Genomic DNA, 288,358 nt, shown 5'->3' with positions numbered 1-288,358 from the left:
TCAGTGTGGGGAGCTCCTTATCCTGTGGAAATCTCAGACTTCTGCATATTAAACCTACAAGCCATTTTACATGTGTCCTTATGTACTAACAATAATAACTCACATTTATTTAGCATTTTAAGGTTTATAAACACTTTCCTTGTGACATCCCAGTGAGGTAGGTGGTACAAGTATCATTATTCCATTTTATTGATAAGAAGCTGGAGGCTCAGATAAATTGTTGCTTGCCCCAATTCACATAACTAGTAAGCAGAAAAATCATAACTTCATAGGATGTTTGAGCTCAAAGATTAGAAATCATCTAGTCCAACCCATTCATTCTACAGATGAAGAACTGAGGCCAAGAGGTCAAGTGACCTCTCTAAGTTGCAGTCAATTTGTGTCAGAGCAGACTTGTTGTTCAGTCATTTCAGTTGTGTCTGACTCTTTGTGACACCATTTGGGGGGTTCTTGACAAAAATCCTGGAGTGGTTTGCCATTTCCTTCTCCAGCTCATTTTACAGATGAGGAAACTGAGGCAAATAGGGTTAAGTGACTTGCCCAGGGTTGCATAGCTAAAAAGTGTCTGAGGCCAGATTTGAACTCAGGAAGATGAGTCTTCCTGACTCCAGGTCAAGCACACTACCCACTGTTCCACCTAGCAGCAAGAGCAGACTTGCAAGGACCCAAGGCCAAGATTTCTGACTCTTCAGACTAATTGTCTCTTTGCCATGTCAATCTCCCTCCCCTTTTATCCCCCAAAGAGATACTAGGAAGAGATGGGATATTTTTTAGGAACCAGCAGATGCAAAAGGACGAGAGAGAAAAGGCAAGAGGAAAGAGAGGCCGACTAGTAGTGGACGGGGAAGAAAAGCACCAAGGAGAGGGATGGGTGCCTTGGGGAGCGGGGTGGAGAGAGAATGGAACAGGATTGGTGAGCTGCAATTTGTGAAGTTTACAGATAAATCTTGGTCCTTTCAGCAAAGCTTATCTGTAATGGGTTCGGCTCTCCGAGGCCCCGTCTCCTGTAGACATAAATCATTTTCTAATTTATAACATGAATAATTGATTTTGCTTCTGTAGCCTCAACAATAAATCTCCCGATCACACATGCATAAGAAAATAATAATAATGAAAGCGATCAGGATATGCTGCCATCGATTAACTGTGAGAGGGGCCACTTGACTCGCAATTCATGTTTTAAGCATTCCAGGTGGCACCAAGCCCACAGGCTACTCTTGAAGCCTGCCCTGTGCTTTGCCTGTCATCATATTGGGAAGGCGAAGGGGGGAGGGGATGGAGGAGAGAAGGAAGAAGACTCTCCTGGGGTGGAGGTGGCGCAGGGAGAGAGGAGGTGAGGTGAGGTAAAGCAGCACTCCACTGTGGCCAGAGTCAATAAATGTATATTGAATGACTATCATTCATTCAACAAATATTTACTAAACGTTGACAATATTTCTAGATATTGTGCTGGGTGCTAAGGGTGGGAGGGGAGCCAAAGTAGGAGACGCACTGCCCTCATAGAACTTATGATTCCCTCAAGGGGAGAAAAAAGACATATATTCATAAAGACTAGATTAAAGATGGTATTGGATGGGGAGAGACCCTAATCACTTCACAAGATTTTTCTTTACAGTATCCTAATTGGTCTTTCTATTTTCAGTATCTCTCTTTAAACACTGCCCCCCCACCCCACCCCTATCTGTAACTTGTCGCCTAATTAATCTTCCTAAAATATGGCTTTCAACATGTCACTCTCTTGCTCAAAATCTTCCAGTGGCTCCCCATTACTGACAAGATGAAGGACAAACTCCCCAGCCTAGGAATTCAATGCCTTCCACAAGCTGGCCCTAAGCCACAATAACATTTCAACCTTATCTCCCAGATTTCCTTACACAAACTCTCTGTTTGCCAGTTGTCAGTAAGGCATGTATGTGTTTTACTTCCTTTGAACAAACCATTCTGCCTACCTCCCCCTTCTCCATGCCACCCATCATTCAGGATTTAGCTTAGGTCCCACTTCTTCGAAGAGGTGGAAGGAATATGAGACATCAATTAATCTAATGTAAACAGGAATAGAGATAGTGTTGGGACTGGATCCATGTTTTCATTGGTTTGGGGAACTCCCAGATGAGGAAACTCTCACTTACCAATGCAGGTTGGTACCATCTCTGCAACAGCCAATAGTCTTAGAGAGCTGCCTAGAGAGCTAAGAGAGCAAGTGACTTGCTGAAGGTCATGCAGCCAATACATGTCATAGACAAGACTTGAACCCAGGTCTTCCTGGTTCCAAGGCTAGCACTGCCAAAATCCACAAGTGGCCATTCAGGCTCCACTTGAAGACCTCTAGTGATGGGGAACATGGAGCCATCAAAGGAAACCCATTCTCCTTTCAGACAACTAACTGATCATTGGGAAGTTTTTCCTTATATGGAGTGGAAATTTGTGTCTCTGAAGTTTCCACCCATTGCTCCTCCTTCTGAACACTGGGGACAAGCAAAACAACTTTTTTTTCCTCTTCCACATGAAAGCCCTTGAAATACTTCAAGATAGCTATAATCTCCAAGTCTTTTCTTCTCCAGACTAAATATTCCCTTTTCCTTTAACCCGTCCTTAGTTGGCATGGTTTTTAGTTCTCTTGACATCCTAGCTGCCTTGCTGTGGACACAAACCAGTTGATTCATACCTTTCTTAAAATATGGCCCCAAGAACTGAGCAATACTCTAGCTGACATGGGCAAGGGTGTTGGAGACATCATCTCCCTTGTTCCTTCCCTTGCTATACTTCTATTAACATAACCGAAGATCTTATTGGATTTCTTTTGCTATGTTACAGTATTGACTCATATTGTACTTGAAATCTACTAAAACCCTTAGGTCCGCTTTGCATGAATTATCATCTTGTCATATCTTCCTCTGTCCTCTTTTTAAACATTTTTAACCCAAACAAGGGCTTCACATTATCCCTATTAAACTTTATCTTATTAGATCTGGCCCATCATTTTAGCTTGTTAAGATTTTTTGGTTGTTGTTCCCAATTCTGTCATCCAACATGTTAGTTCACTTTCCTTGATCTGTGCAATCTGCAAATTTAATAGGTATGTCATCTATCCCTTCATCTAAGTCACTGACAAGTGTTGAACAGGACCAAGGACAGATCCATGGGGCACACCACCAGAGATCTTCCTCCTGGTTGCTATTAATACATTAATGTCTTTGGGTCAAGTATGCAACCAGTTCTGAATCTGTCTGTCCTATCATCCAGTCCATATTTTTGCAACTTGTTTACAAGGATATCATGAGGGACTTTATCATATGCTGTGCTGAAATGCCAAAACATAAAAAAACTAAGGCATTCATCTGACTTTGAAGACTCCTTCTATGTTGCTGTTGGTTCCATTCATCTGACACTCAGGTGCTACCTTCGGTTGTTATTTATGTTGTCAGGTCTCCCCAATTAGACTGTAAGCTCTTTGGGTGCCTGTCTGACATTTCTTTGTACGCCCACCACACCTAGTGCAATGCTTTATCCTTATCCACAGAGATACTCAATAAATATTGGCTAATTGACTTGTTGGTTGAGATTCTGAAGGCAGAGAGACTAGTTGGGAAGCTATTGCAACGATCCTTGGAATTTTCTGAGGAAGATTTTTATCTAGGCTGGTGGCAATGGGAATGGAAAGGAAGAAATACCTAAGAAGATGCCTCAAAGACCAAAGTGACAGGATTTGGTATGATTGATTGTATTGTGAGACACTTGAGAGAAATCAGTTTCTTCTATTCTTTATGCATATCTGATTTACTGGGAGATTTATGTACAAAGATGCTTTTCCTTCTAGTCCTCAGAGAAGGGGCTCCTCAGGCTCAGGGGCTAAGCTGCTTTGACCCTTGGGATGGGTATGAGCAGAGCATCCCTAGCAAACAGCAAAACAAGACATCCTAAGTTATATTTTGCTTCCCTGTTTCTCCCTCCTTCCATCCTGCCCCACCTTTCTTCCCTGGCTCACTAACTGCCTGCTGGGGGGAAAGAGGAGAGATTTAACTATTGGTCTTTTCTTTAGGACCCACTTTTTATATGTGCACATGTACTTTGAGCCTCTTGTGCCAGAGGCTAACCTTTACTGACATCCCTCCTACTTTAAGGTTGACTTTATTCCTTATAACTTGACTTCATATTAATAAAAAGGGAAGGGGATAGCCCTGGGTTTGATTTTGATTCTATTGTCTCTCTCAGGATAATCCTTCCCCACTTCTCATTTCTGCCCCCTTGATTGTTTTGAGTACAAAATATGAATTTCTTATATTTTAAAAAAGAGTATCAGGAATGTATAGGTAGAAATGTAGCTTTATTGGGTAGGCAGTAGCAAGAGAACTAGATTTGAAGTAATATGATCCGAGTTCTCTTAGTCACCACATTTTTTATATGTGTACCCTTTCACAAGCCATTTCCTCACTCTGTGCCTCAGTTTCCCTAGCTGTAAAATGAGATGATTTCTGAAGTCCCTTCTGGGTATAAATCTTATGTTCCTAGCCTCAGACCTATCCTCTAGATATACTTGGAACAAAAGCAGCCCTATCTCACTTGACTCATCATTTAACAAAGCCACAAGGACTTCTGTGAGGTGCTGCAGTGGTCAAATCTGCTCCATTCCTATAGACAATATATCAGCTTTATTCGCCTTGGCCCACACCCAGAGGCTCTGCTTCCCTCTGACCATTGGGCTTCAGCCCCAATTCCATCAGTTTCCTCCCTGACCCCAGATGAAGTAAGACCCCCAGTGATTTGCTTCTGTGCCCTGTGCTCTAATAATTAACTTCTCTCCCTAGCTTCACTCAAGCTCCATTTGGAAGGGAAAGAAGCCTTTTGCAGAGATAGATAGACCACACACCCCCTTGTTAACATTTCTTTAGTATCTTTCCTTTGCAAAGTGCTCCACTATCATTTTTATGAGTTATTTTTCACAATGCTCTTGGAACATTTGTTGGCAATATTTCCTGCCATTTTTATAGTTGAAGGAATGGAGGCAGAGAAGGAAAAAAAAGCCTTGGTGCAACATATCTCCTTTCCACAATTTACTAGATGTATGACCTTGGGCAAGTCATTTAATCTTTCTGAGCCTCAGTTTCCCCATCTAAAAAATGAGAGGTAGTGTCATGGTGGGAAGTGCTGCCCTTGGAGTTGGGAAGACCTGGGTTCAAGTCCAATCCCTGACACATACTAGCTGAGTGAACATAGGCAAATCACTTGACATCTCAATGTCCCAGGCAACTCTCTATGATTATTCATTATAAACAAGTTGCTAATCTCCATCATTGGAGAGAGGGTCCCCACAAATCATAGGATCACAGACCAAAGAAGAAAGGGTCTCAGAAACCATCTAGTTCAACTTCTTCATTTTACAGGTGAGGAAACTGAGACCCAGGGAGGTTGTGACTTGGCCAAGGTCTCACAAGTAGTGAGCATCAGAGGTGGGTTTTAAAATCCAACGCTCTGACTCCACAGCCAATGCACTGAGTGGGAAGGTTTGGGATGGGGATTTGGGGAAGGAAAATACCTTAACATTAAAAGAAGCATCAATAACATTTTTAAAGAATTTCAGAAAACTCAAAAGAGAAATGAGTGAAAGTAGAATTTCAGTGAAATTAGAATAATAAGACAGACCATAGCCCAGTTAAAGCAACAGTCAAGGTAGGGTGGTGAGAGTAGCCCTATTATTATATCATATTGTCACATTGGCTACATATCAGATGCAGGGATTCTTAATCTGGGATCCACTGACTTGTTTTTTTAAATTAATAAATATTTAATATTAATATTTTAATAACTTTACTCCAATGGTAATCCTATATATTTCATTTTATGCATTTTTAAAAAAATTATTCTGAAAAAAGAACCAGTACCAAATGGGTCCAGGACATGCAAAAAAAGGTAAGAAACTTTGCATTAGACAAAATGCAGTAAATACCTAAGGCATGTAAAATGTTATTATTTTTATGATACCTGGTATATAACCCTAGCCCAACTCTTAGCAGGTTGAGGATACCCCATAAATATTTTCTGGGGATGAGGGGAAGACAAGGGGAGCCTTGCTCAGGACCTCACAGTGAATCACAAGGAGAGCTGGAGTGAGCCTAAGAAGCTTGGTTGTCTTAACCCAGTGAAGTATGTTGCATGTCCCCAGGGCTCTGGCTTCAGAGCACTGCCAGATACCTGGCTCCATCCCAGGGTCTCCATTACAATGGAGCCCAAAAATAGAAGTCATTTTTATGGTATAAGTAAAGAAGCAAAAGAACTGGGATTTGAATAAGAGCCCCTTTAGATGTGAGTGACACCAAGATTGCTCTTAGGGGAGCAGGAAAGAATTCCCCCAGAAGGCTCTCAGCTCAGAGAATAAAGAGCAGAGGCCAGGGCCTTAGATGAGCCAGTCTTTGTCAAAGACATAAAATGTCCCTTACCAAGGTTCTGGGAGCTCACCAGCTTTCTTTCCCTTCAAAAATATGCACCATTCCCCTGCTCTTCACCCAAAGGCTAATTACTCTGCCATTCACCAACACTGGTCCTTTACCTGTCCTCTAAACAAACCCAGGCACCTCCAGACATCCTTGTTTCTCCTCTGGTAGAGGACCTGGCTTGCAGCAGCTAGGTAGGGCAGTGGTCAGAGTACTGAACTTGGAATAAGTAACACTGGTGTTTGAGTCAAGCCTCAGGCACCTTCTGGCTGTGTGACCCTGGGTGAATCACTTCAACTCTTTCAGCCTCAGTTTCCTTGTCTGTATGAGACACCATATATAAAATGCTTTGCAAACTTGAAAGCAATACAAATGCTGTTACCATTGCTGTTATCTCTAAGGTCACTGGCCAAAGCCTGCAGCTATTTCTCTTGTCACTCAGAAGGTGTACAGACGCTAGACACCAGAACCCAAGCTAAGTGTTTCCTGGGAGAATGAAGTCAGACTCTGACAAGAGCTGGGGAGATGAGATGAGCCTAGGTGAGAAAATGGTATTATTGGCAGGGCTGATGGAGAGAGGTAGGAATCAAGATTGAATAGGATACAGAAGCTGGGAGCCATGGCAGCGGGAGACAAATGCCTCATTCTCTCTTCCTTCCCTCCTGTCCCCTAAAGAATCATCGACTTTAGAGCTCTTGTGGTCCAACTGCCTAACAGAATTTACAGAATCTCAGTTGGGAGGAACCTCAGAGAGCACCTAATTTTCTGAAATCTTATAGAATCATGGAAGCATTGGATTTGGGGCTGCAAGGGACCTTTGAGATCACCTAGTCCAATCCCCTTATGTTGTTAGATATGGAAACCATCACCCTGAAAAGTGAAATGACTTTCCCAGGGTCACACAGGTAGAAATCAGCAGAGTCAGTGCTTGAACCAAGGTCTTCTAACTCCAAATCCAATGTTCTTTCCTTTACACCAATGTTTACTTCACATCCAAACCACATGTGATCAATAAATCACATTTCAGACGAAATTTCAGGGGCAGAGTTGGGAATGAGGGTCTTGGGGATGGGAATTACCATTGTCCTTAAGTTATATAAAGAGCTGTCCTGTCAAAGCAATATGATACCTGTCTTGCTTTGATCCAAAGGGCAGGAAGGAGTAAGAATGATCTGTGAAAGCCACGAAGGGGCAGATTTCTACCTCACATAAGGAAACAAGTATGAACAGTTAGAATGGTTGAGGCATGGAATGTGGGTGACCTCGGGTGGCAGCCAATCTTTTAACCACTGAAGCAGACAAAGGTTAAGTGGCTTGCCCAGAGTCTCACAGCTAGTAGCATCTGCTGCTAGATTTGAACTTAGTTCTTCCTGACTCCAGATTTAGCGCTCTATCAACTGCTCCATCTAGTTGTCCCCATTTTGGACTTGCATGGTTTATTCCCTGAACTCCAGAGCAGTACTTCCTATTCCATTCCATCTTATTAGACTTTGCCCAGCCTCCTAACCTGTCTATTTTTTGGAAACTCTCTCCTCCCTCCCAAATTCAACTCCCCTGAAAATTCAATAGCATCCCTTCATTCAATTCATTGATAAAAATGTTGAACAAAGCAGGGCTAAAGATAGAGCTTTGTAGCCCACCACTAAAGACTTCTACCCAAATGGACATTAATCATCATTCCTTTGGCCATTCAAATAGTTATGAATCCATCTGACTGTCCCATTATCCAGTCTGTATCTCTCCATCAGAATGTCATGAGAGTTCAAATGTCTTACTGGAGTCTAAGTATTTATGTCTGCGGCATTCCCCTTATCTGCCAGTCTAGAATGATTTCAAAAAGACATTACTCATCCTTGATCAGCCCATGCTGACACACAATGACCACTCCTTCTCTTTCTGAATGTTTGCAAACCATCTCTTTAACAACGTGTCCTAAAATGTTGCCAAGAGCCAAAGTCAAGCTTACTGTAAATAATACCATTTCTCCTTCCTTTGGGAAACCAGGACAAAACATGCCCATTTTTATTCCTGCTGAACCTCTCTCCTTTCCTCTCTGATTTTTAAAAGATCACTAACAGTGGCTCAGTGATCTAATTTGCAAGCTCTTTCGGTATCTCGGGACGTAATTCATCTGAGCCCAATGCCTTGAACTCCCCGAGGTCAGCCAGGTGCTCCCACCATCTCCTCAGTCATCTTGGGCATCCTTTCCTTATTAACCATTTTTGCTCTATCCTCCCTAGTCTGAGGTTCATTTTATCTTGGACCTTTTTTTATTTCTAGAAATGGTTTTGGAAATGAGGCCCTTAGGAGAGGGACCTCCAGCTGTCAGAAGAGAGAAGCAAAGGGACAAGAGAGCCCTCAGCACCCTTATCTTATCCCTCTAAATTAGTGTTTCCTTCAAAGTAATCACATTGGGAGTCACCTTAGAAGGCTCTCAACTCGTTCCAATGATGTGCAGAACATTATTTAGAACTCCTCTTGGAATTGCCTTTAGAATCACACAAGAAAATAATAGGATTTTCCACCTGTATGGGGCCTTGGAAGTCCTCTGCTCCAACCCCCTCATTTTGCTGAAGAAGAAACTGAGACCCAGAGACCCTCAGTGGCTGTAAGTGGCTGAACCAAGTCAAGGTTCTTCTAGCTCCCAATTGTCTGACTCTGAATCAGCATCGTTATTTTATAATGGAAATCATCATGATACCCTGGAGAGAGCGGAGAGTCTGGAGAAGGAGGATCTGGGTTCGAATCCCAGCTTTGCAGCTCACTCCCTGTACGACCTTGAGCAAAGCCCTCAGCCTCCTGGTCCTCATTTTTCAATGAGGAGGTTGAATTACATGACTCCTAAGGCCTCTCCCAGCTCTAACCTCATGATCCCAGGATCCTGTTGTTTCTGACCCAAAATGTTCTACCTTCTTCATTGTTCTTGGCTTTCAAAGCCTATTTGCTATTCCAAAAAATCAGATTCATCTTCATTGGGCAAAGAGGTTGCAACTATGGAGAATACTCAAAGAAGTGCCTGTGTGCTGAACACCGTCCCTAGAGGAATCCAACTGGTGCTCAGAGAAAGGGCAAAATCCTTGGCACAGGCTTGCGGACTCCCAAGGTAATAGCTTTGAAGAGGACGATACTCACAGGATCTTGGATTTAGAGCCAGGTACCTTAGAGAGGCCTTTTCATCCAACCTCCTCATTTTTACAGACGAGGAAACTGAGGCCCTAAAAGTTTAAATGATTTGCTTAAAGTCACACAAAGAGTAGAGGCAAAGCCAAGATTCAAACTCACATCAATTACTCTTTTCATTGGTAACATGCTACCTCATCCGATTCAGATATGAAAAAGAGCCTCATGATCTCATCTGGTGTTTTTCTGGCCTCCTTTCTTAAGTAGTTTGAATCATCATGCCAACATTGTTTTTTCTTCTAGCTTTTGTGAGAGGACTTGCCTTTCCCATTTCATAGACGAGGAAAAAGTGAATCACAGAGGAGAAAGGGAATTGTCTAAGTTCATTCAGTTAATATTGGCATTAGGCCCTTAGCCATGAGCCCCCATGACAGAGTCAGGGACAAGGTAGGGTCCAGGCCAAGGTCAAGAATGCCAAAATGATCCATCAAGCTAAGGAAGCCATCAGGAATGGGTGGTCAGGCCATTAGGGTGAGGTTGGAAACTTGGAAATTAGGATCAGGGAAGAAGGACAGGGGAGAAAGTGGATCTGGCAAACAAGAAGCAAAATCCTGAACACAGGAGATCAGAATCAGGTTGCCAAACTAAAATTGGCATCAGTTGCCAAGTCAAGGTTAAGGTCAGAATGGGTAAGAGAAACCGTATGGGCAGAAGGGGGTAGCTCACTAAAGGAACCAAGAATGTCTGAAGTCCTTAATCTATGTACCGGTCTAGGTTTGCTGGTGTCTCCTCCATCTTATCCTAGCTTTATCCGAGATTGACCCCTAAGGGCCCAACCCTACTGCTTCCAAAAGAGTCCTGACAGCTTGCAGAGAAGCTGAGGGTAAAACCAGAAAGGGAAATGAGGTGTCTTCTATTTCAAGCCAGGGTGTTATGCCCGGGGCTCTTCTGAGAAGAGGAGTTTCGCCCTAGGGAGAGGTTTGCTGCATCCGTACAATTTAATTCTCTCAAGTAGTGGGACAAGCCCTGAGATAATAAAGAAGGAGAGTAACTGAGTGAATCTACAAAGACTTTAATACACAACATTACAGGGTAATGGGAAAATCGATGAGAATGTGCAGCAGGGTCACCCCAACTGCCAGCATCGCTGTCATTAATGGGACAGTCAGAGTTGCTGCCACTGCAGGTTCCCTGGGCAGGGTACCAATGCTGGAGCCTGTGTGGCCAGGGCAAACCTACTTCCTGCTGCTTGGGGTGCCAGGCACAGGTCCCCCAGGGGTGTGGAGCAGTAAATAGTAACACTTTATTTCTTCACTTTAGCCCTACTTGTCTCCGAAGGAATGAAAGTGAGCCCCAAGTAAGGTTTACGCTGTCCCTGCTTAAATTCTCACCACATCACCTACAAGGTAGTTATAGAATCAGAGATATAAAGCTAGAAAGGAAATCGGAGTCCTAGTTCATAGTTTTTTAACCCAGGATCCACGGACCCTCAAGGGATCCATAAATAGATTTCAGGGAATCTGTAATTTTGGATTGGGAAAAAATTACATCTTTATTTTTACTGACTTCTAACTGGAATTTAACATTTCCTTCAATGACTTAAAAACATGATTCTAAAGTATTATATTAAATTTTTTAATTAAAAATATGATTCTGAGAAGAAGTCCATAGGCTTTCCCAAAATGCCCAGCAGTCCATGACCCATAAAAAGGTTAACAAGTTCTCATTTAGTCTCACCTAGTTGCTTTTACATATGAAGAAATTGAGACCCAAAGAGGTTGAGTGAATTGACCAAAGTCACACAGGGGGTGTAAGGATTGCCACCTCTGAGGGCTAGGTGATAGAGCTGATAGAACACTGGGCCCGAAATCAGGAAGACCTCAGTTCAAATCCAACCTCAGATACTTTGTAGCTCTTGGATTCTGGGCAAGTCACTTAACCCTTGTCTGCCTCAGTTTCCTCAGCTGTAAAATGGGGATAATTATAGCACATACTTCCCAGAGGTAGTATTGTGAGAATCAAATGACATAATATTTGTAAAGTCCTTAGCACAGTGCTTAGCACATAGTAGGTGCTTTAAAAGACTTATTCCCCTCCCCCTCTAACTCCAACTCTAGCACTCTCCTCACTACACCATGATATTTCCCACTTTTGATTGGATATGAAAGGGTGACAATGGCAATCACGCTTGTGATCATGAGCAGCACGGTGATCACGCACCCTTATCAAAGGTCATTTCTGTTGGATAATAAGTTCTTAAAATAGCAATGTCTTCACAAGATTTTTTTTGACTTGTCCTACCATTGCATAGCCTATCCCAACCTCTCAGGCCCCTAAAGGGTAAACATAACTTCAACAACTGTTACGGATTTTGTCTGACTCATCTGGTCCCTAAATACAAGCATATCTCATCTGATACTATTAATTGATTCCATGAAAGTATAGTACTGGTGAAATAGTTTTTCTAGGAGTGGAGCAAGGAGCTTGGAATGGGGAGGAAAAGCACTGGGGTGGAGATGGATGAGGCTGTGGGTCGGAGCCTGATTGGCAGAAAGGGCCCCTGGTGGTCTCTGGAAATAAGGCAACCTGTGGCTTGGAGGATGTTCTTCCTCCCCCAGGACTCTGGTTTCACAATGATGGGGTCTAATCTTGGGGACCTGACTTCAAGAGGATCTGTCACACACACACACACACACACACACACACACACACACACACACACACACACACACACTTTTTTTTTAAAGACTGGGTGTCCCTTTTTTGCCCTGTCTGAAAACGCAGAAGCCGTTCATTGGCCTTATCCCACCACTGATTAGCACAGGAGTTTTGACATGATCTATTTACAGTCTTGCCTGGTTCACCCCTCCTTAGGCAGCCTGGTGGCCCCCAGTCGCTGTCACTCTTGGTGTCAGATTTAGTGTAGATGCCTGACTGTGTAGTGTAGACAGCCTACTACAACCTAAAACTCCTGAACTCAAGAGATCCGCCAGCCTCAGCTTCTCAAGTTGCAGTGATTATAGACATGCCAACAAGTCTAGCCTTGATCAACTAGCCTCTGGTTACTCCCTTTGGCTCATTGACCCCAGTGAGATTGCTTCAGGAAAATCTCTTAGTATGTTCATGGTATAGCTCATATCTTACTTTTGTTTAGTTTTCAGTCTCGTCCGACTCTCCGTGACCCCATTTGGGGTTTTCTTGGCAGAGACACTGGAGTGGTTTGCCATTTCCTTCTCCAGCTCATTTTACAGATGAAGAATTGAAAACAGGGTTAAGTGACTTGCCCAGGGTCACACAGATTATAATTATCTCAGGTCATATTTGAACTCAAATCCGGAGTCTTCCTGACTCCAGCCCTAGCACTCTATCCACTGCATCACTTAGCTGCCCACATATAGCTCATGATATAGCTTATGTCTAGGTCTCCCCAAATACGAGTAATAGGGCGCCTCTCTCCTGTATAAGAACTTAAAATAGTAACTGTATATTAAGTATAGGACAACCTTTATTTCATCCCACCAAAAAAAAAGCACAAGATGCAAAGAATTCATAGGAGACCATAACCAGATAAAGAAACACATAAAATATTCAAATAACCCAACATTTCTGGCATTGCTCCTTCCCAAACTGAATTCTAGTGAGCCCTCCTTTCCCAGTGCCCATCCCCCCAACTCACCTAGAGTATCATGCCGTGGTTTAGACTCCTCCTGGAAGGTAAATATATTTTAGGCGCTGCTAAACGATCAGTCCCTTCCTCATTGGTCTTTCCCTCAGTGACTTACTGGCTTTGCTATCCAAGTAAGTGATTCTCTTTTAATCTCTAAGGAAATGGTTGCATCAGGAAATTTTATTTCCCTAGAAGATTTCATTTCCAAACTCTCAAACTTGCCATAGTGAATACAGCACAAAACATAGAATCAGAAGGACCTGGGTTTGTATCCTGCCCCAGATACTTATTAGTTGTGTGTCCTTGGGCAACTCACTTAACATTTATACTCATTTCCTCATCTGCAAAATTGGGGAGTAAGTTACCTTCTCACTCTAAACCTGTAATCTTACCCCTTCTAGGACAAGTGGGTATACATGTGTCTGTTGCTGCCATGTGCTTCTGCTGGAAATCTCTCAATGCCTTGGCTGCTCTTGAGATGGGAAAATCCATTCTTAGATCTATATACTGACTTGTTTCCAGAAAGTGAAACAGAAAGAAGGTGAGCAGAGGTCCAGGGACTTCCCTGTGGAACCACATAGGGAAGCATATGCAGCTCACCATATTCTTTTATGGAAAAGCACCTATTCTATTCTGTCTCCCGACCTCCCTGGCTTTCTTTAAATCCCAGTTAAATTCCCACCTTCTGTAAGAAGCCTTTCCTGATCCCCTTAATGCTTGTGTCTTCCCTCTAGGATTATCTCTAATTTGTCCTATAAAATATATCTTGTTTGTACACAATTGTTTGCATGTTGTCTCCCCCATTAAACTGAGAGCTCTGAGAATAGGGACTGTCTTTTGCCTTTTCTTATATCCCCAATACTTAGCACAGTCCCTGGCACATAGTAGCTGCTGAATAAATGCTTGTTGATCGAATGACCTCTTGGGAGGAAGAAATCATACATGGGCACAGGTGTTCTTAAAAGGAGAGTACAAACACATTTCTACCTCTGCCATATGTTACAAGTTACACAACTGCTCCTGGAAGGAGGAAACTGATGGGCTTGGACTCTGCCCCTGCCCCTTTTCAGAATTTAGCTCTCTGCTTTCTCTACCTTCTCAGAGTCAAAGAGCAAGAGAAAAGGGACTAAATGTTCCCACAGCTCACTTTTATATGCCATAATGAGAGGCAGCTCTTTTAATGAGAGTCCATTCTCTCAAGTCGAACAATTATCCATAAGTTCCCTATGCTCTATCAGCAAGGCATCAGTGGGCAGACCCACATTTTATGGGAAAGCACCCCTTCAATGCTTCCCCAAAAAGGACAATGCCCTGTAATCTCATTAGTTGTTGACCAAGGAACTCATCAAATCTATCCTTTCCCCTAACAATAATAACTGCTATTCATATAACACTTTAAAGTTTGCAAAGCATTTTACGTACATCATTATTTCATAACAGCCTTATGAGGAAGAAACTACAAGAACTATGCTCTCCTTTTAACGTAGGGAGAAAGTAAGGCTCAGAGAGCCTTGTCCGTGGGAAGATGAGCTGACAACTAATAAGTGTCAGAAGTGGAATTTGAACCCAGATCTTTCTGACTCCAAGTCCTATGCTGTATCTTGAGATGAGATAAGAAGTCCCTCCAGTGGAGCCCATACTAAGAACTAGGAAATAGTCTGTAAGGAAATGACCTAACATTATTTTAATGGGGTTAGAGACACTCTAGAGAAGTTATGTCTTAATTATTCTATTGAAAAATTACATCGGTTGAGACAAAGCAAGGAGATTTACACCTATATTCCTTTACCAATACTACAAAACTTTAAGTATTCATAATCTCCTCTGTATGACTAATCCTTTCACCAATGCAAGACACAATCATTCTCTAACTCTGTGTTGTTTTCTATAATTACTATGATTAAAGAATTCATTATGTGTAATTATTATTTTGATATTAAGCTTCTGTGATGTACAAGATGAAGGAAATATCTCCTGACTTCACCATTTACATTCTACTGAGAGGATCTAATCCATACACAGATAAGTACCCTTACAAGGTAAGCAGTGGTGGGAGCTAAGGAGAGATGTAGACAGAGCACTCTAGGAATAGTTGAAGAGGTCTGGAATATGACCACCTGGGGAATCAGGAAAGACTTCATGGAGCAGATGGTACCTGAGCTGAACCTGGAAGGAAGCTGAGGAAATCCAGAGGAGGCTATGAAGAAGGAATTGGGAAGGGGGAGGGTGGGTGCAAACATGGAGACTGGAGAGGGAAATAGCTGTAAGTCCTCTCTAGACTAGACTTTTAGGCAGGTGGGAGATAGACAGTGAAGGGTCTTAAATGCCCCACTAAGAAATTTAGATTTTTATCCTTGAAAAGCAATATGGAACCAGTGAAGGTTTTGAGCAAGGGAGTAGCAGGATCAGGACTAAGAAAGCTTATTTTGGCATCTGTTTCAAAGGCCAGTTGCTAAGGGAGAGTCTGGAGGCAGAGAGACCAATTAGGATGCTGTTACAATGGTCCAGGGGAGTGGTAATGAGGGCTGGAACCAGAGTAGCAGCAGCTTGAGCATCCATTGTGTTTCTCTTCCTGTGTGGGAGCTGTAGAGGGCACAGAAACATAAACTCTTAAAGATGGAAGGGACCTTAAAATGAAAGGTCATCTAGCCCAAAATACCCTTCAGCAGGGATCCCCATTTCATTACCCCTGACACACCTCCCAGCTTGGTTTGAATACCTCCAGTTATGAAGAGCTCACCATCTCATGAAGCATCTCATTCTATGTTTGGACAGCTCTAAATTTCACAAAGCATTTCTTTATATTTGGCTGAAATCTGATTTTCAGAAATGCTGGTCCATTGAACCTAGCTGCTGGAAGAAAGGGAAATTGGATCTTTGATGTTCAATATGTCTGACTCTTCAACCCCATTTGGGGTTTTCTTGGCAAAGATACTGGAGTGGTTTGCCATTTCCTTCTCCAGCTCATCTGACAGATGAGGAAACTGAGGCAAACAGCATTAAGTGACTTGACCAGGATCACACAGCTAGTAAGCGTCTTGAGGCAGATTTGAACTCAGGTCTTCCTGGCTCCAGATCCTGAACTCTATCCATCCTACCACCTAGTTGTTTAGGAAAGGAGAGGAGGGTGCTCCAAAGACAAACTTTGCTTTACTTGAGTTTTATTTTTTTTCCTAGAGCCCTGCTGGTAGAAATCTCCCCCTCACTCCCCACTTCCAGAGGTGAGAGCACTGCAAATTGTTACCTATTATAGGTTATATCCTTCTTCTAAGCAAAGTCCATAGAAGCAAAAGGCATGACCCCCACCTTGGAGGGGCTAACAATAGTCTAGTTGGAGGGAGGAAAGAATTATGTCTGCCTTTCAGGATCCTTTCCTTCCTTTGGTGCTAAGTACAGGTGCCACCTCCTCCATGAAGTCTTCCCTGATCCCATCTCCCCTTTACTCCCCAGGTCGTCCTTTCCTTCCTCAGTTATTCCTAGAGTGTTATGTCTGAATCTCTCCTTCATACCCATCCCATGCTGCCTTGTACTTTACTTACAATGCCTATGTTTCACATCTGTCCTGTCCTCCCTCTCTCTCCCCACCTCCAATAGAATGAGACCATACACATACTTTTTGAGGCCAGAGTGTTTGTATCCCTAGCACACAATAAAGTATTTTGCATATTATCGGTGCTTAGTTTTGATCACTGAAACCTCAGAGGTATCTTGGGATTTATGGGCTAGATTTTTTTTTCTCTTCCTTATTTATTCTATTATTCAAAAAAAAAACTAGAACAATTAACTGTTTTGCCCTATCTATGTAGTTTCATTTATGATTTCTTGATGGTATTGGAAAACCGCGCTTTGATAAAAACTCACTGGGATTCAAATGGAGCTATTTGACCATGCCTTAAACCCAAATCACTCTGGCTTTCACTGATTGGCCAGCCCAGGCCTCAGTAAGTCATTGTTTGGGTTTTGAGGGCTCAGAGTGAGTGTAAAAAGCAATTGTTTCTGTTTTGGCCAGAAACCCTGAGGGCCTTCCCCTCCCAGATTGATTTTTTTTTTTAACTAGGTAAAAGAGGCCATTTTTTGCTTCATTTCTTACTTAGCCCTAATCACTGAATGGGCATTGCCTCAAACGGAGCCTGTGAAAGACCGTAACTTTAAAATGCCAAGGTCTCCCACTGCATCCAGGGCCATCTCCAGTCATCCTGATCTGTATCTTGCCACTGGACCCAGATGGTTAGGGAGAAGAGAGTGAAGCTGGTGACTTTGCGCAGCCCTGCCCCACTTAAATCTAATTCACTTGCAAGTCAAGACGTCACCTCCCTGATGTCTTTCGTCCTCTTCTAGAACAAAGGACAAACAACAACAACCGATGCTTAATAAATGCTTGTTGAGCTGAACTGAGATAGTAAGAGCAATGACAGCTAACACATATATAGCATTTACTATGTGCCAGGCACTGTGGTAAGTGCTTTACAAATATTATCTCATTTTATCCTCATAACAACCCTGGGAGGTGTGTTTTTAGTATCTCCATTTTACAGATGAAGAAATAGAGTCAAACAGAGGTTAAGTGACTCACCTAGGGTCACACAGCTAGTAAGTGTCTGAGACTGAATTTGAACTCAGGTCTTGCTGACTCCAACCCTAATGTTCTATGCATTATGGCCACCTAGGTGCCTCTGCGGCATGGTATGATGAAAAGAGCACTGGATTGAAGTGCTGAAGCCCTAGGTTCAAGTGCTGCATATGACACTAATTTGCCATGTGACCATGAACATGGTCCTCTGGGCAGAGAACCAAGAGAAACATTTAAATACGAAAAGCAAAGAGGTAAATGAGGAAGGCATGGGGTCTAGAGAGAAAAAGAAATAGGTTTCTTCTTCTGCAAAATGAGGTGAGATAATCTATCTCTAAGGTGCCTTCCAGCTGTAACATCCTGTGGAAGAGTCAGACACCACAACTGAAGAATAATTTTGGCTTCAATATATAAGCAAATGTGGTGCTGAGTGTCTACACAAAGGGAATTCAAAATAACAGAAAGTGGGGTTAACCAGGGAAGGAGTCATCTAAAAGGAGAGTTTGGGTCTGGGTCTTACAGGAAGAACAGGAGTTGGAGGAAGGGAGAAGAATGGTCCTTTTTTAGGTTGGGGAAGCAACATGGGGAAGAAACATACAGGCAGGGAAGAGTGGAGGTATTGGGGACATGAAGGAGAGTAGCCCGTTCAGTTTGGGGGAATAGTAGGGAACAAGTTTAGCTAATTAAGGTAGGGCAAAGTTCGCCTTCTTTCTGGTTTTTCCTAGAGACCTCCTGCCACCACCAAAGCTGAATGTTGCGGATGTTTGCTAAGTTACTGCTGTGAGTAGTGGAAGTACAGGAAGAGCCGGTGGCTTAGAGAGAAGAGATTTTTCAAATGGATTCTGTCGGCATGAGCCACAAAATTGACAAAAGACGAATTGCTAATAATACTTGACCTATCAGGACCTAGGTATCTTTCAAATTTACCAGCTAAGAACCAGAAAGTAAACAGCCTAAATAAACATCATAAAATTCGTGCACAAACATTGTTCCTAGGAGAATTCTCAGCCTCTTACTCGGAGACCATTTACTTTTATCTTACACATAATTCTAACTAAGTTGGTTATCTGATTTCCTGGCTCGTAGATAATTATAAGAAGCAAATGAAAAGGGAGAGACACTTCTACTGGCAGATACACTGACAACTAGAAGTCACAGCTGAGAGTCTGACAGCAAGGGCAGAGGGCTCAGATGGAATGAGGGGCTTGGGGGGAGGGAGAGAGAGAGAATGTCAAAAGTAGACAGTGACTGGAAAACCACAGCAGTCTTGGGCCATTTAGTGATGGGGGCAACAGCCCTATGCATCTCAATAGGACCTCAGGGCATAGCCCAATGCTGGATGTTCACAATGAGTATCCTGGTTTCTCCTCAGCTCTGTCTCATAGAATTCCTCTCTTCTTTCAAGACACAGCTCAACAGAACCGGGAGAACATTGCACACAGTAACAGCAACATTGTGCAACGACTAACTTTGATAGACTTAGCTCTTCTCAGGAATGCAAGGATCTAAGTCCAGAAGACTCATGATGGAAAATGCTATCCACATCCAGAGAAAGAACTATGGAGTCTGAATGCAAATTGAAGCATACTATTTTTTTCTTTTTTTTATCTTTCCTGTAGTTATCCCCTTTTGTTCTGATTCTTCTTTCACAACATGACTAATGTGAAAATGTTTAATACATCTATAGCCTATATGAGATTGTTTGCTGTCTTAGGGAGGGGGCAGAGGGGGGAGGAAAAATAATTTGGAACCCAAAATCCTATAAAAGCGAATGTTGACAACTATTTTACATATAATTGGAAAAAATAAAGTACTATTAATGGAAAAAAATTAAAAATATAAAACTAAAAAAAAAAGAACTCAAGACCTACCTTCTACATGATGTCTTTCCTGATGCCCCCCCAATTACTAATGCCCTCCCCCTCATACTACCTTGTATTTATCAACTTTGTATTTATAATATATACACACATATGTACATGCATCCATATTTGTATATAGACATACATATTCATATACACATAAAGAATGTCCTAAAATTTTAGCGCAGTTTTAAGCTTTACATGTATGTGTGCATGTATATATGTGAATATGTAGAAATATGTGTATTATATATACAGCTATATCTATATCTCCCTGTTGTCTTCCTCCTTAGATAGTAAACTCCTTTCAAGTAGATTTTATTCCATTCCATGTATTTCTGTCCCCAGCACCAAATACAGTGGCCAGCACACAGTTAAGTGCTTAATAAGTATTTGGTGATTGATCCAGAAAAAAAGTTAACATCTGGGGTTTAAGAAGGCAGGGTGGGGTCTAACACATTTAAGAAAGAATTCATCAAAATGGTTAAAAGAAAAGTTTCAGTGCTTGAAGAGGATAAAGAGCTATATCTCAAAAATCCCTCTAAACTGGAATAGCTCACTCCCTAAGGGTTCTAGATAGCAATGGTTTTACAGGAAGTGTCCAGGGCAAAGGTAGCAGTGGATTTTTTTCACCATGACTTCGCAGTAGAACTGAGACTCAGAGACAAGAGCAGTGGTTGGTGTAGATCCCAATCCCAGAGCTAGTGACAGGGAGTTGGGCTTGCTAAAGAAATCCTATAAGCAACCGATACAAGAATGTGGCTTGTAGTGACTGTTGTAGGCACCACATCTCAAGCTTGGCATTAAAGATAAAGTACAGACCTTGAGTCAGGAAGACCTGTGCTGGAATCCTGCCAACTCAATTCAACAAATTGGTGCCTTCTATGGAAAAGACAGTCCCTGCCCTCAAGAAGCTTACAATCTAATCTTCTGTGGATGTCTCAACTTCTCTGAGCCTCACTTTTCCCATCTATCAAATAGGAATGATACTCCCTGTAGTACCCTACTTCAGGAGGCACCTATAAGGCTCAAATGAAACAGGATAACAAAAACTCTCTGCAAACATTAAAGTCCAACATAAATGTCCATCATCATTACTCTTACTACCATTATCATCTAAATTCTGGTAAATTTCTGGAACAGAAAGTCCCTGGTCAAGAAGGGATTATTAAGAGCCTGCTACATGCCAGGCACTGTGATGACTGTTGGCACCATTGCTGTGGTAATTCTCATGACCACTGGTTTCAAAAGCAATTTCATCACCACATCCCGAGCCAGTAAAAAGACTTGGGGTAGAGAAAAGAAAGAGGGACCCTGGAATCTGACAGGAGTCCTGCAAAAGGAAGGTGAAACTCAGGGGGGGAATGGGAAAAGGGCTTGGAGATAGGGAGGGGAGATGGGGTGAGGAGAAGGGAGCCGGGGCCAGCAGCTAGTTCTTTGTATAGCACAGTCATGCTGGGGTTATTAAAGGGAAGAAGAATGAGCCTCTGTATCTCAGCAGTGCAGGGCAGGAGTCATCAGCAGCGGTTATTAGAATCCTTTCCCCACCAGTGAAAGACACTTATCGCTCTTCATCAGCAAGGCTCTCTCGATATGAAAAGAAAAATCAACTTAACAGGTGGGGCCTATCCTTTCTCTACCACGTGAAAAGCGACTAGCGACTGTGTCTAGACAGTCCCAGAGCCCCACCAGTGCCTAGCCCCCCGCCCCCTCCCCCGCCGCCCCCAGTGTCAGGGGATCAGGGATGAGGAGGACCTTCAGCCTGTACCACCCCCACCCCCCACCCCACCCCCCGACACACACACACGCTCCAGGAGCCTGGGTCCATTATCAGTAAGGGCTATTTGGATTCCCAAGTAGGAAATCTTCCAACTGAAACGCTATCACCTGAGAGCTATGTATGCCAATGAAGACTAACGGCAGCCGAGGGCCCCTAAACAAGAATTAATTAGGGTGGAGGGAGCACTGCAGCGTGGCTGGAGCTTCCTGAAGGAGCCCCAAGTGGCAAAAAAGCTCGTTGATTCTCCCGTCGGCCCTATCGGAAAGATCGAACCTCGTGGGATTTAGCTAGTGTGTCCAGACCCATGGAGGCCATGGCGATCCATACCCTTCGTACAAAGAGGACATGTTAGAACGCGACGGGTCCTGAGAGGTCGTTTTACAAATGAGGAAGCTGAGGTGGGGAGGGGGGGGCGGGTAGGGGGAGATGAGTGCGGGAGAACGGCAATGATTGGCCCAAGGTCACACAGCTTGGAAGCCGCAGAGCTCGGAGTTAAACCCCAGGCTTTCTTGCCCCGAGGCCGGGACTTTTCCATGATCCCCTCTGCTTCTTATGAGCCTCGGAGACAGCGCTCTTGGGCTTGTGTCTTGATGCCCTGTGCCATTACGGGTCTGGCCCTTTGTCCGCTCACTAGACAGCGAAAGAAAAGCCTGAGGCAAGGTTTCTGGGCCATCCAAGGACCTAATACCTTCCCACCTCCCTTAAGTCATTCTTACTGTGCAGGGTTTTCTCCCTAAGTCCTATTCCCTCATCCTTTCCTTCTAATCTTTATTTTTTGGGAGGAAAGGGAGAGCAATCGGGGTTAGGTGACTTGAGCAGCGTCATACGGCTAGTAGTTGTCTGAGGTCGCATATGAACTCGGGTCCTCCTGACAAAGTCGGTGCTCTATCCACTACGCTGCCTAGCTGCTCCCTTTTTTCTTAAGGGAAGAGAATCTTCACCTGCCCATGTGCACTCTGGGTCCTAGTTCATAGAACCCTGGACTTGACTGAGAAGCCGTGAGTTCAAATCCTGCCTCTGGTGTGACCTTGAGCGAGTCACTTATCTTTTCTAAGTCTCATTTTCCTCATCTCTTAAAATAAAAATGGAGACAATACCTAGCAATCTAGCTGTTAGGTTCAAATAAGAGAATATAAAGTACTTTGCATTTTTAAAGCATGTTCAACTCTAGGGGAAGAAGTTTCTGCCACCAATGCATAGCAGCAACTGCTCTGTAATTTTTTTAAAAATTGAATTTTTTTAAATTATCAGCATTTATTTTTCCCGTCTGCAATTTAGTCTTGAGAGAATCTTGAAGCAAGGAAAGTGGTTTGCCTGTGCTCCTCCCATAAATATATATCAAAGGCAGCCCTTGAACCCAGGTCTTCCTGAACTCAAGGCCAGCTCTTTATCAACCAGACTGCACAGCCTCTTGCCTTTAATAAATGCTTGTTAAATTGAAGTCAATTGGATGAGTGAGAGAAGCCAGCTTTCTATTTACAACACACAGCAGATGTGGGGTTTTCTACAGTCATCATATGCCACATTTTTCTTTCAACTGGCTATAGGTTGTAAGTGGTATGTAAATGTCTATTATTCTTATTCTCATTATTTTCTTTAAGACTTTCCTCCTCCAGTTAAATCCTTCCTCTCCAGACTCTTAAATTTCTCCATTGGCTCCTTCTTCCCTGACTTCAAAATGCTCTAGGATCTGCTGTCTTGAAAAAAGCTCCTTTGGTTTGATGCGCTGACCCTTCGGGCTCCCAAGTCTAGCTGGTGATGCCCTCAGACTCTTCCCCTTCTCCCCTCCCCCTCTCTGCATGTGTGTATCAGAAGCAGAGCTGTTTCCCTGTCAAGACTGAAGGAAATTGTGCTCTTGCCCCTCCTCTCAGTGAAGCAACTGAGGAGGAAGTCTTCCCCCTGCCACTTGATGGAGGAGTAATGGATGTTTCTGCTGGGCTCACAACCACAGGGAGCAGGGAGATGAACCAAGGCAGCATGGAGAAAGCAGCAGCCCAGCAAGTGGGGCTCAGTCCCTGAGGCAAGCCAGGCTGGGGATCTACATAGATAGAGATGGTACAACCGAGAGCCACGCAGAGAAAGGAGTTGCATGCATGAAGAGAGGAGCATGGGAAGAAGGCAATCCCAGACCCAGACTCAGTCCTTCACTGAAGTCTTCCATCCCATGGCCATTGAGGAATGCCCTCCAGCTACAGAGAGAGACCGAGTGTACTGCAAGGGTCATTAGTTTGGAGGATCCTGAATACTCTGGGGTGGGAGATTGAAAGGATACTTAATTTAATGCTGTAATATGGCTGACTTGAGTTCATTACTTTCACATTCATTTCTGCCATGATTAAATGCTTATTGTTCTATTCTGTTCTTTTCCTAAATCCATTAGCATGGTGCCCGACTAAAAATATAGACTGGTGTGATCTACAATTCTGAATTTTAGTGCTGGGTGGGGAGGGGTCAACATAAATAAATTGCCATTAGAAGTTCCCACAATTAAGCACCAGCCCTGGAGTCAGGAGAACCTAAGTTCAAATCCGGCCTCAGACACTTGACACACTAGCCCTGCCTTCCCCCCTCCAAAAAAAAAAAGTTCCCACAATTAGAACACATACCTAAGCATGTCCATAGAGGGAGGGATTCATTGACTATACATGCAACTAATTCCCTTTCCTTTTGCCGACAGCTTCTTCAGCACGTCACCTGTACTTGTCTGGATCATTGCATTAGGCTCCGATTGTCTCCAGTCTCTCCCCATCCAATCCTCCACCAAGCTTTCAAAGTGAAACTGCTGAAGTGTGGGTCTTACTCCATCCCAATAACACCCCCATCCCCAGTAAACTCCAGTGACTCCCTACATCTCTAGGATCAAATATAAATTCTTCCATCTGGCATTTAGAGCCCCTTTACAACCTGGCTTGTTTATATGTATTTCCCATCTACTCAATTTCCTCTTAATCCCCACAGCATGGCTCCTACCACCTCACTAAAACAACTTGCTAATAGGTTACCCATGATTTCCTTGCAAAATTCAATGGCCTTTTCTCAGTTCTCATTCTTTGCCTAGTCTCTCTGCCTCCAGACACTCCCACTCCAATTCATCTTGCACAGTGGTCCAGAGTACTCTTCCTAAAACAATTCTCATCTTGCTACCCTCCTCAAGAAATGTTAATGGCTCCCTATTGTCTATTTTATCATCTGAACTCTTCTGCCTGATCTCTCTGCTTCCCCTGTACACAGAAGACTGAAGTGCACTCTTCTAGGATAAGATAATAATTCTCCAGTATTCACAGGGACTTGATGATTACCCCTAGGGGAGTATAGGGGGAACCCTGGGAGTACGGAACTCTCTTAGAGTGTATGGGATTCTGGCACATCATGATATCTGCTTTAGCAGTCTGTTTTCTCTCTGCACGTATCATTTTCATGCAGAGAAAATTAGATTAAACTGAATATTAAGGCCATCCTTAAAGGGGAAAAGAAATGACAAGATAGGCTTACAAGGGTTGTGTCTGTAAAGGGGAAGAAATAGACCCACCTCTTGACCTTAAATATAGTGATAATGTTATGTATTCATTGGAGCATCCATATATTTTAGGGCTGCCTGGTCATTGCCCAGCTGCTGGTGGGGGGTGGGGCTGGGGGTGGAGGGAGAGATGGGAGCTGAAAGAGGTTGTCTGTCCATTCAGCAAAAATCTACTGACTACCTATCATAGTTGTGGGGAAGAGGAAGAGCCATAACCTTCGCTTTTTTATAAGGATGAATTATAGCTATTCAATTAAACAATTTAAAAGCCTTTGTTTAGTGCCTATTATGAGGAAGACATTATACCAGACACTAGAGATAGAAAGACAAAGATACAACAGTCCTTGCCCTCAGGGAGCATACATTCCAGGGTAAGACACACTAAGATATGCACAAATAAGGATAAAACAATGTGTGACCTGTGGGCCCCCTCAGTCTCTAGGTGCTCCAGCTACCTCGGGTTATAGGTTAGAATCCTCTCCACATTATAGCTCATGAGCCCCTACCAGTGCATTTTGTGTACGTTACCATTCAGCCATAGAACAGACATTTCTTCCTCCTCTTCACAGGCAGAAAACCAATTCAGCCAGTCCTGACTGGGAATCCTTCCAACTTTCATATTCATCCCTGCTTTAGGTTAGTTTCAGGACAAGTCCCCAATGTAAATTTTTTAAAATGTAAATATAACATTGCCCCAGTAATCCCTGAGCGCCTTCTCCCATGAATATAAACACACTCAGCAGGAAGAATGGGACTTTATAAGATAAATATGATACAGATACATTTGGGGAACTCATTTAACCAGGGCACCTTCATAAATGTGTAACCAGGACATAGCTTCATGGGGTGGAAACTCAAGCCTCAGTCGCTCCAAAGATGCTGGTGTCTTACTGATAGCATCATGTAGCTCTCTGCTGCACCCTGCTAAGTGTTCTCAGATCCAATTGACGATATCAACTCTGGCTATTCTCAGGAGAGAATGGGTTCCAAGTATGGGAAATGGCCTGCGCAAACATATGAAGATGGGAAATGGACTTCTGAGTTCGGGAAACAGCTAGTAATTAAGTCTTGTTGGTATGTAGAGTTAATAAAGGGAAATCATATGGAATAAGGCTGCCATGACCTTGGATATGGCTTGCCACATTGCCTCAGATTTCCTAGCTTTAAAATGTATTGTGTGGAAGGGGTTGTTCTCTAAATAGGAGTCAGATTGCAGCAGGCCTTAAATGCCATGGTAAGAAGTTGGCATTTATTCAAGAGACAATGGGGAACCAGTGACAGTTTTTGAACAGGGGAATGATGACCTATTGGGGTCAACTCTAGTTATAAGAAATGATTCTCAAAGTACGGTGAATGAGATTTCTTGAGGACGTCAGAGGGAACAGAGGGTGGCCTATCATTCTATAGTGTTACTATATAGTCAGCAAACATTGATTAAGCTCCTTCCAGTCGCCCAGGTTTACAACCTCAATGTTGAGCCTAATTCCTCACTCTCACTCATCCCACAGACCCAATCAGTTACCATATTACCTCCACAACATCTCTCATGTACATCCCCTTATTTCTACTCACACAGCCACAATCCTAGTTCAGACTCTGGTCGCCTCTCACCTGGATAATCGCCATAACCTCCAGTTCCCTCAAATCTCTCCCCTCTCCAGTTAATCAATCTACACAGCTGCCAAACTGGCATTTCTGAAGAGCAGACTTGGCCACACCAATCCTCTACTCAGTAAACTTCAGTGGCTCCCTATATCAACTCAGAGATCAAACTCTTCTATTTGGAATCTAAACTTCTTCGCCACCTGGCCCCATTCTCACCTTCCAGCCTTATTACAACATCTCCCTCCTCCATGGTCCATGGAGATCCATGGGTGGATGGTCCATCCAAACTGGCCTTCTTGCTGTTCCTCATTCCACTTCTTGATTCTGGAGGCCATCCCTCATGGTTAGAATGCACTCCCTCTTCACCAATGCCTCAGGAATACCTGGTCTCCTTCACAACTCAGCTTTGATGCTACCCGCTGAATGAGGCCCTTCCTGATTCTAGGACCTCCCCTTCCCCTGAGGTTACCTTTGTTTCCTATGTACCTATAGATACACATGTTGTCTCCCGACGTGCCATATATGTGCATGTCATCTCCCTATGTACCTGTGCATACACGTGTTGTCTCTGTATGTACCTAAATATACATGTGTTGTCTCCCAATTAAAATGTACACTCCTGAAGGACAGAGGCAGTTATGCCTTTGAATTTGCAATTAGCTGACTGTACTAGCATCTAGCCCTGTGCTTGGCATATAGGAGTTTAATAAATACTTGTCAGTTGACTGAAATGCCTACTTTTACTATCTACATTATGCTAAGCTCTCAAAAAGATGTAAGGGTAAATAAGACCCAGCCCCTACACAGTTACGTAATTATAATATAAATGTAACATTCGTGTTCCCTTCACTCTGGAATTCCCATGGCTTACGGGGTTAAATATAAGTGTAAGATATGACTCAAGCTTCCATACAATATATACTCTACTAATAGAATAAGCAAGAACCATAAATCAAACAGCAAGTTATTTAATTGGGATAGACTAACAAAATAAGAGGAAAGTCAAGCAGTAGAAACACTATCAGTGCCCCCATACACAAAAGTAAATACAATTTCCCACAGGGGGAAGGGGAAGGGAATACATATTTGTATGGCATCTACTATGTGCCAGGCATATGACGAGGCAGCTAGGTGGCTCAGTGGATAGATCACTGGGCTTAGAATAAGGAGGATTCAACTTCAGGAGTTCAAATCCAACCTCAGACACTTATAAGCTGCATGACTCTGGGCAAGTCACTTAACCCTGTTTGCCTCAGCTTCCTCGTCCGCAAAATGGGCTTGGAGAATGAAATGGCAAACCACTCCAATATTTTTGCCGAGAAAACCCCAAGCAGGGTCACAAAGAATCAGACATGACTGAAATGACTCCACAATAATATGTGCCAGGAACTCTGCTAAGTGCTTGACAAATATCATGTGCCAGTGGCAGAGAGTTCAAGGCCTCCTTCCTGAGCCAATACTGGTAAAACACATGTTCTATAGCCATTCTGAAAAGGAATTTGGAACTATACTCCCCAAGTCACTAGAGTGCACACCCAGACAGACCTGTAGATTCACCCTTCTCAATGGAAGGTCCCTTGCCTTTACTCCTGAGGTAGGATAACTGAGTTACGTTTAGCTCTCCCCCACCTGCAGTTGCCTTTCCCTATTCCAGCAGCTTCCAGTCTGCCTTGTTACGTGTCTTCTAGAGGTATCCAACATTCTCTTCCATTTACACTGTATGCATCTTGTATGTACCTGTTTAATTACAGGTTGTCTTGCTCGTGGGGATGTACGCTTCTTGAGGGTAGGGATGGTTTTTGCCTTTCCTTGCTGATCAATGTCTGACATACACTAGACACTTCCTAATTCAGATAGATTAAGTGGGTGAGTGATTCCAGGTCTCACACTGGTCACATCTGGTCACAAGGCTTATTTGAGACTGGGAATAAAGCACACTCCTTTCTGTTTGCCTTTTCAGCTCCCATTATGTCCCTCAATGATTAGGACCAGGCCACATAAATCAACAAGCATTTGTTAAGCACCTACTGTGTGGCAGACACTGCAAATTAGCTGGGAGATCCAATAAACCTCTAAGAAGGCTCTTCTACAAACATTGGAAGGAGGAAGACAAGGGTAGCCCCTTCCAGAATTTCTACACCCGTGACAAAGCTCGTGCTCCTCCTCAAACAAAATAAAATGTGGTGAGTGCCCAAGAGGGTTGAGGAAAGGGCTGTGTAAGTTCCATAGGTGAAGAGGTCCCCAACTTCAGGATTTTGTGACCAAAGTTGCATTTTAGGCTAGGTCTCAAAGGAGGACAGGATCAGGCATAAGAAACTTTGTGAATAAGGGCAAGAGAGTGGAAAAGTATGAAGCCTGTAAGGGGGCTGGTGAGTAGTCTAGCTGTAACTAGAGCATATTAGCCAAATTTATGGGCATTGAGGCAGCATAATATAGGAGAAACACAACTGGTCTGGGAATCAGGGAACCAGGGATCTCTGTCTCTAACTTCTGATCTTGGGCCTGACAAAGAACATATCTAAGGCTCAGTATTCCTGTCTACAAAATGTCTTAGAGGCAAGGAGGGGGCCATTGGACTAAAGGTTCTCCAAGTCCATAAATCCATTAACACTCTGTCCCAGGCTGTTGCAGCTGCTTTGGGACTTAGAGACTTTCACAAAAGTGCCAGACTGGCCAGTGATGCTAAAAGCCTTTATTACAGGCACATTTTAACTCAAACAAGGGAAGGCATTAGACTTTATGTGTGACACCCAGGGGCTGGGGCATGGGGGTAGAAGAACAAGCAAAGAGGCAAAGATAAACCTGGGTCTTTGTTGATGGACTTCGGATGCAATTTTTTTAATTAATTAATTTTTAGTTTTCAACACTCGCTTTTATAAGATTGTGAATTCTAAATTTTCTCCCGTCTCTCTCCTACCCCGTCCCCAAGACAGCGTGCAATTTGATGTAGGCTATACATGTACAAGCATATTGAACGTGTTTCCACATTAGCCAGGTTGTGAAAGAAGAATTGGGACAAAATAGAAAAACCACAAGAAAGAAAAAAGAGAGAGGAAACAGTATGCTTCGATCTGTATTCAGACTCCATAATTCTTTCTCTGGGTGTGGATAGCATTTTCCATCATGAGTCTTTTGGAATTGTCTTAGATCATTGTATTGGTGAGAAGAGCTAAGTCTATCAAAGTCAGTCATTGCACAATGTGGCTGTTACGGTGTATAATGTTCTCCTGGTTCTGCTCACTTCACTCAGCATCAGTTCATATAAGTCTTACCAGGTTTTTCCGAAATCCACTTGATGCAATTATTTTTAGAAGGATTTAGAACGAGAGGGAGCTTAGAGGGCTTTGAATGCCCTCTTCAGTAAACTCCAGCATCTCTCTGTTGCCCCTAGGATCAAATACAAAATTCTGTTTGGCATTCAAAGCCCTCTCATCTTTCCAATCTTCTTACATATTACTCCCCAGAATGTACTTTTCAGTCCAGTGACATTGGCCTCCTGGCTGTTCTTTCTGCTTGCAGGCATTCTTTCTGGCTATACCACATGGCTGGAATGCTCTCCCACCTCTGCTCCAACTACTGACCTTCCTGACTTTAGCTCCCAACTAAAATCCCACCTTCTACAGGAAGCCTTCCTCAACCCATCTTAATTCCAGTACCTCCTCTCCATTGATTATTTCTTAGTTATCTTATATACTGCTTGTTTGTTTATATTTGTTTCTGTGTTGTCCCCTCATTAGACTGTAAGCTCCTTGAGGGTAGGAACTGTCTTTTGCCTCTTTTTGCATCCCTAGCACTTAGTACAGTGCCTGGTATACAGTAGATGCTTAATAAATGTTGATTGACTGATTGATAGAGTCCAATTACCACGTTTTACAGATGAGGCAACTGAAATCCAAGGGGGTTAAGTGATTTACATAGGGTCACACAACGAATAAATGTCTGAGGTAGGATTTGAACTTAGGTCTTCCTGACACCAAGTCCAGTACTCTATTGCACAACTCAGCGACTCCACAATCTGATAACCAAGCTGCAAGAGGCTGCCCTCTGAAATCATAGACCAGTTACACAAAACTCTTGCCTGGGGTTAAACCCTCTACCCCAAGTAGCTCCATAATGAGGGGGAGGAGTTTATAGGGAGAGAGAAAATATGTGAAGATGGGGAAGTTCTACCTAGGAGAATCTGATTGGTTACCCATTTCTGATGTCACAGGAAGGGAGATGCTGGGAACTGGTTAGAGAGGCCATGCCTCTCTTCGCCATGAGGCTAGCAGTTTCCAGAATGGAAGATTCTAGAAAAGAGGAGTACACGGATGCCAAGGAAGGGACATATCTAATGCAGAGGTAGGCTGTTGAAAATAAACATGGATTTCAGATGCCACCATTAACATGGAAGCTTTGAGTCAAAGCATTACTCCTAGAAGCCCCTTGTTCCAGCAGGAGGGTGTATATGTGTGTGGGAAAGAGGCAGGACATGGAGTGAAAGTTGGGAAGCATTATAATTAACCTGTTAATACCTATACTCATGGATGTTAGTTTGTCAGAAGACCTGGCCTGGCCTAGAATAGAACAGAGGCCAGATAAGTTTGGATAGTGGGAAGGATCATAAGACAAGGGAATTAGATGTGGAATGAAACTGAGAAGCCATTGTGTCCAACCCTTTCATTTCACAGATGAGGAGTCTCAGCTCCATAAAAGTGATGTCACTCACCAAAGATCACACAGATAATGAGTATTGTTGCTGAGTCATTTCAGTGTTCAACTTTTCATGACCCCATTTGGGATTTTCTTGGCAAAGATATAGATGTGGTTTGCTACTTCCTTCTCCAGCTCATTTTTACAGATGAGAAAACTGAGGCAAACAGGGTTAAGTGACTTGCCCAGGGTCACACAGCTAGTAAGTGTCCGAGGTTGGATTTGAGCTCAGATCTACCTGACTCCAAGCTCAGCCCTCTATCCAGTGTGTCACCTACCTGCCCTGCCCGACAGAATCTGGGTCCTATGACTCCAGAATCCAGTGTTCTTTTCACAAAAGCACACTTCTCCTTTAAGAACTGTTTGGAACACAAGAAAGGCTCAGGGAGGGCCTCAGTCTACCAGAGACCCAGGGATCAGAAAGAATGGAGGGGCTTTGGGACAAGAAAGTAGAAAGCTTAGACTTTACCTACCATACAATTTTTTCCCAGAGGCTGGTTGTGATTTCACAGTTTGTTGACCAACCATCAGAACCTTTGTCAGGTCATTAGAGATGACTTCCAACTGTAAAATTGTGTTAATGACCCCAAGAAAGATCTTTACTTGCAGGACTGGGGGGTGAGAATGGTAATATCTGGCATGAGGAGACTTAACTGCAAGCAGGACTCAATAGAATGGAAAGTCTAGGAGACTTTGAAGTGGATGTAGAAGACAAGGGAATTGTTTGTTGGAACTGCAGGACCTAGGAGCCAGGTTTCACAGCGCAGTCGATCAATACTGTTCTTTCTAAGGAAACAAACAAAATCAATGCCAGCTGCCCCAAGGCTCTCAGCAGATCTGGAAGCAACAGGCCAGCATATGCATAGCCAGGAGGCTCTGCAGCAGCAATACCCCAAAGTGTGCCAGGCCTAAGGGCCTCAGGAAACCCCTACCTTGTTCATTGTGCATACGGTGCAATACTGAATAGCCCTCTCTGGCACTAATGCAAAACCAGCCCAGTCTTTGAGCCTATTGCATGCAATGCCATAGAAAGTCAGAACTGAAAAGAGTCTTAGAGACCAACCTTCCTCCCAAGGCGTGGATCCCCTCTACAGTATCCCCAACAAATGGCCATTTGATCTCTTCTTGCTGACCTGTAGTAATGGGGTGCAGCTCACAATTTCACATGGCATTCCAATCCATTGCTGGACAGCTCTAATTGTCAGGAATGTCTTCTTTAGGGGCAGCTAGGTGGCACAGTCAGGAGGACCTGAGTTCAAAGCTGACCTCAGACACTTGACACTTGCTAGCTGTGTGACCCTGGGCAAGTCACTTAACCCGGATTGCCACACACACCGAAGAAATGTCTTCTTTATCCTGAAATAAGAATCTGCCTCCTAATGATCTTCCATTCCTTTGCCTCATGCTGCCCTGTAAACCAATGCAGGTAGCTAGGTAGAGTACTACCCCCAGAATCTGTGATATCTGATTCAAGACACATTGGTTAGCAAGTCATTTCATCTATCAGCCTCAGTTTCTTCATCTGTAAAATTGGGATTTAGCACCTACCTCCCAGGGTTGTCGTGAAAATAAAAGGAGACGATATTTGTAAAGTGCTTGTAAACCTTAAAGAACTACGTGGATACTGGTTATTTTTATTACTCCTTTTTCTGTATGATAGTTTTTTTTCAAATAATTGAAGGTAGCCAATCATATCTACTCTTTTGTTGTTGTTGAGTCATTTCAGTTGTGTCTGACTCTTCAAAACTCCATTTGGGGTTTTCTTGGCAAAGACACTGGAGTGGTTTGCCATTTCCTTCACCAGCTCCTTTTATAGATGAGGAAACTGAGGCAAAGGGGGCTAAGTGACTTGCCCAGGGTCACACAGCTAGTAAGTGTCTGAGGTTGGATTTGAACTCAGAAAGATGAGTCTGCCTGACTCCAGGTCTGGAACTCTATCCACTGTGCCCCTTAGCCGCCCCCATCCCTAATTTCTTTCACCATCCTTCAGATGAATCATTTCCTTCATCCTTCACTATCCCAGTCACCCTGCACTGGACACTTTACTGAAATGTTAATTAATGTGCCTTTTGGGGTGACCACAATATCCTCAAGGTTCTTAACTATTGACACTCTGGTCTCCTACCCCTGTGCTTTTTCATAGTCTGGAATGCAGCCCCTCTTCACTTCTACCTCTTAGACCCCCTGATTTCCTCAAAAGCCTAGCTCAAATGCCACCTCTTACAGGAGACCTTTCCTGACCCTCTAGCTACTAAATAGGTGCCTCCCCTACCAAATTGCCTTGTATTCTTTTTGTACACATTTTATATGAACAGCATTTGTGTAAGGGTGGAGTCGAAATCACTGCATCTCATTTTAGTCTTGATACCTTAACTAGGTGAGAACAAGTCTCAATCAAATATAATGAACTTTAGCCTAAGTGTGAACAGTCCTTTAGAAATGGAGTGCTTCTGCAAAGGAATCATGTTTGGATAGGCTGAGGAAACTTGGCCATGACCCAGTGGTCATCTATAAATTATTGATCAAGTTGAGAAGGAAGTCATTCCAGAAACTAAAGCAAGTGTGGCTCTCCAGAACACCCCTGAGGAGGGATTGTCTGAACTTGTTTGACCTCAGCTTTGACTTTGGCCAACTCTTCTTCCCCACCTACCACTTTGGGTGGAAGAGGATTTTGTGAGCTCAGAAGAGTCTGAAGGATCTTGGACTCCCCATCTTCCCAATAGCATTCTAGTATCGTTCCCCTGGGATGACAATCTCAACTCTTCCATCATGCCCCAGAAAACTCTTCATCCTGGAAGATCCCATTCAGTCCTGGGATTCATGCCTTAAGAGTACCCTGAGCCCCTGTGACCCTCCCTCAGAAGGAACAACTCTTCACTGAACCTCCATTTAAGAAGGGAGCTCAGGCCAGCTGTCTCTTCACTTCTCACGAGGCTATAACGCAGACTTCTCCATCCTACTCTCCAGAGCTAGGTAACTGCCTCCTCAGTCCCATTTCGCCACCACCCCCCCCCAGCTTCCTCTTGTATGTTATCTTTCCCCAAAGCTCCTGGAGGGCAGGGACCTTCTTTTTGCTTCTATGTATACTCATGGTGCTAAAGCACAATTCCTGGCAAATAGTAAGCTTTTGATGAATGCTTGTTGACTGACTGAGAGCAGAGGTTAGAAACAGTGTCTAGATTTGGAGCTAAGAATAGAATGAATAAATATTGGCCTTGCTTAAGGGAATATTGGGGCAGCTAGGTGGTATAGTGAATAGAATACAGTGGCTAGAGTCAGGAAGATTCATCTTCCTGAGTTCGAATCTGGACTCAGACACTTACTAGCTGTGTGACCCTGGGCAAGTCACTTAGCCCTCTTTGCCTCAGTTTCCTCATCTGTAAAAGGAGCTGGAAAAGGAAATGGCAAACCACTCCAGTGACTTTGCCAAGAAAACCCCAAATTTGGTCATGAAAAGTCAGACATGACTGAAAATGAATGAATGACAAAAAGGGAACATTCTTTGGCACCCCACGAATGGGGAGGAAAAGACTTCCAAAAACCAGGAACTGTGTGTTACCACTTTGCCACAGATACCCTCTGAGCTGGAGATCACTTCCTCCAGAGCTCTTTATGGATCTGTGGGAAAGTGTGTCACAGACTGGGGGAGGGGGGTATGCTTCATGTCACCTGTTCTTACTATACCATCTTAGTAAATACCCTTTCTAAAAGCTCCTGGCTAAATAATTCTCAACTAATAATATTGGAGCAAAGCACACAGCAGAGGCTTGAGTCAGTGTCGTTAGAGAATCACCCCTGACTGCTTAGAGGCTGCCTCTAGAATCCTGAAGGAGGGATGTAGCCCAGATCTGGGCACCCAAGACTCATTTATGAGAGTGGGAGTGGGGGTAAGGATCCTCGGAGCTGAAGGGGCTTACATGTATGTATTTCTTTGTGTACATTGCTGATTCCCTCCATAGAACATTCCTCCTTTAGGGCAGGGATTGTTTGGGTTTTGTCTCTGGTTTCCCAGCACCTAGCATGGGACCTGGCACAGAGTAGTTCTCTAACAAATGCTTGTTGACTGATTGATTCAGTGATGGATGTGGTCTGACTGGCACAGAGTACAGCAGGACAATTCCTTCTTAATGGATACACTATAGCAGAGGTGTCAACCATGCAGCTCTGGGACTGGACACAGCCCACAACACTCCTGAGTGCTGCTCAACCAGATCAAAATGTCATTGGGAAATATTTAACAAAATAAATAAAAATATAATGAAACAGATAATATTCAAATGTGAGTTTAAGTCGCTACGCAGCCTGCTGGCATCCTTATGTATGGTCTGGTGTCCCTGCAGTTCCATCTGAGTTTGACCCCACTAATCTAGTCCAGTCCCAATCACATTGTTCTGCACTCCTGCACTGGTCTTGGTTCAAATCCTGGCTTTGCCACTCACTATGTGTGTGATCTTGGGCAAGTCAGTTTTCTTTGGGTTATGGTTTGCTCATCTGTGAAACAAAGAGATTGGACTGGAGGAACTCTAGCCAGGGATATGCTGGGAGGTGGGGGGAGGAATTATATATAGGATACACTATATGTTTATTTAGCATTTTATCACTTTAAGTCTAGACAATCAACCAAACAATAAATTATGCCCTGATTTACAAGGTACAAATGCTCACATTTGACAATTTAACCACTGGCTCTCGAAAAGCTGGCTCCCTGCCTCTGAATACTCTATAACTACGTTGGTATGATGAAGATCTTCAAAATTCCCCTCTTCATTTTTTTGTGTTTAGTCATTTTTTCAGTCGTTTCTGACTCTTCATGACCTCTTTTGGAATTTTCTTGGCAAAGATACTGGGGTGGTCTGCCATTTCCTTCTCCAGCTCACTTGACAGATGAGGAAACTGAGGCAAACAGGGTTAAGTGACTTGCCCAGGGTCACACTGCTAGTGAGTTTCTGAGGTCGGATTTGAACTCAGGAAGCTGAGTCTTCCTAACTCCAGACCCAGCACCTTTCTAAATTTCTACCTCTCTCACTCCCTCATATTTAGCCTTCTCACTGACTTTGTCATGACCTTCAGTCCCTTCCCCTATCCCTATTCTCCCAGTCCACCTCCCTATACTCTAGCTTTTCTCACCTCTATCTGAAGTTTTGACCCCACGATCTTCCATTTTCATTCAAAAACACATTTATTAAGTGCCTACTGTGTGCAGAGCATTGTGTGAGGTGCTGGGAACTTTGCTTCACTAGCAACTATCCCAGAATCCCTTGTCCCTGTGCTTTTGCTGTCCCTGATCTACAAATCCTTATCTTCTGAGTAATTCCCACCCGCTCAGTTTTTCTGTTCCTGCCCTAGGGCTGTGGATCATCCCTGGAGAAAATCACAAAATTGAGCTGATTTCACCCAGTAAAAATTTATGGCATATAACCTTAGTTGAGCCCTTGCTGCTGCTTGACAATCCTTCTCGGCCTTTATCGATTCCCAATCTCATTTCCTACAATGACTGTTCCAAACATTTTCTTCTCTCCTTTCACCCCAACTGGCCCCCTACTCTGCATTTGTAGTAGATAGCCTCGTCTTTTCTTCTCTGAGAAATAGAAGCCATCCAGTGTGAACTTCCTCAATCCTCCAGCCCTTCCTCAAAACTTCTCAGTATCATCCGTCACTCTATCCTTCTTCCCTTTAGTCATAGTGAAAGTGGGTATTCTTACTTCTTACTAAGGTTTATCACTTGAGGCCCTTGTCTCTTGTTTTCTCTAGGCCTTCACACTCTAGGCTGTTTTGCCTGGGATGTTCTTCCTCTCACCTCTACCCCCTGACTTCCCTACCGTCCTTCAAGACTCAGCTCAAATCCCACCTTCTGCAGACAGCTTTTATCAGTCTCCTCCACTACCCCCACCTCACCATACACACACCAGGGCCCCCCCTCTCAGACTATCTTCCATTGAGATTGTTTCTATCTGGTATGCGAGATTTTTCATGTTGTTTTCCCCATTAAAATGTGAGTTTGTTGAGGGTAGGGGCTGTTTTTGTCTTTCTTTGTACTCCCAGCTCTTAGCACCGTGCCTGGCATATGGTAAAGCAATTATTAAATGCTTGTTAACTTGGGCAGCTAGGTGGCACGATGTACAGAGCTTCAGGCCTGGAGTCAGGAAGATGAGTTTCAGACACTTATTAACTGGGTGACCTTGGGCTTAACCCTTAATACTTAACCCTGTTTGCCTCGGTTACCTCATCTGTCAAATGAGCTGGAGAAGGAAATGGCAAACCACTCCAGTATCTCAGCCAAGAAAACCCAAAGATTTGGACAAGACTGAAAAAAAAACCCCAACTATACAACAAACTTATTGACTTCCCCCAGGGGTCATACAAGAGTATGGGTCATATACAAGACTTAACCTCAAGTCTTCCTGACTCTGATCCAGTATTCTATCTACTAGCTCCCTAGTTACTGCTAGCTGCCTTGGAATGGGTGAGTTCTGGATCACTTATCTCCTTGGAAAGCATTCAGTGCTTTAGTACACTCATTTGTATCTATGAAAGGGTGTGCTATGGATTGATTGATTTCTGAGATCAAGATAGCCTGTAATCATACCAAAATAAGAAACAGAAGTGTGGCATTGCTAACCATCATTATTAAAAATTGAAATGATGGTAATTAATAAACAAGGCAGCACGCAGTAGTGGGTAGCATCAGAATCAAGGAAACTCGGGTTCAAGTCATATCTCTGATAAACACTAGTGGGTGATGGACGTTAACCGTCTCTTTAAGTCACCAATGATTTTTCTCTCTGCTTTGATGGAAGGAATTTCTCCACTGGAAATTCTCTAAATAGATGAAATCAGCTACAAACCACTGGCACTTCCCACACTAAAAAATAATTATTGGCATGTGGATAGCACCATATGATTTACATAGTATTTTACATACATTATCTCTTTTTCTCCCAGTGGTTAATGATTATGGGCCCCCCCCCCAATGTTTATTAACCTCTTATTTGATAAACCATTCTGAAATTTTTGTCAGGCACTTGGGCAAGTCATTTAACCTCTCTTTGCCTCAGTTTCCTCATCTGTAAAATGGGGTAGCACCTACCTTACAGGGACACTGGGGGCACTTTGCAAACCTTAAAGAGTTACATAAATGTTAGCTTTGTTATTTTTTTAATTAGTCAGAGATTGATTTTATTTACAGGTTTGCAGTTTTTAAAATCTACTGTCTTCTCCTTTTAAAAAATTAGAACAATATTTGTCCAGCTTTAAACTTCTGGCACAGTCCCCATTCTCAGAGATTTCTCAGAGAATAGTAACGGTAGCCCTGAGATCTCATTTTTGAGCGCCTTCACCTCCTGGGCTGTAATTTGTCCAGGCCTCGACACTGGAAATCATTAAAGTGACTAAATGTTCTCATGCTATTCAACTCAATTTCACAAATGTCTATTAAGCCTTTGCTGAGTGCAGAACACACACACATCACTAGGCACTGTGAGAGAGGGATAAAAGTTAGATAAGATGTAGTCCCTGGACTGAAATAAGGGAGAAATGGAAAGGGAATCAGCATTTATATAAAGGCTACTATGTGCCAGGCACTGCGCTAAGGGCTTTTATAAATGTTATCTCATTTGAGCCTCACAATCACCCTGCAAAGCAACTGCGATGAAAAATAAAACTGAAGAGGAGGAGAGGGTCTGCAAAAGCCCTATTCTTATGTCACCATTGCATGGAGCTGACCCTGAATCTTAAAAGTTGTTTCAATTCAATTCAGTTCAGCAGGCATGAGTGGAAAGCACATTGGATCTGGCATCAGAGAATGCGGGCTTGAACACGAGTTCTGCCACTTAACTACCTGTGTAGCTTTGCATAAATCACTTAATATCTCTGGGCCTCAGTCTCCCCATCTGGAAAATGTAGGGATTAGATTAGATAACCTCCAATGTCTCTTACAACCCTAAGTCTGTGATTCTGATTATGTGTGCAAGACACGGTGGTGGGCACTGGGGACACAGAGGCAATAATCATCACCGCCACCACCACTGTCATCGTCGTTGTCATCATCATCATCTCATTGTATCCCAGGGAGAACACTGACCCATAAAAATTTAAAAACACTATTTTTAATGGATGACAGTAACAAACATTTATTAAGTCTTTTATGTGTCAGGCACTGTTAAAAAAAAAGCATACAAAAAGAATACAAATGCAAGCAAAAAGAAAAAGAATCCCTACCCTCAAGGAGCTTACTTGGGGGTGGGGGGGTGGTGGTGCTGACAATATGAAAAAGGAAGTGGAAAAGGGGGAAGAGGAGACAAAGGCTCCCAGCTTGGGTGGGTGTTGAGAGGAGGAAAAGAAGAAAGAGCTGGCCTGGGCACCCTCTTTACATGGAGATTCTGGGAGGAGCCCTCCACCCTCCAATCACACATTCCAGACAAGATGAAGTGAAAACCTTTCAAAAGATAGAGATCCAATGATAGTAATCACTTACTACTTGTGTGAGTTTGGGAAAGCTATTTAATCTCATTGGGCCTTCGTTTCCTCATCTGTGAAATGAGAGGGCTGGACCAGATGTGCCCTAAGACCCCTTCCAGCTCTGGATCTGTGGCCCAGTGAGAAACATGTGGGCGCAGGAGGAGGCCCGTATCATACCTGTCTTCCCATCTACTACTAGAGTTTGTCTCAAATATACCTTTAGTGAGCCTAGAGAAGCTAAGGTGGTATGCCAATGTTGTTGCTCAGTTGTTTCTCAGGTGTGTCCAACTCTTTGTGACCCCATTTGGCTTTGGTTTTGGTTTTGTTTTTTTTGACAAAGATACTAGAATGGTTTTCCATTTCCTTCTCCAGCTCATTTTAGAGATGAGGAAACTGAGGCAAACAGGGTTGAGTGACTCACCCAGGGTCACACAGATAGTAAGTGTCTCCTCCTGATTCCAGGCCCATAGCTCTATCCACTGCGCCACCTCACTGCACATCCTAATACTTTTCAATAATTAGATCACAAGAAGCAACTATTGAATCCACCTGTATAACAGTCTACAGAACATTAGAAGAAAAACATATATTATTAAATTATAAGAAATTATAATTATATAATTAAATTACAAGAAAAATATGGAGAGCCAATGGTTCCAGGACCATTTGGAGAGAAGAATGAAATAGAGATGATGACAATAATGATAAGAAGGGCTTCACATTTACACAGTGCTTTATATACATCATCTCCTTTGGAAACTAGTCCCTGTCCTCAAGAAGCTTATAAATCTACTGGTAGCCAGGTTCAAGTTCTCAGGTCCTCCTAAGAAGTAACGGCTTTGGATAGAGGACCTGGATCATAGAATCATAGACTGAGAGCTGTCAAAGACCTTGGAGATCATCAGTAGATCATCTCCTAGCCAAAGGCCAACTTAGCCACGTTTGGAAAAGATGAGCATCAGGTAATCATTTTTTTAGGAACATCAATTCATTTAACCTTCTCCTAAGGTGTAAAGGTTCTGATATCTACACTGAGGATGTTGGCACCCACACCAATGAAATTAATTTGATTAAAAAAATGTTTACTAACCACCTACTACATGCCCTTGTGGATGTCTGGACACTTGGAATACAAGGACAGACACAGCAGAGGCCCTGCTCTCAATGTGCAGTGCCTGGCGCATAGTAAGTGCTTAATGTTTCCTCATCTGTAAAATGAGCTGGAGAAGGAAATGGCAAACCACTCCAGTATCTTTGCCAGGAAAACCCCAAATGGAGTCATGAAAAGTCAAGACACGCCTGAAACAACTGAATGACAACTCTCTCTCTCTCTCTCTCTCTCTCTCTCTCATCTATTTGCCAGTCCATCTATAATCTATTTATAGATTTATTAATTAATAATTTATTTATAGACTTATTAATGGGGGAAGGACAAGTATACAAATAACTATGATACAAAAAAGCTAAGTGAAAAGAACAGGCAAATACTATGAGATATTTGAGGAAGGAGAGATCACTTTTATCTAGGGGAATCATGGAAGGCTTCCTGGAGAGGGTAGCCCCTGATTTAGGCTTTAAATGAAGATATAAAGATGGAACTGGAGAGAGGAGAATTTGTGCCGTAGAGTAATGTGAGCAAGATGTGGATATAGCAGAGGGTAAACGAAACTGGGAAATAGAAAACAGTTAAGTTTGACTAAAATCCAAACTACATGAAGGGGTGTGGTATGAGGTAAACAGGCAGGCTGAAGCTATATTGTAGAGAACCTCAAATGCCTGGAATAGCTTCTATTTTATTTTGTAGCTTTGGGAAGTTTTTGAGTAAAGCAATGGCATACTCATAGAAAACCCTTGAAGCAAGCTGACAAACTTGTATAAAAGAGGTCCAATGCTCTGTTGGTTTGTGGTAGGAAAGATCATTATCCACTTTGGGGATCAAAGAAGGTTTCATGGAAAGAGGGCTATTTAGGTCAGACTTGACTACAGGAGCTTAGGTTCCTCCATCTTGGCCTGTAATTCTTCCTTTACATGGCTTGTTCTACCCTTTCCAGTAGGAATACAATAATTCTTGCTGGAGCAGATCAAGGGAAAACAACAATTCTCCAATCCCATTATCATTATACCATAATAATAATGGACATTTCTATCATGCTGAAAACTCTGCAAAGTGTTTTACCTACATTATTTTATTTGATCCTTAAACAGTCCTCTGAGGTAGGTGCTATCAGCCTCCTCTTTTTCCATTTTAAGAAATGCAGACTGGGAGAGGTTAAGTGATTTAGTTGCCTGTGGTCACATAGCTAGTAAGAGTCAAAGGGTGGAATTGAGCCCAAGTCTTCCTGATTTCCTGACTCCAAGTATGATACAAGTATAATGGCCTATTCTGACCATACATAACTGTGAGGAGGCAAATACATACATACATACATATGTATGTATGTATATGTGTGTGTGTATATGTATGTATGTGTATATATACAGAGAGAGAGAGAGAGAGAGAAGTGAGTAGGCAGATAGAGAGACTGAGAGATAGGTAGGTAGATAGGAGAGAAACTGAGTGATAGATGGATGGATAGGTAGAGAGAGAGATAGGTGAATAAGTAGATATTGAGAAAGACTGAGAGGTAGATAGATACGTAGGTAGGTAGGTAGATAAGAGAGGAGAGAAACCGAGAGGTAGGTAGAGAGAGACAGAGAAAGAGAAGTGAGTAGGTAAATAGAGAGAGAGAGACTGAGAGATAGGTAGGTAGGTAGGTAGGTAGGTAGACAGATAGATCTTTCCCTCACTATCTTTTTGAGAATTTCATCTCCTTCTGGGCTTTGGGCATCCTGACATTCTTCTTCTGTTATTCTTCGGTGCAATGAGAAAGTTAAAAACTTGGGAAGAAAGGCAACGCTGCAGAAAAATCATGAAAAATAGTCAGCCAGGGCCCCTTTAATGTGAAGAACAGAGAGGCAGAATGAAGCCCAGGGAATTGGCTCCTGGTACTTTAGTTATATATGGCCAGGGCTACTGTCCTCCCTGAGATGATGAATTCCCCGAGGCCAGAGCTGCAGGGGACATTGAGATCTTATGAGAAGCACACTGTCAGCTCAGGAGAAAAGCTGATCACCAAGAGGGTTGCAAATAAGGGTTTCTTTTTTGACCTTCTCAAAAAGTTCAGATACTCCAGGCATTTGTCTCTCTTCTCAGCTGTGGGCCAGGATCTCTTACTTTTGGGTGGGTACTGAAAACATGGTGGGGGGGCGGGGTGGAAGACTGGAAGCTGTAAGTGTGGGACTTTAATAGTAAAGAGCTTATTACTCTGAAAAGGAAACTCTTGGCAGGAAGGGTCCAAAGACTCATCATGTTTAGATCCTGTGACTCATGCGTCATGGAATCACAGAGCAGAAACCACACTGAAGTCTGTAGTTTTGCTGTGATTTGCATCCACATATTGCTAGAAACGTATATTCTTATAATTTGTTGAGAGATCACCTGACTATGTTAATCTAGTGTACCATTGAGAGACATATATGTCTCATGGAGCTATATAATAATGACCTATAATAAAAGTACTGATTAGGCATAATATGAGAACATAACCTTAACTAGGACAGGGTGACCAGAGTCTTCCCTCAGAGCTGTAAAATATATAGGGTATGAAAATGTAAGATGATTTTTAAAAACCATGCAATGTTAAAATTTATTGCATTGACTTTTTATAATCACTTTCATTCCTAAAATTACATAGAAACAACTGACATTAGCACCAATGATCAAGAATAACTAATTAAAATAGGAAGCTAACAGATTTTTTTAATAAATGGCATTTATGTAACACTTCAAAGTTTGCAAAGTGCTTTGCAAATATCATATGATTTTATTCGCAGGACAATCCTGGGAGGGGAGTGCTGTTATTATACCCGTTTTGCAGATGCAGTGCTTAAGTGATTCGTCCAGGGTCACACAAGCATCTGAGGCTGGATTTGAAATTGTTTTCCTTTTCTCTGGTATAACATACCAGGACAACTCTACTTCAGCCTGGCTCCATTCTGCTCACCCTACTTTGGCAGCAGCCCCCTTAGCAGTTTGCTTGTAGTGTCCTTGGGCCCTCTCTTAGTGTTTTTTTTTTTTTTGCTACCTGCCCCAGGCACCAAAATTGCTAGTTATAGCTATGTTTCAGAGTTACCATGAACTGTATTCAGTTACCATGCAGGAACTCAGAAAATAGGAGAGACCTAGCTCTCATTCTGTTTTAGTCAGCAAACAACATTTATTATGCACCTACTACTTACTCTGTGCAGAGTACTGTGCTACTCAGTAGCACTTATCTCAAATGGCTGACCAAATAAGATAATGCAGGTAAAGTGCCTTTCAAATCTTAAAGTACTATATAAATGTCAGCTATTATTATTATTAATGGAGATGTGTAGCCTGAGAAACAAAATCTCATATGCTTTACAATTTACAAAGCACTTGTCTAATAATAATCCTGTAACGTACTCGCTGGAAGGAATATTATTCTTATTTCAGAGAGGGAAACTGAGACTCAAAGAAATTAAGTGATTTGCCCAAGATGACAGGCCTACTAAAGTGGCAGCACTAGAATTAACTGTAAGACCAGGGTTCCTTGATTTTCTGAGACTCCTTCTCTTTGTACCATATGTATTTAATATTAATACACACATACACACCACATATCGGTCACACTGCCTGTGGCAAGTTTCTCAATTCCCCCTCATGTGTAGAACACAGAGAGTTATAGAGTGTCAGAGCCAAGAGTTCTCTTAGAGATCATCATTTTTGTGTGTGTTTTTTAAATAAATTTTTACTGATATGGTTTGTTTTTATCCCAATGCAACCCTCCCTTCTCCACCTCCCATAACAAAGAATTTAAAAAGAGGGGAAAACCAGTTCAGCAAAACCAATATATAGTTTAAAAAAAAAGCCTGCCATTAAATGCAGTGTTCTATACCCATAGTCCCCTACCTCTGCCGGAAGAGGTGTATTCTCATATCTCTTCTTTAGGGCTAAGCTTGGTCATCATATGATTTCACAACATTCCATTGCAGTCATTGTCTATATTGTTTTCCTGGTTCTGCTTACTTCACCTCACATCAGTTCATATAAGTCTTCCAGTGCTACTCTCTATTCATTATATTCCATCTTTTCTTTGGATAATCAGTTGGCAAGTATTTATTCTGTGCCAGGAGCTGTACTAAGTGTTGGGAATACAAATATAAGTTAAAAAGAAGTCCCCACCCTCAAGGAGATTACATTCTAATGAAGCAAGACAAGATATAAACAGAAACTAGAAAGTGGGGGGAACTGGGAAGGAAGGTACCCTGTTTCGGGGCATGATGGAGGAGTCCAGAGTACAGGCTGGTGAAAAAGGAAGGCATGACTGGCCTGGGTACCCTCCTTAAATAAAGGATCTGGGAGTAGCTAACCAGTCTTCTGAGATATGAATTCCAAAGCTGAAGTGATCTTCCAGGATGGAGTTTTCTGAAGGAGTCAGTAGTATAGCCTGCTGAGAAACAGAACAATCATATTACATAATATTCATATACTACAATTTTTAGGGTCATACATCATTTAGAGATCTACTCTAAAGGGCCATTTAACCTCTAAAGTCCAACCTCCTGATTTGACAGGTGAGGAAATGGAGGCCCAGAGAGATCAACACCTTGTCCAAGGTCACAGAGGTAGTAATATCAGAGATGACATTTCAACCCATTTCTTTGAATCCGGAGCTATTGCTCTTTCCACTCATTCCTTAATCAATGGAGACTGCTGCTACAAAAAGTGTTGACATGAATATTTTGGTACATATGCGGGTCTTTCTTTCTAAGAGATCATCTAATCCAATCTCCTCATTTTTGAGATGACAAAATGGGCCCATGGGGATAAAGTAATGTGAACAGCCTTTCTATCTATATCTCTATCCCAGGCTCCCCATTCTTATACTCAACCTCTACCCACAATAGGATTCTCTTCCATGTCAGGAACAGGTGTCTGGCTGATACTCTGGAATATATTGGGGTAAGAAAGCATCTCTCCTCTTGCTGATGGCATTTAGGATTATGGAGGGAGAACTTGGGATAAGGAATGGACATAGAGAAGTGGATTTTTTCTTTATCATTCTTCCCATGGGACCAGGAATTCAGTTAAGTGACAGATTCTCAACAAAGTCTGTCTTCCATAGCTACATAGGCAATATAGAGTAGCATGACACTGGGGGCATGTGTCTGTATGCTTGGCATCCAGGATTTTTGCCTATTAGAGAAGTGATGTTTTTTTCAATACTTCCCTAAGCAGTTTCCCTCCAGTAAAGCTGTGCAGTCATCTAGGTGCATTATAGGTTTAACTTCTCTTTCATCAGCACCAAATTCAAAATCGACACAGGATTTAGCAATCCAAATGCTCAGAATTGCTCTCTCCACCTACAGTCTTGCCCTGACCAAAGTTCAAGCTGCATGTTGTGCATTTCCCGACAGTAAGAGAGACCCATTAATATTTAGCATGTTACATTTTCAAAGCACTTTACTAACACTAATTGATCTTTTCAGCACCCCTTTGTGAGATAGATTAGTACTGCTATCTGTACTGGGGGCATTAAGGCAGAGAGAAGGGATGCAGCTTGCCCTTGGTCCAATGCTGAAATAAGTAGAACCAGAGGTCAGTAACAGCCAGTTCTGAGCCCCAACACAGAAGCCCCCCAGGCCCCAACAGAGTGCATTTCATATCAAAAGCACTTCAGAAATGTTCGATGAATCGAATCGAGAACTCTAGAGGGTCTTGAGCTTGCATGCATGAACTTGGTTTTTTTTAATATTTTGATAACTATTTTGTAATGTAGTTAATTTCCCTTGTAAAACTATGTATTTTATTTTATGTGTTTAATGGGGAGAAGGGAATAAGCATTTGTTAAGTGCCTACTACGTACCAGGCACTGTGCTAAGCACTTCACAAATATTATTTCTTTTGATTTCATTTTAAAGCATCATTTCAAGATGGATCCATAAGCTTTATCACAATGCCAAAGGGATCCATGACACAAAAAAGTTTGATAAGCCCTGCTCTAGACTGAACTCCTGGATGCCCCTGGAACAAATCCATGTTCTCTAGGTTTTGGTATCCCTAAAGCTCATTCATTCATTCAATAAGTAATTATTAAGTGCTTACCCATGTATTGCACAATGCTGGGCACATAAAACCAAGAAGAAAAGATGGTTCCTGCCTTCAAGGGGTTTATTAATTGGGGAGAGTTACCAAACCAGCTTCTGGCAACTAGAGGACTCATTCAAAGGTGATTACTTTTTGCATAGGTGTTCACCACATCCCAACCTACTCCTGAAGGAGTGGCAGAAGGTAAGATGACAAAATTTTGCTTGGAGGTCCAGAATTTTAACATAATTTATTTTTTATTTTATCCATGTATACATCCATCTAACCATTCAAGAAATATTCTCCTCGAACACTGTACACAACCACAGATATATGGATTCCATGAGGACCAACCCTGACAGACTTTGCTCTTCTCAGCAACACAAGGTGCAGGCACAACTCCAAAGGACTCACGATGGAGAATGCTATCTACATCCAGAGAAAGAACTATGAAGTTTGAATGCAGATTGAGGCACACTTCATGCTCGCCTTTTTCTCTTCTCTTTTGTTTTTGTTTTTGGGTTGTTTTTTTTTGTTTGTTTTGGTTCTGTTTCTTCTTTCTCATGACTCATTCCATTGGTCATAATTCTTCTCCGCAACTTGACTAGTGTATAAATTAATTCAATGTGAAGTTATTCGTGGTAGTTATATGAGATTCCATGCCATCTTGGGGAGGGAGTGGAGAGGGAGGGGAGAAAATCTGGAACTCAAAATTATGTAGAACCGTCTGTTGTAAACTAAAAATAAAAATAAATATTTAAAAAAAGGAAAAAAAGAAAGAAATATTCTTCTCACTTCCATCTCTTACAATCCCTTCTTTCCTTCAAGACTCAGCTCAAACATCACCTCTTACACAAAACCTTTCCTGATTCTCCTGTTACCAAAATAAGCAGTTAATCCTGTGTGTAACTTGTTTAAACATAGTTGTTTGCATGTTTTCTCATTCATTAGATTGAGAGTTCCTTGAGGGCAAGAATTGTCTTTTGCCTTTGTATCCTTAGCTCTCAGCACAACGCTGTAATGGCTATTTTTTTCTTTTGGAGTGCTTCTCAGCACTAAGTCAATCAAGTGCCTTTGATTGAGTTTTGCCTTTGTTTGAATCAAGAGTCTTTGATTGAATCAAGAGTCTTTGATTGGAAACAGTACATATATTCTGTTAGCATTTTGCTTTGGGCTCACTCATAGGAAGAGTGTTCTTGTGATGTAGCCAGATGAAATTCTGGGTAGCCATGAAGGAGCTCCCCCACTCCCGGGCTTTGAAAACCCAGATGTGGTGCTTCTCTCTCTGGTAACTATGTATATATTGCTGTGGTCAGACAGTTAGAAACTTATCTGTTGATTTGTGTTATTTTCTCTGTAATTTCTGTTTGTATTTGCTCTGAAGTTCAGAGTGCTGACTTTTTCCCCTGAAGTGAATGATATATGTATGTTTAATTCAAGTAAGATTATAAACCTCTTAAAGTTGCTTTCCTTAGAAAAGCAGATTAAAGAACTTGTGCTAGCAGCCCTCCTATGTGCTGGTGTTATTGGCCTTATACTTCCACAGCAACTACAAGTAACATTGTTGTTACAAATGCCTGGCATATAGTAACAGCAGCAGCAGCTAGACTTTATATAATGCTTACTATGTGCCAGGCACAGTTGTTGTTCAGTTGTGGTCAACTCTTCATGACCCCATTCAGGTTTTTCTTGGCAAAGATACTGCAGTGGTTTGCCATTTACTTCTCCAGTTGCTTAATAAATGTTTATTGACTCACTGCTCGATACCTCCCCATAGAATGTAAGCTTCTTGAGAGTAGGAACTCTTTGATTTTTAGACTTTATATCCCTAGTACCTAATGCAATGCCTGGCAAATGTTAGGAATTTGATAAATGTTTATTGCTTGCTCATTTAATTAAACATACCCTATATAGAATACTATGTTAGATATTGAGGGAGATACAGAGTTTAGATAAGATAGGGTTTCTCTCATAGAGGGATAAGGCTGCCAGCAGAGAAAACTAGAATATATGCTATGACATGATCATTGAATTGGAGAGTTACCAAACTCTCAAGTGTAAGAGTGGGTGCCATTCAGAACACATGTGTGTCTGTAGATACAATGTTTCTTTTTTTGTGGGGGAGGCAACTGGGCTTAAGTGACTTGCCCAGGGTCATATAGCTAATAAGTGTCTGAGGCTAAATGTGAACTCAAGTCCTCCTGGCTCCAGGGAGGGTGCTCTATCCACTGCACCACCTAGCTGCCCCATCCATGTTTCATACCCATAGTTAGTTCTGCAAAGAAGGATGCTAGATTTAGAGCTCCAAGTAACCTGACCCCTCTGAGTGCCTTCTCTATGAAATTACTTCCAATTCATCTGGTATATATCCTATTTGTACAGTATTGTTTGCATGATATCTCACTTATTAGATTGTCAGCTCCATGAGGGCAGGGACTGTTTGTACATTTCTTTGTATCCCCAGTTTAGCTTAGAGTGTCTAGCTCATGGCTGGTGCTTAATAAATGCTTGTTAATTTGTCAACTTGTCCTCTCCCTCTACTGATTGTAGGACTAGACCTCAGGTCTTTGAGAGTCTGAGTCCTGTACTATAGTCACCTAACTGCCTCTAGCTACCTTGGAATACCTCAATGGTAGCCTACAACTGAACCCACTCCAAGTTTTGAATTTTTAAGGAGGCTCTAGGAGATCCTTTCCACAGTAGGAGGAGCTCTCACCTATTCCAAGGTAGCTAGAGGCTTCTGGCACTAGATGGCGCCATAGTGCATATAGTGCCAGGCCTGGAGTCCGCAATATTCATCTTCTGAGTTCAAATCTGACCTCCCACACTTACTAGTTGTGTGACCCAAGATGAGTCACTTCATCCTGTTTGCCTCAGTTTCCTCATCTGTAAAATGAGCTGGAGAAGGAAATGGCAAACCAATCCAATATCTTTGCCAAGAAAACCCCAATTAGCGTCAAGACTGAAAGAAAAAACTGAACTACAAAAGGGCATGAGGCTTTGAGTACCTAGTCTGCATGCTTAGCATCCAGCTTTGCCCCCGAATTATAAATTGCCTCTGTTTCACTATACATCTTCCTATTTGAACAGCAGGAGAGATTTTAGAGTTTAAAAAAAAAATTCGAAAACCCTGGATCCCAGAGCTGTTTGTTGATTATTGGGCAAATTGCCACTGCCACTGTTTTATGGCATAGCCTGAAAAGAGGTAGATTTGGGAAATGTGCTGGATTCTCATCACCAGCCCTTGCATGTACCAGGAAGAGTCACTGAAAAAGAGAAGCTGAAAATTAAAGGACGTTAGCTTGCCAGCACAGCCCTGCCCTCTCACCTCCTGCCAGGGAGTTGTCTGCTCTCCTCCCCAGTCCAGGCCCTGAGGGAGAATTGGGGAGGCTTCCGAGAGTCCTCGGGTAAAGGTACGTGCTGGTTCTGAAAGTACGGCAGTGCCCCAGCCTGAAGCTGGAGGGAGGAGCAATCACAGCTGACTTTTAGGTCTGTTCAAGCAGGGCCCCGAGCTTCTAGGCCAGACTGGAAAACCAGACATTGGGAGGATTCCTGAGTAGACATTAGGAACTGATACCTCCAGGCCGAAATTCTTTCTCTCCTTTCTCCCCCCAGGGTCCCCCATGAAAGCCTGAAACCTTTCCTTTGGTCTCAGGGAAAGTCTGTTTACCTTTCTTTGGTTTAAACATTTACTTTGTCTTCATAAACAGCATTAGCTGGGTGTACTTATTGGAAATGCAGTCGGGAGGAGGAAATTGAGCATCCCAAGAGAAGAGAGATATATTCAACACTGAGGTGTTTTGTCAGAGCGCTGTCTTTGGCTGGGGGCTTGGAAGAGAGATGGGGGAGAGAGACAGAGAGAGAGACAGAGAGAGAGAGAGAGAGAGAGAGAGAGAGAGAGAGAGAGAGAGAGAAAGAAAGAAAGAGAGAGGGAGAGAAGGAGAGAGGGAGAGAAGGAGAGAGGGAGAGAGGGAGAGGGAAAGAGAGAGATCCTTTTGTTACAATTTCCTAGCACAAAGAAAGAGCTTTTGTATTTGCAATTTATCCAGGTAATGAGCTAATTGTAGTGTGAGGGAGGCTAACAAGAGTGTTGGAATCACCCTGCTTGCTCCCTCACCCTACATAAATGATCCAATAGAGAAGGTCTTTTCTCACCAAGTGGATCCGGGAAGGGAAGAAGTACAGGATAAGGTAGCATTTGAATTGGACTTTGAAAGGATGTTTTGGGTGAAGGGGATTTTGGCAGGGAAAGAGCTTTCCTTTTCTAGTATGAGGAACAATGAAAGCAAAGACTTGGAAATGAGAATTCGGAGCGTATTGGGGGAGGAGGGAAGGAAGCTCCTACTTAAAGCACTTAACAATGTCATCCCATTTGATCCTCACTTTAGCCCAGGGAGGTATTTTCCCCTCCTTACAGTTGAGAAAACTGAGGCAGACAGACATTAAGTAATTTGTCTTGGTCACTCAGCTAGTAAGTGGCTCGATTTTAGGCTCAGAGCTCTATCTACTGCCACTCCCAATTGCCTAGTATAGGTATGACCTCACTGGATCTATGTTATGACCGTGTCTGTCTGTCTGTCTCTCTGTGTCTGTCTCTCTCTAGATAGATAGATAGATTTATAGATATAGATATATAGAGATATAGATATACATTTTTTCTGTTATTTGTCCAGCTCTGCATGAAGCAAATTTTGGATTCCTAATATCTAGGTCCAAGCTAATGATGAGGTCAGGGAACCATATGTTGAGGTTTAGGGGTGCTCGAGACCCCAAAATACCAACATGCCAGGTCCTGCTCGAATGAATTTGACTCAAGCCTTCTTACAACCAAAGGAAAACAAAGTTTATTAAAGATTTGCCATATTGGGTAGAGTCTTAAGAAGCCTGAGCATTTGTGATGTATACACTAGTGGGCCAGATCAATTTGACCCAGACTGACTCTAAGCTAGACTGAATGTGAACCTCTTCATGGAGGTGAGATGGATCTTATATAAAGAAAGGCTGTGAGAGGGATCTAGGCGTGGTTCTGGGGGGATGGGAGGAGGGGTTTAGGGAGGGTCTTGAGGAGGAGTCTAAGAAGGATCTTGATGGGACTGGGGTGACTAGAGGGTCAAACTCCAGGAATAAGATTAAGAGTGGGAAGTAGCTGAAGGCTACCTGGAAATGACACACAATGGAGGGCTAGGCTACGGTAAGGGTAACAGATTTGGGCATAGGCACTTTGATAGGATCAAGGGTGGGAAGTAGCCAGACAATGGAGGTTAAGACTAACTAGAGATTTGGGCCTAGGGAAGGCCAGATAAAGTGGGAAGATTCAAGGAGAGTTCAAGGGGGCTCCCAGACCCTGTATCCTGTCAGTATCAGTAACCTATACCCCATCACAAGCAGGTTTCTCTGGCTCCCTGATGCCTTGGTTTTAGTTTTTAAAAAAAGTTTTTTAATAGCATATTCTTGTTTGAAATGTAGCATTTTTGGTGCTACTCTTCCTTGTCACATTGATAAGGACTTTTCTAGTTTTCTCTTTATGGTGAAAGATGGTGAACAGAGGGGAGGAACAAAGATTTGGGCTCAGAGGAGAGTGATTCTGTACTCAGGGTTTCACCGGGAGAGGAGATAAAGACAAAAGGCCCCCGGGACTGGAGTGTAGGACTTTGGAGCTATTCCGTTGGGCAGGAAAACTTTGGATAGCAGTCACACTTTTTTCCTTTATACTACCATCTTGGAGGAAAGACAAGCATGTGCCTTGACTTGACTTTGTTGTCATACCATTACATTTCACACTATCCTGAGCAAACTTCTGTATTATCTGTGTCATCCGAGGACTTCTTCCTTCTACTGCTGTATGGGGAGGGGGGAATGGGATGGAAAATATTAGAGACAACGAAATGATTTCCCACCCCCCACCAGGTTTGGCTCTTAGATTCATAGACTCAAGGATCAGTGTGACTGGATGGGAACTTAGGAAGTGTTGAGCCTGGAGTCAGGATGACCTCAGACTTATTAGGAGTGTGACTCTGGGCAAATCACTGAACCTTGGTTTAACTCAATTTTTTTCTTATATAAAATGGGGATAATAATGATATCTACCTCCCAGGGCGGTTGTGTTTGCAAAGTGCTTAGTGCAATGTCTGGCAAATAGTAAGTGCTACAGAAATGTTAGTTATTATTATATTTTGCAGCCAAGCCAGGGATCCCCAAGTGCTGGACACTGAACTTCAGATCTGCTCTGGAACCTCTGAGGGGAAAAGGAAAGGGAACAAGCATTTATTAAACACCTACTATGTGCCAAGCATAGTGCTAAGCTCCACACAGCTTCTCATACATAGCCTTCCAGTCTCCAGCTCCGTGAATCCTCCCTACATCAGTTTTTCCAGTCTGTCTCAGAAGCTCCTGGCCCCGCCCATACAGGGCTCAAAGGTCAGCTGAAGTCTCTACCACCTCCAAATATGATCTCATTTGACAGTATGACCTCATGAGGCTGTTACAGAAATGATTCAACCACAGGTACTTTCCTCCCATATTCTTCCCCCTCCTTCTCAGAGAACCTCTGAGAAATCAGAGAAGGGAACACGGTGTGATGGAAAAAAACAAAAGCAAAAACCCAGAGTGGGGAGTGGAACTGGAATAATAAACAGTTGCCATTTACACAGCACCTTTGGCTCACCGCAACAACCTGTTAAGGTAGAAAATCCAGGTACGATCCCCATTTTACAGAGGCTCAGAGATGAAATGACTTTCTCATAGCGACCCGGCTAGCAAGTGCCAAAAGCTGCATGTAAACTCATTTCGTCCTGACTCCAAGTGGGGTGCGCTACTGGTGAGGCATTAGCCTGGATACCATTTCTGGATCTATTGCTTACTAGCTATGTGACCTTAGGAAAAAAATCATTTAATTTCTCTGAGCCTCACCTTTCTCATCTGTAAAATGGGATTAACAGCTATCTCACAAGGTTGTGGTGAGGACCAAACGAGCTAATGAAGGCAAAGTGCTCTGTATCCATAAAATGTCCCATTAGCATTAATTCATAATATTATTTGGTACTCCTGAGGTTTTCCTCCAGCAGAGGGACCTAGGCGTTTACAGTTAGACCTAATTTCCTCTAGAGTAAATGGGGAACTGCTTCCCTCTTTTAAAAGAAAACACCACCCACTGTAGTCTTAACTTGACTCTGGCAGGGACATGACCTAGAAGGAGGGAGAAGGAGAAGGGGGCACTTTCCCCAGGCACAGTCCTGAAGTGGGAATCTGTAGATGAGGTAGGAGTCATATGGAGTCTCCCCTTGATGCCCCACACCCTAACCTTCACCTGTAACAAATACACACTCCATTAAATGAAGGAGGAGATAGCATGGCTGTCATAGGAGCCTGTCTATAGAGGACCTTCAATTTAGAGCGGGGAGAGACCTCAAAGACCGTGGAGTTCAACCCCCACCTCTCACCTCTCCTCCCTCACTTTACAGATGACAAACCTGAAAGCCAGAGCATATGGATGACCTGTCCAATGTGACAAATGCTAAGTACTAACAGAAGCACAATTTGAAGATTTGAATCCAGGTCCTCTGACTTCAAATGCAAAACGTTCTACTGCACCATGCTATCTTTATCATATGCCTGTCCACCTTTTCTTTTTGTTTGTTTTGGGGAGAGGCAATCAAGGTTAAGTGACTTGCCCAGGGTCATACAGATAGTAAGTATCAGAGACTGGATTTCAACTCTGGTCCTCCTGACTCCTGGGTGGGTGTTCTATCTACTGCTAGACACCTAGCTGCCCCAACATTCATTCTTTTAAAAGTTCATTTTTAAATTCTGAGGATAGGTTTTTTTCAGACTCCCAGCATCTTCCCCTTCCTGCACCTCCCTCCCTCCTCTAAAAACAAAACAAAACAAAACAAACAAAAAAACCCCTTTCCTTGGAATCTGATATGACCACAGAAAATACAGAGCACAGTATTAGATGAAAATAAAACAAAATAAAATAAGGCCAGATCCAAGAACCTGGGTCAGTGTTGGGTACCTGATGCCATCCTGGGGTTCATGGTATGGGCAAATGTGCTCATCAGCTGCTCTGCCCTAAATCACCTACTGTTAGTGCTTCTTGTCAACAGTGGGGCGTTGGGGGCAGGGGGCAGAACAGAAGTCACTTTGAGACTAATGAGCACAGATCTAAATATCAGATTTCCTCTCTAGAGTCTGTCTGACTCAATAAGAAATCAACCCCACACCCCCACACACACCCCTACCAATGTAAGCTTTGCTCCTGGGGGCATGGGGCTACCTGCGGAAGTCAAGGTGCCTTAACGCGGTTTCACTTCTTAATGAATGATGGAAGCCAAACATGAACTCAGTTAAAATGATCTAGGGCTGGAAAGCATCATAGCATTTCCTTCTTATTGGGCTAAAATCGTGGCATTGAACTTGAAATTCCAAACTTCCCTTTTACCACCTCCACCTTTTGAAGCCCTTCTTTCAAGGCTCAATGCTATTTCAATGTACCACCTCCTCCATATAACCACTGATACTCTCGGTGTAAGTTCTCTCTCTCTCTCTCTCTCTCTCTGTTTCTTTCTTTTTCTCTCTCTGTCTCTGTCTCTCCTCTACCTCCCTTCTTCTCTTCTCTCTGTCCCTATCTCTCTCCCTTCAAATTTCTCCTAATACATTCCCAGAACCTCTTCTTTATACTTACCACACTTGTATCCTAACTGCTCGTGTATATGTCCATTTCTTTCTATTAGGTTGTAAACACTTTGAAAGCTAGGTTTGTGTTGTATCCACCTTTCTGTCCCCAATATCTTACTCAGTACTTGAACATAGTAAGGGCTTAATGTTTGTTGAATTGAAGTGAAATTGAATTGAGAGGTCTGGTAAAGGAGCATAGGAGAAACGTGGAGCAGTGAAGCCAGGAATGCCCATCAAGCATTGATAGAGGGGAAAAAAGAGGATGCTTGCATATTATCCAGTCAAATTTTAAATCAGTCATTTGTTTCATTAAATACTAAAGTTTGATGGAGAGTAGGTGATTTTAATAGTTTTATAATTTGATTTTTTCTCTTCACCTGAGAAGCTTAATGCAGAACATTTTGTTTAGTCATGTCCAACTCTTTGTGACCCCTTTGGGGGTTTTCTTGGCAAAGGTGCTGGAGTAGTTTGCTATTTCCTTCTCCAGCTCATTGTATAGATGAGGAAGGTAAGGCAAACAGGGTTAAGTGACTTGCCCAAGGTCACATAGCTAATAAGTGGCTAAGGTCAGATTTGAACTCAGGAAGAGAAGTCTTCCTGACTCCAAGCCTGGCATTCTATCCACCGTGCCACCTAGCTGCTCTTATGCAGAATACTGGCCATAATATTTATGTTTTTAAAATGTTAATATTTCACTTCTTTTTAAGGGACAAGTGTTTTGGATGTAGAGTTTCTTCTTCATTAGACCATAAGCTTCTTAATAACAGGGACCGGTTTTTGCCTTTCTCTGTTATCCACAAAGCCTGGCTTGTTCACTTGACCTGACTTTTCTGCATCTCCTTTCCCACATCCCCCTGCAAGGTACAATGGTATAATTGATGACATGTCCTCCAGTCCTAGGTCACTGAAGCCTGTTGCCCCAGAATTCCGCCCACCCATCATCTCTCCCTCTATACATAGACTTCTGGAAATAAACAGCAAAATGGGGGGAAAAAAACCAGGGGAGCATTTTTTGTTTTCTTTGCAGGGCTGCCTCAGTAACAATGCAGAGTATACATCTTATTTTTATCCAACAGCTAAGAGCTTCCATGAGCCAGTCATTCCTTATTTACTGTTTCTTTTTTTATTCAAGGTCCTTTGGGTTTCATGGCCCCCTATAGTACTTTGTAAGGCACCAAGCACATTTTGGACATTGCGTAAGAGTAACCTGCTCTAACAATAGAAATTGAGACAGCTGAGAAACTCAAGGAAGCAGTGTCACCATTTTGAATTGAGCTTTTTTTTTTATTGACAGACTGATTTGGGAGAGACAATGTGGCTCCATGTCTAAATAGCTGGCTGAGACTCTGAGGACTTGGGGTCTAGTCTCGGCACAGAGTACCTCCAGATTCACTTAAGTGACTATAGGCAAATAATTTCTTTCACCTGGACCTCAAATCACCACATGAATCCCCATTATTAATGATACCAAGCTATCTGCTAGGCATCTTACACAATATGATGAACAAGACAGTGATGATGACACGGTACTTTGTACACAGGACTATGGAAATGGTGAGTGACATACCTTGGAACTTCTAAGAAGGAAGCTATAGGACTGTGTATGAGGATCTGGCTTCTCTCCCTGGGACCCACATTCTTAGCAGCCTAAATTTCAGGGCAATCTTGGGGTTCTGATCTCTGGTACAAATGACTTGTCATGTCCCTTCAGAATAACCATGCAGGATATGCTCAAAGCAGGAGACTACCCGAAGGATCACAGGTTGTTAGCTATGTCTCTGGAAGAGAATTCAGCAGCCATCTAGTCCATTTTAAGAGGAGTCTGGGGCCTGGGAAGGTTGTGACTGGCCCAAGGTCACACTGGTAGTAAGTATGAGAGGATGGATTTGAGACCAGGTCTAAGCCTGGAGGAAGGAATCAAGAGGAAAGCAACCAACATGGTGAAAGGCCTGGAGCTCATGCCACATGACTTTTCTAAAGCACATGTCTAAGTCAGTACTCTATTCAACAAACACTATTGGTTTCCTATTGCCTCTAGGATCAAATATAGAGTCCTGTATTTGCTATTTAAAACCCTTCTCAAACTGGACCAAATATACCTTTCCAGCTTTATTCCACATTACTCATTTCCCATGTTCCCCATAACCTTTCACGAACTGTCCCCATTCCTGGAATACTCCATCCTGCCTTACCTCTACCACTTAGAATTCCATTTCCTAGAAGCCTCACCGAAGACACCTGTCTTCCAGATCTCCTCAGCTGCTGGTGCCTTTATCTCTTCTCGGTATTAATTATCTCTTTATATATTTTGTACATAGTGAGCATAGAATGTGGGCAGGATGCACCAGCAAACATGGACACACCAGACCCATGTTTTTTCACACCTGTGATTTATGTAGACAATGTTAGCATTTACTATAGCTTTAAGGTTTGCAAATGGCTTTACAAATGTTACCTCATTTGATCCTCACAATCACCCTAGTGATGACGGCTTTAGCGGTGCTGGAGACCCCAAAATACTGACATGCTGGGGACTGCTTGAATGAATTCAACTCAAGCCTTCTTACAGCCAAAGGAAAACAAAGTTTATTAAAGATTCACTATATTGGGTATACTTAAAGAATCTGGGCATTTGTGACGCGCAAGCGGGCCAGGCTCAGTCTGAAGTAGATTGAATCTGGCTACCTTCATGGAGGCAAGATGAGCCTTATATACAGAAAAGCTGTGGGAGGGATCTAGGGGTGCTTCTGGGGTAATGGAAGGAGGGGTTTAGGGAGGGTCTTGAAGAGGAGTCTAAGGATGATCTTGGAGGGACTAGGGTGAGGTAAGACTCCAGGAACCAAGAGAATGAGACTAAGGATGTGAAGTAGCTGAAGGCTGCCCGGAGATTACAAATTTGGAGGTAGACATTTTGATAGGATCAAGGGTGGGAAGTAGCTGGACAACAGAAAGGCTATGCTAGGTTAAGAGTAACTTCGAGATTTGGGTTTACGGATAAGGAAAGGCTTTTGTCTTCCGAAGGCCAGATCAAGTGGGAAGATCCAAGGAGAGTTCCAGGGGGCTCCTACAGCCTGTACCCCACCCATCACTGGGAGGTTGGTGCTATTAATGTCCCTGTTTTACAGGTGAGGAAACTGAGGCAGAGGTTAAGTGACATGCTCAACGTCACCCAGACAGGAAGTATCTGAGGTGGAAGCTGTAGTCGGGGGGTTCCCATTCAGTTAAGGGCTCGACTCTCAGGTTCTCTAACTCTGAGAATGGTGGGGTGTCTAGAAGAGGCTTGTGCCCCTGCAGGGGGGGGGCTCAAGAATAACCCCCTTTCAGTTTTGGTAACAAGACAGCTCTCCTCCGTCTCTCTGGCTCCATCTCTGTCTCAGTGAGACAATGGATGTAAAGCATTTTGTGAACCATAAAGCGTTATATAAATGGCACTTATCATTACTCTTTACCAGGTCCCCAGTCCCACGATGACTTCGTTCCTGCTGAATTCAAGTACTGTTTATAGAGGAACATGAACAACCCGACTGGGGATGGGATGGGGGAGGGGTCGTATGCACATGCACACGCGCGAGCGCACACACACACACACACACACACACACACACGGTTTTAACCTACATGATTAACCATGTTAATCATGATTAACCATAGTTCATTAATGCAAAATCAAGCCCCGATTGGAAGCGTTTTGGGATTATTGGTGTGTAAATGATCTCGTAGAACATGGGCTCTCACAAGCCGGTTAGGGCTCCCTCCACCGTCAGAGTCAATCAACAAACTTTTATTAAGTGCCTACTACGTGCCAAGCTCCGCGCTAAGCGCTGGGGATACCGAGAAAGACAGAAGGCAGCCCTTGCTCTCAAGGAACTCACGGTCCAATGGGGGAGAAGACATGCAAACGACTACGTAACAAACAGGACACGTAGAGGATAAATGGGAGATAAGCAGCAGAGAGAGGGCACCAGCTTGGGGCGGGCCTGGTAAACGCTTCTTGTAGAAGGTGGGATTTCAGGGGGAGTTGCCAGGCTCGCCTCCGGCAGAGATCGCAGTTTCGCCTCCTCCATAGGGACTACAATTCCCAGCAGGCCTCGCGGAGCTGAGGGGGCGGAGACATGGCCGGGACCTGGGTCCGGCGCGCTTGACAGCGGCGCGAGCGGAAGCGCGCGGCGGCGGCGGAGGAGCCTACGGAAGCGGCGAAGATGGCTGGCGCCGCCGGGTAAATGCCCTGCCCCCCACCTCGACCCCACTTCCTCACCCCCCCCCCCCAGGAAGGGGGGGGCTCTCCTCCCTCTGCTCCGTCTCGTCTGGTCCCTTCTCGCCGGTGGCCGAGGCTCTGTTTTCCTCCTAAGGCTGGGGACCAGGCTTCCCAACTCCCCTCCCCCGAGGCTGAGGAGCGCTTTCCGCCTCACGTGATGCCGTGGGGGGGCGGGGAGGCCCCGGGCGGAGGTTACGGGAGAGGGCGGGAAGGAGGAAGGGAAGAGGGCGGTGCCCGCCGCTCCTCTCTCCACCCTCCCCCCCCCCGTACATCCCCCCGGGGCGTCTCGCTGCGGAAGCGCCCTCCCCTTCGCTCCTTCCCCTCTCCCTTCCCACTCCCAGCCGCCCCAGGCCGGCCTACCCCGGCTGTGCGCCTCCCGGACGGCGCCCCTGAAGGGACATTCCGGGCTTGGGTTGGCTTCATCTCTGTCTGGGGGCCTTGTGCCCTGGGGGCAGGCAGCCCCTCCTCCGACCCCACCGGTCCTCCTACCTCCGCGCCAGCCCCACCCCGCCTCCATTCCTTCGGCGCTCCCCTCCCTGCACCCCACCTCCCATCTCCCCTCCCCCGTCCCGCTGCTCTCTCCCCAGGCTGCAGCCGCAGCCGGGTGCTTCCCTTCCTGTGCTCCTCGGGCTACTGGGCGAGGCTGTCGGGGCTGGAACGACTTCCTCCCCTGCGCCTTTAACATTTTAGGAAACTGAGGCCCAGAGCGAGGAATTGACAACTGGCCGCACTGTGGCCGGAGTCTAAGTTTGACTCCCCTTGTGTGGCCTCTGTGCCACCCGGATGGCAGCGATTAGGGAAGGGGAGTGGGGAGAGCGCAAGTATTTATTAAGCGCCTACTGTGCACTAGGCACTGCACAAGTATTATCCCATTCGGTCCTCTCCGCAATCCTGGGAGGGAGTATTATCCTCATTTTGCAAATGAAGAAACTGAGGCCGGCTCTGGCACCTACTTATCCACTGTGCCCCCACCTGTCTCTAGTGAGCTCCCAAAGGAGATTCACATCCGATTATTTTTATTCCTGCTGTCTAGTCTTCCCACACATTTTGCTCAGGACCAGCAGATTTCTCTTTCTAAATCACCAGTATGATCACTGTCCTACCGTATTATTGCATGTGCAGCTGGCCCTCTCCAGCCTCCTATTGGATCCCAGCTTCTCCGAGTCCCTCGCAGCTTTTTCTTCTCCCGCTGGCACTGCCCGGCTGTTTCCCACCGGCCCTGCTAATTTTCCCCTTCATCCTTTGTCTCCTCTTTACCTCCATCCTTGAATGCCTTCCCACTCACCTTTCCATGTTACCTAGTCAAATGCTCTTCTTAAAGGTTTAGCCCCGGTTCTCCCTCTTCTTTGAAGCCTTGCAGGAGTCATCCCTTTGAATTCCTCATACACTTACCTGCAGGATATTACTTAGCACCTGTTCCCTGTCTTGTACTCTTCTCAAATTGTTTTACATACATAAGTAAGTCCTACCTTATTAACGCTGCCCCCCTCCCTGTTTGCCTCTATACTGGGCACAACATAGGTTCTCAGTAACTTCTATTTTTGGGGTAGTAATGATTATAAGTCACCATCTCGTAATCTGTTCCCTGCAGCTCAGGTATCAGGTACGGTCCTGTCTGATTTGTGTTGGTGTAAATCTCACACTTAAAGCACTGAACATAAATAATCACAGTTCCAATCTAGTTTCTTTTCTGACTGGCTCACTACAGGACTGGGCAGGTCACATGTTTGTATCTTAGTTTCCTTATCAATAAAGGACAGTTTTGGGATTTTTTTCCCCCAGTTAGTCCCTTCTAGTGATTGTTAGGACTATTAATGGGTAATGTTAGTAAAGTGGTGACCATTCTTGAAGCCATTGGATGGAAAACACTTAAAATATAGTTAGAGAGTCCAACCTTAAAGGTAAGAGCAGAAAAGGGTCACAGAAATCATTTTCCTGAAATTTAGTTTCCTATTTCTACTTGGAAATACTAGTAACATTTACGGATAGGAAGTGAGCTGATACTCTTAGCTGAATGTCTTTATTCGCTTTGGGACTGTGAAGCTATAGCCTTGCGTTTAATTTGAGGAATGATAATCACACACCTTTATAGAGCACTTCAGGTTTTTGTGTGCTTTATAATATTTCATCTGATATCAGCCATCCTATGCAGTAGCTTCTGTGATTTTCATTTTCCAGATTAGGAAACTGAGACTCAGAAAGGTTAAGGGACTTGCCCAGGCTGAAACACCAAGTAAAGAATGGCTAAGGCTGGCTTATGACCCAGGTTTTCCTAACTCCCAGTCCTCCGCTTTGTTTACTGTAGATCATGCTGGCTCAGGGAAGGGTCAGATGTCCGTTTTGTTCTATTTAGGACTTCCATCCTACAGCTGGGCATGAGTAGAGTGATTAATTTTGGGGCAGAGCGGCTCTTGAAGTCCACCTGCTGTTAGATGAGGTGTGACTTTGACCATGCTCAAACCAGTGTGACTATGGGGGTGGGATGTAGCTTTTGCAAAGATGTAGAATGCTGCTTTCTATCTAGTTCCTCCAAATGGAACTGTTTATAGATACTTTCATGACTGGTAGTAACAGAGTGCACATTATAACTCGAAGTAGCATTACAACTATATTTTTTATAACTTGCATATTGACTTTTATACAGGTAAAGAATTCTTGTCCCCTGGTTTGAAAAAAGAAATCTGACATGGAGATACAATACATGAAGGCACAGATCCAGTAGATTGAGGTAGAAAAAGGTATAAGAGGGTATACTCCCCTCTCATCCTCCCCTCCCCTCCTTCCTTAATTTTTATCAGGGGCGTTGTCAGCCAGAGTGATCAGACTAAGTGAGGCCAAGTATGAATGTCATATGGAAGAGGATGATTTAATAAACAAAGAGGAGAAACTAGGCTTTTATTTTGGGCTGTTAGGGTTTCCATCAACTGGAGGGGGTAAAGGAAGGTCTTAGGATGGGGAGCCTAATTATCTATTTATATTCCTAACTATGCTCTGATATATACAGTCAGGTGCTTGGAAAAGGTTCCCTTCATATCCACTTTGGTTTCCTATCAATACATCTCTGTCTTGCCAGCTGCGTTTTTGCTCACAGGATGAATCAGGAATAGTGTGCTATTTTTTCCCATAATGTGCTTGCACATGAAGGCTAAGGAATAGAGCGTTATTTCCATCCACATCTGCTTTGTGTGCTATAGTGGATGTTAACTCAGATTTTCTTTTAGATCTTTGTTCTGTGAATGCTTTTTTTACTTTTCTGAGACATCCTCCCCTCTTTGGAAAGTTAGGGCATTCTAACCTTTAGCTCCTAAAGGTATACAGTGAATACTCAATAAATATTGAATGACCATGTGTCAACTGGTTATGTAGATGTTGTTACCGACCCATTATCAGTAGGGCATGCACTTTGAATTGTTTTTCTAGTAGTGGTGATGAATTTGGCTAATCCATCTATATTCTTTCACCTAGTTCTTCTTGTGCCCAGTGTAGACATTTGCTGGCTGGGTTTAGGAGTGCAGTCTCTGAAAGTGGAAATATGGATCAGAGAAAGGCTAATTGGCCCACAGGGGTATTGAACCCATGACCTTGACTTCATTATCACCCTGAACTAACCAGCTATAGACAACAGATACATACTATGGTATTTCAGTAGTTCCCAAAGAACTAGTTTCTTCACACAATTCCTTCTCATTCTCTTTCCATTGAAATTGAGAAAACAAGGAGCCATTATAATAAGAAATAGAGCCTTCTAACTAGTAGTATACAATGTTCTTTGGTCTATGGACCATTTCACTGAGGGCAAAACCTTCTACTAATCACCTGTGCTACCCGCTTGTGCTTACCACGGCCAAAACAAAACCAAAAAAACCCAACAAATGCAACCTCAATGGACATCAGAAATAAATGAACTCATGCCAGAAATAAAAGAATAGAAATTGCCATGCCATCTACTTAAATACAAGAAATCCTCTGAAGTGCAACTGGTGGTCATAGTTTGAGAATCACTGTCCTAAACTATAGTTTCTAGAATTTCTTGCTAGTTGTTGAATTACTGTATATATTACAGACTCTTGGTAGTCTTCAGGGAGGGAGAAGAAAGAAGACCTACTTACTTCTAAGGGGAGACCCCCACTTCTACCACACCTTCCTCTAGGAATTGTGCTGATACCTGGGGGAGGGAGGGGCCGTTTAGAACCCAACGTTGATGAACCCAGCAGGATTAAGGAAAACCCTGTAATCCTGAGGTGTTTATTGAATGACAGAGAAATCCCAGTTGTCAGAGCCTTAGATACAAAAGAAGTTCCATGGAGCCCTCAGCGGCAGCATCAAACCTCCATTTGGCAAGTCCTGGGAGGCCCCTCCCTCAGAAAACATGTGCCTGTTGCTCTTAACCTACAAAGTCCATTTTTCACTGTCTTCTGTCACTGTCTCTGTCCCCTCCATTCTTCACATTCACTCTTCAGTTATATTAATAATTGTCATCCTCACTGTTTTTTCTTTTGTGTTCCAAACCTGGCTGGTCTTGAGCTGGTGACACCCGACAAGAAGTGCTAGAGACAACAGGTTTTCAGTATTGGGGCGTTGTGAAACTGCCAAAAAGCAGAGGCTGCAGATGAATGGAAGCTTCTTGGACTTCTTGTAGCTATATCACTTTACCTCTTTTTAACTACAGGGTGTTTCTAAACTCTGGACACAGGCAAAAATGCATATTTTCAAGAAATGAAATGAATGAAATTTTCAAAATTTCATTTAATTGGAATATTAACAAATAATATCTTCAATATGATTTCCATCATTTGTGATGCAAAGATTAATGCACTTTGCAAGATTCACGTGAACTCTATGCAATAACTCAGTAACTCCACGTTGTTGTCAATTCTAGCACATTCACTCTTGGAATATGAGTATGAAATCATATGGTGTTATTTGAAGTTGAAGATGTTATTTGTTAACATTCCAATTAAATAAAATGTTGAAAATTTCAGTCATTTCATTTCTTGAAAATATGCATTTTTGCCTATGTGTCCAGATTTTAGGAACACCCTGTAGAATTGGAGTCAGAGTGTTGGAGAACTGAGTGAAGTTCTTTAATACAATTCTGTTTTATTATATCTGAACATACAGATTTGGTGATAGCATTTTTTCCAATTATTTTTTTATTTTTAAATTTCAATTTTCATTTCCAAATTCTCTACCTCTCTTCACCCCCCTCTTCCACCCATTGAGAAGGCAAGAAACATGATACACGTTACACTTGTGAAGTCTTTCAAAGTATGTCTTCACATTAGCCATGTTGCCAAAAAAAGCAAGAAAAATGAAGAAATTGAAAAACATATGCTTCTATCTTCATTTTAGAAGTCCATCAATTCTCTACCTGGAGGTGGGTAGCATTTTTCATCTCGAGTCTTTCGGAATTGTCGTGGATCATTGTATTGATCAGAATAGCTAAGTCTTTCACAATTGATGATCATTACAATATTGCTGTTACTATGACCAATGTTTTCCTGGGTCTGCTCACTTCACCTTGCGTCTGCTCATCTAAGGCTTCCCAGGTTATTCTGAAGCCATTCCCATCCTCATTCTTACAGCACAGTTGTATTCCATCACAATCATATACTACAACTTCTTTAGCCATTCCCCAATTGGTGGATATCCCCCTAATTTCCAGTTCTTTCCCACCACAAAACAGGAGGCTATAAATATTTTTGTAGATACATGTCCTTATCCTTTATCTTTGATATTTTTGGGATACAGATGTAGTAGTGGTATTTCTGGGTCAAAGGGTATGCACCGTTTTATTGCCCCTTGGGCATAGTTCCAAATTGTTCTTGGGAATGGTTGGACCAGTTCAAAGCTCCTTGGTATTAGTATTGCCTTAGGGTTGTACTGTTTTATGGTCTCCTTTCCCTGGGGTGTTAGAAGCAGTCTATGACTAGAGAAAAAAAGGAAAGTTGATAAGATTTATATTTTCAAATTCAAGACAAGATTTTTGTCCTTTTTAATTAATACAATGGAAAATTGGTGAGAAGGAAGCCTTGGAAATGATGAGGTGCACACAGGTAAGGAAGAGACCTGAGGGCAGGTTGGGGAACACAGGGAACACAATCATAATTTTAGATCTAAAAGGGAACTTAGAGATATTCTAATCCACTTTTGTCACTTTTTGGATGAGGAAACTGAGATTCAAGAGATGTGAATTGATTTGTCCAGTGTCACACAAGTAGTAGATTTCAGGGTCAGGATTTGAACCCAGGTCTTAATGAATCCAAATCAATCCATTGCTATTTACACCAAACCATGCTGTCATGACTTCCAGCATGAATAGCCTCATTCTGATGGCACCTAACTCCCTATCATTTGAGGGAATCTGGTTAAAAACTGCCTCAAATGGAAATAAAAGGGAAAAGCAAAAATAACATTTTGAAAATAATATTTATGCAGAGTATTTTAATAAGGCCTCTTTCAGCTCTAAAATTCCTGATCTATGATCCAACGTGGCTTTCCTTTGGTTACTAAATTTATTTTTCATGCTTGGTATTTTTAAATTGTATGCCACTCCAAGTCAGTTTATGTATTATAGGTGGTTTTTTTAAAGAACCACTCGCTCGGCTTCATTCTCAGGGTGGCAACATCTAGGCTTTTTTTTGCTGTTTTTGTGCATCACATTCTGTCCACCTGGGACACTTTACAGCACTGTTGCTTCCGTTGTCATTCATCACCAATGAGGATTATCAGTTGGGAAGATAGGAGAAGTGAGAAGTGGGAAAAAACTAGTTTAGCTAAGAAAAGAAATAGTGATCAATGTGGGTTGCTGGTACCCAAATTAACATATTCAGTTATGAGTGTAATAATAATAGCAGCTTACATTTATATAGTACCTTATGGTTACAAATTGCTTTATATACATTATGTATAAATGTACTGTTGAGGACTCTAAAGTGGAAACTAATGTTTAATTATGTCAGCACGTCTTACAAGTTAGACAAGATCTACTCAAATGTTGGGGGGGGAGCTTAAATCAGGTCTAGATGAAATGAAGCTAATGAATTTTATTAAATCCTACAAACTTGTATTAAATTGAGAAATAGATTAAAAACAAGTTACTGGCTTGTGTTTTTTTTTAATCTAGGTGTATATTCTTGCTTCTTAATCCACTACCACACAAGTCCTACTTCAGTGCTTCATCATTGTGTGGATTAGACCCTGAGTTCTTTTTTAAAAATTATGTTTTATTGATGCTTTTTGTCTTTATATCAAAATCATTTCCCACCTCTATCACCTACAGAGTGAACTTTCCTTTTTAACAAAGAAAACCAAGCAAAAACATCCAATAGAGACAGTATCTGACAGTATTATAGAGTGTTTTCTTCTAGTAGGATCCCAAATGTCTGCTGTAAGGGAAGTAGTATGTTTTTTTTTAATTTATTTAATATATTTAGTTCTCAGCATTGATTTTCACAAAAGTTTGAATTACAGATTTTTTCCCCATTTCTACCCTCCCCCCATTCCAAGATGGCATATATTCTGGTTGCCCTGTTCCCCAGTCAGCCCTCCCATCTGTCATCCCACTCCCCTCCCATCCCCCTATCCCTTCTTCTCTTGTAGGGCAAGATACATTTCTACACCCCATTGCCTGTGTATCTTATTTCCTAGTTGCATGCAAAAACTTTTTTTTGTTGTTGTTGTTTTTGAACATCTGTTTTTAAAACTTTGAGTTCCAAATTCTCTCCCCTCTTCCCTCCCCACCCACCCTCCCTAAAAAGGCAAGCAATTCAACATAGGGCACATGGGTATCATTATGTAAAACCCTTCCACAATACTAATGTTGTGAAAGATTAACTATGTTTTGCTCCTTCCTAACCTATCCCCCTTTATTGAATTTTCTCCCTTGACCCTATCCCTTTTTGAAAGTGTTTGTTTTTTGATTACCTCCTCCCCCCATCTGCCCTCCCTTCTATCATCCCCCCTTTTTTATCTTCTTCCTCCTTCTTTCCTGTGGGGTAAGATACTCAATTGAGTGTGTATGGTATTCCCTCCTCAGGTCAAACCCAATGAGAGCAAGGTTTACTCATTCCCCCTCACCTGCCCCCTCTTCCCTTCCTACAGAACCGCTTTTTCTTGCCACTTTTATGTGAGATAATTTACCCCATTCTGTCTCTCCCTTTCTTCCTCTCTCAATATTTTCCTCTCTTATCCCTTAAATTGATTTTATTTTTTTAGATATCCCTTCATATTCAACTCACCCTGTGCCCTTTGTGTGTGTACACACACACACACACACACACATATATATATATACAACTACATATATACATACATAGACACACACATATGTATATATATGTATACACATATATACATATGCATATTCCTTTCAGCTACTATGATATTGAGGTCTCATGAATCATACACATCATCTTTCTATGTAGGAATGTAAACAAAACAGTTCAACTTTAGTAAGTCCCTTACGATTTCTCTTTCTTGTTAACCTTTTCATGCTTCTCTTGATTCTTGTGTTTGAAAGTCAAATTTTCTATTCAGCTCTGGTCTTTTCACTGAGAAAGCTTGAAAGTCCTCTATTTTATTGAAAGTCCATGTTTTGCCTTGGAGCATGATACTCCGTTTTGCTGGGTAGGTGATTCTTGGTTTTAATCCTAGCTCCATTGACCTCCGGAATATCGTATTCCAAGCCCTTCAGTCTCTTAATGTGGAAGCTGCCAGATCCTGTGTTATTCTGATTGTTTTTCCACAATACTCAAATTGTTTCTTTCTGGCTGCTTGCAGTATTTTCTCCTTGACCTGGGAGCTCTGGAATTTGGCGACAACGTTCCTAGGAGTTTTCTTTTTGGGATCTATTTGAGGAGGCGATCTGTGGATTCTTTCAATTTCTATTTTACCCTCTGGCTTTAGAATATCAGGGCAATTCTCCTTGATAATTTCTTGAAAGATAATATCTAGGCTCTCTTTTTGATCATGGCTTTCAGGTAGTCCAATAATTTTTAAATTATCTCTCCTGGATCTATTTTCTAGGTCAGTGGTTTTTCCAGTGAGATATTTGACATTGTCTTCCATTTTTTCATTCCTTTGGTTCTGTTTTATAATATCTTGATTTCTCATCAAGTCACTAGCTTCCACTTGTTCCAATCTCATTTTTAAGGTAGTATTTTCTTCAGTGGTCTTATGGACCTCCTTTTCCATTTGCCTAATTCTGCCTTTCAAGGCATTCTTCTCCTCGTTGGCTTTTTGGAGCTCTTTTGCCATTTGAGTTAGTCTATTTTTTAAAGTGTTGTTTTCTTCAATATTTTTTTCAGTATTTTTTGGGGTCTCCTGTACCAAGTCATTGACTTGTTTTTCATGGTTTTCTTGCATCCTTCTCATTTCTCGTCCCAATTTTTCCTCTACTTTTCTAACTTGCTTTTTCAACTCCTTTTTGAGCTCTTCCATGGCTTGAGACCAGTTCATGTTTTTCTTGGAGGCTTTTGGTGTAGGCACTTACACTTTGTTGACTTCTTCAGGCCATTTGTTTTGGTCTTCTTTGTCACCAAAGAAAGATTCCAAAATCTGAGACTGAATCTGAGTGCGTTTTCGCTGGCCATGTTCCCAGCCAACTTACTTGACCCTTGAGTTTTTTTTCGGGGTATGACTACTTGTAGAGCAAAGAGTACTTTGTTCCAAGCTTGAGGGGATGCGCCGTTGATTTCAGAGCTATTTCTATATAGCCAGCTCTGCCACCCCAGCACTCCTCTTTCCTCAAGAACCACCAACCCGGACCTGGCAAATCTTCAGCAGGCTCTTCACTCCTGCTCTGATCCACCACTTAATTCCTCCCCACCATGTGGGCCTGGGGCCGAAAGTAACTGCAGTTGTAGTTCTGTAGCTGTACCTTCCCCACTGCCCCTGGGGCAGTGGCCTAACTGAACTCTGTCCCCCGCAGCTTTTCCCACTAACCTTCTCTGTTGCCTTTGGTGTTTGTGGGTGGAGAAGTCTGGTAACTGCCACAGCTCACTGATTCAGGGTGCTAGGGCCTGTTCTGCCTGGCTCCTGGTCTGGCTGGTCTTGCTGCCTCCCACGCTGTGCTCCCATCCAGTGACCATCCAGGCTGTCCTGAGCTGGATCCCTGCTTCCCTCTGCTATTTTGTGGGTTCTGCAGTTCTAGAATTTGTTCAGAGCCATTTTTTATAGATTTTTGGAGGGACGTGGTGGGGAGCTCACACAAGTCCCTGCTTTCCAGCTGCCATCTTGCCTCCACTCCCTGAAGTAGTATGTTTTATTAGGTTTTCTACAGTGATATTGGTTAGTTTTTTCCTTACTCATCATTCAGTTTCCTTTTAATGATCTTTTCATTTATGTTGTAGTTGTTGCATATATTGCAGCAACTTTGTTCCACTTACTTTGCTCTGCATCAGTTCACGCACATCCTCCCAAGTTTCTTTAAATTTGTAGTTACTTACCATTTTAAAAACTGCATAGTAATATTAAATTATAGGCATATGCCATAGTTTTTTCAGTCATTTCTCAATCCATAGACACTCACTTTGTTCCCAGTTCTTTGCTACCACCCAGAGCGCTGCTATTAGTGTTTTGGTGAATATTGGATCTTTGTCTTTGGGGGCACATTCTCAGTAATGGCATTGACCCTGTGCTCTTGAAGGCTATGTTGTTAGAGCACAGCTGTGACAAGTCCTATCAAGGTAGAAATGTTTTTGGTAGAGGCCTGGTGGTAATAGACTGGCTTCTAGCTAAGGACCAACCTAGCTAAGTAACACAGAGACTAACTGAAGACTGACCTGTAGTTGATGAATGTTTAAGTCACAGAGGCCCATAAAAACACATACAGTTACAAAATGATCCTCAAGTCCTGTTTGGCTTACTTCTCCAGTCAACGTGGTGGAAAAGGGGGCAGAGGCTGTTAACAGCCAGATAGTTGTTAGACTATTATAAATAATAACTTAACTCTTGATTTTCTTAAGGAGTGATTTTTGCCCAATGATCAGAGAGTTGGAACTGAATTATATATTAATATTTCTATTCAGTCTAACAGGTGTTTACTAAGCCCTTATGTGCAAAAGCACTGTTTCAAAATGAAATAGTTCTTGCCCTCAAGGAGCTTACTGTACTGGGGAGACATTCTTGTTGCAAATAAAAGAACTTGCTTCTAAGTGAAATGGTGACTCATAGGTATTCCACATAGGGGGTGATTAAGATTACCTAAAGAATGTAAAGGGAATGTTATTGAAAGGCAACAACAAACAGTTCATGGGCCATTTGGTTATTTCCTTATAGTCCTCATGATGAGTGTAAGCAGACAGACCTTCATAAGAAGAATTGCAATTTACATACCAGTCTGTTGCAGGGGGTAAACCATTTTTTTTTAAATTCAAAATCTTCTGAGTCAACATATATCCTACTTAGTGACTTCATTGGAAATGTAGGAGAGTAGCTAAAAACTACCTTGGTTAATGTAGGTCAGGATTAAGAAATGAAAGGGAACAAAGGCTTTTATACTACTCCTAAGCCTCATACATATATATCCTGAATACTGACTTTAAGAACAGAGTTGGAAAGCACTGAATATCACAAAAAAAAAAATGACAAAAAATAAAAAGACAGGTTCTATCTGAGACATAATCTTGGATGTGGTTACTTACATAAATCATTTCAAAACCAGTTATATGCATCAACAGGCTAGAGCAAAGCAATTGATAGCAAAAATTGATAGCAAATTCAAAGAATAAAAATGAGAAGACGTTTCATGTAAATATAGATGGTCTAACCAAGGTGTATAATTAAGATGTTGACTCCCGATAAAATGAGGAATGGATGAAAGTAAAGGTACTGGCTCATAACAAGGGCTGGCCCAGATTTACACACGCCACCATGGCTGTGGGTCAGAGCTCCGGGAAAAGAGAAAGCTAACCCCTGGTTTTATACCTTTTTCAGGGTCAAGGGTGAGTCACACATGCCACTCACCCATGTGACCTAAAATCATCGCAAAGATGCAACTTAAACCCATGTGGTCTAAAAGCCTCTGATGTCACTCAAACCTGTGTAAACTAGGCTTTCCCTTGAGGCAAGGAGGTCATCAAGGACTCCTAATTTGATCAAGGAAATAAAAGCCAAACTCTTCAAGGGCACTTGGTTGAACTAAGTGCCAAGAGCCCATTTTGATTGCCAACACAAAGCATCTTATCATTGTAGCTATTATCCAACTGTCCTACTTGAAGGTAAAATGGTATCCACAGCCATTTTACTTTAGTGTAAGGGCAAATTATCTGACCTAGCCTGAGAATGAATAGCCAGCTCTCAGAGATGGTCAGAGAGAGGGATTCGTACATCTAGAGTGGCATAAAATAAAAAGGTTGGATTAGATAATCTCTAAGGGTCCTTCCAGCCAAAATGATAATAATTTATATAGCTTCACATTTGTAGGAAGAGAGACTGGCTTGGACTCCTACCTCTGACATACGCTGGCTTTGTGACCCCATTTAAGTCATTTAACTACTCTCTGTCCCAGACAACTCTAAGATCATATCACAGAACAGGTATTGATACTGGAATTGATAGAGGAAGTTTCCTTAATGAGGAGCTTCTTATCCCAGTGATAACACATCTACATTTTACAGAAGAGGCCTTATTAAAATACTCTGCATAAATATTATTTAAAAAATTTTTTGCCCTATGAGCCCTTTGACAGCTTTTTATGTTTATGTTCCATAAGCTTCTCCCTATAAAAGGAGGGACATATGACTCTTTGGAGCACTATGTAATACTCATGTCCATAATACCTTCGGAATGTCTTGGTGACATTTTTTGGAGTTTAGACTTTCTAGTTTGAGAAGCACTGATGTAGTCCAGAGGGTGGAAATCTCCAGCAGTTGTAGTATCATGGATTTATACCTAGAAGGGACTTTGACTTTACAGAAGAGGAAACTGAGGCACAGAGAGGATACATGACTTGTCACATAGATGGTAAACATCTGAGGTAAGATTTGAACTCAGACTTCCCAAGTCTGGTACACTTTCTGCTACACTACCATAGTGGCTTTATTCATTGGTATACTATTGCTGCCCAAGATGCCATTGTGACCTTCCTGGCATTTTCCTACACAGGTGATTTCACTGGTCTGTACCAAAAGCAAAAACAGACAACCAGTTAGTTTATCATCCTCATTTTATTCATGGTTAGATGACTTAGCCACCTAGGATTTGAACTCAGGTCTTCAAGGACAATGAGTCTTATACACTAGGTCACACTTGAATGTTTTATGATTTTATGATAGTCTCTACATTAACAAAGTCTGCTCACAGAAGACCTGCCAGTACTGCTTCAGAAGCATTCCTTGCTGTTTTCCTTTAATTTCTCACATTTGTCCTGCTATTATTGTCCTGGGCTACCTGCATATCTTCTTTTTTCCTTCCACTTTGGTGGCAAATGGTTCTTAAAGCATTGCAGCATGATCACAGCCACTGGTGTACTAACGTGCACTTGGCTCTCAGTTGAAGGGAGAGCCGTAAATGCTGGACTGAGTTTCTTAAAGTTCATCTGGTAGGAAATCAGCCTAGCTGTTACAGATTGTATAACAATAGTTATACACCTGATGCCTAGTCCAGGGGCTAGTGTCTACTGTTTTCCTTTAATTATTTTGAACCTAGTTTAGAGTAACATACTTCTAACCATTTTTAGGAGCAACTAGGTGGCACAGTGGATACAGTGCTGGGCCTGGAGTCAGGAAGACTCATCTTCCTGAGTTCAAATCTGGCCTCAGACACTTACTAGCTGTGTGACCCCAGTAAGTTACTTAACCCTGTTTACCTCAGTTCTTCATCTATAAAATGAGCTGGAGAAGGAAATGGCAAACCATTCTAGTATCTTTGTAAAAAAAAACAAAACAAACCCAAAAGGGGTCATGAAGAGTTGGACACTACTGAAAAAGGACTGAAAATATGGGTAAAGTTATGGTTTGATAGATTTCATTGCCAGGAAGTTTTCCAGTTGCCGTACTATCACTAATTTTATCCTTTTCCTATCACTAATTCTAGTGATTATAGATAGGTAAAGACAGTTTCTTTGTCTTATACAGTTCCTTTTATAGTGAGCAGTTAGCCAAGCTATTACAAATTTAATTATTTTAATCTCTCACCAAAAGTTAGTCCTTCTAGCCTTTTAATCATACTGCAGCTTATAGAATTTTATACAGTTTGTGATTCAGAGACAAAAACCAGTCTTACAGCCTTAAGGTACAATTGGTATACTCATGCTACCTCTTCCCACACCCTCTCCTCTATTCAGTTTCCCCCACTCCAACCTAATTCATTATCTCTCCATTCCACTGTGCTCTTTGCAAACCCCATTCTATTGTTTTGTTTTAATTTTTTTCCATTCTATTGTTAATAAGTTTCAGAATCCTTAAACTTATCATATCCATTGATGAAGTTTAAGTGCCTACTATGTGCAAGGCACTGTAGTCCCTGAGCATACAAAGGAAAAAAGTGGAAAAAATAGTCCCTTTTCTCGATAAGTATACATTCTTGGGTAGGGATATAATATGCAATCAGATAAGTGAAAACCTGGTAATTTGAGAAGGGAGGCATTACTAACAATTAGAGGAAATTCAGGAAAGACTTCCTGTAGGAGGTGGTACCTGAGTTGAGCTAGAAACTCTTAATGAAGCTAGGGACTCTCAAAAGGTGAAGGTAAGGAGGGAGTGCATTGTAAGGATGCCCCCTCAAAGACATGGATGTGGAAGAGGAAATGCCAAGTTCAAGTAGGATAATATGGCTAGAACCAAGGGTTCATGAAGAGGAGTAAGGTCAAATAAGGCTGAAATCAGACCCTGAAGGTCTTTACATGCCAAGCTGAGGAAATTGTATTTTATCCTAGAGACAATAGGGCGTCATTGCAGATTCTGAATTGAGTAGGGGAGTGACATGGTCCTGTGCTATAGGAAGATTATTTTGGCAGCCATATGGAGGATAAATTGCAAAGGGAAGAGACTCAAAGCTGGCATACCAATTAGGGAGTCTAGGCAAGAGGTCATTGAGAGCCTGAACTAGGGTGGTGGCCCTGGAAATGGACAGAAGGGTTATAGATAAGAGGTATTATGGAGATAGAATTGACAAGACTTGGCATCTGATAGGATATGGAAGGTGAGGGATGAAAGAGAAGAGTCAAGGGTGACTGAGGTTACAGTATGGATGACTAGAAAAATAGAGTTGTTCTCAAACAAAAGAGGGAATTTGCATAGACCTTTGAACAAGTAGAAGCTGATGAGATCCCTGAAAGAGGGTGAAGAAAGAAAGAAGATGGCCTAGGACAGAACTTTGAGGAGTACCTATGGTACATGGATTATGACCTAGAAAAGGAGAATGACTAGGTAGGAGGAGAACCAGGAGAGAGCACTGTCATGAAAGCCAAGGGAAGAGAGAGTATGCATGAAGTAGGGGTGATCAGACAATGTAAATGGTTGCAGAAAGGTCTTGAGGATGAGGACTGAGAAGAGTTAATCAGATTTAGTTATAGAGATTGCTAATAACCTTCATCCCTTTCATCCACATACTTTGAAAGGAAAGATCGCTTTTATCTACAAACTTTAATGTAAACCTAGTTTCCCTTGTTAATACCACATTTCTTTCAAATCCTCTCCACTCTTGACCTGACTTTCTACTTCTTTGATAGGAAGGGCCAGGAGAAACGGTGGTCATACTTATGGATCCCCCTACTTCTAGACCATTCCTCTACCATCATCTTACAATGATTTTTCCTCTTTGAAAGTTCATACAGTTTACTTGTTACCACAGTCTTTTTATTTACTACTGTCCCCTACAGTGTTTTAGGTAGTTGTCCCAACTTTTTCAGTCACTTTAGTTACTTGGATCCCAGTCTTCCTCATCACCGTATCCCTTTTCGTCATCCTGATGACCTAACTTCACCCTCCCCAGTTCCAAAGATTTTCTTATCCAATCCATATACAGAGAGACCGAATCATACCTTAGACTTTAATATCTCTTGAAATTTCATGACTTGGAAGATTTAGAATTTTGAAATTCCATTCTCTGACCATGACTTTTTAAAAACAAAATCAATTTTCTTTTATTTTCAGATCTGAATTATCTTCCTCCCTACTCTCACCTCCCACTAAGAAAGCAAGAAAACCAAAGTCTATTGCAAAAGTATAATTAGGCAAGACAAATTCCCACTTTTGGAAAGTTAAAAAAAATATGCCTTCATGTGCATTCTGAGTCCATCACTTTTCTATCTGGAGATGGGTAACATATTTCATCGCATGTCTTCTGGATTTGTGATTGGTTATTGTGTTAATCAGAGTTCTTAAGTTTTTCAAAGTTATTTGTCTTTACAATCTTGTTATTGTATAGAATTGTATAGAATCTCCTGATTCTACTCACTTTTCTTTGCATCAGTTAATACAAGTCTTCCCAGGTTTCTCTGAAATTGTTCTGCTCATCATTTCTTACAGCATAATAATATTCTATCAGCTAGGTGGTATGGTGGATAGATCAGGGGAGTTCTTGCCCCCAAAGCTTGAATTTTGGGGTTTATCAAACACTATGTTACTGTGGTCACTTATTACCACAGTAGAGACTTAATAAATGCTTTTGATGAAATTTCACCTACAATTAAGGTGGACTTAACTGTAGCAGTGTGTTCAGGAAGCCCAAGCTGGAATCAGGGAACTGGGAGCAGCCTGAGCTTAAACAATTCAAATAGGCTTGGTAGCTTCTGTTCTCCTTCCCCACCTGCAATGCCCCATTTTCCTGACAAGTTGAAATTTGTTCTAGGTTGTATGTATATACTCATATTTGTTTAGGCTAGGACACTTTGACTTTAATTAGATCTTTACCACATCCTTGACCTGAAGCCTGAATTTGGGTTGTTATCCTATAAATACCAAGAAGAATGTAATGTGTTTATATTTTTTAAATAGGTCAGGATAGTGATTCTCAAATTTTCATTACTGCTGCAGAGTACTTAAGTGATTTGTCTTCATTTGGTTAACCCCAGTCCTCATAACCTTATTCTTTGCCTCAATTATCTTTTATTTAACAGTAACATTGCAGATGACCAGAAAGTGCCTAGAAACCTATGGAATTTAATTGGGTCAGGTTCCTAGATAATTTCAAGGTTCCTTCCAGCTCCCTGATTAGTTCATCAAGCATTTATGAAGGGCATACAGCTTGCAAAACACTGTACTACAAACTATGGGGGTTATAGAAGACATAGAAAATAGCCCTTTCAAAAAAAAAAAAAAGAAAATAGCCCTTTCCTTCAAGTGATCTATAGTCATAGGGAGAGGGGGAGAGGGGATGGGAGATCAGACTGTCATATAAAAAAGTAGAGAATATAAGCAAGCTAGGGATAATGCAATATGACTACTTATTTGAGCTGTATGTGTGTATGTGTATCTATGCATACACACACATACAAATACACAGACATATAGATACCATAGTGCTATATGTATGTTGTAAAGTAAAGCAATGATCAGTGTGATATTAGGGGAGATTATTTGGAGGAGGTAGGCCTTGAACTAATTTTTGAGGGAATGAATCTTCATGAATTGACTGGAAAAAAGGCAGAAGGGCATTTCAGGTAGGGAAGATAGTATGAGTAGGGGCCTGGAGGTCTAAATGAATAAAGTATGTGTAATGATGGTGAAGATCTTAGATTGAGAACTGGAAAGGACCCTAGAGATAATTTAGTCCAACCCTTTCATTTAACAGATAAGGAAGTGTGACCATGATAAATTAATGTGTTAAAGTGCTTTGGATATGATGGAAACCCTATCCAAAAGGTAGACATCAGAAATTATTTCTATGATAATGATGCAAAGTGCTGAGGAGGAGAGGGACAGTTAGTAGAGGGCCTTGAATGCTAGTCTGAGTTCATATTTGATTCTGCCCTTGATAAGGAGCTATTGTATATTCTAGGGGGATCCATGATAAAGTAGTGTTTGAGAAAGATAACTCTGGCAGCAGTGTGCAAGATGTTCAAATGTAACAAGAGATTGGTTGTCCTATTAATCCAGTAATGGAATGATAAGTGCCCTGTTATGTCTGACTTCTGTAAAAAGTAGGGTATAAAGGTCAAGGGGAATAGGGTGGGCAGTAGGCATGATACAGGTTAAAGTAGGAATCACTGTGAGGATAAACAGACTAGTGCAGAGAAGAATGGTCAAAAGTTTAGAGCAGAAAACCAGATAAAACAGAGAGGAGCACAGAGATGCAGTTTACTCTGCTTTGAGGTCTTGCCCTCCAGTCACAGCCATCTTCATTTCCGGGTGGTGATTGTCGGCCATGCCCTGTTCCTTCCTTTCATCTTCTCTCCCTTCCCTCCCCGCCCCTGTACCCCGGTGCTTAACAGTAAGTCTGTTTACCCACCTTGTGTCTCGGACCTAGCTAAAGGCTGTGGAAAGAAGAAATTTGAGATCCATTGCAGAAGGACTAGGTGACTAATTGGCTATGGGGATGAGGGAGTAGGTAGATAATTTTTTAGATACCCTGAGTTAACAGGTGCATAGTAGTGCCATTGACAGTAATGGGAAAGTTGGGAAGGAATGCTGGTTTGGGAAGGGGGAGAAAAATGATGTATTTAGTTTTTGAGAGGCATTTTCAGATGTTGAGATATATGTGATGTGACTATAAAGTAATGTGTTAGATTTTAAAAAAACAAACATTAGAAGTTTGTCTGGTCCATCTAAATGTGGTCTGCTACTTTCAACATCGTTGCCTTTGTAAGTCTCACATTTATGACAACAGTGTAGCATTATAGCTCAAAGCCTTTTTTTGGAAAGTCTCTTTTGGAATTGCCTTCAAAGCAAAAGTCCTACAGGAATCTCAGACTCTGTCCAAAGGAAAACTCATCTTCCAAAATCAGCCCCTCTTCCAGAGTTCCCTGTTACTGTTTAGGATGCCATTATGTTCCCTTATTTCCATCCGTCTCAATGTCCTACTCCAGATCTGCCCATCTCTTTCCCTTGTGCCCTCTGGAATGCCTGCTCTGTAGGGACCAAGCTTGCTTTCATCCCAAACTTCTTCCTTTCTCATTCCATCTTCTTGCACTCACTGAAATCTGGCTCCCTCCTGATTTTAGTTTCTCTGGCCATTCTTCCCAGCTCTGGCTGTGCGTTGACTCATATGCCTGACTCATAGGTTGGCCAGGCTGGGCAGGGGGTGGGGTGGGGTGGGGTGATACTCCTTAACCTCCCCCCGCCCCCCACCACTGCCACTTTCAGACTTTCCCTCTACCACCATCACTCAGTGACCACTCCTCCTTTGGAGTTCATTCAATCCACATTTATCACCCACTCAGGATTATTTTGGCTATTCTCTTTTGACCTCCTGGACACTTTCCTCCCTTAATGAGTTCAGTGCCTGGCTCATAGTCTTTCTCTCCTCCCTAACTCCTGCCCTCCTACTAAGGGATTTCAGTATACATATTGATATTCCATAACTACCCAGTTGAAGTTCCGATGACCTCCTCTTGCATCCCACCTCAGCTGCATACAGAGCAACTCAGTCTTGCTATCATTACTCACAAGTGATCCACTTCCATCTCCATAAATTCTGAAATTCTTCCCTCTGCCTTACAACATTTAATGCTGTTCTTCATCCTCATTGTGACCACCAATCTGTCACTTCTTTTCCAGGTCATGACCCTACATGTCTGTGCCCTCCTCCCTTCCTCACTTTGACCTCTTCGTGAATTAGTTCAGCACTACACTATCCTCTACTCTTAAATCCCTTATACTGCCTTATGCTATCTCTGATCTTGCTTTGATATCCACTGCCTTCTTTCCTGTTCCTGTGCTACAAAGGAAACTGGAGACAATCATGAAACTGTGCTCACTGGATCCTCTATAAATTTATGTTATTTAATCTTAACCTGGGTCCTCACTGGGCCAAGGCATTCCTTTTATACTTCTCTTATTGCTTTGTTATTGCGTTCACCACCACAGTTTTTCCAAACTTGTTCATCTCGCCTCAAAATTCCCATGACTCCTTCCTTCAACCTTCTCAGCTAAGAGCCTTGCCATGTATTTTATGAAAAACATTGAGGTCATTTGCCATATGCAATCTCATCTCCTTTCCTCATTTCACATCATTCAGAAGCCTTCCAACACTGTCTCCTTCACCTTTACCTTCACCTCACTTGAAGAGGTGGCTCTTCCCCTTGCCAGTACAAATCCCTCTACAACCACAGGTGATTCCATTCTATTCCATATTTTTCAGCAGAGTGCCCCTGGGCCCCTCCATCATCCCCAATTTTTCACCAGTCTTCAATCTCTCCCTCTCTGCTGGCTGCTTCCCACAAACATGTCCGTGTCTCCACCATCCTTTAAAAAAAGCCTGTTACTTCAGCTGTCCATCCCCACTAGCTTTCACCCTATCTCTTCTTCTTTGTGGATAAATTCCTTGAGAAGGTTCTCTACAATTGGTGCCTCTACTTCCTTTTCTCTCACTCTGTTCTTAACTCTCTCTAGTACGGCTGGCTTCTGACCTCATTGTTCAACTGAAAGATCTTTCTCTGAAATTACAAATGATTTCTCAGTTGCCAAATCTTGACATCTCTGTAGCCTTTGAAACTGTCAGTCATGTTCTCCTCCTGGATACTTTTTTCTCTCTAGGTTTTCAGGACACTTTGCACTTTTGGTTCTTCTGCCCATTTGATCTCTTCTAAATCTCCTTTGTTGAATCTTCATCCAGGTCTGGCCCTACTAACTGTCTGTGTCCCTCCAAGGTTCTGTCTTGGGCTGTCATCTTTTCTTATTCTGCTGTTTTGTTTAGTGATCTCCCATTGATTCAACTAATTAATTATCTCCATGCAGATGATTCTCAGTTCTATTTATCCAGCCCTAACCTTTCTCTTTGTTTTCCAGTCTTTCATCTTTAGCCGCCTGTTGTACATCTTAAATTGGTTGTTCCATTGGCATCTTAAACTCAATATATCCAAAACCAAACTCATTATCTTTCTTATTAAAACCCTCCTCTTTTCCTAACTTCCTTATTGGTGTTGAGGTATATCCTCCTCCTTCCTACCCAGCTTCTCAACGTAGGTGTCATTTTTGATTCCCTGTTCTTTCATTCCCACATTCAGTTTGTTGTTGAGGCCTTTCAGTTCTACTTCTGTAACATCTCTGATATTGCTACCCCCTGGGGAAGCCTCTCCTCATGTTGCCTCCCCTTAAACTCTCAAAGTGATCTTACAGTGCAGGTCTGGTCTTGTCACCTTCCTATTCAGGAAACTCCAGTGGCTCTCTTTTGCCTCCAGGATCAAACATAAAATCCTCTAGCCCCTTCCCTCCTTTAAAGTCTTCTTACATTTTATTCCTCTCCATATACTCTACAATCTGATGATACTGACCACCTTCCTGTTCCTGCATAAGATGCTCCATTCCTCAACTCTGCATTTTCCTTGGTTATCATCTATGCCTGACATGTTCTCCCTCTTCACCTTTGCTTCCAGGATCCCGTGGCTTTCTTCAAGCCTCAGCTAAAATCCCACCTGCTGCATGAGGCTTTTCTTCCTCACTGCTGGCACCTTCCCTCTGAGATTATCTCCAACTTACATTGTATATATCTTGTGTGTACATAATTGTTTGTATGTTACATAAGGGCAAGGGCTATATTTGTTCATTTTTTTTTTAAAGTAACCAGCAGAGTACATGGCACATAGTAGGTACTTAATAAAGGCTTGTTGTCTGGACTTATTGACTAATAGATTTGACTGTTTCCAAAAGTTAAATTGTTCCCAAAGGATAAAGATTAAATATTATTTAAATTCCTCAAAGAATAAACTCTCAAGTAACCTCTCAAGGTGACTTCTGAAGGGGAGAGCACTTATTTGGATGTATGTACTCTAGTTCATTTTAAGAAAATCATTATGCTTTTTTCATTTATTTTTTATTGGTGCCTTTTGTTTTTACATCTAAATTTCTAAATATAACCTCCCCACTTCAAGTACACGGAGAACATTGTCTTGTAACAAAGATTTAAAAATTTAGCAAATTCAACCAATACATCCATTGAGTGACAGTTTTTAGTGAGTCAGCAACCATTTATTAAGCTCTTCCTATGTCCCAGGCACTGTTCTACACCCAGCCTCCAACCTCAACAGTAAAAGACAAGAAATACATTTTGTCAGCTCTTCTTGAGGGCCAACGTTGTTCATTATGATTATGCTGAATTCTGTTTCCATTTATGTTCTTTCCACTCATGTTGATGTAATCATTGCATTTATTTCTGGTTTTGTTATTTTACTCTGCAACAGCTCTTTTAAGTATTCTGAGGATTCTCTGAATTCTTCATACCCATTCTTATGACACAGTAATATTCCATTACATTAATGTACCACCAGTTTAGCCACTTCCCAATTAATTTATTGATTCTGATACTTTGATGTTCAAAAAATGCTATAATGAATATATTATTATATTTATGGAACCTTTCTGTTTTGACTTTCTTGGGGTATTTGCCTAGCAATAGGATGTCTGAGTCATGTATTATGGACATTTTCAGCATAAGTACAAATCACTTTCCTGAATGTTTGGATTAATTCACAATTCCACCAGTAGTGTATTAGTTTTCCTGTCTTCCTAAATCTGGACCAACATAATCATCTTAGTTTATGATCATATCTTTTATAAATGAAGCTATCCTGTAGCTAGTTAGAGGTATGATTGGAATTCCTATGAAAGATCTGGCCTAGAAATGTAATTTTGGGAATCTTCAGCATAGAATTAGTAGCTGGAGTTATAAACATATATCAGCTCTTTTTGAGAATGGGTATAATGGGAAAAGATCATGAGACTGAAGACTGAGCATTGAACATGAACATTTTCACAGTAAGGAGATGGGGAAAAAAAAGTAATTGAAGAAAATAGTAAGCTTAATCACAGATAAAGAAAGAAAACCTGGAGACTATGTTGTCATGGAAATCAGAGCAGGATTCTGAGCTTCTTGAGGGCAGTGCCTCACTCATCCTTATGTACCCATAGTACCTTATGTACCCTTATGTGCCCATAGTGCCATACTTTATGGTCACACATACATTTGAGGATGAGAGCTGAGAAGAGATAATTGGATGTCTTCTAGGTGGAGAAGTAAAGATATAAAATAGATATCAAAGGAAGGAGGGAGTGATTAAAGATCACTTATTTCACATTTAGCTTGGAATAAGCAAGTGATAGTTGGTGGTCAGAAAGGAATAGCAAGATCAAGTATGGATTCCCCCCCTCCCCAAGGTAGGTTACCCTATTGAAAGGACAATGAGGCTTTAGAAGAAGGAAGAGAAGAGATGTTAGAGAATGGGTCAGGATTTTAGAAGGGAGACATTTCTTATAGAGGGCAGCTATGTTGACACAGTGCTAGGCCTGGAGTCAGAAAGACTCATTTTCCTGAGTTCAAATCTGGCCTCAGACACTTACTAGCTGTGTGACCCTGGGCAAGTCACTTAACCCTGTTTTCTTCAGTTTCCTCATCTGTAAAGTGAGCTGGAGAAGAAAATGACAAACCATTCCAGCATGCCAAGAAAACCCCGGTGGGGTCACAAAGAGTTGGACGCAACTGAACAACAGATTTCCTACAGAATCAGAATATTAGGCTGAGAAAGAGTTTAGAGATCACACCTGAGACTGCAGGAGATGTCAGCATGTCAAGCAAGCATTTTTAAAGTGCTTACTATGTGCCAGGATAGGTGCAGAGGTAGCAGCAACCACAATAATGAGAGACAGTATGATGTAATGGATAGGACCTTTGAGGTAGGAAGATTTAGGTACATTTGAGCTGTGTGCCCGTGACCATGTTATTATCCTCTCAGGGTTCACCGCAGTTCTTAAGGGTCTAAGTTACAAATAGAGTTGCTAATTTCTAACAGTAGAGAGAGTTTCCATTCAAGGAGTTTCCAACACAGGTCCTGATGCCCCAAAATTTTTTTGATAAGAATGATGAATTTTTATTTAGTGCTTTAAAGTTTGTGTGATGCTTTGTGTACATTATTTCATTCGACTCTCATATGAAGGCTAGGTACTATAAATATTTTCTCAGTTTTTCAGATGAAGGAAATTGAGGCTCAGAAGGGTTAAAGTGACTTGTTGATGGTCACATAGTAAATGTTTGAAGTGGAATTTGAACGTTGATCTAAACTGATTTGTTTAAACAGTGGTCTATACCATGCTTTGAAGTAGAGAAAGGTTTTGAGGTGGAAAGGGGCAGTAGAGCATAAGCCCGACTTATGTCATCGACTATATGAGGGTGATAGGTAATAAGTAATGTCTTTTAAGGAGAAAATGGTTTGAAGTAATTGTTGTGGGGAATAAACCAGGGAACTTAAATATTAGTAAGATTATCTTTTAGAAGCTAGGGCTAAGTGAGCATGAGTTGGTATTTGGCCAAGAATGTTTGGTTATAGCATTTTAGTCATCAGTACTTTGCACTTGTGTAGGAGCGAAGGAAGGAAGGAATTATCTGATGGAACTGTCCAAGATTGGGACTGACTAAATGTGCTCTGTAAAAGATAAAGGGAATTCTGTGATGGTGCTTAAGTGTTTAAATTGATCAATTAAAAACAGTTCAAGATTTACCCCACAGGGTTAATTGTTACCTAGGTCTATTTAATCCGTTGGTGGGTGGGTTAACTTAATTCTTATTGTCATAGATAGTTTTGGGGAGGTATTGATGAGTAGTACAAAATGGCCTCAAGCTTCATTGCCTTTTTTGATTTAAATCCTTAATGAGCTATTGCAAAACATTTTCCCCCTTTCTGCTCTCAGATCTCAGCAGTGATTTTTAGGTAGTGTAGCAAAAGGCTAAGTATACCTTTGATATGTTATCAATAATCTGTGCTATTGTCTAGATGTCTCCCATATACTCTCTGATTTTGTTGTTTCTTATCAGTGTTTTTTTTCTTTTTATTATTTTTGTTTCACATTCTTTTTAGCTAGACTTCCTAATACAGATTAATCAGAAAATTTAATTAAATGCATTGTTTACACTCTCTTCTTTACTAAAGAATGTATAAGTAAAGCCAAATCTAACAGTCTTCCCTGTGCTGCAGTGATTGAATTCTGTGTCTACTCAGTAATTCTGCGTTTTTTATTAGATGGTACTTATTTCTCTTCTATCATGAGTGCTAGAGATTATAAAACTCTAACACAATTCCTTGCACATAGTAGGAGATTGACAAATATTGAAAGCTCTTCTCCCTCCGCCCCATACTTATCTACAAACAAGAAACTTACAAGGATAGATTTCTAAAACACTATTTTTGTGTTCTTTTCTGTAAAAAAAAAAATATGTTGAATGTTTAGAATCGTAAACTGTTTTACTACCTAGACTTTATTCTCTAAAATGATCTCTGAGAACTGCACAAGTAGATAATTCTTGTAGGTAACTATTAATAGTATCAGACCATTACAGTTCTTGTGTACACCTCAAAGAATAGAACACAACTGTCAGATACAAAAATGAAGGTATATTTTTTACCTACAGAAAGTCTTGCTGCTTTTTATAAGAGACAAAAGGATTCAGGGCCTTGTTTGCTTGTGGGTTTTTTCTTGTAGATTTCTGAGTTAGATATTGGTAGACCAGTTCTCTTACTAGGTCTCAGAGAGACAGCTGCAGAATACACACTCTCATCCCTTTGTTTCTATAGATAATAGAAACAAGTGGTTTATTCTCTGACTTGTTAAAAAAAAAAAAAAAGCTCAGGATCTTCCTAGCCTTGTGACCTGATGGTCCACAATTTCCACAATTCATCACATTTGGGAATTTCTTAGTTTCTTTTCTAAAAATGACTACTTTCTGTATATACTTGACATTGTGGAGGATACAAAGTCCAGGGAATATGACTTTCTTTGTTTTATTAGGATGATGATTTTTTTTTCCCTTTCCTCAGGTTTTTGCCATCTTATAAACTGGTAAAAACTAAGAGATTCCTTGAAGTTCAGAAGCTTGTAACTTCATTTATAACTTAAAAAAATAAACTGAATTAGTAATTTTTGGGTGAATAATTATTCTACTTTTAAATTTACTAACCTGATACTATGAATAAGCCAAATGATGCATAACATGTTTTGTTATTCTTTATTTCAAATTAATAGTGAGTCTAACTAATAGCAAGTCTTTACAGTGATTTGTAAAGGTTGCTAAAAACAAATATTGCATATATTTAGTTTTTCTTCCTGAAAAAAAGGTAGAAAAAACAAACAAGTATGTGTTTTTTTATGGCTTCAGAATTTCTGGATGTTTTGCATATATCCAGAGGTATTTAGAGCTTTTTCTAGGCTGGGCTTTGCCTTGTTTCAGTTTTAGCTGATTTCTAAATAATATCTAAAACTCTTGACTATTCCTTATGGCCTCTTTTTACCTAGAGTCAGCTAGGAGGCACGAACATACAGTCAGTCACCTAGCATTTATTAAGTTCCTTCTATTTGCCAGGCACTGCGCTAAGTGTTAATGATACAAAGAAAAGCAAAAAATAGTCTACTCTCTACAGGCTCACAGTCTAATGGGGGAGACAACATAAAAACAACTTTGTGCAAACAAATATATATGCAGAATAAGTTGGATATAAAGAGAGGATAAATTAGAGGATATTTCATAGGGACAACACTAAGAATAAGAAGGACTTGGAAAGGTGTTTTGGAGGAGGTGGGACTTTAGGTGAGAGTTGAAATAATCTCAAGAAAGCAGGAGGCAGAGGCGAGGAGGGAAAGTATTCCAGGGATAGGGGACAGCCAGTCAAAATGGCTGGAGTTGAGAAATGGAATGTCATTTTTCAAATGAATCAACATTTTTGGAATGTTTAAAGAAGCCAGTGTCACTGGATTGCAGAATAAATGGAGAAGATCAAGGTATAAGACTGTATCTATAACTGTAAAGGGAAGAAGGGAAGTGCTGGACTTAGTCAGGAAGACCTGGATTCAGATCCTACCTTAGACACTTATTTAGCTAAGTGACCCTGGGCAAGTCTCTGTTTGCTTCAGTGCGCTCACTGTATAATGGGAATAATGGTATCGCTTACATCACAGAGTCATTGTGAGGAACAGATGATGTAATATTTGTAAAAGGTGTTTGGCGTGGTGCCTGGCATTCCATAGGTTCTGTTTAAATGCATATTCTCCCCCTTCCATTCCCCTCCCTCAGCTTCCTTGTTTGTAAGTTGGGGTAATAGTAGCACCTACATCGCAGGCTTGTTCTGAGAATAAAATGAGATAATAAAAATGTAAAAGTACTTTACACACCTGAAGGTGTTCCATAAATGCTAGTTTTTATTTTGAAATGAAATGGCTCCTTAAATTGTTTCCTTTCCTCATTTCTGTGTAGGGGGTTTGGGCTTGGGGTTTTTTGGGGGGTTGTTTTGATTGGTTTGTTGGTTTGAAATTTTCCTGTCATATTTTTATTACAAATAACTTCTAAACTTTCAAGGTGTCTTTTTGTAAAAGTAACTATTCCTTTTTTTCCTAGGTTTCAATGTTGATGGTTGATAAATACAAAGGAATTACCAGGATTTTCCTCCTTTTTATTTGGAAAATTTGTACAGTTTTTTGCTGTCTTCATACATAGTCTCTCTTCTGACCATTTATAATTCATCAAAAATAAATCGTAGTATTTTGGTAAGTATATTACTTTGTTAAGCCTTTATATGTTTGGCCAGAATATTGAGAAGTTTTGGTTTATTTTCTCAAAGACCCTCCGCATGTTGGCTGGATACTTTCTGGAGGATTCGTAAATAAATTGTTGCACAGGATGAAATAGTAGGGATGGATTTCATTTTGTACCCACGTCAATGAGATCATGGACCAACTGAACTACTGAAATGTTTTATTAGCAGTTTAGTGGCTTTTTGTTTTTGTTTTCATAGAAAAACAGTTTTGTAAGTGATGCTTTGGAAGAGATAGACACTGAAAGATTTCCTTCCAACCACCCTTCAGTCCTTCTTTTCTTGAGATGTACCAAGAGTAGTTTGCAGAGGGTGTCGATCTATGCCAGTACTTTGACTGCCATGGTTAAAGCAGAGGTATCTTGACCTCTCAAGTCATCCCCTCCCTCTCTAATTTTCAGTCTTCTCCTAATCACTTTCTCCTTCCCTGACACATACAAACGTGCCTAGATTTCCACCATTGTTAAAAATCCTTGCTTAAGCCTTTTATCCCCCTCAGCTATAGTCCAGTATCTCTGCTCCCTTCCATCTACAATCAGTGCCTCCATCCTTTTCCTCTGCTCTCGCTTCTCAGCCCTTTGTAATCTAGCTTCCAACCTCTCCTGAGATTGGCTTTCTCCAGCCTTAACTGAAACAGCTCTCTGCAGGGTTACCAATGATCTCTTAATTGCTAAATCTGATTGCCTAGTCTGTCTTCAGCCTCCTTGATCTCTGTGGAGGATTTGATACCAGTGACTGCTCCCTGGGTTTTCATGATACGCTCTCTCTTGGTTTTTCTCGTACTTGATTGACTACTCCTTCTCAGGGTCCTTCTCTGGATCCTCAGGCATATTCCACTCTTGAAGCATGAATGTCTTCCAAGGCTTTGCCCCTGTGCCTTTTTTCTTTCTCTGTATGCTGTCTCTTGATAAGGTCATCAACTCCCATGGGTTTAAAGATTATTTCCACGCTACTGACTCTCAGATCTCTATACCTAGTCCTCTCTTTTCTGAGTGATTACCAACTGTTTATTAGACATATCCAGCTGTACAATCCCTAAGCAAACCAAACTCTCTTCTTAATCCCTTATAGTCTGACTTCTAACCTTATCATTCCACAGAAACTGCTCCCTCCCAAGTTACTAATAAACTTTTAGTTGCCAAAGTTGGCATTTTCTTAGTCTTCATTCTCCTTTACCTCTATGCAGCCTTTGACACTGTTGATCATTTTCTCCACCTTGATACGTTCTTTTCTCTTGGTTTTTGGGATATGACTCTCTCCTGGTTCTACTCCCTACTTGACTGCTTCTCTGTCTCCTTTGCTGGCTCCTCCTCCAGATCATGTGCTCTAACCATAGGTGCCCCTCAGGGTTCTGTCCTGGGCTTTCTTCTCTTCCCCCTCTCTACTATTTCACTTGGTGATCTCATCAACTCTCTCAAGGATTTAATTACCATCTCTATGCTGTTGATTCTCAGAACCAACTAGACTTCCCTAAATTCTGTGTTGACCTCCAATCTCTCTTCTCCAAATGCCTTTCAGATATGTTGAACAGGATGTCCAGTAGACATCTTAAACTCAATATATCCAAAACAGAACTCATTATCTTTCCCTTAAACCCCCTCCCACTCCCACCTTCCCTTTTACTGTAGAGGGCAACACCATCCTCGCAGCCCCTCAGGCTTACAACCTGGATTCCTCACTGTCCCTCACTCCCTGTATCCAGTCTGTTGCCAAGGCCTGTCATTAATATCTTTGCAACATCTCTCAAATATGTCCCCTTCTCTCCTCTAACATTGCCACTTCTCTGGTGTAGGCCCTCATCACCTCATTGCTGCTTGCTGGTCTTAAGTCTCTCCCTATTCTAATCCATCCTTCCTTCTGCCACTAAAGTGATTTTTTCTAAAGATCAGGTCTGATCATGTCACCCTCCTACTCAATAAATTCCAGTGGCTTCCGATTGACTTCAGGATCAAGTACAAAATGTTTGGTTTGGCATTCAAAACCCTTTATAACCTAACCCCCTCCTAACATTTCAGTCTTCTTATACCTTACTCCCCAGTACTACTCTTGGCTGTTCCATGAACAAGACTCTCCATTTCTCAGCTCTGGGTATTCTCTCAGACTGTCCCCAGTGCCTGGAATGCTCTTTCTCCTCCACTCTGACTCCTGACCTCCCTGGTTCCTTCAAGTTCCATTTAAAAGCCCACCTTCTACTGGAAGCCTTCCCCAATCCCTTTTAATTTTAGTGTCTTCCTTTTGTTAATTATTTCTGATTTATCTTGTATATAGGTTGCTTTGCATATATTTGTTTGCATGTTGTCTCCCCCTTTACACTTGTGGTGTTAATGTAATTAAAGATCTTCCCTGCCCATTAATCCCATTAATAGGTCTCAGGTAGAGCTAGTTAAGGGAAGCTTGATTAGGGGAGGCTTGTTTGCAGGAAGACCTACATTTTTTGCTAATTAGATCACCAGAGGTGTGAAGCCCTGGGGCCCTAAAAAAGGTTATATATACTCTGAGGGTAGCTATTAAGAACTCAGAACTGCAAGGGCTCTCAGGACTGAGAGAAGAGAGGACACAGGCAAGCAGACAACCAGGATTTGTGAGTGAGTGTTTATGGGAAGGCACCAGCAGAGGGGAAGGTTATGGGATGGCTTGACTCCCTGCTGTGATACTGTGTTTTAATTCCCTTGCTGTTATAATGAAGTGAATTTACTGGTTTGGGGATATAATTGCTGCTATGTTGAATTGGAGTTATTGGTTTTGGGATTTGATCCTCTGGTGTCTGAATAAATGTTTTACTTCCTCTGCTTTCCATATGGAGAGTCTCTTATATTCTGCAATACAGAACTATACAGGCATATTCATGGTCACTATCGATATTGTGACACTTGCCTTACTGATACAATACTGTAAAGTACTATCTTTGACTCTTTTTGTGTCCCCGGCACTTAGCACAGTGTCTGGCACATAGTAGGTACTTAATAAAGATGGATTGATTGATTTCCACTCATTTTCTTCCACCACTACCACCCAACCCTCCTCCACAAGCATCAATATCCTTCATGTCACTGAGGTTTGGAATCTGAGAGCCTGCTGCTATGACATTCTCAGCATCGTTTCTCTTCTTTACACTTGCATGGTCACTGCCGTCATTCAGCCCTCATCACTTCTGGACCATATTATTCTTTCCTTTTCTGTTCCAATCTACCCTCCACATAATTGCCAAAACAATCTTCCCAAAGCCGATAGCTCCCCCTGGAGAAACTGCAGTGGCTCCCTGTTGCCTCTAGGATAAGTATGAACACCTCGGTTTAGCATTTTAAGCCCTTCCTAATCTGGTTCTAGCCTACCTTTCCATGCTTATTACACTCTTCATCTTCATCCACTCTACACTGTGGCCAGATGACTGTTGGCTAGTCCCTGCACTTGGCCTCCATCTCTTACTTCTACACTTTTTCATGGGCTTCCACCCTACCTGAAATGTACTCCCTCCTCTTCTCCAGCTCTTAGAATCTCTTGTTGCTCCCAGAGCTCAGCTCATATTCCATCCCTTAATAGATGAATGTCAATTGATTGATTTTTTTTAATCCCCTTGGTTGTTAGTGCTTTCTCCCACTTTGTCAATGATCCTGTTTATACTTGTCTGTTTTTGTGTTGTTTCTCCCCAGTAGAATCTAAGTTCCTTCAATGATTAGCTGGTTTTTTTTTTTCATTTTGTTTTGCACACAGTAGGCATTGGTAAATGCTTGTTGGATTGAATTGGGACTTCATTGAATTAGTGCCTCAAGCAGTAGAGCTTCATTTACTTCAGGCCCAAGCTACAAGAGAAGAATAAGCACACACTTTGCTAGACTTTGTGGAGATGAGGTTGGGTGATACACACAAAATCAGTGGACAGTTAAAATGCCAAGGTAAATTATTAATCCTGCCAAACTTCTTGGAATTTAAAAGAATTTTAGAATACAGTAAAACATTCTGATTATTAATAATTACCCTTGCATATATATAATCTCATTAATTTTTTAAAGAAGGCTTCAAAGGTAGAAGAGGCAACTGTTGTGCAGGAGATAGCTCTCTCTCATCATATACCAGCTCTGTGCAAGTATCATCTCCAAATGAGGCAGTGACACTCAAAGGTTAAGTGACTCCTCTAGGCTGACACAGCTAGTAAGCGTCAGAACTGAGATTTGGACCCAGGTCTCCTGCATGCAAGTGCACACTCTTTACTGTGCTGCATCCCAGTCTGCTTCAGCTCTCCATCTTTATCCATAGCATGGAGAGACTCCTCTGGAGCTGGTTGGGCCTAGCTCTGGAGTTTTTCATGGTAGCTGCTCTCATGGTGAAGATTGTAGTAGGAGTTGAGAAGTCTTTTGGAGGTTGGGACCTCCAGTGGTAGCTGAGAACACACTAATATCCAAGGAGCGGGCGACTGAAAAAGATAAGGAAGCATCAGCAGCCGACCCAGTTTTCTTACTGACCGATTAGCACAACTGAGTCTTACTTTGCTGCCCCTGTGATACTTTTCTGCCAGAAAGGCACAAAAAAGGATGTCTGACAAATAGGTCCTGCATGAGTGATAGTAGCAGCTTGCACTTATTCGTGACCTACTGCTGCTGCTTGTTTAAGTAACAAGAAGAATAGGCCACTGCAGTGATTGTGGGCTTTAATGGCATTAAGTATTTTCCTAGTAGAGTTGCCAGAGCAATTCAAGGGAAAAGGATGCGTTGTTGAGGGATCAGTCAGTCAGCAAACTTGTGGAGCACTTACGGTGTACCAGGTACTGTCTTAGGCCCAGGGGATACCAGCACACAAGTGAGACAGACCCCGCCCTCAGAGAGCTGGCATTCTGCCCATGTTGTCCGATCACGGGTTGGGAAATAGAGGACAGATACAAATTTAAGATGCAGGCTGCCTTGGTCCTTCAGCTGCTCACTTCTTATTTTTGTCTCACGCGCGTTTACACTTTGTGGTTCTTGAATAACCCTGTAGTTGGTGGTCACATTTTGCCTGAGTTCCTTCCTGTTAACTTTTTAGAGAGAATTACCTTTTTGTCTAGGGAAACTTCTAGATCTATAGGATATGTATATCATGGCCACTGCTGAGAGGTGACAGTTTGGGCAGAGTCCTGTTTTTGCTTTTTAATGCTGAACACTTTTCTGTGTTTTTGTACAATTTAAAATTTCTTTTCCTGCTTCTGTATATTAAAATGAAACAGTGTCTGAAAGTAATTAAAGATTTGGCATGCTCAAGCAGTCACTTATCTTTGGAGTTCCTACTGTGTGTCCTGTACTGTATTTGGTTCAGGGAGATGTTTTTTGTCCAGTTAGATTTATATGCATGAAACAACAATGAAAATACCTGAAATTTACATGGCCCATTTGTAAAACACTTTACCTTTGTTCCCCTATTTGAATGTCACAATAATCCTGGGAAGTAAGAACTGCGGTTATTATGACCATTTCGCACATGAGGACACAGAAAATTTAAGTGATTTGTTCATGGTCTCACGGCGTGTGTCTTAGGCTAATGCAAAGACTAGGAACTTTTCTGCTTATGCCACAGAATGATGATGAATTGCTGAATGGCCTGTTGCAGATCAGAAGCTAAAAAGATGTGGAGAGCAGTGAGAGGCTAGTGTGGTCTAAGAAAGCTTCCCAGAGGTGCGAGCACTTGACCTGGAGCATCTGGAATAATGGACAAGATTTGGGTAGGTGGAGAAGAGGAGGCACAGCATTCCAGGAATGAGAACATAGGCATGGAGGGGAGCATGCGGTGCTTGGGGGAACAGGAAGACCCACCTGGCTCAGCCAAGAGGAGGGTATTGGGGAGTACAGTGAGAAGTAGATGATAATGCTTGCTAAAAGTGCTCTCATGGAAGAGTCTGAAAAATCCCCCTTGAGACAGGTAAGCAAGTGTGAGAAAAGAAAGCAAAACAAGATTGCACTTGGACGGTCAAGGTACTTTGAGCATCTCCGTATCTAGGAAGCCATAGCCCTTTTCATTTCACAAAGCTGGCCACCAATAGTCCTAATTGGCATGTGGCTTAGGGTGAGCAGAAGGACAGGCCTCTTCGAGCATGGCTTTGAGGATGCCCAGACCCCCAGAGGGAAGCAAAGGGAGGTTTAATCTTGGCTGTTTAAAATCTCCTTGTACCTGTCTTTTCATTATTATTATTATTATTTTAAGAAGAAGCCAATCTGCACCTGGCCATAAAGAGTGACATTGTGTCTGTGAAAGTGCTGTGCCAGCACACAGAACCGTCCCACAAGAGCACTTCCCAAGTCCCCAAATGAGGGGCTGACAATCTGCAGCAGCAGTCTATGAGATGGGGGGAGGATGGACAGCAGTGGAAGGGGGGTGTACACGATGTAGGTGGAGGGTTGGGGGAGAGAGCAGCTCCAAGGCCCTGCAGGCAGTTGGGATGGAAACCATTTGAGTTGGCAGGATCAGGGAGTCAAATTGACTCTAAAGCACAACTGATGCTTTTGGGTTTATTTGTGGGATGGGGGACACGTGTTTCACTCCTCAAGGTGTTGCTGCTTCATTTTGTAGCAAGGCTGTAAGGTTAGAAGTTTTATTGATGGAAGTATGGATTGGATGGAATTAGAAATCTTGAAGCAACTAAAAATACCACTTCTTGCCAGGAAATGAAGCTGCCCAAACCCTCCCTGCCCAGCCTGGAGGACCAGGGTGAAGGGTGGAGAGTGAGTGGAGTTTACCTTTTCCAGGAATTATTATGCATAGTTAAGTGAGACCAGTCTCTTCATGCGTATCACAAATTGGCTGCCTCTTCATTCCTGGTTTAGGTTTGTTTTGATGTTGATTCAGAGACTGGTAGGTCATTGTAAGTAACCTCATTCTGAACTGAAGGCAAGGCTACCTTGTCACCACTCAGATCCTAGAATAAACTTGGGGTGTTTGCCATGTCAGCCTTCTGTCTGACTTAATTGGGCCATTTTTTAGTGAATATGGAGAATGAATATGTTTGATTACTATTCTTACTCTTGCACTCTGTATTGCACACAGGCTTGGGATTCAGGGAAAAGTACTATTCTCAACCTACTCCTCCCATTTCTTTTTCTTGGCAATGTTTGAGCATAATAAACATGTGAGTAAATGATCATAATAGTGCTCATAACTCAGAATTCAGTGTGTATCTTGTTCCCATTGCACTAATTATACAAACCCAAAGTAAGGTTGATAACAGAGAAAGGGGACAGAAATAGTCTGAGGGAAATCTGTGAAGGAGTAAAACAAGGATGCAGAAGGGGAAATACTCTGGTAGTACCACTTCTCAGGCCTCCAGTGTAGGCCTTCACTGGCTCCTTATTCCTTATGGATGAAGTCTAAACTTCTTAGCCTGGCATTCAAGGCCCCTGGCCAAATAAAGTTTATTTTATCCTAGAAGTGGCAGGGTTATTCATTTTCCCCCAAAAGTACCTCATTCATTTTCATCTCTCTGCTTTTCTATGGTACTCCTTCCTTGCTTTCTTAAAGGCCTACTTTCTGTCAATTTTTTTAGTGATCTCTTTTTTCTCTAAACTTCATAACCCTGTACTGCTATTTATATTATAAGATTATGTACTCCTTGTGGCATTAGTTATCTTTTTCCGTTCATCTGTTCTGTCTTTTGAATTAGATGTAGGATTTTTGCAGACAGTGGTTACTTTTCCGTTTAGGAAGTCTAGCACATAGACTCTTGTCTAATCTAGATTACATACCACCATATCAGTCAATATAGAATACATGCTTGCTACCTAGCCAGCTAGTGGGCTGGCATTCATCCTTTCGGTCTTAGTACAATAATTTAGGCTTTGCTTAAGTGTGTGGATCCCATGTAGTATAACCTAGTCAAACTTCCTAAGCCTTTCCTGTTCTTAAAGTTTGATAGTAACCTTTCCATATGTGAAAGTTATCCCTTATTTATTTATTATCTAATATTTTCTGTGCTCATAAGTAAAATACTCTACTCCTATTTCCCCAACAGCCAGATTTCAGATTCATACTTCCTAGTATGACTGGGAGCAGGAAGGGGAGATAGAGCCCGGATACACTGGCTGGTACCTGCATTCCCCAATCCTCTAATGCCTGCTCTTTTTGTATGCAATTGTTCTTTTTGCTTTGCTGCTTCATCAACCTAAATTTTTCCATCAAACTACTCAGTCCTAACTTCAATAAGACATAGGCTTCTAAGAAAAGCAATAATGTTCCAGGCTGGTTTTTTTTTTTTTCATGGTTTCTTTATGTTTTATTCTGTGGTTTGGAGGCTTCAGGCTGTGACCTGAGAAGAACCCTTAGGGGAAGAAAAATGACCCAGTGTACAACCTGTTCAGTAAATGTCAAACTTTGAGGTACAATCTCAGAATCTAATCCATTCTTTGTGTCTCACTATAGCATATCACTCCAGATCAGAATAGATCTAGCAGGGGAACCACTCGGTGCCATTCTAGAAGGAAGCTAGACTGTTTAGAGGAGGGGTGTGAAATTCAGCCACAGAACTCCAGAGTGAGACCTGAACTAGATTAAAATGTAATTGGGAAATGTTTAACAAAATAAATAAAAATACAGTATGTCATAGATAGTGTTAATTTATAGTTTTCTAAGTCAATACGTGGCTCAGTGGGGTCAGTATCCCTGAGTTTGACACCACTGTTTAAGAGGGACATTTAGGGATAATTTGTAAAGATAAAGCTTAAGAGGTCTTGAGCTCCAGGGTCCCTGGACCCTTCTTCAAGCTGATTCTAACCTCCCCAGGTGGCCATGGAACTGGTCTTGTCTGATTATTGGAATTAGTGTGAAAACAGATTCATATCTGCAACTTCCAGGAGGTAAGAGCAGTATACCCCAGGCTTAGAAACCAGGCAGGTTGAAATTCTCACCAGTCCCCAGGAAGCTCCCTTATTGCCTCCGTGTACCATTACTACCTATGCCAACATGTGTGACCTTGCTCATTTTCCTTGTCCAGTAGCTACCTTAAAGAAGCATATCATAGCACCATTTAACTTTGTAATTAATTATTTCCAGCCATTGCATGTTTTGTGATAAGGTGTTGCTAAGGGATATATTTCGACTAGAAAAGACACTTTTGCCTTTTTTTATGACTTGTCCATTGTTCAAACCTTTTAAAATCTTAAGCCGACTGCCTTTTTCAGTGGTCACTATAGGTGTGAACATTAAACTCTGAACAGTAAGTTGGTGAGCTATAGGGTTACCACATCAGTGGAGTGTGAAAGAGACTGAGCTTCAGGCTGTTTCCTAGCCTATAGAGCGTGAAATCATTCGGTGCCGATGCATGGCGACTGGGGCCAGTGGAGTGTAAAATAAGTTGGGGGTGTGAGTTGTGTTATGCTGAAAGATAAGCCTCTTCATGCCATAGTTTGCTTATGCCCTTGGAGCCGCCAAGATCCTGCTAGAACCATATATCCCATATCTTAGTCTGTCTTTACGCTCAGCTTTCTCCTGAAATGTTTCCTCATCTTGTGCAAGCAATGCTCCTCTGTTCCACTGCAGAAAGGTGAAAGCTACAAATGTCCAAGGTAGACATTAAAACCCCTAATTTTGCGTCACGCTTCCCACAAAAATACCATCTACAGCTGAAATTTACTTTGTGAGTTTCATTTGTTTTTAGACTTCTAGCATGGAAGTCATACTCTGCTTGGAACCTTCAATAAGACTAAGAATTGTGCTAAATGTCACTTTCATTGGTCATTGTTCCCATGTATACGTGTCCCCATGGAGTAGGGAAGTACTGTAGGGAAGAATAAGATGTTCTGAATAATAATATGATAGAGATGGTGGGAGGAGGAAATACAGGAAAGATTATTCATTTGGGGAAAAGAGGGGAGGGATTTCATCTCCTGACACATGGTGAGGTATCCCTGCCATATGTTTCTGAGGGTGAGGCAAGGTGAATGGGGATGTTTCACAGACAACTGTGAATTATGATTATCATCACTTTTAAATCTAGAAGGTTATTGGGAGTGGGCATGTCACTGAGCACTCCAGTTCATGTATTCTTATCCTTGTCAATCTTAACCATTCCATTACATTGGTCTGCTGTCTCTTGGCATTTGGACAAGCCCTAGAATTTTGAGTCTTTGCACACAGGAATGTTTTGAATATTTGTAAAGTCAATAAATTACTGTAAGATTGACAGGCATGCCTGTCTCACTCCTTTCACCAGTAGGGTCCAAGACTATGGGGTATGCCGATCAGAAACTGTCATTTGACATAGTTAAATGGAAGACAGCCAAATCATTTTATTACCATTTGATTAAAGTAGACAAATTTAAAAAAGCCTATCATTACTAACTTTGGCATAATTTGAAGGTCTTTCTGTACAAGGGAAATGAAACTTATAAGGGGGAATTGCCAATGAAAAGGAAAGAGTCATCATATTGGGCCTTGCAAGTTAGGATAAAAAATTTACTAGTTCAAAAAGCAGTCAAGTAATAAAAGCAACATCCTCCTACTAGGGAGTTACATAGATAATTAAACACGAAATAAGAGCAGTGATTTTCCTTATTTCTTGCCCAAGCGATGATATTTACTCTTAGTAAAGCCAGTTTGGGCAGTGCTTGTGGGAAGCATTGTTTTCTCAAGTGCCGAATAGTCTTTGTAGAATATAGCAAAGCTACTGTCCAGTCTTTGTGGCATTTTTCTTGCAATCATTTCAACTAGTTTCAACTCAGACATTTATTAAACACCTGCTGTGTGTAAAACAATATGCCTGGACAGTGGGAACTCAAAGATATGACAAAAACTATTCTCAAGAAGTTTATAGTCTGAGTGTGGATGATCTCATCATACCCACTGATGAAGAGGAGCTGTAGTGTGATAATCTGAATTGAGTTTTCGAATATATCATGGAATATTTTTTTCAGAATATTTACCTTCTTGTTCAGAATTTACTTTGTCTTTGAAATGAGTGCCTGGGTGCATGGTAGGCACTTGATAAATCCTCATTGGTTGATTAATTGTTAATGTCCTGAGCCCATAGTGACTGATTGGGTCAGCAGTTGAGCAGTTTATTAGCAGATGTTGCAATGATACCTTCTGCTCACTAGAGGGATAAGTTCAGTCTTGATATAAATCACAATGGCCTTCTACTCAAAGGGTTTCTTGCCTCTCTCTCAGTGCAGCCTACGGACACGGCTGTTCCAGAAACCCTGGTGAAATAAGAGTGAGGGCTGATCCAGTTCCTGGTCTTATTAGTCAGCATTTCATTCCAGTTGTTCTTCTAGGAGAGTGATTTTCAACTTTTTTTTTTATATCCATAGACCGACCACTGTTCCATTCACTTTTCCCCCCAAAGCTGCACCTCACACTTCACTAGAGTTTGTAAGGAGTCAGTGCTGCTTTTGATGAGACACTGATGAGATATGGCCTTTCTAGTTATTAAATATCTTAAGCTGGTCCTTCTTGTTAGAAAGAAAACCCTGTATCCTGTTATAGTATAAACATCAATATAATAAGAGACCAGCTTGCAAAATAGAAATGCTCATGCTTTAAGAGTCACTACCGAAAGAACAGACTCTCTTGGCCAAGTATTTTACCTAGGTATGAGAAAAGGAGATAGCAAATGATTGTCTCTCAGTAGCTAACCTGCCACAGGCAAGTACTTTTGAGTTTTTAATGTTATTTTCTTTCTATTTAGTTTTGTTGTTCTCACGCAGTTTCTTTATGAATTTAGTTTTAACCTGGGTTCTGTACACTTAGCTGAATCTTTTCTGATTAAAATGAAAATAAAACTAAAAGACAAAATAAAGGTGGGAAAAAGATCTTGTATGGAAGTACAATTCTATGCCTTTTTCATGCCTCTTAAATACATTAGGGCTAAATATTAGCAATATTAAATATGTTGTTCCTCCCCTAACACCTCCCCCCCAAGAAAAATACTTTCTGTGGACTATTGAAATACAGGTAAGTAGTAAATAACCTTTTGGGGAGTATCTTTTTAAGGGTAAGCCTATATGTTTCCCTTAGTCTGGCTATGTGTAAAAACCTAGATTTCTTGTAGCCACTTACAAGGGCAAGCAAAGTGGGACTTTTTGCTGTTTTTTTCTTTTGGAGTTCTAGTTCTTCTCAGCACTAAGGCGTTCAGGTGCCTTTGATTGAGTCTTGCCTTTGATTGAATCAAGAGTCTTTGATGACCTGCTTAAGACACAACAAAGCCTAAGTCACATGAGTTTTAGTCACATGAGCCTGGGTCATGAGGGCTGTGATGCCCTCTGACCCTGAGGAAGTATACATATACTCTGAGGTTAGCATTTTGCTTGGGGCTCACTCATGGGAAGAGTATTCATGTGATTTAGCCAAATGAGACTCTGGTAGCCGTTAAGGAGCCGCCATGCCCCTGCACCCCCCTCCCCGCCCCCAAAAACCCAGATGTTGGTGCTTCTCTAACTCTCACTCTCTCTGTCTGGTAACTATGTATGTATTGCTGTGGTCAGACAATTAGAAGCCTGTCTATTGATTTGTGTTATTTTCTCTGTAATTTTTGTTTGTATTTGCTCTGAAGTCCAGGGTGCTGACTTTTTCCCCTGAACTAAGTGAATGATATATGTATGTTTAATTAAAGTAAGATTGTTAACCCCTTAAAGTTGCTTTCCTTTAGAAAAGTGGATCCAAGAACCTGTGCTAGCAGTCCTCCTGTGTGCTGGTGTTATTGTCCTTACACCTCCACAGGAGCTGCAAGTAATGTTGTTATGCCACTATCATTTTCATCAGATCTGTTAGTTTTTATTTCCCTTAAATTCCCTCAAACTAAAGCCAGAGCTCTCTCCCATACAAACTCTATATCAGTACTGGGTTCTTGGGTAAGGATAAGCCAGGATGGGGTAGGCAGGATAGGATAACATGCAGGCAAGAGGTCCCAATCAGGTGCTCAGTTAGCCTTGAAATAAGGTGTGTGCAGGTACTGAGGCAGCTGGTCAGACCTGGTCACTTCCTGAGGTGGGGTAGTCTTTCTATGCATGTGCAGACATATCAGTAGAAATAATAGAGTGACTGATGGATCCATAGGTATAACCACAAGGCACTAAAGATGTTGTTTCATTCTAGATATACTTTCTTACCTGGTTTCTATTTGGCATACTCATAGGTACATGGTATTTTCTTACAATTGGTATTTCACCTTGGGTGGTTTGTTTACTCTGGAGTAGAAAGCAGTCTGTCTCTAGCGTAATAGAGGGAGGCTACTTACTTTGCACTGCTGGCAGAGCTGGCTGTCTCCTGGTTAGACTTGCTGGGTGCTCCCATACATTGCAGAGTTAGAACACAAGGCTGGGACTCAGGGGCTGTGAGACAGATGTTTCTTTTGGCAAGTTTCTTTTGTGGTGGTATCACTAAGTTGTAGTTAGTTTAGTATCTTGACTGAGCTTTCCCTTAAATCTGTAAATAAGTCATGTGAGGTGCCTGTTACTGGTACTAGTCCAGAAGTCTAGGTCAGAGTCGAGGCTTTCATTCCAAAACAGACGAGATAAGATGTGACTGTCTAGTTGACAGGTCTGGGATCTGTCTGAGAGCTTCAGCCAGAAATTCATAACAGAAGCAGAAGTACAGTCAGAGAATGTAGGCATCAGCCTGCATCCGATTTTTGAAGGGTACAGGAGGAAACAGGTATGGAGTGGAGTTTGGAAAGTGTCTCAGAATGGGGCATAAATGGGCAAGTCAGCCCCACTAGAGTGTCTTAAGAGTTGCTTCTAGGGTTGGGCTGGTTGCCCTCTACCCTGGGTTTAAGCACCTTTGATTTGGGCACAGAAAGGTTATGTGATATATACTTCAGGGCTCAAAGTGCTTATAGGACTGTTGATTCCATGACTGACAAAAGTCTGAGTAGATCTTTGGGGAAATTCTAACTCATACCCCTGAATATCTGCATAGATAGATATGTCCAGTGCTTTGGTGGAATCTAGAGTATATTTTCCCGGAGCTGATTAGTCAGAAATGCACAGGCATCTCTGGCTTTTCATGTAGTTTTTCAAGCACTACTAAAAACTGAGCCCAGCTATTTCTTCTGAGCTATAAACTGGTAGAGTTCACTGGACCATCATCTAGAGAGAATAAAATTATATTTTCAGCCGTGTTTATGATTAGAGCAAAGCAAGTGTTGGGATTTCTTTTCAGGAGGTTTAACCTGATTGTGTATCTTAATATTACTGGGCTTCTGACCGCTGAAATATGGCTTAGATCGATGGCGGTTTGGAGAAAGCAGAACGAGGGCCATCCATCATGCAGAGGCTCCATAGAAGCTGGCTGATAATGCTGCTTTCACCAAGCAACCATCTATCCATCCATCTATCCATCAGTAGGATGAAATGAGATTTAGCGGAACAGGCAGCAGGAACTCTGAGACACTTTCTGACCAACAGTTGCAGCCACGGCTGAGGTCTGACCACAAAGTATAACACTGGGGCTTGGCGGGATGTAGAAGCCAGTACAATCTCCTTCCCGTCACTGCTAGCTTAGCTTGTACTGCAATATGGGGCCGTGGCAGCAGCACTGCCTCCCATACGGAATTTAATTGAAGCTTGAGTGAATGTGGAGCTTGAGAAAAGGGTAACTTTGTCAGGTTGAACAGAAACATTTCAAGTAGAATTTTTCTCTGGTTTAGAGAAGAAATAGTAGTTAGCCGACTTTCAGTTTGCTTGGGATCCTACCAAAATTTAGCCTTAAGTCCATTTCCTCTATTGGCAGAATACCTTGCAAGTGAGAAATGCACTGAGAATGGCACAGTCTTGTCTATTGGAAATACTGGAGCCTCTGGGAAATTCTTAGGTTTCCATGAGCTGAAGGGGTTGGGGATGATAGAGTCAAAATAAATTCATATCCAAAAGTAAATCCAAATCCTTCCTCCACCCTTGCATTTTAACCATGGTTCTTAGCAAGTAACTAAGACACGAAATTTGAGGACAGAGGCTCCAGTACTACCTCTGCCGCTGTCTGTGTGACCTTGGACAAGGCACTTCAGTTTTCTCAAGCTTAGGTTCCTTGTGTATAAATTGAGGACACTGGACAATTGTCTGAGGCCCTTTTCAACTTCTAACCAGTCTGTGAGTCCATGGTGCTCCCCAGAAATGAAACATCCAAAATATAAGAACAGTAAACTGAATGGAGTTGGGAAGCTAACAAACTGATAAATAGGTTAGATAATCCATAAACTAGATAATCAGCCTCTGGATAATTGATTGTTAACTATATCTTGATTGCTGGACTATCTCATCTCAGTTTGTATTCTGAGGGCATTTATTTGATACCATTTGTTTATCCATTTGCCACCTACCGTGTTCTTGGGCAGTAAATGCCTCCCCCTGGCCATGGCTAAAGACCCCCATTCTTTGTTCTGAAGTCTTCGTTTTTGTTTCAGATTGGGGGGAAGGGTTGAAGGGAGCCTAATGTACCGGAGATGCTTCGGAAATGAGAGCCTTGGATGAATTCCTGGCCCTATTGATCCACCGGCAGTTTATGCATCCTGACATTCATAATCTCAGTAGGCTGCTGATGTTCCTGATTAATGGGCCCAGGGGCTGTCCATCCGTCACTTCACATTAATTACTGAAGAGGTGTTTTTCCAGTGATTTACCTGACAGCGGGCTGTGATGAATACCCCTAAACAGAGTGGGCAGTGATTAATCACAGGGCCACACCCCTCCCCCACTCTCTCTTCCCCCTAACCACAGGCCAGCATTGGGATCTGACCAAGGAGTGCCCCCTCCTCAGCAGCCATCTATCTCCATAAATGCTTGTGGATGCATATTTATCGGGGCATGGGGCCTGGCAGATAGCATTCTAGTATTTGTGCCAAAGATGATGAAATATAAATCTTCCCACCAGAAAGGGGCACCTAGCAAGCTTGTGTATGGGGACAAAGAAAAGTATGGGAGCTGCCTTTGTATCTCTCTTATGGAAATCTGGTAGGCAAATAGCTAGCCTTCAGAACAGCAGTCAGTGAAAATTCATTCAACATTCATTCAGTAAGCATTGATTAAGCACCTACTATGTGGTTGGAGGTATGTGAGATTAAAAAAATAAAAGACATACCCCCTGTCTTACAATCTAGTTGGAAAGAAAGTGATCTCATGTATTGAACTTTGGGGTAGAAACAGGGAACTCAGTTAAGAGTTTTAGGATTCCTTTTTTTTTCTTTGTGACTTGAGACAGGTCATTTAAATTGACCTTTTCTTCAGTTTTCCAGTTTGTAAAGCATGGTGCTTGGTTAACCAGCTCCCTTATTGAACCCTTCATCGGTACCTACTATCATATTAGTTGTCATAGGAGACTCAAAAGAAATATAAAATGATCTCTGCCTTTAGAGAGCCAGTGGCATAGTTCTGGAGATAAACCTTTTATATATAATGTTTTTAAGCCATACAAGACCTTCTAAATGTCAAAATGGGTGATATAGATAAGTACTATATTAGTCAAAAAGAGAGAAAAGTCAGTGCCAGCAAAAGTGGTCAGGGTAAGCTCTAAGGAGGTCACAACATTTCAAATAGTCCTTTTGAAGAACACATGAGGGTTAGCTAGAAGATGGTAGGCAGTCATTTCAGAAAAGGAGATGAATATGGTATATTTGGAGGATAGTAAGAAGACCAGCCTGGCTAGAGCAGAGGATTTGTGTTTGAAAGCAATTGGAATCAGAGCTGGGGCCTGATTGTGAAGTGTCTTTAATGGCAGGCTCAGAAGTTTGGACTTTATTCACTAGGCTGTGGGAAGTGATTGAAGGCTTTTGAATGGGAAGTAATATAATAAAAGTGGTATTTGGGAAAAATTAACTCTGCATTGATATGCACAATGTCATGTGAAGAAGCTGTGGAAGCTCAGGGTATTCCCAACACCCCACATTTTGAGACTCTTCAGAATAAAAGTATCCCTCAGTTGATACAACTCCATTAGTAAAATAGATCGGGGGCAGTGCAATTTGGTTACATGTGAAGTGTATAATATAATTGACAGCTGACAGGTGATCGCTTCTGTCTTCACTCAGGCAAAGCTCAGTAAGTCAAGGGGAGTTAGAAGCAGTGACTACAGAATTAAAGTAGGAATCTGTGGCCTCAGGTTTTAAGAAGAAAATTGATTCTGAGACTTACTGATGTAACTTCATTAAGGCTGCACTAATTACTCTCTGGCCCAGACAAATCTCAAAGCTGAGAGTTTGTGATTAAAGGGTCAATTGTAGCCAGCTATATTTCAGTAGGAACTTCTAGAGATTGGAGTTTTGGTTGAACTTTTGCAGAAGATCTCCCACCTTTTCCATGTCAAATGTAGATCTCTACTGGCAAGAATGCTGTTAAAATCTGACCCATCCCCTTTCTCCTAGGAAATGGTGGCTGTCCAGCAATAAGCATCTAAATATGTTAGCACAAAAATTTGAAGTTTCCCTTCTTCCTAAGTGACTAAATGGAAATGAACAATGGTTTACTTCTACTATCACCGCTCCTGGGCCACAGTCCAAAACATATTCAGGCTTCGGGTGGGAGTGTGGATAAGGAAAGTGGAAGGAGAGAGAAATAGAAATGATGTAGCATGACATTTTTTTTGACTGAGCTTTCTTCTTTGGGTGATGAGAATAACAGAAAACAATTTGCTTCCTTTGGTTTTGATTGTTAATCCTTTGGAATATAAAAATATGCCATCGGAATAAACCACAATTCAGAATAGTCTACTAGTTTTTCTTTCTGGGAAACTATTCTGTGTAGAAATTTATTCACTATATTTGTTCACATAACTTCACCCATTTCCCCTGACATTTTACTCCCAAATAGAATGTGTAATGGTAAGATTTTTTTAGCCTGTGCTGCTGTCAGTGGCAGCTTGATTGCTCAGGACTTAGACTACTGGCAACTAAGTCAGCCTCCTGAAAGGAACATTAAGTGCTGCCCTGGATCGTACCTGAAAGCTTGAGCTTTGTTGTTTTGTTTTGTTAGCCACACCTGTCTACCCTGCGATGATTTTCTAAAAAGTTTTATTGGTGATTTTATTTTAACAGTATAGTCATTTCTGAATATATATCACCCATGAATACCTCCTTTGAAGGTAAAGAAAAATAATCAGCACAGCGATTATACTAGCTGTGCATATGACATTCTGAACTCATTCTGTCTCTTCCGTATGTGCCAAAAGGAAGGAAGTGCTTCCTCATCTCTTCTTTGGGGCCATGATGTACTGTTAACAATACTCAGCATTTGGCTTCATTTTAGTGTTTTTTTACTTTACATTCGTGTAATCATTATGTATAATGTTCTTGTGGTTCTGCTTACTTCACTTTGTATCAGTTTATACAAATCTCATGTTCCTCTGAATTCTTCATATTACTCATTTCTTATGACTAAATAATGTTCCGTTGTGTTCATATACTACAATTTGTTCGGCTCTTCCTCAGTAGATCAGCACCCATTTTGTTTTCAGGTTTTTTTGCTACCATAAAAATGATTGCTGTATATATTTTGGTATATATAAAGCCTTCCTGTTTGTCTTTGACCTCCTTGGGATATTTGCACAGCTCTAGGATCTCTGGATTGAGAGTATAAATGTTTTGTGACTTTCTTGCTTATTTCCAAATAGTTTTCCAGCCTGGTTGGATCAGTACACGTTCGCAAGTCTCCCCAAAATGTTATTTTGTATGCCTGGTTTCCTGTAGCCCTTCCTTTATTGACTATTTATAACCTTTGTCATTTTTGGTAATTTGCTGGGTGTGAGGTGGAACAAGGGAGTTATTTAATTTGAATTTCACTTATTATTAGTAATTTGGAACATTCTTTCTTATGATTGTGGACAATTTGTGATGTTTTTCTTTTAAAACTTCTTCATATCCTTTGACTATTTTTTTCTTTAGGAAATGGTTCTTGGTTGCATATATTTGTGTTGATTTCTTATCTATCTTGGATATAAAATTTTATCATATATTTTTGATTCAAAATTCTTTTTTTTCCCAACTGACAGTTTTCCATAGCCTTATTGATTTTACTCACGCAGAAGCTCTTTTATTTATGCAGTCATATTTGTCGATTTTCTCTTTTATGATCATTTCTATCCCTTTGGTTATAAATTCTCTCCCTAGCCCTAATTATGAAAAGTACTTCCTTCTATTCTCATCTATTTTTTTTTTAATGTTATAGCCTATTATGCTTAAGTTACATTGTAGCACTATTTTTGTAGAAGTCATTTATCAGGACCAGCAGTGATTTAAAGGGGTAGGATCATTTGTAGGTATTTTTTTCTCATTGCTTTGGGAAGGAAAATAAACTGTGATACCAGTACTCAGTAACTCTTGTGGTACCGAATATGTGTCATGGGATGGAGACAGGAATAGATTATCTGCAGAAATTTTTTTTTAATGATCTTCTCTAAAGAGTGGTGAAGACCAGGTTTTAGAGAAATCGGAAAAGTAGGTAAGGAAATATGGTATGTTAATCTAAGGCTTAGCTTTCAGTGTCAGGCATATAGGGAATAAGAAAATTCAGAGATTCTCTGGAGGAATATGCAATATTAACCTCATTCTTTGGTCTCTTTTGTTCAAGGCTAATTTGAATTACAAGCACATATATTCATTTTTGAGAGGTGGCATGGCTCATTGCAGAGATGTCAAGCAGTAGCTGTCCCAACCAGATTAAAATGTCATTGGGAAATATTTAACAAAAGAAACAAAAAAATACAATACCACATAGATAATGTTAATTTGTGGTTTTCTAAGACAATATGGAGCCAACAAGGTCCAATTTCTATTTGAGTTTGATACCAATGGTTTAGTTAGTGCATAGAGAGCTGACCTCAGAGCCAGGAAGACCTGAGTTAAAGTCCTACCCCTGACACATCCTGACTCTGGGACTTTGGACAAATTGTTTATCTTTCAATGCCTGAATCATCTCTTAGAATATAAATTAAACCGAGCAGGTACCGAACTACATTGGTAGAGTGTTTCTTTACTGGGAGTTCCTTATTCCAGTGTAATCATAGGTCTGAATAATAATAGCCCTAGCCCTTAAATCTAGTCTGTTATATGTTTGCTTAGTCTTAGAAATATTCATAGCAAATTGCTTCCCACATGCTTAAAATTGTACAACTTCTTTCAATTGTCTTGTCTATAAAATGGGGAAAGTTAAAGAAAAAAGAAGCAGTTTTCTGCTGCTAATTGGAAATTATTAACTCTCAGAAATGAATGATTTGTAGGTATTTTTAAATATCTGGCCCTGATTCAGACTCTTAGTTTGACCAGAGTAAATGAACTTTCAACTCCCTTATTCATACCTGTGTTAGTGTGTTTATACATATAGATAAAATACCATATGGGCCAAAGAATGAGTACTAATTGTAAATGGTTTGGGGAATGACTGTTGTGGGGAATACTTGAAAAATGGAGGCAGAGAAGAAGCATGATGGCAAAGGATCTGGTAGAACATTCTAGGATATCTCCTCTTATCTTCTTCCCAATGCCTTTATTGTTCTAATATGCCCCAGTAAAATTCCTTTCCCTTCCCCAAACAGTTCAGTTCTGGCATCAGAGATCTAGGGTGTGATATGGACTGGAGTAACCCTAGAAGATTGGAAGTTAAGTATTTCTTGGTCAAAAGAACTTTCTTAGCTATAGAGGGTTTAGACCCATCATAGGTCAGGCTCATTGTGATACTCGACACAACTAGTGAGACTTTTGAGAGAAGTCCCAAGCTTTAGTATCATCCATTCTGACTTCTAGCAGTCCTCTAGGTCTATGTCTTTATGCTTTTAATTTATAACCAGACCAACTTGCCTGCTAAAATAGTCTATCTCATTCTCTCTTACTTCCTTATGCTTGCAAAATGAAGGAATTCTCAGTGATCCCATTTAAACAGTCAGAAAGGACAGTTGAAGGTCTTTTAAAAGTTCCGGATACTAACTACTTGTCTTGTATACCTCTGATTCTCTATGCAGATAAATTCATAATGAAATTTTGAGACTCTAGTCCCCAACTTTTCCATTTTCCCAGTCTTGATTCTTTATTGTTTGCATCTTCATTGAAGATTTTTGCTGTGTACAGTAGAACTTTGTTTATCTGGCAACCTCAGCTGTTCAGACACAGCCAAAAACTAGGAATGAAGGAAGGAAGGAAAAAGCGACTCTGAAGAGCCAAAAAATAAATGTCAAAAAGTCTGTCTTCATCTCTTGCTCCACTTGAAACATGCTGGCATAGTCCTGGACTGAGAGGCTGGAAGACCTAGGTTCAGATTCTGCCTCCGACATTGACAGAGTGACCAGAGGCAAGTCACTTCATCTCTCTGAGCCCCAGTTTTCTCATCTATAAAATGAGGAAAATAATAACTAGAGGACTTCCCTCACAGGTTGTTGTGAGTGTCAAATGAAGACCAGGGGTGTAAATCACTTTGCAAGCCTAAAGCATAATATTTATATTACTTTGGTTTTATTATTGTGCCCTAAAGCTCCTGAATTTATTTATGAAAGAAGTTCTACTCAGGTCCTGTTTACTGTTGAGTTCACCACCATCCTGCAGTCACTCAGGCTCATCTCCTTAGTGTCAGCTGCTCTTTCTCACTCTCACTCCCAATATCATATCCAGTCTGTTGTCAGGCCTTGTCATTTTTACTTTCACAACATCCCGCATCTGTTTCCTTCTCTTAGCCTCTCCCAAGCTGATACCCTGGGGCAGGCCCTCATTCCATCACCCCTGGACTGCTGCAGCAGTCCATCCCATCTTCCATTCAGCTGCCAAAGGAATCTTCTTAGAGTACAGCTCTGCCTTTGTTACTCGTTGTGACCCCACTGTGAGTTAGTCTAATTTTTCCTTAAAAAGTATTGACACTTTCTTTGAGACTTGGTTGGCATAGGGGCCTAAAGCCCCTGATTCCTGATGCCGCTTCCTCCTCACCTGGGTATAAAACAACCACAAGAGGGCCACAAGAGCTGCATTCATGGTTGATGCATTAACGTGGGTGAATTTGCCCCAGCAGCTCCACACAGCTTGATCAAATCTAGCCTTGTTGAATATCCTTCCACTATGGCTCAGAAAATCTTTTTTGTTAACTGATGAATGACCTACAGGTGTCTCATTTTGTTCCCATATCAAACTTAAACTGCCTGAGGACTGGCCAGAATATCCCCCCTGCTCAGTAAACTCAGCTGGCTCTTTGTGATTCCCAAGATCAAATACAGAATGGTCTGTTTGACACTGAAAGCTCTTTAAAACCAGACCCCTTCCTACCTTCCCAGTTTTCCTGTACTTACTTGACTACTCTCCAAGAACTCTACAATCGTGCTAGCTTGGCTGATTTGCTGTCCTTTGCATATGACCCTCCATTTCCAGACTCCATGCCATTTCACAGGCTGTTCTCTGTACCTAGACTGTTCTTCCTTCTCACCTTGTTCTCCTGGCTTCCTTTACTTTCTTTGAGACTCACATCAAATCCTGCCTTCTATAGGAGGCCTTTCCCATCCCTTCTCCCCCAGCTATTACCTCAGAGACTACCTTCCATTTCTACTGTTTGTATCTTATACATACACACTTTTTCATATACTGTCTCCTCGCTAAATGTGAGCTCCTCAAGGGCAGGCACACTGTTTGCCCTCTTCATGACTGAATGCTTAGCATAGTGCTGGACACATTATAAGCATTTAGTTAATGCTTGTTGACTGACTAGTATGGTTCTTTTGATGATACCAGATTAGAAGATGAGGGGATTAGAAGTGAGGATAGCAAGCTGTAGCAGGCAGGTAAACTTGATAACTACACTAACTGGGAGCTGATAGTAAAGAGAGAAGGTGGAAGAATTTTATAGACAGAGGCAGCTAGGTGGATCAGTGGATAGAACGCTAGGCCTGGAGTCAGGAAGATCTGAGTTCAAATTCAGTCTCAGGCACTCACTCGCTGTGTGACCCTGGACAAGTCACTTAACCTCTGCCTTAATCCACTGGGGTCATGAAGAGTCAGAGATGACTGAACAGCTGACCAACAACAGGTTGTCAAAAGCACGTAATGAAGGGGGCAAGTAGCACTGTATATCTCATGAAGTTTCTTTGGTGTATCACTGTATTATTGCTGTTTGGTTTAATAATTGATGTTTGTAATTATGACTGAGTCATTAAAAAACATTAAATTTATATTCAGAATTTATTTAAGGACAAGTTTTCATCAAAATGGTTGAAGTTGGATGTTTTTTAAAAATTTTAAACCATTTCCAAATAATGCTAGATAATTTGAAGTGAATATAGGATCAGAAGTCAGGTGGATTATTAACTGGAATCTCTTCCCTATTAAGGGTCTTACAGATAGTACTTGTAAGACTAGGAATAATTATATCCCATAAAAATTGCATTAAATTTGCAATCAAGTTATTTGCTTAATGCTAGGACCTATTTCTAGTGCTATGCACATCTCTTAAATTTTTTACCTTCTATTTTCAAAGTCACATGGTTGAACTATTCATAAATATGACATTCATAGTATTTAGAGCTGAAAGGGACCTTATGTCATCTTGTCCAATACCCTTATTTTACAGATTAGGAAACTTGGAACACAGAAAGGCTCTGGATTTGTCCAAAGTCATACAGATTTAAGTAGCAGAGCTGGGATTTGAACCCAGGATAAATGGCATCTCTACCACTCTCTGCCTACTAAGAATTATTTCTGAATCTCCTTAAATTACTTTGGGGGAGGTTAATGTTATGTGTTTTTGTAGAGCTGCAGGTTTTCTTGGTATCACCTAAGTTCCACACCACTAGAATATATGTGAGCTAAATTGCAGTAAGTTGTTTGTTAAAATAAATAGTTTGGTTGAAGCTTTTTTCTTGTATCACCTTCACTTGTCACTTTCCAGTGACCTCCCCCCGCCCCATCTACCCATCCTACTCCGTCAAATAGAACTATCCTTTGAATGAAGAAATATTTCTAAGCAAAGCAAATTACCACATTTGCTCTGTCTGGCTTTTTTTTTGTCAAGACTAGGAATAATTATATCCCATAAAAATTGCATTAAATTTTACAAGAAAAAGAAGGTATACTTCACTATCATTCTTCTTAAGTTGAGTGATTTTTGCAGTGATGAGAGTTCTAATGTTTTTTCCTTGCATTTCTATGGCCATTGTGTAGTTTATTTTCCTAGTACTCCTGCTTACTTCACACTGCATCAGTTCATACAGGTTTTCTCAAGTTTCTCAGAATTTTTCATATTCATTGTTTCTTATGGCTCAATAATATTTCATTATATTCACCAGACACTATTTCTTCAGCCACTTTTTAATCTATAAGCATCCACATTGCCTTCAGTCAGTTGTTAGCTACTGCAAAAACTGCTGATACAGTTTTGTATATGTGAGACCTTTCCCCTCCATCTTTGACTTCTCTGGAGTCTATGCCCAGGAATAGAAGTATTGGGTTATTCAGCAATTAACAAAAGGAAGTTTATTTAGCTATTGCCTAAGAAGGATATAGTGTTTACCTTGAGTAGACCTTAACCTTGACCTTTCCCCTTTACTTTTTATGAAAATCTATCTGTGGTCAGCAGGGTAGAATATGGTAACTTGAGAGCTCCCTGGAAATCCACCAAGTCTGAAGGTCCCCATGGTGGGGGGTGGAGGGCAGTCTTATACATCAGGGAACTAGGAAACCATGTTAATATAGCCTGAGGAAGGTGCTGCCACAGCTAGGTGGCTTTAGACTTAGGCACCTGAACTAATCAAATTTTGAAAACAGTTTCCTTGGTTTTTAAGGAAAGAACTACCTTAACCTGCAATGGTGGAGGCAGGCTGACCTGTCCCAGGAAGTGGTCCGGTTTGGGTGTTTCCTCAGGAATTTAATCAGTGTTTGGTAATTTGGGGTTGTCTTTGACAGTCACAAACTGATCTGCTTCTCTGAGGCTATATAACAATGCCTTTTTTTTTTTTTGGAGGGGGAAAGGCAGGGCAGTTGGGGTTAAGTGATTTGCCCAAGGTTACACAGCTAGCAAATCTGTCAAGTGTCTGAGGGCAAATTTGAACTCAGGTCCTCCTGACTCCAGGGCCAGTGCTCTACTCACTGTGGCACCTAGCTGCCCCAACAATGACTTTCGTAGCAGAAAAGATGCTCGAATTGATCCAGTCTCTAAAGTAGTACACCAGACTGTTCTGTGGAACATGGTGGTTTGGACAGGCATTTGACTCTCACCATTCAGCTCCCTATTATGGATCTAGTTTATACAATCCTTTAGTTAATTAAGGTGTTCTAAGTACGTTTCTAAAAGTGTCTGCAGAACTCCAGTGTGTACATCTCATCCTAAAGTGTCTTTGCAGAGAAGGCCCAGGGCAGGCTCCTGCTTCCCCTAAAAACTTGAGTTACAAGTTACTGATTATATGCTATTGATCTAAAATATAATAATAAATTTTCCACAACCTATTTTGAACAGAAGTAAGAGTGCACTTACTCCTAAGCAGACATAGAAATTATTCTGTTTTTTCGAGTGTGAAATATCTCATTGTATTAACTGGTGCAAGTGCATTTATGGAAGGGTGCGTTAAGAAAACTACAGCAGAATCAGTTGTGGTTCATTAACAGATTCCATAGTTATTTAAATGTGAAGTCATATCTCTGCTGTCCAAGTAGAATCTTTCCTATTATTATGCCCCAGATGAGCGGCTCCATGGTGTATTTGGATTAAGCCTGCTTTAAAGTGAGCCTCCTATGCAAAGGAAGGGCACTTTTTTAGTATCTTATTTCTGTGTGAGTCTTTGAGACGTTGGGATAGAGAATCTTGGTAATATAAAAAGAATATATAGCATTGTCTATTCTCCAGGGTTGTTGTTTTTTTCTTCCCAGAAATGCCTTTTTTTTTTAAAAAAAAAAAATTTAACTAGGTTTTACATACTCTTCAGCTTGCTTTTATGTTTTCCTTTCCTTTACATATACCATTATACCAAGATTTCTTAACCTTTTTAATATCTCCTAAGCCCACTTTAAAAAAATCTTATACCCTACCAATTCTTGCTCCTTTTCTGTCAGTATCATATTTCAGTTCCTACTGCTAAACTCCATCCCTTCTTGATTATTAGCACTAGTCCTTTTTTGTTGTTGTTTTTTACCAGTTGTTTAAAACATTTTTATTTAAAGTTGTGAGTTCCAAATTCTATCCTTCCCTCCCTCCCCTTCACCCTCTCTGAGATGGTAAGAAATCAGATATAGGTTATACACGTGCAATTATGTAAAACATTTCCATATCAGTCATTTTGTACAAGACAACTCAAATAAAAGAAACAAAATGAAAAAGAAAGTGAAAAATAGCATTCTTCAGTCTGTATTCAATCAATATCAGTTCTTTCTCTGGGGGTGAGTAGTATGCTTATCATTAGTCCTTTGGGATTGTCTTGGATCATTGTGTTGTTGAGAATAGCTAAGTCATTCATAGTTCATCGCATAATATTACTGTTACTGTGTACAACATTCAAATGAACGTTCTGTTCATTTCACTCCACATCAGTTCGTGGAAGTCTTCCCAGTTTTTTCTGAAGTCATCCTGCTTGTCATTTCTTGTAGCGCAATAATATTCCATCACAATCATATACCACAGCTTGTTTAGCCATTCCCCAATTGATGGGTATCCATTGATTTCCAATTCTTAGCCACCACCAAAGAGAGCTGCTGTAAATATTTTTGTACGAATAGGTCCTTTTCCCTTTTTTGGATGTTTTTGGAATATGAACCTAGCAGTGGTATTGCTGGATCAAAGGGTATGCATAGCTTTAAAGGTCTTTGAGCGTAGTTCCAAATTGCTCTCCAGGATGGTTAGATTTGTTCACAACTCCACCAACAATGCATTAGTGCCCCGGTTTCCCCACATTCCCTCCAGCATTCAACATTTTTCTTTTTTGTCATATTAGCCTCACTGATAGGTGTGAGGTGGTACCTCAGAATTGTTTTGATTTTCATTTTTCTGATCAATACACTAGTCCTTTAAACAGCATCTTTTGGCCCAACAACACCATTTGGAACCTTGGAGTATCTCTACTTCATTTATGTAAATCAGTGTTGTGAATGTGTTGTTCAAATTCCTATCTACTCAAGAACTAGCAGTGTAAATTTGATTATTTTAACTTAGTGCTATTGTTTATAAATTAATTTTTAAGTCCCTTCCCTTTTCTGAAGACTCATAGAACACCCATGACCTCAAAGAGAACATCATAAGCGTCATAAACTCTCCTTCTCCCCTGCATAAATGCCCCATCCTTTTAACAGCAGTTGACCAGTCAAGGTGAGCCAGAGTGAGGAACTTACCTGTGGTTTCATTGAACAAGTATTTAGTGTATGCTTGCTGTGTTCTAGGTGCAAGGGAAAATAAAAAATTTAGATAAAACATGGTCCCTGCCAATTTCTCAGTATACCCTGCCCATTTTTCAAAACAGAATTTATCAGTGAAGATAAAGGGGAGAGTGTGGTATGGTGCTGAACTTAGAGTCAGGAGGACCTGGATATGAGTCCACCCTAGACATTTCATAACTGCATGACTTTGGATAATTTAATTACTTTCTCTGAGCCTCATTTTCCTCATCTGTAAAAAAAAGATTATTGGACCTGATGACCTTTGAGAAGCCTTTTCTATGATTTAAGATTGGAAACATTTGGCTAGAAAGTAGTTCGTGAGAAAAATACCTGGGGGTTCTAGTTTGTTGAAAACTCAGCGAGGCAGTGGCATATGTGACAGGCTGTCCAAAAATTCCATTCTACTTTAGGCTGCATTAATAGAAGTACAACATCCAGTAGGAGAAAGGTGAAAGTCCCATTGTACTTTGCTCCAGTCAGACCACATCTGGAGTCTTTTGTCCTTTGGTTGGTACCACATTTTAGAAAGGATATAGGCAAGCTAGAACGTGCCCAGAGAGGGGAAGCCACAGTGATGAAGGGACTGGAAAAACATCGTAAACACACTGGAGTTATTTACCCTGGAGAAGAAAAGACTTGTGTGTATGAGAGGTGGGGGGAGATTATAAAAGCTGTCATTTTGATGATGATTATTTTGAGGGGAAGAATGAAGACCAGTAGGTAGAAGTTACAGGAATACAGATTTCAGTTTAATTTGAAAGACCGTTCTCTGACAAAAATAGAACATTAGTACCTTGTGAGGTAGTAAGTTCCTTGTATTTGAAGGTGTTCAAGCAAAGGCTGAATGACTGCTTGTCAGTTATGTTGTATTCCTATGCATATAGGAATAGGACTAGGTGATTTTTAAAGTCTCTTCCAACTGTTAAGATTATACGGTTCTCTTGACTGTTATACCTGCTTTTCTGGTGGTAGAATGACATTTGTTATCCTGGCCTGTGTTAAAAAACTACAAAGACTGATTGAGATGACTGGGGAATAGGTTCTGTAAGGAATCCAATCCTGAACTTGGCCAGCACAAGAAAAATATTTAAGAAAGATTTTAAGCTTGTGATCTTGGAAGAAGCAGGTGCTATGACCTAGATTGCCCTGAAGCAAGTGAGATTCAGAAATTTACCATGAACACCATTTCTTCCTAATGTACCCTCCCTTGCTAATGGCAGTAGAAACACAGGGAGGTTAAATTACCTTCCCAAAGTCAACCTATTAATTTAGGAATTTCTAAGATTATGATTCCTAAGCTATTACTGTCTCCTGTAGACCAGTTAGTTCCTCAGGTTTACTGTTGTCGAATATATCATTGTTGTAACATTATTAATTCTGAAAAAAGACTAGTGAAAAAAATGTTTGAGCTGATCCAGAGAGTGTATATGTATATGTATTTTAGTTTATCTGCAAGACTGCTGTAGACTTATAAATAAGAACCAAGTACAGGATTAACATCTTGTGTTTATGCATTACTTTTCCACTGGAAACCTATTATTAGAAAAAGGAAATGATTCTTCTACCTTTTGAGGTACTCCAGAAAGAAGTTGCTTTATGTCCCCTGAAGGTAATTTAAATAAGCATGATTTATCACATGATTTATTTAACACATAATTTATCTAGGGTCAAACAATATTTTTTAAAACTATTGTGGTGCTAATGTAATCAAAGATCTTCCCTGCCCATTCAGTTGTTATTAGGTGCTAAGCCCCCAGCCTACACCCATTTGCTACTAGGTGCTAAGCTCCAGGCCTACACCCATTTGCTACTAGATGCTAAGCCCCAGGCCTACACAGGGTACATATACCCTGTGGATAGCCATTAAGCTTAGACTAGAGAGCTGCAGAGAGCTGGGACGAGGAGAAGAAGACAAAGAAGAGAACAGAGAGAGAGAGAGAGGGAGAGGGAGAGGAAGAGGAAGAGGGAGTGTGGAGAACTGAAAGAGACAAGAGAGAGAACTGGAAAGGCTCTGACAACAGCAAGGGCTTTCAGAACCACAGGAGGAGAGGACACAGGCAAGCAGACAGTTAGGATTCATGACTGTTTACAGGAAGGCCCTAGCAGAAGGGAAGGTTACAGGATGGCTTGGCTCTTTGCTGTGATACTGTGTTTTAATCTCCTTGCTGTTACATTGAGGTGAACTTACTGGTTTTGGGATACAATTACTGCTATGTCAAATTGGGGTTATTGATTCTGGGATCTGATCCTCTTGTGTCTGAATAAATGTTTTACTTCTGCCTTCTATACAGAGAGTCTTATACAGGCATATTCATGGTTATCATCAATGTCGTGAATCTTGCCTTACTGATACGGAGCCAAGTTATCAAGGGCTTCACATGCCAAGCAGGTTTTATATTTGATGTCGGAGGTTTAGGGAGCCACTGGAGTTGATTGAATGTGGTGTGTGCCCCATGGCCAGACCTGTGTTTTAGGAAGATTAAATTGAAAGCTGAATGGGGGATGGACTAGAGTGGAGAGGGACTTTCTGAAGCAGGAGCCCAACCAGAAGCCTGTTGGAACACTCCAGCCATGAGGTGAAGAGGGCCTGCGCCAAGATGCTGGCAGTGTCCAAAGAGAGAAGGGGGCATATGCAAGTGATGTAGAAGGTAGAATCGGCAGGACTTGGCAACAAGTTGGATATGTGGGTGAGGAAGAAAGAGAAGAGTGAAGGATAACACTGAGGTTATGAGCCTGGGGGACTGAGAGGGTGGTGGTGCCCTTGTCCCTTGTAGGCAGTGAGTTTTCTTTGGTCCATTTTAATTTTCAGGAAGTGTTACTTGGATAAGGTTTTGCCTCTCTTGTGCTGCTAAGCTGCTAATTTTCCTTCTAAGTCTTACCTCTGGCACTTCACCTTCTCTTCCAATTTTGTTCCTCTAGAGCACTCATTTAATTTACAAACTGATTTTTAAATTTTTGCTTCATTTGTTCTAGGAATTCCAGTTGATCTTGTGGCAAAGTTGGGTTGGGTTTTTCTTTAAGACTGCTTTTAGATGTTGTAGACTTACTCTCTTCTTCAATATCTCTGACTCTGTAACAGTTCTTTACCATAGTTTTTTAGTTGCTTGGTTACTCATTATTCCAGCCTTATTTCCTGGATTTGGGACTTTTTTTTTAGGGCCAGGCTCTGCACACTTCTGGAGGGAGTTTTGGGACCTTTTTTGTCTGTGCTTTGTTTTCTCTTATGTCCTGCTGTTGGTTTTTCCACGTATTGAGCAGTATATTCTTCAAGGATCTTAGCAATGGCTCTGACCAGGGAGCTGCAAATTTTCAATATCCCCTAAATGGTCTGATCTGGGGAGAAGTCTGATTGAGGCTTTTCAGGCTCCCAACCCAGGGTTGGGTCTGAGTGACACAACTACAGGTTTTTCCCTGGTTGGAGAGACATCTGCTGGCCCCAGACCCTGTCAGTTAGCTGGAAGGCTCCACAAGTTCAGAGTTACAAAACTTTAGGCTTTTCTTTGGTCTCAGCTCCTTGCTCTGGTAATTAGCTGCAGACCTCTGCCTGGGTCTTTGGGCTAAATTAGAGATCCTAATCTAAGGTCAGAATGACATGTTTTCAGGAAATTCTGCCTATTCCCACTCCCTGCCTGGTCCTTCACCATGCTGACTGTGACTTTATGCTCTTTTCCCTGGTTGGCCCTAGGCTTACTTAGTCCGTACTAGGTCTGGGACCCTGTTCTAGGGTCAGAGCATCATAGCTTCCTGCTCAGTTTCCTTCTGTCCTGTTCCCTGCCTTGAGTGAACCCCAGGCTTTAGCCCTGGTTCTACAACCCTGCTCTGGAATCACTGACACATCTGCTAGCTCTTTTCTGTTTTCCAAGCTGAATCCTTGGTCTCTGGAGGCTTCTTGCCCTATTACACAGCCACAGCTTCTAGCCAAGTCCTTGTGCTATAAGGGTCTTTCTTCCTGGCTGGACCTAGTCTCCATTGCTTGAAGTTGTGCTGACCTTGTTGAAAAAACGATGCCCTGTCACACAAGGGGGAAAGGGACCCGTATGTACAAAAATAGTTATAGCAGCTCTTTTTGTGGTAGCAAAGAATTGGAAATCAAGGAGATGCCCATCAATTGGGGAATGGCTAAACAAGTTATGGTATATGAATGTAATGGAATACTATTGTGCTATGAGAAATGGGGAAGATACAGACTTCGTAATAACCTGGAAAGACCTACATGATATGATGGTAAGTGAGGGGAGCAGAACCAGGAGAACATTGTACACAACCACAGACATATTGATTCTGTGATGACTAACTTTGATAGACTTGGCTCTTCTCAGCAATACAGCTCCAAAGGACTTGTGATGGAAAGAGCTATCTACATCCAAAGAAAGAACTATGGAGTCTGAATGCAGATTGAGACACACTGTATGCTCTCTCTTTTTTTTTTTCCTATCTTTTCTTTTTTGGCTTTGTTTCTTCTTTTTCATGATTCACTCCATTGATCATAGTTCTTCTTTACGACTTGACTATTGTGTAAATATGTTTGATGCAATAGTCAATGCTGAACATATATTGGATTCCATGCCATCTTAGGGGAAGGGGGAAGGGAAGGGAGAGGAAGAAAATTTGAAACTCAAAAACTTGTGGAACTGAGTGTTGTAAAATCTTTAAAAAAAATCTAAAACAAAGAAAAAAACAAAACAAAATGATGCCCTGTGGTTTCTCCTTGGATTTCCCAATCACTGCTCAGTCTGGCGAGCTTCCTCAGTTTTTGTTGGATATTTATGGCAGAGAGCTAGGCCGTACTGTTTTCTCCTATTCTGCCATTTTTGTTTGTTTTCTACCCCCATCCAGTTCTGAGTAACCCCCAGAAGGAAGTAACAGTTGCGTGCATTGGGGTGAAAGGAACAGTTATTATGATTTTTTTCTTTTAGAATAAAACATGAACTTTGAACATTGCTGTCAGAGTTCTCCACCATTTGGTCATACCCTCATTTTCTACCTTTGTTTCCTCCCTTACACTATCTCATATGCTCCATTCTAGCTAAAGTATCATAGCTTCTGATCTCTTCTGATCTTCTGATCTCTTGTAACTGCCTGTTTCTAAACTTTGACCCATCTTAAAGGATTGCCTAGCTACACTTCAGAAGGGAAGCAGAGAAGAGAAGAAATAGGTAGGGAACATAGGAGGAGCCCTTTATCCCCACCTAGTTAAATTCCACTGACTGGTAATAATAGAGGTAGAAGTAGGAAATGGGCTTCGGATAGTGATGGTTTTACCATTCCCTGTATATTCAGCCTCTCTTCTGTCCTTTCCCTCCCTAATCCACCCCAGTTCTGTTATTGTGCCATGTACAAAAAATTCACAGAGGTCACAGTCCCAAGTTTTATTTATAGACTACTGCCTGCCTCTTTGGTCAGTGAAGTCCAAGGATCCGAGTTCCCATCCCCACCTCTGAGCCTTACTTCTTCCTATGCTTTCTGGCAAGTCATTTAACCTCTCTAAGCCTCAGGTTCCTCATCTATTAAATGAATTGGTGAGACTAAATGACTTCTAAGATACCTTTCAACTCTAAGTCTATGATCCTTTACCATATCCTCTCTGTCAGTTAGATTACAGCTGAAAGCTCATTCTTTTTAGGAAGTTTTCCTTGATTAGCCCTTTCTATTTTCCAACCCATGAATGTAATCAATAACCCAGTTCTTTACTTCACTTCATTCATGTTGATTTTTTTTATCTTGTCCTGTTTGGTAATATATAACTCCTAAACACTTAGAGCATGCTTTCATTCCTCGGTGACTCCCACTCTTCTCCTAGTGTGGATCTGTTATAAGCCACGAATAAGGTAAATTGTTGAAAAGTTGAGAGAACCATGGAAGAAAAAGTGTTTTTAATGTTGTGAATAGGAAGTATAAAGTAGAACAAAGGAATGTTGGGGGGCGGAAAGGAAATCAGAGGAGTAATGGGCTCTTAGATTATTTTGGAATATACTTTTCTTACTGATTAATTCTTCTCCAGGGTGATTTCACCCTCACACCCACTCTACCCCTGGCAATTTGCATTTCTATAAGTAAGTTATTGACCTTAAGTTAGTAAACCACCACCCCAGCCCTGAGTGGGGGGAAAAAAACACAGAATTTTGCTGTATATCTAGTAGCTAATTAATGTGAACTAAGTAATTCTTTTTCTCCATGCAGATTGAGGCGGCATCATGCAGCCCGATATTGAGAAATGCAGACCTAGGGCCAGAAAGCCAGATATGGCCCTTTATGTGCCCAAAGCTCGAAGAGGTTCAGTGCTTCCCATATCAAGTCATCAGGAAATGAGCTATAGTCATCTGAACGCTGTAGTGAAGCAAGGGCAAGAAGAAAGTCATCTGCCCTCAAAGAATGATGTCTTCAGAGTCAGTTCTGAACTTCAAAGATCTATTAGTAATCCTAGCAGACAAGAACACAAGGCCAAGGATGGAAAGAGACCTAATTCAAAATCAAAAAAAGTCATACACTTGAAAGAAAGAAACAGAGGAAAATTCCACACTCAAAAGGGAACCCCAGAGTCCAAAGAAATGTTCAACAAAAATCAACAAAAGATCCCAAATCCTAGTAGTTTTTCCAAACTACCTTCACAAATACATTTTAAACCAAAGAAATTTATGGATTCCCAAACCAGCAATATGACGCAATCTAGTACAGAAACCTCTGAGACTCAGGCTTCCAGTAAACCATTCCAAACTGTGAAATTATGTGATTTCAGAAAGGAAGAACTAAGTGAGATGAGTTCTGCAGAAAGAGACTTGAAAAACAGTGTTAGTACTGATTGTAAGGTAGTAGAGACAGTAGCTAGTTCTCAGTTTTTAGATGAGCCAATAAGTTGCAGTTCTCTTTTGAATCCTGACTTGCTGGCATCTGCACAGCTAACCCCATGTTCTGAAATTGTGCAAGAAGTTATACATACAATAAGTGGTATACCGAAGCCCACCACTGAAGACATAAAGAACATTGTTATCTGGGGGAGCCCAAAGAGTGTCATTGATCAAGCATGTACAGACAACGAACCTAATGTCAGTGACCTAACTGATGCAGTGTTCCTCAGCAGTACAGCTGGCATCTTGAATCAGACAAATGTGGATAGCATATCTGGGGTTGGGGATCCTGTCTCTGACCACATGCACATAGTCAGTATATTAGAGAATTCCAATGACATTGTGGATTCAATTTGCATGAGTGGAGAGTCTGAGAAGAATGGTGACCCTGCTGATGAGTCGCATGTGTGCTATGAACCTGATAATTTAAGTGACTTTGCTGATGAGACATCTACAGGTAGTGAGCTGGAGAATGACAGTGACATCACTAAGCAGGCATGTATGAGCATTACAGATGGTATTTTTGATGAGACATGTGCGAGCAGCACCTCAACAGTTGTGGGTGGAATCTCTGAACAGGCATGTAGCAGCATAAACAGTTTGCTAGACTGTATGGGAGTAAGTACTTACATAACCCCTCTTCTAGTAGCTAACAGCTTAGAGTGTGGGAATGAAAACTCAGGTGACTTGACAGTTTGTACAGATGGTTACACCGAAGATGTTTCATCCAGTTATCAAGAGTCAATGGGAGGACTAACAAAGGCCTCGTCAGATTGTACCTCTTTAATACCTATAAAGAAGGACGCATCCAGCAATCATGGTTCCTGTTTAGACTCTGAACTCTGCGTGTTAAATAGGACAGAATCGCTTTCCAACAAGGCCTTGAGCGGTGATCTGGATTGTGCAGATGGTATCGCAGAGTCTTTGAATAATCTAAGAACCGGTGAAGAGTTCAAAACAGGTGAGAAAGATGACTCTGGGAAGGTAGAATATACTGTTTCTTCAGACAACCAATTGGAACTGAAGGCAGCTAATCCTTCCTCCAGTGATGAAAGTGCTCCTACAGAGGAGAGCTGGGATTCTTTGTTTAATGATGATGGAGATTGCCTGGATCCACGACTTCTAGAAGAGGTATGTTTAGATGAAATTGGTGAATCTGAGGATGTCTGTGGGTCTGAGACTACTCAGGAAAAGTGTGGTGTACATCCATGCTAACATAAAGTGATTCTTACAGACTTAAAATGACAAAGGTTCAAAAAAACCTATCTGCTAGGTCTTTTAAATAAAATCCATAGAATATAATTTTGATACAGTTAGCCATTGCCTGTGGGACTTGATGGAGAATGTTAATAAGGAATTCAGTGGTGGACAGTGGCTGCCTATTTGAGAGAGACAGAGGAACTTTATTGGAGAGAATAACTGTATAGGGACAAAATGAATATCAGATTGCCCCTATTTAGGATCATGAGTTTTCAGAGGGCGTACCCCCCCCCACCTCCCGCCCCAGCACATCCCCATCTGTTGTCTTAATTAGTTCCACAGAAACATGACACTAGGTGAAACACCATGGAGTGATAGAATTTAGAATTGTAAAGAACCTTAGAGATTCTCAAGTCCTGGGTTTTCATTATACCAAAGAGAGAACTAAGGCCCTGAGAATTTGAATTTCCCAAGATTAAATAGGTTTGTGGATTTGAAGCCAGGGCCTATGATTCTAAATCTGGAACCCTTTTGGGTAATTAGTCCCATAGGAAATATATTATAAATGGGGAATCCTTTATGAGGCAGCCAGAGTTCAGACTATGAAAACTTAAAATAAGTATTTATAGAGACCTCAGGGTATATAATCTTTATCTTGGTAATGAATGTTAAATAAAACAATGCAATTAGCATAATTAAAATTAAAAACAACTTGAGGAAATTCATAAGAATGATCCTTCCATTGTGATGAGAGTAAACAGATTGATCTTTGGGAAGTTAATGCTGTTAAGCCTGAAATGCTAGCCTGTATCATTGCTGACTATACAATTTTTATCCTGGGTGATCAGCTGAAGTATATTATACCCATGACCAATGTAGCATTGCAAATCTCTGCTATAATAATGTTCCTGCAAAGTAATATTGATTGGATGATGCTACGAGGGGTATCCCTCTATTGATCCCTTTCCCCCCACCACACACATATAGTATTGTGTTAGTCACTGTGAGTTGAGTTTATATTTGTAAAACATAAAGAAGACACTTCAACTATCCTCTAAGAGTTTACACTCTAAATTTAGGGAGACATAGTACAAAAAAAATCATAGGATTGATTAATGCTTGTACATTGTATACATAACATACAATTGAATAATGAAGTACTACTGTGTTGAGTGCTTAGTTTAAGTTATCACCTCTTAGAGCTGGTTAGGAAATGCTTCATGTAGAGGATAGCATTCTAAACTTAACTTAGCAGAATATAGAGGAAAATTAGATGACTAGGAAAAGGTTGTTCACGAGAGAACTAGCTTCAGAGGAAGCTTTAAATTTTAAAAAAATGGCTTGACTTGGGTGGAGAGCAAACCTGTATAAGGTGGCGATAAAGTCATTTGATTCGCTTCTTAGCTAACATATCAATTCAGTTCAACTCAAAAACATTTACTAAGTGCCTGTTATGTGCAGAGAACTATGCCAAGTACTGAGAGAGATAATACTTTAGATAAGACATAGTCTCTGGCCTAGTAGGGGGATGTATATTGTGCACTACAAATAACTAATAAAAAATAGTACTTCATGAGTGCATGAGCAAAATACAATGTGAGATCCAAAGGGGAAAGAGATCTCACTAGCTGCGGTTTGGGAAAGAATCAAGGAAGGCTTCCCATAGGACATAGCATTTGGATTGGTCTTTGAAGAATGGGTCGTAATTCAGCAGGTAGAGGCAGGGGGCACAAGGTAAAATATTCCAGGAATAGGCATCAGCGTACCTTAACAAAGGTGTGGAGGACAGCAAAATAATGTAGTGTTACTGGAACATAGCATGCATTGTAGAGACTATTGTAAAGAGGTTGGCAAGATAGCATAATGCTAGCTTTTGGAGGATCTTAAATGCAAGGCTGAAGAGCTTGAATTCTATATGGTAGGCAGTAGGAAGCAGCCATTGAAGCGTTTTTGGTCAAACTCCACCTGAACACCCCACCCCTCAACCCCCTGGCCTCAGCTAATTGTATAATGTATTAGACACTAGCAGATGATGGAGATACAGAATTTTATATAGAACATACACTCCTAAGGGTCGACTCTCTAGATTAAATAATGTGACATAAAAATCAAAGGATAAATGCTTGTACATTGTATATATGACATGCAACTGAATCCATGAAGTGCCACTGTGTTGGCTGCTAAATGTAAGGTTTCACCTCTTATAGCTGGTTAGGAGATACTTCATGTAGGAGGTAGCATTTTAAACTTAACTTAGAATGAAAATAGAGTATAGAAGTCAAATTAACAGAAACTAACTGGATATGAGAGCCTGGGGAACTGTGTGAATTGTGGTACCACTGATACAAGTCAAGTCAGAAAAGCAAGCAGGTTTTGAGAAGAAGATAATAAGTTCAGTTCAGGATATATAGAGTTTAAGATGCTGATGGAACTCCCAAGTAGAGAGGAAGAACTCTCCTTTTTTTTAACAGCTGGGGAGGTACATTTGGCACCCAGAGAAGAAGTCAGTGATAGAGGTTTGGGAGTCTTCTACACATACATGATAGTTGAAGCCATGGGGTTACCAAGAAAGACAATATAGAGAAAAAAGGCCAAGGACAAAACATGAAGCAACACTTAGATGGAAGAGGAAGTACCAGAACAGAAGAGAATAGGAGCAGCTAAACAGGTGGAAGGAGAACCAAGAGTGCCCAGTGTCTTGGAAGACACAGAAGGGGAGAACATCCAGAAAGAAGGTTGAACAACAGTGTTAAATGCTGCAGAAAGATCATCGACAATGAGAACTGAAATATTTATACACCTAAATGAGTATTGTTCCCTTCAAGGTAATTATCATAGGAAACTATACAATTATTCTAATGGTGCTGTCATTGTTGAAAACATTTTTGGAACTCCTCTTTTAGAAAAGGTCAGAACCTTTTGCCTTGCCTCACTTACAAGAAATCTTCATCCCTTGGGGGTGGATTTGACTTTTGCTAACAGCTAAATGACATTCCGTGCCAATTGTGAATAAGGAAGATGATCAAGCTGGGTCACATTGCTTTTGTTTGACTTTTTTTTTAACTGTAATTATGAAATAATGATACAGATTTTGTGCCTGTGCATGTGACTCAGAAGTTGATTATAAAGGCCAATAACTTGGTAACCAGTACCTATGAGTTTGAAGTCTCCAACCCATAATGGCCTGACCTCATGTAGGATGTGGAAACAGGTGCCAACTGGCATACTTGTCACCCACTATCCAATCCCAGGTCATAAATCCAAGGTGGATTATGGAAGGGACCTGCAGCAAGGGGTGGATGTTCTAGGGTAAGGAGCAGTCACAGGCTCTAGTTTGTGTACTGATAGAGGAAGAAGTTCAGGAGCAAGCAGCAGCTATGTGACTCAGAACCCCCAGGAGCAGAATGGGATCTCAGTTCTAGCCCAATCTGAAGCCTGTGGAGGAACAACCTGGACAGGAATCCCAAACTGAAGGGGAGCCTACAAGTCTGTCACTCCAAACCAGCTAGCTTACACTGATTAAATCCAGCAGCTTACTGTTGCTCAGACCCAAACCCGGGTCAGGAACTTGTGGAGCTCAGATCAGGGTGGGCAGTGATCAGACTATGCCCTGAATCAGACCACCCTCAAAATCCTGAAATAACAACAATCATCATCCCCCCCAAAGAAGAGCAGGACCAAACTGAAACTCCCCTTGAGAAGTCTTCAGAGCCTAGTCCTAACATCAAGTCCAGAGTCAAGATATGGGCTGGCACAATGAGCAAACAAAAAGGGAATCCCATCATCAAAGGCTGTTAGGTTGACAGTGATGCTCAAGATACAAATCTAGAAAAAGAGACTCCGAAACGTCTATAAGCAAAACCTTAAAAAAATACAGTTGAATTTGTGCCCCAATTCACCTAGAATTCTTAGAATAGATAAGCAATGATTTTAAAATGTTTTTATCAATGAGAGTGCTAGATGAAAAAATTGGAAAAGAAATGAGAGCTGTGGAAGGAAGAATTGATCTTAAAGAATATAATATTGGTCCTCATAGTGAGATCAACATTATCCATATCTGTTTGGTATTAATGATAAAGGAGATTCATATTCTTTTTTAAAAGGTTTCAATTTTTTGTCTAGGCTTGTCAGCAAAAAATTACCTATTGGTGTACTTAGTTTCTCTAGCTATTTTACTATGCTAAAGGTGAAGTCACAAACGTTTCTGGAGGAGACCTCAATGGGAAGTATACCCCCTTCCCATTAACTGGTGAGTTCTGACATCTGTTGAATTAAATACACATTTCATTGAAATGAGTATATTTTTAGTTATTTTATTACTACTTTCCATGGGGTTTTTGGTTAAAGAAGCATTGCTAGTGTTTATTGAAGTACTCAGTCAATGACATTAGGTGCTTACTATGTGCCAGGCACTGTGCTTATTGATGGGGATACAAAGAAAGACAAAAGACAGTTCCTTTTCTGAAGAAGCTTCCAGTCACATGGGGGAGACAACATGCAAAAAACTATATACCAACAGTGTATACAGGGTGGCCCAAAAGTCCTGGTGCTTTTAAAACTTTTAAAGCTTAAAACTGCACTAAGACTTTTAGGACACCTTGTATACAGGGTAAATTGGAGATATTCAATAGAAGGAAGTCACTTGCATTAATTCATAGCATTGACTTTGTGGGGTTTGTAACAGACTCACACATTCAAGGAACATATTTTTGTTTTATGTTTTTTAAGGGGCAGGCCGTCAGAAATTTTAAGTTAAAGCTTTCTCAGATGATGATGTGAATTATAGAAATCTTTGAAAGCCAGAACAGGAGGAGGAGGAGCCGTAGTGACAACAGTAATAACAGTTAACACTTAGATAGTCTATCACTTGATTTACAAGTTTACAGTTATATTCCCTCACTCAATCCTCCCAACAACCCTGGAACCTAGGTATGATTATCCTTACTTTTCAGATGAAACTGAGGCTGAAGAACATTAAGGGACTCACCGAGGGTCACATAATAAGTAGCTACTGACAGGAGAACATTGAAAGGAAAAAAGCATTACCTAAATTACCTACGAACATCACCTACAGTCGACCTAATGTATCCTGTGCTGTCTTGCGTGCCCTGTAACTCTACAAGTCATCCTCTTTTTCTTGATGCCACAGGACTAGGGGCTAGTACATTAAGTGCTGATGTAGGCATCTCCCAAAATACGGAAACCCACTTAACCGAGTTCTAATTTGTAGAATTCTTACATTGAGATGCAGAAAAAGCACTTTGAATGATTTTCCAATTTAGTGAGTTAGCTAATAACTTAGAGATTTTTCTCCTATTGCTCCCCTCATCATCCTCTTCCACAGTTTGTGGATCACAGTCTTCGTGGTCTTGTCACCCTATCCTTCTACTTCCATGGGCCACCATTGTACCATTCTTGCTCCTGCTACTGGTGCCACTTGGAAAGTGGCAATGTGGAATGAGGGAAATGGAAAGGTTTACTGAGAGCCAAGGAGTAGGGATTTTAAGAGGTTGGGAACAGGCTCAGAGGGAGTTGTTGGAGTCTGTGGGTTGAGCCCCAAGTAGTCCTCCAGTTTTTGCAGTAGTAAGTAGCAGGAGAGAGACAGCTATAGGCATTAGGGCCTGAAATTACAAGAACCACAGCCTCTGAAATGTGCCTCCCATTTTTTAATGTAAATCTTCGGAAAAGAGTATCAGCAAAATGCTGCCCCCTAGAAAACAACCCTTCTGTTTTAAAAAAAGTTTTTACTGGTGAGTTTTGTTTTCACATTACGAACATTTCCAGATTACCCCTACTCTGTGATAACTCTTTTGTGACAAAGTAAAACAATTCTGCAAAACTAACCGTACAGTGACTCCAGTGAAGGTGCAAGCAGCATTCAACATCTGTGAACCCCTCCATCTCTTTAAGTATTCTTAAAGTGAACAGGAAGATATTTTCTTTCTCATGCCATTGAAAAAAGAGAAAAGAAAAACTAATTCTTTGAAGCAAATATACATAGTCAAGCAAGATAGGTTTCCTCAGTGGCTATATATAGAAATATATGTTCCTCATTTTGTATCTTAAACCCATCACCTCTTGGTCAGGGGGTCAATCCCATGTCTTACCAGGACTCTAGAATCATTGATGATCATTGTACTGATCGCAGTTCTTATGGCTTTTAAAGTTGTTTGTCGTTGCAGTGTTGTTATTGTAACATTGTTCTGCTTCTGCTCAATTCATTATCGGTTTATAAAAATTTTCAAGATTGTTCTTTTTTATAATACAGATGTTATAATATAAATTGTCCTTCTAGTTATGTATTTAACTTTGCATCAGTTCGTGCAAATCTTTACCACGTCTCTTTGAAATCATCTCTTTCCTTATTTCTGACAGTATAATAGTATTCCATTGCATTTATGTGCCACAAATTACTCAACCCTTCCTCAATTGATGGGCATCCCTTTAGTTTCCAATTCTTTGCCATGACATAAAAGCTGCTATGAATATTTTGTTCACATAAGACTATTTTCTGTTTCTTTCAACTCTTTTGAATGTATCTGGGTCAAAGGGCATGCGCTGTTATGGTAACTTTCTATATACATAATTCCTAGTTGCCGTCCAGAATGGTTGTACTTATTCACAGATCTACCAACACAGTTCTTCCAGTATTTACTATAATGCTAAGATTAAATGGGAAACAATTAATCGAGGGGAGATCTTTGCAGAAAGTTTTTCTGATATGGGTCTGGTTTCCAAGATATATAAGGTTCAAATTTGTAACAGTAAGAGCCAAATGGCTAAGGATATGAACAGGCAGTTCTGAAGGGAAGAAACCTATAGGCTATCCATAGCCATATTTTAAAAAATGCTTTAAATTGCTACTTATTAGAAAAATGCAAATTAAAGCAATTCTGAGATTTCACCTCAAATCTGTCAGATTGGCAAAGATGACAAAAAAAGGAAAATGACCCTTCCGTTTGAGAAGGGACATCTGGACTTCTCTGAGCATCTCATTACCAAAGTTATAGATGTTGCAGAAACAGAACAAAAAATAATTGCTTAAAGCTTTCCCTTTTTTAACCTCCTTGTGGATATTGTATTTTTTAAGCATTCATATTAATTTTGGCCTGAATTAGACACTTTGCTCTCTTTAATAAGACCATTCTGCTCAAACATTTCATAGTTCAGGCTTTTTCTCAGCCCCTAGTCATGCAAGATTTTTTATATCTGTTCCAGCCCATCTTAACACATCTCTAATTCATTTTTGTTGTAAAATTGTCTGAATTAACATTTTTTATTGACCGCCTTAGTGGAGATTTATAGACTTTCACCTTCCAGCCATGGCATACTCTGATGCAGTCCCTTGGGGCACCAGGAAAGGAGTCTGATTGAATTATGTACGCCATTTAAGGACCTGTAGTCCAATCCATTTGAGTATGATGATTAGATCTCCAGGTCATCCATAGATAAGGAACATTAAGGAGATTTGTTACATTAACATTAACAAATTGCTCTCTTGTTTTTATGAGGTGACCTCTTCAAAATAAAAATATTCTTCCAAAGCTTCCTTGACATTTCTTGCCTAATAATTTTCTTCTGAATCAGTACAGAAGTCTTTACCCAGCATATTTGCTTCCATTTTAAATAAAGAAATTAAACAGTTCACATCACTGAACTGGAGTAGTAGAAAGAGCGATGTACTAGGAATCAAGATGTATATTGTAGTCTTGGCTTTGCCACCAACTGGCTAAGTGACTGAAGGAATCAGCTTGTCTGTGCTTCAGTTTCTTCATAGGCAATATGGACTGACTTATCTCTAATATCCCTTCCAACATTGATATTCTGTGTTTCTAAGATTCTAGGTTCCTATTACAAAAGCCTCCCATTCCGGCATTCCTAAATGAGGGGCTGAGGAGATTTGTATGGTAGTTGAGGTTTAATATTAACAGGAAAAGGAAGTTTACAGAAAATTTATTTATTGAGGAAACAGTTGATTCAGTTGAGCATAGTTTTCTTTCGTATAGGTCAGGGCTGTCCAAAATACGGCCCTGCCTGTGAGTTTTAATTTTCACGAGTGAAAAAATAAAATAATAATTTGCATGGAATATGGATTAGATTTTTTAATTGCATCACTAATAAATAATCTCATTGATGTTAATTTTCTTTGGTGTTTTTAAGCAGTATTATGGATGGAATATACCGCGTGGAATTTTCATTCGATCTGTGGGATGCGTTCCCTCTGTATGATGCAGACTAGTCAGTATGCACCTACCTTTATACTGTTGCGTTGTTGCTTTGTTGTTTTGTGTTTGCTTTCACGCTTTGCAGCTACACCTGTCGTATTGATGACGTACGTTCCCCCACTTTCTGTTAGTGTACTGTATTTTTTATTCTGGGTGCGGCCCTCGAATAATTATTTTATTTTAATGCAGCCCTAAGATTACCTAAGGTTGGACTGCCCTGATGATCCTACATGCTTTTGGTCTATAGGTCCCAAGCCTCAGGGCCCAGGTGATACTCCTCATGGTAGATATGCCCTACCATGCTTGCTAATCCAAGCTTTGTACCCAAGCAGTGACCATTCATTTTTACTAAATATGGTAGAATATAGAGTTCAGGGCTGATTTCCTGCATGAGGAAATTGAGGTTGATAATATGAGGCTGAAATGCTGATTTTATTGGAATTTATTCTTTGGCAGACTAGAAGAGAGGAATGATGATAAAATCATATTAAGCAAAAAAGAACTAAAATATTCCTATCAATTTAAGGATTCCCTAGAGTTACCAAAATCCTCTAAGAATGTAAATGCCCCCTAGGAAGGGTCGTACCTCTGTATTCCTTAATGTGAATTTCTTTAGTCAGAAATAGAAATAGAAGGCCATTTTGGTTTTGGCAAACAGACCCGTGTAGCCCACATTTGAAGTTTTATATTCTGTTTTAGATACCATATTTTATTTTGATTTTGTTTTTTTCCTTTTTTTATTGTAATTTTATTCATGTTGAACATTCCTTTTTAAAATTTTTTTTAATTCCAAATTCTCCCCTCCCTTCTGTTTATCCCACACACATTGTGAAGGCAAGTAATGTGATATCAGTTATACACATAAAGTCATACAAAATATATTTCCATATTAGCCATGTTGCCAAGAAAAAAAAAGAAAAAGAAAAAGCAAGAAGAATAATGAAAGTAAAAATCTCCTTCAATCTTCACTCATTGTTGGATAGGCCTCTCTGTACTTAGCTAGGATAATCCTCAGAAATCAGGCACAGTCTATCTCCAGGTTTGTATGTGAAACCTACCAGAGATCACACTCATTGTATTAGTCTTCAAGAACTCAGAGTTGCTTTCATCCCAAAATGAGTAATTAGAGAAGGACTTTGTGGATGAAAGAGACATGCGCTTAATAGCCGTAAACATATTTTTTGTATTTGAAGATAGATTTGTAGGAATGGTCTTCATTTTTGCTGATTGAGAAAGCTTCAGTCTGTACTTAGAGTTCATTAGATCTCTTTCTGGAGGGGAGATAGCATTTTTCTGAATCCTTTGGAATTGTTGTGGATCATTGTATTGATCAGAGTAGCTAAGTCTTTCACATTTGATCATCATTACAATTATGCTTTTACTGCGTGCATTGTTCTCTTGGTTCTGCTCGCTTCACTTTGTTTCAGTTCATATAAATCTTCCCAGGGTTTTCTGAAACCATCTTGCTCATCATTTCTTTTTTAAAGTTTATTATTTATTTTGAAGATTTTTTAAAATTTTGAGTTCCAAATTCTCTACCTTCCTCCAGTCACTTCCCTCTCACTGAGAGGGCAAGCAACATGATATCAACTATATACGTGAAATCATATTTCCGTATTAGCCATGTTGCAAAAAAAAGAAATGAGAAAATTATACTTCAGTTTGCATTGAGAGTTCATTCATCACCTCTCTGGAAGCGGGTAGCATTTTTCATCATGAATCCTTCATAACTGCCTTAGATCAGAGTAGCTAAGTCTTTCACAGTTGATAATCATTATGATATTGCTATTGCTATGTACAATATTCTCCTGGTTCTGCTCGCTTCACTTTGCATCAGTTCATAAAGGTCTTCCCAGGTTTTTCTGAAACCATTCTTATAGCACAATAGTATTCTATCACAATCATATACCACATCTTGTTCAGGCATTCCCCAATTGATGGCCAACCCCTTGATTTCCAATTCTTTGCCACCACAAAAAGAGCTATAAATATTTTTGTACATATAGGTCCTTTTCCTTTTCCTGTTATCTCTTTGGGATACAGACCTAGTAGTGGTATTGCTGGGTCATAGAGTATGCACATTTTTTAGCTCTTTGGGCATAATTACAATTTGTTTTCCAGAATGGTTGAACCAATTAACAACTCCACTACCAGTTCATGTATCATGTTGCCACATAGGAACATAAGTTTAACCTTATTGAGTGTCTTATGATTTCTCTTTATGTTTACCTTCTTATGCTTCTCTTGAGTCTTATGTTTGAATGTCACATTTTTAAATTCAGCTCTGGTCTTTTCATCACAAATGCTTGGAAGCCCTCTATTTCATTAAATATCCACTTTTTCCCTTAAAGGATCATACTCAGTTTTTGATGGGTGAGTTACTCTTCGTTGTAATCCTAGCTCCTTTACCTTCTGGAATATCATATTATAAGCCCTCCACTCTTAATGTGGAAGCTGCTAAATCTTGTGAGATCCTGACTGTGGCGCCACAATATTTGAATAATTTCTTTCTGGCTGTTTGCAATAGTGTCTCCTTGACCTGGGAGCTCAGGAATTTGGCTATAATATTCCCGGAAGTTTTCATTTTAGGATCTCTTTCAGGAGGTGATTAGTGGATTCTTTTAATTTCTATTTTATCCTCTGAATCTAAGATAGTGGGGCAGTTTTCCGTGATAATTTCTTAAAAGAAGATGTTTAGGCTCTTTCTTTGATCATGGTTTGCAACTAGTCAAGTAATTCTTAAATGATCTCTTCTTAATCTGTTTTCCAGGTCAGTTGTTTTTCCAATGAGATATTTATAATTTTTTCTATTTTTTCATTCTTTTGATTTCATTTGATTATTTCTTGATATTTCATGGAGTTATTCACTTCCACTTGCCCAATTCTGACATTTAAGGAATTATTTTCTTCACTGAGCTTTTTTACTGCTTTTTCCATTCTGCTTTTTAAAGAGTTCTTTTCTTCAGTGAATGTTTGTACCTCCTTTTTCATTTGACTAATTCTGCTTTTTAAGGAGTTTTTTCTTCAGTGAATTTTTGTACCTCTTTTTCCATTTGGCCAATTCTGTTAAAATGTTTTCTTCAGTAGGTTTTTTTTTTGTTTGCTCTTCCTTTACCAAAGCTGTTAATTGTCTTTTCATAATTTTCTTGCATCACTTTCACTTTTTTTTTTTCCAGTTTTTAGTCTTACCACTTTCTTTAACTTTTGCAGGAATTCTTGTTGGGCTTGTGTCCAATCTGCAATTTTTTGTTCCTTTGAGGCTTTGCTTGTAGCTTTTTCACACTGTCTTCTGAGCTTGTGTCTTGGTTTTCTCTACTACCATAATAGCTTTTTATGGTCAAGTTCTTTTTGTTGTTATTGTTTGCTCATTTTCCCCAGCCCATTTGTTGACTTTGACCTTTATGTTAAAGTTGGGTTCTGCTTACCTGGGGGTGGGGAGGCATTGTCCCAAGGCTTCAGGCTTTTTTGTGCTATTTTTGGAGCTAGTTCTGGGGGTCTGACTGGAAGTTTTCAGTGCTTCCAAGGTGGTGTGACATGGCAAGAAATGTGGGAGAAGTATGATCAGTGTTCTCCTGGTCTACGCTCTGGTCTTTACCCAGCAAGGGCCCCTGCTTCCCCGCAGCCACAAGTGCTCCTCTCTGCCTTGGGCAGAAAATTGCATATGGGCAACAGAGTTGCCAATAGCTCCAGGTCCTGCACCCAGAGCCAGCAAAGAGTCCCCTGTAATGTCTTTCTGACTAGTTGTCTGATTCCCTTATCATCTTTGGGCTGAGAGCTCCCAAAGCTGTTGCTGCCACTGCTGTCTTGGCTACCTCCAACACCCACTACTGGTGTTCCTGCTCTGCTCCTGGGCCTGCAGCCATCCCAGTGTTACAAACCTCTCCTGTGGACCTGCTGAATTGGCTTAGGCTGGTAGAACATCTCGCCCTATCTTTTGTTGGCTCTGCCACTCTAGAATTTGATTCGATTTGAGGCATTATTTTAAAGCTGTTTGGTGGGGAATATTGGGAGAGTTCAGATGGGTTGCTGCTGCCTCTGCTCTGCCATGATGGATAGCACATTTTTGGAAGAATATTGATAAACTAGAAAGCATCTTGAGGACAATGGCAAGAATGGTGAGAGATTAGGGAATTTTTAACCGGTAGAAGAGAAGGCTTAGTGGAAAGAGCAGTGACTGGAGTATGGACCAGATTTCAGAATCCCATCTCTGATGCTTCTACCCTATATCACTTCAAGCACGTCTCTTAACGTCGAGACTCAGTTTCTGTAAAATGAGGGGGTTGGACTCAGTAACCTCTGGTCTCTTCCAGCCAGGCTAATCTTATTTCTTTTATTGATAGGATCACTAAAGTAGTACAATAGAGGTATACTATATAGTTTATGTAGATTTTATTTTTGAAATATTTTTATTCTGTACTTAAACACCAAAAAAGAGCATTTCCATACACACAGCAGAGCACAAAAAAAGTGTTCTATATGAAACTGAATCTCCAATTTATACAGCTTGCTTTATTTTTTAAAAGTATATAATAAATTCTACATATTACTTTAAAGACTGTCCTGCTTATCAGTATTTCCTTCCAAATTTCCTTCTATTCTTTTATGTGCATTTTTAAAGTCAAAATGACTGCTTTTGAAAAGAGAGCGAGGGGCGAAGCCAAGATGGCGGCTGGAAAGCAGGGACTAGCGTGAGCTCCCCACCGAGTCCCTCCAAAAACCTATAAAAAAAGGCTCTGAACCAATTCTATAACTGCAGAACCCACAAAACAGCAGAGGGAAGCAGGGCTCCAGCCCAGGACAGCCTGGATGGTCTCTGGGTGAGGTCTATCCCGCACGGAGCTGGGAGCGGAGCAGAGCCCAGCATGTCGCGGACCAACCAGACCAGAAGCCGGGCGGAGTGTGCCCTAGCACCCTGAATCGGTGAGCTTGCAGCAGTTACCAGACTTCTCAACCCACAAACACCAAAGACAACAAAGGTTAGTGGGAAAAGCTGCGGGAGTGGAAGGAGTTCCTGGTTCGGCTACCACCCCGGGGGCAGCGGAGGTTGGGCGGCTACAGAAGTACAGCTGCAGTTGCTTCCGGCCCCAGGCCCACCAGATGGGAGGAATTAAGTGGCGGATCAGAGCAGGAGTGAAGAGCCTGCTGATGATCTAAGTCCAGTCTGGGTTGGGGGTTCTTGGGGAAGGAGGAGTGCTGGTGTGGCAGAGCTGGCGCTTCCCCCCAAGTGTGGAACACAGTTCTCTTAACTCCACAAGCAGTCATACCCCACTGAAAAACTCAAGGGTTAAGTTAGTTGGCTGGGAATATGGCCAGGCAGCGAAAATGCACCCAGATTCAGTCTCAGACTTTGGATTCTTTCTTTGGTGACAAAGAAGACCAAAACATACAGACAGAAGAAGTTAACAAAGTCAAAGAGCCTACAACAAAAGCCTCCAAGAAAAACATGAACTGGTCCCAGGCCATGGAAGAGCTCAAAAAGGGTTTGGAAAAGCAAGTTAGAGAAGTAGAGGAAAAATTGGGAAGAGAAATGAGAGTGATGCGGAAAAACCATGAAAAACAAGTCAATGACTTGCTAAAGGAGACCCCAAAAAATACTGAAAAATATGCTGAAGAAAACAACATCTTAAAAAATAGACTAACTCAAAAGAGTTCCAAAAAGCCAATGAGGAGAAGAATGCCTTGAAAGGCAGAATTAGCCAAATGGAAAAGGAGGTCCAAAAGACCACTGAAGAAAATACTACCTTAAAAATTAGATTGGAACAAGTGGAAGCTAGTGACTTTATGAGAAATCAAGATGTTATAAAACAGAACCAAAGGAATGAAAAAATGGAAGACAATGTCAAATATCTCATTGGAAAAACCACTGACCTAGAAAATAGGTCCAGGAGAGATAATTTAAAAATTATTGGACTACTTGAAAGCCATGATCAAAAAAAGAGCCTAGATATCATCTTTCAAGAAATTATCAAGGAGAACTACCCTGATATTCTAGAGCCACAAGGCAAAATAGAAATTGAAAGAATCCATCAATCGCCTCCTCAAATAGATCCCAAAAGGAAATCTCCTAGGAATATTGTCGCCAAATTCCAGAGCTCCCAGGTCAAGGAGAAAATACTGCAAGCAGCCAGAAAGAAACAATTCAAGTATTGTGGAAACATAATCAGAATAACCCAAGATTTGGCAACTTCTACCTTAAGAGATCAAAGGGCTTGGAATATGATATTCTGGAGGTCAATGGAGCTAGGATTAAAACCAAGAATCACTTACTGAGCAAAACTGAGTATCATGCTCCAAGGCAAAATATGGATTGTCAATAAAATAGAGGACTTTCAAGCTTTCTCAGTGAAAAGACCAGAGCTGAATAGAAAATTTGACTTTCAAACACAAGAATCAAAAGAAGCATGAAAAAGTAATCAAGAAAAAGAACAAGAAAAAGAAATTGCAAGGGACTTACTAAAGTTGAACTGTTTTGTGCATTCCTACATGGAAAGATGATGTGTATGATTCATGAGACCTCAGTATTAGGGTAGCTGAAGGGAATATGCATATATGTATATGTTTTTGTATACATGTATAAGTGAATGTATATGTATATGTATGTATATATGTATGTATGTGTATATGTATATGTATGTATATATGTATGTGTATATATATATTTATATATATATATATATATAGAGAGAGAGAGAGAGAGAGAGAGAGAGAGAGAGAGAGAGAGAGAGAGAGAGCAGGCACAGTGTGAGTTGAAGATGAAGGGAAGATATCTAAAAGAAATAAAATCAAATCAAGGGATGAGAGAGGAATATATTGAGAGAGGGAGATAGGGAGAGATAGAATGGGGTGGATTATCTCGCATAAAGGTGGCAAGAGGAAGCAGTTCTGTGGGAGGAGGGGAGAGGGCAGGTGAGGGGGGAATGAATGAATCTTGCTCTCATCAGATTTGGCCTGAGGAGGGAATACTATACATTCTCAATTGGGTATCTTACCCCACAGGAAAGAAGAGGGAAGAAGATAAAAAAAGGGGGGGGGATGATGGAGGGGAGGACAGATGGGGTGGAGGTAATCAAAAACAAACACTTTGGAAAGGGGACAAGGTCAAGGAAGAAAATTCAATAAAGGGGGATGGGTTGGGAAGGAGCAAAATATAGTTAGTCTTTCACAACATGAGTATTGTGGAAGGGTTATACATAATGATACGCATGTGGCCTATGTTGAATTGCTTCCCTTCTTAGGGAGGGTGGGTGGGAAGGGAAGAGGGGAAAGAATTTGGAACTCAAAGTTTTAAAAACAGATGTTCAAAAACAAAAAAAAAAGTTTTTGCATGCAACTAAAAAATAAGATACACAGGCAATGGGGCGTAGAAATTTATCTTGCCCTACAAGAAAGGAAAGGAAAAGGGGATGGGAGAGGAGTGGGGTGACAGAAGGGAGGGCTGACTGGGGAACAGGGCAACCAGAATATACGCCATCTTGGAGTGGGGGGGAGGGTAGAAATGGGGAGAAAATTTGTAATTCGAACTCTTGTGAAAATCAATGCTGAAAACTAAATATATTAAATAAATAAATTTAAATAAATAAGAAAAGGGAAAAAATTATTTCTTTTACATCATGTATCATGAATTTAGACCCCAAAATTGTTACTTTCAGAGTTTTAATTTCTCTATTTAAAGAAATTTTCTTGAGTTTTCCTTTTTTGATGTATTAGTACTGCTTTTCCCCATGACTCACAGTAACCAAGGCAACTTGAGCTTATGAGTGGAAGAAGAGGAAAAGTAATGCCAATATTTTTAAAAATCAAGCATCTTGTAAAGTAGTTTTTCTCAAACACAACACAAATCAGATTCTTGATAAGGCATGAGTTTGGGGAACGTAGCTGGCCTCCCCATGAAGTTCACACAGTCATTAAATTCAGAGTGCACAGTCTTAGCATCTCTCAGGTGGAAGGTTCTCCATCCACCAGGGGCTGCAAGGGAAACAAGATTCTCAGCGCCCCCCTTCAAGAAAGTTAGTAGGGTTGGAGAGATAAGATACAGAGATGTTACTTAAAACTATACAAATGATCATACAAATTTGGAGGACATCTAAAAATTCTGTAAGATGTAGGGGAAAAAAAGTGTTTTTTGATATTATTGGTAATATTGCAGTTAGAATTAATCAAGAGAGCTTAGTAGTGAGTTTGAGCTAACAGAAAAATTTAAAAGTACCTGAAGAAAAGTATAGATAGGAATAGAATTAAGACTAGATTGACTCTTGATCTGTTCCTACCTGTCCCCTAGGTATCCAAATATTTAACAAGTTATTCATTTCTTTTTTTAGCACTTCTCTGATATGAGGGGAAAGGCATACATATTTCTTTAAAAAATAAATTTGATATTTCTGTTTTAAAATCACCTACATTTCTCAGTTTCTCCCCCTCTCAGAGGACCATCTCGTATAACAAAGACATTTTTTTAAAGTTCAGCAAAACCACCTCTGTAAAGAAAGGAAGAGAAGAGGCAGATGTTTTTCAGTCAAACAGTCCTGTGTAGATATCACCCATCCTTGAAAAAAAATGTTCACTTCATCCTCCCATCCCCTCAGGCTATCATCTTGGATCTCCCTGGCTTTCACAACTAAATCCTATGGAAAAAAGCTATCTGTCTATACTTGTTGCCTCTACTTTTTCTTCTCCCTGTAACTGCTGTGGCCATGCAACTTCCTAGCAAAGCATGGGATAAATAGCATTCAACTTGTCCTCATTTAATGGAGAAACTGAAACATCAGGTTGAAGCTTAGGCCTATAGTAGCAGTTGGGGGAAAGGAGCTCACTAGCCATTTGGTAGCTTCTTGTTTGAACTAGTCTTTCTAACTACTGGCTGCTAAGAGTACTGTTGTTTCTGTTCATGCTCTCCAAATTTGGCACCCTAGCTCTGAGCAGTAGTATGTAGCACATGAGCTGAGGCAGCTATCCCAGCTCTATTTGTACTAATGAGTTGGGTCTCCAGAGTGTTGCTACTTGGTCCACTCAGGGGCATCCAAGGGGTGAAGGGTTGTCTTTGCTAGGGCTATAGTATTTCACAAGTCCCCACCAGTGTGCTTCCCAGTGATTGTCAATTGAGAATCAAGTAGTCAGCCAGACTCAATTAGCTTTTAGAAAAAGGATATTTACTTAGATGGTATAATTGAGGTAAACATTCCCCCAGAAGCCTGTGGCATGTTACTACTAATACATTCAGAGGTCAAGGAAAAGTGGCTTCCAGCTTAGAGAGCTCATGTGGCAAAGGGTAACTCACAGCTCCTGGAAGTTCTTTTCCTGGAGTCCTGAAGGTGTGTCCTGGTAAATGTTTATTAAGTCGGGGTGGGTGGGGGAGGGAGAAGGGGGGGGGGTATGTTGCTAAGGTCCATGTGTGAGTTTAATCTGCATTGTCTTCATTTTCCTTTACTTTCTTAAGTTTGTACAATCAACAAAACAATGTCAAACTTTGATTTGTAGCATTTGGGATTTCCAAAGTATAAATGCCCACAGTGAAAGTTTGCTGTGAGGAGCAAATGAGATATTTATAAAGCATTTAGCATAGTCTGTGGCTTAGTAAATACTTGTTCCATTCTCATTCACCATATCTAGTCATTTGCTGAATCTTATCAATTCTTCAGCATCTCTTAAATCTGTTAGACCTTACACATAGTAGGTGCTTAATTAATGATTCTTGACTTTAGTTCCCTCTAGTTCAGACCAGTAGCACCTTTTATCTGGACTGTTCCAGTAGCTGCTGCTGCTTTTTTGAATTTATTTAGTATTTTATTTTTATTTTTCCTTGGTTACATGTAAGAACAATTTTTAACATTCATCTTTAAAACTGTGAGTTCCAAATACTCTCCCTTCCTCCCTCCTCCCACCCACATCAAGAAGGCAAGAAATTCTATCTAGATTGTACATGTATAGTCATGCAAAACATTTCCATATTGGTCGTGTGGTGAAAGAAAACATAGACTCCACCCCCCAAAAAAAACCCTCAAGAAAAATAAAGAAAGTTAAAAAAACTATACATCAGTCTGTATTCAGACACCATCAGTTCTTTTCTCTGGGCGTGGATGTAATTTTTCTTCCTAAGTCCTCAGTGTTGTCTTGGATCATTGTATTGCTGAGAATAGCTAAGTCATTCACAGCTGATCATCTTACAATATTGCTGTTACTTTGTACACAGTACATTTCACTTTGCATCAGCTCATGTAAGTCTTTCCAGGTTTTTCTGGGAGCATCCTGCTCATCATTTCTTATAGCACAATAGTATTCCAACATAATCACATATCACAATTTGTTCAACCATTCTCCAGTTGATGGGCATCCCCCCAATTTCCAATTCTTTGCCACCAGAGAAGAGCTGCTGCAATTATTTTTGTATGTATAGGTCCTTTCCCTTTTTGCTTTTTAACTTTTTGGATGTAGACCTAGTAGTGGTATTGCTAGATCAAAGGGTATGCACAGTTTTGTAGCCCTTTGGGCATAGTTCCAGATTGCTCTACAGAACGGTTGAATTGGTTTACAACTCCAACAGTACATTAAGGTCTCATTTTTACTGCATCCCCTCCACCATTTGTCATTTTCCTTCTCTGTCCTATTAGCCAATCTAATAAGTATGAGGTAGTACCTCAGAATTGTTTTAATTTGCATTTCTTCAGTCAATAGTGATTTAGAACATTTTTTCATATGGCTATATAGATAGCTTTGATTACTTCCTCTGAAAACTGTTCATGTCTTTTGATCATTTGTCAGTTGGGGAATGGCTCTTATTTTTATAAATTTGACTCAGTTCTCTATAGATTTGAGAAATGAGGCCTTTATCAGAGAAACTTGCTTCAGAATTTTTTTTCAGCTATTATTGCTAACTGTATTTACTTACCTCCATCCTATCTGCACCCCCCAGTTTATTCTGTTCTCTCTCCTTTCATCCTGTCCCTCCTCAAAAGTGTTTTGCTTCTGACTACCCTCTCCCCCAATCTGCCCTCCCTTCTATCCCACACCCCAACCCACCATCCACTTCCCCTCCTACTTTCCAAGATAGATTTCTGTACTCAGTTGAGATAGTATTTGTTATTCCCTCTTTGAGCCAATTCTGATGAGAGTAAGATTCACTCCTCTCACCTCCTCCCTCTTCCCCTCCACTCTAAAAACTTTTTCTTGCCTCTTTTATGTGAGATAATTTACCCCATTCTACCTCTGCCTTTCCTTTTCTCCCAGTACTTTCCTCTCTCATCCCTTAATTTTATTTTTTTAGGTATCATCCCTTCATATTCAATTCACACCTATGCCCTCTGCCTATATATACTCTAACTGCCCTAATAATGAGTAAGTTCTTTTGAGTTACAAGTATCATCTTCTCATGTAGGAATTAAACAGTTTAACCTTAGGTGATTCTTGATTGTAATCCTAGCTCCTTTGCCCTCCAGAATGTCATATTTGAAGCCCTCTGATCTTTTAATGTAGAAGCTGCTAAATCCTGTTATCCTGACTGTGGCTCCAAAATAACTTGAATTGTTTCTTTCTGGCTGCTTGCAATATTTTCTCCTTGACTTGGGAGCTGAGGAATTTAGCTATAATATTCCTGGGAGTTTTCATTTTGGGATCTCTTTCAGGAGGTGATCAGTGGATTCTTTCAATTTCTATTTTACCCTCTGGTTCTAGAATATTGGGTCAGTTTTCCTTGATAATTTCTTGAAAGATGATATCTAGGTTCTCTTTTTGATCATGCCTTTCAGACAATCCAATAATTTTTAAATTGTCTCTCCTGGATCTAGTTTCCAGGTCAGTTGCTTTTCCAATGAGATATTTCACATTGTCTTCTGTTTTTTCATTCTTTTGTTTTTGTTTTATTGTTTCTTGATTTCTCATGAAATCATTAGCTTCCATTTGCTTAATTCTAATTTTTAAGAAATTATTGTATTCAGTGAATTTTTGTACCTCCTTTTCCATTTGGCTAACTCTGCTTTTTAAGGAGTTTTTTCTTTTGATGAATTTTTGTACCTCTTTTTCCATTCAGCCAGTTCTGCTCTTTAAGGCATTCTTCTCCTCATTGGCTTTTTGTACCTCTTTTACCATTTGGCCTACTCTGTTTCTTACGGTTTTATTTTCTTGAGCATTTTTTATGTCTCTTTTTCCAGACTCTTGACTCTTTCTTTGTGATTTTCTTGCATCACTCTCATTTCTCTTCCCAGTTTTTCCTCTACCTCTCTTACTTGATTTTCAGAATCCTTTTTGAGCTCTATCGTGGCCTGAGACCAATTCCTATTTTTCTTGGTGGGTTTGGATGCAGGAGCTTTAACTTTATCTTGTTCTAGGTATGTGTTTGGATCTTCCTTGTCACCATAGTAACTTTCTGTGGTCAGAATTTTTTCTGTTGTTTGTTCATTTTCCCAGCCTATTTCTGGACTTTTAACACTTTGTTAAAGTAGGGCTCTGTTTCCAGGGTGGAGGGTGTACTGTCCCAAGCTTCAAGGTTTTTGTGCAGCTATTTTGAGAGATACTTCTAGGAGCATAGAAGTTTTCAGTTCTTCCAAGGTGGTTTGATCTAAGGAGAGAGGTTTACTCCTCTCATGGCCTATGGCCTGGTCTTTGAGTGACTGCTAGCACACTTTCTGCCCTCGAGGGTCCCTGCTCCACTGCAGCCACAAGTTCTGCTATGTCAGTGCTCCTCTTTGCCCTGGTACTGCCACCCAGGACTGTGACCTGGATCTGAGTATGGGCGAAGCAACAGTCCCTTCTTCTAACCAATTGTTCAACCCTGTTACCATCTGTGGGCTGAGAGCTCTGGAAGCAACTGCTGTCGCTGCTGATTCAGTTACTCCCAAGGCCTGCTTCTGGTTTGCTGGGGCGCAGTCTGTGCCAGCATGGCCTGTACTGGACTGTAGTCCTCTCTTACCCAAGTGCAACAGGCCTTTCCTGCTGGCTTTCTAAAGTTGTCTTTGGTTGGAGAATTATTTCACCCTATCCTTTTGTAGGTTCTGCCGCTCCAGGGATTGTTTTCTGGCGTTATTTAAAGCTGTTCGGAGCAGTTTTAGGGGGAGCTCAGGCGAGTCACTGCCTTTTCTCCACCATCTTGGCTCCGCCTCCCTGTTGCAGTAGCTTTTCAATCAGGCTCCCTGCATCCAGTCTGTCCATTCTCCAGGCTGTCCTCCACACTGCTGCCAAATTGATATTCCTAAAGTTAAGATCTCGCAGAATTACTCCCCTGCTCAAGAAGCTTCAGAGAAGTTCACGCCCCAGGATGAAGTACAGAATCCTCCCTTTGGCTTTTAAAGGCCATCACAGTCTGTCACCAGCCTGTTCTCCACACATACACACACACAGTACTTAAGCCAAACTGACTTATGCGCTGTTCCTTGTGTACAGCCTTCCATCACCTCCTCTACTTTTGTATCAGCTGACCCCTATGCCTGGAATGCTCTCCTTCCTTACCTCTGCCTTAGGGAGCCCCTCCCTTCCTTCCTGGCCCGCTCAAGGGCTGCTTCCTTCCAAAGAAGCCCTGATTCCTCCAGCTGTTAGTGCCACCTGGTAACTTTGTATTTATTTTACAAAGAGCCTTGAGGGCAGAGACAGGCTAGATTCTCCTTGTGCAATCCCCAGCACCTAACAGTTTCTGACACATAGTAGGTACTTAATAAATTCTTGTTGAGCAGTAGAAGCAGCAGCTCTGAGTTGTTTTCCTCTCTGCTGTAGCTGCTTTGAATATAGCTGCACCAGCCGTGCGAATTAACAATAACAGCAAGTGACATTTCTGTAGTCAGCATCCCCATGTGCCCCAAGGATCTTCTCAACTCGTCCAGGACATAAGTTAACCAGCTGCTGGGCCTGCCATCACTGCCAGCACTATCACCTAGTGTCTTACTGTTTGTTTATATGCACAATAAGGCCGTTTAGGGCAGCCAGGTGATGCAGTGGGCTTAGAAACAGGAAGACTCAACTTCGTGAGTTCAGATCTAGTCTTGGACACTTACTATGGGACCTTGGGCAAGTCAACTCTGTTTGCCTTAATTTCTCATGAGTTTAAAAAAAAATGAGCTGGAAAAGAAAATGTCAGACCACTCCAGTGTCCTTACCAAGGAAACCTCAAATGGGGTCACAGAGAGATGGACTAGACTGAAACAACTGAACCACAACAACAAAATATCATTTGCATGGGATTTGAGGAAAGCACTATGTTGGGAGTTAGCAGTCAGGTAGCATTTATTAAAGCACCTACTATGTGCCAGGCACTGTGCCAAATGCTGCCAATACCTTGTTTTATGACCTTGAGTAAGTCAGTTTCTCTAGGGCTTGTTTCCTTATCTCTACAGTGTGGATAAGACTTCTTCACAGAAGTGTTTTTATGGTCAAATAAGATAGTAGTACCAAAGCATTTTACAAAGTATGAAGCTTATGTGAATGTTAGTATTATTTGACTTGGGGGCTGAATAGAACTGATCATCCAAGAATTCCATTCCTCTTGTGTGTTTCTCTTTTTATGGCTCGAAACCAAACAAAACTATTCTTTTTTTTTTAAGCAAATAAAAATAACAATCCAGGCATCTTTCTCGTTCTTGCAGCTCAGCAGTAAGTCATGGCCAAAGCAGGTGAGGTGTCCTGAATTTGTTTTCAAGGCTGGACCCTTAGGTCATAAGAATGCTGAACTGAGTTATTTGGAAGTTAATTGAGCTCTGATTCTATGACTTTGTGGGGATTATTCATGAATAAATGAAAGAGGTTTGCTGGAAGCTTAGATTTAACTCAATGCTTTATGAACAGCAGGACTGGTACACTCCTCAGTGTATGCTCATAAGCCAGAACTCAGATGTTCATTCATACTGGCTCACAGGCTGCTGAATTTCCCCTGTATCCTCTGTCAGTCTCTCAGTCTTCCTCCTCCCAGAAATATTTCAGATTGGTCTGACATAATCAAAAATGCATATGAAAAGACAGGTTTTTTTTCTGACACATCTGGTCTCTCCCTTCTCGGAAGTATCAGAGCATGTTGTGCCTTTCTTACACACTTATCCACCATGTTCTAGTTTGTATTACAGGATATTTATGTACATGTCTTATCTCTCCAACTAGATCTTCTTGAGTGTAAGGATGATGCCTTATTTAACTTCCATTTCTTTCTGTTCTTGACACAGTATGATGCAAAAGCAGGCACTTTATATTTGTTCAAGCAAGTTATACATAGAATGGGAAGACAGCATTGACCCAAATAAGTGAACTGCAAGTTACATTGTTAGATCACTTAGCACAGGATGGGGAAACTACTGATAGATCTCTTAGCTGGTTGCTGCTGCCTTTGTATCTCTTCAAAGATTTTGAGGATTCTGTAGAGCAGTAGTGTCAAACTCAAACAAAAAGGAATCCCTATAGACCGCACAGTGACTTAGAAAACCAAAAGTTAATATTATCTATGTTGTATTGTATTTTCATTTATTTTCTTAAACATTTCCCAATTACATTGTAATCTAGTTCAGGCTACCTCTGCTTGTAGAGGGTAGGAGTACAGTCATCAGCAACATTCCCTCTTCTACTCTATTTAAGAACTTAATAGATTCATAGGATTTAGAACTAGAAGGGAAATTAAAAATCATTTCATTGTCTTTATTCTGCAGATGATCCGAGGGGATTAAGTTATCCAAAATCATACAAATAATAACAGAGCCAAACTGCGAAGGCAGATCCTCTGATTCCTAATCTAGCTCCATTTTTACTTCACCACTCTTCCTCTCTGACCCCAACCTGATGGTCTCAAAGCTTCAGAAAAATGAAAAGTAGTTCAACCTAAAAAAATGTTAGGAACTTCTGAAATAGTCCATTCTGGGAATAATAGGGAATTTTGTCCTGTAGAATTCTGTAAGATTCAGAACAAAAAATAAGTATGTTGACATTATTGGTAATGATGGAATGACTGGATTTAGTCAGAAGGAAAGCTTAGTAATGGGTTTGAACCAATGGAAGAAGAAAAAGTTCCTGGGGAAACTTCATTCTGCAGAATAGGAGATCAAGTTAAGACCCGCATGACATATGGCGTTAGGAGCTAAGGTGAGGCCGCCCCTGAGTCTTCTTGGTCCCCTTCCTGCCCTCTCCCACAGGGGGCCAAAATGTTTAACAAATAGCTCATTCCTCCTCTTTATACTGCACAAATAGGTAAGAAGATGTATTTCTATTTTTAATTCAATGCCCTCTACAAATTTGTTGAACTTGTTAGTCATGCGTTCTTTCAAATAGTTGATGAAGATGTTAAATATGAAGGGCCACAGACAGCTTCCTAGGACACTCAACTAGAGACCTCCCTCCAGTCTGAACCCCTTACTGACTATCCTTTGTATCTGGTCACTCAGCTAGTTCACAGTCACCAAACTATATTGTAATTCAGCTCATATCCCTCCTTTTTCTTTCTGCAAAGAGACATGACAAAATTTGTCAAATATTTTGCCGAAATCTAGATACACTTTGTCTATAGCAGTCTCTTAATATACTATCATCCTTGTCTTCCTTCCTCTCCACCCCTTTAACCTTGAACTACACCCTGGCCTCTTCACCTGTGATAGATGAGGTTTCAGGAGCCTTATCTTGCTGGGGAACCAGGCCTACACACCACTTTAAGCCATTGCCTCACTGTGTTACTACCTACTCCCTGGCCACCATCTTCATCTTAGCTCACTGTAACCTTGGCTTTGGGTCTTGGGGGTCTGAAAGGGGAACTTTCACCTCACCTTGCTGAGAACTCGGTCTCCTCTGCACTTCTTTGCCTTGTTCATATCTCGCCCAACCCTTCTTCTGGCTCCTTTATGTATGTTATGTTTTCCCATTGGAATGTAAGCTCAATGAGGGCCAGGACTGTCTTCCTTGCTTCTTTTTGTAACCCTAGTGCTTAGTAGCATGCCTGACACAAAGTAAGTGCTTAATTAGTACAGTCATTAGTAGGCATTCTCCCCTTTTTTGAAAATTAAGACATTTTGCCATTTAACAGCTCTGGAGCATGTCTCCCAGTCTCCACAATCTTTTAAACATTGACAGTGGCTTAGCAATCAGGACTCTAATATGCATAGCTTGTCCAGACCTGGTTATGTGAACCATCGAGGGCAACTGTGTGCTCACTCGATATCTCCTTACTTAATCTTGTGCTTCAATTCACTGTGAACCATTTTTGTTCTCTTCTTTTCAGTACAAAGGAAGTACAAAGTTAAGTAGTTCTGTCTTCTCTCTGTATCCCATTATCTTTATCTCATATCTCCTAAGTAGGGGTTCTAACCCTTCTTTGATCCTCTTTTTCCTAATTTAACTTTAAAAATAAAAAGCCCCTTTTATTGTCCTTAGCATTTATTTCTAACCTCAGTTCCCTCTGAGATTTGATACTATTCTTATAGTAACATATCATACTTTTTATTTATTTTCCCCATTACTTCCCCTTGCTTCTACCTTATATATGTTTTTTTAAAGTCCAAAGTCAAATTCCCTGGGGAAACATTGGTCCATTTAAATAGCCCCCTCTTTTCTGATGCATTATAATTGTTACTGTTGGCATCTTCGGAATTTCATTTTTTAGAGCTTTTCATCCCCCTTGGTGTGACTTCCCGTATGTAGGCCATGGGACCCTAACTATCCTCTGAACCCTTTGAAAACTACTTTTCTAAAATTTAGGGTTATGTGACAAAATATGCCTGGCTTTCTTCTTCTTTTCTATCATCAACACCAGGATGGAGCAGTTACTTTTCCCAAAGGTTCCCATCTTCACTACTTGAGCCATGGATTTTTTCTTGTTGGCCAAAATCAGGTCCAGAATAACATTTTCTCATGTTGCTTGAAATTTTAAGTAAGGCAAGCCAATTTTTTCATTCCCTTAATTTTAACAGGATTCTAGAAGATGTCTGGATAACTGAAGTCTCCTATCACTTTTATATCAGATTTTCATGCCAGGCTTGTTATCTGTCTTTTGATGTATTTCACATTTATTTCCCTCTTTCTTTTTCTTAGGAATTCCTCTGGAACACCTCATTTATTTCCTCCTTTCCAGTGATCTGTTGGATATTCCCACAACATTATCACTTCTATTGATCATCATCCAAGTACTCTTATATCTTATTTTCCCCTACTTTGATTCCTTAATTTCTTCACATGAGTATATCTTTTTAACATACAATTCTATGACCTTCTTTATTGATTCTGTTTTCCTTTTTGAATAAGGTAGACCTTTTCAGAGTCATATTCCAGTCATGATTCCCACCTTACCAAGTTTCACTGAGGTGAAATATGCTTTTTTGTATTGGGATATCCACTTCACTTTCCTTATTATTACTTATACTTTATATATTTGTGCATAAATCCCTAAGACCATAAGATTATAACTTACTTTTTTCTTGGATTTTTTATCTTTTATGAATTATCAGATATTCCTATTGCTACTCTCTGTGTTGAATTTGTTAGCCTTTGAGATAATCTAACTTGGCAGAGGTGTGTGGACAGTTTTCTTTTTTATTCCAGTTAAAATCTTTCTGAGCATATTTGCCGGAATACAGTAAATATGTACTTGTCAACCTCCTGGACCAAAAGTCTGTCATTCTTTTATTTTAAGCTGTCATCCAGGAATCTAAATCCCATTCTTAACTACCATCTTAATCAATTGTTCACTTCCCAAGTCTGCCTTTCTCTTCTGAAGCCCATGCCTTAAATCAGCAATTCTGATAAAAACCCAACCTGTGTCCCTAAGGCCTAAAGTTTCTTGCCCATGACTTCACAATTCCTAATAGTGCTTTCTGGGTTTCGTATAGCAGCATCATTTGTTCTTACATGAATCACCAGACATGATTTCTCTTTTAAACTAATACATATCATTAAGTTGGAGTACTTGTTTTTATTTCCAAGATGCGTTGCAGATAGTTAGGTGTCAGTAGCTAGCCATCCTAATGTACTTCAGGATTCACGCTGCCTTTTTACAGAATTGTGCACACATCAACAGAATAGAGTCGATGCTGGAACTTGGAGCTTTTGAATATCTTTCTCTTGTTGTTTAACCTATTCAGTTACGTTGTTCATATTCTCTTTCTCTTTAAACTTAGAATTAGGGGTATGTAACAACAATTCATTTTTCAACCACATACTCTATATTCTTAAACCCTCATCCTCTCTTCGTTTTTGGTTCTCTTCTCCATCAGAAGGACATGACTTGTCACTCTCCACACTTTATCTATTATTTTTGACTTGGAGTGTCAAGGAATACACGTTTGGGACTGTGGTAAAGGGTAGGAACAAGCATGGTGAAGCTTCTGAGGAACAGCCTACCTCTTTGCCACTATATCAGGGTGAGGTAACCTTGGGTAGTCACTGTGTTCTGGCCACTGACAAATGGGAAGCATAGTAGTCAGCGTACCGGTTTTACTGCTGCTTTCTACATCCCCACTCCCATTTGATGGACTTGGAGATCTGATTTTACCAAACAGGTATCAATCAATCAGTGAACAAGCATTTATGAAGCACCTATTATATACATGGCCCCCATAAAAGTTCTCCCAATGGAAAGAATTTTATATTGATTCCATTTCAGCATTTGAATAGGCCAAGAATAAATCTTTTCAATTGACTTTTAGGATGTCAAAATTTACATTTGTATTACTGTTTCCCCCACTAGCCCTTTACAGATCCATCACTTCAGTCTGGTCAAGATGATTCCTTTAGGTATCTTCAAAGCCATTGGCCCTGAGTATACCTCCTTATCCCATTTACCTGGGAAAAAATTCTGTTTCAAGGAAATTCTTTCATCCTCTATTTCAGCCTTCTTAACTAGGTCAACAGAAAGTAAATAGGGTTTTTTTCCTGTTTGTAAATTGAAAAAGCACACACACTACATGATGAATCTGATCAATAAGTACAAAAATGACGAGTGTCATTAATCCATCTCCAGAGCCAGGGGCCACAGTTCATTCCCTAAAACACACCACTTATAACTCCTCACATTAATCAGTCTTTATTTCCTTACATGCTGACACATAGGTGAAAATTCAGTTTCTAGTGCTACCTGTTCTCGCTGGAAGTTCATTAAAAATCATAAGATTTTATAAAAGCCTTATTCCCATCATTATCCCCATCATGTACAATCTTAACAGTAAAAAGGCTAGAGTCAGGGAGTAGGGGCTGAATGAACAAAGAAGGTATCCACATAGGAGAGGAATTTACAATCATTTGGCTTAATGGTTCAGTCACTGATGTGTTTCCTCCTCCTCCCTAGTTATCAGGGAGTTCGAAGAACAGGAAGAGTCTCCAGGAACCTAGATTTGATTATTACAACTATGAAGCTCGTGAGCTTGACATCAGCGATTGTGAACTTCCTCATGTCATTGAAATCTATGACTTCCCTCAGGAATTTCGCACCGAAGACCTCCTACGTGTCTTCTGCAGCTATCAGTGAGTGTTCTTGCATGTTTGGGGGTGGTAGGGGGGCTTGGGTTAAAGATATTTTGATAAGCCTTCTTCAAACACTTGTATATCTTCAGTTTTCCTAAGGATGACTACAGCTTCAAGTTAACTTATGTCCCTAAAGTTTAGAATTTTTTTTTCTACCAATACTGTCATCAAAAATAATTCTCCACAATTAATGACTTTTCAAACTCTTCCAAGCTCCTTAAGATACTGGTTAGTCTTTATAGACACCCTGTGGCTCAGATCATTTCTCACTCAAAGATCTGTTACCCTTAACTTACTCTCTTTACATTTGCTCCTTTAAATGGTGGAATGGTTTCCAATTGGCCATGCTATTTTTTCTGAGCTCTTAAAGGAGTCCAAACTGTTTCTTGTAGCATGTCTGTTGATCTCACTATGTGTCTGGACTCCCATCTCCCCTAAGTTTGCCTTAAATTTTTCTGACTGCTTCTTTTTGGCTTCCACTAAAAGGCTTGCCACTCCTACTTGGATAGGATCATGCAGCTATCAAATACTTTGCTTAGATTTCTTCATCCTGAGCATACCATTTTCTCCCATATCTCTTTAAATTAACTGTCCTCAACTTGACTCCATCATTTTTTACTACTCTCTGCTAAACCTTGTAAAGATTAGTGTGGGAAAAGATTACTGTAGTGGTTTGGCCCTGTATCTAGCTAGGACTAACAAATTTTCCCCCCACAGAATATTCTGTAGTGTTGAGTTCAGTCTTTTTCTAAATAACTTTGTAGTAAAGAATTTTATTCTTTTGTTCCCACAAATCCCAAAGGATCTCTCTGCTTCTTTACCTATTCACATTTAAATTTAATCATTCCCTTAAGAACCAATACTTCAAGTCCTTGAATTATTTTTGTTTTATTTCTCAGAAGTTTCTACTACTTTTTCATCTGCTTTTACCCTGCCAGTTATTTACTTTGAATATCAGTTCTTTTGATTATATTCACAATTCTTAATTTTAACATTAAAGTGCCATCTATTTCTTATCTGGTTAACAAGTATTTATTTAAAACCTGTTTTTTTGATAATACTTGCCTCTATCTTCTCTTCCCAAATAAGTATTTTCCTCACTCTCTCTGTCTTTAATTTGTTGAGTGTTTATCAAGTGCCTATAGTATACTTTTTGATTCTCTTTGTGCTGTGGGGGATTCAAAACCAATATGATGACATAGATCCACCCCTCAGGAAGTTTGTAGGCTTTTCAGGAAGATGAGGCATCCACACATAAAACAAAATATGATTAAGTGCTGTATTGTGAGTGGTACATCTAAATATTAGAACAGTGTAGATAATTGCTTATACTACTTACTTTGTAAAAGATATTTTTCTGAAAGATTTTGTTAATTCTGTATGTTTCTTCTGAAAGGGTAGAAGAGTGCCTTGCTAAGTGCTAGTTACTAATGTTGCTAGTAGGTTAGCTGCCAGGAGAGGGGAGATGGGAGCTTTCTTAGGAACCCTGGCTAACACAGTAAACAGATAGCTGTCAGTGACAGTTTGCAGGCAGAATAAGAGTTGGGAGTGTTGTCACATACTTTTTTCAACTTGGAGACAAGGAAATATTGATACAAAAGAAATTCTCGCCATGTCATATAGAGCACATAAGGTATGTTTTTCTGCCTGAAGTGATTGCCAGCTATATCTAACACACTATAAGCTAGTCTACTAAAGAAGGTAAAGGTTTGAAGTCCATCTGAAGTACATACACTTCTATCTTATTAGTGATGATAAAGTTTTCTTATATAAAATGAAAAATAATTCTAAAGCAAAATTATTTGGGGACAAAAGGACTAAAATCATTGTTTAGAGTTCGGCAAGTCGAAGATCGAGACATCGAGGAAAGAGAAGAAACATTTTCTCATTGGAACTCTATAATAGATAGATTTATCTTCAAAGAATAATTTGTTATACTCTGAAAAAGTACCATCCCATATTCCGCAGAACACTAAGGGATATTCACAGGCACAAACCAGTGGCAGAATTGTATTACCATCAAGATGAAGAGATCTATTCATGATGCTAGACCTGACATAGCAAGTGAAAATGTGTGCTGTCACAACATGTCTTAAGACTGTATCTCCACCAGATGACAGAGAGCTCCCATTAGAAGTACTCCATGATAGATATAGATATAGATGTACACACGCAATAGAAATTGGCATGGTTGCTGGGTGGAGTGGAGTACTTAGTACTACCTAGGTGAATAATGTTTAGAATCTCAGCTGCCAATGTAGGAATACAATAGACCCCTCCTTCCCTCTGCTTGGAGAGGGTAAGGGTGGAGGTTAGACATTGGAGAGCTACTCTCAGACCTTCCACTGTATTCACTTCATCATTTTCCACCCAGCTGTTCTCCTAGATTCCAAGGTATATAGAAAATCATTATTCTGCAAGATGAATTCAGTTCTGTAACTTGTACCTCCTCAACTAATTTCCCACCCTGGCTACAGGACTGCATCATGTTCCCTCCCACTGGGTACATACCACCATCACTGTCACTACCACTTGCTCGCAAGTCCGTGCGCATGCGGGCACACACACACACACACACACACACACACACACACACACACACACACACACATATATTTCATCTTCTCTTTTTATATTGTCTCCCCCCATTAGACCTTGAGCTCCTTGATGGCAGGGACTATCTTATTCCTTTGTTTTTTTTGCATCCCCAGCATTTAGCACAGTTTCTGGCACATAGTAGGTGCTTAGTAAATGTTTATTAACTCTGACAACAAAGTATAGATAGCAAAAAATGGTTCTTGAATTCAGGAAAGTAAAATCTGATAGGTTTCACTGAAACTTGGTGAGAGATTTATGACTAGAATGTGATATTAGAAATGTATACATTGTTCAAAAGGAGATTCAATAGAAAGGAAGCAGATGTAACACCACATAAAAAAGTATGTGTTTGCATTCGAGAACATGAGAGTAAAAACACAAAAGAATATTTAATAGATATTATTATAAACATATATTTATATATAAATATATATTATATAATATTATAAATGTTTAATAAATAATAAATAAATAAAAATAGAAACAGTATTGTTATATGGTCCAGCCAGGTAGAGAATATAGATGATGTTTTTCTAAGACAGACTATAAGACTGGCAGGGGAAGCAAAATTTGGTGATAATTTGGGTGGGAAGAGAATTTGGCAATGCAAGCATCTGCTAGAAGTTTCATTCTTTTAAAAGCAGAGCATCTGATAAATCCTTGACTGGTCTTGCTGTTAATTTATTTTCTCATAAGGTGGAGGAAGCAACAAAAGGAATTATTGTGGATGTTTTAGGATTATAGCTTTAAAGTGTTAAGGAACTCAGAAACTGTCTAGTCTCTTCCCCCACCCATCCCCATTTAACAGATGAAGAGTTTGAGGCCCATGGAATTGAAGTGACTTGTATGTGTCACAGGTAAGATTTGAACCCAGACCCTCTGACTGCAGACCTGTACTGTACCAAATTCTAACAAACGAGAAAGAAGTTGTTGAAGTGGAAATGGTAGGAACTTTGGGGAAGGCAACCAGATCTTGAGATTCCTAATAGCAAGGGAAGGGAATGCTAGGAAAAGTGGAGAAAGAGGAAAGAGCGCTGTGATGCCATGGTCAGAGACTCTGAAGAGAGATACAACTCTTGTAGCATAGGAGAGTCTTAAAAAAAAAACATTGAAAACTCTGTCAAAGAAGGGGCAGTGGGGCACACAGACAGGCACACAGGTGGAAACCTGTGTGCCAGTATAGCATGCTGTCTGATGAGCTTACATTTTTAAAAGATATGTCCAGAAGATGAAGGAGGGGGCATGTGACCAAGGATAAATACAAAACAGTGACATAGCCTAGCAGAAGAGAGTCCAAGAGGCTACAGCCAAGAACAAAGAATATTTTCAGATGTACTTGGAGATTAAGAAAAGGATAAAGTAGGCCCATGTGTTGGAGACATCATAATAGAAGGCAGAGCCACTTAATTTCTTCTTTCCCTCCCCCCACTCCCCACCATTTTCTCCAGCAAGGAAAAGGGCATTCTTACTAAGATGTGGAAATCATGTGATAGGAGAAACATCTGGAGGACCTAGAGATAATTGAGCCTGGAAAGGAAGGAGGATGGGGGATGGGGGGTGGGGGTGGGGTCGAGAGACTAAAGAGACTGATGGTGATCTTGACTGTGAAGAAACTGATGTGTTCTCTCTCTGTTGTGTGAAAGGCCAGAAGTAGAAGTAGTAGTGGAGCAGCTTGGGGTATTAGTGAGCTCCTGTGGCTGGAAGTCTTCAGAGAGGGATATATCCCTTGATCAGGGATGTTTTAGAAAGAACAATTTCATGGGCCGGGAGGCTGGATTGGAGAGCTGCTGATGTTCTCCTCCTTTATGTGGTTCTGTGATGGGAGTTTGGAAAGGGGGCAGATGGCAGGTGGGGCCTCGATTATTTAAGTCAGGTCTTCATGGAGGACATGAGGATGGAGTTGGATTTTTAAAAATGGCTGTAGAAGAAGGAGGAGAAAATAGCTTGTGCAGAGGTTTCAGAGACAGAACTGACCATGCACTGAATCATTTCAGTTAGGAGTTTGGGAGATACATTTGTGTTGATGAGTAATAAAATGAGAATGCTTACTCAGGAAGGGTCCAGATTATCATGGTAAGCATAGAAATTGGGCTGAGGAACTTTGACTTTGCCCTGCAAGCATTTGCAAACCAACTTGCATTTTTTGCATAAAGCAGTATGTTAAGAAGTTAAATCTGTAGATGCTGTATTCAGGAAGTAGCAGCCTCTCTCTCCTTGGGAGTCTTATGTCCAAAGGCCTCTTTCCAGCTTGGTTGTCGCAGCAATTCTTTTTCAGGTGTGGTATGAGCTAACATCCCTTCCAACTTTGAGATCCTTTATGTAGATTAATAAAAGAGAGATTGAATGAAGGAAAGACAAAAGGCAGAAAAAAGCAGGAGATTGTTGGTAGTGATACAGGCATTAAATAATAAGGGCCTCAATTACTTGGCATTGATAATGGAAGAGATTGGGTGGATACAAAGGGCTTCTTGAAGGCCTAATAGACAAGATGTAGTAAATGAGTGGGATGAAGGAAGGATGGATTTAATTTATCATCTCTATGCAGATGACATCCAGACCTGTACTTGGCTGCCAAAGTGGTTTTTCTAAAGCATAAATCTGACCATTCTCCACTACCACCTCCACCTTCCCACTCAGTGGCTCCCTATTATCTACAGCAGGACTATCCAAAATGCAGCCTGAGGTGTGATTTATTCAGCCCACCTACAAGCATAGAAATGTACATAAATGCTTTAGTAAATGAAGCTGAGCTACTGCAGAGCTCTCACCAAAATGGCAAATCAAAATATATTGTCGTTTCAATAAACACCTAAGGTTGGACAGCCCTGATCTACAGAATAAAATATAAATTCCTCCATTTGGCATTTAAAATTCTTCATAATCTCACCTTTTCCTACCTTTCTTTCTAGTCTTCTTCTATGTTAGTCCCTTCCACAAACTCTATAATCTGGCTTCAGTGGTCTACTTGAAGTTCCTTGAACATTTCTGGTTTCCTGTCTCTGTGCCTCACCTTAGATTACCTGGCTTTCTTCAGGATGCAGCTTCAGTGCTGCCTTCTACAAGAGGCTGTCCCTAATCCCTTCTACTTCTAGGCCATTCCCTTCTCAGATCACCTTCCATCTTTTCTGTCTTGTATATATCTAGTTAATTACATGATGTCTCCCCTCATTAGAACATAAGGTCCTAGAGAAGGGGGGCTACCTTTTCTTTTTATCCCCAGGGCTGAGTATCATGCCTGACACATACTGAGTGTTCACTAATCAGTTGACTCCATATCCAGCCCTAGTCTCTTTACTGAGCTCTAGTCCTTCCCCATCGGCTGTCTGTTGCACGTTTCTTTGTGGTGTTGTTGTTTTATTCTGAAATAAACAAGCAAAGCCAATTAAATGGGCATTTTCTGTAGATAGTAAAACAGAGAAAAGGGATTTCACGAGAAACTGCAGGTCTTCCTACGTATGTAATAAGTCCAACCTGTAGTTTTCAAAGCTGTCTGGCTTGTCTGTGCTCCTTACCAAATTTCCTTCTGTTCTCTGCATTTAAAAAAAAAGATGCATCAATTATCTGCTTGTCTTTCTTTTTTTCTCTCCTGTGCATATCCACCTTGACTTTCCGCGCCTCCCGATATTAGAAAAAGAAAGCCTTGTAATAAGTCAGTCAGCCAACAAACATTTATTAAGTGCCTACTTAATGGTAACTATTAAGTGTCTAATAAAAAAGTGCTTACTTAGCACTGTACTAAGCACTGCAGGTAGAAGAAGAAGCAAAAGACAGTCCCTGTGCTCCAGGAGCTCACATTCTAATGGAGGGGACAACAAACAAACAGATATGCTTGAACATGCTAGTGACAGGGCAAATGGGAAGTAGGTAAGAGACAGTAGGCACTGGTATTAGGAGGGAGGCTTCCTGTAAAAGGGAGGATTTTGGTTGGGACTTAAAGGAAGCCAAGGAGGTCAGTAGGTGGAGATGAGGAAGGAGAACGTTCCAGACATGGGAGAGGGCCAGATAAATGCTGAGAGCCAAGAGATGGAGGTTCCATGGAACAGCAAGGAGTAGAGTCAAGCAAAACAAATTCCCACATCAACTGTATCTGAAAATGTATGTATGTCTTATTCTACATCTTGGGCTTCAGTACATTTCAAGCTGTAATCTCTTACCCAGGATGTTCAAAACAGAACTTAATATCTTTTCCTCCCAACCCATCTTTCTTCCAGACTTGTTTGTTATTGTCAAGGGCACCACCATCCTTCTACTTACTCAGTTCACAACCTCGTAATTATCCTTGCCTCCTCAATCTCCCTTACCCCATCTATCTAATCAGTTGTTTATGCTTCCACAAAACCTTTCATATCCATCCCTTTCTCTCTACCCATACAGCCTTCAACCTAGTTCAGTCCTTCATCACCTCTTGTGTAAATATTGTAATGCCTCCTAATTAGTCTCCCTGACTCTGGTCTCTCCCCAGTCCTCCAAACAGCTTGTCAAAATGGTTTTCCTAAAGCATCAGTTTGACTATGTCACTCTACTATTCAGTTAACTCTAGTGGCTTCCTCTTGCCTTTGGACCAAATACAACTCCTCCATTTGGAATTTAAAGGCCTCACCACCTAAAGGCTCCAACCTTTCTAGCCTTTTTAACACTTTCACACTCTACGTGGTCCCAACAAACCAGCCTTCTTACTGTTCTTCATTACAACCTTCCATTTGCTGTTTCTGTGCTTGAAGAATAGGGCTGAAATCCCAAGCCTTGAGAAAGAATCTGCTCTCCAAAGCAGAAAGTAACAGTTGTGCTTCCCAGCTCAGGAGCTGAGACCACTTTTTGTAACTCTAGAATTGGCCCTAGAGTTAGCGAAGCCTGGCTGTGGTTCAGAAGGAATCTGAGAGACCATGTCAGGAATCCCATTGTGCTCCAGATTAGAGGGGCTGCTCAGAATTGAGTTTGGTCATTAGTACCCATGTCCAAGAATTCACCAGCGTGGACTGTAATGATAGATACCATGATGTCTAAGCCCACCTGAGTTGTACCAGGGTGTTGAGTATCTCACTTTGGTAAGCTACATCTTGAGAGCCATGATTCTTGTTTGAAAATATTAATTTAAATATTCATGACTTTATGTATTGAATTGATGAGATCCTAATTCTGAACATGTAAAATAGATCAAGGAGTCTAAAATATGTTGCAATTTTTTTCAGTGTCAGTATTAAAGGCACATTGCTTATAAAATACATAGCAGATTTTAAAAACCAATTTAATCCTCTCCCAAAAGAGGTATTTTCTAAGTTAGGCCATTGTTAGTGAATAGCATATGTTAATTCTATTGTCCAAGTACTTTTATTTTAGTCTTTAAGGGATAAACATTTATTATTTGTTTTCTAGACTTTGCCAGAGAAAGACTATAGGCCCTTCCCATCACTTTCAAATATACATTTCAGACTGTGGCAACAAGAATCTTCCAGAAATTATAAAATTTATCTTTTCATCACACAAATCTTCTTGGATAGATTGCTATCATGTTACTGAAGCTTTCCAGAGAAAGACCCTCTCCAGTCTCTGTAGTAACTTGAAGTGCTTAATCATTTTTGCAGCAAGGAAATCCTTTTTTTCTTATTAACCTAAATCACTTTAATTTCCTTTTATCTGGTTTTCCTCAAAGTGGTCTTTTCCTGAATGGATGTCCTGAGAGTAGGGTGTGGGTAATGCCTAGATTGGTGTGCTTTTTAAAGTTAATCCAGAATCACCTTTTTGAGAAAGCAGGAGGGCAGATGCCAGATTTATGCCTTCAGACTTTTGAATTCACTGAGTGCTATAGAATCCTAGAGTCGGAACTATAAGAGGCCATAGAAAACATTTAGTTCAACCCCTTCCTTTTATTCTTAAGAAAAATGGAAGCCCCCAAAGAAAGACTTGCTCAGAGGCATGCAGCTAGTTATGGCAGAGCTGGGCCTAGAACCTGGACCCAGAGCCATTGTTTCTACCTCCACAACATCTCATCCCCATCCGCAGATCTCCACTCACATCCATCACCCTAATCCAGGCTCTTACCACCTGACTGTTATAGTAGCCTCACTATTAATAGACTTACGTGCTTGTTGCAATAGCCTTTTAACTGCTTTCTCTAGTCTCTACCTGATCCAGTCCATTCTGCATACAGCTGCCAAAGTGATTGCCCCAAAGTTCAGGTCTAAGCATATCATCACCCTGCTCAGTAAACCTCAGTAGCTCCCTGTTACCTCTAGTATCAAATATGGTGGCATAGTGGATAGAGTGCTGGGCCTGGAGTCAAGAAGACTTTAATTCAAGTCTGGCCCCAGATACTTACTAGCTGCATCACCCTAGGCAAGTCACTTAACCTCTTATTGCCTCAGTTTCTTCGGCTGTAAAATGAGGATAATAATAGCACCTTCCTACCAAGGTTGTTGTAAGGATCAAATGAGATATTTATAAAGCACTTAACACAATGCCTAGCACATTGTAGGTATTTAATGAATAACTTCCTCCCTCCCTCCCTTTTTCCCTTTCTTCCCTCCTTCCTTGCTTCCTTCTTTCCTTCCCTCCCTCTCTGCTTCCTCCCATCCTCTTTCCTTCCTTTTTTTCCTTCCCTCTTTGCTCTCCTCTTGTCCTCCCTCCCTCCTTGTCTCTCTCCCTTCAGGCATTTAAAGCCTTTCACAACCTGGTTCCATCTTGCTTTTCCTGACACATCACTCCCTTTTATGTATACTATGTTCCAGCCAGATTGGCCTTCTTATTTTTCTTCACACATGGCACTCCATCCCCCCTTCATGCCTTTTGTACTAGTTGTCTCCCATGCCCAAAATGCACTCCCATCCCTCTTCCTCCTCCTAGCATCCCTAGCTTCCTTCAGGGCTCAGCTCCAAGGCCATTTCCCCCATGAAGCCTTTCCTGATTCCCCGCCCCCCCCCCCAGTTGCTGGTGTCTTTCCCACAAATGCTTTGTGTCTGTTCTGTATACACTGATGTGTGTTTGTACGTGTAGTCTGCCCCTCCAGAGACTGTAAGCTCCTTGAAGACAGAAATAGTTGTCTATCTACACCCTAGGACAGTGCATGGCACAAAACAGGTGTTTAACCTTATTGATTGATTCTGCCTGGCTCCAAAGTAGGCAGCCTGTTAACTTCTGCCAGATGGCTAACTTTCCTCTGCTTTGTCTTCTAATCTGGTCTGGCATCCATTTTATATTTTATTTCCCTTTATCATAGTTCCTCTGACTTCATCATAGTTTTTACTGCAATAGTACGAAAGAAAAAACAAAAGATGCCTTTTAGTTGAGCTGCCTCATCTTCATTATTTGCTTTTTGCCTTTTTTCTATGAACTCCATCTTACTGTGTAATCTCTCTATGCCCTTGAGCCTACATTTGCATTAAATCCAAATAACCTTCCCAGTTCACCCCCTCCCCGTACCTGCTGTCCACCTCTCCCTTGTCCCCTGCCCACATAGTGCATTTAATGTATCCCCTCCCCAGGGACTTGTGAGGATTAATTAGTTGATGTCTGTAAAGTACTTGGGAACGGCAGATACTCCCGGGTGGTGCTCTGTGAGGACATTGTTGCTTTTAAAATTCAGCTACAGCTTCTGTTCCCCAAGCTGCTTTTTTTCTGTGTGTTATTATCCACTTTTGACTTTATACGAGATGGGCTCTGTTTCTTTCCCTTCCTTTCTCAATGTAACGTGTTTTATGAGACTTTATAGGAGCTTAATAAATGTTTATCAAATGAATAAAACTCTTATCTTATTTTAAGGAATAAAATTTGCTTTCTTGTGTTGCAGAAAGAAAGGATTTGATATTAAATGGGTGGATGACACACACGCTCTAGGAGTGTTCTCCAGTCCGATTACAGGTATTTCTCTTTTATCCATTCTTATCAATTGAAGGAACCAGGCTTGTTTAGCCAGAGAAGAGAAGACTCAGAGGAGACATTAGAACTGTCTTCAAGTATCTGAAGAACTGTCGTGAGGAAGAAGATTAAGCTTGTTCACATCGACCCCAGAGAATAGCTTCCCTAAAAGGCAGATTTCAGCTTGATGTTAGGAAGAACTTTCTAACAGTTAGACCGTCTGAAAGTCAAATGTCTGGTCTCCAAAGGTGCGGAGTTCCTCCAGCTCAGTGGTCTCCATGCAGGGGCTGGAGAGGCCAGAGGGCCACTGGGTTCCCTTCCAGTCTGATTCTCTTCCTTTCTTGCCCTCCCTTTCCTCCTGTAATATGGCTGCCTTTATTAGTTCTAATGCTCATTTGGATTTCTCTTCAGACAGTAGGGGCTCTAGGACAACTGCAGGTTTTTTAAAGTGGTATCTTGGCACATTGATCTTAGATGATAGTGATACAGGGAGAGGAATCCTTCTGAAGCTGGTGGAAGGTGTTACGTTTACTTACTAATACCTAGAAGAGATATTTCCACAGTACTTTTGATGCTATTTCATCACCATAAGCAGCAATGAAATCATAAATCTGAACACCTTCCCCCCAAAAAAGCACCAGAAGTAATTAAATTGTGGTGACCAGAAGACCCCTTGGAAGCTTGTAATAGCCACACTTTTTTGTTGTCATATGCCTTCATGTATGTGAGCAGCCCCATGAAGGAACTGAGAGAGTGATCTTTAGACATTAGACTCCCCCTACCCTCACCCTAGACTCCCTTGAGGCCAGGATCTGTTGTGTTTGTATCCTGAGTACCTAGTATAGTTCCTGTAATATAATAGGAATAAAGAAATATTTGTTGAACAAGTGAATAAAATGGATACTCTCTATTACTTCCCCTAAATTTTTTTTTTTATTTCCAAGCAGTTCCTTCTGAGAACCAGCTTCAGCTTTTTCTTTACTTCATTTCATTCTTACATGTTCATGTTAAAACTTCTCTGCAGCTCGTGATGCCCTGAATAGTAAGCACATGATGGTAAAAATCCGACCCCTATCTCAGGCCACAAAAGCAGCGAGAGCCAAAGCAAGAGCTTGTGCTGGTGAGTCGGCCCCCTTGGGTGCCTGGTTTTCTGTCCCTGTGTCACCGATCCCAGAGCTGCAGGGCTGCCCCACTCTGAGGCCTCTGTCAAGTGAGGAAGGATGTCTGGGGCTCTGGTGGGGTTGTCGAGGCAGGCGTGCCCTCACTCCAGCCTGTCCTTCTTTGTCTCTGCTAGATCCAGGTCTGGCTGAGACTGACTGGTTTAATGTAATCACTGCATGAAGTTGTGTTATTGCAAATGATGAAGCCAAGTTGTACTTCACAATGTTAATTTCCTGTGATGCTCATCTAACACTGGTATTAATTACTGCTGATGCAGCCCTTGTTAGTCTATTTGGTATGTTAATTACTGTGTTAAATCACTTAGGACTGAGCTGCTTACTCCTTCACTCCCTCTCCCTCCCTTCTTCCTCCTTAGAGTTTCTCCAGCCAGCCAAGGCACGTCCGGAGACATCAGCTGCCCTGGCCCGAAGGCTAGTGATCAGTGCCCTTGGGGTGCGGAGTCAGCGGACCAAAGCAGAACGGGATGCCGAGCTCAAGAAACTGCAGGAAGCCCGTGGTGAGTTGGAGAATTGATTCCTCCCCTAGCTCTTTTTAAGAACTTTTCTGGAGCATCACTGAGGAAAGGAGAGCAACCTGTTTCGTTTTGCCATTTCCCTCCCTGTGAGAGCTCTGGAGGGTGATGAGATGGTTCTCGTGCTGATATTTGGGAGAAAGGCATTCTACAATCTGCTCGCCAGTTTTATACCCAGCCAGATATTCTAATCAATGCTCCTTGCAATTTTTTCATGAGATATGTATCAACCCTCTAGATAACATCTATGGTTCTTTGTAAAGCATAATAATGTCTTCCCTAACCTTTAGCAAGGACTTTCTTGTGAAGTACATTTCCAGTGGAAATCCTACCTCGAGCATGAAAGGAAATTTGCCATGGTTTGTGCTCAGCACATCCGTTATATCACTGTGACCTAATCTTATCAATACTCAGGTAAGAAGTAACAGAGAAGGAAATACTGGCATTTCTGTTAACAACTAGAGAGAATGATAATGATTTTTTTGGGGGGGGCTGAGACACCCCTCAATATTTCCAGTGTGTCATGATCTGGAGTTCCTGTCTTCTAATTTTTTTCTAGTAGCTAGAGTTCTAGGAAATGTTTCTAGTCCACTGTTAGATTTTTTCTTTCCCCACAGTTGGGAGCTGAAGTTAAAGTCTGTCTCTTTCCCTTTATCGGCTGTTGACTTCTTCGTAAAGGCTTGGGATTCTGGCTTGGCTCCTAAGTACTTTTTATTGACATTTAAGGTTTAAATAGTCTCATTGCCCCAGCTTAGGATCTGGGGAATCTGTGAAGGCAATTTATTCTGAGAATTCCACTTACCAGAAAGTAACTTCATTTTTCCATTAAATGAATTGAAGTTTCGAAGACCTTGTTTATTGCTGGTCTAACAAGGCCATTAATACTTCCTGTCCACTCTGCTCTGGTGATAGGCGCCAGCTTGCAGCCTCTCAGCTGCACTGACCAGATAACCAGTGACAGAGTGTGTCATGGCAGGTGCTGAAGTTTCAGAGCTGAACCCAAACTGTTTTTGAAACCTTAGTGATTGTAATGAGCTAGTTGTGAGTTGTCTACTGTGCTCCGTCATTGAAGGCCTCTTGGAGACTCTAGAGGCAGGAGAGAGGTTTCCTGTCGATTTTGTGGAGGCAGTAACTAAAGGGCCATGTGGAAAACAGTCAGGCTTGTTAACCCTTTACTTCAAGTGGAATGTTAACCCCTGTGCTGTGTCATTTTTCTTTGTAGATATTTCAGTTGGCAAACATGAGTCTTGCCCAGCCCTCCCAGTCAGCATCCTTCACTTCTGGTTTTCCTTTGTAGGACTACAGCAGGCAGTGCTAGCCATAGCCCTATCAGTACCTTGCCGTGCAAATTATGTGTAGATGATGTGGACGTAGGGGCTGGGCGGGAGGGAAGCAAACATTTTTTAAAGCACCTTTTATGTTCCAGGCACTGTACTAAAGTGCAGCTATTATCTTGTTTGATTTTCACAACAACCCTGAGGCTAAGTGCTGTTACTGTCCCCATTTTAGAGTTGAGGAAAGAAAAGCAAATAGTGGATAAGTGACTGGCCCAGGGTCACTCAGCTAGTACGTGTCTGAGGACAGGTTAGAATTCCTGTCTTCCTGACTCCAGGCCCGGAGTTCTATCCACTGTGTCACCAGCTGCCTCTAAAAAGGCCATTGTCTTGGTGTAGTGACTGTGACAAGTTTCTTTGTGGTGGTACTGATGGTCTAAAAGATGTGTCTTTGTAGACTCTTCCTTATTTTCTAGAAATGATCCTAATCTTTGTGTCTGAGAACAGGATTTTTGTAGGAGGATTTTGTGTTGTAGTAAAATCTCCTCCCTTACTGGCTCTGTTCCAGATTAAGTAGATGCCATTGTGTTTCTGTGGAGCCCCAAAATGTCCACTTATCAGCATCCAAATTCAGGCCCTAACCTTCTCTTTGATGAAGATGAGAGAAAGCTCTAGGAAAAATGGAAACCCACCCAACACTCTTTCCATCATCTTTTTCTTCAGCCACAACACTTTATATTTTCAAAACACTGATCAAATCCTACCACTGTCAGGAGACCTTCCCCCCACCCCCCATTCATGGGTTAAGAAAATATATACCTCCCTGAGGCATCATAGAGAAGTAGTTTCTCTTTTCATTGCTGCCCTGCAGATTAAAGTTAAAAGTACAAAACCATAAAAATCCCATCATCAAGCCAGGTTGGATGAGACCTTGAGGCCATATCATGCTTAACCCTTCCCTGGAAAATGATAATCAGTTCTGTATTGAAAGACTCCAGAGGAAGAAGTTCCACAACTTCCCTTGGTGTGACCACTTTCAGCTTCTAACAACTTTTACGTCTAACTCAAATTTGTTGTTGTTAACCTTTTTCTCCCTAGTTCTGTCCTTAGTGGAAATAGAGAATCCTTGTGAAGACAGACTTAGGAGTGGGAACAGACCTGAGTTTAGCAGTCAGAAAGTCTGTGTTCTGGTCTGGTCTCTGCTTTTATGTGTCTGGGTGGCCATGAGAAAGTAATCGTGCCCCAGTTTCCTCATGTGCAAAGTGGGCATAAAAATACTTGACCTGCCTCCCTGATGGAGTTTTTGTGAAGATAAAAATGAGCTGGGGCATGAACATGCTCGGGAGAACGGGCCTCAGCTTTCTCCTCCTAAAATGATGCGATCGAATTATGTGATTTACAGAATCCCTTCGAGCTCTAACATTCTCTGATTCTGCCACCGAGGAATCCTATTCAAATGCCAGATGTCTTGTGATTGTTACTGGATGAACTTGTTGTAAATTCATTATCACAGTATTGACATCATTGTTACTGACATCCTCCCATCCTTATCCCTCGGCCTTCTCCAGACTCATAAGCCTTATTTAATCATCTTCATGCCTTGCTTCTCATCTCCTTTACACATTTTCTCCATCCTCTTACTATATACAGCCTGGACAGCACAAGAAACTGTCCTGTCCACGGATTCAGGATCTGTGGTTTTGAATAATTCATGTAGTGCTTCCTTATGCTATGAAGCCATGTGTGAACACCTGACTCAGAAAGAACTGCAGGACTTTCCCTATTCACCTTGGACAAGATCCCCTCTCGCACTGATTTGTGATAGCAGCCTAAACTTAGCCACCTGTTGTCTTCCCAAGCTTTCTAGACTTCTAGTCCACACTGCCCTCAGTTCTGCTGTTGTGACTGAGTTGTAGACTGGAAGAAAGAATAAAGGTCAGCTTTCATCACCCAGTCTTCCTAATTAAATCATTGATAATTTAAAAGCAAGGTCTTTTCATAGATAACTCTGGAGGTGCCTGTGATAGAATTATCGTACAGAATATCTGAGGTGGGAGGGACCCCGGAGCCACCGTCCGGTCCGTGCCCACATGAGACTTTCCTGGGTGACAGAAGGGGAGAGGCCAAGAGTCAAAGGACCTGGCTTCAGCCCCTGTGTCTGAGGTTTAGACCTCTGTGACCATCAACAAGTCAGCTCACCCCTCACAGCCTCTGTCTTCAGCTGTAAGATGAGGGTGTTGGACCACATGGAGTCTAAGGGCCTTGCAGCTCCAGAGCTCTTGTCCTCTGGTCCTTGTGCCACATACGTAACAAATGGTTATCCCCACTTGGCTTGAAGAACGCCAGTGAGGGAGGAAGCCCACTACCTCCTGAGGAACCTATTCTGTTTTTGGACAGGTCGAGTTATTAGGGTGTCCCCCTCACTTGGCACTTGAAAACATTTTTTCTTTGTATGAATTCAATAATCATCAGCAAATACAGATATTCAAATATACACATACTTATAAAGATTATATGTGAAACTGAAATTCTGTTACATAGTTTGTATTGAAGAGTGTGTATTAAACTTAACTTGATGACAAGATTGCCCTAATTGTTTGTGTTCCCTTCTGAACTTATTTTTATTTTCTTCTTTGTAATTTTTAATTTAATTCTTATTATCTAGTATTCTCGCAAAAGCTGAAAAATGTTATTTTAACTCAAAAATAATGCATTCAGTAATTGAAAGAATTTAAGTTGTTTTTTTTTTAATCTTGAATTAATACTAGTTAAAAGAATTCCCTATGATCTTCCTTCCTAAAATATTTATTAAGTCACTCCAAGGTTCCACAGTCCAGGTGTTGTTTAGGAATATAGAAATCTAAGTCATAGCCCCTGCATTATGAAGCTTACAGCCCATTTGGGAAGACAGTTCAATTCTGTCTCTTCTATATGTAAAGCAAATAGACAGCCTGTTGTAGAGAGCTGGTCTCCGAGGCAGAAATAGAAAGGTCCATGCACGTCCGCTGACACAGTGGTTTCTTGACCTTGAGGGAACCTCTTGTAGCCCAGGTTACAAAATAGTTGCCAGATCTTCATTGGAATAAGAAATTGGCTCACCAGAAGTTAACGACAACAATGAAACCACAGGTCCAGGCCAAAAGCTCATTGTAAAGGGAGAGAGACAAAATTAGGTAGACACTGGCCCTTCCCTCATGGGACTCACAGTCTGATGCACAATAAATAGATTAGAATAATCTAAAAGCTCAGGTCAGAAGGGAACAGTTGCATCTGACTTGGACGTTTCCAGCAGGGCTTAGTTCTAATGTCAGCGTTCCTATTTATGCGTCCTATTGTTGGGCTTTGCTCAGGTGGATATTTACAAAGTTTTCTGTTCGTTCCAGTTTAGGTTGCTCATTATATAAATTTCAGTGCCTTTGTATCTGTCCCACCACATCACCAACACATTCAATCTGTGTCCTGCCCCCGCCTCAGGGTCTTTAATAGTTGTAATGAGCATCTCGTTTCTTCCATCACAATCAGCCATGAGAGTTCATATAGCTCTTGACAGTTCATACAGTGCTGACCTCACCACAGCCCTGAGAATATGTCATGGAAATATTTGCCCATTTTACAGAAAGGGAAACTGAGAACTAGACATAAATGATTTGCCCAGGGTCACAGAGCTAATAGGTGATAGGGCCAGTACATAAATCTGTATCTTCTGATTTCTCCAAGTCTCCCTCTCCTTTCCACTGAACCATAAAAGAGTGATGAAATTGTTTAACAACCTTGGCCTAGGAGCCCTGCTGAATACCACTTAGTTCCCCAGATTGATAATACTAAGCCATAGATAATCATCCTCTAAGTGTGACCTTTCATGGTTGTGTATCTCCCTACCTCCAGTATAACTGTTCTGCAAGCCGAACTACATTTTCTCAGCATATTGATAACTATCTAAATGCTTGCTGAATCAAAAATCTAAAGCCTTAGCCAAAATCAAGATAGGTCACATTTTTCCCCTCCCCTGGATCTACCCCATTTTTCACTCAGAGTAATAGAAGGATATTAGATTAGTGTGGTTGGACGTGTTCTTAGGAACACCGTGCTCGTTGTTATTCTGTAGGTGTTTGTGAATTGATTTTGTGATGATTTTTTTTCATTATTTTTCCCAGGTGTAGAAGTAAATCATACAGGTCCCATCCCTTTTCTCTTTTTAAAATGAAAACACTGGCCCATTTCCAATCTTTTGTGCCCCAGGTCTGAGGAATGGTAGCTAGTGACCTTTCAGTGACTTCAGTCAATTCATTTAAAACTAGGAAATGTATAAATCATTAGGGCCTGTTTATTTGAATGCATCAAGGTGCTTTCTTACATTGGTGCCAGTTCTGCTATTCTTTTTTCCTCTGTCTCTCCTAATCTGTCTTTTACAAAACTGTCCCTGCTCTTAGCTTCTGCATCACTTATTAAAATCACCGTGGAGCTCCACAGAAACAGGCAAAACAAACTCCCACCACCTTTTAGTGTTGTCTGTTATCTTCAGTTGGGTAAAAGGATAGCATTCTTCTTGAGTTTTCTATTTCACACATTTTCCTCTTTGTGTTTTCAGACTGTATTTTAAAGTGGCATTGGGGAGCACTTGGCTGAGAGCATAGAAACCCCTGGCTCCCAACATGGACTTTGGAAGCCCCTCTCTGGTCCTCCTTTCCCTTGTCTATAAAATGAGCATGGTGGCCTGAAGGATCTCTCTCCTTCAGCTCTGAGATTCTCTTATTCTAGGCCTACTTGAGCATTTCAGGATGTATTCACTGTTGCTTTGTACCGATTGCTAAGAGGGTTGGGAGGGTTGGCTTGTTTATTGGCATGAACCAACTAGTTTCCTCTCACACTTCCCATAATTTTTATATTCTCTTGAAAGATTAATGTTCATGAAGTCGCCCTGCTAGGACTCCTTTGCCTTTTATTCTACTTTCCCCTAAAACAGGTGTTCTTAATCATTTTTGTGTCATGGATGGACCCCGCTGGCAAGCTTTTGAAGTCCATAGACCCCTTCTCAGAATGTTTGTGGCTCACATTCCTATTGAAGTGAGTGCTAACTTTTAGTGAAGGATTAATAAAAAACAGAGAGAGATACATATTTACGGAATATTCATGTGTCTATATATGTATTGTATCTGTGTTGGTGTGTATACACACACACACACACATACATACATACATGTGTATATACTAGTACGTTTTTTCTCCTCCCCCTGTCCCCCAATTAAAGTTCATAGACTCCATGAAAATCTGTCCATAGATCAGTCCCTTGGTAGACCACAGACACTAGGTTAAGAATCTCTTGACCTCCAGCCTTTTAGAGTTTCCTTACCTTGATTGAAAAACTTGAGTTTTGAAAATTCATTTTTTGTTTATTTTGCAGGAGTCCCATTTACTGTTCTTGTAGTCTAGAATCCTTATCAACTTCTGCTCACTTTGTCTGAAGGTTCCTAACCTTTAATTACTTAATAAGCTCCTCTCTGTTAGAGAACTAGACCATTCCTCAGTTTTCTAAACAAGCCGGTTACAGCCATTACACTTAGATGCCGAATGTCTAGCTACCCTAGTCTGACCTAGAACTAAATCATAACCTCGGGGTTATATCCCCAAGCAGTCGTTTTCTGACAGGGAAGGAACGGGGCACTGATTGAACGGCCATTTGCCTTGATGAACTGCTCCTACAGGCTTGTTCCCATTTTTTACTTGGATATCTTGGCTGCTGTACTCAGTGCATGCCACAAGATGGAGCCCAAATTGCAGTGAATTCCTTTCCCTGTCATTGTCACTTGCTAGTCTGCAACCTGGCAGTGCTTTTGCCCCCAGAGTGTTAGAGCCAGAGGGGTAAAGGCAGGCTATCTCATTTCTCTGTATAGATGTAATTAAAAAAGTATTTTTCTTTATGCACTCTCTTTGATCTTCATACTGTAAAGTTCCTTCTAGCTATTAACATATTTAATCCTTTCAGCAGACCCAGATGGCAAATAATTGGTAACACTTGTTTTATAAAGTTTGAAGATGTAATTTCATTGGTGGAGGGAGCTCCCAGGTGAGGAAACTCAACCAATGCAGGTTGGCAACTTTTCTGTAACTTAAAATCTTAAAGAGTGGCCTGGAGCATTGAGAAGTTGAGTGACTCACCTGTAGAATCACACAACCAGTTTGTGTTAGAGGTAGGACCTGAACCCAGGTCTTCTTGTATTCAGGGCTGACTCTCTGTGCACTCTGCTGTGCTGCCTCTCACTGTCAAATTATAAAAAGACAGAATTAAGCCACTGCCCCCAAAATTGTGTTTTCAGTGGTCTTAGAAGCAACCTCAGTTCTCCACCATTTCTTGTGGTCATTATCATTTGCTGGATATTCATTCCTGCCCTCATCTACTCCCAAATTCCCCCATCAGTAATCTGAGAACATTGAACTTAGGAAATATTTTGCAGTAAAGGAATGTTAAGAAGGTATAGCCTATTCCAGTGTTACCATTTCCATTAGAGTTTAGTACTAGAGGTTTGGTAGTGAGTACTTAAACATATTCTTAACAGCTCACCCCAACCCTTGTGCCTCTTGAGAATAATGAGAGATGAATGTAAAACAAACTAACCCCAAATGACAGGCATTCTGAAGGAGGCACTAATAGAGTTGAGAAGCAGACTAAGAGAGGCAAAGGTAACCAAGCAAGAACTGATAGCTGAGATTTGCTGGAGTCTGATCCTAGTTCTGAAATTTATTTTTTCCAATATCAGTACTAAACATATGTGTACCAAATGGTATAGCATCCAAATGTTTAAAGAAGTTAAATGAGTTACAGGAGGAAGTAGTAAAACTATACTAGTAGAGGACCTCAACTTTCCCCTCTGAGAACTAGATAAATCTAACCAAAAAATAAAAAAGAAAGAAGTTAATGAGGTGAGTAGAATTGTAGAAAAGTTAGATATGACAGACTTGGAGAAAATTGAACAGGAATAGAAAGGAATATACCTTTTTCTCAGCGGTACATGGCACCTACATAAAAATTGACCATGTATTAGGGAATAAAAATCTCACAATCAGATGCAGAAAGGCAGACACATTAACTGCATTCTTTTCAGATCATAATGCAATAAAAATTATGTTCAATAAAGGGCCGTGGAAAGAAAGATTAAAAATTAATTGGAAACTAAATAATCTAATCTTAAAGAACAGGTGGGTCGAAGAACAAATCATAGGACCAATCAGTAATTTCATTAAAGAGAATGACAACAATGAGACAACATTCCAAAGTTTGTAGGTTGCAGCCAAAGGCATACTTAAGGGAAAATTTATATAATCTCTAAAATCACTTAAATAGAGAAAGAGCAGATCAATGAATTGGGCATGCAACTAAAAAAATAGAAAAAGAACAAATTAAAAATCCCCAACTAAATGCCAAATTGGAAATCCTGAAAATCAAAGGAGAGATTGATAAAGCTGAAAGTAAGAAAACCATCAAGCTAGTAAAAAAACTAGGAGCTGGTTTTATGAAATGAACCTCTTCATGCTTTCCCTTGTTTTTCTATAATATGACGTCTTCTTATTGGTGTTGCAGAGGCATTAGTTATGAATAACCATGTCAGGAAAAACCGGTGATTCTATTTGTCTTGGTTGAAATTTCCTTGAAAACTTGGACTGAGGGAAAGTCAATTAGTTGGTGTTATATGGAACCAATTTTAATATTGCCTGTCTTTACAGAAAGAAAGCGGTTGGAGGCCAAGCAACGGGAGGACATCTGGGAAGGCCGGGACCAGGCTACTGTCTGAACATCACCAAAAGAAAGGGATACTTTCACGAATTCAGAAGATTCCAGGCTCAAAGACCCATGTTGAGTTTCCTTTGTGTGTGAGAAAGACAGAGACTGTGGGTTCAGAGGGAAAGTAAACTTCTCTGTCTTGGTAGTTCTGCTTTCTAGACCTGGGAGGGAACAGTTTGGAATCATTCCATGTGGAAAATAGGAGGAAGTAGTGTTCATCAACTAGGAAGAAACTTGGAAGCTGAAGCTTCTTTAGAGTCCACTGGGCAAGAGAAGCCATAGATTTGTGAGCGATTTATCTATGAAGAGCTTAACCACCCTAATAGCAGAACAGAAGAAGGATAGAAAAGTCACCAGGGCCCCAGGCCAGAAGATACCAGGACCTTGTGAGGAAAGACGTAGGCCCTGAGAGACATCCTCCAGCACCTCTTCCAGCTGTGAACAGAGATGTCTGGACAGTCCACAGATGGAGGTGGAGAATCCAGTATTCTCAGGGTACCCAGAACCAGAATCTTAGTGCTGGCTCCTTTTTAATGATAAGTCCAGAGCCTCATAGCTGGCTGACAGCAGCACCTGTTATGAATGTTGGGTCTCGAGAGTTTCAGCTTTGCCGAGAGCCTGCCTGCTGCTGCTTCTGTCACGTGGCAGCTGGGGTGTGCCCACGGCACAATGGCCACCAGGGCCTGTGTAAACACTGATGTCATGGGGTAATAGAGATGCATTAAATCTATTTCCTGACATGGGTGGCTCTACTCTGTTTTGTCATCACCACAGCCATAGGGAGGGTGGTGCTGCAGAGGGAATTCCTTTCTTGTCTTCATATCATGAATACATATGATGTACAGGTTAAGTGGAGTTTTTATTCATCCTGCACCCTAGTGATCTAGTCCTATGTCTCCAAAGCCCTCTGTAACAGTGGTCTTTTCTGACGTGGGATTATTGTACAATTGTTAGCATTTGGCATTTGTGACTTGTAGCCCCCTCCTTCTCATCACCCGTCACCCTCTAATCTGTCATCCCACAGAAAGCATCTGGCACACAGCATGTTCTTAGTGTAATCATCTCAGCTTGTGCCAGCAGCACTTGGCAGGCAGCTAGAGACAATCCATTAAGACTAGAAGCAGCCAGGGTCAAGTAAACCCCTCTGGGCAGGGCCAGGAGACTTTCCTACAGGAAACAGAACAAGTCAGAGACCTCAGCCCAGACCCTATGCACCATGGAAGGGCCAAGCCGCAAGGTGCCAGCATGGCAAAAATTGTCCTTTCTTGGGGTCCTCAGCGAGGCCCAGAGCCCTGCTCCCTTGTGGCTTAGTGCTGGGGATGTGATAGATGAGCAGCACTGCTTGGGTCTGGACAGAGGAGGGGCTGTGGAGGAAGCTTTGCACAGATGTTCCCCACAAGGGAGCCTTCACCCTAACCTCATGCTTCTTGGAGCCCCCATTGGCCTGCATCAGGGCCATTTCTTTTGTGATCTGGTTCTTGGTTATCACTATCAGTGTCCATTGGTCTTGCTTCCTACCTACTTTCCCTTGTTTACCCAGCCTGCCATACCCTGTTTTTTCAGTTTTTGAATCACTCACTGATACTTCTAATTCTGATCCTTAATCCCTCTGTCTGTCTCCAACAACAACAATGCCTTCTCCTCCCTGTCTTCCCAGAACAAGCTTCCCTTCGGTCTTTAGCCAGATTTCTGAGACAGAAAACCTCTGTTTAGGAAATATCAGTGCTAGGCCTGTAATAGAGTGACTTCATCTGTGGTGGTCTTTCAAAGCAAGTGCCATGGAACTGTGTGTTCTCAGCTCTGCTGCCTCTTCCTCGGGGGCATCCTTTTTCTTGGCTCTGTTTCCTTAGAGTTGGGGTCTTTAGCACAAATAGGGAATTTTCTTATTCTTCTCGTTGAGGACTCTTGGCCTTTCCTAAGAGCACGTTAGCCTTCAAAGGCAGTTTCATTGTCAAAATGTGCGGTCTAATGCAGATTACATTCATTATCTGAGATGTCCTATATCCCCCTCTCTCAAAAAGTCACTTCTGCCTCCTTCCTAATATCCTGACTTTTTTTTCTCCTAGCATTTATCCCCATAACCTAAACGAGAAGAGGGATTTTCTTAGGCAAAAATCAAAAGCTCTGGGACTCTTCTCTTTCTTATACACATATGACTCTACTGACTTATCAGTAGGACACATGCTTTGAGTTTTTTCAGTAGTGGTGGTGAATCTGCACTTGCCTGTTTCCATTCCCTTTTTGAACAATGACATTTTTTTCAAGACCCAGTTTGGGTGAAGGACACAGGCAGAAGTCATGGAACAGGTTGACCCTATGGTAACCCTCTGCTATAACCCATTGCCTACCAAGTAGAGTCACCCCCAAATGGAATGGGCCTCCTTGGGAGGTAGAAGATTACTCCTCATGAGAGCTCTTCTAAGGCTAAGGTTAGATCACCACTTGCTGGGAATTTTGGGCACCTCCTGGTCAGGGTCGGACTAATGCCTGAGAGCCTGTCTAACTCTGAGACTATGACTGTATCAAGTGGAGCTAGCCATGGTGAATCATGGCGTTTAGCCCTGGGAAAGACTTCAGAGAGTATTTCAGGACAGTCACACATCTCCGCTTGATAAATGGGAAAACTCAGAGATAGTGCTAGCAAATTGCAGAGCCGGGATGCAAAACCAGGTCTCTGACTCTTCAATCCAGTGCTCTTTCCCTGTACTGTACCATTTCTGTTAGGGTCTGAGTAGATGCAGTCCTCTTTATATGCATACAGTGTTCCATCCTTATTCAGTCATTAATGTCTGGTGATTTAGTGTCTTCATGCCAAGAATTAAGTCCAGAAAACAAATATTCCCTGTTAGTCCTAAAATCCTCTGCCCACAGCTAAAATAACTCATCGCGGTTCCCAAAGCCCCGGAGGCCACGTAGAATACAGCTAAACTCAGCTTCTGAGGAGTGAGCTCAGGTTCCTCGTGCCTTAGCTTCATAGAGACTGAAATATGCTGAGGCTCCGTCCTCCAGCTTTTTGGGGTCTGTCTGGAATCTGGTGGTTGGCCTTTGGTTAACATTCCTCACCCAGTTATAAGCTGTGTTAGCCAACACCACCCCCTCCACATCCCCCCTCGTTCCTTTTCAACTTAGCCCCGTAACAGCACGGCCCTTGTGTAGCCTCTTCCAAAGGTTGGAATGGCCACTCCTCTCCAACGTGTGATGTGGGCAGCAGCATTGGGCCTGGGATGGTGGCTGTCTGCCTGACCTGCTTTCTCTGGCACTCTTTGAAACTGGGTCCTGCCGGGAGCCGGGGGTAACCTCCCTGCCTGGATCTGGCCTGCCGTAGTCATCAATCAGCACACACTCCTCCGCTAGATGCACGCTTTTCCACAGACCATTAGCTACATGTGTGAGTATAATGTTGTTACTGTTTGGGAGCTGTTTGCTGAAGCCAACAGGAAATCGGTCCTTCCCTTGTTTACCCAGCCTGCCATACCAAAATATAATGTCCCTTCTGCTTAATAAAAGCTGGGGGAGTTGAGAAGAGAAGGTACAGTACAGGGAACGAGGGAACACAACCACGCCATTTTACATTCATGGAGTACACCCCAGAACATGACCCCTTTTGCTCCCAGAGAAGAGAGACAACTCTAAGTGGAAGGAGAGAACAGCTGAAGTGGGTGGGGTATCGATATGGTTATAAATTTGTCCTGTCCCCTCGACTCTCAGCTACAGGAACAAAAGAATACCTTCCCAATAATAAAAACTAATAACCCTTGGGATTTATCTTTTCATTTGTTTTCTTGTGTCCCACCACTCTTGGCACTGAGCCTAGGGCATACTGTTTGAGGGAGGCAAGAAGCAGAAGCTGGCTGACCACTTGTATGGGGGATAGAAGAGGGGATTCATTTATCAGACACAGGGTTGGACTAGATGACCTCCAAAGCTAAGTATGATTCCGAGGTTTGTGGTAGCCTAGGAATTTGCCTGGTTGGAGAGATGGTGTGAGGACTGGCACTCTACTGACCACAGTGCCCCAGGGTGTGTTCCCAGAGTGGTTGGATTTCATGCCACCTGCATGTGGGCTTTTTGATAGCCCATAAGAGTCACGTTGCCCAGTTCAAATTTCCATCTGGCACTTTGTCTCCCCTTTCCCTCAACTACCTCTCTTTCCCCAAGATTTGTTAACAGATAGATACTCATTACATTGCAAAACGTATTTATTCATTATGAAGTTCACTCTAGAGACCTTGTTCAGACCTGGAATTAAACTAGACCAGAGGCCAATCCTGAGACAGAGTGACCCTGAGGCAAGTGTATTGATGACAGACATCATTCTTTGGTGCAAAGACCCTTGGCATGCCCTAGAGCCCAGATTTTACTGTCCTCTGTGTTTTTTCAGGCCATTGTTCTGTGTGACCTATATATACATCCTCACAGACAGCAGGCACTAGTGGTAACCTGAGACCTAAGTTGCCAGGGAAATGGGACCCATAGACACGTAGCTAAGTGTGGGTGAGGATCCAAAAAGAAGACTGGGCAGTGGTGCAGGGAAGAGAGCGGATGGAAAGCTGTGGATGGTGCAAAGCGTGGGACCAAATCCACTGATTTCTATGACCATGTTGACTTATACGTCACTGTTGACTTTTACTCAAGCTGTGTTGCTTGAACTGCTAACAAAGAACAGTTTATTCCATTAGACTTCTGTTGGCTTCTCCCCAGTGCCACTGCAAAATAGACAAAGCACCGTAGAGTAGGGGCTCCTGGCCATCCCACGAAGGTAAGAGTCTGTGGAGCTGCGGGCACAGCCGGTGGCACAGAGTCCAGGGAAAGGTGGCTCTGAGAAAGACTCAGGGCTTGGCATCCTCAGGCTCCATGTGACAAAGGTCCAAGCCTAATGCCATCTTTAGGGAGCTGTGCACATCCTGGTTTGGCATTTTCTCCTTCCAAGGCTCCCTGAGCATATTCTTGTTGCTTCTGGGCACTGTCCTCTCCTCAGGAGGCTGAAGCTCCACGAGGGCTCTGGCTCCAGTAAGCTGAGGTATCTGGTGTTCGGGCAGCAGGTGGACGGTTATGGCCAGGACCTCAGATGAGGTTGTTCACTAGTCGCTGCTGCTGTTCCAAGGCTGCTTCTGTGTTGGCTCCATAGGCATCACCTATCATGTGGGACAGTCAGAATGAAGGGGCAGATCAGTTTCTATCACAGCTCCTTCCTCACTGCCTCGTTGCAAATACACACATATTCTACTCAGTGTTTACCCACCAGTCAGCCCTGTGTCCTGGCCCCCTCTCCCACTACCACCCCAGACAAGTAGGTAGTTTCTATGCAATCAGAATGAATAGACTGAGGCTTTGCTGTGAATTAATAGAGGCCTCTTTAACATCCTCAGTGGTCATGGAAACTACTTTGAGAGAAACATGGTTTCTCTTCCCCTTTCACTTCATGTAAATGGAGTGACACCCCAGTATTCTGGAGCATGATGCTGTGTGGAGGGTAGGTTAACTCTCCATTCCCAGCCCCAGCCTCTATCACTACCGCCATTATCATCCCTAGCTTGTATTGCCTGAAGGGTACCCTTGGGCTTCCAACCAGACCCTGGATCATCTTCCAAAACACCAGCCTTCTCGATGTTCAAGTCCAATTGAAATTAGGCTAAATTCAAAAGGGAAATCGGGGAAGGTCTCACCACTGGATGACCTTTTTGTTACCCACCACCCTTCACTTCTGCTCTAACTCCCCCCTTCTCAGTCTTCTTGCTCAGGATCCTGTAGCCACAGCTTGAGATGAGAGCGCAACACTGAGAACCATTTCTACTACTGCTGCCAAGCATTGCCATTGTCCATGTGGCAGCCAGGGCAGGGAGAGGCCAAGGGTGGGTGTGGATGGGAGAAAGTGCCAAGAAAAAAAAAGTCTAGGAAAAGGGGGAAAAAACTTGTTTTCCTCTTTGTCTGTAGCTGGGAGTGATTGAAAAGGTTGAGGGTGGTTGTGGGGCAGACAGTTAAGAGGCTATTTAGGTTTTGGGAGCTGTAAGGGTCATGTAGGAAAGTAGGTTCTGGACATCTATGTGCAAGACTTTGCTAGGGAACACATCCTCCCCTCAATTGAATGCCCCTTACACACAGTGAATAGTCATAACCAGATGTGACTCCACAAGGTCAGCAAGTCCAACCTGACTGGATTCTCCTATCTGCCCTCAGCCCATTACCTGTGTGACAGCCATGCAGCCAGACTCGATGCCCATCGTACTTGCATCGGCACCGCATCATGTTATTGGAGAAATCTGACTCAGCCACCTCAAATTTGGGATTTACAACCACCTGAAGGAGAAGTAGGGACAAAGAAAAGCATGGAGAATCTGTAAACAGTAAAGTGTGGGTATCTTGCCTGTTTGAGTGAAAAGAGGGAGGAGGAGTCGAGGGAATTGCAGCCCCCAAAGTGGAGTAGGCACATCTGACAAATAACACTCTCTATGTGCTGGTAGAGAGGACATTCCAGAAACACCACAGTAAACAACCTCCAAGGGCAATATTATAAAGCATGGTTAAGTCACAATCTCCCTAAGCTTTAGTTTGCCCTGAATAAAAAATATGGTCGATCATCCTTGACTTACCTACCTCACAGGGTCATTGGGAAGTGTTAGGGCTTTGTTTTTGGGGGTTTTTTTTAAATAGTCCATGACCCCAGTAAGGTAGACAATAGCAGTACTCTCAGGACCCCAGGAGGAAGAAGGTAGATTTGTGAATTATGGTGGACCTGATCCCTGGAATGGACCATTACCTGGAAGATATAGTCCCCAGGACGCACATCTGTAATGTCCACCCACTGGCAGTCAATATCATGACGATAGGTGTCCCAGCAGCCCACAGTTACCCCCTGCTCTCCAAAGTTGGCACAGGCATAACGCTTCTGTAGTCCTAAAGGGAGGCAATGGTAGCTTTGGAGGTGGGGGGAAACGTGTTTGGGAAATCGTGGACAACAGAATATCCTCCCCCTCCCTGCCTATTCCCAGGGCCCCAGGCAGCAGGAGGACTTCCTTCAGTTGACTGCTAGCTTTCTTTAGCCCTTACTGGAAGGGTCTTTGAGGGCTTGGAATAGCAGGGAATTTAACAGCATAGGGAGAATGGGATGGGGATGGGGAAGAACCTGAGATAGTGGTCTAGTCTGAGGATGGAGGGCCTGGTTACTTTTCCTGGGTACCCCGTACCTGTAGGACAGTTGGTGTCCTCTAGACAAAAGCTAGCCTTGTGTCCTTCAGCAACCTTGGAGCCATTGAGAGTAAGAAGGTCATAGTGGGTGAAGACTTCAATGCTGTGGTAGTGCCTACAAAAGAAACAAAGCCTGTCACTTCCCGGCATCAGGACAGGGTCTATTCTGGGGGGGTCAGCTCTATTACTACCCCGAGGAGGGCTGTATGTAACAGCAGAGCGATGCCCAGAGCTGCCACCTGGATGCAAGGCCAGTGTCTGGCCCAGGGCCTACTTTCCAATAGCATATTCCCTGCCCTCTGCCAGGCAGCACAGCAAGGCTGTCCCTAAGCCTGAAAGGGCAGCTCGGCAGGGCAGGGCATGATAGGGGCTGGAAGCCTTGGTACCACAAGGCCTGGGGACCTGTGTGGGAGCCAAGATGCCTTTAAGGGGAGCTCTTTCTTCCATGTCAGGCTGGGACCAAATTGCTAGTGTGCTGTCCAAACTGGCAGTAATGACAGCTCTGTTGGGAATGTTGGGAATGGTGCTTATTATCCTGGGTAGGACCAGGTCCCAAAAATGCCTCCTCCCCACCGTGCCCGGTGCAGCTCTTTTCCCTAAGGGAAGGTGTTTTGCTGTCTTTATCACTGGCATTGTCTCTGCCTCTGGTTAAATCTCTGTCACATGCCTGAGGCACCACAGATTTTCAACCTTCCCCCTCTGATTTCTGGGGTCTCCACTTTTCCCCAGCCATTGAATGACCAGGAATTTGTAACTAGGTTCTCCGAGGGCCAGCATCCTGGATGAAGTACTTGAGATGCCAAGGGGCCAGGACAGTACGAGAAGAGTGAGCCCCTGAAAGGACCCTCCAGGAGAAGGTACCAAATCCATAGTTGCCACAGGGCCTAACCCTCTGTGCCTCTGTGACCAGGAGAGCTGTGGAGTTTGGAGCCAGGACCCTGAAAACCATAGTTAAGAATTCTGGTACCTGGGGCAAATTCATTTTGGGGTACAGGAAAGATGCCAGACACCAGAGGCCTGGGGGGAGATAGGGGCATCAGGCTTCTTTCTCTGAGTAGGAGAAAGGTCACAAACATCCTCTATGAAAAGGGTGGCATGGGTCCCCAACTGGGTCCACCCTGAAAGTCTGATCTGCCTGCATGGTGCCAATTCAAACGATGTGAACCCCTCTCCCAACTCTCAAGAGAATTCAGGCAATGTAATGGTGGCATTGCGGGAGCGGGGTCCCAGGAGGGGTGGGAGCCCAGAGGGCCAGGGGAGCCATGTCATTGGGCAGGGTCAGTCATTAAGTGCCGGACTGCTATTGAAGGAGGTACACCCTCTCCTCCAAATGCTTCAATGTGTTGGGACAAAGCCCTTCTCACATGGCCAAGATTTTAACTCTGACTCAACGTGGGAGCAGCAAGGAAAGAAGAAAGACAGTGCAGGGTCTATGCCCATCCTGGCATGCTCTTCAATTCCTACCTTGGAGAAGGGGCCATCTAATCTGTAACCATCCACCCCTAGAGAAAGCCTTTCTGATGGGGTCAGTGAAAGGTCCTAGCTGCCTGGCGCCGTGGGGTAGCAGAGAGCACTGAAGCCCCACGTCAGGCTGAAGCATCTGCTGATTAGGAGAGGCATCCAGGCTTTCCCAAGCCAAGGCTAACATGGGTGCCCACCTATGGCACTGGTGCCAGATCCAGCTATGGCGCCCAGTCTTAGGTCGGAAGTCTGCCCGGCCAAGGTTGTGGATTTGGGAAGAAAATCGAAGCAGGCGGCGGTGCCCATAGGGCCACTCCATGTGGTCAGCTGACTTGGAGAGACAGTTTTCCTCATGGGCACAGTACAGCAGACTCAGTGGGCGGTCCTCTAGGTAGGCTGTCTCTTGTACCAATTGTGCATTCATCACCAGGTCTGGGGCACCTGGGGTCAACAGAGGGCCAAAGGCTGATGGCATCCCCCAACCTCCCCTCCAAAAAAATAAAGACGGTCCCTCCTGTTCTACCAAACTGGGGCCAGGGACAGGCTTTCACCCGAATAGCACTTCACACAGGTATCAAGCAGTTCTTTAGCGTGTACATTCTCGGGTAAGGCTCACAACAAGGCAGAGAGACTTTATGAGGCCCGTTTTCAGATGAGGAGCCAAGGTTCAGAAATGGAAAGTGACTTTTCCCCAAGATCACATGGCTGCTGAGTGAAGAGGTCTCCTCATTTATTATTCATGGTTTCATCAATGAACAGACCTCCCCTCCCCTACGGACCTGGCTCTTTGAATGAGATACAGAGACTCCAGAGTTGGCCAAGCGCTAAGGCTCCCTTTGCTCCCCTCCCCCATGCTAGGAGTTCCAGCCTCAGGCAGGGACAGTATCTGGAGCTGAGAACAACCCCCACGGCTCTTACAGCCCAGGAACCATGTCCCTCACTGTCTGTCCAAGGCCCTCATGCCCCAGCTGTTACTCACTATCTGTACAGGTGACTCCTGCTGAGAAGCGGCCAACGCCGTGGGAGCAGTGTACGGGCCCATGCCGCTGACATTGCTGTAGAGCCAGCTCTGTGCCCGAGCAGCGAACCCCACTCATCACCACCTTGCCAGCCCCTGGAGTGCCCTGCCAGTACCAAGTGTCCTGAGAAAACAGCCAATGACATATCAGTCAGCACAGATCACCTTACTGCAGGAACAGACTTCAGGGGGGCCTGGCTCCAAGAGCCCAGGGACTTTACCAAGGGGCAGTACCACCCAGGGACTCCCATGAGACAGACCAGAAAGGGATCACTGGGGAGGCCATCAGGGACCTACCTGGATGGCATGGCTGGCGAAGCCCATACCAAGCTGCCTACAGGCCACCATGGCTTCACTGAGTCCCCAGAGGTCACTACACACAGCTCCCCATCGAAGGGCCCCATTCATCTCCACTAGGACCTCCACCACGCCCTCCTCTGGACTGCGCCCCCCAGCCAATCGGATCTGCAACAACCAAAGCCGTGCAAATATCATCTCCACCTAATATGGCAGTAACGTCCATTAGGGAGTATTATTTAAGGATTGCTCCAAGGTCCCAACTGCCCCTAAAATCACTTGCTGTCTCGATGCCTCCTCTCCTAGAGGACCAGAAATTCCCACCATTAGACAACATTCCCCTAAGGTTAAGATTTTTTTTTAAAAGGCGAGAGTGTGGTCTCTATTAAAAATAAAATACCTGGTACCTGGGAGTACTTCCCTTTCCCTACTAGTGAAAATTAGTTGATAGCTGAAGGTATCTAAGATCTCGCCCTTAAGAGATTAGGTAGAGGATGTGGTTTTCAGTGGGAGGCAGAATGCCCTGAGGACAGCAGAGGAGACAAAGAGGAGTCTTGGTCCTAGAGAGGGTGCCCCAGGGAACCCTGAGCCAGGGAATGTAGTCCCAGGGCCCCTCATCGAGGGCAGGATGCAGAGGTGGTCAGGACCTGAGCCGGCCTCAGCCATGGAAGCACCAAAGACAAGCTGCCTGCCAGCCAGTGTGGGCCAGGGACGGCATCTCCCTGTGGAAGCTCTCTGCTCCCAGCCCTGGCTCACCTGTTTCTGGAAGTCCATGTTGGGGATATTGCATCTGACGGCGGCATCGTTCTCATGCCGACAGCCGCTCTGAGCTGCATCATGAGCGGGGCAATCACTGAGGACCCTTTCATACCCACTGCACTGCACTTCTCTCAGGTGGATGGGTCCCAGCCCTGAGCAAGAGGAGGGGATGGTAGAGTTCAGTCTCTGTAGGCCCACCCCCTTGAAATGTCACCCACTCGGGCCTCAGTTTCCCTCTCATTCCATGCCCACATTTATCACTTTTTGGACCCTGCAGGATGAGCTCTCCAAGATTACATTACCTCAGTTGGAGTGTCAGACCCTGTCTGGAGGCTCCTCACTCACCTTGTCCCAGCTGAGCCCCAAAGAGGGCCTCCCTGGCAGAGCCGTAGCCTAGCTGGCGACACAGGACACTGGCTGAGATCAAGTTCCACTTGTGGTCACAGACGGTGCCCCACTGGCCATTCATCAACACTTCTACCCGGCCCTCACCCACCTGGGCCCCAGCCCGGAGCCGCACCTGGGCCTCCTGGAGGGAGAGACCTGAGATGAGCAGGCAGCTTGGAAGTAAGGACTTGTGGAGGTAGGGCAAAGCGATTGGGGCCAGGCAGTGAGGAGAGCTCGGGTCAGGTCCGGGCCCTGCCACAAATTCGGTGGGTGACCTTGGCAAGCCACCAAACGGATTTTTTTGTTTGTTTTTAATCAATATAATGAGGCTATTGATGACCAGCAAGGTCCCTCCCAGATCTGAATCTTCTGTGATTCCAGTCCTTTCACGTGCCAGAGGTTGATAAAGCATCCTTTGAAGCAGCCTAGTACCATAGAAAGAGCATCAGACTTGGAGTCAGGAGAGACTTGTGAGCAAATAAATCCCAGCTGGGACATGTACAATCTGTGTAATGGCACCACTCTCCAGTCTCACCTTCCTCATCTGTAAAATGGGGTTACTTACATTGTGAATACTTACACTTTCTGCTTCTCAGGGTGGATGTGAGCAAAATATTTTGTGAATTTTAAAGCACTTTGATAATATGAGCTGAGCAACTTTACACCCTTTGCCTTAAATCAGCTCTCCCTGGGAGCTTTTCATTTCTGACCAACTGCTGGGGCTTCCAATGGACCCTTCCAGGGCTGCTTGTCATCATTAAGAATAGCCTTCCTTCTCCCCTCCCTCTAAAAGCCCTTACCTCCTTGCGGCGGGGCTTTCCCTTGGGGTGGCGGAAGCGTGGTCCTGCCACACAGCTGACCACGGCATGCATGCCTGTGGGGCAGGCTGGCCGCAACTTGCCCTTTGGTGGGGACACCTGCATTTGGCATTTAGCCATGTGGGGCTCAGTCCCCAGGCAGTTCACCCTGTGGATCCAAAAGGAATTCTTCTTGGTCAGGTTCCTCAGCCTACAAAACAAGGGAGGAGGAGAGCATGAGCTGGCTGAAGAGAAGAAAGGAGAAAGAGAGAGAAGGAGAGAGAAAGAGAGAGAGAGGGAGGGAGAGAGGGAGGAAGAGAAGAGAAAGCGGGGAGGAGAGGGGGAGGGAGAGAAAGAGAGAGGAGAGAGAGGGAGAGAGAGAGAGAGAGAGAGAGAGAGAGAGAGAGAGAAAGAAAGGGAGAGAGAGGAAGAGAGAGAGGGAGGGAGCACATAAAGGGAGGTGACAAGAAGAGGAATGAGCAAGAAGAAAGAGAAAGGGAAAAAGCTGACCCTTCCACCCTCCTCCTTACTCTTCACCTGGATTTGGGGTCCTTCATCTTCATATTCCAGAGTTTCCTGCGGTTGAAGAAAACTAGAAGTGAGTGATTAGAATGTGGCTGCATGGACCCTTCCCTTCAGCCCTTTTTCACTTGCTCTGGGCACAAGCTTTGGGGTTCAATGGACAGAGCTGGATGATCTGGATTCAAATCCTGGTTCGCTCTACTTCTTACCTTTGTGTCCTTGGGTGAATCACTTAACCATCCTGGCCCTCAGTTTCTTTATCTATGAAAAGAGGGCCTGGGCTCCCTCTGAGAGCCTTTCAAACTCTAAAGCGATGACACCCTGACTGTTCCAACGAGCCCCTGAATCCATTCCTTATCTCCACTGCCTCCTTTCATTTCCTCTGGATCCAGGGGAAAAGAGACGGAAAGGAGTAATCACCCATCAAGGTGAAGGTCACTGGTTCCAGGGAGCAGCAGCCTAGGCTATAATCAGGGGCTTCCAGGGTGGTGACTGAGTCAGCATTGGCCCAGACGTGCAATTAGTAGAATTTAGGCCAAGCAAGGACCTATGTCCTGGCAGCAGTCAAAGCAGGAATCACATGATCCCCTCGTGGCCCCTTGTCACCCTTCATTTGGATTATATTGGTCTGTGGGGCAGGGGGGTAGCACGTGAGGCTGGAACTTGGGGCCAGGCCACATGGTGCAGTCCGGGAGAGAGGAGGTACTCGGGTGGGGGGGGAGAGGATTCCCAATTCTGTGGAAAATTAAGGTTTGACCCTTTCTGGAGCAGGGCCCCCACCCAGGCCACTTGGGATTGTAATCTTGGCTAGCTTTGAGTCACCTGACATCGAGCCAAAAACACCAATTAGACCGCACTTTAAATAGATTTGACACAGTCCAGATTTTTACTTAGGAATTTAAACATGAACGTTCTCATCAAATTCTTTTAATGTTGCAGTTTTTCAGTTTCACAATTAAATACTTTTGTCTTGCAGATGGATTTTTTCCTCCTTTCTTTTCTGGTCGATTCTATTTCTACACTCTTTACCCGAACAGTCCCGTGTTAAGCTGGTAGCTGTACATTGGAGAAGCCCACAGTGGCCCCGGGTGACTAGAGTCTGGCTTCCTTCCTACTACATGGAATCCCTGAACCCAGAGCATCCAGCCTAGGCACACACTTAACCTCAGGCCCCACAACCCTGACCCTCGAGGTTCTCCTAGCCTTTCTGGCACTCAGGATCTCCCTACCTGTAGAAATGGGTGTTGACTGGCACCTCACTGGGGAAGCCCAGCATCCCGCAGACCACTCTGCTGTTGTTCATGGTCCAGCCCTCGTCACACACCTGCCGCCAGTGACCATCGTATCTCACCTCCACAGCACCCTCCAAGATGGGACTCTGCCGTTTTGCACTGGCCAGCACGGGCTTGATCCGTACCTCCTCCAGCCGCTGTCCCTGCCCAGACACACAGGATCATATAGACATTGCGAGTATAGGAAACCTGAAGAGAATACTCCACAGAATCCTCTTTCCCTTCCATACTGCCTATTGGGGAACCACCAGGAATGAGCTCCTGGGGCTAGGAAGCTAGGAGCCAACCTCCACTGCCTCTAGCCTGGTCCCTAGACCTTCCATCTACTTTCTGGGATCCCCTCTGGCCCTGGAGCCATCTTGGCCCCAGGCAAGACCACTGTGGAGAGTTTTGCCCTTCATGCCCCATCTTCCCCCATCAGGTGGGCTGAGGGTGGCTGCCCTCAGGCTGGCAGCTATCCCATGTACAGAGTCCTGCCCTGCCTGCCCTTGGTTGTTTGGCTGTAGCTGTTTTTAGCTCTGGGATGTTTGTGATGGGAAGAGGCAGCAATTGTGGCTAGCTGTGTGGGTGAAAGAGCCCCGGCTTGGACTCCTTCGTCTCCCTCCCAATTGGTAAGCTGCTTCCGCAATTCCCAGCAGGCCCAATCTCTCTCTTCTCCAAGTCTGCTCAGCCTCAAGAGACAAGATGCTCACTGGCCTTGGGTCTGGGCTTCTGCCTTCATCAAAGAAACAGGCCTGGGGAATTCATTCTAAGCCCACTTACTCATTCTTTCATTCTCTACTCTCTGGGCTCCCATCATCAATTCAATATATTCAGTTAGCATCTGTTCTGAACGAGGCAGTGTCCTACCCTCTAGGGATACCAAGACCAAATATATATACATATACATACACATGCGTGTGTATATTCCCTGCCCTCAAGGAGCTTTCTGTCTCCTGATGTACAGTAAGGAGACCTCTCCGCCCACAACACCAAGGTCTGTGTGTCTCCTCTGTCCGGAGCCAGATGGGAGTTCATTTTCCAGGTCTGTGTGGAAGCTCTCCTCTCACCTGTGGCCCCAGGGTCTGGGATGGCCTCTCTGAGCGGTGGCCAGGCAAGCGCTGGGGGTGGCACACGACCCCGACGTCTTCAGAGTGGCTACAGTCACTGATACCCCAGCCGTTGAACCTGCACTCTGCCAGGGAGTTCTCCGTGCCCACACAACGCACATTATCCATCCAGATGTGGCCTGTCGGGGAAGAAGGCATGAGCAACGGCTGCTTAGGGCTAGGAGTAGATGAGGTCAGAGGCCACTGACCCCCCTTTCTTTCTTAACTTTGAAAAGATCCCTAAACTTGGTGATTTTCTCTGAATCAATCAATCCACAAACATTCGTTAAGCAAGTACTGTATGATAGGTACTGTGCCAGCAGTAGGGAGTGTGGAATGTATGGGAAAATGGGATGGTGTTTGCCCCTTCTATGTAGTGAAAATCAGCACTTTGCTTACAAAGCAGTTTACCAGCATCTCATTTGGCCTTTACAACAACCCTGTGACACAAATGCTATTATGAATCCCATTTATAGATAAGGAAACTGAGACTGAAAAAAGGTCGTGAGTCTTGCCCCTGGATTACAAGGCTAATAAAAATATCGGGCAAGATTCAAACTCAGATCTTTCTGACTCCAACGCCAACACTTTATCCATTATGACACCCTAAGAGAGCTGTCTCTTTTTCTTGGCCAGGGGCCTCCTCGAAGACCCCCCTGGCACCTGAAGCTGAGCAACCCCAGTAAAGAAACTAACAGAAAGAAGGGGAAGGGGGTGTCAAGGGAAGTTAAGGTTAGAAGGGACCCTGGAGGTGATCTCTCTCTCCTCTCCTGCATCCTACCCATCAGGGGCTCTGGCATGAGCTCAGCTCCTGAACCCTGTGGCCTGGCAGCCTGGTCACTCACCTTCGCCTTGACCATACTTGGCACTGTGTGCCCATGTCAGAGCAGACTCAAAGCCAAGCTGGCGGCAGGCCACGTTGGCCTCCGGGAGGCTGAAGTCATCATCACACACGGTGCCCCACTGACCCTCGTGCAGCACCTCCAGGCGACCCTCTTCAGGCTGGCTCCCAGCACCCACTAGCCGAAGCTTAAGGGATCCCAATGACTGTTGGCAACTTGGTGGGGCCTGGCATAGCCACAGCAGGATCAGAAAGCAAGTGGGAGGTAGGGCCCACATCAGGGTAACTTCAGAAGCAGCAGGGGCTCAGGAATCTGGGAAATAAACAAGATAATGATGAGTAAAGACCCCAAATCCACTTGGGCAGTAGAGGCTTTGCCCTGTCTGGGGATCGCAAAGCCTTGCCCCACTTATACAAGGTGGTAAGGAAGTACCTGGCATACAGTAAGTGCCTAATAAGTGACTGCTGACTGACTAACCCTAAGGCAAGAGACTGAGCAATACAGCATCTCTGCTGTTGGTCAATATTTATGGAGCAGTGGTGGTCAGTGCTGGGCCCCATCCTCAGAAAACTGTCTAGGACCTTTGGCCTCTGTTGAAACTATTTAGGAGCTGGGATAGGAACGAAGCATCCTGTGCCCCTCGGTGGTCTTGTCAGTGTCTGGCTAGCCTGTCAGTTCCCTTCAAGCTAGTCAGCAAGGCACAACCATCTAATGTCATCTCTGGCTGGCCGCTTATCACCAGCTCTGCCAGCCCCCAGTGACTTTGCGGGGAAGCCAGAGAGAAGAATGCTTCCTCCACCCCGGATTTGGATGTGCCCTAGAACAATTGCTAGGGTCTCATCAGGGCTCCTTCACTGACAGGTCCACCCAAGGCTCTGGAGGCACTTCCTGGCTCCTGGGGCCCTGCAGGGACCAGGAGGCCAAACTAGCTTGTACCATCTGCTTTGTTTGATTGACCCTCCACAGAGGTGAAGTAGAAGGCCACGAGTGTGGTATAAACGGGGGAGGTAGACAGAAGGGAATCCGCCCTTGAATCTCTCTCCCCCAACCCTGGCCCACCTGCCATGCTCAGGATTAGACAATGTCCACAGAAGGCCCCTGCCATGCTGAAAACACACACTGTGGTCCTCTCAGATGGGGTGGGTATAGGAGGAAGTTACCCCCCTCCTCGGCTCCTCCCGGCCCCAGACACACACCGGTAATTTCATTGTTAAAGGGAACTCCCGGTCAGGAAACTCCCTCTACCAGCTCTGAAGCTGGCGGTCTTAGAGAATGGCCCGGGGCACTGAGAGGTTGAGTAATTTGTCCAGGGTCACACAGCTGGTATGTGCTAGACTAGACTTGAGCCCTAATGCTCCCCTGGCCTTTTACACTATAAAAGAGTGGCTGACATTTCCTAGCCGTAGTATATATATATCATTAACAGTAACAACAACAGAGAGTTACAAGCTGACAAAGGCAGTTGGCATACATTATCTCATTTGAGCCCCCGATCTCCCCTGAGAGACAGTATCTTTGCCCTCATCTTACACATGAAGAAACTGAAGCTGGGAAGGGTAGAGAGAGTTGCCAGTTTAAGGGTCAGGGCTGGGACTGGGTCCCAGGTGCTCTGACTCCAGCTTCAGTGATGCCCCTCCTACACCAAGATGCTTCCATTACAGATTTAGAGAGGAGTAGTTTATTGGGTTGTCTAACAGTAACCCTGAACGCAGAGAGCGGGGGATGGGGCGGTTTGATTTGGCGGAGTCAGATATAGCCAAAAGGAGAGCAGCTGGAGGGAGGGAGGGAGTGGGGCAGAATGAGGACTTCGGGGTTTGCGGGGGGGGGGGGGGATGGGGGATTATCTGGGTGCAAGTGGAGAAGCATCATTTGGGAACAATGACTGTCCGGGCTCCTGGGGTTCTGCCCTAGGCTCAGAACTCCAATTAAGGCAAAACTCCCTTTCAGCAAACACTGCCTTGAGCAGCGTGGAGCTAGATGACTTCAGCTCGTAGAAACAGTCTGGGCTAGAAGAGCCTTCGGGGATCTTCTGTTCTAATCCCTTCATTTTAGAGAGGGTTCTAGAGTCAAGCTTCCTGCACTCTTTCTTTGAAGCTGCTCATCCAACCCTTCCTCTCTGCCTTCACTGCTGCCATCTTGGTCCAGGTTCTCACCTGGCATCTGCTGGGATAGTAAACCATCCGAGAGTCAAGAGATCCAGCCTCCTGGCCCAGCTTTGCCAACAAGCTACATGACTTCTCCTCCATTCCTTATACTACTATCAGCTTGCTAGATGGCAGCAGGAGGAAGTTCACTGAATGCAGAGGCAAAGGTCCTGAGTTAGAATCCTGACTCTTCTTCTTACTATCTGGGGGAGACTTTGAGCAAGTCATTCACCAATCAGGTGAAACAGTGAAACAAAACAAACGGACTCAACGGTCCCTCCGTGCTATGGATCCATGATACTGGGATCTTCCTAAAACTCTGCTTTCCTCATTCCCCCTCTCCCGTGCTCCCCATTGCCTCCTAAGTCAGGAATAGGTAGCCCACACTTTTGGGTGCCTCTGATTTCTCCAAACTACACGATTGACTACAATAAAACAAACAAAACCACAAATTGTTGTTTCTGAAGTCAACATTTCAGTCATTGGGGCATACCTGGCATAGGGTGATGCCTGTGGGTCACTCCTAGCCCTCTCACCAAAAATAAAGAAATAATCACTCAGTGTGTGAGTCTCCCCGTGTGGTCAGAGAGGCTTGGAATGGTTAGTGGACAAAGAGAAATAACACCTTGGTCAGTTAGTCACCAGTTTGGGTCTGGCCCAGAAGGAGAGGCGGATCTTCAGGTGGGTGGGTCTTCAGTGTGGTTTGTGGTCAACAACACCTCAACGTGCACCCAATATGAAGGACCTGGAAGGAAAGAGACAATGTGTGATAGAACATTATTGATAGGTAATACAGGGATAAGAGAAGGCGCAACGGTGGGTAGTAGTCAAGAGACCCAAGAGGTCCCCACTCTGCCACTTGATATCTGTGTGACAAGCCTCAGTGTCTCCATCTATAAAATGAAAGATGAGACTTGATATCTACTGGATTAGGATACCTTCTTTTTTTCCTTTTTTTGGAGGGGGAAGGCAGGGCAATTGGGGTTAAGTGACTTGCCCAAGGTCACTAGTGTATCAAATGTCTGAGGCTGTATTTGAACTCAGGTCCTCCTGACTCCAGGGCCAGTGATCTACTCACTGCACCACCTAGCTGCCCCAATTAGGATACCTTCTAACACTATGACTACGATCCTATGGTTTTAGGGACTCTATCATCCCATTTATCTCTAATACTGTGATTCTAAGGGGGAAAGAAGAGGCTTCATCAGAGAAACCAAAGTCAGGTAACAGCTCCAGGATGACTTTCCCTCACTTTCCTCACTACATGGGAGAAGTTCATCGAGCCACTGACCAGCCTGGTTCCTGCTCTGAGTCCCTCTGGTCCTAGGCACAAAGATCATTAATTTAGAGCTAGAAGAGACGAATCCAACAGTGTCAAAATCAAATAGAAATGGATCCTCATGGGCCACACATTGAGTTAGAAACCCACAAATTAGCAGCACCTATGTTGCACTGTATTTTTATTTATTTTGCTAAACACTTCCCAACTACATTTTAATCTGGCTCTGGTGCTCAGGAGTTTTGCCTCATTTTGGCAGCTCTGATGTAGTCCAGCCCTATGTTTTGAGAAGGGAGTTACCCAAGTAGTAAGTAGCACAGGCGGGAAGGAGAACCCAAATCTCCTGACGTCCAGCCTATGGTTGTACCTTCTCTTGTCTCTGATCTCCTGAATTACTAATGATGTGTTAACCACATTCTCTCTCTATGTGTCTCTATTTCTGTCTGTCTCTGTCTCTCTGTCTCCCTATGTGTGTCTTTCTCTGTCTCTCTGTCTGTGTCTCTCTGTCTCTCTCTGTCCCCATCTGTCTCTCTCTGTCTCTGTCTCTATCTGTGTCTCTCTATCTGTGTGTTTTTTCCTCTGTCTCCGTCTCTGTGTGTCTTTCTCTGTCTCTCTCTTCCCTCGGTCTCTGTCTTTGCATTTCTGTCTCTGTCTCTGTCTGTCTCTCTGTCTCTCTCTCTCTGTCGCTGTCTGTCTCTGTCTCTCTCTCTCTGTCTCTCTGTCTCTCTCTCTCTCTCTCTCTCTCTCACTTCCCCATGTTGGTGGCCATGGCATGAGAATGCCTACCACAAACTATACCAAAGACCTGCTCAACCACAGGCACACCTCTACCTCTGGGTCAGACCCAAGTTGGTGACTAACTGGTGGTCAAGGTATTCTTTCCTTGCGTATACTAAGCATTTCCAAGTCAGGATTCAAACCCAGGTCTTTGAATTCCAAGGCTAGGCAGTCCTCCTTCTCTCGCTCCATGCAGCTCTATTTCTACTCTGTGTGGGCTGATGGGGTGGGATGGGGGGTGATCACAGAGATAGTTGGAAATAGGAAAGAGAGATGGTTAGTGAAAAGGGATAGGGCAGGAGAAGAAACAGAAAGGTGTCAGGAAAGCAAGACTCTTACCATAAGAGAAAGTGAGCTTGAATGCCAAGTTTCATTCACTAAAGAGAGGCAGCAAATACAGGCCATGCAGAAGCGGGGCTGTGGGTAACAGGGTATTAGACAGGAAAAGTGAGAGGGACATGTGAAGAACAGGTCTAGGGGAGAAGAATGAATGAAATTCCACCAGGTTATGCGCTGATTTATGACCCTGGCATAACTGTGTGAGAGCCCTGGGGTGAGTGCCAGCTCTGACCTAAGCCAGGAGACAGTTCCCAGGCTGATTCCAGCCCAGGGTAGAATGAGGCACCTGCTCCATGGTCCTTGCCAAACAAGACTGGCACCTGGCCTGACCTGGCTGAGCAAGGAACTGCTAGGTATGGGGGAATCCCAGAGCCTGCTAGGAGGGCCAGTGGGTGAGTATTGGGAGCAGAAGGGGGCAGTTTGGACCTGAGGGACTCTAATCTCAGGTCACTTATGCCACCTTTTCCCCAGAGCCTCCTCAGTCCTGGGCTCACATGCAGGTGGCAGCTTTGAGTGGTTCCCCTTAGTCCAAGCCTCCTGCAGCATAAGGGATGGAGGGAAGTCAAGCCGCCCATTTAGAATAGGCTATAGAAGGTCAGGAAAGCCAGGGACTTTTGAGATCTTTGAGTCCAACTCCATTTTATGGATTTAAATCCCCACCCCACCCCACCCCTACCAGGATCAGAAAGGTAAGATATCTTACTTATAAGTGGCAAAAATGGGACAAGAATCCAGGACTTCTGATGTCTATACCAGTTCTCTTTCTACTACACCATTCTATCTCCTAAACTGACCTTCAATCTATTTCAGGCTAATGGGCTGAAGTATCTATCTTTCCAGGTTCACAAAAAGTGGAATTTAAGCCACATACACACACACACACACACACACACTCTCCTCTCCAACTCCCCTCCCATCTCTCTGTCTCTCCCTGTCTGCCTGTCTGTCTGTCTCTTTCTCTCTCTCTGTCTCTCTCACTCACCCCATCTCTCTGTCTCTCCCTGTCTATCTGTCTCTCCCCCTCTGTCTCTCTGTTTCTGTTCCTTTGTCCTTGTATGTCTCTCCCCTCTGTCTCTCTGTCTCTCTCTGTGTCTCTGTCTCCCTCTAACTCCAGTCTGCTTTTGCCATGGACACTTCTGCCAACCTCCAAAGGCTGTCAACCTTCTTTGCCCAAAAACCACCAAAAAAGTTACTCCTAAAGAAAGGATGTGCTCATGCCCACATGCAAACTAGTTCAGTCATTTTACCAACCAGTAACAGGCTTCTAAGCAATTAGCAAACAGCTGAGGACCAATCCAGTGGTACAATCCAACTTACTGGAAAATAACCATCCCCCCCCTTTTTTTTTTCATTTTCCAGAGCTTTATCGTTTTCAAAGTACACACATCTCTAACAATCCTGCCCCAACTCGAGCGTAGGCAAAGCAAGAGTTCTTATTCTCCTTTTACATTATGAGAAAACGAGGCTGGTCGAGGGGTGGGGGTGGGGGGTTAGGCAAAGGGGTGACCAAGATCGCTCATCAGTCAGAGGTGCAGCTGGGGTTGGAATCCACATGTCTGGATTCCTGGGTTAGTGTTCTTTCCAATGCAACATGTTCTGTTTAGACATAGCCCAAAGTTGTTTAAAAAAAATCATCCAAACCTCAGAGTCAGACAGGCTGACACAGGGACAGAGAGCTGGGAGAGATAGAAATACCCAAAGATGGAGGGGGGGAAAGGGGAAAGACTCCAGTAGAGAACCAGGAGATCAGGAATACTGACTCAACAATCAGTTGGTGCCACTCACCACTTGGAGCATAGAATGTGTCAAGGTAGCCCGGGGCTGCTTGCTGCTGCTGCTCCTGCTGCCACCACCTCCTGGATTGCTTCCTGTCAGGTAAGTCTTGGAGCTGTCCGGGCCCTTATATCCTGGCTCCCTTTTCCCTACCCCCCTCCCTCTACTCCCACTTCCAGTCTAGTCCCTGAAGCCTAACGAATCCATGAGGAGGGGATGGGGAGGAGCTTCCAGGGGCCAGATGCCCAGCAGGCGGGAACCAGCTCAGCCCAGCCCAGCCCAGCTCAGCCTCCTGGGCACAAACCTGAAATAACCAGGGCCTGGCTCCAAGCTCTACAACCTGTACCCCACAACCAGGACTACCTCACTGGGCGGGGAGGGGTGGGGCACAGTGAGCTGAGTTCTGAGGCTTTGAAAGGGAGAGTTTGATCGTGAAGCCTGAGGCCAGAGGAGAGAAAGGGAAACCTCAGCCCCGAAGGGCTGGGGAGGTGCTTCCTCAGCTGAGCCAAGGGCTGGTCCCAGTCAGCTCCCCCAGAGACTAGGCAGGCTCACCCTCTTCCCTGTGCCCAGGCTCCTGGTGACACATGCGTGTCGTTCTTCTCCCCCTGAGGTATTTTTTTACGCGGCTTGAGGTCTTGGCAGTCACAGGCAGCCCAGCACACGGCTTTATGGAGGCTATTTTCACTGGCTATTTTCTATTTTCACCGAGGACCAAAGGAAAGGAAACACGCATAAACAGAAGCATGAGAAATCGAGGTCAGATAGAGGGAAGCATTTCCTGGCAGCGGAGTTTGTCAAATATTGGAATAGATTACTTAGGGAGGTTGTGAAATCCTGCTGGAGTTTGAAAGGGGCTCTAAAAAAGAGATTTGTGTGACATGGTTTAGCTGTGGTCCTGTCCCAAAGGTGGGAAGTATAGACTCAGTCCTCATCAGTAACAGAAAACATTTGTTGAGCCCATGTGACATTTATACCCTCCTTCCTAGCCCCCCCCCCAGGTCCTTTCTTTCTCACCCCATGGGGAAACAGAGGTTCTTCCCTAGGTCAAGGAGAATCAGGGAGGATTTATATCCTTATCTTCCTGAATTTTATCACTATGTGACTTTGAGAGACGCATATTCCCTCAAAGTGTTCCCATCTATAAAACGGGAAACAATTCACCCCAGCCAGTCTGCCTCCTTCCCGAGCCCCAGAACAGGACCTCTCTCCACCGAGGCTAGCCTCTCAAGTCGTCGACTTTGATCTCGGGCTTCGGAATCCTCTCCCCCTCTCCCAGCCCCCTCATCCACATCTATAGCCTTTCTGTCCTGTCTGTAACCCTGCCCCACCCCAGTTGGAAGCGAAATATTCCTCTAGCATGTCCTGAAATGAGTCAACAGGAAAGAATGCTTCCAAACCTGGGTCAGCTGCTGTTTGGGGCGGCTCCTGGGGCCCTCTCCCTGGGACACTGAGGCAGCTGTGGGCCCAAATGCCAGGTATGTTCTTCCTGCCTCCCCTCATCCCCAGCCACCTCTAATGCGGAGCCAGGAACAACACTGGGCGACTTGGAAACACTGAAGCCACCAGCTGCCAATCATACTTTGTGTTGCCAAGTCCTAAAAATACCCCTCGAGAGGGCCTGGAGGGTGGGGGTTCTCTTGAGCTGGAGGATGGGGGATGTAGTCTGGAGTTTCTGGGAACACCAGGAACAGGAGAAGAGGTGATCTCCAAGCCACTCAGAGAGCCCTTGATATGGGGCTCAGTGAGTAATTATTGTGGGCTTTGGAGCAAGGGAACGTGGAGTGGTTTCCCTTGCCTATTCAATAGAATTGAAACTCCTGGTTCTAGCATTTAAGGCCTTCTATGGTCTGCTTCAAATCTTCCTCTCTGGGCTTCTCTCACATGATTCTCCTCCGTGTGCTCAAAGCTTCAAGTAAACTAAACCGCTTGTATCCTTTGCTCTGGGAACAGCAGCCAAATCAGCACGTGACAATAGAAAGCCCTCTGAGAATTGTCCCACTTCTGACACGCACTGGCCACGTGTTTCTGGGCAAATCTCTTCACCTGCCAATGCTTTAGGCCAGGGGTGACAAACTCAGAAACAGGGGCCACTAAACCAGACATAAAGATCCTTGCATGCCCCAGGGAAAACTTGGAAAACCATAATTTTTTAAAATTGCATATTTAATTTTTTCCAATTACATCTAAAAACAATTTTAACATTCATTCTCAAAATTTAGTTCCAAGGAAAACCACATATTAACATTATCTATCATCATTTTGTTTATTTTGTTAAATATTTCCCAATTCCATTTTAACCTGGTTTAGTAGCAGTAGGGGATGTTGCCGGCTGGGGGGCATCTTTGACACCTCAATTCTAAGGCAATTCTCTAAGCCAATAATTGAAGAAGAGGTGCCAGCCTGCACGGTAGAAGGAATTTCTTCTTCTGGGAACTTCCTGTATCAATGAGATACCACTTCTAGTCCTTATCTCTAGGGCTCCTCTCACCATTGCTGTAACTTCCCAAACAAAAATACCTTTCCCTGACCCGGAGCGCCTTATATGTCTTGTCTCCCCTAACTAGAACATACGCTTCTCTTACTTTTGCATTTATAACCCCAGCAGCATGTAATAAGTGCTTTTGATTCATTTGGCATACATGCTTTCTTGCCTCTGTGTCTTGACTTACAACATTCCCTCAGTCGGGAGTACCCTGCTCCACAATGGCACCCACCTGTGAGATTCCTGGGTCCTTCAGGACCCAGCCGAAACGCCCGCATCTTTACCGAACCTTCCTTGATGGTCCCTGTAGGAAATAGCCCTTTCTCAGTACTCACAAAGCACTTTATTTACAACTCTCCTACACTTACCTAGTTTATTTTGCACCATGGTTATCTGTGTATACATCCTAATACAGTAGAAAGAACATGGGCTCTGGGAGTCTCAAAGAATGTCTGGTGAAACCCTGCTTCAGGCACTTACTTCTTGTACAACCTTTTCTTTTTGTATGGACATACAAAATACTCAGTTCTTACATGTATGCACTTGTGTCAATTTCATTAAATAAAATAGAAAAACTCAGTTCTGTGCCAATCACATTAAAAACTATTTACAAATCTGGTGGGTGTTGGCGTTGAGGTCATGTAGTGGGAAAAGCAAATATCGTTTTATCTTATTATAAATATTTTATTATTAATTTATATTATTATTTATTAATAATTAAATAATGATAACAAATATATAATATATAATAAATTATTAATTTATTATTATAAATCTTATCTCATTATAAAATTCCATTTATCAAATCTATATGCTGAAATTAGTCCTTACTGCCAAACTGATATACAAAGTCGGGTTGTGTGTATATAGCTCCCCGTCCTTCCTGAGGATTCATATCCATAAAATTGCTCGAGCTCATTCCTGAGGCTCCCGTTTGAATGGAGGGATATGGAGGAGGCAGCTCTCCCCAGTTTCCCACAGAAGCTTTCAGAGATGTGAGATCAGTCAGATGTAAAGTCTCTTAACTTCCCTAGGCTTCAATTTTGACAACTGAAAAATGAAGGGATTGGACAAGATTGCCTCTCTAAATCTATGATTCTCAGAGATGCTTGCTGCTGGGAAAAGTGTTACTAGTCATAGGAAATCAAGTTGAGTCACGGAGGGTCAGATATATGGCTCTCAGACAAAATCTGTGCAATAATTTATCACGACTTGTAGCATTTCTTCTGTCCTATTTCCGAAGAAGTGCAGGGTCTTATTGGGGACCATGAAAGACATTCAGGAAAACATTGAATCTCTCCATGAGCTCTTGGCTTCATTTCCTGGAAATGTACCAGCTGGGGCCACACACACAATTCTAAGGAAGACAGGAAGCAAAAACCAGCCTTTCATGGCCCAGTTGTCTCAAGTTTCTTGGAGCCTTATCTGCTCCTTATTTCTTGATTCTTCAAGATGCAATACTTTAACTCTATCACAAGGAGAGGTTGGTTTGACCAGGGTTTTGGTATTCTTTTCTTTTTCTTTCTTTTTTTTTTTTGGAGGGGATAAGGCAGGGCAATTGGGGTTAAGTGAATTGCCCAAGGTCACACAGCTAGTAAGTGTGTCAGGTGTCCGAGTCCGGATTTGAACTCAGGTCCTCCTGACTCCAGGGCCGGTACTCTACTCACTGCTCCACCTAGCTGCCCCAGGTATTGGTGGTGTTGTTCATTTGTGTCTAACTTTTTTGTGACCCCATTTTGGCGTTTTCTTGGCAAAGATACTGAAGTGTTTGCTTCTTTCTTCTCCAGGGTCACACAGCTGGTAAGTGTCTGAGGCCAGATCTAAACTCAGGTCTTCCTGACTCCAGGTTTGGTGCTGTAACCGCTGCCCCAAGTAGCTGCTTGTTGACCTGGCTAAACCAGTACTATAAGCAGTGGAAGGCTGGTTTAAATATCTATACTTACCCTTACCAGATAGGAGTGAAGCCCCTGCCTCTTATCTCTGGTGCATGTCTCTGAGGTCCTTCAACTCAAGACTTTTCCTAACATTTGCGTTGTATGTAGCCCTTTTATGAGACCACAGCAGGGGACATGTCTAAGCTAACTCCTTATCTCCTCTAAGACTTAGCACAGGGCTCTGAATACACTAGGTATTTAATAACTTTTTTCCTTTTTGTTGTTGTTGATGTCGAAAATGATGTTTCAAGGAGATTGATCTGGCCATGGTGTACAGAGAGATAGATGAGTATCAGCAAGACCAGCTGGGAAACTCTTCATAGAGTGGCAGGACCAGGCCTGGGATTAAATCCCAGCAGCACAACTTCTTCCTGTGTGACTGTGGGGAAGTCACAACCTTTCTGGGCATATAAAGAGGAGAGTTTCCTTATATATAAAATGGGGGGAGGGAGGAGTTAAATGACTTCTAAGGTCCCCACCAGCTCTAAATCTGGGACCCTCTGATCCAGGCATGCAGGGATGGGAGCCTGGACTAGGATAGTAGCTGAGCAAAGAGAGGAGCGGGCTTCAGAAGCGCTGAATGCTGGAAGGGGTTAATGCTGAAGTTAGAAAGAGGGCGTTGGAGGCCATCGATCCAACCCCTAGAGAAGAAAGAGAGGACGGATTCCCCTCCAGGCTTTGAGCGTCTCCTCCCCAAATGGTTTTGTTTGGGCTTTTTATGCATTTTTGTTGACTTATTTGCGTATAGTTGTGTGTCCAACCCCTCTCTGATCCTCTCCCACTTTGGGCCCTGCCCCCACCCCGTGTAAATTCCTTAAGAGAAAGGACAATTTTTATATTTGATTTTGAGTACTTACTGCCTAAGGCGCAAGGCCTGGAATCTTCACTGACGTCAGGAATTTAAGTGAATTGAAAACTTCAGTGCCAGGGTTTTTAACCCGGGATCCACAGACAACCCCCCACCCCCACCCCCACCTCTGTGAACTTGAATGGAAAAAAATATTACATGCTTATTTCAATATATAATTGGGTACCTTTGTAATTCTATGTATTTTGCTTTATTCGTTTAAAAATATTCTGAGGAGGGCTCCATAGGCTTCACCAGGGTGCCCCAGGGCTCCAGGACATAACAAATGTTAAGCTATCCTACTTCCAGTGACTTCCTATCTCCTCTAGGATAAAGTACAAACTCCTCCATTGTTATTCAAAGGTCTGCACAACCTGGGCCTGACTTGGATTTCTGGCCTTTCTGCAGCATCTCTACCCTTTGTCTACTCACTGTAGAATCCAAACATGTTGGCCTCCTTCCTATTCCTCACATACAACCCTCCATCTCCCTCCTCCACACCTTTGCATTGGCATGTATGCCCTCCTTCTCTCCACCTTTTAGAATTCCTCACACCCTTCAGAGTTCAGTGAGGACTCTCTAGCTCCACCTTCCCCCCAGCTGCTAGAGTCCTCTCCCCATAAAGGACATTGTCTCTACTCTTTTTATAAGTAGCATCTGCTTGGAGGTGTATATGCTAGTCCACTGAGGGCAGGAGCTGCCTCAGTTTTGTGGTTGTATCCTCCTCACTTCTTAGCATGAAGCCTGGCATGTAGTAAGTACCTAATAAACAAAAACAAATGCAATAAATAGCTAGCATTTACATGGTGCACCAAGGTTTGCAAAATACCTTACAAACATCGTCCCATTTCATCCTCACAACAACCCTAGGATCTTAACAGACAAGGAAACTGAGGCAGACTGAGGTTAAGTGACTTGCCCAGGGTCACACAGCTAGTACGTGTCTGAGGCCAGATTTGAACTCAGGTCTTCCTGACTCCTGGTCTAGGGCACTATCCACTGCACCACCTTGTTGCTGCAAATACTTGTTGCTTGGGGCAGCTAGGTGACACGGTGAGTAGAGCACCAGCCCCGGAGTCAGGAGGACTTGAGTTCAAATGTAACTTCAGACACTTGACACACTTACTAGCTGTGTGACCTTGGGCAAGTCACTTAACCCCAATTGTCTTCCCTTTTCCCCTCCAAAATAAAAAAAAAAGATACTTATTGCTTGATTGAATATAAGCTCTGCAAAGGCAATTACTAGGTCTTGGTCTTTTATGTATTTTTTTTTCACAGCACCTAGTCTGTTCTCATAGGACTTATGGTCTGGGTAGATAGACAAGACCGTTCTGTAAGATGTCTAGTTCTATCTAAGGAATATCCCAAGGTCGTGGATGCAGAATTAATTATTAATCAATTATTCCAAATGAGCAGCGTGAGTTCAGAGGGACAAGGATCCTGGGGCAGCCTGGGAAATCTTTACAGGGAAGCAGTATTCCCATACCAATAGTAACAACGGTAACTGCGGTTTGCACGAGGACTTCAGGTGCGTGCTCTTTTGATTTAAGGGGCCGTGTGAGGTTATTCCCACTTTGCAGATGCGGACGCTGAGGGTCAGAGAGGTAACACAGCTTCCCCACGGTCTCGGAGCTAATAGATCATAGAGTCACAGAATTGTATAATTGGGAGGGGCCTCCGGGGCCATCCAGTCCAACCCATATCCCCCTGTCGCATGCCTGACTAAGTGTCACACAGTCTTTGCTTGGAGACTTCCAGGGAGGGCGATTCCACTGCTTCCTAGTGGGAAGAGAACCGGTGTTTATTCAGTGCCTACTATGTGCCAGGCATTGCACTAAGCGCTCTACAATCATTCTTATTTGGTCCTTACAACAATCTTGGAAGGTAGGTGCTAATTATCCCCGTTTAACAGTTGAAGAAACTGAGGCAGACAGGATGACGTGACTTGCTCAGGGTCTAGTAAGTGTCCGAGGCTAGATTTGATGCCCAGCACTCCATCCCTGTGCCACCTAGCTGCCCAGGCAACTCAAACCACCTACTAGCGAGTTCTACCCAGCAGGACATTTTTCCTTTCATCAATCCATGTGTGTCTCTCTTTATAACGTCCACCCTTTGTTCATGGCTCTGCACCTTGGGCCAAGAAGAGCAAACCTGATTCCTTTACTATATTAACAACCTTTCAAAGGCTTGAGGATGGGTACCACACCCTCCTGCTCAAGACTTCTCATCTCTGGACACTAGAGCCCATTTCTTCAGCCGATTCTCATGTGACATCACCCCATGCCCCTTCACTATCCTCATTAACCTTCTGTGGATGCTCTTCAGCTTACCAACGGCTTTCCTAAAAGATGGTCCCCAGAGCCGAATTCAACAATCTAGATATGGTGGAACCAGGGCAAAGTGCATAGCAACGATCACCTCCCTGGTTCTCTCTGACGTCAGGACACTTCTCCCAGGCTTATAATTATGTTAGCGCTTCTAAAATAGCATTTGTGGTCAAATCTAAGTTGCAGAGTGTGCTGTTTGCCTCTCGTAAAAGTCATCTAGACATCTCTACCTGCTTAATCCCTACAATTTCAAATAAACTTCTCCTCACCATTTCCCACCCACCCATCCCAGCTCCCAGTGCTCTTCTGAGGGAATTAGAACAGCAAGGAGTAGTGAGAATTTAGTGAACTACACTGACTCCATCTTGGGATTCAATTCTGGAGCCAGCTCACTTTCCTTTCTATTCAATTATGGGTCTAGTCCAATTTCTGTCTCATGGGAAAACTTTATTCACTTATGGGAAACTTTATTGCACTGTTTGAACCTAGCCCTGCGTGACTGGGAAGCTGAACCTCCTCTACCAGCTGCTTAGAGACCCCTAACTAAGGACTTACGTTATGCCAATCAGAAACCCAGTGAGATCCGAAGATTGATACAAGGAATTTACTCACAGTCATACATCTCAAGCAACCCATGTGTTTTATCTGAAAACTAGCCCTCTTCCGATCATTCAGGTATTTCATTTCACTTTTGACTGAATACAGATACTCTTTTTCTGATTTCAGGAAATTGCGCCTGTTTGCTCTCCCCCTCCCAACTTGGAAAGTCCCTAATCGTTCCTCCAGTCAGAAATCAAATTACCTAATTTTGTATCCTGGTTAATGGTTTTCTTTTAATTAATTGGTCTTATTTGATTAATTGATTTTAATGGATAAAAATCTGTCTCCCCCTCTATTCTGGGTCCAGTGGCAAAGCTGAGGAGGCCTGATCCCCATTTGTTTGCGATTGTCATGTATTGCTTGATAAATTGATACGGTCAGAAAAGTAAACCTTTCTCTCCTCACCTGCCTCACTTCTCACCTGGAGATACTTCCACCCCTGCAGCTTCTTTGTCTGCTCTATGAGTTCCTCTTTGGAACTTCAGTTTCAAGAAATTCCTCAAGAGTCACGTTCACCTCTCTCCTGGCTCAGCTCCTGGCTCTCTGGACTGCTTTTCTACCTTATCCCACCTCCGGAGTACCTACCTGCACCACCACCCCCCATACACAGTATCCCACATTGGCTTCTCTGCCCCTTCTTCTGCCTTGTCTTCCCCATTTGGCTAGAAGCTCCTTGAGAGCAGGAACTTGTACAGTATTTGTATCCCTAGTGTTTATTTAACACAATGCCTTGCACAAAGTGCTTATTAAATCTTAATCTAATCTTTTCTTTAATGAGAGCACCATTGCCCCAATCTCCAGACTTAAAACATCAGCCATTTCTGGTTCTCCATCTCAGTGGTTCCGCCTACTCCCTCCCTAGCATCCAACCAAGTGCCCAGTCCTGTTAATTCTAATAAAGTAATATTCCTTATGTCCATCAGCTCCTTTCCATCCTCACTCCAGCAATTCTAGCTTGGGCCTTCATTACCTCTCACTGAAGCCGAGCTGGGCTTTTGGACTGTAATTCCCAGTTATGGCCTTTCCACTATGGCACACATGGCTCCCCATGCACAACAGAACTGATAAAGACAGGTCTGGCCCAAATCCATTGGCTCCATGAGCTGGTAGAACCCGAGATGGTCTATAGTAGCCTATGGAGTTGGACTGGCATGAAGCCGAAGCCAAATCCCAAAAGATGGTTAGGATTTGAATAGTGGGGGGGGGGTGCGAACTGGGAGAGGAGGGAGGCTGCGTTGCAGGTGGTGTGAACTGCATAAACTAAGGCCCCAGGGGAGTGCAGGAAGTTAGCTATGAAATAGCTGAGAAAAATAAAGGAATTATTAAGCAGCCTTGAGTGCTCAACTAGAGATAGGCAGCATGAATTTGAAATGTGCCAAGTTCAAGTTTGCATGGTTCTGTGATCTTCAGCCTGGCACAGGAACCGAGGAAACAGATGGTGGCAGCAGGCCAGGTCTGGGTGACAACACAGAAGATGGTTAAGAGACTGGGGTATTAGTGAACGCAGCATTGGCCAGCCATGATCTTCAGCCTGGACAGAATGGGAGCTAAGAAAAGGAGCAAAGGAACGACACTCTCAAAGGAGAGACAAGAGGCGGCATGGGCTGGGTGAGTCAAACCACCACCACCACTGCCATCACCACCTTCCCTCAGACCCCCCTGGAGATGGCCCAGGACTCTAAGCCCAAGAGCCTTGGCATCACAGCACCACACCCCTCCTCCCCCTCACAGTCCTGTATCCATTCCAGCCCTTGAAGCCATTATTCAGGAAACCAGCCCTTGTGGAATGTGACCCAGCAACTGCATTTTCAGAAGCTACAGCCTCTGCCCCTTTGGCAGCCACAGCTTCTAAAGACCCAGAAAATTGAGTTTTTGCCACCAAACTCCTGGACCCTGTTAAGTGGCTCAACATCAGAAGCTGATCCAGTTTTATCACTGGAAATAATGTAAACTAAGATGAATCACCTTCTTTCCTTGATGCTACACCCTGAGGACCATGGGGCTTTTCCATCTCACTTGCAGGTGAACCCTCCTTGGTTGGCTCACCTTATTAGAACTGCAGAGACCACCTTGTTTTTCTATTTGTATCCCTAGCATAGTGCTTTGCACTTACTGGGGGCTTAATAAATGCTTTTTTCATTAAGTTATGAGAAAGCTGGAGGTTGGAGAAGACAAGGCATAGCACTGATGCAATCAGTGTTGGGGAGGAAGAAATGTGAAAAATATTCTCCAAGAAGGGATATCAGTTCATGTTTTTGGAGGCAGGGTCTTCATGCAGTGATGAAAATCATGGTATACAGTTAGGGTCCCAAAGGAGGCAGATAGTGATGGGGCCCAAGGGCTTAGAAATTCACATTCAATTTAGCCTTGGAATGGATGAGAATTTTGTTCTTTCCTGATCGTAGAGGGGAGGCACCAAGGATGGATAAAAAGGAGGGAAGAAAGAAGGTACCCAAGAGAGGACCTTAATTTTCTTAGTGAAGCAGGAGACACAGTCAGTCAGAGAATGGGGGAGATGGGGAACACAACTGAGGGCTTAAAGATAGTGAAAAAGTTCAGAACAGTCATTTTGAGGAGCATGTGGGAAGAATAGAAGAATTGTCAATAGCATGAATGGCCTGTTGAAATCAATAGCAGGTAACATGACAAAACAGAAAGGGGTTTGGGTGTTGGAGAAGAAAGAGAATTGGAACACTGGTGCATTGTTGGTGGAGTTGTGGACTGGTCAAACCATTCTGGAGAACGGTTTGGAGCTATGCCCAGGGAGCTGTAGGACTGTGCATACCCTTTGACCCAGCAGTGTCATTTCTGGGTCTGTATCCCAAAGGGATCATAAAAATGGGAAAAGGACCCCCATGTGCAAAAATGTTTGTAGCGGCTCTTTTTGTGGTGGCCGAGAATTGGAGGTTGAGAGGAATGGCTGAACAGGTTGTGGTATATGAACGTAATGGAATGCTATTGTTCCATAAGAAATGATGAACAGGCAGACTTCAGAAAAACCTGGAAAGACTTACATGAACTGATGCTGAGTGAAGTGAGCAGAACCAGGAGAACATTGTACACAATTACAGACACATTGTGCAATGACTAACTTTGACTTGCCTCTTCTTAGCAATGCCAGAATCTAAGATATCTCCAAAAGACTCATGATGGAAAACACTATCCACATCCAAAAAAGAACTATGGAGTCTGAATGCAGGTCAAAGCATACTATTTGCTCTCTTTTTTTATTTGTTTGTTTCTTCTTTCTGAGGGTTGCTCCCATTGGTTCTAATTCTTCTTTACAACATAACTAATGTGAAAATATGTTTCATATGAATGTATATGTAAAGCCTATATCAGATTACATGCCATGCCGTCTTGGGGAGGTGGGAGTGGAGGGAGGGGGAGAAAATTTGGAACCCAAAATCTTATGGAAGTGAATGTTGAAAACTAAAAATAAATAAATAAAAGAAAGATGTTAGCAGGAATTTGTAGTAGATTTGGTCTACATGGGCCCGTGATTCCTCCTCCCCCCACCCCCTATCCCTATTGTGACTCTTTAGCCTGGGACCAGAGGAAATAGAAGCTGGCAGGAACTCAAAGTCGAGGGTGGGCATGATGAGCACCACAGGTCACATCTATGGGGAAAAGCCTAGTGAAACGACAGAATATGGCATCCAGGTCTTATGGACTGCCCCTGACTAGAAGTCAAATGGAGCCAGCAGAGACAAGACGGATTGGGTAAACCAAGAAGAGCAGAATATTAGCCATCTCTGGGAAAACAAAGAGAAGGTTCAACAGGCATGAAGAGAAGAAAGAGGGTCTTTTTGTAAAAGGAGGACCAGATCAGCTCTCTGGGAAGTTGGATGGCTTTTTGTTTCAACCAAGCACTTCACAGAACCACAGAACTTGAGAGTCGGAGAGTTGGTCATCTAGTCCAAGCCACACCCGAAGGAGTCCCCACTGCAATGTACCCACCAAGTAATAAGCCAGCCTCTACTGAAGATACACAAAGAAAAGGAATCCGCCACCTCTGGAATCAGGCCATTGCACTTTTGGAATCACTCTCCTTGTTGGGAAGTTTTACCTAACATCAAGCCAAGTAGGTTTCTTTGTGCCTCCCACCCATTGCTCCCAGTTCTCCCCTCTGGGGTCAAGCAGAACAAATCTAATCCTTCCCTTATAGGAAAGGCTTCAAGCACTTAAACCCAGCTCTCTTGGTCCTCCATCTTCTTTTCTCCAGGCTAAATACGCTTGATGCCACGAATCCTTTTCTTTTTCTAATCCCTTCTTAGCTTTAGTGTTCTATGATTGAAAGGTTGTATTTGAAAGGCATCTATCAATATTTAATCTTAATCACTAATCAATTTACTAATATTTTCTGCATATCCACTCTGCAGGTTTGTGGTGGGGATGCGATGAGATAATGTATGTAAATGTGAGCTATTAATATCATTATCTTCATATGTTCAATGGAGTTCAAATAGAAACCATCTTTCAACATATCGCAACCCTCTTACTGTTCTTTTACATTTAATGTTTCACTGACTATTGCTTTTCGTAATTGAATAACCATGCTGGGCTGTAAGCTCACCAAAAACAGCTTTGGGCCACCTCCATTATTGCTGGGGGATGATGGGTACTTTATTGTCTCCCCACATGGCTTTGATTTCCACCTCTAGGTCTCTTTTTCTTGAGTGCTTTTTATGTTATGTAGTTTGGAGGTTATGGGTGTTTTCTATGGTGATATCTATTTCTAAAATGTTGTTTTTACAATTTAGTGGGTCAGTGTTATGCCTGGGCAAATGTGGGCAACAGTTTTGTCTGCAATGATGTTCCAATTCCAGGACAATTTATTCATTGAATTTTGGGGATTCGGATTTGTAGTACTGAGACTTGTCATCTGTTAGTTTATGAACTCTGTCCTGGATCTTCTCCATCATAGTGGCAATTACCTTTGGCAAGTGTACATCTCCTTGTTTTATGCCAGGCTTGATGTTTATTATCAGAGGGTCATTGAACAGAGATCTTTCTGTTGTTTCATCTTCCAAGGAATCATGAATGATCTAGACGTACGAATGGGAAACACCTACCGGTACAAGAACCTATAATGGGGGAATTTGGGAAAGAAAATAATGCTTGTTAATTGAAAAAATGAATATGTTTTAAGATACAAACAGAGTCTATAAGGCAGTGTTTTCTACTACCAAATCAAATACTTTTTTTCACAATTAACAAACAATAAGCACAGGTATCTTCTATTCTCTGTGTCTTTCAGTTAATTGCAAAATGGTAAAGATGTGGTCAACCCGTTGTTGACTGTTGCTTGTGAAATCCTACTTGCCCTCTCTTAATACTTTTAAGCATGCCCTCATTTTGTATGGCCCTATAGAGATTTTGTATAAATGGAAGAGTAGATAGATAATTTGGATTTTTTTTACAAGTATCTTCTTCAGATATTGTGTGAATCAGTCCCTCAATGCTCTCATAATTACACCACCCCCAGCACAGATTCCCTCTAATGTACTTGTTCCAATCTTTTCCTACCTTTGTCATCCATGTTGCTACTTCTACCCCTTCTATAAACACACCTGGGACTGTGATACTGGGTCCAAAAATAATGTTTTCACCATCCTTCATGGAGAAAAGTTTGTTAAAATGGTTTTTGCAGATATTTTCCATTTTTCTGCTGTTTGTAGTTCTCCTATTTTCTTTCTTGGATGCCCTTCAGTTGACATTGCTTAGTTGAATACCTGGTGAAGTTTTCTTTATACTGGTTTTATCCTTTACAGCTATAAAGGCTTATGAGACAACATTACTCATGACCATCCATCATCTTTTTTTGTAAGAGTTTTACAAAAAAATTTATATTCTGACCCAGTTTTGGTGGCCGTAGGCAGCTATTTCTCACCATTTGGCAATAAAGTCAAATGTCTGCTGACCAAGGCACTTTCTGGGCAGTTGTGGCTTCTTCATTGTACAATTAATTTAAATTTGTTAAACTTCTATATGAAATTATTGTAATTGTCCTCATTTTTCTTGTCCATTTTCCATTTTTGATTTTCAGTGACTTCTTTATGTAATTCGGGGTTAGGTAGTTTCACGTGTATTGTATCTTTTTCTCATTTTCTTCTTTTTAAAAAATTAATTCTGATGTTGGAGATCCAGTGCAGAATCCTGGTCAAAAAAGGATTCCCTGTGAATGGTAAGGTCCTTCAGATGCTCCTGTTGGCAGATGACGTTGTTTTGATTTCCGTGAACCTCTGAATACTGCAAAAACCTCCTGGAAGAAATCTGTAATAACTCAAAGGAATTTGGCCTGTCCACCCACACAGGAAAGACCAAACAAATGAAAAATGTCTATTGTCCAGATTTCAACATGAATTTAGGTGGACAGTGTAGAGCTGGTCCAACAGCATGCATATCTGGGACAGCTAGTAGGAGTTGGGCCTACAGTCAAACAGGAAGAAGGTAACAGGCTAGATTACTCTGGGGAAAGCTTTTGTATTGACCCCAAGCTTCTCAGGAAAGCAGAAGCCTATCTTTTCAATGCTAAGATTTGATCTATATGGCAGTGAGACATGGAATACTACTCCCTTCAAAGAACTAACAAAGAGGACAATGGAAAAGCATATGGCAGGTGTGAGAAGGATCAAACAGATAACTGAGTAAAGGTAGGAACTGGAAGAAAATCTTATTACATTATTTGAACCTGGTCCTGCATGGCCGGGAAGTTGGAGCACCTCTATCTGCTGCTTAGAGACCCTTAAACAAAGACCTAGGTTATGCTGATCAGAAACCCAGTGAGACCCAAAGACTGATGCAAATTTTCTCTTAGATGTATATCTCAAGCAACCCTTATGTCATCTGAAAACTTAATCAGTATTTTCCTGTTCCTTTGATTTTTTACAGACACTTGAGGGGAGTTGGGACACCTCTTTTTCTAAATTCGGGAATTATACCTGTTCATTCTCCCCCTCCCAACTTGGAAAATCCCCGATCTTTCATCCAATTAGAAATCAGATTCCCTAATGTTGTACTGTTTCCTTTTAATTAATTGGCCTTATTTGATTAATTGTTTTTAATGTGTTAAAAGTCTGTCTCCTCCTGTATTCAGGGTTCAGGCCTAAGCTGAGGAGGTCTGGTTTTGTTGCTGGGTAATTGCCAGGTATTGCTGGATAAGAAGCTCAAAACTTTGTTTCCTCAGTCATTTCATCTTTCATCTGCCACCTAACCAAGAGGAATCATGATGAATAGGAATAAAGGACATTATCAAGAAATGGTATGCCAGTGAAACTCCTACATTGGCACCTTCACAAAAAAGAGAAATCAAGGATGTGAAGAAATAGAGATGCCTCCAGCACACTGTATAGACTCTCACTGGTGAACTCTTCAGAACACATGGACAGGAGTCACATCTTTGGCTGGACCTCCCAAATTGGTAAGACCACAGATCCATTTCAGAATTTTAATTTGTGAAGGATAGAAAACTTCTGCTGTATAATTTGGGCCAAATGATTGCATCTTTCTAGGTATTAAGTTAGGCACTAAATTTTTACAACCTGCTAAGTTATATTGCAATTTTTAATACTTCCTTGTGTTGAGACCCTATGGGCTGTTCCTCAACTTTCATTTGAAGGTTGGGTACCCCAGGGCATATCAACTCAGGTTCAGCATATTCTGTGAGATTGTACTCCTAAAGCTAGAGCTCACAAGCCCCCATCAGTGTTTACCTATTTATTATCATCCAGAAGCTACAATTAGCTCAAAGCAGTCATTTACTGTAAACAAATAAGAAAAGTAACAACAAAACATTCCTTCATAAACTTGGAGTACATTCTCCCATAAATACATGAGAGTCAATAGTAAGAGTGTATACCTACCACTTGTAGGGAACACATGTCACCAAAGAAATTTACACCTCTAGTCTTCCAGGTCCCTCACCATTCTCCTTCCTCTTCTGGACCCCTGGTCTTGCTCCTGGTTATGATGTGTTGCTCTCATAATTGGCCATGACTCCTTCAATTCCAGATTTGGGCTCAGGTAAAATCCTGGCTTGGGGTACTGCTAGCACCAGAACCCAGAACCTAGGACCAGCCAGAGTCTCAGATGTGGAACCTGCTATGTTTTGAGTAGGACTCTAGCTCTAGGATCTAGCCTCAACTTGACTCCACTCCTGTTCCGTGGGACACTGATATGTTTCTTGTGGGCATTGCTGAGGAGAGGTAGGGAGAGATAAATCCTCCTGACCCTTGCTGCCCTCTCCAAGAGGTGCAAGGGTGAAAATGAACAGTGAATTTGTTCTTCAAAGCTCACTGTTTATATTCTCTCTATCAGAGCAGGTTCCTAGTTTTTAAATTCTTACCAAATCTATCTCCATCAGAGGGCAAGTCCATTATCTCTGTCAGCCTTCAACCACAGGTCCTGATTTTTTATATGCAAATGAACCACTCAAACTCTGAAAGTGAGGTACCCTGAATCTATTATATCTTGCACCCAGGGTCACTCACTGTGTGAGAACCCTGTAATTACAACAAGTGGATGGGGGGGAGTTCATTTGATTGGGGGGGGCTGTATCCACACATATACTTGCCACATTTTCATCAACTGGAAAAATCAAGGTGATAATAATGAAGATGACATTGGGGATGCAAAGTATAAAACAGTACCTTGCCTTCAAAGACCTTACAATCTAGATGAAGGAATAGAACGCAGGCTCCAGGGGGAGGGAGTGTGTTATTGTTTTCCCCCGAACGTTCTGCTCGTGTGTGTTCCCATACCACCTTATCTTTAGCACAGCTTTCAGCAGCCAGAGATGGTCAGAGTTGGGTTTTTTTATGCAAACAAATATGTACCCATATATTAGACTTTATTGACCATGATTATAAAGAGCAGTAAAACACCAAAAACCAAATTCTTGGGACTTTATGAGAAATTTGAATATTTCCTCTAACAGTCCTGGGTACTCAGACTTTTTTAAAGCCACAGCCCCTCCCTAATCATGTTAATGACTTGCGGTAAATTCAGGAAACCCAAGACCTACTTATTGAGGAGACACTTTGGCAATGGTCATTCCATTAAATCAACTTCAACAAATAAATTTATTAAGCACCTACTATGTGCTGGCTACGGGGCTAGGCTTTAAGAATACAAAGATAAAAAGGAAGCAGGTTCTGCCTTCAGGTAGGTTTTAGTCTAATGAGGGCCACAAATATAACATGTGTAGTGTAAGTAAATACAAAATACCTTGAAGGGAGAAAGAGCAGTAAGAAGCATGAGGATCAGGGAAGACTCCCCGAGCCTGTAGCATCTCACCTGAGCCCTGAGGGAAAATAAGGAGCTGAGGTTTATGGGAGTTTAGAGTTCCTCTCCTGATTTTACAGCTGAAGAAACTGAAGTCTAGAAAGATAAAGTGACTTTCCTAAGGTTATATGAGAAATGGCAGGACCAGATTTTGAACCCAAAATTTGGATTCTCATTCCCCCGTCCCTTCCAATTGGCCATGTTGCCTTTCTTTGGGGGGACAAGAAGGGACAAGTTCATATTTCTTTCTTTCCCTTCTTTTCTGAGCTTCTGCAATTCAATTCAGCAAATGTTCATTAAATGGGTGCTGCTTGCAGAGCATTGTGCAGGCCTGGGGAGAGGAGGCAGGGAATGCAAAGACATATAAGTCGTTAGCCCTGCCCTCAGGTAGCACACACTCAGGTAGCAGCAGATGGTACTTCACAAGTGACTAACTCAGGCCCTCTCTTTGCCCTCCTGCCCCATTTCTGTCTCTGATTTGTTTCCCTTGGGCACCTGGGGAGATGGGGAAGACTAGGGGGGTGGGAGAAAGAGAGGGTAGGTAGGGTAGGGTAGGGTTGTAAGAAAAAGAGAAGAAAGGGGGGAAAGAAGGAGAAAGGGAGGAGAGAAGGAGAATGGAGGGGAGGAGAAGGGAAAGATAGAGGAAGACGGAAAGGGAGGACAGCAAATCAAAAGGCAGAGAAAAAGAGAAGGGAGAGGAAGGAAGGAAAGAAGTGGGGAGAAAGGGAGGGAAGGAGAGGAGAAGGGAGGTGAGAGGAGGAGAGGGGAGGAAGACAGACAGGGAGAGAGAGGAAGGAAGAAAGAATAGACAGAGAGAGGGAGAGAACAATTAATGATGATCCTGGCACATGAAAAAAAATCACTATTTGAAGTTTTTCTAGACAATCACAGGAAAGAAAGATAATTTATTCAATCCCTTTCTCAAGAGTTGTGAACAGAAGTCACTCGTCTAGCTAGAGGGGACACTATCTAGACACTTCAGTAGGACCCTTTCTCTCCTCCAATGTCTTTGCCATTCTGACTCCTAGGAGAGAAATGGAAGTGTTTAGCCTGTAACCAAGCAACCAAATGGATTGGGCACAAAGACCACACAGCCAGTGGTGGTACCAAGAGAGAAAGGCATCTAGAATCCAGCTGAGCTGGGAGATGTTCTGCCCCTAGAGCTGAGCTGAGAGCCTCTAGGAACAGAGATAATGAGCCGGGTAGAGCCAGTACCGCTGTGAGAAGAAAAAATCCAAATATTCTGAGACTGCCGGCTACCGGACACCTCCCCGGAACTAGTGACCTGGGGATGCTGATTTCCATTTGGGTGTAGAATCTCCTTATCATGTTCCCTGTTTTCCTTTTTTCTTTTAGTTCATGATTCTGAGACAAGGAATGGACATGCTTTTCCAACTCTTTTCCTATGAACCATGGTTGAGTGTGGTTGGAATTTCCTATGTCTGTAGCCAAAGATCTAGGGGGGCAATCAGGAGAAGGACTAGGAGGAGGTTAGAGATGAATGCCTCCATATAGGAAAGTTGGATCTAATTTCCTTTTTCACTTCAATCTAAGCAAATCAATTAGGTTATCACAGCATATTAAGTCTCTGAATCTATGAATGCATTGGGAAATAAACAGAAAGAAGAATCCACAGATGACTCTGGAGGCTTTGCAATAGGTAGAGAACAGATTGAATATTTTAAACAGCATTCCATTTCATCCCTCAGATTAATTTAAGACCTGGCCATCAGAAAATCAAAGCTTTCCAGCTGCCTCTTCAGCATGGGCTTGCTTTGGAGGGAAGCAGCCCAGGGATTTATTTGCAGGATGAGTGCCCTTGGTTGGCCCCCAGGGATACTGTAGCCTCTTAAGAGAAGGCTTTCTCACACCAGAGAATGTCATTTACAAGGCCAGTGGTCTAGTAGTGTAAATAGAGCCTCATTTGATGGACAAATCAGATACTGTACTCCCTTGCTGGATAATTCATATAGTGACATATTCTCTCTCTCTCTCTCTCTCTCTCTCTCTCTCTCTCTCTCTCTCCCTCCCTCCCTCTCTCCCTCCCCCCCCCCCCTCTCTCTCTCTCTTCCCCTACCCCCATATTAAGGAAAGCAGCATTGGAACCACATAGCCAAAAGGCCTCATGCTGAGAGGTCAGTGTCATGACTATGGAGCATAAGTACTATTTCAGATGTGAAGTGCTGTTGCAGCCATTCTTTGGGGACTTAGAGATTTCCGTAGAAGCAAACCAGCCAATGATGATAAAAGCAATAGCCCTTTCATGAGTTGTTGTTCTGGTTCAGTCATTTTTCAGTTGTGTCTGACTCATTGTGACCCCATTTGGGATTTTCTTGGGAAAGATACTGGAGTGGTTTGCCATTTCCTTCTCCAGCTCATTTTACAGATGAAGAAACTGAGGCAAACAGGGTCAAGTGACTTGCCCAGGGCCATACAACTAATAAATGTTTGGAACTCAGGAAGATGAGTCTTCCTGACTCCAGGCCCAGTGCTCTGCGCACCATGGCGACTCCTAGGTCCCCTTTGCTAGTCATATGTTGCTTCAAACAAAGGAAAGTCCTTAATTTTAAACGCCTAAAGTACGGATTGGGGAGGAAATTAAAAGCAGGAAAGAGAAGACAAAGGAAACATCTCGGATTAATGATACAACCATTGAGGCAGCTAGGTAGTACAGTGGATAGAGCACTCTGGAGTCAGGAAGACCGGAGTTCAAATCTAACCTTAGGGGTGGGGAGCCTGGGGCCTCGAGGCCACATTTGGCTAAGTCCTCAAGCGCCGCCCTTCTACTGAATCTGAACTTCACAGAATAAAGCCTTTTATTAAGGAGATTGTTCATCATAGTTGATTATCCTTTGATTAAGAGGATTTATTCTGTGAAGTTCGGATTCAGTCCAAGAGCCACACTTGAGGACTTAGCTTAGATACTAGCTGTGTGATCCTGGGCAAGTCATTTAAACTTAGTTTCTTCATATGTAAAGCAGGGACAATGACAGCACCTGCCTCCCAGGACTGTCCTGGGGATAAAATGAGATAATGTTTGTAAAGTGCTTGGTACATAGTAGGTGCCAAGTTAATAGTTATTATTAAGTTAGTAAGGTGCCAAGTTAGTAGTTAGTAGTAACTATTAACCAGGAAGTGGCAAGATGCGTAGGGTCCAGACTTCCCACTGAAAGTGATCTTTGGACCTCCATTTAAGGAGAGCCATCCAGGCCAGTCATCTCTACATTTCTCCCCTGGCCCCATGCCTGCCTCTGGATTTCTCCACCATGCTCTAGTGCTCTTTTCTTTGGGGCCAAGCTTCCCTGTCAACAGCACCTTCTTTTTAGATTGATTTTGTGGATTGTCTTTCCTATTAGATTGTAAACACCTTAAGGGCAGGGACTATCTTTTGCCTTTCTTTGTATCCCCAGCACTCAATATAGTGCCTGGTATACTGTAGGTGCTTAATAAATGTTTATTGACTGATTGGTAGGGGGAGGAAAGGAATAAGTAGGAATAACTGATTCAGGTGAAAGGCACCCTCCTCACCAGATCATAACAAACTCTTGGTCCCTTCTCTAGATCTTTGGTGCGTCCCTCTGTCCCACACAACAGGGGCAGAGTAGCAGTGCCTAACAGGGCTGAGTGCTTTATGGGGACGGGCAGGGTCTCACTCACATGTCTCCAATTGGTTTTCCACCTCTGATGTCACAGCCTGGGGCCAGGTACCCATGAACACGGGGGTTGCATGGAAGATGTCAGTTTCCAGCAAAGAAGAATTCCTCTATAAAGCAGGGGTCTGAGGATGGGGCAAGGCAAGGAGGAAGGAGCATCTCTAGAGCATAGATTGCCTGTCAGCTCCAGACCAGTCTTGGAAAACCTTACTTCCCGCCCTGCCCCCAGATAACCACAGGAAGAAAAGGTCATATTCATCTTATTAGGGGGAAAAGGCCAAAATCCTGAGGTTTTTTTTCTAAAATTAATCTAGAAAGCCTTAGAGTTTAAGGCTGGAAGACATTTTAGCAATCAGCTAGACTAACTCCCTAATTTCAATTGATGAGAATCCTAAGGCTCAGAGAGGGTAAGCCACCTGTCCAAGGTCACTCAGTAGTAAGACTCAAATTCGAATCCACATCCAGTGCTCATTCCCCTCCTCCATGCTGCCTCTCTATTTACTGTCAGCTATGAGTGATAATCAATCTGTGATCTTTCTTGCTGAGCATTTAACGTAATCAAATTCAATTGTTTACACTGTCTCCAAATATCGATTATCGAGCCCTGTGTCCTAGAAATCCCTAGCAGCAACTTGTGAGCTTCATACTGACTTGGCAATCCTTATACTAATACTAACATCACATGCTAAATTGGGCCTTTCCATATGACTGCTCTCAATGATGCTTCATTTTAATTGCCTCGAAGATAGGGAAGAGTAGAAGCTTCTTTCAGCAGTCTGAATTGCTGGAAGCAGGGAGCGACACAGTTAATGGGGCATAGAGCTGTACCCAGCTGGGAAGGATAGGGTTGGCTGCCCAGGATGTCATCACAGGGGACGCATTAAGTATGGCCTGGAGATTTGTGAGAGATCATCAGGTGTAATTAGAGGGGTAGAACATCACAAGGGACATGGAGCTATCCTCAGCTCAGCCTCATCCTCTTCCATCAATAAGGTCCTTTTCTTATTCTATGTTTACACAAATAATTAACTTTCAATCAGCTACTCTATGAGTTATGAACACATGACTTAGAAACATACCTTGCACACATATGGCAGGTGGCGCACTGCCTTGCCTTCCTCCCACCCACCTCAAGATCAATCCCTCTTCTCTACTTCATCCAAAGAGCAATGAAATTCTTCTGACCCTACAATGCCACCTGGAGGCTAGCTAAAGGAAATGGCTGACTCATTGCTTCTTCCCCACCATTGCCTTTCTTTTCCCTTAGGGGGATCATTCACACTTTACGCTCCCTGACGTTTTCCCCTCCACTTTTCACTGTTCACAACTCAGTTTTTTCCACTTCAGGCAATTTCTTTTCCATACACATAAATCTTCCCCAATTACCCTTCCAACTTGTGCTCAACGTCCTTAAGAAAAATCTCTTTTCATTCTACTGGTGAGCAAAAATATGATGGCCATCTCCACTGATGAGCACAAGAATAGTGCAAGTGATACAGATGTATCAAGAAAAGGAAATGCTGGTTATAAACAAGGGTGAATGACACATCTTAAGCAAGGACTGGAAGGTCCTTAGTTTAGAAGTAAAATTAGGCAGAACTGGAGCCATCAACCACTATGGCTCTTGAAAGTGCCTGGAAGTCACCGCTTTTAGAATCTCTCCAATCCAAGCTTTTTACCTTCTCCTCCTCAGAACAAACCTGATTTTCCTTGAGGAAAAGCAAAAGAAATATTTTTTTTATTCTGTTTCATTGTTCTTGTGTTTTGCATAATGACTGGAATGACAAAGTCCTTAGAGCCAGAAAAAATACATACTAGCAATGTGACTAGGGCAAGTCACTAAACCTCTTAGCAGCCCCTGGAATCTCTTTGAGACTATAAATTATAGCCAATGGTCAGTTTGCATTGGTGAAAGGAGTTTCCACAATGGGAGTAACTTAATCAGTCATCAGGTTTTTATTAATTACCTACTGAGTGGGATGGTGAAGCCCTCTCATGGAATCTGGGTCTCAGCGTTTCTTTGAATTGAGTGGGATAAGTGGAGGTGGGGACTCAGGGTTTCTGATTGACAGCTAGGCCTAAGTCTCAAGTTACTAAGAAATCACCTGACCTATAGCAATCCAGAACTCAGAGAAGCCGGACCCACTTCCTCCCCACTACCACCTCAGCACCAGCCTCGCCAAATAAGGATATAAGTGTTCTTAAGAATTGTTATTGGCTCAATTAGCGTTTCCTTGTCCCTTGTACCTGGGTTAGCTTTCTGGCAAGATTGTGAGCCTGAACTCCACCAAAGAGAGTAAAAGGTGGGGTGGGTTGTTTGTGTTAGGGTATAAAAGCTAAGTTCTGCCCTCCGGGCTCTGCCTCTCCCTACTGATTTCCTATCCTTGCCCGGCCTTTCCCGCGGGATCAAAATAAAATTACTTTCTACTGTCTACTTGAGTAGCCTCTGAGTTTAATTTTGGGTTTAGTTTTTTTTTGTCCCATACACCTACTAAGTGTCTAGCACTGTGCTAAGCCCTGGGGATACAAAGAAAGGGAAGCCAGGTCCTGCTTTCAAGAAACTCATATTTTAATGGGGCATAAAAAATAGGAGGTAATCTCAGAGGGAAGGATGGGAAGGAGGACCAGGAAAGGCCTTTTGCTTAGAAGGTGGGATTTGAATTGAGTCTTGTAAGAAGCAGGGAAGCCAAGAGAAATAGGTGAGGAGGGAAAACATTCCAGACATGAGGGACGACTAGTCATGGGGGACAGCTGAGCTAGAGGGATAGCTTGTCAGCTGACTGCCTCATTATTCCATTCGTTATCTCTGTGACTTTCTACACTCAAATACCCTCCTCTGACCACAGTGTTTTGTTTTTAACATCACCTTCCCAACCTGTCCGATTCTGGAGAGCTATCCTTTATAATAATGAATAAGAAGAGAGAAAGAGAGAGGGGGGGGGGGGAGAGAGAAAGAGAGAAAGAAAGAGAGAGAGAGAAAGACAGAGAGAGAGAGAGACAGAGAGAGAGAGACAGAGACAGAGAGAAACTGTTCAGCAAAACTAACCAATACACCAGGTCTAATACTGAATCTAATTCTATTTTCAACGTTTTCTACAAAGAAGTGAGGGAGATTTGTTCCATCCACTCTTCTTCAGGGTCAAACTTCATCATTACGTGGCACTTGGCTTCATTTTTTTCTTTCTATTTACATTGTTTTTTCATTATGTATAATGTTGTCTTGGTTCTACTTACTTCATTTTGCATTAGTTTATATGTTTTCCAGTGCTTCTCTGTAGTCTTCATATTCAGCATTTCTAAATAGCACAGTAACGATCTGGTACATTCTCATACCACTCTTTGTTTAACCATCCCCAAATCCATGGGCATCCACTCTGTTTCCAATTCTTTGCTACTGTAAAAAGTACTGCTATAAATAATTCAGTGTATGGATCTTTCTGCCTTTGACTGTCTTGGGGAATATTTCTAGCAGTGGGATCTCAAAGGTATGGGTAATTTAGTCACTTTCTTAGCATAATTCCAAATTGCTTTCCATAATGGTTCAACCAAATTGCATGACCACCAATAGTCTATTTGTATACCTGTCTTTTCACAGTTCCTTCATCTATTCTCATCTCTTGTTATTTTCGCCAATTGCCAGAGGTGTTAGCTGAAATCTCAGGATTGTTTTGCTTTGCATTTCTCTTATTATTAGTGATTTGAAGCAATTTTTCTCATAGTTGTTTACAATTCACAATTCTTTTGAGAACTGTTTGTGATAGTGTTTTAGCTGGGGTGGTGGAGTTGGGAAATACTTTTGAGCTTAAATTCCTGCCAATAATCTGGTATTTGTTTATACGGTTTACTAATAAAGCATGACATCTTTGGATAACGCATCAACAAAATGTCAAGTATTATTAGTGTATATTTGTATCTTTCAGTTCAGGACCCAGCACAGCTTCCTGAAGTTAGTGGCACTTTGCTAACTAAATGCTTATTGGAAGAATGAATGAATCTTTAAGTATTATATCAAAAATATGGTTACATCATATTCTAGGGCATTGCAACTTGTCCTATTTAGTTAATTTTGGAGTGAGCACATGGAAGACAGAGGGCCAGAGTTTCTGGGCTTGGGTTTCTGGTAGGGGTGTAGGACAGAATGTGTTCTTTGAAAAACACCTGGCAGCTGGCCCAATCCTTAAAGGGGACAGCCAGCCTGCAAGTAGCACATTGGTGAGCAGGCTGTGGCAGAATTGGAGGAGACAGAGTAGCTTATTGTATCCTGGGCCTGTTGCTTTGCTCCAGTATTGTGCAACTCTGTTTCTAGCTTTGAATAAATTGGGGACATTGAAGAATTGGGGACATTGGAGGGCTGAAGAACTGTTTGTTCAGTCCTCACTTTTTGTTTTTTTTTTTAAGGTTTCATTGATGCTTAACGTTCTTTATATCACTTCCTAATACCTGTTCTGGCGCCACAGTATCCTCCTTTGTAGCAAAAGTTGTTAGGCAAAGAAGGGGATACAGATACTGCAGCTGAGAGTACATGCATCGCTCAATACTTACAGTCTCCTCCCTCTCAAGTGGGTAGAGGGAAGTGTCTTTCAGCATCTCTTCTCCAAGGCTACGATTAGTCATTGCGTTTAATCCAAGCTCAGCTCCCAGTTCCTGCTGTTTCCACTTACATCACTGTAGTCATTGTTATCCTATTTCTGCTTTCTTGGCTCTGCATCAGTTCCTAAGAATCTTCCCATGTTTCTCTGAATTCCTCTTATTCAGCTTTTCTTACCAAACAATAATAACATTCCACTACATTCGTACAAGTGACGAATTTCCTTGAAGTAGTGAGTGGAGTGGGCATAGTAAATTGTTAGCAGGGTCTTTTATACGAAAGAAGTGATCTAACCTTGCCTGCACCTTCTGCAGTGCTGCTCTCATTTGAGAACACTTTAAGAGGCTCACTGATCAATTAGATGCTCTTTTCTCAGTTTTAAACTCCTTGACCTCTCTGTAACATGCTACTCAACTCTTACTTTTAAAAATTCATTCAAAATCATTATTTAAGCCTTTCCTGAACCCTAATAGTGGCCTCCCTCCCTGACTGCCTTGGATTTATTCTCTTGATATTTATTCTGTGCACAATCATACATGTATGTTACATATGTGTAGATGAACATGTATGTGTATATATATGCACATACACACATGCACACATATATGAAGGAAATGGCAAACCACTCTAGTATATTTGCCAAGAAAACCCCAAATGGGGCCGTGAAGAGTCAGACACAACTAAAACAACTGAATAAATATATACATATAAATACTCACATATACACACACAGTCAATCTTCAACGTTTGCACATTTAACTTTTGCAACTTCAAGCATTCAGGTGATTTTATTAGTAATCTCATTTTCATTCTTACATTGGCAACTGTGCGCATCCTCAGCTATGTACGGTAGATGAAAAAAATGAGAGGTGTGTTACATGCAAGTTTGTGGAAAGATTAGCATCCTACCAGGCAAGCTTCATTGGTCTTGTTCACCCACCATTGTAGAGTAAAGAGCTCCCCAAGCATTTAGGGTGTCAGAGATGATCTCAGGACCTCGTCAATTTTGGAGTCTTCTGACAGCAGCGACTGAAGTTCTAGCCATCTCTCCCTCGGATTCCAGAGGGTGTCCGAGGTCGAGGGGTTTATAGAAGTATGGCGTTGTCTGAAATCAATGTTTTGTTTTGTTTTTTAATTGAGATGTTAGCACAAAAGGTCACAGAATTCTAGGGAATTACTAGCAAGAAAAAATGTTTTTCCTGTTACCAGTTTTATTTTGTGTACTTCGTTTTATGGATTATTTCATGGTTATTGTGTTAGGGAAAGTGCATATTATCAGAATTAGTGTTTGTTATAAAGAACTATGTGCAGAAAAGGGCATTTTCAGCAATTTCTAGCAAAAGATTACAATTTTTGGTAGTCATGGGAACCTAACCCCCTGTTTCCTATAGATTTGGCATATCAACATTCACGTTTTTGACTTTCTCACTATTTTCTAGAAACAATACTCTCACTTAAATCCAATTCACAAGCAAGTCAAGACATCACCCATGATGTCATTGGTCCTTTCCAAAAACAAAGGACGAACAGCAACAAACAACAAAACAACACCCATGCAAGTTGAGGATTGACTCTGTGTGTGTGTATATGTGTGTGTGTGTGTGTGTGTTTCATACATGCACAATGTCTAACGCAGGTACTTAAGAAATGCCTGCTTGCTTGATTAAGTACCTACTCTGTACCAGGTGCTTGGAAGGTGCTTGGAATATAATGAATGTTACAGTCTCTGGCTTTTAGGAGCTTATATTCTATTGAGAAGACAAGTAAATGCAAGTAAACGCAAAAAGAAGACAAATAAATTCAAGGTGATTTGAGGAGAAGGAAGAGAACATTAGCAACTAGAAACAGGATCTGGGAAGTCTTCATTGAAGAGGTGATACCTGAGATGAGCATTGGAGGAAAATAAGAATTTTGAAAGGGCTATATACCAGACATGGAGGCTGGTTTGTGCAAATATGTAGAGGCAGTAAATTAAATGTTAAGTTTGAAGAACAACATGTAGTTCAGTTTGGCTAGAATATAGAGGGCATGAAGGCATGTTCCCACTGTTCTCGTAGATACTGACTATATTGGTAGGAGAATGTATCTTAGTTTTATGGAGTTGCTGTTTGTCCTTCATTCTCAAAGAGGACCATGACATCAGGAAGATGATGCCATGACTTGCAAGTGAATTGGATTTAAGTGAAGGAGGGCTGTGCAGTCACCAGCCTCACTCTCTTCTCTGGAGCCATCTGCGTCCAGTGGCCATATATAGATCAGGATAACTGGAGATGGCCCCAGATGCAGTGGGAGACCTTGGACTTTTTTTCCAGGTTTATGGGGAGAAATGCATTGTAGATACTGCACTTACTACACTATTTTAGTAAATGCTTTTAGTTTGAGTTTATTTTGTCTACTGACTGATTATTAGAGGTAAAAATAACCAGTGGGGGCTCATGAGTTTAGTTCTAGAAGAATGAATCCACAGAGTACCTTCGAAACTGAATAGTGGCCTCCCATGGGTACTGAGCCTGCAAATCTATGAGGACTGACTTGGGAAGATAGCTCAGAAGAGGGTGCTACATACACTTCCCTTCATCTTCCACCTCCATGCCCTTGCCCTGGCTGTCCTCTATTCTTAGAATGCCCTCCTTCTTTAACTTTGCTTCGTAGAATCCCTAGTTTCCTTCAAGACTCAGCAACAGAACTACATTCTACATGATGCCTTTACTGACTTATCCAGATATTTACTGAAGCTTTCTGTATGCCAGAAGCAAAGCAAATAATAACATCTTGACTTGCCTTAGCGATGATTTCATTCATTCCTAGAGGAATCAATAATCAGAAATTTTATGCTGGATCTGATTCGTGCTACAGGAATTTTACTGTATTGAAAACAATAGGAAATGGAGTAGGGGGAGAGAAAAGTGCCCACTCCATACTGAAGTTCATGATAAAGAAAGAGAGGAATTCTGGGCATAGTCTGACATGCGCCCTAGATTTTAGCAAAGCAGATTCCAAAAGGTTCTGAAGGTAAGTATGATGCCATGTATTAACATTCTATAAGGAAAGTCAGCCAGGAAAGATGGGAGATGTTCAAGAATGAAATTCAGAAGACACAAAGGGAAGCAATTCCAATAAGAAGGAAGAATGAGATTTGTCTGGACAGGCAGATGTACAGGGAGATCACCAACCAACTTTGATTTTTAAAAAGATATATATATATATATGTATATATGATGAAAACCAGATTAGGTAACAGGATGAATATTATATTGTGGCACAGAATTGTAAGAATGTTGGGAATGCTGAAGCTCAGGATGAGCTGAGACTGGTGAGGGAAACAAAGGCCAACAAAAAAGGATATTTTGTTGTTGCTTTTGGTTTGATTTAGCTCTACTGGGAGAAAAAGGAAGATCAAAGAAGGGGTAGGACCTTTGCTTGGGGTAGATGGGATGATTATAACTGGCTTCAATTCTCACTTTCTGTTTGCTCTGCCAAGGAGAAGGACCCTTGAACAGGAAATGACAGAACAAAAATGACTCACAAGGAGTGACTACCTAAAATAAGGAAGGAGATAGCAAGAAAGCACTCAATTTCTCTTGGTGAATTCAAGTCACCTGGCCCATGAACCATATGCTCAGGAACTGTCAGAAGTGATCATGGAAAATGGGAAAGGCATTACAAGATTGGGGAAGGATGGATTTGGTCCTAATTTTCAAAAGTGAGAAAGGAATGGACCTTGCAAACTATTGGCCTGTGAACTGGTCTTTGATTCCTAGGAAAGTTACAGAACTGAGCTTTAAAAAGATGGCTGGTGGATGTCTGGAAAGAGAAACCATGATTATAATGATTCAGCACAGTTTCACTGAGAATAAGGCATGCCAAACTTACCTCCTTTCTTTTTGATTGGATTACTGAACTAGTACATGAAAGAAATATTATGTATATGGTATACCCACATTTTTGCAAAGCTCTTAATGTGCTTGAGATGTATGAGATACTTAGTCTTATATTTAGTATGAGATACTAGTCTTGTGGAGAAGATGGAGAGATGTAGATTCAACAATAATCCAGTCAGATTCAGAATTGATTGGATGGCCAGACACAGAGTATTTATAAATGTTTTAATGTCAATGGGATAAGCCATTGTCAATGGAGTACCTGAGGGATATGTATTTGGTCCTGCGATGTTTAACATTTTTATCAATGATTGACATTGAAAAGTGACAGGTGCATCAAATTTGCAGATGACACAAAGCCAGGAGGGATAGCCAACATTGGATGACACTAAGAATATGAAGTATCTAAGCATTCTAGAGTGTTGGGCTCTGATTTTATCTACCAAGATAAAATTCAGTAGGGATAAATGTGATGTCTTTCACTTGGGTATAAAAGATAAATACTCCAAGTACAAATCGGGAGAGCTGTAATTAGCAATTGTTCTGAAAAAGATCTAAGGGTTTTCATGGACAGCAAGTTTAGTATGAGTCAGAAATGTTACATGGCTGCCCCCAAAATGAATGTAATCTTAGACTATGTTAAGAAAGACATAGCTTCCAAGAATAGAAAGGTGAGAGAGTTCCATTGTACTCTGACCTTACCAGACCTCGTCTAGAGTCTTGGGTTTAGTTCTTGGCTACACGGTTGAGGAAGAATATTAATAAGCAAGTAGATTTCCAGAGGGGTTTGTGATATAGCCATCAACATAGCAACTGACATAGCCTTCAAGAATCCAGGGTCATCTCAATGTCATGGTGAGTTGTCAGAAGACCATTTTAGTGGATGATAAATAATGATATTTGACACAAGTATTTTATGGTGGCAGAGCACTGTGTGTGCGTATGTATGTGTGTGCATGTGTGCGCACATGCGCATGCATGCATATAAAATAGAATTACAGAATCTCAGAGTTGGACAGGCTCTTAGGGGTCATCTAGTCGCACCCAGTCTCAGATCCATTATCTCTACAACATTCTTAATATAGTCATTCATCCAGGCTCCCCTGGAAGATCTCCAGTGAGGAGGATTCCACTATGGCCCCAAGTTAGCCCATTTCACTTTTAGCAGCCCTAATCATTAGGAAGTTTTTCCGTATGTCAAATGGATCAATGTACCCATTACTCTTAGGAACCATTGCACTCTTAAGGAGAGTGGAAACAATCTTACTCCTCTTCCATATGACAAATATGTGAAGATAGCTTTCATGTCTCCCATGTCACAGGCTAAACATTCCCCAGTTCCTTTAAGTGATCTTATGGCATGGTCTCCACTCTTCCAGTAGGTCCCCTGATGGCAGGAATACACCTTTTTTGGGGGGGGTTTTGGTTCTGTATCCCCAATGCTAAGTACAGTATCTTGCACATGGTGGCTAATTAGGAAATATGAATGTGTTGAATTACAAGCTGCTTATTTTCATATGAATGTATTCTAGTTTATCTACATCCTTCCTAAAATTGGACACCCAGACCTGAATACAGTACTCCAAATGCCTGCTGACCACAGCCAAGTACTACAGGCTATCTTAATCTCCATAGTCTGGATACTAATTAATTAAACTTAACAAGCACATATTAAGGGGCAACTGTGTGCCAGGAGCTCCTATGTTAGTCACTGGACATATAGAGAAAAAAAAATAAACCAGTCTCTGTCCTCCAGAAGCTTATGAACCTTTTTTGGGCTGCGAACTAAGATCATGTTAGCTTTCTTAGCTACTGTGTCATACCGTTGGTCATATTGAACTTGTAATTAAAAAAAAACACAACCAAATCTCTTGATATTTTTTATGCAAACTGGTATTTGGCCATTTTTCCCATCTCCTAAACTTATGCTATTGAGTTTTTGAACCCAGGTTGTGGAACTTTTCATTCGTTTCTACTAAATCCCATCTTATTAGATTTAATCCACTCATCTTCTAGCCCAATGAGAGCTTTCTGGAGGCTGATTGTTATCCAACATGTTATCATGTCATCTACAAATCTGACGAACATTTTACCTATAACTTTTGAAAAACATTCTCATCTTATTCTTATGACAACCCTTTGCCACAGATAGGGAAGGCATAATTGGCTTCATTTTGAAAATGAGTAAACCAAAACTCAGAGAGGTTAATCAACTTCACATGACTATAGTAGAGGATTGAGACTTGAACACAGAACCCCCTAAAAGCTGAATTCTCTTTCTACCAAAGTGCATTGGCACCTGCTTGGTTCTATTTCTGGACTTTGAAACTTTCACCTTCCTCAGAGGCATCTTTTTATTTTATGTGGTGGAAGCTTTAGTGACAAGAAGACCCAAGGTCAGATTCTGCCTCAGAAACTTATGAGCTGTGTGACCCTGGGCAGGTCACTTAACCTTCCCAGCCTCAGTTTCCTCCTCTGTAAAATGGGGATTATAATCGCACCTACCTCGTGGGGTTGTTATGAGGATCAAATGATGTGATATGTGTAAAGGGCTTTGGAAAATCTTAAAGTGCTATTATTGGTATTAGTATTATTAATAGTAGTACTCCTTATTATTAAGTGGACTCATTTTGGACTGCTGGAGAGGATACGGGAAGCCCCAGAGGGGTTCTCTGGCTTCAAGTGTAAGGAGTGGAATGTAACGGCATATGTGGACAAATCTAGTAAAAGCGCCAGGTCTGTCACCCCCTCATGTCTCCCTGCTCCTGCCCTCACCCCCCAGCTAGGAAGAAGTTCTCCACTCAGTTTACTTCCTGCCTCGTGGGAACCCAGCTCTGGTTGGATGTGAAAGTCAAAGGGAAAACCAAGTTAAAATGGGCAGGCAGAAAACAATGGTCCTGGGAGCCCAGGGTGATCCATTTTTCCTCTCTCCACTTTGCTAAAATACAACTTGCCCAAAAACCCCAAGGATAATTGCTGAGGATGAGAAAGAGGATGTTCCAGAAGTGGCAGCTTTGGTTGGAGCCCCAAGGCCCAGCCCCCTATGGCTCCCCTTCCCTGCTCTTCAAAGCAGCTGGAGAACACTTTGCAGGGGGGATCCTGGTACAAGTCTAATCATATCAGAGGAAACAGGACCCCAGGCAGGAATGGATCATTGACCAGACTAGAGCCCATCTGGGGTTCTGGTCTGTTTCCTATATTCTGCTCAGTCTTATGCCTTGTGCACTCCTTCCTCCTCCCCCACCCCCAGCTCTCTTGGCTTCTTTCAAGGCTCAGCTGAGATCTCAGCTTTTGCAGGAGGGAGAACTTCCCCAGGCTCCCCAGCTGCTAATGCACTTCCCTCTCAGATTGCCTTCCATCTTCCTGGTACATATCTTGTAGGTACCTAGTTATTACAAGCTGTCTCTCCCATTAGAATGTAAGCTCCTTGAGATCAGGGTTGGAGTTTTTTCCCCCTTTCTTTTTATTCACTCTCCCACCCACTTAGCATGGTGCTTGGCACTAGTATGGGTTTAGCAAATGCTTAGTGACTGACTTTGATAGATTATACTTGTCGGCCACCCAAAGCCACTGGGATAATCTCTCTGCCACTGTCACCAGCAGGACTCTGAGATACACTGATTCCCCTGGATCAGAGGATCTTAACTTTCTTTGTGTCATGGACCCCTTTGGCAGTCTGGTGAAGCCTGCGGACTCCTTGCCAGAATAATGTTTTAAATGTATAAAATGAATAATATAAAAGGAAAATAATTGTATTAAAAGTTATTCAAATATTTGGACTCTAATTTAAGAACTTTTACCTAGATACTCCTATCCCAACTTAGAAACCTCCTTTATTTCTCCTCAGATCCCACCCCAGACTAAGGCTTTCAGTATATAGGTATATATGTATATATGTGTGTGTGTGTGTATTCAGTATATATATATATATATATATATATATATATATATATATATATATAAACATATATATATACGTATATGTATATATATATACGTATATGTATATATATATTATGTGTATGCATGTACACATGTATATATATTTGTGTGTATGTATGTCTATCTATGCTTTTTAAAAATTGTATATATGTGTATCTATCTATATGGGCTTCACTAGTCCTCTAGGACAAATTATTATTAATTTAATGTAAAATAAAGACACCACAGCTCAGAACTATTGAGGCAGAGAATGTGGGAATGCTATCCTAGGACACCTTCACTTGGGCCATTAATGATCTGCTCAAACTTCCAAGGCCAGTAAGCCACCTCCCATCTGACTGACATTGTGCTTGGCCATCGTTTCAGGGGTGTTGTGAGGCTCAAATAAGATCATGGATGCGAAGCACTTTGCAAACCTTAAAGTGTTATATCAATGCCAGTCATCATCATTATGGTTGTTGTTGTTGGTAGCCTCCAGTCCCATGGTGACTTCATTCCCTGAGCTTCCTACCGTGCCCAAGCTCGAGTAATGTTTATAGAGTAAAACATGATGTGCTGGTAAATGTTTAAGAAATGGACTGAGAGGGAGAAATGAAGTTGAGTCTGCATTATTAATACTTTCTTTTTTTTTCCTCTCTTTTTTTTTTGAAGGCAGGGCAGTTGGGGTTAAGTGACTTGCCAAAGGTCAAACAGCTAGTAAGTGTGTCAAGTGTCTGAGGTTGGATTTGAACTCAGATCCTCCTGACTCCAGGGCCAGTGCTCTACTCACTGTATCACCTAGCTGCCCCTATTAATACTTTTTTAAGTGCAGAAAAGCAACAAAACAATAAATCGAGCTCTGATGATTTCTGAAATGTAAAGTTCACACTGAAATTTAGCAGCGGGGTCTCCCAAGCTGGTTAGAGCTGGCCCTAGCTCACCTCCCTAGTGGCCCTTGGGGTCATCGCATGACCTGCCATCTTGACTTGGGACAAAGCTCCACTTGACCACTTCTCCTTCAGGTTCTCCACAGAGATCTGCTGAAAGAACAGAGCAGACTTTCCAAATCTGCTTTCCACAGGGATCCCTGATACTTCTCCTGGAGAAAACTCCAGGCCAATTATTTTCTGGAGATGTCAGAGAACACTGTGGAGAGTTTGGGGGCAAGAAGGGAAGGGTAGATGGTCATAGGAACAAAGGAGTAACACCTTTTTTCTCACATCCCTGCTGTGGTAGCCACCACCCTAGGAGAAAGCACAACCACCTGCCCTCCTCTACCCTTCCCAGAAAGAGAGGACTATTGGCAGTCACCCTGCTCCAGTTGGGAAAGTCTCTTAGAAGTAGCAGACCTAATGAGGAGCCTCAGACAGGTCATTTCCAGCCCTAAATCTCTGTGCCTTCATTCCTTTTTTTTGGACAGGGAAAAGCAGGTCAATTGGGGTTCAGTGACTTGCCCAAGGTCACATACTAGTAAGTGTGTCAAGTGTCTGAGGCTACATTTGAACTCAGGTCCTCCTGACTCAAGGGCTGGTGCTCCACTCACTGTGCACCTAGCTGCCCCTGTGCCTTCATTCCTAAGAAAAAAAGGGCCTAAAGAAAACCCCAATTCACATTATGGTTATAGCACAAGCCTTAACAAAGTGCCATTCACCCATCTCTGAGATTAATAACAACAGCAAACATCTACATGGTGCTTTAGAGTTTGCAAAATGCTTTCCACAGATTACCCCACTTGAGTTTCTTAACAACCCCATGGGGTAGGTACCATTATCATCCCTCTTTTATAGATGAGGAGCCAGAGACCAAGAGGGTCAGAGACTCATAAGGGTTACATGATAAGGGTCTGAGTTAGGATCTGAACTCAGGTCTTCCCAACAACAAGCTCATTGCTCCCTTCACTGCCCCCTCTCATTGTCCTCTAGTCTGGAGGGCTGCAGAGTGTGCTGAGGGAGGGACAATTCTATGTCCTGTTTGCAATTCACAATAGACATCTAATAAATGTTCGGTCTAATCCCATCATGACATGTTATAGGTACACGACAGGAGGAAAGCCAGTGCGTTCTGACTTTTGATTATTAAAGGTTATAAGAGGTGAAGACCTCTGGATTTGAAGAATTAATCAATGAACAATTAATGAGCAAAGTGGGGAAGACCTGGGTCAAAGATAGAAAAGCCTGATTATTCACTGGTCTTTGTGTCAGTTTGGTTTTTCTAAAAAGAAAACAGGATGATGACTGGTATTACTGTACAAAGAACACTGGATTTGTAATCAGAGAACCTGAGTCCGAATCCCAGATCTCAGTTTCTTCATCTTTAAAACGGCAGGGCTGGGCTCGATGATTGCTAAGATCCTTTCCAGCTCTAAGTCTATGAGGATCATTGGATTGCTAGTGCTAGGAGGACCCTTAGACCAGTCCAAACCCTCATTTTAGAAATGCCCATGTCACGAGGTTGTATTAAGGAAGTCCCAGATAAACCTCAAATTGCTACATAAGTGTGAGGGAGTATTATTGCAAATGGGGAGACTTAGGCCCAGAAAAGTGAAGAATTTATCCAAGGTCACACAGAAAATTAGTGGGAGAACCAGGACTAGAACCCAGGTCTCCTGGCTTCCAATCTGGCTTTAATTCTGCTCCACTGAACTGGGCTGCCAGTACTTTTCCCCCTTACTCATCACGCTAAAAAACAACTCCACCCATCTGCAAAGAAACTTACCCAACATCCTTCACCTTTTGGGCCACAGTTCAGAAGGAGAAATATCAACCAAGAAGGAAAATTTTGGACAAGTTCTAAAGGAGTGAGAAAAAAAAGGAGGGGCACTGGAAAGGCCTTTTAAGCCTTGGTTTCATGGTCATTGCCTGACCCAGTTTTTTCCATTTGAAAAATATGTTCAGGCCTCAAAGGCTCTGGTGTTATATGTAGGAATTCCTATGAAAGATTCACAATGAAAACAAACTCCAGTGAATGTCAGTCGTGGCTATGGAAAGAATACTGCCTTCCTTCCCCAAGCCTGGATCCCTGGGTCCCCGCCAGGTTCCAAAGATAGACCTGGCTTTATGCAAATCCCGTAGTCAAAACCTTCTGTGCAAACACCCCACTGGTGAAATATGAGCTCACTGGGAGATTTCTTCTTTGCCCTAGGACAGGAAGTTCTGGAGCCTGCTAAGGGTAATGTAACCAGTGTGGCTCGTGCTGGGACTTTTCCCCGTGCTCCCACAATGAAGCTACAGCACTTGGAGGAGTACAACTGTCTTCCAGCCTCCCCTTATTTAAGTGAGGCTAGTAACTAGCTGGGATTGTTGACAGCAGAAGATAATTTTCAATATTTAATACAAATGTAATTCTACTTGGAAATGCCTTTGATCTTATGTTATGGGTACTCCTTCCACAGGTGCAGACCAGAACCCATCTATACCTTCTTATCTTGTGCTGTTTGTTTCTATTCCTTTCCATAAATCCTCCAAACATGGTCCATCCTGGTTCATCTTTGGGCTAAAGGAGCTCCTCTAGATCAAAGGTCTTTAAACTGGGGTCAATGGATTTGTGAACTTGGACAGGAGAAAATTACACTTTTATTTTAATATAATTGATATCCTTTATCATCTGATATTTTATTTTTCATACTTAAAACTTTATTCTGAAAAGGGGCCATTGGACTTCAGAAGACTGACAAAGGGGTCCAGGACACAAAAAAGGTTCAGAGCCCCTGGTCCAGATTTTCCTAGATTTTCCAAAGGTACCAGGGCAGTCATCGGGCTGTCCATCATTATCCTGCACTTTCACTATGTCTTTTTTCCCAATAGCACATTTCCTGGGCATCTTTCTTCTTGAGTCTGTCATCACTGGCAATAGATACTATAACCTCCTCATGTCTCCCCATGGCCAACCACAACATTGATTCTTTGGAGTTCCTGATGTTCCATGATTTGCAGCCCCACGGTACCATTGGAAGACTATTGGTGTTAACAATCGGAGAGTTTATGTCAGGTTGTAGCCTGGGATCACTGAAAGCACCATTTAGTTTCTCAAATGCAATCTAGCCCACTCGTTCTTCTCTTCAATTCCCAGCCCAGCTCATTGTCCATTTGCAGCACCTGTCAAAGACATATGTACTAATGGGCTAACTCAGTGGAAAACTGCTTGTCCCAATCCGGACAAATGCATTTTTCATTTATTTGGTTTTTGCTGAGTGGATTGTTGGCCTCTTCTCTTTTAACTGTCTGTGGGTCTCGTCGAGGAATCCCTAAAGTGTTCTGGGGCTAAATGCAGCAAGAGCAATGTTATCCATAAATAAGAACACCCGGAATTGTTACGCATCCCACTTCCGGTTGTACACCACTTAGGACATCCTCTGTGACAGAGGAGGGAGAGGGATAAGGAAGAAGAGGGAGCAAGCATTTATGAAGTGCCTACTATGTGTCAGGCACTGTGCTAAGTGCATTAGAGATACTATCTCATTCCATCCTCACAACAAACCTGGATAGAGTGCCAGGCCTGGAGTCAGGAGGACTCATCTTCCTGAGTTAAAATCTGACCTCGGACATTTGTTAGCTGTGTGACCCTGGGCAAGTCACTTTACTCTGTCTGCCTCAGTTTCCTCATCTGTAAAATGAGCTGGAGAAGGAAAGGGCAAACCACAACAGTATCTTTGCCAAGAAAACCCCAAATGGGATCACAGAGAGCCAGACATGACTGAAGTAACTAAAAATAAAAGAAAAAAGAAAACCAAAAACTAGGTACTATTATTATCCCCATTTTACAGCTGAGGAAACTAAGACAGAGATTAAGTGACTTGCCCAGGGTCATACAGCTAGCAAGCATCTGAGGCTGCATTCACACTCAGGTCTTTCTGATTCCTCTAATAGAGAACCCCTGTGGTGAACATCCACATTTTTAGAGTTGGAGAAGACCTTAGCTATTATTAGAGCATTCTCCTTAAGGTTTGAAGAGATGAAAGAGTAGGCATGTGAGTTGCTGATGTTTCCTCAGTCAAAATAAAGACATCATTCAAGAGCTGGTACCCAAGCCAGGAAGACCTGGGTTCAAGTTTCACCTCTGACAAATACCAGCTCTGTGACTTTGGGCAAGTCACTTAACCTCTCACTGCCTGAGGCAATTCTCTAAAACCGTGCTGCCTAAAAGCATGAGTTTCAGAATAGCTGCTAATCTGTTTTGGTGGAGGGCACCCCCTTATTTGGGAGCTGCCTGGACCAATGAAATCACCTCCATGAAATGCTACTCTGATGCGTCCTCACAAAGTGAAAATGACCCTGGGTTCTCGAGGTCTATGCCAATGGGACACAAGCTCCGTCAAGTTGTACCGAGATGGTTCGAGCAACAGACCATGTTCTGAGAAAGAGCCTAGCTAAGTACAAAGACTCATCCCCAGGAGCCTGGCCACAGGGCGATAAACACAACAAGATGCAGATGATCACGGTGGGCCCTCCCACTTTAGCAAAGCCAGTACAATAAAAGGAGGCTGGGGATACCAGGAAATTGCATAGTTTTCAATATAATCCATACACATTAGCTATTATCACTCTAAATAGGAAATCCCGAAGAATAGACACACTACCAGAGGCAATGAACCATATATCTATCTTGACAGTTTAACTATAAAGGAAACCAGAAAACAAAAATAAGCTACAGACAAATGGAAGGAGGGTTTATAATGGGTTTCCCTTGGAGAAGTAAATAGAGGGCCAGATTATAACTATTTCCTAAGGAAGGCTAACTGAAGATAATTCATTATATAATTTATGTATGCATATACATATACACATACATATATACATATATGTGTGTGTGTGTATATATATGTATACACACACACGCACACACACACACAAAACCACAATGAGGAAATCAAGAAGTCTCAAAACTATCTTAGCCAGCTTATACTTCTTGCCAAGAAGAGAAATTTGGCAGCCAAAGGCAACACCAGATTAGAATGACTATATTATGCTGGAGGGGGTGAGGGAAAAATAGGTATGCCAATAAACGGTTGGTGGAGAAGTGAACTAGTCCAACCATCCTGGAGAAAAATTTAAAACTGCGCCCAAAAGGCGATAAAACTAAATACTCTTTCACCCAGCAATACCACTACTAGGTCTGTGTCCAAAAGAGATCAAAGGAAAAAAACCTATAGCTACAAAAATATTTATAACAGCTCTTCTTGTGATGGCAAAGAACTGGAAATTGAGGGGATGCTCATCAATTGGGGAATGGCTGAACAAGTTGAGGTATATGATTATGATGGAATACTATTGTTCTGTGGGAAATGACAAGGGGGTGGTTTCAGAAAAACGCGGCAAGACCTATATGAACTGATGCAAAGTGAACTGAGAAGAACTGGCGGATTGTTGTACACAATAACAGTAATATAATTATTAATTATCAGCTATAAAAGCCTTGGCTATTCTGATGAACACAATGATCTAAGAGAATTCCAAAGGACTCATGATGAAAAAATGCTATCCCCCTCCAAACAAAGAACTGATGAAATTCTGAAGTAAATCAAAGTATAATTTTCTCACTTTTTTTTTGTTTTTCTTGAAATATGGCTAATATGCAAATATGCTTTGCAGGATTTCACATGTATAATTAATATCATATTGTTTGTCTTTTCAGTGGGTAGGAGATAGGGTGGGAGGGAGGGAGAGAATCTGGAACTCAAAACTGAAAAAGAAAAGATGTTAAAATATATAAATAGAAAACTACTTTTTTAAAAAACAAATGAATATACTTATTTGTAAACTTTTACACATTTGCAGAAAGCCTTAAGAGAAACCCAATGAATAAAGTCAGAGTATTTAAGTATGGTACTTGGAGAAGGACAGCAAACAGATGAAAAATGAAAAAAAGATCTGCCCAGATCATTGTATCAAACTCTTCTCTCCATCAAAGATAGTGGAACCACCACATTTGGACACTAACATTACTATCCTTAATGTGCTGTATATCTAAGGAAGTACAAATGGCACTAGAGAAAACTAAGCTAAAAAGAGTGATTGGATTAGACCAAATATACACAGTAGGAGTTAGTGCTGGAACAGAGACAATTGGGAGGATATTAAGGAATCATTTCCAAGACATCTGAAAGAGGGGAGAAAGGTTGTTGTCCTTTGCACTGGAAGAGGACCAAAATGACATCAGGGTCAAGGTATGATGTGTCTCACTGTGGCTGATCAGAGAATATGAGCTCGGGAGGCTCTACCACAGGTTGGGCACAAATAATCCGTATGAATATTTGGAATGGAGATGTCTCCAAATTTATGCATCTTACATTTCTTTTGAGCTACCACAATTCTGCTCCACTTATAGAGCACAGTGTCCCGTGTCTCACAATCAATTCCAAAGTTCTTCAGAGAGTGAGTGTCCTTGTATTGCTTCTTCTGATCTCTATGTGAGTATTTGCCTTGCGTGATTTTTCCATAAAATAGTCTTTTAGGCAAACATATGTTGACATTTGAATAACGTGGTTAGCCCAGAAGAGTTGGGATCTCTGCAGTAGAGTTTGAACGCTTAGCAGTTCAGTTCAAGAGAAGACCTCAGTGTCCAGTACCTTATCTTGCTAGGTGATCTCAGAATCTCTCTAAGATGATTCAAATACTTGGAAAAAATTGAGGATATTATTAATATCTGAAAAGGTGACAAAAATCAACTACTCACTTATAAGCTTACTTTCCCATTTCTACAAAAATCTTTGTAAGAATGAGCTATCTCTATCTATCTATCTATTTATCTATTTATCTATCCATCCAGATATGTGTATCTATGAATCCTTGAATAAGGTGATGAGAAGGGGACAAGTAGGCTTTTGCCTGCAAAACACATATTTTGAGTCATACAATTGTATATCCCTCTATAAACCCCAATTTCATTTTCTTTCAGGGGTGAATGGAAGCACTTAGGCCAGTATCCATCCAAAGAAAAAAACCTATATCTACAAAAATATTTATAACAGCTCTTTTTGTGATGGCAAAGAACTGCAAATTGAGGGGATGCCCATCAATTGGGGAAGGGCTGAGCAAGTTGAGGTATATGACTATGATGGAATACTATTGTTCTGTGGGAAATGACAAGGGGGTGAAACTGGGAACCACCAGAATGTCTGTGAAGGTTGCCTTTCTACAACCCCCAAGTTTATTTTCCTTCTAAAGAGAATCCTAATCACAAGGTGGTGCTATAAATCTGGAGGACTATAAGGCCTTGGCGAAGAGGGAAAAACTCACTGGAGATAGAAGAGAAGAGTACTGATTATTTAGGAGTCCCTCATGTCTATATCTACAGACCCTTTATGTGTTTTCTTCATTTTCTGTGGGGCAAAATAAGGTGGTGCAGTGAACAGAGGACTGAGTCTGGAATCCAGAGGACTTGACTTCAAATGTGACCTCAGACACTTACTAGCTATGTGACCCTGGGGAAGTCATTTACCCCTGTTTGCCCCAGTTTCTCATCTATAAAATGAGCTGGAGAAGGAAATGGCAAACCACTCCTTGTCTTTGCCAAGAACACCCCAAGTGTGATCACAGAGAGTCGGATATGACTGAAAACAATTGAATGTGTACCTGATTTTACTTTGAATGCTTGCACAGGATCTGGAAACCCTTTTACCTACATCCTGGAATTCTTCTTTTTGGACTATATTCTAAGATTTCCTTCCAAAAGGAATGCTAGGTAGGTGCAAAATGAATCAAAGAAATAGAATTTGGGGAGAGGTCACCCCAACATTGGAACTAGTTCTTGTAAGCCCAGAGCCTTTGGTGCTGAGCCATGGATTACTCAAATGGATCAGTGATCTCATCAATTTGGATGACACAAATCAAAACCCATCCATGCCCGTAGGTTTTAATCTCCTATGAGTTTACCCCTCTCTATGAGAGGATCCACCTCAAAATACTAGATAGAGGCTTTCCTCATTTTCCCCTGACATCTTGAGGACCCCAGTGGAGCACTTGAGTAGACCATCTGTCATTTCTTGCCTTTTCCACATGACCTGACCAGCCCATCTTTTCTTATCACCCCTTTTTCTGATCACGTAGTTTATTCCTTTTCTTGCTCACAGCCATCACATACCTCTCCATTGCCCTTTGTATGAGATTCATTTTCTGGTCTTCAATGGCTCTTGTGCTTCATGTCTTGCAGTCATGAATATCAGTATTAAAAATACTTTCATTGCTGGAAGATATTTGGAATTATTAAAGGAGCATTTCAATTTCCTGAAGGCAATCCAATAAACTTTCTTTTTTCTATTCAACTCTGGGCTTAATTCATTATCTATTTATATGATTTGCCCCACTTATACATACACACATATATAACATAGACATGTTTGTGCACATATACACAAATATATCTTTGTAGATAGATAGACAGATATATAGATGGAAAAGTCCATCTAAATGGCATGTCACAATCTGGAAAATAGACGTTCTTCATCTATTTTGTTTTCCCTGCATAGTTACTCAAGTCAAACTCTTTCTTTCTTGCTTCTGATATATGAGATGCTTCACAGTGTTCCAGGGCTGGACACAACCAGCACAATATCATCGGCAGGCAGAAGCCTTTAGAGGACCTCGTCATCTACCTCTTTAACTTGGTATGTATGCTATGTGTCTTTCATCACAGTGATAAAAACCTTTGGCAAGTTTTATGCCTCACCTGATGCTTACAAACAGAGGGTGATTGAACAAGGTTACATCTTTCAAGGTATCTTGAATGGTTTTGATGTATGGATAGGAGACACTTGCTAGAAGGGACCCTTTAAGGCAGTGTTTCATATGTTTTTATAATATACAAACATATATTATTTATAATAAACAAACAATAAGCATGATGAGATTTTGTATTCTCTACATCTTTTAGTCAATTGTATTAAAGGAAAGATGTGACCCACTGTGGAATATCACTTACAAAAGCCCTTCTTTTCCCTGCCAATACCCCCATGTATCGAGGAGGTCATCAATGTGTGTTTAGCTGATTCAAATGTAGCCCAGCTTTGGCCACACTCACAAAAGGCAAAGAGACTTGTGGAGAAGGAAATGACCAGACCCCTGAGGTCCCAGATTTTTGGCTGACAGAAAGAAGAGGTCAAAAGCAATCACGAATGGGGAGATGATAATGGGAGCAGCTGCTGAAAGATAAGCTATGAGAACTTGCTAACATGAAGAAGTGCCATGGCTGGGAGAAGAAGTCCAGATCACAGCTCGATGGGACAGGACTGATCCTGTGTAGTGGCCAGGCTCCAGTGAGAAGAGCCAGGAATATGCATCTGGGAGAGAGAGAGAGAGAGAGAGAGAGAGAGAGAGAGAGAGAGAGAGAGAGAGAGAGAGAGAGAGAGAGAGAGAGAGAGAGTGTTTCCTGGCATAATGACAAGTCGTTATTCCCTTTTCTGTTCTTCCTGAAACAAGTCACTCCCCCAGGAGCTAGTAATGCCCTCCATCTCTTAGAGAATACCACTTCTCCCCATTCTGGCTACTGGTTAAAGTAGCTGGCTGTGTACAAACTTATTTATCTCTTATACAATTTAGATTTTATTTACCTACCATGAAAATATACTGGCCAGTGATTCTGACTATGTTTGATGAATATTTATAGCTTGGTAAGATTTTGGAGAGGCTCCCCTTTTTTCATGGAACTTGGGAGGTATGTTTGCTCCGAAATGGGAACTGAGCTAGGAGCCAGAACCAGATAATTGCAGAGAACAAAAAGCGTACTAGTTCTTTTTTTTAAAAAAACGTGCAAAGTCACTCAGAACCCATAAAGATATGCCACTGGGGAACGTGAAAAAAGCTGCAGCATAGGCTGAGTAAGGCAAATAGCCATTTTTCTCCTTTCCCTAGAGGACAGAATGCATGCATTTTGAAAGTAAAGCCAAGCCCAGAAGAGGAGTGAATTGCTAAGGAAAACTTCAGTCCCACAGAGGTAGTAAGGAATAAACTCCCCTACCATGCTCAGACAGGTTCCCTGAGTGACTGACAGCTTGACCTCTCTTGCTCAAAATGTTGCCTAGGGGTCATACCCATAACATTTTGTATACAGAGGGAGAAGTAGGCATATAAAATAGGCACCTAGGTGGCACAGCGAATAGAGCAGAAAGTCATGAGTTCTAATTTGGCCTTGGACACTTCCTAGTTGACCATGGGGAAGTCCTTTAATCTCAATTTCTTTATAAATAAAATGGGAATGAAAATCGTACCCACCTCTCCAGGTAGATATAAGAATAACATGGGTGGGCTAGGTGGCGCCATAGTGCACAGAGTGCTGGGACTGGAGTCAGGAGGACTCATCTTCCTGAGCTCAAATCTGGCCTCAGACACTTACAAGCTATGTGATCCTGAGCAAGTCACTTAACCCTGTTTGCCTCAGTTTCCTCATCTGTAAAATGAGCTGGAGAAGGAAATGGCAAACCACTCTAGTATCTGTGCCAAGAAAACCCCAAATGTACTCACAAAGAGTCAGGCATGACTGATAAATGACATAACAGCAAAGGAGAAAACGATGTAATATTTGCAAAGAACTTTGCAACCTTAAAGTGCTACGTGAATGCTATGTATTATCATTTTTGCTGCTGTTGTTGATGATGCTCTCGTCATCACCTTTTCTTCAACATTAATAAGGTCTGAGATGTTTTCTAGACCTTTGGGATCTATCCTTCCTTCAGATACCTTGTGATCAACATCCTGATCATGCTACCTCCACCATGGATCTCCTCTACATCACCTCATAAAATAAAGAAAAGCAGTGGAGGGGAGAATGGTCCTTAAGAGAGCTGATTAGGGAGGAAATGGGTGTTTTCTTGGTTCTTGAACAAGTTGAGACTCTGTCAAGTGGAAACCACCCTTCCCAGGTGTTCCTTAATTAAAACACATACACACACACCTGGTGTGAAAGAAGTAGAGGTGCAGCTAAGGGAGTGCACATTGTGGAAGTGGGGAATAGGCTTCAAGCTTCAATTTGAAAAGCTCTGAAGATTGAGGAGCAAAAATGGTGGTCACATGGACAAGAGGTCAATACCATATGTAGCCTTCTTGAAGATCCCAGACTGCCTCGAGAGAGACAAACAGGAGCTTCCCAATTTCTTTATTCACCCCCTTCAAAAGGACTAGACACTGACCTACCATGAGGTTTTGCCATGGGTGGATTGCTCCAGAGTGAAAGCCTTGCCAGATGTGATAGAGGTATTACTGCCTGTTCTGAAAAATATTATATAAGCTGAAGTGATGCCCATTCTGGATGCTTGGATGTTATTTACTTTATTATTTTGAATATAACCCAGTGTTCAAGCCTAGGTATTTACATAAAACTCTTCTCATTGGCAGCAAGAGTAATTACTCCGTGCTTTGTTTCTGCATAAGAGGCAACTGGTGAGAACTTCTGGGTAAAGGGCTTCTTTTCTCTTTTCTGGTTTTGAGCTAAGAAAGAGGACACACATGGTTCCAGGCTTTCTTCAGGAAGAGAAAGACTCTGGGAAGCAGCCAAGGAGTGAGAGCCTTGAGCATGTCCCTATTTCCAACATGTTACACTAGAGACTTCAGGGAGTTTCCCCTTGGGTGAGACCAGAGACTCTGTTTGATTGATCTAAGATAACTTTCTCCCATAGGGAGAGCTCATTCACTCTGTGTTTTCTAGCATATGCTAATCTGTATAGCTTCTCTATTTCTGTTCGCAATAGACTTGGATAAATGGGGTTTATTGGCTATGCACTATGTGTGATGGTCTTTGTGTAACTGGCATTTGGTGGAGAGTCAGGCCTTTGGATATAACTTGGGGCACTCCTATGATAATGTATAATGGTTTGAAGGAGACTGATTTAAACCTAAAAACTATTTTCTCTAGACTAGCAATATTTAGGGAGGCAGATATATTTTTAAAACATTATTTCTAGAAGATGTTGCAGGGCTTCATAGAACTGAGCATCTTTGGCCTCTTTGGTATTGGTGGCTGGAGCATAGACTTTTACTACTATGATGTTGAAAATAGAGTATAAAAATTGGCTTGAAGCTTCACAGTAAAAAAAAAAAAACTAAGATCATGGCAACTGGTCTCATCACTTCCTGGTAAATAAAGGGAGAAGAAGTGGAAGTTGTGTTGGATTTTATATTCTTAGGCTCAAAGATCACTGCAGACAGTGACTTCAGCCATGAAATTAAAAGATGTTTGCTCTTTGGAAGGAAAGCTATGGCATATCTGGACAGCATACTAAATAGCAGAGACATCACCTTGCCAGCAAAGGTTCATATAGTTAATCTATGGTTTTTCCAGTAGCAATGTATGCCTGTGAGAGTCGGACTATGAGAAAAGCTGAGTGCCACAGAATCAACACTTTGGAATTGTGGTGCTGGAGAAGACTTTTGAGAATCCCTTGGACAGGAAGGAGATCAAATCAATCAATACTTAAATAAATTAATTCAGATTTTTCATTGGAAGAACAAACACTGAAGCTGAAGCTTAAATACTTTGTCCACATAATGAGAAGACAGGACTCATTGGAAAAGACCCTGATGTTGAGAAAGATTGAAGGCAAAAGGAAAAGGGGATGGTGGGGGTAAGATGGATAGATAGTGTCATAGAAGCAATGAACATGAGCTTGGACAATCTTCGGGAGATAGCAGAGCTTAGGAAGACCTGGCATGTTATGGTCCATGGAGTCACGAAGAGTTGGTCACAATAGAATGACTGAACAACAACATAGAAATAATTTTAGTCTGTTATCCCTTCTCTGAGCACAAAAGAGCAGACTAGTCTCATGGCTCCTTTTGGGAATCAAAATCTCCCTAGGAGAGGGATGAAGGAAACTCCAGATATATCTATTCATACCTCTCTGCAAGCTGAACTTAGAAAGACTCATATGGACACACACATAACCTACAATGGGCAACAAACACTTTACATTAACATTCTGGTTCCAGTTTTATACTATATGTCCTTGATTTAGAGTCAAATTAATGGCATTTATAGCCAATGTCAAAATTAATGAGGGGAGGGGGAGTTTTCCTAGTAGCATTGAGGCTGAGCCATGATCTAACTGGGTAATCTACACATGCAAACCCAAGACTAAGGAGACAAATGTTATCACCCACAAAGGAGAACAGCTAAGGGGAAAGAGGTAGCCAGCCTCTGAGAGCTGATCAACTGTGAGAGCACCTTCTCTTATTGGGCAGTACTCATCAGAGATGGGGGAAATAAATATTTGATTGACAGAACCTGATCCTTATAAAAATAGGGTTTGACACTGATCATAATGCTCTCTCTAAGTTACCTAGAATTCAATTCTAAATATTTATATTCAAATTGAAATAAATATTACATGCCAGGTGCTAGGGACATAAAGACAAAAATAAAAAAGACCCCTGCCCTCAAGGATCTTACATTCTACTGTTATTAAAAATAATGTTTCCAAATCATGTGAGAACATAGAACATAGGATCTCAGAGCTCAAAGAGTTGGTAAAAATCATGTAGGGCAGAGAAAAAGGCTCTTCCCTAACCTAGGACCCAAACAACTTGAACATAATTTTAGCAAATTCTTTAGATAATCCACCTTTACACAGATACAGGAAACAGTAATGATAATATACAAATTACCTAAGTTCTTCTGTTTATTATAAAACCAGTTCAGCAGCTTTGACTAGGACAAGGTTAAAATTATGATGCAAGACTTAAGCCCCATCGTCCAGGTTTGAACTTCACAGATTAATACCCTTATGCTCTCCTTTAATGTTTATTCTTTTGTCATAGGACTGCTCTCCCCAGCTGTTGATAGTTAATCCATGATTCTCTAAAATAGATGCTAATAAATTGGCTGGAGCCTCCCCCACTGTGTCCTTCACCCCTGGAAAGCACAATTATATTTCTTGGACTGTGTACCTTGGTTGTTCTTGATCATCAATCTATCTGAGTATTATTGAAGTCGGCTCTTCATGAGACACATCTGGATGACAGTCCATTTGTTCACTGAAAGATTTAGTAGTTTTAACTTCCTCAGGTAATTCCTTCACAGCTGTTCTCATCACAATTCAATCCAACAATCCAACAGGAATTTATGAAAGTACCTGCTTTCAACAAGGTCCCTATGCGCCAGGAATACAAAGATGAAAAAGAACACAGTCCTTGTCCTCACAAAGCTTACAACTGAACGGGGGGAGGGGGGGAGTGAGGAGAATGAAGGTAGTGTCTAAATAAGTAGGATGGAGGCAGAATGTGCTGAATGCTAAGAGGAGATGCAGAGAACTATGAGAAATACTGTGAGAAATCTAAAGCAAGAGAGAAGACTTTGGAGGGCAGGAGGAAGGGTGGCAATCAGGGAAGGCTCATGGAGGAGGAGACCCTGAGCCTTGCAGTAAGCTCAGTAGACAGAGATGATAATAATAATAATAATGGCCCACATTTCTGTAGTTTTAAAAGGTTCATAAAGTGTTTTAGAGAGGTTATCTTATTTGAGCCTCCAAATGACCTTTTGAGGTGCTATTATTTTCCCATTTTATAGATAAGGAAACTGAGGCTCAGAGAGGTAAAGACGTTGGCTCAGGGTGAACCAACTAATAAATTTCTTGGTGGAGGAGGTACGGGGATTCAAATCCAGATCGTCTCGAATTCCTGAATTCTATCTATTAGGGCTAGGATGGAAAAATGGAGAGGGCAAGATGAGACTGGGGAGCAGACGGAAGGTTTGTTCAGCTGGAACGTATCGAATATGGAGGTAGGGAAAGTGAAGTAAGGCAAGCAAGGTAAGGTGGAGCCACTCTGGATTTTTCCACAGGTAGTGAGTCTTTGGACAATAAGTAACAAGGGAGGAGGAAGCAGCTGCCGTGACTAAAGGGTTGGGCAGAAGGCTGATATTCTGGCAGCATTTAGGACAAGCTAATCTTGCCACCAAGGCAAGGAGGTAAAATTGTCACCCTTTCCAAGCCCATCTTCTTGGTAAGGCACTCCTGGGATAGGAAATGCATTTTTTTTTGGTATTTTTATCACCCCCCAGGTTTGTCCACCCAAGGAAAGTGCCTTGCTTGCCTCTTCCTTGTTAGACCTCTGATTTTTTCTCCCTTATAGGTAGGGGATAAATGGTGATTCTCACAGCATGAGGTCAAGTGGGGGGATGGGGACAAAATTGTCTTTTTCTCCAAACAAAAACTCTCAGGGAGATGAGCCTCATAGTTTGGTGGTTTCTGCCATACTCCCCCTACCCAAAGATGAATCCCAGAAACATAAGCTCATGAGCCACATATTCTGGCCTGAGGGGAAGAATATTCTCTTTTCAAAGTTCATAGAGAAAAATTTTTTTTCCAGATCCTTCCTGCCTCAGTCCCCTCACCCCCTTCTTATTCATAATCAACTTCCACTTATTCAGCTTTAGGGACCACCTCCCTCCTTTTCTGGGCTCTTCCTCCCTCTCCCCAATACTCCCCACCCGCACCACCCCTGCCCACTACCACTCAAAGACTTTTTCCTATCAGCATCTCCTCTTCCAGTCATTCACTCCCATCTCATATCTACAAGAAGCTGTCACTCAGTACTGAGAGGCTCAGCTTTACCAGACAGATACTCTGGAGTGCCTAGACCCATTCTGGCTTGTCCTGTGGGGCACCCTGAAGGGAAGATGCAAGTCTGGTAATGGGAGTATTTACAGTTTAGCAGCTAAACTATAAACCTAAATAGAGGCTCCCAAACTTATTTGGCCAACCACCCCCTTTAAAAATATATTACTCCATGCGCCCTGGAAATCTCCTTTCTTTAACCCTTTAACAGTGTTTTAAAAAAATTTTTGCATCATTTCAAAAAAATATAAAATATAAAAAATATATTAAAAAGATGCATCTGGAATTTAATAAGTTATTATAAATTTGTGGGGTTTTGCCTGCATTGAAATTTGATGACATAATATTGCATCATATAATCATATGCCATTTAGTATCATATTGTAAAAAAGTCATTACATGCAGGCTGGACTTCCCCACAACGTGCCATACACTTGCCCGCCGACACTTGCTTGTTAAGACCTGTCTTCAGACTTGACCACTGATCTATTATAACTTACATTTTGTGTATTTATTTGGAAAATAATGTAATCACTACTGCTTTAACTGTATTATGCAACAGATGAAACAAATATTAACGGTTTTTCAAAATTTTCTTATCTTCTCTTCTTTCCTTATGTTTCCACTGCCCCTTATTTTTATTCAATTACCTCCAATTACACCTGAGGCTACTACCAGCCCCCTGGATCATTCCAGTGCCCCCCCAGGGTGGTATTGTTGAGGTATAGGGATGCATATGTTGAGATTTAGGGGTGCTGGGACCTCGAAATAGCAACACATGGGTCCTGCCCAAATGAATTCAACCCAAGCCTTCTTTCAGCCAAAGACAAGTAATTCTAAAAATCCACCATATTGGCCAGACTCTTAAGGAATCTGAGCATTTGTGACACTTATATTGACAAGCTGGCCAGATTGAATCTGAGCAACTTAATGGCAGCAAGATTGATCTTATATACTGAAAGACTGTGGGAGCAGAGAAGGAGTCTAGATGGAATTAAGGGAGTGGAGGTCTATGGGCAAGACAATGATTGCCCCAGGTGAATGCCAGGGACCTGAGTCATATGGGAAAGTTCAGGGCCTTTCCATTTTGAGGTCCAGATCCCAAAGATACGGCCTTTTCCTTTTAGGGGTTCAGATCCCATCCCCATAAGTATTACCCACTTTGGGAGCCTATGGATTTTAGCTCATGCCTCAGGCTATTTTGTGAATCAGATCTACAGCTACATCCAGTCAGCAAAGTAAAGAGTCCCTTAGATCAAGTGTCTTAAAAAAAAGATTAGAAACCACCACCACCACTTTTTGGGGGTGAAGAAATTTCATTCACCTCTCACCGTTCCCCAAATCAAATAATGAAAATTTATCCTGGAGCTTCATTAAGCAATACAAGACGGGTGGATGTGACTCTGATGACCTTTCCCCTGAATTCCTACTGCTACACTGAGATTGCTGCTCCTCTTAAATCATATTTCATTATCCTCCCTTTGCATTGAATTGCAATCATTCTTTGCTTAACAGTTGCCAAAGCATATAGTCATTTAATTTGGAGAGTCTTGTTGAGTTTTTCATATAATTTCTCTTGTTCATCCTCTTCAATATTTGTGCATAAGCTGCAATTATCTTCATGTAGTCTTTTTACAAAAGCTCATTATGAGCCCTATCATGAGATGGCCAAATGTCTAAGAAATTATATTTATTCTTGCTTTTGCACTCACTTAAAATAAACTAACCCTACTACCAGCAATCCCTTTATTTAGTTCCTCCAGAGAGGAGAATTAAACCCTTCCATTTGTTGCAACTTCTTTTCATTTTGGGGGGGTTTCATCTGTAGTGAGAATTTCAAGATTGATATGACTCAGTTCCTCCAGTACCATGCCTGCTCATCAGTCACTGGACAAGGACCACAAATTTAGAGTACCAGCAGTTAATGTTTATAGGCAATCTAAAAATTATGTGGTTCTTTAGTACATTCTATCCCCGTCCCTACAGATGTATGCAGGTCTTTTTGCATTTTGCTTTTTCTCATGAATTACCATGCCTGTAGAATTCATCACCTAGTAGTCAACTGAGTAGGGATGAGTCTCTCCATCCTTACTGAGTTGGCTATCAGAAAGCAGATGTCTACTGTATGTAGCCTGAGACCATGCACATGTACACAGATAACTATAAAAATAGGTGGCGAAGGGGGCAAAGCATGCTCTGGGACAATGCAAGGAAGGAAAGGATACTTTCCTGCTGGAAGAAATTAGGAAAGGCTTAATGAAAGAGGTGGGCTCCTAAGCTGAGCCTTGATGGAAGTGAGCAATTTTAAGAGGCAGTAATAACGAAAATGTATATCCCAGGTATGGGGACTAGCCCCGACAAATTCACAGAGTGGGAAATAACATGTCAAATTCAAGTAACAGCACTCCAGTTTGGCTGGAGCATGGAGTATGTAGGGGAAGTGAGTATGGAATGAAGGGGAGTAATTAAAAAATGTCTGGAAATGTAGAGTGGAGCCAGATTAGGGAGGAAAGGCAGCAGGAAGGTGGAAAAGTATCACGCTCATTCCGACCCCCAAATGGCCATGCCTAAAGTTGGCGCTATACCCATCAATTCCCATCCCTCCGGACATTCCAGCATGACAAGAATAGCAGTTTGTTCTTCAGAAGAGCTGTTTAATACCTATAACCCCACTTGGTCTCTCCAGCCCTTTCAGTTAAAAAACAAGCAAACAAACAAGGTTAGTGGGGCTGGCTGGCTAAGAGGAGAGGGTGGGAGCAGGAGCAAGGCCAACCATTGGAAGCTGTAGCCATACCAGGTGTGAGGACGCAGCTGGCCCTAGGAGCCTCTCAGAGGGGACCAGGGATAATGACTATGGAAGGGAGGCATGTCTGATCTCGTATTTCTTTGGGGGGTGCCCATTATCTGTCATAGCATTGCCTAGTCTCCTTGTCCTGGGGTGGGGCAGGAGGGTGTGGCATTATGGGGACTCTTTTGTAGCAGGCAGGTGGGGGCTGTGGGCTAGGCTTGGAAGCCTATTGATTCCTCCACACCTGGAGCTCTAGGCTGATTCCAGTGGATGCTGGGTAAAAATAAATACATTCTTCACCCAGCCTGGCAGAAGCTGCCCGTTTCTCATCCTGGCTCAGGCTGGAATCCAGTTTCAGGCATCTGGCATCCCAGCTGCAGCCTGCCAAGGTGCTTCAGCAGCAGAACCAGGCACGTAATTAATTCAAGCAACTAAAAGGAGAGGCTGGGATGTTATTTTTCTCCTCTCCTGGAGAAACTTCTCTCTTGCAGCTGATCCATTCAGAACAGAGAAACTCACAGTTGGATTCTGAATCACATTCAGCGCTACATTGATGGGGGTGGGGGTTCTGAGCTTCTTTAGTAAATAACAAGGGACTTCATTGCAAATAAGAATGGATATTGACATAGCACAAGTATTATCAACCTCTGTTTTCATTCCCTTTGAGGAACCAAAAGGGCTGAGACTTGAACCCAGGTTTTTTTTGGGGGGGGTGCTTTTAATTGTTATTAGTGTCTTGTGTCACTCTGAAATGCCTGACACCAAGCCCAGTGTTCTATCAGCCATGGTAAGCTGCCTTTCAATGACTTCAAAGTCTAACTCAAAATGCTGATGCTCCATGGCCTCTGCCAGGATGCCTCACCTTACTGGATTGATCACCTGCATGGAGGTGTCCCCCCCTCCTCTGAGCTTCCCTGGCACTGTGGCTGGAGGTGCAGTTGTGCTCTGTATGTTTTCTTCATTAGATTTCAAGGTCCTTGAGGGCAGGGACTGTATGTTATACATTTCTGGGCCCCACCTCTACCAACAGATAACACAGTACCTGACCCATTGTTAAAGGCGTTTCTCAGAACGACACATGGTCCTGGAATCTGATACATATGGTGTTCAATTCTTGCCTTTGACACTTTCTAGCTCATTGACTATGGGCAAGTAATTTTACCTCTCTGAGCCTCAGTTTTTCTACCTATAAAATGGGAGTGATCATCCCTTTCCCTCCTCCCAGCTCAAGCCCCCAGTGAAATGCCATCCCTCTGGCCTCCTGCTCCCAGCGGCAGTGCCATTTCCAGGCTCATCTCCTGTGGAAGGCTAAAGCCATGGGCCAACCTGGCGAAAACCCCCACTCCCCTTGGTTTGAGCCTCTGCGGTTTGAGCCATACAATCCCAGAGGTGTCGTGGTATAATAATCAATAGAAAGCTGGTCTCCAAGTCAGGAAGGCCTGGGTTTAAGCCCTGCCTCTGATACCTACTGGCTGTGGGACCCTGGACAAGTTGCTGGACTCCCTGCTAAGATTATACATTGTAGAGGGAATGCTCATCAGAATTAGGAGTTCCTCTCTGGGAGCATCCCTTATCAATGAAATCAGCTCTGGATCAAAAAATAGAAATACCTATAATCCCTACTTCACATTGATGTCGGGAAAATGAAATGAACTATTATTGTATGTTAAGTGGTTTAAACCAATTATTGTATCAGCAAGAAACATTTGTGGAATGATGGAAGGAAGGGTAAGAGGAAAGAAAGAAGGAAGGAAGGGAAGGAGGAAGGAAGGAAGCAAAGAAGAGAGGAAGGAAGGAAGCAAAGAAGGAAGGGAAGGAGGAGGGAAGGAAGCAAAGAAGGAAGGGAAGGAGGAAGGAAGGAAGGAAGGAAGGAAGGAAGGAAGGAAGGAAGGAAGGGAGGGAAAGAAGGAGGGAGGAGAGAAGAAGGAAAGAAGGGAAGGAGAGGAAAAAGGAGGAAAGGAAGGAAAGAGACAGAAAGCAGGATGTCAGCTCTATGCTTGGAAGCTAGAGAAAACTACCTGGCAAGAGGAGGGCTCCACCAGCACGTGGGAGGTGGAGGGTGAAGGTGAAAGAAAGGCAAGGACAGGGCTGAGACCCTGATGACAAGCCTGGCTGGCTGGCATTTGTGACACGCCCCGCCAGACTCCGGGTCTTGGAGAAGATAATGAAGACAGAAAAAGTTGAGGGAAGGGCAGCAAAAATGATCCAGGGATCAGGGAACATGACTTACGAGAAGAGAGTTTAATTGGTTTAGCCTAAAAAGCCCATTACGCTCTCTGGTGGACATGATAATGCTATAAATATCTACAAGGTGACAACACTGGCAAGGGGAAAGAATCTGTCATGTTGAGCACGGAGGCTCAAACCAAGGAGACTGGGGGTTTGTGCCAGACTGGCCCATGGCTTTAGCCTCCCACAGGAGATGAGCCTGGAAATGGCACTGCCCCCGGGAGCAGGAGGCCAGAGGGATGGCATTTCATTGGGGGCTTGAGCTGGGAGGAGGGCAGCAGCCAGAAGCGGCCTCCTGAAGGTTATTCTGATGGAATATGGATTTTGGACAAGATCCTGGTGGTTGAGACACCCCTCCAATCACACCCGGGAGAAGGCAGCTCATTAAATAACGAGCACTAAGCCACCAGAAAATCAACACTATGTGGAAGAAGTGTTTGTTTCAGGCTTGGCAAGGGATCCAGGACAAGGAGGCAAATGTGTGGATGGAAAAGGGAGAAGACTGTGGAAATACTCTGTTCCTTCCCATTAAAGGTGGTTGTTCTTGGTAAGGTGTCTTCCAAGGTGGGAAGAGGAGTCTCTGGGGAGTGGGTCCCTCAGAGAGTTGTTGTACCCTCAAAGGGGGGGGCAGCAATCTACTGGTGAGAAGAGGACGAAGGGAAGTTCAAAGGTGAAAAGGTGGTGAGTGGTCAAGAATAAGGGTGCGGCAAGCTGGGCTGAGCCTGTCCCTGTGCTCTACTTGGCAATGGTCAGCTGTGATTACGTAGTGTGGGAAACCCCCTCTCTAGACAAAGATCAAGACCATGATTTGGTAGACGGTCTCACTGTCAGCCTCCACTGATGTGTAGGTCCATTGGATGACTTGAAACAGGAAACAGCTACCCATTTCCTGTGGACTCCCCTTCCCACCTTAGAAGAAACCTTACCAAGAATGGCCACCCTCAATGGGAAGAAATAGAGTTTCGTCACACTCACATCCCCTAGCCACCCACACGTTTGCCTCCCTATCCTGGAGAACAGAGAGAGGCTGAGTTAGGGAGAGGGATATATTCAGAAATTAAGGCGATGTAAAAACAAAAGATACCAATAATTTTTTAAAGAGATAACTGTTATGTCTGAAATTTATCATCCTGGGGCCAAGTTGGTTAAGTCACCAAGCATTTATTAATTGCCTACTATGTGCTAGGAACGAAGCTAGGCTGGTCCTGAGTCAACAACAGTAACTGGCATCTACATAAAGCTTTAAATACCTTATCTCATTTAATCCTCCAACAATCTTATGAGGTAGGAACAAGAGCTGTTATTATCATCCCCACTTTACAGATGAGGTAACTGATGCTAAGAGATGCTGGGTGATTTGCTCAAGTTCATGAAGCCTAATAACTGTCTGAGGTGATATTTGACCACAAGTTTTCCTAACTCCAAGTCTGATGCTCCCTCCATTAGCCTACCTAGCTGCTATACAAAGCCTTTACCACTTGGTGGGGCCTTCCAGAGCTTAGGCTTTGCCTTCGTAGAATCCAGGACCACTTGAGTTCCAGGATGAGGCATCCAGAGAGACTTGCTACATCATAATGTTATTAAAGTGTTCCATGTGGTCTGTGTCTTGTCTCTACAATGAGATCTGAAGCCCCGTGAGGACAGGACCTGCCTCACAGCCCCTAGCCTAGTGCTGGGCACACAGTCTACACTTACAGAATTGGACTGAATTATTTATGGGAAGGAGAGGCCAGCCCAGGCCAGTTTGTGATGTACCTCAGAGGGACCTTAGGGGAGCCTGCCTTTGTAAACCTTTGTTTTCCTGAAATCCTAGAAAGGAATGGGAAGGAATGTGTTGGGTAGATAGCAATGAGGGACGGGGCATCGGAATCAGCCAAGGGTCGGAGGGGAAGAGTCTGCAGGCCAGCTTGCTTGACAGATCCCACGTCTTCTCACCCCACCACCCCTCCCCTCCCTGCCCAGTGCTTTGCTGGTCCTATTTCCCTAAATCTAAGGCCAATCCAAGGAGCAGGCAGGGAAGAAAGGTCACCCATTTGCCCCTCTCTCCCCAGGCTTCTTCTCCAGCCCTATGGAGTGTGTTCTCCCAGAGACGGGGGATAACAGTTCTATTTCTATAAGTTGCAAATGTATGATTATTCCTCTTTCTAGGAAGTTAAATGACTTCTCCAAGGTCAGTTAAGAAGCAGAACCAGGGCTTGATGATATCTAACTTCAAGGTCTTTCGTTGTTCCTCCCAGCAGGACCTAAGACACGTATGAATGGGAAGGCTAAGGCAGCAGGACAGTAGGAATCGGGAGCCTTGAAAACCACAGAACTTTCCATCCCTCTCCTGCTCTGCACCGGAGACCGGCTTCTAGATGGCCTCCTCAGAGGCCTTGGGAGGGTCAAATGAGCGGCTGCAGGAAAAGTGGTTTGTGGACCACAAAGCCAATGATTTTAGTGGGTGTGCAACTGGGGAAGCTGGTGGGGTGGGTGAGCTACACCAGGGAGGAGGACGGGAATAAAGTGGCTCCTTCCTTCCACCTAGGTATCTATTCAGAGCACTTAAACCTATGATATCTCAATGATAGCCCACAATTCTCTAACCCTTTAAGGTTTACAAAGCACTTTCTGAATAACAGCCCTGGGAAGGCTACCGCCCCATTTTACAGATGAGGAACTGATAGGCAAAACTCCTCAGTTCTCTGGGCCTGTTTCCTGTAAAACGAGGAGGTTGGGCTAGGTGATCACTAACTTTACAATCCTATAAGTTGGGTCCTACTCTGACACTTCATTGTAGTGCTGGAGATGCCCCCGGGCTCTCAGAGAACTAGGCCAGCTGGACAAACTCTGTCAGGTTTTTTCAAGATGCAAAGGCTTCCCAGAAAGACTGTGTGCTAGGCCGGACTTCTGTGGTCTGAGGAGCGGCCTAGCTAAGCTTGGAGAGGCTGATCACCATGTTTTGACCATAGCAACTCCCGAAGACCATCTAGCAAGCCACAAAGGGGTTGCAACCTGTGTCAGTGGATGAAACACCCACACTGCTAGAATCCTGGATCCTGGACATATATTGAAGTGCTTCTGTAAGAAGTATGAGGTGGAACATACCTGCTCATAGCCACGATGCTAATACGTAGGGGAGCTTGGATTTGGATGTGGGTCCTTCAACATTCTGTTCAGCATTTTTTTCTACTCTAAAAAATGCAATGGGGAAAAGGGTAGAGCATCATAGAAAAGTGTCACAAAATTTAAGAGTTACAAGGGTCCTCAGCTGCCATCTAGTCCAACTCACACATGAAAGGAATCCTCACTATAACATTCCCAACTGGTTGTGCAGTCTCTCTTTGAAGCCCTCCAAGGAGGAGCAATCCATTGCCTCTCAGGCAGCCAGCTCTAATTGCTAGGAAGTTTTTCCAGACATCAAACCAGAATTTACCTAAAATATCTGTCTCAGAGTTGGAGGAAATTCCTGGTTGGTCAAAAGGAAGTAAAGGTGGTAGGAGTTGTGGGGTGTGTGTCTGCACATGTTGGGGAATTCTTAGGACAGGCAAGTTTCATAGTAGAAAGATATTCCTGGCCATGTGAGCTGTGACTAGCATAGGACAAATGGCCAGGATGCTGCTGATGGGGTCCAATGGAGGTGTGCAGCTTCTTCTTGGCAATGACCACTGGCCCCACACTTTTCAGGCTTCTGCTGGCTCATTCCCTGCCCTTGGCCAACCCTTTACCTAGGTACTTGTTGGCGATGTTCTCCTTTTACACTTCTGTGTCTTCTATCCCCAACTCTCTCAAGGGCAAATGTCAGATTGTTCCCTCTTCTGGTACAACTGAAGTCTTCACCATACCTTATCCCTTTTCCCTACAACCCATTTTTGTCCCAGGTGAAAATATTCTTAGTTATGGTTTGGATGATCAGGTGTTCAGTCAGAAATGGAGTTTTGTCCAAGTTAGTCTGGTACAAATTTGAGGCAAGTGGGGAGTTGGCCTATGGGTGTGAGGCTCTCTCATAGGATCATACAATGTTAGCTCTGGAGGGGACCCTAGTGATCATCTAAATAGCAAACCCTCTCATTTTACAGATGAAAAACATAAAGACTAGAGTTAGGGCAATAACTTGGCCAAGGTCACATGGCTAATTAGTGGCAGAACCCTAAAACCCAGGTCTCCAGACTACTAATTTAGTTTCCAAAGTAACTCAGGAAACTTTGCATGTGCCACATGAGGTTTTCTAGGTGAAGAAAAAACCTGGGCTTCTGGGGCAAGGACAGAATGGGACACTGACCAATGTCAAGACCAACCATGATTCTGGAGGACTGGCAAAGTATGTTACTAGCCTCCTGATAGAGAAGTGATGGGATTAAGATGCAGAATGAGACACACATTTTCAGACTCAGCCATTGTGGGAATTTGTTTTGTTCAATTTTACATATTTATTACAAGGGCTTTGTTTCTTTCTTTTTTTTTTTTTAATTTGGGCGTTAAGTGGGAGGGAGAGAAGATTTAGTGATACAATTAACAACAGCAGCAAAAGACAAAAAGGATCATTGAAGAATTTTTTAATGCATAGAAGAAAGCGGAAAGAAAACCAGAAGGAAACACAGATGAGCAGGACAGTTTTGAAAGTAACATGTTGGATTTATTATATACTCAAGAAGAAAATCAACAGGGATTCACCTTTCATATATAATCTTCTTTTTCTGTTCTACTGTGTATATGGAAATGCTCATTTTTATTTGATGTTTGTTAAGTTTTCAAAAGACAGAGTATTCCTCTACCCTTAGTAGTATCTGCCTAAGGGGAAAGGAGTTCTCTTTCCTTCCCCGCCTTTCTTTTCCCATCATCCCATCCCTTATCATTGGTATCCTGACTTTTGCATACTTAAACCTCCCAGGACATTTCAAATACATACAAGGATTCTGACCAAGGACTGGCCTAGGTTCTGTCCCTGGCTTATGCAACTCACTCAGCCCATCTCCAGCTCTCTATGTCTTCATGTATAAAGTGAGGGGTTGGACTGACTCGATGATGTCTAAGGTCTCTTCTAAGTTCTGAGGTTCTATGAGTCCATGAAAATCTAAGCAAGCTACCACTTAGACATTTTTATTCAGTACAGCATTGGAGAAAGATAACCAGCCGTCTCCTGCCCTCTTCTGGTGACACTTAGCCCAGCTGCTTTGGGGAATCTCCAGGGAAATGATGCTCATTTGGGAGAAATAATAAAATAGTCTACACATCTCCAGCATTTTACACTGTAGGAAGCACCTTCCTCATAACAACCCTTGGGAGCTGAGTAGATTCTTAGTATCTCCATTTTATACTTGATGAAATTGAGGCTCTGAAAGCTTATGTAACTTTCCCAAGGTCATCTAAGTGGTAGTTGGAACTTAACCCCAAGTCTTCCAAACTCCAAGTTCAATGTTCTTTCTACTAGAGCATGGAAAGTCACAAACATGGAAGAACAGGAAACCCAATTCAACTTCCAATAAAGGTCCCAAGGTGGAGGAGACACACTTCTCTAGTCATCCATGCGGAGAAGGAACAAAATGAGAGCTATGTGATAAAACAAAGATCACTGACCTAGGAGGATGAGGACTTGGGTTTGCTACATTGAATAAATCACTTGAGCTGGACTTTGGGGTCTAGGGCTGACCTTGTCAGTGATAGTACCATGGGTAAGGCAGAACAACATAATAAAAGGGAGGGCAGAGAATAAATCATGGCTTATAAAGTAACCCATGAATCAAGCTGAGTGCATTTGAGCCTTGGGACAATTATGTGAATTGAATTGTACAGTCAACCATAGGTGGTTTGCTTACGAAGATTCAACACACCCAAGGTTTCCTCTCTAAACCTCGGTTTCCAAACCGATGAAATGAGGGATGGGGTGGGGTTTGAACTAGGTAGTCCCTAATGTTTCCTCCTTCTTCTGATATTCTATGATCCTATGAAAATCCATACAGGGCAAACTGAAAATAGTTCATATTACATTAAGTGTAATTTAACTATAAATGTAAACATTCTAGTTTATAGTGCTATTATATATAAGAATAATTTACATTTCTATGGCATTTTACAATTCATGAGTCACTTTCATCATTACCCTTGGGATGTGGGTAGAGTATATTATTATACATTTTATAGGAGGGAGGGAGAGGAGAAGAGAGGAGAGGAGAGAGAGGAGAGGAGAAAAGCAAGAGAAAAGAAGAGAGGAGAGCAGAGCAGAGGACAGGAGAGCAGAGGGAGAAAGGGAGAAGAATAGGTGGTATTAGGGTTAGGAAAGAGTAGCCTTTCTAAGACCCCTTCCTTGTGATGAGGAGGTAGTCTAAAGCTAGTTCCTATTCTGAGGAGGGGATGAGTTCAAATCCTGCTTCTGATACTATGTGACTGTGGTTAAGTCACTTGACGTCTCTGAACCACCATTTCCTCATCTGTAAGACAAGAACAATATATCCTAAAGTACCTATCTCATAAGGTGATTGGGAAGCTCAAATGATATGATCTGTGTAAAGTGCTTTGTAAACCCTGAAGTGAACTACATTCATATTCTCCCCCCTCCAGGTCTCAGTTTTCTCATTTGTAAAATGGTGAACCAGTGACTCCTAAGACCTGTCCTTCTTTAATATGCTCTGCTTTAGTGCTTCCTAAAGCAAATAGATCTTTAAAACTCTTGGTAATTTGTTGATGAGAGGGACAATGTGGCACTTTAGATAGAGGGCCAACTTTGAGTCTGGACATCATTCAGTATGGGGCATGCAAGACACTTAACTCCTCAGTGACCCCAGGCACCTCTTTAAGGCTGTTGGTTACAGAAAAGTTGCTGATCTTCACTAGTGGAGAGCATTTCGACACCAGGAGTTGCTTATGTAGTTGAAATCAAAAGTTTGGACACCCCCCCCCCCATCAAAGTATTTATGGGAAAAGGCTAGAATAGATCAGTCTATCTCCCAAGATCTCTCCCTGGTGACATGTATTTGAACAGTGGCCCCCTGGAGATGACATTCTGCCTATGTTGTCTAATGTGACTCACAGTGAACGCTTCAAGCCACCGGGGAGGGAAGTGTGGGGTCCCAGGGAGCTATATAAACTGTCTGTGCTTCTGTTCTGACATCAGCATGGCGCAGACTTCAATCTCCTGGCCCCAGCCACCTTCCATCTGGCATGGAATAACCTGCAATCGACTGACATTTGAATTCCCTCAAGCAGACTACCCTTAATTGACTGTGCAATTCAATCCACCTAGCTCCCCCACACTTGAACGCTCTGCGCTTGACTCCAGTCTAGCTTCACAAGCCATGATTCCATTGCCCTTTTTATTCTGTTTGTCTAATGTGTCCCTTCTCCTGTCACCCATGAGGTTGGCCACAGGCCCTCCATGGCCTCGCCCTACCCAGCCTTCCCAGTTTGATCTCACACTGCTGCCTTCCAGGCACCCTCCCTGCTGCCAAGGCTGACTACTCACCAACCCATTAAACCCAGGGTCTGAGAGCTAGAGCTGGAAGGGAACTCAGAGGCTGCTATCCAGTCCAAACACCTTCATTTTACAATGAGGAACGTGAGGATCAAGAAGGTTTAAGTGACTATACAAAGTCAAGCAAACTGGGGATAGAGAATAGTTGAAAGATGGATTAGATACAAAGATATAGCTAGATATAAAGATATGTATATAAAGCTAGCTAGCTAGGTAATATATAGATGGTAGTTGGTAGATTAGATACAAAGATATAGATAAACAGATTAGATATAGATAGATATAAATATAGATAGATGGATAGATAGATGTTATTGTTCATCCTTGGTTTTCAAGACCAATGATATCACAGGGTGATGTTTTGACTTGTGCATGAACTGGACTTAAGCGAGGCAAAGTTGTACAAAGTCATCAGCCTCACTCTCTCTTCCAGAGTCATCAAAGTCCAGTGGCAAGACAAAAGTCAGGATGACTGACGATGGCCCAGGATGAAGTGGGTGACCTTGGCATCTTCATCTCTGACCAAGCTCTAAACGCTCCATAGCACCTGCTTCAGCCACCTTCATGGCCATGGGAGCAAACTGTTCTTATTTGCCCATTCCTCCAGGGAAAATCTTCACTTGCTTGGGGTAAACATCCCCATAACTCACCAACAGGTTTGAGGCCTGTCTCTCAGCTCTGGTTTAGCCTGTCCGCCAAGACAGTTTTACCAGGGTGTGGCCACTGCACATGCTGTAGCTCCTTTGAGCCACAGGCGAGAGTTGAGTATCATGTGAACACCAAAGATGAATGAGAGATTAGATAGAAAGCTAGATACAAAGATATAGATAGATAGACAGATGACTTAGGGAGATGGACAGACAGATAGTACATAGACAACAGGTAATTGGTAGATAGATTAGATAGATGAATTAGGTAGAGAGGTAGATAGATAAATAGACAGATAGATGGGTAGATAGATGGATAGATAGGACATAGGTGATGTAGTTGGTAGATAGATTAGATAGATACAAAGATATAGATAGATTTTATATATAAAGATAGATGGGTAGATAGTAGATACATAATAGAGAGCTGGTAGATAGAGATTTGAGAGACAGATAGACAGACAGATGGATGAATGGATAGGGAGATCTAAAAGTCACATTTAAACCCAGATCCCCTGATTGCAGAGCCAGGAGGGTCTTTCCACTATACCATGCTGTCTCCATATATTTGATGCTTTCTATGCCTTTCCTACCTCTAGAATGGTCCATCTTTCTTCCTGCTTATTGAAATCCTACCTATCCTTTAAGGCCTAGTTCAAATGACACCTCCTCCATGAAGCCTTCTCTGATCCCTACAAGGTAAAAATGATCTTCTAGAACCATAGAGTTAGAAGGGATCTTACCAATCATCTGGTTCAGAGGTGGGGAACCTGCGGCCTCGAGGCCACATGTGGCTTTCTAGGTTCTTGGTGTGGCCTTCTGACTGCGTCCAAGTTTTACAGAACAAATCCTTTTATTAAGGGGATTCGTTCTGTGAAGTTTGGATTCAGTACAAACTTTGGATTCTGGTCCAACTTCTTTATTTTAAAGAGGAAATTAAGGCTACTTTGGTCAGCGAGGTGGTACAGTGGATAGAATGACTAGTTCGAAGTCAGGAAGACTCATCTTCCTGAGTTCAAATCTGGTCTCAAGAACTTCCTAGCTGTGTGACCCTGGGCAAGTCACTTAACCCTGTTTGCCTCAATTTCCTTATCTGTAAAATGAGCTGGAGAAAATAGCGAACCACTCCAGCATCTTTGTCAAGAAAACCCCAAATGGGGTCACAGAAAGTCAGACACAACTGAAATGACTGAACAACAACATAGATGATATCCCATCTCCACTTCTGTATCTTTGCACAAGTTTGTTTTTTTTTTTCACGCCTGAAATGTTCTCCTTCCTCACCTCTCACTCTTAGTACCTCCTCACTTTCTTCAAGGTTCAACTTATGTCACTCCCTTCCAAGACCTTTCTTGATTTTCTCAATTGTCAGTATCCTCCATTCCAAAATTGTTGAATGCTTGTTTTCTCTATTTAATTACCTGTAAATATGTTTTATCCCGAGTAGAATATAAGCTTCTTGAAGACAGGGAAAGTCTCACTTTTATATTTGTATATTTATATTTGTATATAGTAACTATCACAGTACCATGAACCTAGCAGGTACTTAACAAATATTTATTGATTAATTACATATTCCTTCCTGAAAGGCCAGTGGCTAAGCTAAATGAATATGCCTGAAGTCGAGCAGAAAGGCATTCCCCCATCTCTCCAAAAGAACAATGGTTTGGGTATTTGGTGGGTGAGGAGCAGCTATGGATTGGAATGAAATGGAGTATTTATAGCAAAAGAGATAAATGAAGGTGTAGCAGCATTTACCAATTCCTCCCTGTCTCAGACATTTCAACTATTGTGACAAAATCCACCTACACTCCCCAATCACCTACTATTCTCTTTCAGAAAGTCCCAGATCGAGGGTTAGGGTAGTGATTGAGTGACTGACACTTCCCTCTTTCCCTGACTGCATGGGTAGAGAAGGGTAGTTTTGCTTTGTTTTGTTTTGTTGTTTTTCCTATTAAGGGCTACTGGCCAACAAGAAGAAAAAAATCCATCATGGACCACACACAAGCAAAAAGCAATTTATAATTAATATTGGGTATGGGATTTTTGTCTTTCTTTTTTGAGGGGAATAGAATATGATCAGCTTACTCACTGTGACATTTAAAAGGGGTTAAGGTTTCAGGACAAGTCCTAGGAATGCTTTATGATTAATAAGAAAGGCTTTATAAATGCTGCATGGTTCTGTACCTCACCTTTAGTAGCTGCCACTGGTGATTGGTGGTACCTAATTAAGGTGGTGCAGGCACAGCAGCTATTTGGGGAACCGAGAAAGAAATGGATTGAGTTCAACTTAACACACGCTTATGGAGTATAATGGAGATGCTAGGCAGCGGGGAAGCATATGCCATGTGGAACACACTCATGTAAGAGGCCAGTAGAGGGGTTTTTTCACGGAGATAAGAGAAAGAAAATGGCAACTAAGTGGAAACATCTCTCTTCCTCCTCACCCCCAACCCCATATCAATTGCATTTGAAAAAGACTCTGATAGCAGGAAATGGCTACGTTTATTTGTGAGGAAGTCCAAGAGACATTTCAGGACAAATACTAGAACAAGACCAATAAGAAATTGATGCGCTGATGTCTGGTCCTAACCAGCTTATTCTAATCATACCATTCTTGGGAGTGGCTTCTAAGGTGGCCCAAGTTTCCTCCATTGTATCGAAGGGATGTCTTAGCTGCCAGCGGTGTGGACTGTGTGGTACAACAACAGCTCTTCTTAGTTCTTTGAGCTGAGATCAAGAATTGGATTATGGGTTAGCTTCAGTCCCCCAGATGACATATGAGATGGATGGATTTTTTTTGCCCAACTGTTTTTACTTTAGGGGGAGCTAGGTCCAGGCAGGGGTGTGCCAGAGCCAGCTCAAACTGGCTTAAGAGAGTCTCGAGAGGTGATCATTAGATTTTCAGTGTCAGCATTTGCACCTCAGAATTCTGCAAATGCTACAAATCAGGGCTTAATTTATTGTTTTGTTGATTGTCTAGACTTAAGAAAATGATTCAAAAAATGTTAATAAGGCAGATTAAACTTTAAATGTGTTGTGTATAAGCCTCCCTCCCCAGAGAGCCAGTTGTTAAACATTAACCAGCAAGCACACCCCTGAGTCCAGGAATCAAATAGGTCATATGAATAAATACATGATACACACACACACACACACACACACACACACACACACACACACATAGGTGAAGGACAGGGAAGAGAGTTTTGATCTAGGGAGTCACAAAGATAATGAGATGATCCATAGCAGCTATAGTATACTTTCTATGAGCAGTGGTACCACCGATTTAATTATTGGGCTCAGAAGAGCTGGTAGAAAGCAGAGGGTGGTACAATCACATGATGTCAGGGTAAACAGCAAGATAGTCCAAGTGGATGGCTGGATAGGACATGGAACATGGTCTGGTCTGGGGCAGTCCATATAGAGTAGGCTAGATGAATTTGCACTCAACAATCAAGATAGCTCAGGTCCAAGGCAAATTTCCAAAGATGAGTAGAGTAACTGCACTCATGGACCCAAGGCATGACTTCTGAAGGTCCAGTCCAGAAGGTATTGTTACAGATGGGCAGGAGTAGGGCAGGAGGAGGGTGGATGGTAAGATGGTCTGGGGTAAATGGCAAGATGGGATATAAAGCACTATATATCGATGTCACATGCAAATAAGGCTTTTGCTTTTAATAGCTTTTATTTAATCCAATTAAATGATTATAATTAATGACCTTGGGAGAGTTGAATCAATGAAGCACACAGAAGGAATGATAAAGAGGAGGAGTTTTCCTAAGCAGGATGGCTAGGCCTGAGACCTATTTGATATAAACCCATGCCCTAGAGAGATGAAGATATTGACATCCTCCCTAAGGTGTGAAATCAAGGAATGAGTAGCAGCCAGGCACTCTGAGAGGCTGAGAGGTACAGGAGGCTTGCCATTTCCTCCAGGGTATCTTCTAGTGCTGAACGATCTGCATACCAGGTGGACCTGAGCCCTTGCCTGAAAGCCATATGCTAGTATTGAATAGTACCCAGCACTGGTCACAGTATCATGTAAGTGGCTACTGTGCATAAGGAACTTTAATAAGCAGTGGAGATAAAAGTCCAAAAATAAAATAGCGGCTGCCTTCAAGTCAGGGATGAGACATACATGTAGGTAAGTAAACACAAGATAATTTGAAGAGGGTAGAGAACATTAACAACTGAGGAGATCCAGAAAGGCTTTGGGGTGGGAGAAGCACCTGAGCTAAGCCTTGAATAACTCTAGGGGTTCTAAGAGACAGGGGAAGGAGTAAGAGTGTAGGCAGGAGGTAGAATGTCAAATTTGAAGAGTAATTAGTAGACCACTTAGTCTGGGACTTGGAGTGTGTAATGGTGAGTAATAAGAAATAAATCTGGAAAGGTGGGTATTAGCCAGACCAAGTAGAGTTTTAAATGCCAGGTTGGGGAATTTGTATTTTATCTTAGATTCCCTGAATATTTTTGAGTGAGTCTCACAGCCAGACCTATGTTTTAGGAATGAAAATTAACCAGACATTCATGTGGAGGATGGATTAGGTGGGGGGAGGACTACAACAGCAGCCCAGCCAAGAGGTGATTGGGGGAACTATCAGGGGATAATCAGGGTTGCAGGAATGGAGAGAAAGGGACAGATGTGAGAAATGCTATGGAGGTAGGATAAACAAGATTTGTTAACTCATTGGATGTGGGGAGGGGTAAGGGAGAGGGGAAAGTCAAGGAAGCATGGGAGAACCATCCTCAGAAATAAGAAAGTTTGGAGGAGGGTGGATTTGGATGGGCAGTATACTGAATTTGGTTTGGGACATGTTGAGCTTGAGATGCTGGTGGAACATTTAAGTAGTTGGCAATGTGAACCTAGAACTCTGAAGTGATTAAGACTAGGTATATAATTTGGAAGTCATCTGCACAGAAATGATAATTTAATTCAAGGGGGCTAATGGGATGTGAGAGGAGAAGGAGGAGGAGGAGGAGGAGGAGGAGGAGGAGGAGGAGGTGGAAGAAGAGATGCAGGTATAACTTTGAGGAACACCCATAGTCTATGGTTCAGAGATACTAATTATCCAACAAAGAAGAATCAGAAGGAGCAGCCAGAGAAGAAGAGAACCAAAGCAAAGCACTGTGTTACAGCATCCAAGCCATGCATGAGAAGCATCCAGGAAGAAAAGGTGATTAGCAGTGTCAGAAACAGCAAAGAAGTCAAGAAGAATGATGATGAAGAAAAAGCTGCTAACAGTTATAAGACAGTTGGTGACCTTAAAGAGAGTAATTTCAGTAGAATGGTGGAATTTGGATATTTATGGAAGGAAGCCAGATTGCAGCATGTCGAGGAGAGTAAATCAACATGCTCACATTTCTTTAATAAACAGAAATGCATAATATGCCTATTTTAATGGGGGTGGGTGATTTGGTTCCCCTCTACTCCCAAGTCCAACTGAAGTAATCAAAGAATGTAAAGGGCACATGAGCAGAAATAATACGGTTGTTTGTTGTTGTTGTTGAGTCATTTTCCAGTCCTGTCTGACTCTTGGTGACCCCATTTGAGGTTTTCTTGGCAAACATACTGGAGTGGTTTGCTATTTCCTTCTCTAGCTCATTTTACAGATGAGGAAACTGAGGTAGACAGGGTTAAGTGACTTGCCCAGGGTAACACAGTTAGTAAGAGTCTGAGACCAGATTCAAATTCAGAAAGATGAGTCTTCTTGACTTCAGGCCTGGATCTCTACCTACTGCAAAGAAGTGTCTACAACCTGTTATGCCTTTACAAAGTGTGGAGAACCTCACAGACTTGGAAGGGCAGCTTGGTATTGGCTTATGGACTTTTTCTGGAATATTCTTATACTTAAATACAGATGAGAATTTTTTAAAAGATCAGCTCTTTTTTTTTGGTTATTCTTTCTTAGTATGAAAGGTTCAATTCCAGGGCTAATTGGTTTCTAAGGTTCTTCACAGAACTCAGTGTTTGAGGCCTCTCCTATTCTCTTTCTCTCTCTCTTTCCTTGGCCTTCTAAATTGCTATTTATAGCCAGGAATGCACTTAACTGCTCTTTCTAATTCACTCACTTAGGCTCTTACCTGTGAGTGAATGCTGCCGTCGTTTTATTACCTGCCTTTTTAAAAGAACTATCTCCTTCTGAACATTTTAAACAGCACACAAATCAAAGCCTAGCTAAACAAAGTAAACTCAGCTTTTTCACAACCACTTTTGAAATTAAGAACAGAGGACATCCACAATTCATTCCATAAATATAAAAATATTTTTTAAAAAAATTTTGGTTCCTTATTATGGGAGAGAGAAAGAGAAATTGAACCTAAAGGAATAGAAATCTGAACTGAGCACTTTTTTATATAGCACGGTGGTCATGGAAAGCTGAGGGAGCTTTCTAGAATAGACTAAATCCTGGGGTACTTTAAATGCAAAGGACACAGCTCTAAAAACAGGATGGAGCCACAGATGAATTCTTCTAGAAAAGGATAAAGCTACAGAGAAAAGTCACCAAAATTCACATTCCCAAACACATACTTCCCTTAAAGCTGACAGATCTTCCCAGAAGGCTATCTGCATGCTCAACGTTAAGCAAGGCAGAATTTTTTTTTTTAAAAAGGGACCCATACAATCATTTCTGACCACACACTAAAACAATCACACATCTATAATATAGTAGGTATCAATAGAGTAATGATGCTGACTCTACAAACCATAGAGTCTCATTTTCTTAAAGCTGAGGTTCTTAACTTTTTTTTCTGTCATGGCCCACTTTGGGAGACTGGTGGTCTTTGGATCCCTGCCTCAGAATTGTCTTTTTAAATGCATAAAATAAAATACACAGGATTACAAAGGAAACCAATTATATTGAAATTAAGAAGCACTTTTTCCCCCCATCTAAGCTCATGGACCACCTGGAATCTTTCCATGGACCCCTTGGAGGTTCATGGACCCCAGGTTAAGAACCTCTTACTATATAGTCTAGAGAACATGGAAACAAAATGGAAGCATATCAGGTTCCAGCCTGGAAGGGGAAAAGAGAAGTAGGTAATTAGGTTAAATTATATCCAAACCTTGCTGGTAATTGGATCCCTGCTTCATTCCTTCAAATGAAAGACTATCAGCGGAACCTTTTGTTTGTATTGGATCTTATTGGTAGTGTGCCAATTGCCAATCAAAGTTACTATATCAGAAGGTAAGGGGGGAGGCCCTTTGTAAATAAATTAGGCATACCTAGGGAGCCCTCCCCACCATACCTCCATCACAACAAGGTGTGGTAAACAGACAATTAAAAAGAAGAGTTAGCCCAAAGAGCTACCAATAAGAATGACAAAAAGACTAAGCTATATACCTTCCTAGAAAGTATGTGCAGCAAAGGGAATTGTGCAGGGTCCTGTAGAGCATGCATTCTGTGCTATTTCCATTTCTGAGGAATGGCTACACATATCTAAAGTGTAGGATTGTTTCCCTCCTAAACTAGAAGGTAAAAGGGCTGGAGGAAGGCTGCTCTATGTTTTGAGTTAGCCAGAATAAAGAATTGCACCATGTTGTAAGAGATAGACTCTATCTAGTCCAAGATTTACAGAACAAATCCTTTTATTAAGGGGTTTGCTCTGTGAAGTTTGGATTCAAAGGGGCTGCACTTGAAGACCTAGAGGGCCACATGTGACCTCGAGGCTGCAGGTTCCTCACCCCTGAGATCCATCTCAGGGCTTTGACTTAGATTCAGGAAGACCTCGGTTCATTCTCTGCCTGCCTCTGATACCTACTAGCTGTGTGACCCTGGGCAGATCACCCCCTCCCCCTTAGCTTCGGTTTCTTCATCTATAAAATGAGGGAAGGGTTGGACTAGATAGTCTATAAGGTCTCTTCCAGCTCTGTGTGTATGACTCTAGGATCCTAAATGGTCTTTCAAAAAATGGAAGTTGTTAAGAGAGGAAACAGACTGAAGAGGAATAATAATAACTAACATTTATTTAGTGCTTACTATGTGCTAAGGCACTTTACAATTATTATCTCATTTTAGCCTTGCAACCCTGGGAGGTAGGTGCTATTATTATCTCCATTTTACAGATAGGGAAACTGAGGCAAACAGCAGGTTTTTTTAAAAAAAAGCAGTTGCTTTTTTTTAAGTGACCTAGCAGTGAGCTAGGAAATGTCTGAAGCTGGATTTGAACTCAGGTCTTCCTGGCTACAGGCTCAGCACTCTATCCACAGTACCACCTTGCTGCCCTAAGAAGGGAATCCTAACCTGCGTCAAGAGACTGGAGGGTAGAAAAATGTGATGCAGAGAGGACCAACAAGTATTTAGAGCAGTTGGTAAGCATTTAGAAAAGTAAGGGGAGAACTGGACATTCTCCAAGGATAATAAGGAGTTTCTTATGTTCTAAAGAATGATCACAGGCACTATCAAGAAAAAGGTCATCCAGCGATGATCCGAAGAAGAGACAGGCCATGACGGTTGGTGACTTCTTTTGGAGAAATATTGAGATGTCCATTTGTCAGCCTGAAATAAAGAAGAGTGGATTTTGCAGTCGGGACTGACAGCCTCCAGAGACTCTTCAAATCCCACGATCAATTCTGGTGATTCACATGGGGACAAATAATCCCGACAGCAGGAAACTAGAAAAGTGTGGCTAAAGACTATGAAATCTTGGGCAGGAAATGGAAGACTCAAAAGGCAGTAGGCTGTGCTCCCAGGAATAAAAGGCAGATTTAGAAAGTGAAGAGTTAGCTAAGAAGTGGCATATGAGGATGAGATTTGGATTCTGGAGAATGGCTTAAAATATAGGAATAATGGCTTCTTGATCAAGGATGGAACTCACCTAATGAAAGTGAAGACATAAAGACATCTTCCAGGAGTCTTGTGAATCTAATTAAGAGCTACATAGATAGAAAATGGAGGGAGAGAAAGAAAGCTGGACATATGTACATATACACACATGCATACAGGCACATACATGTATGTCTACACGGGTATACACATAAACATAAATGTGTGTATGTATACATATGTAGACACATTTATGTGTATATATTTATAGCCAGATCCCATGGGGCATAGTAGGTATAACATGGGGATCCTGGCTTCTGCTCATTATTTTACTGGTACTCCCTTCTCCAAAGTTACCAGTGATCTCTTTTCTTGTTTTTTTGGAACTTTTCCAGTATCAATAATGAACATCATTAACTCGAGAGTCATGATGGAGATACTGTTTCAGGAACCGCATTTTTGCCTTTCTTTGCATCCTCAGCATTTAGTCCAATGCCTGGCACTTAGTAGGTGCTTAGTAAATGCTTGATGATAACAAAAAAAAAATAAGGCAGTGTGATGCAATGAAAAGGGCACTGGCCTTGGATTCTAAAGAGACTTGGGTTTAAATTCCACCTCTGACACTTAATAGATGTGTGACTTTGAGGAAGCCAGTTAATTTCTTTGAGCCTTAATTTCCTGTTGTATAAAATGGGGGAGGGGAGCTATAACACCTGTGTTAGTTTCTTGGTTGGATCAAATGAGATTATTTATGTAAAGTGTTTTGTAAGTCTTGCAGTTTTATGTAAATATCAGCTATTACTATTCCAACAGCAGAGACCAATAATTCACAGAACATAATATCTTAGATGAGAACCACCAATAAAATCTATGCCCTTAGATATTTACATACAAATGTGCAAAGTATTTAGTAATAAATAGAGTGAACTAGAGAGCCTAACATAAGGAGTCAAATTTAGCTTCACAGTATCCCTGAGACTTGGTGTGAAGCAATTTATGGCAGGAATTTGACTATGAAATGATGCTCAAAGGAAAAGAATACATAAAGGAGTTGTGAATTACTACTACACGTTACGAAGATATCCTCACGAGGAAATCCAGAAGCTGGAGGAGGGATGGCGAGCATCAATGGAGGGAAAAACAAAAGTGATACTGTCTGGGGCTATACTACACATCATGTGAATGTAACTGCTGAGTTAAGCCACTGTTGGTAATCTTTGAAAGAGAATGGAGAGCAATGATATTCTACAGTACAGGAGGAGGGCAAATGTCCTGATTTTTTAAACAGTCTGCAAACTTCCAGACACTGTCCTTGATTTCAATTCTTCTCAAAATTCTAGAATACATTCATTATTCAAGGAATGTCTCGTGAATATTTAGGAAGGGACATGATGATCATGAAGAGCCACTGTAGTATGGTTCCATCATGATAGACAAAGGCAACTAGGTGGTGCCAGAGTACACAGAGCGCTGGGTCTGCAGTGAAGACTCATTTTCCTGAGTTCAGATCTGGCCTCAGACACTTCTTAAGCTGTGTGACCCTGGGCAAGTCACTTAACCCAGTTTACCTCGGTTTCCTCATCTGGAAAATGAGCTGGAGAAGGAAACGGCGAACCGCTCCAGTATCTTTGCCAACAAAACCCCAAATGGGGTCATGGAGAGTTGGACATGACTAAAACAACCGAACAACAACAAATGACAAACCTCAGTCCCTTTGTAGGCAGACACCGTGGAATATAATTAGATTTCTGATAACTATTGGATGAAGTAATTTGTTATTCTTAAATATAAGATGGAGAGATGTATTTTAGCTGATGGTACAAGTTAGATATATTTGGAACTAGGTGAATGACCAGACCCAAAGAATCATTGTGAATGGATCAATGACATCTCAGAAGATGGTAACAGAATGTCCCACCCTCCCCAGGAATTATCTTTGGCCCTGTGCTATTTAGAACTTTTTAAAATCAAATACATAGATATAGACGGCACACTCATCAAATTTACAAATGACAAGGCATTTAGGGGGATAGGTAACATATTAGATGACAGTTATAATCCTAAAAGATTTGAACATGATAGAATGATGGCCAAACCTAATACAATCAAATTTAATGGGGATAAATGTGAAGTCTATCATTTAGGTTTAAAAAATTAATTTCACAAGTACAGGATAGGGAAGACACGGCTAGGCAAAAGTTCATATGAAAATTATCTGGGGATTTTAGCAGATCACAAACTCAGTAATGTCACATGGCAATCAAAAAAGCTAATGTGACCTTGGGCTTCACTGAGAAGGATAGGTCCATAATGAGGGAAATTTGTGTTGGACAATCAATCAATAAACATTTATTAAGCTACTATGTGCTAGGTAATAACAGTGGAGTACAAAGAAAAAATGAAAAACTTTTACATTCAAGAAGTTTATAGTCTTTTCTTTAAATTATAAATATTTTTCTGGTTCATTATACCTTTGTCTGCCTTTCTCCCTAAGAGGGTAGAGACCATATCTGCTCTCTTTTTCTCAAATACTTAGTTTTCAAAATTCTAAACGCAACAAACACCAAATAAAATGGGCATTTCCATATACAATATGTGGTAAACCAGAAAAAGAAGATTGTACAAGAGGCTATAGATCTTTATTACACACATGTTGTTTTTATCTTTCAGTATATAAGTTCACCCTGTAGTTTTCAAAGTTGGTCTGCTTGTCTTTGCTTTTTTCTGGTGCTTCTGTTCACTGAACTAAACACACACACACACACACATACACACACACACACACACACACACCCCAACATACCCCATGTTTCAATGACACACTTTTCTTCTTTTTCTTTTTTTGGTTTCTCTATCCTTATGGCACCCTTTACAATTTTTCTACTCCCCCCTTGAAAAAGAAAAACAATTCCCTTGCAGCAAATATGCATAGTCAAGAAAAACAAATTCATATATCAGCTATGTCTGAAAATACACATCTTATTCTGCATTGTAAGTCTGTCAAAAAGTGGGTAGCAAACTTCATAATAAGTCAAGTTGATCTGAATTTTCAAACCTTTCAAAGTTATTTTTCTTTACAATGTTGTTATACTACAAATTGTAGGATAGGGCCTACCAATGGTGGTGTTGGCGAAGAGATGGCGACCTGATCCTCTAATCCAGCTTAGCTCCTTTGAGGGCACATCATTATCAAGGGGATGGCAGATGTTGGAGTCCTGACTCCAATATTGGGTACTGCATCGGACTATAACTGGCCTTACATGAGGCACGAGAAAGAAATCAGTGCTTTCCAAAGCATACCAGTTTCTGGCTATGATTGATTTTGGATATTTGGGTAAAAAGAAAACTCTAGATTGAGTGTCATAAGAGCAGTTAGGTGGCTCAGTGGATAGAGCACTGGTCTTGAAGTCAGGAAGACCTGAGTTTAAATCCAGCCTCAGACACTTACTAGCCGTATGACCTTGAGCAAATCACTTTTTGCTTAGGAGGTAGCTAGGTGGTTCAGTGGATAGAGCACTGGTCCTGAAGTCAGGAAGACCTGAGTTCAAAATCTAGCTTTCAACACTTACTAGCTATGTGACCCTGGGCAAGTCATTTAACTTCTGTTTCCCTTAATCCACTGGAGGAGGAAATAACAAACTACTCTAGTATCTTTGCCAAGAAAACCCCATGGACAGCATGGTCATGGGGGTCATGAAGAATCAGACATGACTGAATGACCCGGCAACAACAAAATAGGTTCTACTGGTCCTGAATGTCTATGGAAATACTCAAGACACATATAAAGCCTGAACCTGGAGAAGATAAGCTATACTGTGTCTTTGGATTTGGTGTGCTCATCCCTGGAAGGCAATCAGAAGATGAGTGATACGGTATTAACCAACGGCCACTTCACATGGTTCACACCTAACCAGGAACCAGAAGGCTTTTAGGGTGAACAAGGTATTGTGAGATAAAAATTTTTCTAGCGTATGGCTTCCCTACAAGCATTCATTCTGATGAGGATAGAAATTTTGAAAGTAAGCTACTCAGTGGGGGTATCTAACCTGACCAAAAAATGTAGAACTGTACCATACAAACCTGAAGGAGACCTACAGCTAGTGTATTTTAATCATTCTTTCATGGACATGCTGGGGTCACTGAGGCCAAGCAAAAATCTTGGTGGGGTCGTCATGCAGACTCTCTAGTCTAAGCTTATACCACCAGGAATGACACCACAGGCCACATTCTGTGCATGTCAACATTTGGGGAAGAGTCACAGCTCCATGTTGGCCTGTGGTTTGGCATTTTTGAGGATGAGGAAAATACAGAGACTCACAACTATCGTGTCATTCCTTTGAGAAACCTTTATTTACTTAGTTGTCGTCCAGCTAAGGCCTCTGCTCAGAGAAGTAGCATGCTCCAATTTGCTGTTAGGATATCAAGTCAGGGATAAACATGAACTCTTGGTACCACAGGAAAACACAGGACATCAGCCTGTTAGAGAAGCACCCCATGCCAAGTGGCACAAAGAGGAAGTGTTCGACCAGTCCTACAAAATAGCACCAGGGATAGGTCGGCGATCCCCACAATGGTGCTTGTTGGCACAAAGGTGCATCTTGCCTTTGGAGAAAGACGAAGCACAAATAATAAAGGGTGTGTAAGGTTGAATATACATAAATTTACTGTGTGATGATAGTGTATGACATATACTTGCATAGGACTTAATTATCTGGTGTATTTTGCATGTAACTATGATAAGGGTAATTCACGAATGTTGTATAATATATGCCTACAGGTTGGACATATACTAGCATTATAATTTTCAGAAAGCGCAGAATTTTTAAGTGGAGGCATTAAGAGCTAAAGCAATTTTGAAGGCGCTTGAACAGCCTCTTCTCCACCGCGAAAGATAGACAAAGCAAATATGTGATAGAAAGAGGAAGATAGAGCTTTCAGGAAGGACAGCTACAAAGACTCAGGGGGCAGGAAGAGAGCTCATTGGAAGGGGTCATTATAGCTATTGCATTGATTTGAAAAGAAAAAAGCTAAGATATGAGACCTTTCACTAAAAAAAACAAAACATGTTCTATGTCTAATGCTTTTGTTAGCCTCAGTGCTTTTGGGAAAATGGAAGAGGCTTGGGTCAGCTTCTGGCGTTTCTAGGAGTGACTTAGAGGTGGGGACGTAAGTCATAGAGATTATCATTGAAGAGATTCTCCCTAGACTAAACTCAGTCCATCAGGTATGACAGGGCACATCCCAATCAAGCTTCATGCTTGTAGTTTCTATTAAAACTCAAGATGACTTGTCTCTGCGTGGATGTTGATAATCGACCATTAGAAGGAAGAATGGAGTGGAGAATGGGGAAGGGCTCAGTTTTTAAATCTAAAGCCTGATAACAGCCGGGGTCATCAAATCTCCTTACAATATCTCTGCACAGGACACACCTGTCCACTATACTTTTCTTACTTTTATTCAAGGCTCCACATTTACATTTTTTAAAAACATAAACAACTCTCAAATTCTAGATTGTTTTCTGGCATGCTTACATGGTGGCAGTGAAGGCAAGATGCTTATGATTTAACCACAGTATAGGCTGACATTCTGTGTGGAAGGTTGGGAGTGGGTTAGGGAGGAGTTTGTTCAGATGTGGGAGGCACAGAGTCAAAAAACTGCCCCGAAGCAGAACCTGTCTGCTTCTCCCCACCTCAACTCCTGCCAAATTTCAGAGGGTTAATTAAGAGGTGCTACATACTCACTAATCAAGCATGAATTTTGGTCATGCCGGCTGTCAAATAGCATGTCCCTGCCTTCTCTTAGGAAGTCACCCAGATTGGAATCCACCCTCTAAATTGTCATTGATGGACAACAGAGGTAAGCTTGCTCCAGCCCATAAGGGGTAGGCTTGATCGTTCTGAAAAGGAAGCAGAGTTCTCTGATGGAGTTGTGGGTTTGCAGCTGAAACCTCTGGGTAAGTATTGGGTATTCTGTGGCCTGGTCTGGCCACAGGGGTTTGTTAAGTGTAAGGTCATTTCATCATGGAGGTTACCTCTGTAATCTGTTTCAAGCATTCTATATCAGGCCCATCATTTTCTCTGGGGCCCATGAAGGTTCATTTGTTCTGGGGTCCAAACCATTGTAAGATGCTCCTATAGAATTTGTAATGTTCAACTACAGATTTGCTTCTTTCCTCCGAAGGAGTCTTCCCCTGGAAACTCATGTGTAAGACATCACCAAGCATCATCAAGAAGAGGATGAGTGTGCTTTTCTTCCCACCTCGCTCAAGTCCACAAAGGCACATGAGTGGGTCATTGCTCCTCAAAGAGCAACCCTCAAACCAGCAGCGTTTTGGGGACGGAGGTAATCGCAAGTACCACAAAGATGTTTCTGAAATTAAGGGATACTTGGAGGTCTTCCCTGGTCCTCTAGTGGTTAGAATCTGATGCTCTGACATCATGGCCCAAGCATGATACCTTGGTTACAGAATCACAGAATATTTGAGTTAGAAGAGAACTCAGAATTATCTCGGCCACTCTCTCCCTTTCCAGATGAGGAAACTGAGGTCCCCAGAGGGGAAGTAATTTCCCCAAAGTAGTCACACAGTACAACAGCAGAGCTAGCACTCAAAGTCGGGTCTTCTGACCAAGTCCAGTAATCATTTCCACTATGCCACACTGTAAGGCTTGTCCTGGGCGAGGAACCTCGAAGCAAGTGGCATAATAGAAAGAGAACCAGCAGTCACAAGGTAAAGATGGCCAGGTCTGAAGCCCAGCTAAAGACAAAGAGGTAGAGAACAGAAATGGAGGAGCAGCACCAGCATCAACCTGATAACTGATGTTTGACCTTTCCAGGAGGCTGGTTGAAGTGGATGTAGCTTAATTGTTTTGTGGTAGTGGCAGTGGCTAATAGGCAAGATGGGTCTTGCTGAGCTGTGTGCAAAGCTGCTTCTAGGTCATTAAATGCCTCTATCTTTCCTTTGCTTAGAAGTCTCAGCTTCAATGGCTTGGAGCCACTGACAGTTTGCTAATAGATGGATGTGACTCCAGCCAAATTCGTTCAGGTCAGTCCAGCTTGAGCTCTAAAGCCCCAAGGATATTTCTACTGTAGAACTGTCGGCTGAAAAAATTGAACCGCTGACAACTTGGGTCACTACTGAGGGGAGGAGTGTGTGGGGAGGGGAGGGAAAATGATGCCATGCATTGAAGTTATGGAGAATAAAGGGTTACTTACAAAGAAAACATTAGGTGTCAAGAAGAGGCACAGAGGTTATGAATAAGACCCTCTAATAAGGAAATGGATTATCAAATAACCTTATTTCTAGGGAAAGGAGAAAAGAGATCTGTCTTCAGCTCAAATTGAATAGCTCATATGTTTATACAAACACTATCTAAATATTTTTCTTCACAAAGACACGTTATGTGAACACAGTTGCCAGGATAAAGGACTGTGTAATATATCATGGGGAAGGTGGAAAGGGAGGAGCTACAGTCTAATGTGGCCCAAACTTGCTATCCCTATTCTAGAAGGTCCTACATCTGAGGTCAGAAAAAGGGAAGCTACAGTGAAAATAGGAAAGAATCATTCTTTCAGAAATCAGAAGGGGCTAAAGATAAAAAACTAGGCCTGGGTCTAGAAGGTGAAAGTAGGGTAGATTGGCTAGAACTCTAAGACAATTTCATCTCCTCATTTACAGATGAGAATAAATAAAAAGGGGAAAGGAAGGCAATAAGCATTTATGTGGAACCTAATATTATGAATACTATCTCATTTGAGAAAACTTAAAAGTTAGGTGACTTGTCCAAGCCCTCATAGGTAGTAAGTGGCAAATTCAGATTCTCTGGTTCCAGATCTGGTGAGGAGGAATATAACATTCCTTTGATATTCAGTGATTACCTTTGATGTACAGTAATTCTACTAAAAAGGCTGGTAGGCTAGAGCTATGTGACCTAGGGCACACAGCGAATTGATTGATTCTATGTTTGTTTGTGTTGTTTTTCAGCTTTGCTGTCTCTGGTTCCAGTAGACTTGAGAGTGAGATTCCAGGATAAGCAATAACCCCTACGTACACCTCCACCTCTTGCCTTCTTCCTTCTTGGTAGCTAGCATATATTCTACTTCCCATGGGATTGTTTTTGTTGTTTAGTCATTTTTCAGTAATATCTGACTACTTCCCATGGGAACCATTCCCTAAATATCTATATGCCATGATTCAAACTGCTACTATTCCTCATGCTCTCCACCTTGGTAAGAGGGCATTTATGCTGGGGTTTTATTTTCCCAACTGCTGCCCTTGTAAGAGCACTTTTCAAAGTTGGGGATGACTCAAGACTTTGGTCTTCTCAGCCAAAGAGAAGTCAGGAAACACATATTTACTATGTGCACAAATGGTCACAGGTGGTATCACAAGCTGTGGCATGTTTTCCTCTTTTGTAGAAGAAACTGGATTATTAATAGGAAAAATTCAACAGAAAATACAGAAGGCAGATGATTTTCCTCCAACTCACCAAAGGGATAAAGAGTATGTCTTTTTTGGGCTATTCCTAAATAAATTCTGTCAGCTGTCAAGACTTCACTTGCTTGAGGATAGGAATTAGACCCGTGATTTCACTGGTATGAGAAACTCTCTACCTATGCAGGTCAGAAACTTCTCTGGAACTTATGTTTGCACCTACTTTTTTTGCATATTGTCTCCCCCATTAGACTGTAAACTCGGAGAGTTAGGGCTGTCTTTTGCCATTCTTTGTATCCTTAGCACAGTGTCTGTATATAGGAGGTACTTAATAAATGCTAGTTGACTGACTCACCTGAGTTCAAGTCCTCCATCAGTCTTTTATTAGCAGTGTGACCCTGGGGCTAGTCACGTAACCTCTGTCTTAGTTTCCTATAAAATGGGGATAATAATAACAGCACCAACATCCCAGGGTTGTGGTGAGGATTGAATGGGAATGCTTATAGAAATGCTTTGTAAATCCTAAAGCACTGTCTAAACTCTAAGTATTATAATTCCTCGGCTGCCTCCGTGCTCCATACCAGTTTAATCACGCGAAAATGGGTGGGCACACGTTTAACAGTTTGAATGCCTAGATTTTCTAATCCTAATTCTTCATTCATTTACAGTACAAACTAGTTTTTAAATGGCATCTGATTCACAGCCTAGAGCCACCCACATCCCTGTTCCAAGTATAACAAATTGACAAATATTGTGATTTTCTTAAAGCACAGGTCTGACCATGTCACTGTCTCTATTTAGTGGCTCCCCATTAGCTCCAGAATCAAATAGTAGCTCTCCTGTTTGGCATGTAAAGCCCTTCACAAGTTAGGGAGTATTTATTAAGCACCTACTATATGCCAGGCAGTGTGCCGAGTGCTGAGGATACAAAGAAAAGCAAAAACAAAAAACCGAAACAGTTCCTATTCTCAAGGACTTCACAGTCTAATGAGGGAGACAATATGCAAACAACTAGGTACAAACAAAATGTAATTAGGATAAATTGGAGATCACCTTAGGAGGAAGGCACTAATAAGGGGAGGGTGTCAAGAAAGGCTTCTTACAGAAAGTAGAATTTTAGCTAAGACCTGAGGAAAGCCAGGGAAGCCAGGAGATGGAGCGATGGAGGGAGAGAGAATTCCATACATGGGGAACAGCCAATGAAAATTACAGAATTAGGAGATGGAATGTCTGTGAGAAACAGCCCTGAGAATGATGTCACTGGATTGCAGATATGGAGATAGAAGTGATGGGTAAGAAAACTAGAAAGACAGGAATGGGATAGGTTATGAAGGGCTTTAAAAGTCAAAAGAGCATTTTATATTTGATCCTGGAGTCACTGGGTTTACTGAACAGGAGTATGGCACAATCAGACCTAGACAACAGGAAGATTAACTTGGCAACTGAGTGGAGGATAGACTGAAGGGAGGAGAAGCGTGAGGCAGGTAGACCAACCAGAAGGCTATTGCAATAGTCCAAGAGTAAGGTGATGAGGACCTGCATCAGGATGAAGGCTGTGTAAGAAGAGAGAAGGGGTCTTATGTGAGAGAGGTAGAATTGATGGAACTTGGCAAAAAATTAAGATATGGGGCGGGGTGAGAGAGAGGGAGGGGTTGAAGATGACACCTAGATTGCAAGCCTGAATGACTAGGAGGATGGTAGTATCCTTGATAGCAATAAAGAAGTTAGGAAAAAGGGAGGGTTTTGGTGAAAATACAATGAGTTCAGTTTCGGACATGTTGAGTTTAAAATGTCTTCAGAACATCCACTTTGAAAATATGAGACAAGGGGTCAAGAGAGAAATTAGGGTTGGATAAGTAGATTTGAGAATCATGAATGATAACTGAATCCATGTGAGCTGATGAGATCACCAAGTGAAATAGTATAGAGAGAGAGGAGAAGAGGGCCCAGGACAGGGCCTTTGGGACACCCATAGTTAGTAGACATGGTCTGGATGAATATTCAGCAAAAAAGACTGAGAAGGAGTGTGGCAGGAGAACCAAGAGAATACTGAGAGAGAGTACCAAGGAGAAGAGGGTGATCACAGGCTGCAGACAAGTCAAGAAGGAAAAAGATTAAGAAAAGGCCATTAGATTTGAATGATAAGGTCAGAAGTCAGACTGCAGAGAGTGAGAGTGAGGGGAAAGGAAGTGGAAGGCCAGCTATAGCTATCCTTCTTAAAAAGTTTAGCCATGAAAGGGAAGAGGGATATAAGATAATAGATACTGGGTATCTCTGATAAAGGCCTCATTTCTTAAATATATAGAGAACTGAGTTGAATTTATAAGAATACAAATCATTCCCCAATTGATAAATGGTCAAAGGATATGAACAGGCAGTTTTCAAAAGGAAAAATTAACACTATCTATAGGCATATGAAAAAATGCTCTCAATCACTATTAATTAGAGAAATGCAAATCAAAATGACTCTGAGGTACCACACCACACCTATCAGACTGTCTAACATGACAAAACAGGAAAATGATAAATGTTGGAGAAGATGTGGGAAAATTGGAACAGTAATGCATTGTTGGTGGAGTTGTGAACTGATCAACCATTCTGGAGAGCAAGTTGGAACTATGCCCAAAAGGCTACAATAATGTGCATACCCTTTGACCCAGCAATACCACTTCTAGGTCTGTATCTCAAAGAGATCATAAAAACAGGAAAAGGACCCACATGTACAAAAATATTTATATCAGCTCTTTTTGTGGTAGCCAAGATTTGGAAATTGAGGGGATGTCCATCAATTGGGGAGTGGCTGAACAAGCTGTGGTATATGAATGTAATGGAGTACTATTGTGCTAAAAGAAATGATTAGCAGGCCGACTTCAGAAAAACGTGCAAGGACTTATATGAACTGATGCTGAGTGAAATGAGCAGAACCAGGAGAACACTGTGCACAGTAACAGCAACATTAAGTGATAACTGACCTTGATAGACTCAGCTCTTCTCAGCAATGTAAGGATCCAAGACAACTCCAAAAGACTCATGACGGAAAATGCTATCCACATCCAGACAAAGAACTTTGGAGTCTGAATGCAGATGGAAGCATATTATTTGCTCTCCTTTTCTTTTGTCATTTTGTTTTGTTCTTCTTTCTTGTGGTTCCTTCTATTAGTTCTAATTCTTCTTTACATTATGACTAATGTGAAAATATGTTTAATATGAATGTATAAGTAGAGCCTATATCCATTTGCATGCCATCTTGGGGAGAGGGAAGGAGAGAGTGGGGAAGAAAATTCAAAACTTATGGAAGTGAATGTTGAAAACTAAAAGTAAATAAATTAATTATATTTTAAAGAGATGATAGATACTGGAGACCTATTACATATTAATAATATATGATTGTAGCCCAGATCATGAGCTTCTTTTTTTGCAAAATTCAGACTTAAATTGAAGAAAGTGAAAATAATCAGACCACACAGATATTACCTAAATAAGATACCTTATGAACATGAAGAAATAGTGAATAGATTTAAGGGATTGCATCTGGTAGATAGAGGGCATGAAGAACTATGGACAGAGGTCACAACTATGGACAAGAGGCAGCAACAAAAAATAATCCCAAGAAAAATAAGAGCAAGAAAGCAAAATGACTATCTTTTGAGGCTTTACAAGTACCTGAGGAAAGAAGAAAAGTGAAAGGTAAAGACAGAAAGAAAAACATACATCCAACTGAAAGTTACAATTCCAGAGAACAGCAATCTTACCTCTATAAGAAGGTTTTATTAAATGAGCAGTGCAAAGAAATAAAAGAAAACAACAGAAAATAGAAAAGACAAGAGATCTCAAAGAAAATTACAGATATTAAGGGAATGTTTCATGCCAAAATGGGCATGATAAGAAACAAAAATGGTAGGGACTTAACAGAAGTAGAAGAGATTGAAAAGAGGTGGCAAGAATATACAGAAGAACTATACAAGAAAGATCTTATTACCACTGATAATCACAGCGGTGTGGTTACTGATCCAGAACGAAGTCAAGTGGGTATTAGGCAGCATTGCTAACAATAAGCTAGTGGAGATGACAAAAGTTAGCTATTTAAAATCCTAAAAGATGACGCTGTTAAAGTACAGCACTCAATAAGCCATCAATTTGGAAAACTCAACAATGGCCACTGGATTGGAAAATCAGTTTATGTCCCAATCCTAAAGAAGGAAAACGCTAAAGAATGTACAAATTACTGAACAATTGCACTCATTTCACACACCAGCAAGGTCATGCTTAAGATTCTGCAAGCTAGGCTTCAGCTATATGTGAACTGAGAATTACCAGAAGAGTAGGCTGCATTTTGAAGAGGCAGAGGAACTAAAGACCAAATTGCCATCATTTGATAGATTATGGAGAAAGCAAGGGAGTTTCAGAAAATATCTACATCAGCTTCACTGATTACACTAAAGACTTTGACTGTGTGGATTGCAAGAAAATGGGCCAAGTCCTCAAAGAGATGGGAGTACCAGATAATCTTGTCTCCTGAGGAACCTGTATGGAGGCCAAGAAGCGACAGTTAGAACTGAACAGGGAACAACTGAATGGCTTAAAATTGGAAAAGGAGTACAACCCGGCTGTATATTGTCACCTTATTTAATTTATATGGAGAATACATCATGCAAAATTCTAGGCTGGACAAATCAGAAGCCAGAATTAAGGTTGCTGGGAGAAGTATCAACAACTTAGATATCCAGACGATGTCATTCTAATGACATAAAGAGAAAGGAAATGAAGAAGCCTCTTGATGGGGGTGAAAGACAAGAGTGTAAAAAGTTAGCTTGAAGATTAACATAAAAAAAACTAAGATATTGGCAACTAGTCCCATCACTTCCTGGCAAACAGAGGGAGAAGAAATGGAAGCAGTGTCAGATTTTATATTGGACTTAAAGATCACTGCAGATGGCAACAGCAGCCATGAAATTAAAAGATACTTTCTCCTCGGAAGGAGAGCTATGGCAAATCCGGACAGCATACTGAAAAAGCAGAGACATCACCTTGCCAACAAAGGTCCGTATAGTCAAAGCTATGATTTTTCCAGTAGAAATTTATGACTTAATGTTATATATATGTGTGTGTATGTGTACATATACATATACATATATATATATACACATATACATATTTATGGGCCTTATCCAATTGTGGGTTTCTGCCCTGTGAGAAAGTTTCTTCATGATCTTCAAGATTCTTCAGCAATAAAAAAAAAGTTTTTGGTTCTATGATCGAAATACCAAAGGAGAGATTCTAGACTTAAGTATACAGAAAAGGAGGCCCAAAGGAGCTGTAATGTATAATTCAGTTGCTTCCTCAAAAGCAACACTTTCACTTAAACCTTTTTCTCATATTTAAAAAAAAATCTTGCTTGAATAAGGCCTGAGTCCACTTATCTTTATAAAGCTGTTAAGGACCATCTTTACAATGCAGTTGACCATTATGTCAAGCAACATAATACATGTGGAACATTTTATTTATTGGTCTATTAGGTGCTCAAAAGTTCCAATACATGAACATCCAACGGTTTCGATAATGTCTTAAAATACAATACAATGTTTCTGAATAATGATATACATTAACAGTGAAGGTTTTGCTCAGAGGGTAAAGCATGTTCCCTTTTTGTGCCACAAAAGAAATTTTCTTCGAGAGACACACCACTTATATTGGGTCATTATATGGGTTCTCTTCGTAGATAGGATGTTTCATCATTGGTCCTCTGGACTCATGAATGGTCATTATACTGTTCTTATGGCTTTCAAAATCGTTTTTTTCTAGTGTTGTTGTGATTGTATAAATTGTTCTCCTCTCTTCTCTTTCCACTCTGCACCAGTTCATATTGTCTTTCCCCATCTTTTTGAAATCATCTATTTCCTCATTTCTTATAGCACAATAATGTTTCATCACATTCATATACCACAACTGATTCACCAAATTGTTGGGCATCCCCCTTTTTTGCCCCCACAAAACAGCTGCTATAAATATTTTTGTTCATATAGGACCTTTACCTCTTCCTTTGTTGTCTTTTGGGTATAGATCAAGCAGTGGCAAAGCCAGGTCAAAGGGAGTGCACTCTTCAGTGACTTTCTGTATAACTCCTTAGTTATACAGTTATACAGTTAGGTGCATGTTTTCCCATGGCCCTTCCAACATAGATCATTTTCTGTTTTTGTCATCTTTGCATGTGAAGTGGAATCTTAGAATTGCTTTAATTGGCATTTCTCTCATTAGTAGCACCTTGGAACATTTTTTTTTCATATGGCCATAAATAGCTTTCTTCCCTTGAGAACTGTCTGTTCATATCTTTAAACTATTTATCAGTTGGTAAATGGCTCTTTTTCTTATGGATTTGAAACAGTTCCTTTTATATGTTGGAAATGAGACTTCCATTCTTCACTCTTGAGACTTTTCCACCACCCCAACAGCAACCTTCCTTGTCCCTGCTTCCTAGATGTTCTTTACATATTGTCTTTACCCCTTCCCCTTGAGGGTATGGACAATATTGTATTTGTGTTTCTAGCACTTAACACAGTGTACTTAGCATGTAGTAAGTACTTAATAAATGTGCTGTGTTGTTTTTGTTGGCTAGACTCTAAGCTCCCTGAGGGCAGGAACTATTTCACTTTTGTTTTTGAATCTCCAACACCTAGTTTCTAGCACATAGTAGATGCTTTTTGATTGATTCTAGTTTTTTTTTTAAATTTTACCATTGCTTCTTGTTCCCACTACTTTTTTTTCTGGCCAGTATGTCCTTTGCTTGGAGGGTAAGCTCTCCACCTCCCAGCTTTGGGTCTTTATTGAGTTCCCCTCCCCTCCAAAATGTTGCCAGTCTCTGAAGAGAGGTGGAGCCTCACACTTCCTGAACTAGCTAGAGAGATAAGGTCTACACTTGGAACTGGTTTTAGGATTTAGTGGGAGCCTTTTAGATAATTAGATTAGATTGGTTCATTTCCTCTAGCACTGCAGTGGTTATTTGATAAAGAGTGTATATTAAGAATACCATGCATTAAATTAGTGTTTGTAGACATTCTCAGAATTCTGTGTTTCTTAGCATTGTCTGCCTCTCTGCTGTCTGCTATGGTTGAAGATGTCACATTTATTTCAAGAAATAGTTAGCAATCTAGTTCGGATGGAGTATGTGTGAAGGGAGTAATGTGAAATCAGACTAGAAAGGTTAGAATTAAATACAACATGGGGCCCAATTGGCATGGCTCCGAGTAAAACATTCAATTTCTCTCTACACCTTTGAGCCTAGCCAGATCCCAGCCCCAACCTGAGCCCCTGCCCCACAGTCAACCCGGGGAAGACAAAAAAAAAATGTTGAAAATAGCACCTTACAATGGCCACAGGAATGCTCCATGCCTGAAGCTTCTGCCGTTCACTGCCACAACATCGCAGCCTCCACAACTGTTTTAAATACAGATAGGGAAGCTGCTGTGGTCACGGCAGAGACTGGAAGAGTGGGGAATGAACTGAGATCAGGCCAAATATGAGTAAGAGCCACGAGACTCCCAGAACAGCATCACTGCTGCTACATCAGCGCCTGACATCTTGCCTTCCCACTCCTACATCTTCTCCTGTGAGTTGAAGCTGGTCCGGCTGGCCAGCCAGATTTGGGACATGTGGGTTCTGAGGCTATGCCAGAAATATCCACTGATGGCGGCTACTGGGGGAATGCAGATCAGAGAGATTCAGGGGTGACTCCCCTGCACCACAGTTCTGACAAGTCCGCTACCTGCTGGCCAGCCTTCTAGAGCTAGTCCTCCAGCAAGCACACACAGAATTGTCATTAGGCCCAGACCTGAAGCCTTTTTAGCTCAGAAGAACCTTCTACATCTTGCGTCCTGATGGTACAACCTTCAGGGACCCAGCGACAGCAGGCTCACGGGTCTTGATGAACCACCGGAGGAAGACGCTAAAAGGACACGTTTTGTTAAAGGAAGAAAACGCCTTTATTAAGCACCTACTGTGTGCTAAGTGCTTTACAAGTGCTATCTCATTTGATCCTCGTGACTACTTTCAGAGGCAAGGGCGGTTATTATTCCTATTTTACACTGGAGAAAACTGAGACAGACAGAGGTGAAGTGACTCGTCTAAGGTCATACAGTAAGGAAAAGAGCTCTGGCCTTTCTGACTCCAGGCCCAGTCCTCTATTTACCTTACTACCTGGCTGTCTTAAATGAGTTGGGAAGGACCTTAGAAGTCATCTGCTCCCCCACCCCCAATACACACACACACCCCCATTCATATTACTGTTGTTGCTGAGTCATTTCAGTTGTGTCAGACTCTTCGTGACCCCATTTGGGGTTTTCTTGGCAAAGATACAGGAGGGGTTCGCCATTTCCTTTTCCAGCTCATTTTGCAGATGATGAAACTGAGGCAAACAGGGTTAAGTGACTTGCCCAGGGTCACACAGCTATTAAGTGTCTGAGGCCAGATCTGAACTCAGGAAGATGAGCCTTCCTGCCTCCAGGCCTAGAACTCTATCCACTGTGTCACCTAGCTGCTCCATTGATCCATAATATTAGCCTCTCATATTATAGGTAAGAACACTGAAGTTTGGTGATTTTTCCAAGGTGACATAGCTAATTAGTGGCAGAAGTGGGACTAGAACCCAACTCAATCACCTTCATCAGTGCTTTGTAATGTACTATACCTATACATTGTACTGCACCAGCTCCCTCCCTCAGGGATGTGGTGAGGGATGGTAATAACAAATATCCTTCAATTCTTAGTAAACCTTTAGCCCTAAGTGACCAACAAGGTATCAGGATTTGTGGAGGAACTGAAACCAAGAAGTGGGTCTCCCATCTCCTTCTAATTCTTGGAGAACTTTCTTCAGAGTCAAACTGCATGCTGTCCAGAATTTTAAGGAAACATCATCATTACATTTTTTTTGCCTCTGTAGCTAAAGAATAATGGAACTAGGTCCTGGGAAGACATAACTGTGACTGGGCATAGACAGTTTAAAACAGTAAATTAAATCACTTTCTCTATATTTGTGACAACTGTGTCCAAGAATAGGAATTCTCTCTACAATAGATTTTGGGTTTTCCTTATTTGGTCTTGAGGCAACTCACTGTTTAACAAGTCTGAGTTTCTACCTTCCCTATCTCCAGACCTCTCCTTTACTGTTAACACACTAGGGAGACAGAGATCATGTCATACAAGTTGCTGGAATAAGGGGTATTGCTGGGCAGGCTGGTGCAGAAGGGAGGAAGGACACTCAAAGCTGGGGAAACTCAAGCTAAATATTTAGAACCATGGAAAGGAATATTGCCAATGTTCCTGTATGTGCTGGTGTCAGAATTCTCCCCCCTTGCATCACTAAGAGGCGTGCAGTACGAAAGCACAAGGACTCCACCAGTACCCACAACCTCATTTCTGTGCTCCATATTTGGGGCTGGGCATCCTAGGATGCTTGTCTCCACTGTCACTCTGCTCATACCCCTGGGGGCATTAATATAGTGTTTAAAGAGAAAGGATTATATGATGATGTTTCCTTAAAATTCTGGACAGCATACAAGAAACAATGAGATGGAAAATCAAAATCAGCAAAGGGAATAGAAAAGGGCAAAGAAGTTTGAAAATTTGATGAAGAGCAGCATATTAAATGATAAGCACTTTGGTAATAATAAGCATTTTAGAACTGGCAATGCAGATAACATTTAATGGGGTTAAGCTAGGGACACTCACTTCATTGGATGAACTGAACTTTTTGATGCATACTGAGTAATTCCTGCCTGTGGAAAAGGGCCTCCCATCATGCCACATTGCTACAGAGATAATCTCTGAAGTAGAAGGCAGAGATAATCTAATCCAACTAATTTACTTTATGGATGAGGAAACTGAGGCTTAAAAAAAGGAAGTGATTGGTGTTTCAACAACCTGGCTAGCAGCTTCTGTGGGGGTATAAGATTCACCCACAGCCAGCACCCAGAAAGCTGCCAATAGCACAGGTTCTTTCGATCTTTTTAACAAAGGAAAGCAAGGTGAAGGGGTTGACAAGCTTACTTTTAATTCAAATTTCATTCAGTTAGTTCAGGGGAAAAAACCAGCACCCTGAACTTCAAAACAAAATGCAAACAAATTACAGACATCAATAGACTTTGTCTGATTCAAGTCCCAACAGATAGTTACCAGAGTTCAACAAAGTTTCAACATCCGGGTTTACAAGCTGGAAGGCTCCTTAGCTACAGCTGCCCAGAGTCTCCTCATCAACACCATCTCCAGAGCCCCACACAAATGGCTCTGTCCTCCCTTCTTATAGGGCTTCAGACAAAATCAAACATCATCTGAATCACCAGAGCTCAGGCTCTGGTGATTGGTTCTTGAGTTGGCCCCTCCCCTTAGGACCCTGGGAGGTTCACATCCACATGGATTACTAACACCTAATGGGGTTTGGGCCTGGGGCTTAGCACCTAGTAAAGCTCGCTGAGATAAATTGAGTCACTTAAAGAAAACAAAGGCCATTCTGGTTACAATTGGTCCGAGGTCACCTAAGTTAGCTGGTGGTAAAGTCAGGAGTAGAATCCAAGTCCTATATAATAATCACCTGAATGAAAGTGTAACTCCACAACCAACTTAACTTGTTTAATTTATACTTATGATTTTTAGGGAAACACTTTCCAAATATAAGAACAAATTCTCAGGTGCTCTACTAGGTCAGAAATTGTCAACTTCAGGCTTAATCTATAATAAAGGGCAAGATAACCAAAAATTTAAGTAAATGTAATTTATCAAATAGGCATTGGTCATTTCTCATATGAGAATGTTATTAATCCCTTAAGAGAGAACTGGGTGAATATGTGAAAAAATTAGTTGTACCAAAGGGACAGAGGGGGCTACCAAAGAAGTGGAAAGTTGGTATTTGAATTCTATCAAAGGGAAGAAAAGAAGTAGATAATTAGATTAAAAAAATTAAAGCCTTGCTGGTAATTAGAATTCTACTTGAAATCCTCTCTCACAGAACAGCTAAGGGCAGCTTCTGTTTGTATTAGATTTTTGCAGAAACCTGCTAATTACCAGTTGAAGTCAACTGGGCCCACTAGCCTCTCTCACAAGATAAGGTGGGAATGCCTTCTACAAATAAAGCATTTCCTAAGAGCCCCAGTGCAGCAAACACACAAGGCAAGCAGTTCATCGTGTGAGTTGGCCACAAGATCTACCAACAGGAGCGACAGGGCACTGAGCATCTTGCTTCCAGAAAATATTGAAGGACAAAGGAAATTTTTCAATGACCTAAAGAGAATGAGTGGGTTTCATTTTTGTTTCTGTCACTACTATCGTATCTACATGGTTCAGGTATGACCAAGACATTCCTCTATTCAATTATAAATTCCAGTGGCTTCCTATTATCTCTAGGATCAAATGTAAACTCCTTTGTTTGACATTTAAAACCCTTTACAACCTAGCCCCAATTTATCTTTCTAATATTATTATACATTCCTCTCTTTCCTGCACTCTATAGTCCAGCCAAATGGACCCATTTGCTGTTCCTTCCACTCATATGAAAAACCAACTCAAATATTAATAGGCAATTAAGGTATTATCCATCCAATAAGATATCTATTAAGGCCACATAAAGGAAGAAGAATGGAACAATGTAGTCAGTCCCAGCAGGAAAATCCTAAAAAGCCAAGGTGCCTAGGACTTGAACCCAAAGGGGACTTTGGAGCTAGAACTTGGTGGAACTGTGATATTTAGGAACTGAACTAAGCTATGAACCCAATCCCTTTCCCCTGCCCAGAGAATAAAGTGATGATGTCCCCCAGATGTCGGGGGAGATTTTTATATGTTACTATATTTGCTCTTGCTATAATTTTGGAACACATTCCTTTGTAAAAGCTAACCCAACTGTAAGTTGATAAATGGATTGGGGTGCAGAGGCTCCCCTAAAATTGAGAGAACACCAGAGTATCCTGGAGCCAATGAAAGAGATGCTCTCAAACCCCCTTAAGGGTACTGGGGAACCTTAGTGGGGGAGAAAAATATAACACATCTGACCTTTAGGTAGGGGGGCCAGAGTAGTTAGCACCATATACATAATGGTACAAAGTATAGGTGAAAAGGCAAATTTGACTTTATAGGAATCATTGAGACCTGGAGAGATGGGGCTCATAAGTGGAATATGGCTATGGAAAGATATACTTTATTCAAAAGGAGCAGAATAGATAAAAGAAGTAGTAGAATTATATTATGAAGATATACTTGTGGGAGGAAATCCAGGAAGCGGAGGTAGGAAGCCTGGTTATTAGCATTTGGATGAAAGTCAACCGAAGTAAAAATAGAAGTGATATTTTGTGAAAGTATACAACACAACATCTGGATAGAAGGAAGACATAGATGAAGAGTTCAGAAAACAACTTACACACCTGAGTTATGGAGGCATGATGCAGTAGTGATGGGGGATTTCAAATATCAAGGCAAGATGTCCTCTCCGACCAAAAACAATAAAAAAACCAGATCAGGTAATAAATGGCAACTTAATTCTTCAAGATGGTGACGAAAGTGAAAATGTAAGCTATTATTGTGGATCTGATTCTGACAAATAGGGCAGAAGATGATGCTGAAGTTGAGATGATAGAAAACTTGGGAAGAAATGATTTGTTCCGTCTTAGAATTTGTGATAGAGGAAAAGAAAGTCAGCAAGAGTTCAATATGCATCCTAGATTCAAGGGCAGCAAATTGCAGAGTTCTAAGAAAGAATAGGCAGGTGCTAATGGCCCAACTTCTATAGAGGAAATTAGCCTAAAAGAGTTATGAAGTTCCCAAGAATGAAATCTTAACAACATAGAAATGCATAGTTCCAAGAAAAAGTAGAGGCAAGCCACCTAAAGAGAATTTTGCAAATGCACAGGGAACTTATCTACCAATTTAAAGGGGGAAAAACCATGTACAGAAGAAACAAGGGCAGGTAAAGAAGGATGAATATAATAAATGTGTTATGGTCCTCTAAGAATAAAATCAGTAGTGCCAAAGCTCAGAAAAAAACTGAGGCTAGTGATGAATTCTAAGGACAACAAAAGGGCTTCCTGAGACAGTGCTGTGGGTTAGAAGTAGCTCAGAGAAAATTGCTATTTGGAGATGGATGGGATGAGGATAATAGACAAAAGAGAGAAAGCTGAAGTTCTCATCCAATAGCTGATAACAACAGACAGCATTTGTGTAGTGCCTTAAGGGTTTACAAAGTACTTTATAAATAGTTCATTTGATTTTCATAACAACTCTGAAAGTTCAGTTCTTTTATTATGCCCATTTTAAAGCTGAGGAAGCTGAGGGTGACAGAGATTAAGTTATTTGCCCTGGGTCACACAACTAGTAAGTGTCTGAAGCCAGATTTGAACTAAGATCTTCCAGACTTCAGCCCAGCACTCCATCTACTGTGACACCTACCTACCTCTAGGCAATTATTATTGCCAATTATTTCTTTTTTTTCTCA

The 288,358-nt window shown here is 42.0% G+C and overlaps 2 protein-coding genes across 3 annotated transcripts; one reads left to right on the top strand and one right to left on the bottom strand.

Annotated features, from left to right (window-relative positions):
• The first annotated feature begins 59,451 nt into the window (after window positions 1-59,451).
• On the top strand, window positions 59,452-173,310 carry R3HCC1L (R3H domain and coiled-coil containing 1 like). Its single transcript, XM_036737198.1, has 8 exons — window positions 59,452-59,740; window positions 87,257-87,405; window positions 120,889-122,684; window positions 151,200-151,375; window positions 161,757-161,827; window positions 162,849-162,944; window positions 163,362-163,502; window positions 172,511-173,310. Exons 3-8 carry the CDS (start codon window positions 120,903-120,905, stop codon window positions 172,576-172,578), a joined length of 2,334 nt encoding a protein of 777 aa, XP_036593093.1. The 5' UTR covers window positions 59,452-59,740; window positions 87,257-87,405; window positions 120,889-120,902; the 3' UTR covers window positions 172,579-173,310.
• Window positions 173,311-176,773: 3,463 nt separating this feature from the next.
• LOXL4 (lysyl oxidase like 4) lies at window positions 176,774-194,654 on the bottom strand. 2 transcript variants are annotated; one of them, XM_036769553.1, is made up of 16 exons: window positions 194,541-194,654; window positions 190,986-191,105; window positions 188,220-188,528; window positions 187,336-187,514; window positions 186,224-186,429; window positions 185,010-185,048; window positions 184,476-184,683; window positions 183,634-183,817; window positions 183,286-183,440; window positions 182,530-182,697; window positions 182,194-182,356; window positions 181,412-181,655; window positions 179,753-179,868; window positions 179,326-179,462; window positions 178,754-178,865; window positions 176,774-177,703 (listed from the first exon to the last, which is right to left on the bottom strand). In XM_036769553.1, exons 3-16 carry the CDS (start codon window positions 188,491-188,493, stop codon window positions 177,633-177,635), a joined length of 2,256 nt encoding a protein of 751 aa, XP_036625448.1. In that variant the 5' UTR covers window positions 188,494-188,528; window positions 190,986-191,105; window positions 194,541-194,654; the 3' UTR covers window positions 176,774-177,632. The 2 variants fall into 2 exon arrangements, with proteins under 2 accessions (XP_036625448.1, XP_036625449.1); XM_036769554.1 differs by lacking the exons at window positions 186,224-186,429; window positions 187,336-187,514; window positions 188,220-188,528; window positions 190,986-191,105; window positions 194,541-194,654 and adding an exon at window positions 185,204-185,421 and having other exon boundaries at window positions 177,616-177,703.
• Between the last annotated feature and the right edge of the window lie 93,704 nt (window positions 194,655-288,358).

This window comes from Trichosurus vulpecula, chromosome 8, assembly GCF_011100635.1.
Source record: "Trichosurus vulpecula isolate mTriVul1 chromosome 8, mTriVul1.pri, whole genome shotgun sequence".
NCBI lineage: Eukaryota > Metazoa > Chordata > Mammalia > Diprotodontia > Phalangeridae > Trichosurus > Trichosurus vulpecula.
This window is presented reverse-complemented; position numbering and strand designations above follow the sequence as displayed.

Bases quoted from the DNA above. Each gene is read 5' to 3' on its own strand.
- R3HCC1L (XM_036737198.1), top strand. From the start codon at position 120,903: ATGCAGCCCGATATTGAGAAATGCAGACCTAGGGCCAGAAAGCCAGAT. The intron at 162,945-163,361 runs GTGAGTCGGCCC...CTTCCTCCTTAG, and splicing joins CAAAGCAAGAGCTTGTGCTG to AGTTTCTCCAGCCAGCCAAG. The intron at 163,503-172,510 runs GTGAGTTGGAGA...CTGTCTTTACAG, and splicing joins GAAACTGCAGGAAGCCCGTG to AAAGAAAGCGGTTGGAGGCC.
- LOXL4 (XM_036769553.1), bottom strand. From the start codon at position 188,493: ATGTGGGCCCTACCTCCCACTTGCTTTCTGATCCTGCTGTGGCTATGC. The intron at 183,818-184,475 runs GTAAGGGCTTTT...CTCTCCCTCCAG, and splicing joins GAAAGCCCCGCCGCAAGGAG to GAGGCCCAGGTGCGGCTCCG. The intron at 181,656-182,193 runs GTGAGTAACAGC...TGTTGACCCCAG, and splicing joins AGGAGTCACCTGTACAGATA to GTGCCCCAGACCTGGTGATG.